Source organism: Bubalus kerabau, chromosome 1, assembly GCF_029407905.1.
Source record: "Bubalus kerabau isolate K-KA32 ecotype Philippines breed swamp buffalo chromosome 1, PCC_UOA_SB_1v2, whole genome shotgun sequence".
Lineage (NCBI taxonomy): Eukaryota > Metazoa > Chordata > Mammalia > Artiodactyla > Bovidae > Bubalus > Bubalus kerabau.
Window position 1 is genome coordinate 46,691,657 of NC_073624.1, and position 224,646 is coordinate 46,916,302.

General features: G+C 47.4%; 2 protein-coding genes and 3 long non-coding RNA genes across 7 annotated transcripts; 2 read left to right on the plus strand and 3 right to left on the minus strand.

Annotated features, from left to right (window-relative positions):
• Window positions 1–14,718: 14,718 nt before the first annotated feature.
• IFT27 (intraflagellar transport 27) lies at window positions 14,719–37,902 on the plus strand. Of its 2 annotated transcripts, none has more exons than XM_055566188.1 (7): window positions 14,719–15,145; window positions 22,562–22,641; window positions 22,996–23,055; window positions 25,989–26,048; window positions 29,766–29,883; window positions 30,795–30,904; window positions 37,671–37,902. In XM_055566188.1, the coding sequence occupies exons 1-7, from the start codon at window positions 15,112–15,114 to the stop codon at window positions 37,767–37,769; spliced, it is 561 nt and encodes a 186-aa protein (XP_055422163.1). In that variant the 5' UTR covers window positions 14,719–15,111; the 3' UTR covers window positions 37,770–37,902. The 2 variants fall into 2 exon arrangements, with proteins under 2 accessions (XP_055422163.1, XP_055422162.1); XM_055566187.1 differs by having other exon boundaries at window positions 14,973–15,145; window positions 29,690–29,883.
• A 2,694-nt stretch (window positions 37,903–40,596) lies between these two features.
• Window positions 40,597–193,438, minus strand: LOC129647052 (uncharacterized). Its single transcript, XR_008712254.1, has 5 exons — window positions 192,179–193,438; window positions 175,038–175,316; window positions 106,105–106,262; window positions 70,142–70,244; window positions 40,597–41,303 (listed from the first exon to the last, which is right to left on the minus strand). It is a non-coding gene; the product is annotated as an uncharacterized LOC129647052 (long non-coding RNA).
• On the plus strand, window positions 80,633–201,997 carry CACNG2 (calcium voltage-gated channel auxiliary subunit gamma 2). The gene is made up of 4 exons (XM_055574126.1): window positions 80,633–80,843; window positions 180,237–180,320; window positions 199,958–200,098; window positions 201,462–201,997. Exons 1-4 carry the CDS (start codon window positions 80,633–80,635, stop codon window positions 201,995–201,997), a joined length of 972 nt encoding a protein of 323 aa, XP_055430101.1.
• LOC129647056 (uncharacterized) lies at window positions 181,272–187,721 on the minus strand. 2 transcript variants are annotated; one of them, XR_008712255.1, is made up of 5 exons: window positions 187,624–187,721; window positions 184,779–185,281; window positions 184,142–184,282; window positions 183,850–183,933; window positions 181,272–181,388 (listed from the first exon to the last, which is right to left on the minus strand). It is a non-coding gene; the product is annotated as an uncharacterized LOC129647056 (long non-coding RNA). The 2 variants fall into 2 exon arrangements; XR_008712256.1 differs by lacking the exon at window positions 187,624–187,721 and adding an exon at window positions 185,963–186,116.
• On the minus strand, window positions 196,657–206,279 carry LOC129647051 (uncharacterized). The gene is made up of 4 exons (XR_008712253.1): window positions 205,797–206,279; window positions 200,590–200,695; window positions 198,632–198,706; window positions 196,657–196,940 (listed from the first exon to the last, which is right to left on the minus strand). It is a non-coding gene; the product is annotated as an uncharacterized LOC129647051 (long non-coding RNA).
• Window positions 206,280–224,646: the final 18,367 nt, after the last annotated feature.

The following is a 224,646-nucleotide window of genomic DNA, read 5'->3' on the forward strand; positions in this document are numbered from 1 at the left end:
CCAAATTTAGTCCTATTAATCCCAGCAGCTCGTATTTACTGAGCACTGATTCTGTGCTGAGCCGTTTACATGATTCTATCTGTACAACAATTAAGTGGGGACCATTATTCTCTCCATTGTACAGGTGAGGAAACTGAGGCACCCGGAAGTTATTGGGTTGGCCAAAAAGTTCATTTGGGTTTCTTCTATGACATCTTATGGAAAAACCTGAGCAAAATTTTTGGCCAACCCAATACATGTTTGCCTAAGATCTCAGTGTGAGTAAGTGGTGGGGTCAGGACCCTAAACCAGCAGCCCCCTCCAGAGCCTGCATCCCTCCTTGGACCAATCATCACAACCCAAAGGATGGCAGCCCTGACTGGCCCATCCTGGATGGGGCCCACCTGTGGACACAGAAAGCTCATGGCTGGAGAAGAATCAGGAGAGAGGTCCCAGTGGAAGTCAGAAGAAGGGAGGGAAGCTGGGTGAGCAGACATGGCGGTGGTCCTGCAGAATGGCTCTGCTCTTCCCTGCCACAGCCTTGGGGTGGGAACTGCAGCCATGTTCTTGCCCATGTCAGGTCTCCAGACCTGGTACCAGTGGCATCTGCTGACCCTTCCCCTGGGTCCTGCATTGTTGCCCTGGGCAGGGCTTTCAGGGAGGGCTCTCACTGAAGATGGGGCACAGGCAGGCCACCCATCAGGGTCCAGGCTGAGAGTCAGGGACGGGTGATGGGTGAGCTCCTTCCATAGTACCAGCGGACAGAGGCAGCACACCCAGGCCTAGAAGGGGCCAGAACCAGGAACTGCGCCAAAGCACTGGCAACCTCCAAAGGGCCACCTTACCAGGGGCTCAGCCTGGGGCTGAGAAGGTAGACGCTGAGGTCAAATGGCTGAACGTGGGCCTGGGTGAGCCAGCGTGTGTGAGAGTGCATGAGTGGGCAGGCACAAGGGCACGTGTGTGCACATGCTCATGACAATAGTTAGGACCTGGGGGACCCAGGTTTCTATGTGAAGTCTGGCGGGGCCCAATTTTGGAGCCTGAGGACAAGGCTGATGAAGAGGGGCCCCCCTATACATCACCCATGTGGAATGCAGGAGCAGGGGTTAGGGAGTGGAGCATCTCCACAGAAACCAGTGCAGGGCTCCGTGAGAAAGACATTTGAGTCAGGAACAGTGACAGCTGCCGCTGCCTGCTGGCCTGGGTGGCCTTGAGCGCCTCTCACCCTGCACCCAGACGACCGCGCACACATCACGATGCCCCCCGGGGTGTCACGTGGTGCAGCCGCCAAGCCTGTCTTTTTGACCCTCTTAGGAGACACAGGATTTTGGCTCCAGGGGTCTGTCTTGGAAACTATTTGCTTGGAGCCTGAGCAGGACAAGGTCAGGACAAGGTAAGGGTACCCTGCGGGGGCAGGAGGGAATGGTGTGGTCAGAGGTGTCATGACAAGTGACACTGACCCCCACCACTCCTCTTGCTCCTGCTTCTGCATCCATCTTGGTTTGGCCCATATCCATTGCCCTGGCAGCCACTGCCTCAGTCCAGGCCTGATCACGGGCATGGCAGGACAAGACTCCATGGAGCCACGTGGCCCAATTCTCACACTCATAAAGAGCCTCTGGTCAGCACGTTAGGCATCTCTTCCAATGAGGCCATTCTTCCAGTTGCTGTTGGTAACTCAGGTTTGGCATTTTTATAGCAGGGACCTTTACGAGCTGCTTTCAACAAGACTCTGAGAAATGCTGGTGGGAGCTGCTCTGGCCACTGGACCCCTGCATGGCCTCCTACCCACTCTCCTGACCTCCTCTCCCCCTCCCCAATCCATTCTCCACCCAGAGCACCCAAGTGCCCTTACCAAGCCAGACCAGGTTACATAGTTCTGCTTAAAACTGTCCAGTGACTACTCCATCTATTTTATTTAGATTTTTGTAATATATTTATAATAAAATATTTCACAAGTCATTTTATAAAATAAGAAGCCCAGCCCAGCCATCTGTGCCCCCAGGGATGGCCCAGCCTCCCAATCCCCACCCCTGTCCGCCAACTTTGCCTCTCCCTCCAAACTGGTCCCTCAGCCTGGACCATTCTGCCCTCCTTGCCCCTCTTTCCCTGGCTTTCCCCTCTTCATCCTCAGGAACACCACCCGGACGATGTCCCCAGCTGGGATCAGAGCCCATAAACTGCCCGCATTACAGGTGTAGAGGGGGTGGGGGGAGTGTAACCACCTAATTCACAGCCCAGTGCCCTAGAGATTGTAAGGTGTTGAGAGTATGTCTGTGGGGTTTCCTGCTGGATCCCAGGGCCTGGCACACAAAAGGTAGCATGATGTGGATATGGCCACGTGGCCAGTGACTCACTCAAGGCCTCACAGAAGTGCAGAGCAGAAAGAGGACTTGACTTCATCTCCCACCTTCCCACCCTTCCATGGTACCTCATCCACAAGGACCTTTCAAACTCAGCAGAGAGGGAGGAGCCAAGCGGAAGTCCTCCCTGCTCAGCATCCTCCCGGTCTAGGCTGAGTGTCACCAGCCTCCAAACACCCATCATCCATAGCCCCAACATCTCGTCACCCTCCGAGCTCCCTTTCTAGTTTGTTCTTCCGCTGAACACAACTCCTTTCCTTCATTGTTATGCTCAGAGGAGCCTCACTCATTATCTCTGTCTCCCTTCTGTCTGGGAGAAGCTGGGAACAGGTAGGGAGAGAGCTCGGGCTGGGAGGAGGAGCTGGCCAGTGGGTTCCTGAGTGCCTTTTGATAACAGCGGGAGCAGCCTGCACCTGGGCAGAAAGCTGAATGATGGATGGAATGTCCAAGTGCAGGGAAAGGATGCAGATGAGGGGTGAGGGAGTGATGAAGGACCAGAGATGGGGAAGGATGAATAGGGAAAATTGGAAGTCAGGGCTCAGAACTCTTCTTTCAGTCACAAACCTGGAGAATATGACTGTGTTGGGCTCCAGTTCTAGGGCTGGACAAGGCCACATCTGCCTCGTCCTCTGTTGAGTACTTACTATGTATGCACCAGATGCTTGTGTATAATATATGCTGCTGCTGCTAAGTCACTTCAGTCGTGTCTGACTCTTTGTGACCCCATGGACTGTAGCCCACCAGGCTCCTCTGTCCATGGGATTATCCAGACAAGAATACTGGAGTGAGATACCATTTCCTTCTCCAATATAATATATGAAAGTGAAAGTTGCTCAATCGTGTCAGACTCTTTGCGATCCCATGGACTACACAGTCCATGGGATTCTCCAAGCCAGAATACTGGTGTGAGATACCATTGCCTTCTCCAATATAATATATGAAAGTGAAAGTTGCTCAGTCATGTCAGACTCTTTGCCATCCCATGAACTACACAGTCCATGGGATTCTCCAGGCCAGAATACTGGAGTGGGTAGCCATTCCCTTCTCCAGGGGATCTTCCCAACCCAGGGATCAAACCCAGGTCTCCTGCATTGCAGGCGGATTCTTTACCAGCTGAGCTACAAGGGAAGCCCAAGAATACTGAAGTGGGTAGCCTATCCCTTCTCCAGCGGATGTTCCAGACCCAGGAATTGAACTGGGTCTCCTGCATTGCAGGCGGATTCTTTACCAACTGAGCTATCAGAGAAGCCCATATATAATACATGCCATCTCTTAATCCACACCATGACCCCCCAAGGGTGACATGGGTGAAAAACACTGAGGTTCAGAGAGGTTAGGTAATTTGTCCAAACCACACAGCCAATAAAAATGAACATAGAAAATGAAAATTAAAAGCATATTCATCTTCTCCACAAATGATTTTTGGATGATTACTTGCGCCTTATGCAGCTAAGCACTTTAGAAGCATCACCTTGTTGAGTCATCATAGTAACTCTGAGAGCTCTTCCCAAAGCCCTCAGTCTCCTTCCGACCTCTGCCCCTAGAGTAAAGATGCCCCAGCCCCAGTGCCCCTGCTGCCACTCTGCAGGACATTAGCCTGGGAAGATCTGAATCGGGTGAACCTGACATTCAGGCTTGTATAGGCATGAGGAGGTCGCTTGTGAGGGGCATCCTCCTCCATCAGTGTAGCCAAAGAAGGGCCTGAGCAGCCCGCCTGGACCCCAAACCGCATCTCAACCAGCTCTTTCCTGAATTACCTCTGTTCCCACTCTGCCTTCTCAGGGAAGTGGTAGAAGGTGTGTCTGCATTTGGGGCTTTATGAGGATCAGATTTGAGACTCCCAAGGGCCTAGGGCAGGCAGCCCCATGTTGGGGGAGGGGAGCGGTCACCGCGGCTCCTGCAGGGCTTCCACCCCTCACCCTGATGACCCAAGACTCTCTGTCCAGTGGGTTTTTGTTCCTGGCTGTGGACGTCCAGCTCCCCGCACAGGGCAAGGTGGACGTACGGAGGGTCGCAGCTGTGCAGCTCCAACCAGGGCCGGATGTTGAGGTGGATAAGTACCTGCCAGCTCCCTCGCGGAGCTGGGGTGACTCCAGCTCCATGCAGTGTCCCCGAGTCTCCATGGGGCTAAGCTGCCCTCCGCAGCAGTTCGCTTAGTGCTGGGCCCTCCCAGAGTTCCCCTCCTCACCCTGTCTCATGTCTCCAGCCCACTCCCCAAGTGGTACTTTCAGGAATTGGTTCACCCTAAAACACTGTGCTGGCATCCTTGGGCAGGGTCTCCTGGGCGAACTCCAAACCAAAACCGTGTAGGAGTCAGGCCCACCCCTGGTTTATCTGACCCCAGAGCCCATGCTGAGACCCACTACAGCTGTCTGTCCTACGGGGTAGGTAAATGATGTGCATCATTTAGGAACACGAATTAAAAAGTGGCTAGTTGGGACTTCCCCGGTGTGGACCACCAGTGGTTAAGAATTTGCCTGCCAATGCAGGGGACATGGCATTCCATTCCTGACCAGGGATTTCACATGTCACGGGAACAGCTAAGCCCAAGAGCCACAACTACTGCGCCTGCGCTCTAGAGCCTGGGAATCACAACTACTGAAGCCACTCTCCGTAGAGCCCACACTCGGCAACAGGGGAGGCAACAGCAATGAGCAGCCTGCTCTCTGTAACTAGACAAAGCCTACTTGCAGCAATGAAGACCCGGCAGCTATGAATAAATAAATTTTTTTTTTACTACCTTTGAAGTCCCATTTATTATTCTTTTTTTAATTAATTTATTTTTTATTGAAGGACAATTGCTTTACAGAACTTTGCTGTTTTCTGTCAAATCTCAACATGAATCAGCCATAGGTATACATATATACCCTCCCCTTTTGAACCTCCCTCCCATCTCCCTCCCCATCCCCTGCTTCTACGTTGATACAGAGCCCCTGTTTGAGTTTCCTGAACCATACAGCAAATTCCCATTGGCTACCTATTTTATATATGGCAATGTAAATAAATTTTTTAAAAATAAGTTTCACAAAAAAAAATTTTAAGTAGGTAACCATCTGCCACTGGGAGGAGGATGCAGCAGGGAAGCAGCAGCCAAGGGACCAGCGTGGAAGCTGCTTGGATAATGGAGGCCCCTGAGAGTGTGAAAGTAAAACTGTTAGTCGCTCAGTCACATCTGACTGTTTGCAACCCTATGGACTGTAGCCTGCCAGACTCCTCTGTCCCTGCGGTTCTCCAGGCAAGAATATGGAGAGGGCTGCCATGCCCTTCCTCAGGGTATCTTTCCAACCCAGGGATTAGACCCAGGTCTCCTGCATTGCAGGCAAATTCATCACCATCTGAGTCACCAGGGAAGCCATGGAGGCCCTTAAACTTTCTAGCTTTTTCTATATTCACCGCGGTGCCAATTTGGATGTGCTCCAGCGAGAAGTGGCCCCTCTCACCACAACAGCTTCTCCAGGTCCCGGGCCACTTGTCACCCTCTCCTCTAAATCTCACATCTGTTAACTCTCGAGAAATGAGCAGAGGGCAATCGGTTAGGCAGAGCACTTCAGAGACAATTCTGAGATGGCTGTGAGACTTATGGGAGCCAGTGCCAGATGAGAAATTACTTTGCTCCAGCAATTCTGCAAAATTCAAAGCTTCTTGCTGGAGCAGAGGGTCAGTTATTGAAAGGCTTCTTGCATAATCATCACAAAATGCCCGCTTGTCAGCATCACCAGAGAGATGGTCATGGATGGTCTACACTGAGGGGGGGCAGCCCTCAGAGAGATGGTCAGGGATGGTCTACACTGAGGGGGGGCAGCCCTCAGAGATATGGTCAGGGATGGTCTACACTGAGGGAGGGGATCAGCCCTCAGAGAGATGGTCATGCATGGTCTACACTGGGGGGGGCAGCCCTCAGAGAGATGGTCAGGGATGGTCTACACTGGGAGGGGGGGCAGCCCTCAGAGAGATGGTCAGGGATGGTCTACACTGGGGGGGGGCAGCCCTCAGAGAGATGGTCAGGGATGGTCTACACTGGGGATGGGGGGCGGGCGGCCCTTTCTCTGCTTTGGGAAGGATCCTTCAAGAAGGTGAATGATCCAGAGGAAGTAAGGGGCAATTCTGCTGCCAGACATGGCTTCAGTGGGCCTTTATTTCCACGCAAAGGAAACTGCCTTCGTTTCTTTGGTTTCTAGAAAGGAAAGCTTCCTAGGCCCCAGCAGATGGCCTAAGTCCATTTAAGTTAATCATTCATTCATTAATAACAGCATATCCTAGAGTAGTAAAAACCATTGGTATTTGTTGGGTGTTTATTCTGTGGCTGCATCAAGTGGTTTACAGGAATTATCCTGTTTAATGCTCACAGCTCTCTCTCATAGGTCACTAGTCCCATTTTACAGATGATGAAACGGAGGCTCAGCTGGGGTCTTGAGCTCTCCCAAGGCCACCTGACCAGTAAGCAGTGGAGCCGGATGTGGAAACAGACGATATGAATTCTAATCCCACTCTCCCTTCTCATTACTATGTGATGTCAGACACGTCTTTCAAAGTATTTAACTGAGCCTCTGTTTTCTCCTCTGGAAAATGGATGCACTGACTGTTAAAGTTTGAGAAAACAGGAAAGAGCTTTGAGCTTTGAAATGCCAGCCCTTTGAGAGACATCTCCACACGACTTGGTATCTATTCTTCATTTCAAATATCCCACAACTGTTTGCTTTTTTTTTTCCCTCTTGAGATCTTAAAAATCTTTCCCAGCAAGCGAGACGTCAGAACTCTTTTTGGGGAAACAGAAGGGTGTCTCACTTACAGGGGGGACCAGAGCCATCTTTAAGTTAGATCAGACTCTGAATCCAGATCTGTTGACTTAAAAGTTTGTCCCCTTGTCCCTCTGGTGCCATCAGGCACACAGCCCCCCAGTGGGAGAAGTCGAGATGCTCTGGGCAGCTCGTGTCCTGTCAGCTCCCTCAAGTAAATGTAAAGAGGGTTGCCAGGGTCTCCAGGCGATCACGCCTGTTTACAGGGACCAGAGGCTTGGCAAGCGGGCCTGGAGGCCTCCCTGTTGGGCAACATGCCCACCAGCCCCCCTGCTTCCATCCGGAAAAGGCCCTTGACTCTGCATTCTGAATGGCTGACAGGTATTCCCAGTCTGTTCAAAGGCTGCCAGATGCCAGCCCACAGATGCCACATTCATGTGCTTATGATATGCCCCAAGAATCTTTGGAGTAAGAGATGGAGAACCAGTCTCAGAAAGAAGTCGATCCTGGTAAAACTGACAGCCTTTAACTTTGTCCAGCACTTTACAGCTTGCAAAGCAGGCCTGAGGCAACAGGTGGTATCGGTTTTGAGCCTCACAGGAACTCTGAGAGGCTGGGGTGAAGAACTGTTCCTCCAAGTGCAACCACGTCAAGTGGCCTACAGTGGGAGTTAAGTCATGGCCAGAGCATACTCACCAGGGAGCGCCTGGAGGCAGGCTGACAGCCCTGGGGGCTGCCATCTCACTGCAGGGAGGACTCACTCCACCCATGCATTGGAGAAAGGCAGCCTGGGGGCAGGCGGGGAGCCAGGAGAAGAGGTGTCACTGAGCGAGTCGGAGTGAGGGCCAAGAGGCAGCTGAGGCCAGCCCTGCCTACTTGGCAGAGATGCGCCGTTGGAGACAGCGTGGCAATGGCTCCTGACGCCAGCTGGCCTGGGTTCGAATCCTACCTCACCCTGTTTCAAGTGTATAATCTAAGCACGTTACTCAACTTTTGTGTGCCTCTTTTTTCTCATCTCAATTTTAAAGATATCCCTCGCTGATAGATAGAAAACGCAATGAAGCAGGTCAAGAATGGACTGAGGGAAATCATGAGAGAGTAAGACTCTAGACTGCAGAGTTTATATGGGGGTGGGGGTGGGGATGGAGAACAAGGTAAAATGGGGCCTGAGTGACAGGTACAGCTGCTTGGGGTGCTTTCTGGGACAGGCATTGTGTCACTCAGGTAAGCGGCAGGATGGGGTGCGGTGAGTAGAGGGAAAAAGGAATTTAGAAAAACAGGAACCAGTTTAACTTTGCCACAGCACAATTTGCCCTAGGTTCAGACTGAGCCATCAGGAAATGGGCAGACATGGTAAACGTAGAATGTTCTAGAAGAGCATCTCTAGGCTTCTGCAGATAAGCTACCTCGGGTGGCTCTGGAAGGATGATTTGCTCAACTCGGAATACTTGCAGGCTTGAAAATTAAAACAGCAAGGTTTGGCTCCCTCCTGCAGCAGCCAGCATTTTCCCAGCTGCTACTGCCCCCTGCTGGTGGCATCAGGATATGTCAGTCTCTGTGCAACTCGGGCCCTAGCTCAGGGCTCCACTTTGCATTCCCTATGCACAGAAGGTGAGTCAGTCACATTTCCTCTGCCCTTTACTGGGGTGGCCACGGCCAAGTACTGCATCAGCGAAGGCATAAACAACCAGGCCCACGTGAACAGTGAAGAACTCAACAGCAAAGGTCATTACCGTGAGAAGGCAGTGTACCAGCGGCAGCTATGACACAGTGCATTATGCAAATAATTGTAAAACAGACGCCACTGCTGCATTATAGATCATCCTTGGGGGCTTCACCGCCATCCCAATGGCTGTTAATGAGAGTGGTGTTCACTGAATCTTAGGACTTGTCAGGTCCCCAGTCTAGATCCTTTACTTGTTATGTGTAACAGCTGATCCTTGTGGCACCAGAGATGCAGGAATGAGGAAACAGAGCTTAAAAGGCAAAGCAGGGTTCAAACTTACACAGTCTGAGTCCCGATCCTTGCAGATTTCCATTTTAATATCAATATGCCCTACACATTGAGTTCATACATCAGTGGTCCTCATCCATGGATTATTTTGGCCCCCAGGGAACATCTGGCAATATCTGGAGGCATTTGGGCTTTCATAATGAGGGAGATGATTCTGGCATCTAGTGGGTAGAGGCCAGAGATGCTGCAAACAGTCTACAATGCACAGGATGGCCCCCACAACCCAGAAATAGCCGATGCAAAATGTCAACAGTGCAGAGATGAAGAAATCCTAATCTAAATATGTAAGATTCCTACCAATCCACTGGCCCTCTCTTTTGCATTGTCCTCTGCCATGAAGGCATTAGGGAGCATCTGCTTTAATGTACAAAAGGTATTCTTCCTGAGGATTCATGCTAGATAACTCTCAAGAGGCCTTTCCCCACTAATTTCTCTTAAAGCCTCTTTTGTCCCCAGCAGGATTGTTTTGCATCCAACAACCCTGCTAATACACACCACAAGTGCTGGGCTCTAAGGAGTGGCCCAGGCAGAGCAGAAACCCCCTGGAACCACTGCAGTGGGCACAGTCATCCGGGGCACCGTGCGTGGAATACTGCGGCTGATGCTGGCACTCAGCTGCAGCTCAGATGAACGCTGCTTGTCAGGGCTGTCGGAAAGCATTCAACCCCAGGATGATTGAATGTTCCCTGGGAACAACTTGTCAGTAGCTGCCTCTCCACCTCCTTCCCACCCGAAGTCCTAGCTTCCTAATCAGCCCAGTCCTTGGTTTTGGGAAGCAGTGCTATTAACTCCTCCTTCTCCATAGAGCCCACAGAACTGGAGGTTCTGGTGCATCTGGAGGTTCTTTGTGTCTGGAGCTAGCTGAGTGTAGGGGGAAGGAGGGGTGTGGAAGACCAGGCATCAGGCTGCCCCTGTCCAAATGGCCATGGAACCCCTTCCAACAATAAGCCCATTACCTCCACAGGAATTGGTGCTTGTTGAATGAATGAATGACCAGAAGGGTAAACCCTAGGAGATTCATTCATTCATTCAAAAGTACTTCCTAAGTATCTCACCATGCTGGGCACGACCCGAGATGCTGGGAGGACAAAAAAGATCACATCCCTGTTCTCATGAAGCTTATCTTCTAGTGGATGGAGACAGAGACAAGGCAAATAAATAAATAAACATGGAAAACAATACCAGGTAGTGTTGAATGCTAAGAAGAAAGCACAGTAAGACAAGGAGTTGAGTCTGATAGATTGGGAGTAATTCTTTAAACCAGGCACTTGGGAAGGCCTCTCCAAGGAGATAGGGAGGCCTTTATTTGCACAAAGAGCTAAAGGTACTGAGAAAGTCAGGCAGCCATGGTGAGAACAGTCAGTGCAAAGGCCCTGAGGTAGGAAGGGTCTTGGGGAGTTTGAGAAGCCGTAAAGCAATTGGAGAAGATGGATAAAAGTGGATCCTGGCATGACCTAGGAGCAGTGGTTCCCAAACATGAGCAGGCACCAGAATCACCAGAAAGGCTTATGAGAACACAGATTGTGATTCCCACCCCCAGAGTTCAGTTGGTCTGAGTGAGGCCTGGGGATGTACATTTCTGACAAGTCACTGTGTGATGCTGATCCTGCTGGTCCAGGGACCACAGAATACTTATTCTTAAAGCAACTAGTCTTTTCCTACTCAACACTGACCATAAGCAGTCACAGATAACCACTGTTGATTATCTGCTTCCCCACTGGGCTGGATGCTCCCTGAGAATAGTCACTATGGTGGTTTGGTCCCTGGTGCTTAGTAAGTATGGTTGTTTAGTCTCTCAGTGGTGTCCGACTCTTTTGTGACTTCATGGACTGTAGCCCACCAAGCGCCTCTGTCCATCAGATTTCCCAGGCGAGAATACTGGAGCAGTTGCCATTTCCTTCTCTGGGCAATTTTCCCAACTCAGGGATTGTACCTGCATCTCCTGTGTCTCCTGCACGGGCAGACAGATTCTTCACCACTGGGCCACCAGGGAAGCCCATTTAGTAAGTAGTACCCAATAAAAATATTTGTTGAATGAATCCCTCAGAGAAGGTTCTATGCCAGGCCTTGCCTCACTTTCTTTTGCCATTCTACTGTACATCTGGCTTCAAGCAAAGGCCTGGGTCAGACCTATCTCTTACCAGTCTCCCCATTCAGCCCTAAGCACAGCATGTCACCTGCCATCCTCCAAATGTTCAGCTCCTTCCCACGACTCCATGCCTTTGCATGTGCTGTTTCATCTGCCCAGGAAGTCCTTACCCCTATGTCCACCTTGTAAATTCCTACCCATTCTTCAAGGCTCTTGTTCCAGAATATCCTTCCCAACTCCACCTAACCAGGGTTAAGAGTGCTCCTTGGGGTCCTGTATCTACTCTTGTCATAAAATTTGTTCACACATCTGTCTTTCTCAACTAAATGTCACAAATGGGCACCCCCCAGAGAGAACCAGACAACAGACGTATTCAACTGCAGCTGCTGCAGTGTTTTAAACTGAAGTTCATTGCCAAGATTTGAGAGTCAGGGGGAATACACACACAAAAGAAATCCAGATTCCTGGCTCCTCTAGAAAATGCAGGGTTCCATATGACTGGGCCAGTATTCCCCCATAGCCAACATTTGCCAGAGTTGCCTGGGTCTCTGGCACCTTCATTTCGTGACCCAGCAATCAGCACAGGGCCTGGCCCAGAGCAGGCACTCAAGAAAAGCTTATTAATGAAAACAGAAAGAGTACACCAAGCAATGGAAAAAAACATTGGTCCCAAGAGCAGGAGACCTGAGGTTGGTTCTGATTCTTCTTGCATGAGCCTGGGCTCTCTGTGGGCCTCAGTTTCTTTACCTGAGAAATGGAAGGAATGATCCCTTCCACTTCCCAGAGTCATTGCATCCTATAAGAGAGAAGATGTGATGTGTTTAGCACATGTCTGGAATATCTAATGCTCAATCAGCAGGAGCTATTAGTGCAAGGAACTCAATCAATATTTACTCTCTAGGATGGAAAGAACTGAGAGAGGATTAGAGGCAGGAGAGGTCCCAGTAAGGGCCAAGAGGTTGATGGTCTACCTGCCTTCAGTTCTGCCCTTCACTAGCCTTGTGACCTTGGGCATCTGATTTCACCTCATTTGGGCCTCAGTCTTCCTGTTTATCAAACAGAGATGATACACGCCTCACAGGGGTTATTGTCAATATCAAACAGGAACATGAATAGTAAGTTAATGAATCCTTTAGAGCACTCAAACTGAGGCCAGCACTCAGTGTGGGCTTGGCAAATGCCAGCTCTGTTATAGTGGCTCAAGGAGGGGTTAGACTAGAATATCTGAAGCGTCCTTATGGCTCCCAAACTCTCTGATCCCCTAAAACCCAGTGACAGTCATGTGGCTGTTGTTTCATCATCAATAGTGTATAGAAGGCCCTTGGGATGGGGGAGTGAGGTGGGAGAATTCACCGTATGGGGTTTACCATCTCTGTGTGTGTGTGTTAGTTGCTCAGTCATGTCCGACTCTTTGCAACCCCGTGGAGGCTCCTCTGTCCATGGAATTCTCCACACAAGAATAATGGAGTGGGTTGCCATTTCCTTCTCCAGGGAACCTTCCCGATCCAGGGATTGAACCCAGATCTCCTGCATTGCAGGCAGATTCTTTACAGTCCTGAGCCACCAGGGAAGCCCCTCTGGGAAGATACAAAGCTCTTTCAACAGTATTGACCAAAATCACACCCAGGAGCAGGAAGGAAAGGGCCAGGGCAGATGTGGTGCTGAGGAAGACAACCCCATAAAGGAGGTGCAATTACTACCCCCCCCCACCCCTTCACAGATGAGGAAACTGAGGTTCCCAGAGGTATCACCTCCAGATGGATCTCAGCATCTGAGCCCCACGGAGCTGCCTCAGGAGGTTGACTCACTCAAGAGGTCCTTTAAGGGATTAACAGGACAGTCTGGAGGAGGAGGCAGGAAGACCAGGAGAGGCTTTGTGACTCACCGAGACCTGGGGTGTCTGAGACAGACTGCATGATGTCTCCCAAGAAAACAAGTAAGGCGGAATGCAGGAGACAGGTCTTAACCATAATACCGGGAATGACTGGCAAGGAAAGATAATTCCAGACAACTTGCATTGTTTCAGTCCTGATTCAAGACTGAAACATTTGCAGCAGTTTGTAGAACATGTGTGTGTTCATTGCCCTGCGAAAGATTGGCAGCCACAGTAAGACACCCGGCAGGTGAGAGAGGTTCCATGTAAATGAAAGGCGTGTGTGTGTGCATGCTCAGTCATATCCAACTCTTTGCAACTTCATGGACTGTAGCCCACCAGGCTCCTCTGCCCATGGAATCTTCCAGGCAAGAACACTGGAGTAGGTTGCCATTTCCTATTCCAGGGGCTCTTCTTTACCCAGGGATTGAAACCACGGCTCCTGTGTCTCCTTTATTGGCAGCCAAATTTTTTATCCCAGTGCCACCTGGGAAGCCCTAAATGAAGGGCATATGATAGCAAATTCTGGAGGCTGCATCTTCCCTGAGGGGCTGTTCTTCCCTTTCAGCATCAGCCATCCCAGAGGAACCGGCAGGAGTGAGAAAAGGGGTGCAGGCATCTGGCCAACATGACGGTGATGATAAACCCAATCTGTTCAGTAAATCTCTTCTCGTTCATCCATTCATCACTGCTGAGCACCTACTGTGTCTCAGGCACTTACAGTCTCAGGATAACCGAAGAAGGTGGATTCCACGAGCCCCTTTTAAAAGTGAGGAAACAGACTCAGGGATGAGGCCACTTGCCCAGGTCAGGAAGACGACAGTGATTTCAGTCTGGGGTCCCTGACCGCAGAGCAAGAGGGGCCTTCCGGGAAAGTCAGCCTCCTTGGGAGGTGGGTGGGGAGCGGGGAGGGGAAATATCCAGGGTGCTGGCTTTCATTCCAGGTGTGGTATATAATATGTTCTCCACTTCACAAGAGGGGCTGGGCTCAGAGGAAAGTACAACTTCAAATTTCTGAGTCCAACCGCTCCTCTACATTCTCCACTTCTCCTTTGTCCATAGACATCACTTTTAACACTTTCGTGTTTAAAGCGCATAACATCCCTGGGCTTTAAGGAGCCAAAGATTGGATTTCTTGATGCACTTTACGTCCACGCTCCCTGGAATCTGGGACTTGGAGGGGCGAAAAGCGCTGCTTCGGCGAGGTCAAGCTGGCTCGAAGCTCGGCCTGAGCAAGCGCACCTCGTCCAATGCGCCAGCGCCGCTCCAGTCTCCCGCGCTCGCGATCGGCCCCCTTCATGGGTGAACCCACTTCCAGAAGGGCAGGAGGGTACGGCGATTCACCATTCCTCCCGAAGATGGGCCTAGCCATCCTCTGACCAATCAGAAAGCTTGTTTTATCGCCGCTTCTGGATATACAAGGTTGGAGCTGCTTTTCCCTGAACTTTCAAGCCGTGAGGGGGCGGGAGGCGGAAATGATTGACATCTTCTGCAATTATTAGTCAAGCGAGATAAACTTGAAGAGCAGTTGCTGCTACGAATTATCTGGCGAGGAAGGGCTGTTAGCCCTGCCCCCTTCTCTCACTGGTCTCCGTGAGCCCTGGGCGGGGGTGGGAGTTTTTGATGGCAGCCAATCGATGGCCAGCAAGGAGGAGAGGGGGAATGAGGAGGCGGGGCAGGCGGGCGGTGGTTGCCCGGAGATCACAGCCACAGTGGGGCTGGGGGCCGGAGGCCGGAGGATTTCTGGGTCACTGTTCCCGAACCACAGTGCAGGGGGCTGGACTGGGTTCGGGAGCCGCATCGCCTCCCTGGCACCTTCCCGGTTGCCTTCTGAAGAACTTGACCCCTTCTGGCGCTCCTCCGCGCCACACCGGGACCCTAGCGCCAGATACCGCCCCACCGGCTGCCCGAAGGGTCCAGGCCCCATTGTCCCGGTCCCCACCGTGACCACTGGCCCCTTGAGCGCCAGTTCTCCATACTCCCCTTCCCAGGCAGGGCCACCAACGCCTCCAGCAGCCGCTCTTCTCTTGTCTGGTCCGTGGAGGTGGTTGGTTACCATGGTGAAGCTCGCAGCCAAATGCATCCTGGCAGGTGAGTCTGAAAACTTACGGGCGAATACAGTGTCCGAAATCCAGAGACTTCATAAATTGTTGAGAGCTTTTGTTCACGTAAATTGTCTACCGTCTTTCCCTTTCTCTCTCTCAAAGACGAGTTAATGCAATTACTGATATAGTAAATTCCATTAGGCATGGGATAATTATCTTCCAGAGCACACTTGTAGCTGCGGCTGGTTTCCTTCGCTCCCTGTCATACTCTGAGACCACCGTTACCAATTGGAGCTGTACTCAAGAGGAGCAGACTGGTTTTTAAAAAAATCAGGCTAAGCACACCATAAGTGCTTCAACTAAACCATGTGCTGTACTCCAAAGTTAGGCATCAGTGACTTAGGTGGTCCTTACTTACGGGGATTTTTTTCCTTGACCCTATTCTTCTGAAAACAAGGATAGGAGACAGTAATGTCCAGTTGACCGGTGTTTGCAAAAATACCATGTATGTTGTCTTTAAGACCCAAAGTTATGGTTGCTGCCCCATAAGTTTGAGGACATAAATGTTGAATCCCCCAAAAGTGGGAATCTGTTTTGCTGACTGATACATCCCAAGCACCCAGAACATACATCTGGAACATAGGAAGTACTCAATAAACATTTGTAGAATGAATGCATATGTGGCATGCATATTTATGGTGTTACTGCTCAATGTTACTCCAGGTAACATTTGCCTGGATTATGGACCTGGGACCTCAGAGCACAGATGTACTTTCCTGAGTCCTTGCTGCATTGCCAGGCACATATATTTCATTTAACCCTTTCACAGTAGGTAGCACCCTGGAGCGGAGAAGGTGATGGCACCCCACTCCAGTACTCTTGCCTGGAAAATCCCATGGATGGAGGAGCCTGGTGGGCTGCAGTCCATGGGGTCGCTAAGAGTCGGACACGACTCAGCGGCTTCACTTTCACTTTTCACTTTCATGCATTGGAGAAGGAAATGGCAACCCACTCCAGTGTTCTTGCCTGGAGAATCCCAGGGGCAGGGGAGCCTGGTGGGCTGCTGTCTATGGGGTCACACAGAGTCAGACACGACTGAAGTGACTTAGCAGCAGTAGCAGCAGCACCCTGGAGTAGGGCTTCCCTGGTAGCTCAGCTGGTTAAGAATCTGCCTGCAATGCAGGAAACCCCGGTTCAATCCCTAGGTCGGGAAGATCCCCTGGAGAAGGGAATAGCAACCCACTCCAGTATTCTTCCCTGGAGAATCCCCATGGGCAGAGGAGCCTAGCGGGCTACAGTGCATGAGGTTGCAGAATCTGACACAGCTGAGCAACTAAGCACAGCATGGCACCCTGGGTTAGAAGCTGAATTGTTCTGACCTCATTGAGGACTGAGATGAAGTCTGTTGCCCAAGGTCCTAGCTGGATTCCCACCCCCCAGATCTGCTCACCTCCATAATTCTTAACTTGTGTTACTGTTGAAACCTGTGACCTTTCCAGGTTTTTCTGACCAATTCAGGAAAAAAGCAGTGAGATATTATATAGAGGAAAAGGAGATTATTTTTTTTAATTCTTCTCTTTCAGACTGAAAGGGGTGGTGTTTGTAATGACTTTTCCAGTTTGGAAGTAAAAGGGTCACACAGAAAGATGACTGATCGAAGTCACTCAGATCATGCTGGAGCAAAAGCAATGAATGGTCTTCAAGAGCAGTGTCTAGTTTCCAGAGCACCAGCGGGGGCAGTATTGTGCAACAAAAATAATTCCACAGATTGGCTGTGTCCTCTTGGACAAAGCACTTCTCTGAGCCTCAGTCTCCTCATGGATAAGATGGAGACGTTTTTCTCTGAAGTTAGATTATTTTTTAATGGGCTTCTCTCTCTGACTGTTCTTTCTCCTATTTCTTTTTTAAATCAACTTCTATCACGAGGCAACTTACTGAGCATCATCTTTGTGCCTGCGCTGTGCTATACCCTCAGCACAGGTCATCTCAGCAGCTCTGTGGGGTCAGGATTATCATCATTCTCCTCTACAGATGGGGCAGCTGAGGCCCAGAGAGGTTGGGGCATTTGCCCTGGGTCACACAGCTGGATTTGGCTGAGCTGGTATCTAGACCCAGGTGATCTAATTTCCAGGGCTTGTTCTTAGCCCCACAGGCTACCATCTCAGACCTTGATTCTAGACTCCTTGTCCTTTATACTCACACTCTCAAACACAAGTTTTACCTGATTTCATCCATGGCCTTACAAGTTGTTCCTAAACTCCAACCTAGCCCTCACTCTGTAGCCTCCTTTTGAGGCCTTAAGGATATCTATCTCATTTTGGAAGTTTCCAGGGACAACAGACCTCAGTGCAGTGAATCACTATGCACAGCCCATCTCCACCCCACCCCCACCACATGCACCTCCTCCCACACTGACCAGCTGTTTAAATGGAGTCAATCGGCGTCTGTTCTCTCATAGAACTAGCTGCCAAAGGTCCTGATAACTCAATTCAAGTGCTTATCCAGTCCTCATATTTATTGAGCACCTACTATGTGTATGTCACCACACAAGGTGCACTGGGAATCCCAGGATGAACCCAGCCCACTCCCACACTGAAGGAAGCCCTGGATTGCACACAAACGCTTATAACTCAGCAAACACCCTTTGTGTGCCAGCTCCCAGAGGAATACCTCAAGGCATGGCTGCTAATTGTGCTGCTTCAGACAAAGAGAGAAAGCAACACTTAACATTTATCTGTATTTTATGTGCTTCCAGATCACTTAAATATTACTTAATATATGTCAGGCACTGTAGATGTTAACACCTTAAATCCTCATAATGATTCTCTGAGATGGGTATTGTTATTCCCCATTTTGGAGATGTAGCAACTGAGGCCCAGAGAGATTACAGAACCAAGGTCACACAGCTCATAAGCCTTGGAGCTGGAATCTGTGCCCTGAGTACCATGTACTTAGTGCCTCTTGACAGACATGGGGGTGATAAGTGTGCCTCCTGGAAGGTTGCTCTGACAAGTCTCATGCCACGAGCAGCGAGCACAGTAGCCAGGCAGGTAAAGACAGAGGACTGAGAGATGCCCTTCAGAGGCTGGTCAGCAGAAGGACATTCTTTGAGTTTTGCCTGGCAGAAAATTGAGCGGGATTAGGATTTGTATTAGGGAGACCTAGAAGAAGATTTTCTTCGAGGAATTTTCAGGGAGTAAGAGAATAGGAGGGTAGAGCCCAGATCTTGTGTAAGGGATAGTCGGAGACAGGGTTGGAAGGTGGAGAAGGGTACACAGTGGAAAGCATCTTTGGACAGGCTCTGTGAGCACATCACCAGGGGAAAGCTCTGCTTTATGAAGGCCTGTCTGTTGATGCCAAACTCAGGGTGAAAGAAAAGCAGCAAGAAAAAACAAAAAGGAAATAGGGCCAACTGGGAAGTTTTTGCAGTCCAGACCTAGTCAAGAAAACAGAAGATACATTAGGCATTTCAGCAGAGAGGTTTTAATGTATGGAATTGGTTCATCGGGTGTCAGAGACTGAAAAACCCAGGAGACAACATTGTCATGACACTGAAGGGGTAGGTAGAGATCAGCATTATCAGAAACTTAAAGAAGAACCTCCCCCACCCCCCGAGCCAGGATCCAGATTTCCAAGGAGGGGACACTGCCCGGCTGGGGTGGTACCCAGTGTGTGATGTCAGCACTTGTCATAGATCACTAGGACCCATTGCCCACTAGCCGGGAGCTCAGTCCTGGGTTTAGGGAAACACAAGTCCAGCCCGTCCCGAGGGGCTTTGTCTTAAGATCACTTCTATTACTGAGTGCTGCATGAGGTAGGGTCCAGACAAAAAGCTGAAACTGCACTCAGTGTCTAGATAGCGAGGATTTAGCATGGGATGTTCATTAAACACCTACTGGAGGGTGGGGAAGACAAATGGGAACAGCAAGGCAGCTCAGAGAAACTGCAGGAAGGAGCCTCACCCCAGGGCTGCAGGAACAGAGGGAAGATGGCTGGGCATCAGAACCCCGAAGCTCAGAAGGGCCCTCGGAATTGAGCTGCAGATCTCTGAGAAGGGGACCCTACCCACCGATGCTAGTGTCTCTGAGGGGGTGTACTCAGGCTGGCCCAGAAGTGCAGAACCACAAACAACACAACTGAGGCAGCAGCCGACATCTGCTGCTGGGGTGAAGGCCATCACTAGGAGACTGCTAAGAGAAACTGCAAAAAAGGAGAAGGAGCAAGTCCCTCTTCCTACCCCCCGACCAGCCTTCCACATTGGAAGAGTTCTTGAACTCACATTGGCAGAGCCTGACAGGAAGCCCCTGAGTGTGACAGGAAGCCCCTGGGAGACAGAGAAATGTGAGTGCGGAGCCCCAGCCCCAGCATCACAAGGCAGACCATGGATGGGTGCGTTTGGGGCTGAGACAAGAGACCCAGTTGAAGTTCAAGGTAACTAGGGCAGTGTCAGCCCTGACAACAAAGGAAATTCGGGCTGGAGACCCAGCAAAGGATGTAAGGAATAAAGAGGAGCTTCCTGGGCGTGGGAGGAAGGAGGTGGAGACTTCAGAGGCGACTGTGGGTGAAGTCTAGGGACAGTGAGAATGAATGGTGAACAGAACAATGAGACAGGTGGGCAGGACCGCTCTGGCCCCAGTGTGGCTGTGGACACACTTGAGACTGGGTGAAGGCCCCGCGTTGCAGTGAAGACACCCGCAGGTTGTTGGAAATGCAAAGCTTGGGAGATGGATTGTGGCACGTGAAGTAACAGCAAAGGTAGCAAGAGTAAATGGGACAGAGTGGATGAAGACTAAGGATGGATGCACAAGAATGTCCGCATGGGGGGAGGGGGAGGAGCAGCGGGAAGACCAAGCCAGTGCAGGCTCACCAGGGCCAGAGGGCCGCTCTGACCCTGGTGGAGGAGGAGAGATGCTCCTTCAAACTGACATCTTTCAGAGACGTTAAGGAGCGTGAGGACTGAGGGAAAACCACTGAACTTGGCAATTACGAGGTCACAGGTGACCTTGCAGATGGCACCCTCTCCATCAAGCAGTGCACCCGTTGTCCCCTGTCCCCACCGTCACCCCTGGGTTCAGCCTCCTCCAGGGAAGTCCTCCCTGCTGACGAAAGCCCTCATCAGCTTCTCTCCTCCCTGTGCCCTCAGACACCTTGGTTCTCAGCTTGCATTATTTGAACTCGCACTTGTCATCTTGTTGCTCTGCAAACGTGTTTATCGGCTGGCTGCCCTTGCTGTTCATGCTCAGATCCTTCCTTAGCCGACACCGGAGGTTTTCCAGAAGTATGGGGAACTCTGACTGACAGTCAGAAGCAAGATATATGAAATTAACCAGAACAAATCTGTGGGGAATTTCACAAGCGGGAGGAGTCAATTTCCAACTGCGTGCAGAAGCAAAATTGAAGTCGGGAGGGTGGATACAGTCATCTCCTGAAAGGCTGCAGGGATGAGGACCCACAGGGGCAGTTTAGAAATGGGCCAGAAGGGTCCCTGAGCTCTAGGAGAGGGATGGACTGGCGGAAAGAGTATGCTACTGGAATCCTAGGCAGATTACTTAGCTCTCTGAGTTTCAGTATCTTCATCTGTCAAGTAAGGGGCCTGGGAAGGAGTGAATGAGTTTGTATCAATGGGTCCATAATGGAGGCTCAGCCCATGTTGGTTCCCTTCTAAGAAGTGGTAGCAGATATAAAAGCAAGACCTTACTAGCTCATTCAGACCCAGAGAAGTCAACGTGAAAGGAAATGTCAGAAGTAGTCAAGTAGTTGTCTCACATGAGGTGACAGAAGTCAAAACTGAAAAGTGAACAGAGCAGCAGGCTATCAAGGAGTCAAGTAAAAGGAACGTTGAGCCACCCATGATGTGGATTAAGGTGAGGAGATGACATCAAAGGATGCAACTAAGAAGGCTGTGAGCTTGATGGCGATTTTGCTGAGGATCAAAGGGGTGAGAAAGCAGGAGACAAGTGTTCCGCCAAGGTGCTGGGTGATGGAGGGAGAGTCAGTATGAAGCTCAAGGTGGAAAAGATCTTGCAAATGCAAACAGCGTGGTATCAAAGGAGGCCACGCAGAGCCACCGGTGGGGGTGTTGGGAGGGCGCAGGGGAGTGAAGGATGAGCCCTGAGAGTCTCCAGCACCCCTGGGGGCCCGGGAGGAGCTCCAGAACAAATTGCCCCTGCCACCTTGTGAAAGGTCCAGGTCTCAGACTTGAAAATGTGACATTAACTTTTAGTTTGGAGGTACCAATTTATGGGGCTGTCCACTGACAAAGTTGAGGAGATGGACCCAGTAGGTATAAGATGGACTTAGAGGAACCAGTGGCTGTTGCCAGTAGACTTGGAGGAGAGGCCCTAGGAAGATGGGTCCACAGTGGTTGCAAATGGGTACCAGGAGGTGGAAGTGGAAAATGTCCTTTGGAAATGGGTTTCAGGTGGCACATGTAGTCCCTGACTCTTTGTCATAAATATGGTCCCACCTAACTCTCACCCCCGGAAAAGGCAATGGCACCCCACTCCAGTACTCCTGCCTGGAAAATCCCATGGACAGAGGAGCCTGGTAGGCTGCAGTCCATGGAATCGCTGAGGGTCGGACACGACTGAGTGACTTCACTTTCACTTTTCACTTTGGTGCATTGGAGAAGGAAATGGCAACCCACTCCAGTGTTCTTGCCTGGAGAATCCCAGGGATGGGGGAGCCTTGTGGGCTGCCGTCTATGGGGTCACACAGAGTCGGACACGACTGAAGTGACTTAGCAGCAGCAGCAACTCTCACCCCCTCTGCCCCTCAGTAATTATGCAGGATTCTAAGGATGAATGCTCTAAGCTCAAAGTGGTTTAGTCACCTGAACCCGTAAGTCTGTGCCTGGTCATACCTCCTTGCCTTCAAGTGTGTTAAGTCACTTCAGTTGTGTCCAACTCTGTGACCCTTTGGACTGTAGCCTACCAGGCTCCTCTGTCCATGGGATTCTCTAGGCAAGAACACTGGAGAGGGTTGCCATGCCCTTCTCCAGGGAATCTTCCTGACCCAGGGATTGAACCCATGTCTCTTACATCTCCTGCATTGGCAGGTGGGTTCTTTACCAGTAGCGCCACCTGGGAAGTTTTTTACCTTCAAGACTTCAAAGTAAATTCAAGTTTGTAAGGAACAGGTTTTCCCCATCAGGTATATTTCAGTGGAAGAGTCTCGGTTCTGTTTCCAGTGCTCAGAAGCCCTCCTTCGACTCTGTTACCTTCTGGGTCAGTTTGTGCAGATGAAAGGGTTAGCCCGGAAGAAATGAGGCTGGTTTGGAAAATGGGTCTCACAGACCCATTGCCCTGCCAGCAACCCCAGGGCAACTTCCCATGAGAATCAGGCACGTTTTCTCTGAGAACTCATTGAAGTTTTTCGGTTTCCAGACTAAGTTTCTGGAGTGGGAGATCCTTGAGTCCAATTAGCGTGAAAGCAGTGTTTTTCTTCTACTCTGACCTTGCAGGAGACCCCACCGTGGGCAAGACCGCCCTGGCACAGCTCTTCCGCAGCGACGGGGCCCATTTCCAGAAGAACTACACCCTGGTAAGATGTGGGTGTTGTGGGCCTGGCAGAGGCTTAAAGAGAAATGATCAGATAACCCTAAGGGAGTGACTTTCCCAGTGTCCTTAAGAAACCCTCAGAGACCTGACGAATGGCCACAAGCCACAGGGTGCAGAGCCGTATGGAGCAGACTAGCCTGTGGTCAGCTGGTCACCACATACAGCTTGCTTGTGGGCAGGGGGTTGGACGAAACTAGGTCCTCTCTGACTTATGCACAAGAAGTGAGCCCAGAACAGACACTGGAGCCAGGGACATGCCTCCCAGGGTGGGGTGCTCTTCCTGACAACACACCCCGTGGGGCCCCCTGACGTGTGTGTTCTTCCTTTTCCTCCGCAGACAACAGGGGTGGATCTGGTGGTGAAGACAGTGCCAGTCCCTGACACGGGGGACAGTGTGGTGAGTGGTCCCCTTGCTCCCCCAAGGGAGCTCAGTGCTGCCCCAGCTCTGCCTGTGGACTCCGGGGGTCACTGTCCTCCTCCCTGGGAGAGAAGCAGCGCTATCCCTGGGGAACAGCGATTTCCTAGCTCTCGCCTTCTGGGGGAAGGACTTCAGTGGAGAGACATGGGGTAGCTTTTTTTTTTTTTTAATTGGATGTAGTTGATAAAGTTGTGTTCGTTTCAGGTGTACAGCAAAGTGAATAAGATATATATATATCTCAGTAGTTGCTCAGTTGTGTCCAAGTCTTTGCGACCCCATGGACTGTAGCCCTCCAGGCTCCTCTGTCCTTGGAATTCTTCAGGCAGGAATACTGGAGTGGGTTGCCATGCCCTTCTCCAAGGGATCTTCCTAACCCAGGGATCAAACCCAGGTCTCCTGCATTGCGGGCAGATTCTTTACCATCTGAGCCACCAGGGAAGCCCCCATGTATATATGTGCGTGTGTGTGTGTGTTATATATATACACTCTTTCAGATTATTTTCCCAATGGGCCATTACAGACTATTGAGTGGAGTTCTCTGTGCTATACAGTAGGTCCTTATTAGTTATCTATTTTATATATAGTAGTGTATATGTGTCAGTTCCAATCTTCCAATTTATCCCTCCCCCTGCTTGCCCCCTGGTAGCCATAAATTTGTTTTCTATGTCTGTAACTTGATTTCTGTTTTGAGGATAAGTTCATTTGTACCCATTTTTTATAATCCACATTTAAGCAATATCATATGATATTTGTCTTTGACATAGAACAGTTTTAAGTAGCAATAGTTTTATTAAGCAAAACAACAGTATCCTCTTAAGAACAGGTTGTTTGGAAATCAGAAGCAGCCCCTCAGTGGTGTACAGTTGGGGTCTTTAGAGCGGTGGTCCCTCCCTATGCCCTGTATCATCTGACTGACAAGTTGATTGACAGCTTTAGGTTCTAAGAATTTTTCTCCTCATGCACAGTCACCCATAAGCACCCAAGTGTTACCCACAGCAGGGGAGGGGGCAGAAAGTGCAGTGCTAATTTATTACAAATACAGCATAATGAACCCCTGGTTACTTTGAGTCACCATTTAGGTCTTGGTGTGCCTGTGCCAACCTGTGCTGGAGGTTTTATCTTGCTTGATTTTGCTAAGCCTGGAAATTTAGCAGTAGTCCTTGACTAGGAGAGGTGGTCAAGGACTAGGAGAAGAAGGATCTCTGGGCATGCTCTGGTCACCAGTGTCCAGGTGGGGGAAGGAAAGAGGACCATGTCCAGGATGGAGCAGGACCTGCTCACATCTGACTAGCTACCCAATAGTGCCAGGACTTGGTCTAGACTTGTCTGAGCATTTGGGAACAGAATGAGAGGGACATGGGAAGCACTGTAGGGAAGGGATGAAGAAGAGGAGGTGAGGCCAACAATTGCCAAAAGAAAAGAAGACTAGAAGCTCAGAGGTACATATTTCAGCTGTGACATTGCCATGGCCAGGTTCCCTCCTGAAACAGTTAATTGTTGTTGTTCAGCCACCCAGTCCTGTCCGACTCTTTGCAACCCCATGGACTGCAGCATGCCAGGCTTCCCTGTCCTTCACTATCTCCCAGAGTTTGCTCAAACTCATGTCCATTGAGTTAACAACCAGGACCTAATTATATGACTGTCTCTACCACACCATAGTTTTGTAATGATTTGAAGAAAAGAATAAAGCAATATCCTGATTTTCAGTTAGCAAAAGTGAGGGGATATTTTGTAACAGTATTTGGTGACTTGGGCTGCCATATATTATGTTATTAATAAATAGAAGTCTATATTCAGTTAATAAAATCTATGGAGAAAAGAAGAGGAAGTGAGAAAGACTGGACTCTGGACCTCACCCTTAGAACTTCCTGAGTATCAAGGTTCCTAACCCGCATCTCTCTGTGGTAAAGCTCAACCCTTGAAATTGAATTCCAAGCTGTTACGTTTGCCTGTGGGCTTCCCTGGTGGCTCAGTGCTAAAGAATCAGCCTGCCAATGTAGGAGATCCCTGGGTCAGAAATATCCCCTGGAGAAGGAAATGGCAACCCCCTCCAGTATTCTTGCCTGGGGAATCCCATGGACAGAGGAGCCTGGCGGGCTACAGTCCATGGGGTCACAGAAGAGTCAGACACGACTTAGCAACCAAACAACAATGTTTGCATGTACTTTCCTGGAGAGAAGGTTTAAGAATTGCCAGATTGTCAAAGCAGTCCATGAGCAAAAAGCAATTTTAAGTACCCGAGATGCAATGAGAAGGGATAAAATGAATGCAGCTATCGCCAATGTGCAAAGCAGAGGATGCTGCTGACCTTCAGACAGCATGTGCTGGTCACCAGAGCCAGTGGGAAATTACAGGGGCACTGGGGGAGACTTCCTGGTTGGCAGCAATGGGGAGGGGCTCTCACCTGGGCCGGCGAAGGTTGGGACACGGTCAGGAAGGGTCGTCCTGAGCCCTCCGCCAGCATCAAGCCTCAGCTGTCCAGAACCCTGACAGACTGTCCTACTTTAAATGCCTTCCCCAGGCCTCCTCCGTGACCTCCTTTAAACAGGATCGTTTTTCAAGATTTGAAAATCAATTTGGTTAACAAAGTGCAGAATGACCTTTTGGAAACCAGAGCACTTGTCAGCCTGTTTAGCATTCTGTTCTGCCAGGTGGGGAGTCAGCTTGTTCCTGGTATTTTTGCACTCTGGGTTAGAAGAGGTGAGATGCCACCCAGAAGGGGCTGCTTGGGGTGGGAAACAATTGTACCTGAGTTCCTTCCTCTTCCCATCCTCTTCTGCCTGCCGAGGGCAAGAGATAAATGTATGTGCACGTGTGCATGCATGGATCACCCTGAAGGTGAGCGGGAGTCCTATCCGCGTGTGCAGCCAGGGGTTTCCTCAACTTTCTGAGACCTGCCTTTCTGATTCCAGGAACTCTTCATTTTTGACTCGGCCGGCAAAGAGCTGTTTTCTGAAATGCTGGATAAATTGGTAAGTATCAGTCTTTTTTCTAACCTCTGCCTCCCTCCAAAGGTTTGCCCGTTAACAATGCCCACTGCACTCCAGTCGCCAGGAAAGGTGACCATGGCAACACTCTTTAAGGGTCATTCCTCCCAGCCTTGGGGCTTGTGGCCCCTTGGCAGGTAAAGCAGCTTTTGCATGTGATTTGTGATTGCCCCTCCCCCCAACTCTGGACTAGCTGGGCTCCCAATATGCCAGAGTACCCTCCGACTTTGGTGACTCTCTTCTCTTAGGCAACCCTCTCCTACAGATGTTTTTTTCAGTCCTCCTCCTACACTAGTAGTAAAGAACCTGCCTGCCAATGCAGGAGACTTGAGAGACTCGGGTTCGATCCCTGGCTGGGGAAGATCCCCTGGAGGAGGGCACGGCAACCCACTACAGTATTCTTACCTGGAGAATCCCATGGACAGAGGAGCCTGGCATACAGTCTATGGGGTCACAGATTCGGACATGACTGAAGCAGCTTAGCCTGCATGCTACCTCCTAGGCCTGGAGCAAAGATTTCCTTCCCCACTAGGGGGTGCCCTCGAGGTCCCATAGCAGTTCAGTTCAGTTCAGTCACTCAGTCGTGTCTGACTCTTTACAACCCCATGGACTGCAGCACGCCAGGCCTCCCTGTCCATCGCCAACCCCCAGAGTTTACCCAAACTCATGTCCATTGAGTCGGTGATGCCATCCAACCATCTCATCCTCTGTCATCCCCTTCTCCTCCAGTCTTCAGTCTTTCCCAGCATCAGGGTCTTTTCAAATGAGTCAGTTCTTCACATCAGGTGGCCAAAGTATTGGAGTTTCAGCTTCAGCATCAATCCTTCCAATGAATATTCAGGACTGATTTCCTTTAGAAGAGACTGATTGGATCTCCTTGCAGTCCAAGGGACTCTCAACAGTCTTCTCCAACACCACAGTTCAAAAGCATCAATTCTTCAGCACTCAGCTTTCCTTATAGTCCAACTCTCACATCCATACATGACCACTGGAAAAACCATAGCTTTGACTAGACAGAACTTTGTTGGCAAAGTAACGTCTCTGCTTTTTAATATGCTGTAGGTTGGTCATAACTTTTCTTCCAAGGAGTAAGCATCTTTTAATTTCATGGCTGTAGTCACCGTCTACAGTGATTTTGGAGTCCAAAAAAAAAATAAAGTCTGTCACGGTTTCCATTGTTTCCCTGCCTATTTGCCATGAAGTGATGGGACCAGATGCCATGATCTTCATTTTCTGAATGTTGAGTTTTAAGCCAACTTTTTCACTGTCCTCTTTCACTTTCATCAAGAGGCTCTTTTGTTCTTCTTCACTTTCTGCCATAAGGGTGGTGTCATCTGCATATCTGGGCTTATTGATATTTCTCCCAGCAATCTTGATTCTAGCTTGTGCTTCATCCAGCCCAGTGTTTCTCATGATGTACTCTGCATATAAATTAAATAAGCAGGGTGACAATATACAGCCTTGATGTATTCCTTTCCCTATTTGGAACCAGTCTGTTGTTCCATGTCCAGTTCTAACTGTTGCTTCTTGACCTGCATACAGATTTCTCAGGATGCAGGTCAGGTGGTCTGGTATTCCCATCTCTTTCAGAATTTTCCACAGTTTTTTGTGGTTCACACAGTCAAAGGCTTTGGCATAGTCAGTAAAGCAGAAGTAGATGTTTTTCTGGAACTCTCTTGCTTTTTCGATGATCCAGCAGATGTTGGCAATTTGATCTCTGGTTCCTCTGCCTTTTCTAAAACCAGCTTGAACATCTGGAAGTTCATGGTTCACCTACTGTTGAAGCCTGGCTTGGAGAATTTTGAGCATTACTTTACTAGCGTGTGAGATGAGTGCAATTGTGCAGTAGTTTGAATATTCTTTGGCATTGCCTTTCTTTGGGATTGGAATGAAAACTGACCTTTTCCAGTCCTGTGGCCACTGCTGAGTTTTCCAAATTTGCTGGCATATTGAGTGCAGCACTTTCAGAGCATCATCTTTTAGGATTTGAAATAACTCAACTGGAATTCTATCACCTCCACTAGCTTTGTTCATAGTGATGCTTCCTAAGACCCACTTGACTTTGCATTCCAGATGTCTGGCTCTAGGTTGGTGATCACATCATCATGTTTATCTGAGTTGTGAAGATCTTTTTTGTACAGTTCTTCTGTGTATTCTTGCCACCTCTTCTTAATATCTTCTGCTTCTGTTAGGTCCATACCATTTCTGTCCTTTATTGTGCCCATATTTGCAAGTCCACCCCATCTAGGTTTGCTCTGGGACCCGCCCCTGCTGCCCAGGCTCCTCCAGCTGGAGCAGCCTTCCTCTTAGGATCCAGTTTGCTGTACCTTCCAAGGTAACAGTTCCGCTAATCTGGGCCAGTGAGCTAATTAGAAGGTTTGAGATCTCCAGAGCCCCTGCCTTTCCAAGAACAGCTACATTTTAATAGAAATTTTTGCTGCCCCCCTCCTTTTTTTTTCTTTTTTTTTGTCTAAGAGAAATAGATCTAGTGATGGTAATTTCACACAGGGCTGGCCTCATGCATGAGTTCTTGGTGTTTTACCACGTGCGTACATAATAGCCAGCGCTGCCTGGCAGAGAGGATAAAGTGTCTGGGGAAGTCAGGGCCGCCTGCTGCCCATCCTGGGTCCACTCACTGAGGCCTGGAAGAAGAAGGTCTCTCCTGCATGCTCACAGAGGTGGTCAGTGTGGCTTCAGCTAGAGTTCTTGAGTTAGTCTGTGAAGTGAAGGTGTAAGGGCATCATCAATTTAGTCTAAGTTCCTCCCATCCTAGAGGCCTGCAGAGCCAATTCCAGGCTGACCTTCCAAGGACAGCTAAAAGGAAAAGGCTTCTCCCTCACACCTTGGGAGGTGATAACACCTTAGAAATAAACCGGTCTCTAATTGTGCATAATGGGGGTCCCCAGAGACCAGGACGAGTATCAGCACGGTCCCACAGCCTGTGCCAAGCAGCAGGATGGCCCAGGTATCTGAGCAGCCCCAGAAGGTGCTGGCTCCTGAGAGCTTAGCCTTGGTTCTTAATTGGGACCATGAACCCTGTCCAGTGGCCGATCTGGTTTAGATTAGGGTTGACATACTGCTGGAGAAGCAGAACATACCCTTTGCATTTTAAAAAGCCGACCCTTATTAAGAAGATGTTAGCAAACCAGCTTCCAGCGACTGGCTAATGAAAAAAAAGGATGCGCTTTCAGGCCTGCAGAGCAGAAAAGCACATCAACTTGCATAAGAGTGGGCCCTCGATGAGAACAAGTAGCAGAATGAGTTCATGGAACCAAGGCGGACAAAGCGTTTCTGGGTAGAGAAAGGCATCAGTTCCACCCTGGTGTTTGAATCCCATGTGACCTGGGCAAGCCAGTTACCCACTCTGAACTTACTACCTTCAGCTACATGGTAGGGATCTTCAGACCAGCCCTGCAGAGTTGGGAGGTTTCATAGTGACACACAGAAAATGCCCAGCAGAGAGCCTGGCATGGATTCAAGCTCTTGCCATCATGGTCACTGCGCCTAGGCCTTCCCATTCATACCTGTGGGTAAATCGTTTTCATCCATGGGTGTGGCTCAGTTTTCTGACTCATATCCCCTTTAGGATTTTTCATTTCCCTCCACTCACGTGTCCCTTCCCTTAGAAGGCCACATTGCCTCCCCGCCTAGAAGTCACTTTCGCTGTCAGTGACGTGTTCGCATCCTGTCCGCCTTGCCTAGTGGGAGAGTCCCAATGTCTTGTGTCTTGTCTACGACGTGACCAACGAGCAGTCCTTCACCAACTGCAGCAAGTGGCTGGAGAAGGCTCGGTCTCAGATTCCAGGGACCACCCTCCCAGGTAAGAGCTGCAGGTATCCAGGGTTTCCAGCAGCTCCTCTGTCCTTCAAATTCAAGGGCACAAGGTCACTGCAGAGGTACCTGTGGGTGCAAAAACAAGATGCTCTGGGCTTTGGGAGTAGCAATCTGGACTGTACCCTGGCTCTGCCCCTTCGGAGCCCTCGCAACCTCAGTGAGTTGCCACACCTCTGAGTCTGTAAAATGGACCTGGTGATGCCCATCTGGCAGGGTTGTGGAGCAACTCAAACATACTAAGGGGAAGGTGTTGAGATATGAATGCGAGTTGTTTCTGGAAGGCTCACCCCAGGGAAACAGCCCTCATTTTCTCCTGTATGTGGGGCACCAGGAAACATGCAAGGCCCGCTGTCACTTCTGAATGCTCTCAATCAGTTTATTTCTCATCCCTATGTGAGATCAACAAATTCTCCTCATTAGAGACCAAGGAAAGCAATCTCCAGAGGCAGGCTCAAAAATTAGCTGCAGCGGATACAGCTGGCAACAGAACTAAATTACCTCTGCATCCCTGACTCCGAGCCCAGCCCTCAGATTAGTATTAATGACCGTTTTGAAAGTTTGCTCCATGTGCTAGAAATGATTGCAAATGCTCACATCGGTTTGGTCCTCGCCTTCACAGCACTCAGAGCCTTAAGGAGACAAGGCAGGCAGGTACCTTCAAGATCTAGAAAAGGGGCTGAACAAAAACTGCAGGTGGAAGGGCATGCCACCCACTCTGCCTCGGCCCCTGGGGCCCAGCACAGAGTCTGCTGGTGCTCACCACCTGGGGTCAGACGGCCTCTCTCAGATGACATTTCACACCCCTCAGAAGTAGCCTGCTTGCTGTTTTTTCTCTCCAGCTGTCCTCCCAGACGGCCATGGTTATAATGCGATGCTCTGATTGTCTCTTTCGAGTAGGTGTGCTGGTGGGGAACAAGACAGACCTGGCTGGCAGGCGAGTGGTGGATGTGGCCCAGGCCCAGGCGTGGGCACTGGGCCAAGGCCTGGAATGTTTTGAAACATCCGTGGTAAGTACCACCGCCTGCGCCATAGCCCCAGTCTGCAGTGGGGCCTTGGCTGGAAGCAGTTTTTCACGTGACCTTGCATGCATCAAATTGTTACCACACCATATGCAGATTTGGAGCTGATGTTACATCCTTCGCCTGAGATCTGGTCTCAATATAGCAAGAGTCACTTGTGTGTTACAATGAAGCGGATCAGCCAGCCAGCCCTGGGAAAAGCTGGATACCAGTTAGTAAGGAATATAAGCGTGTTGTGTCCAGCCACAGTGCTGCTGGACGTCTGCAGGAGGCACATGGTTATGGCGTTGTTGGCACATTATTTTATAGGCCCTCAGAATCAGTCCCCTGATCCAGGAGCTGGCCCACACTTCCCACTTCCTGATGGGGTGACATGACTGGCCCAAGGTCACGTGACTCATAAAGGCTTGCACCAGGACTGGGACCCCCGACTTCTGGTTCCCCTCACTGCTCCCAGTCGCCACCTTGCTGCAGCCCCAGAGTGACTCCAGGCCACAGGAGCCCTCAGGAAGTGGGACAGAGTGGTTTGTTCCCCGCACTTTCAATGCGTGATATCATGATTTTGGCATGTTCACAATGTCACGTGAAGCCCCTCCTGTGTGGGGAGTTCCGAGTTCCCAGCCTCCCTGCAGCCGGGGTGCAGGCATGTGACCCAGGCTATACCAGTTGGATGAACGCTTGTGCGATGATGGCAGGGAATCAAGTGAACACTGCCCCCTGCAGGAGCCACCCAGAAACATCCACTTCAGAGCCAGTAGGGGCCAGGGGCCAACCCCTTCCTGGGGCTCCTGGGTAGACTCGCCACGCCTGGCACAGCCTGAAACATCCCTAGTGGTCACTTGGACCTCACTCCCAGCCCTGTGGCCTCTAGCCTTGATTCTTTGGTTCTCGCAGAGAGTCAGTGGGGTACTTAATAAATAGCCCTGAGGTCATGTTCTGCTCAAACTCCACTTAAGTTACAGGCACTCTTGTTGCATCTACAAAACTCGACGGGTGCAGCTGTTCAATTCCTATATGGCAGTGAACTGTTTTTTTTTAATTTAGCTACATCGGGTCTTGGTTGCGGTGCGTGGGGGTCTTTGTTGCACTGTCACGCGGATCTTCCGTGGTGGTACACAGGCTCTCCAGTCGCGGCACGCAGGCTCGGTAGTTGCAAGGTGCAAGTTTAGTTGCCCCGTGGCATATGGGATCTCAGATCTCCAACCAGGGGTCACACCTGCATCCCCTGCATTGCAAGGTGGAGTCTTAGCCACTGGGCCACCATGGAAGTCCCTGGATGTGAACTTCTTAAACACCCCCAAAGCAGCATGCTTTCCTTAGGGAAAGTGTAGCAAGTAAAATCAGGTGCTCTGTCCTCTGATGGTGAATAGAAGCCCTATCTGTGGGCCCCTTGAGTGTTATTTAACCTGTTTGTGCCTCAGGTTCCTCACCTATTAAATAGGGATGATAAAATATATTCCTCATTGAGTAATAAATATGAGAATTAAGTCAGATGGTGAATATAAAAACACTTAGCACAAAATCTGGGGCATAGTAAACGCTCTGTCAATGTTAGCTTTTTTTAAGTATAACTATTCCCCCCAGTAATCTCATTTATACTATTATTACTCACTAAATCTCTGTATTCCTAGACTGTACGGAGGTAAATGTCAGTCTTGCCTCTGGTCCAGTAATCACAAATGCTGCATTAATGAAGTTCCGGTTAGTGAGCTTTTACTGTATGGAGGGTTACCCATGTTGTACGCAGCACGCCTTTGAGCAAAGCAGTAACTCTTCCACCCACAGCAAACAATATTCCATTTTCCCTCCTCCTCCACTCACATTCATGAAATTGCCTCCTCACCCTAATATCCCACGTTCTCTGGAATTCTTGATAGAACTCAGAAATTAACCTTCACTCCCAGCTTTCATCACGAGAAACCACTGGGCTGGACGTGTAAGCTCTGGGTCAGGTGTTTGCCTCTGCGCGATTGAAATGGGCGGGTGTAAATGATGTCTGGGGAGGCTGCGGCTCGCACTTGATATTAACCGCGCAGGTTAACTAGTCCCCCCTGAGCTGATGCCAACGAAGCACCACCAGCAGCGCGGTTAAGCAAGCTGTAATTAAAAAGGAAATGCAACCAAATGCCATTTGAGACTTAGCCAAGCCCATCTCCTCCTCTCTTCTTACTAAGTGCAGCCACAGTTGTCTTACATGGCCATTTGTTTTGTTTTATTTTTTTATTGGAGTGTATTTGCTTTAAAATGTTGTGTTAGTTACTGCTGTTTGATTTTCTTTTTTCTTTATAATTCCATCTTCACAACATACTCATTTTAAAACTGGGGGTTTTGTACCCTTTGATCACCTTCACCCCTTTCTCCTGCCCCCACCTCACTGCCCCTGGCATCCACCAACCTGCTCTGTTTCTGAGTTGTCTTTTGTTAGATTCCACTTATAAGTGACAACATAGCAATATTTGTCTTTCTTGTCTGGCTTATCTCACTTAGCATAATGCCCTCAGGATTCATCCACGTTGTCACAAATGGCAGAATGTCCTTTTTTGTGGCTGAATAGTATTCCTCTGTGTGTGGCCCACATTGCCTTTATCCACTCATCAGTGTACACTTACATTGTTTCTATGTTGTGACTTGTTGTCGTGGATGAAGAAATCTCTCCAAGATAGTGATTTCATTTCCTTGGTTACAGACTCAGAAGTGGGTCGGAGTCTGAATCATATGCAACTCTATTTTTAATTTTTGAGGAACCTCCATCCTGTTTTCCACACTGGCTGCACCAGTTTTCATACCAACAGTGCACACGGCTTCCCATTTCTCCACTTCGCCACCAACACTTGTCTCTTGTCTTTTTGATGATGGTCATCTTCACAGGTGTGAGGTGACATAATGTGGTTAATTTGCATTTCCCCAATGGTTAATAATGTTGAGCGCCTTTTCATATACTTGTTGGTCCTTTGAATACTTTCTTTGGAAAAATATCTGTTGCTGATCCTTTGCCCATTTTTTTCATCATAGTATTTATGTTTTTGCTGTTGAGTTGTACAAATTCTTGTGTGTTTTCGATGTTAATCCTTTATCCGATGTGTGGCTTGCAAATATGTTCTTTCATTCCGCAGGTTGCCTTTTCATTTGCTGATGCTTTCCTTGGCGGTGCACATGCTCGTTAGTCTGCTTGGGTCCCACTTACTGATTTGTGCCTTTGTCGCTTATGCTTTTGGTGTCATATTCATAAAACCATTGCCAAAGCCAGTGTCAAGGATCTTTTCCCCAGTGTTTTCTTCTAGGAATTTTATGATTTCATGTCTGTAATTCATTTTCAGTTAATTTCTGTGAGTGGTGCCAATTAGGGTTCTAGTTTCATCCTTTTGCATGTGAATATCTGATTTTCCCAGCCCTGTTTACTGAAGGGACTGTCTTTTCCCCTTTGAGTATTCTTGACTCCCCTGTCAAATATTAGATGGCCATATCTGTATATGGTTATATCCAGGCTCTCAGTTCTGTCCCATTGCTCTTTGTATCTGTTTTTAATGTTAGTGTCATATTGTTTTGAATACTGTAGCTTTGCAGTATGGTTTGAACAGGAACTATGATGCCTCTAACTTTGTTCTTTCTCAGGATTGCTTTGGCTATTTGGGATCCTTTGTGGTTCCTCTTTGACTTCCTGACACCCCTCAATATTTGGCCTTTTCACACCAAAAAAACTTAAAGCATTTCTTTAAGCAGAAGTTAAAAATTTTTAATGCATTGTTTACTGCTCTAAGAAGTTGGGTAATACTAAATAAAAGAAAGTTCAAGAAAGATCCATAGGGATGGCTCCTCTTGCAGAAAGAAGAGAGGAAGGGAACTGGTGTTTGCTGAGCACCCACTGTGTGCCGGGTGTTTTGCACACATTATCTGTTTAGGCTTCCAGCAGCCCTGCTGCTCTCTTTATCTCACTGGTGACAGACTCAGAAAGACTGCGTAGCTTTCTCTGGTCACCCAGCTAACAAGCATAGAACCAGAACTAGAACACAACCCTGCCCAGCTCGATAACCTTCTCGAAGGGGCTATGGCCTCCCACAGAGCCCACTCTGGGAGTCTCTAGGGGGAGAAGAAATGGCAACCCACTCCAGTGTTCTTGCCTGGAGAATCCCAGGGACGAGGGAGCCTGGTGGGCTGCCGTCTATGAGGTTGCACAGAGTCGGACACGACTGAAGTGACTTAGCAGCAGCAGCAGGGGGAGAATTCTGGGTCAGATTAAGCACTAGTCTGACCCTGCTCTAAGGATTCTTCATGCAAAGCAGACCTACTCTACAGGTGTCCAAAGATGTCCATGAGACTATGATTTGTCATCTAACAAAAGGACTCCTGTCATTGGCAAGCCCTCCTAGTGCATTTGGAAAATGGTTCCGTTTACATCTGCTACTTCAGGAGCACTCCATGTGTATAAAAAGGCTTGCCTCCATTGAATTCCCTACTTTTTATGTTGCGTTTTCCCTAAGATCTAGCTTTTAAGAGCTTTCAGGTTCATTTAGAAATCCTCGAGTATGTGCTTTGCCGGCCTCATTCTCTTCCCATTCAACACTTAACTACATTTTCAACCGAGGTAATGTTTTGCTGTTTGACATTTCCTAGGATGTTACACTCTGTACAACCCAAAGCACCTTGCAGATACAACTGAGTTATTCCTCTTATGTCTTGCTGGAGACTGACAGCCTTCCGGTCCTTGGTAGTTGTGAACTTGGTATCGACACTTGTCTGGGCCGCCAGCGGTCCTCTCATTCCTCAGCCCCCCTCTCCACACTGACACCTCTGGTTCTTCTGCTGGTGACTTGTCTCCTCTGCCTTGGGACTTGCCGGCAAGTCCAGTAACTTTCTCTGCAGGATCTGGTTTCACATACCTGTTTCTGTCACCCTGTCTGGCAGAGTGGAAAGGCTGCTCTTCTCATACTTGGAGCCTCTGAATTATAGGCTGGGCTCTGCCTAAGCCAGCTGGGCCACTGCACGCCTGGCACCCCAGACCACTGTAGAACAGAGGCTCTGAGCTTGATAACCTCGTTACATACTTTGGTTTGGAAATCCTTCCATTTTAGTGGGACTATTTCATTGTCTCTTCTCAAGACTGCACTTTTGCCAGCAGGCAAGGATTGTCTGAAAACAAGTACTCGTGAATTCATAGTTTGAGCTACTGTCTTGAAAGCAGTGGGTGCTTTCTTCTGCCAACTTATTTCTTTTAAAAAAATTGTTTTTAATACCCATGGGCACACACATAGAGAGTGACTGCTGCTGCTGCTGCTGCTGCGTCGCTTCAGTCGTGTCTGACTCTCTGCGACCCCATAGACGGCAGCCCACCAGGCTCCCCTGTCCCTGGGATTCTCCAGGCAAGAACACTGGAGTGGGTCGCCATTTCCTTCTCCAATGCATGAAAGTGAAAAGTGAAAGTGAAGTCGCTCAGTCGTGTCCGACTCTTAGCAACCCCATGGACTGCAGCCTATCAGGCTCCTCCGTCCATGGGATTTTCCAAGCAAGAGTACTAGAGTGGGGTGCCATTGCCTTCTCCTGTAGAGAGTGACAAACAATAGCTAAGTGGAGAGAGTACTATTTTCTTTCCCCCAGAGCTTGTCATGCTCACCCTATAGGGCAGATTCTTTCCACAGGATGGAGGAAATCTAGGGCAAGTTCCAGAACTTTAATCTCTCAGATAATAAAAAATCCTCTGGGCACCTTTAGTCACAAAATTATTCATTGTTTCAGTTATAAAAGTAGCCAGTCCTGAGTGACTGTCAAAATTCTTGATTTAAAGTCAGCTCCACCCCCTGAGCCTGCTGTGGGAAGCAGGACTGGGCTTCTGCGTCTGTGTTTCTACACCTGTGCTTCCCCTCCAGCTCTCTTTGCTGGGACCTGTTCTGGCCCCTCTGGACTTGCCAGGTGTCTGAGATGCCCTCCCTACCCCCATAGGGGGCACTCGCTCACCTGCAGCTTCCGCCTCACAGGTGACACCTGCTCAGCTTTCCTGCAGCCTCCGTTCCGGGCCATCCACTGGTGGTGGAACCCATCGCCCTCCTGGGGGCTGTCCCTGGGAGGTCCCTTTAGGACAGCTTCACACTGGGCTCCTGCAGGGCCTTCTGCTGGTCCAGGGAAGCACGGCTACAACCCCAGTTTGACAGACGAGGTAGTGCAGGCCATCTTTCCTGTCCTGATCAGCCATCCAAACAGCCAGCCCCAGCCTCACCTCAGTGCTTCCCAAGCCTGGGCCCAGCACCTTCCTAAGTCCCTGGGCTGTAGGCTTCTCTTGGGACCCTCCCACTGACCTCAGGGTGAGGGAAAAGAGAAGCGCCCACATCCCATCCTTGGGGAAATACCACAGCACACACACACCCCCACCTCCATCCTGCTTGGTCCTCCCTCCAGAGCATGCCATCTGTTGTTTTGCTTTGACCTCTGGGACCTCAGGCAAAGCTAAGCAAGAACGAGTCTCGTTTTGATGTCCTGTCACACAGAGTGAGACTAGCTAAAAGCACAGGCTCTGTGGGAACATGTCTAGGTTCAGACCCAGCTCCGTCACAGGCAGTGTGTGGCTTTCGGCAAGCCATCTTCATCTCTCTGCATCTCAGCTGCCTTCTTGTAAAACAGGCGGAACTGTAGTAGCAGCCCCGAGTGCTGGGAAAAAGAGGTTGGGTCACAGGTCGGAGCGCCTGATGGGAGGGGGGGATGGGGAATGCCAGCTGTCTGTGACATCCCTAAAACCAGCCAACCCTTCTTCAACTTGTCTCTCCAGAAGGAGATGGAAAACTATGAAGCCCCCTTCCACTACCTGGCCAAGCAGTTTCACCACCTGTACCGGGAAAAGCTGGAGGTTTTCCAGGCGCTGGTGTGAGAGGCTGGCCAGACCGTTCCCTGCGATGGAACCCGGCCCTGGGCTCTGTCTCCTCGGAAGATGGGAGAAGATGGAGCTACCTGGCACTTCCAGTCTATTGTGACAGCTTTTAATAAAAGGAGAAAATGGAGAAGCAGCAGCTCGTTCCGTTCTTGGCCAGGGCAGCCCTGGAACCATTTTACACATTGGCTGCTGCTCCCAGAGTAGCACCAGAGCCTCCAGTGGTGGCAGCCGGCCTTTGGGACAGTGGGCATCCTGCCCGCCCCGAAGGACACTCCCCAACAAGAGCCCACCCACAATTTGCCGCAGTCGAGATGCTCAGCTTGGAAGTTGCCGCCTGGCCGTGAGGCTGATGGCCCTCTCCTTGTTCTAACAGACTCAGCTTTGCTGTCTATCTGCCCGCTTTCCGGATGCCAGAGCTCCCTGGTGATGACTACTGTCCCTGGCAAAATAGTGCCCTCTGCCGGCCGCCCTGGGTGCCTCTTCTTGATAAAGACCCAGCCCCCTCCCAGCTGCCAGGAACCCTGAGCACCCAGGGAGCCAAGAACGAGGCCACTTTCCTTTAATGACCCCGCCTCTCAGCGAGCCGGGCAGCAGTCGTACTGTTTTCCATCCTGTCTCTGCTGCCAGATTAATCTTCCTAAAACACCACTTTCATCATTTCACTCCCCTGATTAAAGACCCACGGAAATTCCTCAGTGCCTCTTACATCAGGGCTATGGGCCGAGGTCTGGCATCACAGCCCACCTCTGACTGTCACCCTCACCCCGGAGTCTTGGCTTCTTTTTGTTCCAGTGCCCCAGAGGGTCATAGGCCTCCTTCAGTCCCCCACTGGGTGGGAGTGGAGATGTCCAAGCACTGGCTTTGCGGGTAAACAGACCTGGGTCTGTCCCAGGGATAGAGATGAGAATGGAAATTACTCTCATTCCTGTTTATGACCTGCCATGTCTCTACATGAGCTGAGCATGTTACACGTACTAGCTAATTTAATATTCACAACGTGGAGTCTTTTTCCCACTTTTACGAATGAGGAACCGAAGTCAGGATCACAGACTCCAGAGCCCGGCCCACAGCGGCCGCCCTCTCCTGAGTCCACCTGAGCTTGACCGGGAGCAGGAGGCGGTGATGGCTAGGCTGCCCCTGAAGGTCATTTCAGAATAGCCCGTGAAGGGCATCGGACACAGTGCCCACCACCTCAGGCCCCTCCCTCCCCGTCCTGTTACCTCTCAGCACAAACTCACTGTAGCCACAACTGTCCTCCCACCAAGACATCCTTTCAGAGGGTAGGGGCCTGCGATGTGCCGGACATTTCTCTAGGCACTGGTCATTTCAAGCTGTTGGTCTTTTGGCCCATGTTCCAAGGATGGGAAGATCTACAATAAACAACCAAGGAGACATGGAGGGGACATTTCCAGTTGCTCCAAAATTCATTACCCAGACCCACAGCGGTGGCCAAAGATGCTAAGAAACCCACTTCCTAAAGAGATCACAGAAGGCTGGAGCCAGGCACCTTCCTCAGGGGTGTCCTGGAGGTGGCAGAACTGGCCCTGCTGCCAGGAGCCACTCCAGCCCCTCAGCTCCTCGTTCTTTCCTGTTTTCATTAGAACCTCAAGTCGTTTAGAGGAGAAGGCAGTGAGAGTGGATGGTGTTGGTGAATGGGTACCACTCCCTCTCCAGCCCCACCCCCAGAACTAGGCAAAGGAGACCCCGCCACCCAGGAGCATTCTGATGCTAAAATGTGTCTTTTTTTAGGTTTCTACTTTTTTTTTTTTAAACATTTTGGCTACACCAAGGCTTGTGGGATGTTAGTTCCCTGACCAGGGGTCAAACTCCTGCCCCATGAGATGGAAACGTGAAGTCTTAACCACTGGATCACTAGGGAAATCTCAGGACATGTATTTTAAAATGATATATTGAAAATTAAAAATTTCCAGTCCCAAACAGAGATAAAAATCAGCACAAATTTAGTGGAGCCCAGGAGGGGAGCTGAGAATCATGCCAACCCAAATCTCTTGGAGGAGTTTTGTGCATCCTGAAGCTGCAGAGAGAAGCCTTTGGTTCTGCACCTGGATCCCATCCCTGGATCCATCTCAGTGCAGGGCCCTGGGTTGTGTACTGGGGATGGCTGAGGCTGTGCTTTCAAGAAGCTCAAGTCTTATGGGCAAGAAGTGTTTCCAGGGACCTTGCAGGGAAACACTCAATGCTAGCCAGGGAAGAGCATTCTGGAAAAAGGGAAGCACACATGCAAAGGCACTGAGGCATGAAGCAGGGTCCCCCTTGTGGAATGGTGTGGGAAGCACAAGAGAGGAGAGAGAGGCACCCAGCAGGTGAGAGGCTGGAGAGAAGGACAGAGCAAGAGCATGGATCATTTGTACACAGACCCAAGAAGTTGGACTTCTTCCAGAAGGAAATGGGAAACTGGAAGGTTTTTAACACAGCTGACTCACCTGGATTTCCACTTTAGAAAGATCAGCCTGGGGGAACTGGAAGAGGGAGTGGGAGAGGAAGTACTCTTAAGGAGACTGAGTCAGAGATGTCCCAGTACTCTGGCCAAGAACTGATGGTGAAGACATGGATACAAGGCTTTATCTACCTCCAGCATTAATAAAAACTTCATATTTTCAGCCCAACTTGGAGCTGTCTTCCCCCATGCCCGCCCCTTTTCCTCAGAACACCAATTGATTTTTTTTTTAATGTGTTATCCTTTATTTACTTTAGAGACAGAGAAAACGCAGAGAGAGTGACTTCTTTGGGTTGCAAATAGTTAGTGATGGAGCCAGGATTAAGAACTCAGTCTTGCCAGCCCTCAGTGGATTTTATGATATTTATGTATACGATGCCCGCTCACTCTTCCGCTCTGCCAGTAAACAGAGCTGATAAATATGAAGAGGACAGCAGCAGAGAGCTCACTTCCATCCTAAAAAGGCAAGAGGACTGGGAAGGCTCATTAGGAGAAAATATTGAACAGCCAGTGTTTGAGTTTTACCTGTGATGTGAAGGGGAAAATAGTGCATTTTTGTACTATTTTGTACAAAAAGCCATTATGTAACTGTTCTAGGGGTGGACGGGGTGCCTCCAGAATGGAGCATGGAGGCAAGTGACCAAGAGAACAAAGACAGTGTCAGTTCCTAGGGGGCAGGAAGCACATTGGATACTGCCGTGGGTCCTCTAGAAGCATCTGCGGTTTAGTGGAAAGGGCACTGGTTTCAGAAGAGTGGAATCAGAATTGCTGCTGTGTGTCTGTAGGCACAGCACGCACCCTCTCTGTTGGCTAGTTTCCCTATTATCAAATGGGGATGATAGCATCAACCTTACCTCTTATTGTGTGCAGATTACGATCTGTAAACCTCCTTCTACAAGGCATGATAAAAAAAGTACAGGTGATTTCCAAAGTTTCTTTAATGGCTTTTTTATGAGCATGAAAGTAATGTATGGAACTTACCTGGTGATCCGGTGGTTAAGACTTCACCTTACAATGCAGAGGATGCAGGTTCGATCCCTGGTCCGGGAGCTAAGATCCCACATTCCTTGAAGCTAAAAAACCAAACCATAAAACAGAAGCAATATTGTAACAAATTCAGTAAAGACTTGTTAAAAAAAAAAAAAAAAAGGAATGTATGGTTACTGCAAAAAAAAGTCCAAAACTACTAAAAAGTATAAAGAAGAAAATGGAAATTACTCCCAACTCCTTCTATCCAGAAATAGCCACCATTAACATTCTGGTGTGTGTACTTCCGTCCTCTTCCCTTTGCTTATAAAAATACATACATTTTTTTTTAAACCAGAAATGTGATAATGCCGTATATGCTATTTGAAATGTTTCTCGTTTCGCTTAAAAATATCTTGTGGACATCATTTCAGGCCAAAAAAATACAGTTTTATGTGATCATTTTATTTCTTTTTAAATCATAAAAACGTTAGACACAAAAATAAAGAAAACAGTGTAATGGACACTCATTTACCCATCCACCAGATTCAGAACCTGTAAGATTTTGCCTCCATTGCTTCATCCTTATCCCCCCTTACAAGCCATTCTCTTATCCAGGGGATCTTCCTGACCCAGAGATCGAACCCAGGTCTCCTGCATTGTGGGCAGATTCTTTGCCGTCTGAGCCACTAGGGAAGCCCCTTATTATTGCTGTAACAGTTTAAACCAAATACCTACCCTCCTGCTGTGTGTCTCTAAACCAATCTCTAGGTCATTATCACACTTGACAGAATTAACGGTCATTCCTCACAAGCACCTAATGCCCAGTCAGGATTCAAATTTCTCCAATTAGCTCCAAAGGGTTCTTTGCCAGTTGGTTATCACATGATCCTTTTTAATGACCCCCTGTAGCTGGAGACCAGGTCTCCAAGTTGTCACTCATGAAAACCACGGAGGGCAACATCTTTTTGCACATATTCGTGGACCCCTGTCCAATTATTTCTACAGGACAAATTCCTAGAAGGGGACTTTCCAGGTCAAAGCCTATGCATTATTTTTAAGGCTTTTAATAGCATTTGACAAATTGCCCTCCAGAGAAATTGTACCAATTGACACTCCCACCAGCAGGAACTGGCACCCTGGAAGGCCTTGTGTTGTTAATGAAAGGAAATTAAGGGGGGAGAAAGCAGGTGGGGAGAAAAAGGGGGAAAGGAGGAGAGGGCTGGAGTGAGAGCATGCAGACGGTGCTCTTGGTGGTCCCTGGGGACTAGCCCGCCTGCTCCTGAGAGCAGCGGAGGCAGGCAAGGGTCCCAGCCCACCAGTGACTCAGCAGATTAAGTCCTAAAGCAACGATTCCATCGAGACTGAGAACAAAGCTGGAGCAAAGACTCTTCGATCCATTCTAATTAGGAGCTGCCTTTCCAGAGAAATCAGGAACAGGCTGCCACGGCTGAAAGCAGGAAAAAAAAAAAAAAAAAAAAGGAAAAGGAAAAAAAGCAAAACTGCAGCCCAGCTGTGCTTGTCTATTTTCCGAAAATCCCAAGAAAGAGCTCCATCCGCTGTGCGCACAATCCAGGGACCCCATTCTGAAGGTTATGGAATTCAGTTTGGGCCATGGATCTCCATCCCCAAAGGGTGGAGGGGGAATACTTTCTATTCTTGCCCTTGCTAAGGGCAGAGGAGGACCAGGAAGTGTAGGCTCTTACCCTGCTTCTCCTTTTTTGCTGTTGCTTAAAACCTACAATCTATTTCAGGTTTGAGAAGAGGAACTAAAATTAAGATTTGAGGCCTGGCTCTACATGCAAAAATGGAGACCAGGCTGCTTCTGGCTCTTGCAGGCTGGGTTACACTGGAGGTTTGCTTTGTAGGCAGAGGTCATGATGCTCTGCTTGCCTTTGGCTCGCCCCTTCCTGTTTGCACTGTGCTCTTCCCACATGGAGTACACGCCCTCAAAGAAGGACTTGTTCAAGGGTCAGTGCTAGCCAAGCTCCAGTGACAAAGCCATTTCAACTGTCAGCATGGAGCAGCCTAACATCAGGACTGTGGCAGGTTCATGGTTCAGAACTTCCTGGGGTTCTGTTTCATTTGTAAGATAGTGTTTATTTTATTTTTTCTAGTTTTTAAAATATTTACTTATTTATTGGCTGTGTGAGGTCTTAGTTTTGGCATAAGAGAACTTTGTTGCATCTGTGACCTACTGGCTTGGTTGCCCCAGGGCATTTGGGATCTTAGTTCCCTGGCCAGGGGTTGAACCGTGTCCCCTGAGGATGCTTAACCACTGAACCACCGGGGAAGTCCTAAGATGGTATTTAAATTAAGAGCACTCGGGATCCAGACTATGGTGGATTCTTGCTGGTATCAAAGGATGTTTTCAAGCAAAGATCAAGAAGCAGCTTTATGAATAACATATTGGCAGTTCACACACATCACCATCTTATTTTGTGTTCCCACTCTGTGAAGCAAATGCTTTGTACCCAACTTTACATGAATGTAACATGACTCCTGGCTGGTAGGAATCACGTCTTGAACCTGCCTTCCCTCCACTCAGGCCTCTTTCCATGGTCTTGGGCTGCCTTCTCAGAATCTGTGAGCCTTGTTTACCCCATGCCTCACCCCAGACTCCAACAGCAGCTCCCTTTCCCAAATGTGCCAGGGCTAAGGAGCCAAGAGGAGGGCCTGGCGGGGAGACAGCCCTGTGAGGCCCTCTTGGTGTCAGGATCCCCCAAGTCCCCTTCAAAACTGTTTCCTCTCACCTGACCTTCACACAAGGCAACCCAGGAGGACGAGGCAATCTTCCAGTTTCACCGCGGAGGACACAATAGGCCTGTGACCTTGGTTCTGAATGCAGCTTTCTAGGGACATCCATATCTGCTTTCAGGGACCTGTGAATCTCAGGATACACCTTGGGGAAGCTCGGGTCCCTCCCAGCCAGCTCCCTTCAGCTGTTCTAACAGCTCCCTATTCTAACAGGCAGAAGGTGGTAACAACTCCCAGAAGCAGAGCATGGGGCCAGGCACCTGCCCACGGCGTTCTAGGCTCTGGAGTCAAACATATCTGGGTTCAGGTCTCCACTCAGGCTGCTTGTCACAGAACAACTTTGAGCAAGTCACTTCACTGCTCCGGGCCCTATAACATCACCTCCCTTGAATGGTTGCTAAGGAATTTCTGAAATGCTTAGCCCATGTTGGGACAATCCCTGTTCAGGCTTTACTGTTATTGTGGCTGCATGGTCCCCATTCGGTGACACTAGCGATAAAGAATCCACCTGCCAATGCAGGAGATGTAAGAGATGCAAATTCGATCCCTGGGTTGGGAAGATCTCCTGGAGAAGGAAATGACAACCCACTCCAGTATTTTTGCCTGGGAAATCCCCTGGACAGAGGAGCCTGAAGGGATACAGTCCATGGGGTCACAAAGAGTCAGACACAACAGAAGTGACTTAGCATGCACACAAGGTCCCCATCCTGAGTCATCACAAGAAGTTGAGTCTGCTGCCCTCCACGCTTCATCCAAAGAAGCTCTGGGGCTGGGAAGCCTGGGTCCCCTGTAAATAACCCCTGGGAAGTGGTTTGCCATGACCCAGAGAATAGTGGATAGAGAATGGATGAGGCACCAGGAGACCCAGGTTCAAGTCCACCTCTTTCTCTCACTGAGAGGGCCTTTGCCCCAGAAGCTTCTGTAATGACAAGGTTGGACTAATTATCCCTAAGAGTCTTCACTGTTTTAACTTCTTAGGCTCTCCTTGTCCAGCAGGCAGGGAAGAAGGGCTCAACAACACACTCTGGACACAGAGTGGCTGCATCTCAATCAGCCCTGGTCTTTTGAGCACCAACCACATGCCAAGCCCTGTTTTAGGTGCAGGATCTTCAAGGCTGAACAGGAAGACTTCCCTGTGGTCCAGTGGCTAAGACTCCCAATGCAGAGGGCTGGGGTTCAATCCCTAGTCAAGGAACTAGATCCCACATGCCACAATTAAGAGTTCACATGCTGCCACCAAAGATCCCACATGCTGCAGCTAAGACCCTGTGTAGCCAAATAATTAAATAAAAGTGAACATTTTTTTAAAGTTTGAACAGGAAACATGAGGCTCACCTCATGAAGCGTACAATCTAGTAGGGTAGAGAGAGACTAAGCAAATTAACAAACAAGTTGTAAAAGCTGCTTGAAGGAAAAGACTGGAGCCCTCTGAACAAGACTGCAAAGGAGGCTTATTTTAGATTGGGGAGAAGGTTGTCTGGCAAAAACCCCTCTGTTGAAATATGAAGAGATATGAAGGGGTAGGAGTTTTGTGTGAAACAGGGAAATTGCATGTCAACCAGCGGGAGCAGCATGTTCAAATGTCCTGAGGCAGAGAGGAGTAGCAGTTCCAGTCCCTTAGCCCTTCTCAGCAAAGCTTCCTTCTTGGCCCTCACTCTCCCAAGGTTTCCACGTGAGGGGACTCTCACCCCTAAGAGAGTGGGAGGATACCAGATATAGGGGAACAGATGTTCAGATATGGGCCTTGAGCTAAGGCGGGGGTGCCCACTCTTTCCTTTTGGCCTGGGCAGTCGTGGGGCTCTGCACAGGATGGACCCATCACCAGGCCCATCTACAGGCTGCAAAATCAGGCCTGAGAGAGGCCTCCAGTGGGAGTGAAAAACAGAGAGAGAGAGAACCATGTGGAGCAGGAGAGATTCCAAGACCCCCAGACTATAATTGGGCAGGGTGGAGAGGCACCTTCCTTTGCCTGAAGCTCCTACTGCATGGATGGAAAGATAATACAGGAATTGGATGTCCTGCCCCACAGCCGAGCAGTGCGCAGCCACAGACAGCCTACATACCATATAGCCCCCCAACGGGCAGAGTGTGCCCATTTGAGGGCTGAGGACACCAAGGCCCAGGGAGGTGAAATGCTCATCCCAGCCCCACTGTCAACCTGGGGTGGGGGAGGCAGAGGAGCCCCTCCCTAGCACCTCCCCTGTGCCTGGCCTCTCCTATTCTTCATCTCTCTTAACCCTCACCACCACCTTTTCTGGTGGGCGTGTTTTGGCTTATTTTTGTTGTTGTTGTTGTTCACTCAGTCATTCCCAACTCTTTGTGACCCCAAGGACTGCAGCACGCCAGGCTTCTCTGTCCTTCGCTGTCTCCCGGAGCTTGCTCAAATTCATGTCCATTGAGTTGATGATGCTGTCCAACCATCTCATCCTCTGCCGTCCCCTTCTCCTCCTGCCTTCAATCTTTTCCAGCATCAGGATCTTTTCCAATGAGTCAGTTCTTAGCATCAGGTGGCCAAAGTATTGGAGCTTCAGTATCAGTCCTTCCGATGAGTATTCAGGATTGATTTCCTTTGGGATTGACTGGTTTGATTTCCTTGCTGTCCAAGGGAGTCGCTGTCAAGAGTCTTCTCACCTGGCTTATTTTACACGTGAGAAAACAGGCTCAGAGAGGTAAAGCCCATGACTCAAGTTCAGTCAGAAAGTGGAACACACCTAGAACCTGTGCTCTTTTGGTCACTAAGAAGCAGGCCAGGTGGGTAAGCAGGTACCCGGGAAGGACACCGTGGCTAGGAATGTTCGAGGACAGCCAGCAGTCTTGGAGAAATTGATCCACATAATAAACACTGCAGATTGTTAATCAGCTATACCCCAATACAGGCTTCCCTGATGACACAGATGGTAAAGAATCTGCCCTCAGGAGACCCAGGTTCGATCCCTGGATCAGGACGATCTCCTGGAGAAGGGAATGGCCACCCACTTCCCCAATACAAAATAAAACCTTAAAAAAAAAAAAAAAAACACTGTGGGCTTTGGGAGTTGGAGAAAGGCCCCCCAGGGAGGATGAGGTAGGGGTTAGGAAGTGGTAGGGGTTGGGGGACAGATAATAGCCCAAGGTCACATTGACAGGACCGGGCGCACAGAAAGGCTTCAAATGTGAGTTCCCTTGACTTCCCCGAGGGAGCTCCTGCTGCCACCACAGGCCACCCAGTGAGGGCCTCCCTGTGCGGTCAGGCACTCCCCTAGGGTGGCCTGCACCCCTCCCCCATTCTCTCCTGACACCCTCCCACCCTCCAGTCCTGTGTCAGCTGCCCCAGAGCCCCCGGGATCCACGTCCCACATACCCAGCACTGCTGGGCGCCTGGCCCATGTCGCCTCACACCTCACTCTGCTGCACGGTGCCCCTGGCCAGCCAAGCTTGTTGCCTTCTCCGGGACAGTAGCAAGGGCAGCGGGGCCCAGGGGAGGCAAAGATGAACAAAATGGGACCAGCAGACCCTCCAACCCCATTCAGACCACGCTCACCATCTGCTCAGCCAGGCTCGGGCCGCACAGGGCACTGGGGCAGAAACAGCCAGCACCAGGCTGGCCACGTGCTGGCCTCCGGGGCCTGCCCAGTCAGGAGGCCTGGCTGGCCTTTCCACCGCAGCTGCCAGCCCTGGCTGGGTTGTAGGGGTGCCGGGCTCCAGCCCAAACCCTCCCCAACGGAGGTCCCGGGGGTGGGGGCAAGGAGGGACTCTGTGACCTGAGTGGGTGGGAAAGGGAATGGGGAGTGTGGAGTTGAGACACTAAGTGTGTTGTTCCCCCTGAGATGAATGCTGCAGACTAGGGGCAGGCAACAGAGCCCTCTCTGAGGCCCCGATACTCCCTGGCCTTCAAGTGGTCCCCCAGAGCTCCAGAGACCCATGAGAGAACTCAGTGCCCCAGAATGACCACCAGAGCCCCCACCCTTGCCCTGACATCCGCTGGAGCCCCTCTAAACCTGATTGGCCTCCAGCACCATGGTGATACAGTCCCAGCATCAATCAGAACATGTCACCAATCTGCATAAAGCCCTTTGAAGTCCTCCTATGTCCCTAAGTTAATGACCCAAATCCCTATCCTAGCCTACACACCTGTCTCACTTGTCCCATCATATCCCATCTCAGACACATACACATACACACACACCACGCTGTTTGTGTTTCAGTTTCAAAGACCCTCTTTCAGTTCTGTGTTTGCAACTCTTATGTGCCTCAGTTTCTTCATCTATTAAATGGACTACTTAATAGTGTCTTAGTTTTGGTTAATCCAATAACAGCCACAGAGACTAATGTTCAGGAGCAAGTACTTATTTTCAAGGTGAACTCAGAAACACGGTGTGGGGGAGGCAGTGAGAGGAGGAGGGAGCAACGCTGAGGAAGTGCACACTGATGGGGGTACCCTGTGGCATGGGCCCTCCGAGTCGCCTGAGAGCCTCTGAGAGTCAGTCTCCAGCTGCCTCGGAAATACCCGCCAAGGGAGAGGAGCTGGGATATTTATCCTCCAATTCCCATCAGTTGTTGGTGAGGGCTGTCCTGGGAAGTGCAGACTCTGGCACGTCCAGCCAACAGAAGCTACCAGCAAGTATGTGAACTGTCCTCACGGGTCCCCTGGGGTAGGCAGAAGCTATCTGGGCAGGGCATTCATGGCTTCTGCAATTTGCGAATATTCCTTTCATGGTGTTGTGCAAACTAACTGACATAATACATGTAAAATGCTTAATACAGTGCCTGGCACAGAGTGGGTACTGAGCTATAGTAATACTAATGCCATTTTGTTTTGTCTTGACTGACATAAAGCTCTCTCTGATCTCAGGGCCTTTGCCCAGGCTGTTTCCCCTGCCTGGCACACTCCTCTGCTCATCCTTCTTCTACCTGGCTAACGTGTGTCAGGTTACAGCCCAAACGTCACCTCCTCAGGGAAGCCCTCCCTGACCACTGGATGATATCAAATCTCTCCCTGAGATGTGCTCAGAGCAGCTACTTCACCTCTTCTTTCAGGGCATTTAATAATGGTGTCACCTTAAATTTAGTTGCATGATTGTAATTCTCTGATTCTCTGCTCATTTCTGGTCTCTTTCACTCAACTGCAAGCTCCCTGAGGACATAGGCTGGGTCTGTTTTGTTCACAAAGACATGTCCAGGGCCCAGCACAGGGTTCCTGTACAGGAGATGCTGGAAAATAAACTGGAGTAGAGAGAGGAATCTGAGTGGGGAAACAGGCGCAGAATGAGTAAAACACAGTGATGTCAGTGCCAGATCAGAGGTATTTACAAAGAGCTCCAGGAGCATGCAAGAAAGACAGGTTCATTCCTTTCTTCACTAACTGTCTCTAGAACATCTATTCTGTGCTATGCACAGACGCTGTCCCAGCCCTCAGAGAACTTATCATCTCATGGGAGAATGGGGCCATGGAGAGAGATTCATGCAGGGAACAAAGCCGAGGAGGAAAAGAGACACAAAGCTGTGTGCCAAACCCACCCTGCTTCATCTTCCTCCTGAGCACCAGAAAGACTACATTTCCCAGCCTCCTTGCAACTCGGAGGGGTCACGTGACTGTAACCAGTGGAAAGTGGGAGAAGGCGAGGTGCAGCACTTCCAGGCCCAGCCTGTTGAAATCTCCCCACAAATCTTCCCCATTCTCATCATAGGCCTACAAAACCCCAGAGCAAGAATCAGCAAATGTTTTCCATGAAGACTAGAGGACAAGCATTTTAAGTTTTGTGGACCAACCAGTCTCTATGGCAGCTATGTAACTAATGGTGTGGTTGTGTCCCAATAAAACTTTATTCACAAAAGCAGGTCCTAGTCTGCCAGCCTGTTTTCCAGGATGGTAGAACCACCAGACAGAGGAACTGAACTCCCCTGTAACCACATAGAACAGAGCTCACCTACCTCACCCCTATCAGCTTGGATGCAATTGTGCTCTAACTGAAAACCTGCTTCCCCTCTTGTCAACCACTCTCCAGCCCTGAGGTTTTGTGTACTCTTGTTCTGTTTCGTGTTCTCTGTTTCCATGTTCAACAAACAGCCAATTCTGTTTCCCAGGTGGTCTATGTCATTCACTTTTTATTTCTTTGTCCCCTTCACCCCATTCTTCCTCTTTCACCAGCTTTCTTCCAGGACTTTCTCTCTTCTCTGTTCTATCCATTTACTGTTGTTTCTAAGACTTCCATTTGTTCTTTTCCACATTTTAGTCCCTCTAACCCTGTTACCTCCCCCGGATCTCTTTTGCTAATTTGTCTTCTCTGCCCTGTTTTGGCCTCTTTCCTTTTCCTTGCCCATTTCTCATCCATCTTTCTCATTTCATCCACTCTCACTCTTTTAAATGTGTGAACCTCTGTCTCCCTCTCTTCCCCTCCCAGCTCCTCCCTGCGTTTTCTCCTTTTTTTTTCTCCCTCAAACTGGGTTGTAAATGCTGTTCGCTTTGGAGCAGGACACGCTGTAAAGCTGAGGTTCCCAGAGGGCCAGGTTGTGATCATTTTATTTTTACAACGTCCTTGGATGGATCGAGGTGTTTGTGCAGGGTGGGGTCGCGTGCTGGGTGGGAGGGGACCAAGACAGCGAATAGCACTTGCAATTAATATAGGTCAGTTGCTGAGCAGTGTCCCAGGGGTCCCAGGAAGAAGAGAACCTCGTCATCTAGGACCGGCTCTGCAGAGATGGCCATGGTGCTGCCTCCGGGAAGCTGCGAGAAGGACCTGGACCCATGGCATGAGAGGGAGACAGGAGGGTTGCTCTTTGGGAATCAAAGGGGCTCCTCCTGCTTCCTCTTGGGTCCTGGGAGCACAGGAGGGCCTTCTAGGGCCCAGCTCTTCAGAAGGAGGACCAGCCCCTGATGACTGCCTGGTGGAGGAAGCAGCCAGATTTCACACGACACGCAGAGCATCCATCTCCTGCCCAGCTCCGCTGCTGTGCTCTTGGACCAACTGCTTAACTTCTTTGGTCCTCAGCATCCTCGTCTGTGCAATAGGAGAACTGTCACCCCCAGAGCCATCAAGAACTTTTGTAAAAGGGGAAGAAGCAGCATTTCATTTATATCCTCACTCTTCCAGGTCCTTCCAAACTTTGCCACATCTCACCTCCAGCCTAAGAGGCAGCCCAAGTTACCCTGCTTTTTCACAGATGATGAAATCAAGGTTTAAATGTCCTGAGGGCTGAGCTAAGTGAGATTAGAGATCTGACAGGAGCTCTAGAACTCCTCCTGGTTGACAACTGCTTCGGGGGAAGATTGCTTCTCCTGGGCTCTTTCTAGCTCAGGCCTGGAAAGGGCGGATTCGGGCAGCCTGGGGACATGGCAGGAAACATCTTCATTTGTTTAACTGGAACTGTTGCATCAAGTGCCCGTTGTGTGCTGGGCACTGGGCAGGGAACCAGGGATATGATGGTGGGCAGAGCAGACAGGGTGCCTGTCCTTACACAGCTGACATTCTCAGAGGGAGACAGACTCCCAGAAAAACCAAACCTCATACACACGTGAAATCACCACAGCAGATTGTGCAAGGTGGAAAAAACAGAGTGTTGCAAGACAGTAAAACCAAGGGACCTAATTTAGAGAGGAGGCAAAAAGGAGCATCCCCGAGAAAGTGTGCGTTGCAGTCCCGAGGAGGGGCAGGTGTTGCCCTGCTCATTGCCCTGAGTGAAGAGCATGAGAAAAATATGTTCCAGGTTGAGGAGTGAGCATATGCAAAGAGGCAGGAAAGAGCACAGGATGGGAAGGAACTGAAAAATGGCCAGGGGCCTGAAGAGAGAAAGCTAAAGCAGGGGCAGCAGCAAAAGGGGGGCCCTAGGGGCACAGGTGAGGCCATGTCACACAGCAGACTGGGGACATATGTGAACCTAGTTTTAAGTAAGGACTTGACATGAACTGACTTCCATTTCAAAAAAAATCCCTCTGGTTTCTGTGCAGAGAAGATACCACAGAGGAAGGAGTAAGAGCAAACAGAAGACCCCTAAGAAACATCTAAGCAAGAAATGATAGTAGCTGAAATAAAGAAAATACTCAGACCTTTACAGTGTGTAAATCTCTCTCACTTGTCCCTGGGAGATCAACATGATTGTGCCCATTTGACAGATGAGAAAATTGAGTCTTCAAGAGGTTAAAATGGTTCTATAACATGACTCATCTAGTGAGTGTTAGACTCTGGATTGTAGGCCCATGTATTCCCAGGCCCAACCCAAACCTCTTTCCCTTCTATCATATGGTCCTAGAAGAGTTAAAGATGTATGCCAAATGAGAGTTCAAAAAAATCAGTTGTGGGACCTCAGAAATGTGCCATCTGTGGGCATCCTCCTCATTATTTTCAAATGTTAAGCTTCCTAAGTCTTCCTAAATCTTGGTTTAATCTGTGAGATGGGGACGATGACCTGCCCTTCCTTCCAGGGCTCTTATGACAATTCAGTGATAATGGAGATAAAGTATTTAGGAGAAACTCTGGCACACAGTAGGGACTCCATCACTGTCAAGTTGTCAGATCTCCTTCCCTTTGAAGAGGACAGAGGGTCCAGCCTACCCAGCTTCAAGAGCTGGTGACATATGCCCACTGTCACGCCATTGACTGTGGGTGATGAATTTGACAATCAGGCATGCGGCATGCCCAGCACAGGCTCTGCGCACTGGCAAGAAGGCTGAGTCAGTCTTCTGGGTGAGTCCCCATGCTCTGGCCATGAATTTATAGAGGAAGAGCCAGTCACACAGCTGCCCTCTGGCCAGGATATCTCCGCACAGCTTCCAGAAGCAAGACACCCATGGCAGATTCCCGATTTCCATCTTCTTCTATCCACATGCCCAGTGCAGCCAACCGGCAGATCCTTCCTGGGCCCAAGAAATGTGAGCATATGAGAGCAGGAAGCCTGTCCCTACCCAATGTGACTTCCTTATTATCACATGATGAATCCAGGCTTCCATGGAGCCTCACTCCCCTGGAGAAGGGAATGGCAACCCACTCCAGTATTCTTGCTTGCAGAATTCCATGGACAGAGGATCCTGGCAGGCTACAGTACATGGGGTCACAGTGAGTCAGACACGACTAAGCAACTAACACACACACACACACACACACACACACACGGAGCCTTACAACAGAGTCTAAGGCTACAGGCTAGGTCAAGGGCTCAAAGCCACTTGACTCGCCCTGCTTTCTACTTCATACTCCTCATCCACGACACCCTCCCTCTCTCTCCACCCCCATCCCTGTCCAGAAGAACATCCCCCCACCCCTAACACAGAGCCAGGGTCAGTGACAGCCAGGTGAAAGGAGCCTGTGTCCCTGGATGACCAGAGCGAGCAGAGGTCTCCTCCCCCAGTTACTGAATGGACCCTGTGCAAGTAAAAATGTTCTCTTCTGGGCCTCTGTAACAACCTAGAGGGGTGGGAAAGCGGGGGGATGTGGGAGGAAGATTCAAGAGGGAGGGAACATATGAACATCTATGGCTAATTCATGTTGCTGTACAGCAGAAATCAAACCAATGTTGTAAAGCAATTATCTTTCAATTAAAATTAGATAAATTTTAATAAATGTTCTCTGTGCTAAGTCACTGAAGTTTGGGGGGCAGTTTCTAGAGTTACAACCCCCCTCACTAATCCTAGTAGCAACTGCAATCAGAGGCTGCAGAGTCAAAGTTGGTCAAGGAAAGTGGGTAGGTGAACAGAAAGGGGGTCAGGGAGGGGATCCCGGGGAGCACGGATGCTTATGGGATGTGCAGGAGATGAGCCGCCTGCAAGGGAGGCTGGGAGGGAGGAACCCAGAGGTAGGAGGAAACTTCTAAGGGAAGCAAAAGGTTTTAGGAAAGAAGAAGCATCAGAAGGTCATGCTGCCCTGAGGCCAGGGATTGAGGTCTGAAAGTGTTTGTTGGAATTAGTGACACAGAAGTAGCCACTGTCCTGGCTGAGAGCAGGTTAGTGGAGGGATGAGGAAGTGGATCTGAACTGAGACAATCATTGAAAGCCTGGCTTGAAAGCACTAGCTGCCGAGGGAGACAGACCGGCAGGGGATTTGGGGGTGGTCTTGTGCTTTTACTGGGGCACATTTACATGCCAGTGAGCAAGAGTCATCTGCAGAAAATGGTGGTGTCGTTTAAGACGCAGGCTTCATTTTTGCTGTATCTGTGCCTTTCATCTCAGGCTGCCTCAAATCCTATTTGAAAGTAGAGTATAAATAAATGATCAAATAATAAGACATTGTTCATCCCTCGCCAGCTGGTGACCTTGAAAGGGTCTTCAGAACTGTTTTTGTCCTTATCTGGCTTGTTTTGCTCCATCATTTGCAGTAAACAAACACTGACCGGGCCACCACCACATGCCAGCCCCTGGGCCAGCTTGGGAAACAGGGCCAAGAGCTCAGCCTCTGCCCTCAAGGAGCACACAGTTTGATCGTGCAATGGACATAACCCCAGGTGACAATGAAACATGAGCCTTGAGAAACGCACTGGAGGTACAGAAGTCATTCAGGAGAAGGAAGGAGTCTCTTAGGACTTAGGAGAGTAGGAGGATAATAGAGAACCTCAGGGAAGAGGCAACACCTAACGAGGACTTTGAATGACACCGAGGAGTCCATCAGGCTGAAAGAGGCACCATATGTGCAAAGGCCCTGAGGTATGACACAGCAGAAGCATTACAAGGGCTTTGATCTTGGAGGAGCCTAAAAATGAGAACCAGATTAGTTGAGATGAGCTTGGGAGTGGAGGCAGGAGCCAGATCAGCAATTTCCCCTGCAGGATCACTTATTTCCTGGAGATTTTAACAATACCTTGTCCAGTAGAATGAACTCATGCTCTTCAGTCTCCAGTTTCAGGAAGAAAGTTAAGGATCAGAGGAAAGGTATAGGGATTCATTTTTCCCTTCTATCCTCAATCTTTCCCAGCATCATGGACTTTTCCAATGAGTTGGCTGTTCAGATCAGGTTACAAAAATCCTGGAGCTTCAGCTTCAGGATCAGTCCTTCCAATGAGGGTTCAGAGTTGGTTTCCTTTAAGATTAATTGGCTTGATCTCCTTGCTGTCCAAGGGACTCTCAGGAGAAGAGGGTATCAGAGGATGAGATGGCTGGATGGTATCACTGCTGCAATGGACATGAACTTGGGCCAACTTCAGGAGATGGTGAGGGACAGGGAAGCCTGGCGTACTGCAGTCCATGGGGTCACAAAGAGTCAGACATGACTGGGCAACTGAACAACACGGATTCATTCATAGAGGGGCCAGTCTGTGCCAAGCTGTGTTTCAGAAGCAAACAGGCAAAAAGCTTCACCCTGGAGGAGTCAACTTGCTGGTCTCAGGAGTCAGACATTAAGTGGCAATCCTAATTCACCTGAAGTAAATTGTATAAGATGTCAGAGGGTAATACTTGCAATGAAACCAAGAAAAAGTAGGACAAGGTGAGGAGGATTGGGAGTTAGGGGTGCGGGATGTGAGTGATGCGATGGAGTGTGGCCAGGGAGAAAGGGGGCTGTCCAGCAGAGATACAAAGGAGGTGAGGGGTGAGCTATGTGTGTATCTGGGGCAAGAAAAAGTGGCCAGTGCAAAGACCTTAAGGCAGGAGTAGCCTACTCATAGGGCTGGGTATGGAGGACAGCCGGGGACTGTGAGATAGGAGGGAAGGTCATTGGCCCTGGAGCCCACTTCAAACCTTTGATTTTACCTGGAGTGAAATGGGTAGTCACCACCCAAGCTCGAGCAGAGAGATGACACAGTCTAACTTACGTCTTCGAAGAAATCATTCCAGCTACTGTGTTGGGGATGATGGAGATAGAGGCACACTGGGAACAGGGAGATCAATCAGGAAGCTAATGGGATGATCCAAGCAGGAGAGGATGGTGGTTCAACCAGGGTGAAAGCAGAGAGAAGCAATCGATTCTGAATATAGGATTTCCTAATGGATTCGATGTGGGGTCTAAGAGGCTGGACCAGCAGTGACTCCAGGGCTTATGGACAGAGCGCGAGAGGATGGAGACATTAGGAATCAAGGTGAAGGAAGCTGCAGGAGAGGCAGAGTCGGGGATGGAGGACACCCAGAGTTAGTGTATGGAGTTTGAGATGTTGGCCAAGTAGCCCAGTGGGAGGAGAAGCCTGTGGGAAGGAGGGTCCAAAGTGCAGGAGACGGCTCCGACTGGAGGTGGCGTCATCCACAGATAGAGGGCATTGGTGAGGAGAACACTGTCCCCAAAAGATTCAGATGTGATCCAGGGAGGAAATGAAGTCCCCATTGGTATCACAGAGTCAGGATGATTTTTAACAAGAAACAGAATCAAAACTGTATTAATAGGAAGGTGTATTTCTAATGTAGCTTAAACTGCTGTCTACAGACAGATGAAATACTTCCTTTGCCTTAAAGGAAATCAGAAGAAACCACTGCTGAAGGACAGACCCCAGGTGGGAACCAAGCACCATCACATCTCCCCAGCAACATCCCTCACCCTCAACTTACTCATCTACAATATGGGCATACGCCTCCTCATAGGAGTTTCTGGGAAGAGTAACTATGACAATGTATGTTGCCATTAATTTTATGATTAGCACTGTCCTCTCATTAAGGGTCTGGCACATAGTAGGTGCTCAGAGCAGCAATAATCGCTGCTATTAATAACCACACTGAGGATAATGTTGGTGACAGGGAGAAGGGTGAGTCCCTCCCTTCTCAGCTGGTCTGCCCCAGCTGAACTGGGGGACAAGACAGTCAGTCCACAGCCTGGGGCCCCTGGAACACAGCAGCAGAGCCAGCTTCCTACCAACATGCCCACCTGCCAACCACCTGAACTCACTGTTTTGCCGTAACACGGTCCATTAATGCCAGCTGTGGTTAGCGGTCATCTGATGTGACACAAGCATCTGCCTGGTAGGAACCGAACCAAGATCTGTCAGCTGAGCCCGCGGGAGGCTCACCAACAGCCCCAAGGCCTGGGAGGGCCAGGCATGGCCTCACACAGACCAGAACCCGAGAGAAGAACAGTAATAAAAATGCCAACGGGCATTTGCTGAGTGACAGCCTGCACCAGGCCCCGTCCTGAGCACTTTATAAGTCAGACCTCATTGAGACACAGAAAATAGAGGGGTTCTATCAGGTAAAGAGGGCTTTCCAGGTGGCTCAGTGATAAAGAATCCCCCTGCCAACACAGGAGATGCAGGTATGATCCCTGGATCAGGAAGATCCCCTGGTAAAGGAAATGGCAACCTACTCCAGTATTCTTGTCTGAGAAATCCCATGGAGAGAGGAGTCTGGTGGGGCTACAGTCCATAGGATCACAAAAAGAGTTGGACATGACTTAGCAACTAAAAGGCTTCCCTGGTAGACCAGCTGGTAAAGAATCTACCTGCAAGGCAGGAGACCCCGATTCGATTCCTGGGTCAGGAAGATCCCCTGAAGAAGGGATCAGCTACCCACTCCAATATTCTTAGGCTTCCCTGGTGGCTCAGATGGTAAAGAATCTGCCTACAGTGCAGGAGACCTAGGTTCGGTCCCTGGATTGGGAAGATCCCCTGGAGGAGGACATGGCAACCTACCCCAGTACAGTTGCCTGGAGAATTCCCATGGACAGAGGAGCCTGGCAGGCTCTATAGTCCATGGGATTGCAAAGAGTCGGACACAAATGTGACTTCCACTTTCACTTTCACTTTAGCGAATAAACCACAACTGCGATTAGGCAAAGAGTCAGACCCCTAACACCACAACACTTAGGGTATCAAATAGTATTATTTGATTGCAAGCAATGGAAACCAACTGCGGTTGAATGGAGCAAATAAAATGCAGAGTGGAGGGGATTTAGTGGAAGGCTAGATTGCTGAACGGTTAGGTTAACTAGGGTCCAGAAAGGGCTGAAACTGCAAAGGTTTCAGCACCCAGGAAGACTGAGCTACTCAACAGCTCATCAGACCAGTACTGGGATGAATAGACACCAGCTCTTCTTTATCGTTTGTCTGCTTTTTTTTTTTTTTTTAAAGGGTGGAAGCTGTTTGTCACTGCATCTCTCTGTTCTAGACTCAAGATCTGGACAGAGGATCCTATAGAGTTGAGTTTGAGTCATGTATCTAAGGGAGGGCAGCTGTTGTTCAGTCACTCAGTCATGTCTGACTCTTTGTGACCCCATGGACTGCAGCACGCCAGGCTTCCCTGTCCTTCACTATCTCCCAGAGTTTGCTCAAACTCATGTCTTTTGAGATGGTGATGCCATCCAAGCATCTCATCCTCTACTGCCCCTTCTTTTCCATTCAGTCTTTCCCAGCATCAGGGTCTTTTCCAATGAGTTGGCTCTGCATATCAGGTGGCCAAAGTATTGGAGCTTCAGCATCAATCCTTCCAATGAATAAGGGCAGAGGGCACCTGAATTGATAGGGCCCCCAAAGAGTGTACCCAGTGGGAAAGAGTATATCAGTGTGCTGTGACCAGAGAATGGGGAGTTGATTCTGAGTGACTCCAAATAACCAGCACCTACCCCTTCTGGGCTTTGAAGATGGGCAGACCTGGATTCAAATCTCGCTTCTCCCATATGCTGCCCATGGCAGTTAAGGTAAACCCTTTTGGTTTTGAGCCTTGGTCACCTCACCTGTAAAATGGGGATAATGATCCCACTGGGAGGGGTGTGAGCAGCATCAACAGATAATGCTTAATCAAATACCTGAAAGTACCTGCCTCAGTCTGGGTGCTCCGTGAATAGGACCACGTGTAACAGGATACCACGAGTCTGGGGACCCCTCAGCCCACCTCTCCTCCTACTGGTGGGCTCCAAGTGAACATATGACTAAATTCTCCAGGGCTGTCTCAAAAACAGTCTGATTCTTGGAGTCCTCAGACTTCCCACAGTCCCAGAGGCAAGAGACACCAACCTGGTAGGGTAGCATTTCCTAGTGAGAGATGCGAGGGAGAAGTCTGGGCTTGGAGTGCTGAGTGCAGGTGCCTGAAACTGATTCACCTGCCCCTCTCTGGGTAAACAAGTCTCCTCCTCTTACTGTTCTGAGCCACTGAACCTGCCACACATCTCATGTCTCCAAGTTAGACAGCCCCCAGGTGCATGAAGAAAGGGACAGAGGAGATGGCAGGGAGGAGAGTGCCCAATGCTGGGTGCAGCAAAGACTCAGGTATCTGTTGGCTTGAATGAACGTCAGAGTGGGTGAGCAAGTCAATGTGCTAACCCACTCCCATGATCCAGAGCCCTGAGATTCCGAACTCTAAGACAGAACCCCAGTTGCCAGGGAGAACAGAGACAAGGAGGGAAAGTCTTAGCCCGGGTTGCATCTGACCAGCACCTCCTCCCTAGAGAGCCTGACCTTGGATACCAGCCTCACAAAGGGAGCTGAGCTACTGTGCACTGGACAGCAATATAGGCAAAATCATGATGTGTGTGTCTGTGTGTGACAAACTCACCATCTCTTGGCACAGGGTTGTCTGCAGAGGGAGCAGCAGATCTGAGCCACCCAAGCAGACACAGCCCACTCTCCATTTGCAATCATGCAATCACAAGATGAGGTGATGTTCAGACAATGCTCACACACACATGCATACAGGCACGGGCACGCACACAAACACATGCATGGGCATGCACACACACACACACATACACATACACACATGACCCAAGGGGGAAGCACCAAATTTCATATAAGATTAACAGTCTAAAATGAACAAGATTGAGTCTTAATAACCAAAATTAAATTATTCTTTTTAATAACTCAAAGTGATTGGAAAGTTATGGAATGGGCCTGAGGTGTCTCCTGAAGGAAACCAGCAAGAAAGATGAAGCTCAATAGAGCACAGTGGGAGCAGTTATTAGAAAAAAAAAAAAAGAGTACAAGCTTTTCTGCTTACGTGGCAAGCCGAAGCTCCTCACACAAACCAGCTTTATTCATTACTATCACTCCATTTCAGGCCAGGAAGCTTTCTTGCAATCCTCCCAGTACACGGACGAAGCCTCCCTGAACTTGGGAAGCTGAAGTGTAGACCACAAAATTGGTGATTACGCTTTCTTGCTACAGTCTAGCTGTTTTCATATCGCAAAGCAAGTTTACCGAGAAGTTCACTTGTCTAAAAGGTCTAAAGAAACTTCTATAACCAAAGTACAATAGTCCTCTCTTTCTTCCAGTATGCAGTATAATATAATATTATTCCTCCACTATTCCCAGGCCTTTCCATTTCCTTCCAAATTAAGTGTAGCATGAGAAGGAACTGGGGACTTGGAGAAAGCAGATGCAGATTGGAGGCTTAGTTTTGCCACATACAAGCTGTGTGACCTGGGAAAAATCACTGCCCCTCTCTGATCCCTGAGACCTCACCTGCCATGATCATAATGCCCAACTCAATGAGTCTTTATGAAAAGCAAATGAAAGACTGTTCGAGAAAGCCCCTGGTGCATGGTAACCTGTTAGACCTGTGAATTACCACCTTTAGAAACAGTTTCAGGACTCTAGTTTCTCACTCCCAACCAGAAATCAGATTTGATACTGTAGAAATCGACTCATTCATTCATTCAAGACCAGTGGAGGCAACTGACAGATTTTACCCCCATCTCCTAAAGAAACAAAATTCTCCCCATTCAACCCTAATAAAAGAATCTTTCAGATGTTTTTATTTTGCAAGCCCCTCTTTTGTGCCTGGTTCCTACCAGCTGTTTAGACACCCTGTTCTGGAGACCCCTGTGATAACAAATACCCCACTTCCCAGTGAGTATCAGCAGGGTTGCTCCAACAGCGTCTCTGGGATCTGAGCTCAGATCTGTCTGCTCTGAGCCCAGGAGCGCTCCCTCACCTCCCTGGTCTGGTTCCAGACGTTAACAGGAGGGCTGAGTTCTCCACTAGCATGATGGTGCTCTCTCTGTAACGGACTTTGCTCAAAGGATGTACCACTCAGACATTTCCTCTGGTTACTGCAGAATGACTCCTCCCCATTCACTGATTCTCCTGTCCATGAATCAAAGGTAGACTTTTTTCCCTCTGCTACCAGCCTAGAGTTTCCGATTTCACCACTAGCTCATTGAACGGTGGCAGCGTTCCCGAGCCTCATTCAGGAAGACTCCATCTTCTGCAGGACGCAGAGGGAGAGCGAGGAGACAGAGCCCAGGGGACTAGAGCAGAGTCAGAATCAGACAGTCCCCCCAGGGCCACCCCAGATGCAGAGCCCAAGTGTGACTTGCTCAGCTTCCACGTCCTCATCTATGAGTCGAGTCAGCATCCCTAAACCCCAGCAGACACTTCACGATGCATAGGCTGTAAAGCACTAGAGGGGTGTGTGGGATAGATATGTACCGAGTAGAATAAAGGACTTCATATGCTGTGAAGTACTATACCCATGTCAGACATTAGTGCTTTGGCAAACCCCAGGATACTACTGCATTCTGCCTTTCATGATATCAAGAAAATGCCCGCAGTAACGACCCAACCTGTGAGAGTGAGACAGCCAGGTGATGTAACTATTTCAATTTTGAGGTCAAAAATACTAGGGAGTGTCTCTGGAGGCCCTTGGATCCCCTACTGTAAGTGTTGTTATTAAATTAGGTAATAATGATGATTAAGGTTACCATTTGCCCTGCTAAACATTGTATATGCTTTGTCTCATTCTGTTCCTACAGCAACACTGCTCTAGAGGAAGTGGCATCATCCTCTCCATTTGACAGATGGGCAAACTGAGACCCTGTGAGTGAGACAACCTGGCGAAGGTCACAAAACTAGGGCATGGTGACATCAGACTCAGAGCAGCTGGCTGGCTCCAGGGAAGCCCCCTTAACCTCTGCCTGCTGTTGCAGAACAGCCTAGAGAATGAGGTTTCTCTCTGCTTCCTGTATCTTGGCTTGGGGGGCCAGTGTACAGCTCAAGTGAAGTGCAAGAGTTTTGGAATCCTGACTCTGCTGTGCCTGGGGCTGGGCTGCATAACAGGGCTACAGTGACCAGCAAGGCAGGGAAATGCCCACAACAGATGATGGCAGTGAGCTGGAAAGGAAGATGTGTACTTGGGAGAGGTTAAGGAAGCCCCAGATGCTTCAACAGAAAGAGTCCTACAGTCACATGACACTAGACAGCCTAATTCCATGTCTCTCTCTTGGGCATCCTCCAGGCACATGGGCACAGGTAAAGCATAAAGTCCCACAGCCCTTGGAGCCTGTTGAGTGCCCTTTAACACAGGTTCCCAAGCTTCATCTGCCACTGAACCCTCGTGTTGTCATTTTCATTTGGCACCCTAGTTAACGTGCAGTTCCACAGAACTTACTATGAGGAAGAAAACTATGGGAATAGACTACTGAGCAGAGTGAACACATGGTTCCAGAGCACTTTCAGGCACGTGCTAAGTGTTTGCATGAATGTTTGTTGCATGGACTGATGGGCACAGGTGAAGTCACTGACCACCTGCTGCTAGGTCCAGGGCCCCGTGAGAGGCTTTCTGCCACCTCCTCCCCTCCAGATCTTTTTCACCCTGGCATTCATTCATGGTGTGCATTTAGATGTCTGACATTAAAGGTAGAAAAGTCATTTTTGCTCCTGGGATCTATGTTCTGAGAGCTGGGGAAACAAACCCAGAAGGACCGGCGATTTGGCCAGAGTCACAGGGCAGAGCCCACCAGGTTACTCTCTCCCTGAAATTCACTGTGATTTTTACTTCGAGGAATCCACCTAAGACAAAACCCAGAAACCATTTATGCATGAAGATGTTCATTGCTGTTGTTGTTCAGTGGCTAAGTCATGTCTAACTGTTTGCAACCCCATGGACTGCAGCATGCCAGGTTCCTCTGCCCTCCACTATCTCCCAGAAGTTTGCTCAAGTTCATGTCCATTGAATTGGTGATGCTATCTAACCATCTCATCCTCTGCCACCTCCTTCTCCGGTTGCCTTCAATCTTTCCCAGCATCAGGGTCTTTTCCCATGAGTCAGCTCTTCGCATCAGGTGGCCAAAGTATTGCAGCTTCAGCTTTAGCACCAGTCCTTCCAGTGACTATTCAGGGTTTATTTCCTTTAGGATTGACTCCTCAGCATTATTTATAATCATTTAAAATGCAGACATCCTTCTTGTTTTGAGTCATTGAGAATTAATTTATTTTGGTTTCCTATTACTGTGATTTTAGAGATGTTCTAAGGTTATTTTGAGCTTTTAAAGATAAGACAATGGCTAATGAACTCCCTTGAACTCATGCTGATTGTCTATAAACTTTACTGTGCGCTCTCACTTATTACACACAACATTTTTCTAAGTTGATGTAGAAAATTATTAACAACACAAAAAAAGAAAAGAAAAAAACTCAAATCTAAAAATTAAATAAATAAAATGGAGACATCCTTAATGCCAACAGTAGGGAAATTAATCACTTTTTTTTATAACTACACATGTCCTAGATTTGAGGTCCTTAACCTGCTCTCTGCATTTGGAAGACTCCTTGCCATTTTAAGGATCTATGTCTTTGCCTAACATTCCCCTCCCTTTTTCTCTGTCTGTAATCTCCTATCCACCTTTCAATGCACAGTTCAGGGACTTCCCTGGCAATCCAGAGGTTAAGACTTGGCACTTCCACTTGATCCCTCTTCAGGGAACTAAGATCCCACATGCCCCATAGCATGGCCAAAACACACACATACACACAGCTCAAAATTACCTACAAAGATGAATAAAATTACCTACAAAGATGAATACCTGCACCTAGCTCAGACTTCGGAGAAGGCGATGGCACCCCACTCCAGTACTCTTGCCTGGAAAATACCATGGAAGGAGGAGCCTGGTAGGCTGCAGTCCATAGGGTCATGAAGAGTCGGACACGACTGAGCTACTTTACTTTCACTTTTCACTTTCATGCATTGGAGAAGGAAATGGCAACCCACTCCAGTGTTCTTGCCTGGAGAATCCCAGGGACGGCAGAGCCTGGTGGGCTGCTGTCTATGGGGTCGCACAGAGTCGGACACAACTGAAGCGACTTAGCAGCAGCAGCAGCTCAGACTTGGCAGATAGATAGAACTGCTCACTCAACCATATATTGAATGAAGGAAGGGACCATCTAGTAAAGCAAAGCCTATTAAGTAGGTCTCTTGACTCTATCTAGAACTGTTTTTTTCTAACTTTTTTGCCCAACACCTAAAACCAAAAGGAAAATTCTAGTGTCTAAATTTATAGTTTGGCATAAACTTTCCACAAATTTTTGGGCAATTTGCCATCTTTTCAGAGCAGCTTTCCCCAGTACCCACTCCTCTGAGTGCTGCAGCCTTGTCGAAACCATGACAGAGGTGGTCCAGGTCACAAAGAGATGTTAGAGCCAAAGGATCAATCCAGCAACCAAAAACTCAAGATGATTCAATATGACTTAATTATGTTTCTCAAACACTATAAAGGGGACACATCATTTTGCAGTAATATTTCTTAAAATCCACTTTTCCATTCCCATCTGCCTCCCTCATGCCCCCTGAAGTTCATTCAACAAACTTTCCTCCAACATCAAGAAAAATTGCCTCAGAACCCCTAGTGGATGGCTCCTTATCCATTTCCCTCTTCCCCTTTATTGCAGTGTGTGAAGTGCTGCATGCTGAGTCCCTTAGTTATGTCTGACTCTTTGCGACCCCATAGACTGTAGCCCACCAAGCTCCTCTGTCCATGGAATTTTCCAGGCAAGAGTATTGGAGTGAGTTGCAATTTCCTTCTCCAGGGAATCTTCCTGACCCAGGGATTGAACCCACATCTCCTGTATCTCCTCCACTGGCAGATGGGTTCTTCACCACCGCACCACCAGGGAAGTCCCACAGTGTGTGAAGGCTTCACTACAAATGTGTGTATCACCAGCATTTTTCAAGGGAAACATTGTGTTTGGGACATTTTATCTACAGAATCCCTTGAACTTGTTGTCAGTTACCTGCAAATTCAAACAAGCAGAGATCATGCAAAATATTAAGCACACACAATATGAGTTTGATGCAAGCAGTTATCACCACCTGTACTCTGAGAATCTGCCTTATGGATGCTCTTCTGACATTTGGACTGTTGGGCCACAGGTAAATTCAACTTATCAGAGGTCATCAATGCCTGCTTCCCACCCTGGTCCCCAGAAAGCAAACAGTTTTCTGTCTACTCCATCTATCAGAAGTCACTAACCACTTACTTCCTACGCTCCCTGTTGATTTGGCATTTTATGAGCAGCATGGATCCATTGGAAAAGTGAATTATCCCCGGTTAGCAACTAATAATGAGATAATAACGTTATAACCATCCAAAAAAGTATGTAGGAGCTGGAGAAAATGTGGCAAGAGCAGAAAAAATTGAATCAAGTTATGCAAAAAAATATCAAAAGTGGGTGACTTTGGGAGAAGGCAAAGAGCGGTTAATTTGCCTTTGGAATTAAATTATCCTTCTGTTATAGATGAATTTAGCACTGCAAAATGTAGGAAAATGTATTTAAATGATCACTGCGCTAATAAATCCAATAAATCATTTTGATCTTACTGAGATATTTTAGCTCTTTTGTTTGAACCTATAAATAGTGTTTTACTACAGTCTGCAGTAAGATCTGGTCCTCCACTTGCTTTTCCAGTCCTTGTCCCCATGGGCTGGGCTCCAGCCCCACCAACTTTCCTATTTTGGTCTCAGATCTTTGCTTTTGCCATTCCCTCTGCTTGAATGTAAGACTTCCCTGGTTGCTCAGACAGTAAAGAATCTGCCTGCAATGCAGGAGAGCTGGGCTCGATCCCTGGGTTGGGAAGATCCCCTGGAGGAGGGCATGGCAACCCACTCCAGTATTCTTGCCTGGAGAATCCCTGTTGACAGGGGAACCTGGCGGGCTACAGTCCTTGGGGTAGCAAATAGTCAGCCATGACTGAGTGACTAAGCACAGCACAATGGCTTGAATATCTGGCCCAGATCTCCACACAGCCTCCCCATCTTCATCCTCACTGAAGAAAGTCCCCACCCTCTGCATCCTCAGTCCCACCTTCTTCCACGAGCAGTCTTTCTCTCTCCCCAGTCTTATTTTATAACTTTCACAGCCCTTCCTGATACATGAAATAACTATATATATATATATATATATATATATATATATATATATTCATTTAAAGGTTCATTGGAATGAACAGTAGATGTAGAAGATGTAAAAGTAGGACATAGAGTTTGAGAGCAGGGCCATGGGACCAGATGGCTCTACCACTTACTATGATCCTGGGAAAATTACTGAATCTTGTGGGGCTGCATTTTTTTCATCTTGGATAATAATATCTACCTCATAAGGCTTAATATAGACTGAATTGTGGCTCCCCCCAAATTCATATGTTGAAGCCCTAACCCCCAATGTGGTAGTATTTGGCCAAGTCTCATGATGGAATTACTATCCTAATAAGAAGAGATCAGGGCTCTTTCTCCCCATCTTGACCCCACAACCCCTGTATGGTGAGGACACAGCAAGAAGATGACCATCTGTGAGGAAGATGCTTCTCACCAGAAACCAAATCTGCTGGCACCTTGATCTCGAACTTCCCAGCCTCCTGAATTATGAGAAATAAGTATCTGTTATTTCAGCCACCCAGTTCATGGTATTTTGTTATAGCAGCTCAAACTGATCTAAGACAGGGCTATTTTGAAGATTTGATGAATTAATAGATGGAAGGCAATTAGAACAATGCCTGAAATGTAATAGGCTCTGAATGCATTTTTAAAGCATTTTTATTATGGAATATTTCAAATATAGATAAAAGTAGAGAGAATAGCATAATAAATCCTTATTAAACCATCACCGAGCTTCTGTAATTATCAATTCACAGCCAATCTTGTTTCATCTATATTTTCATCCATTTCTCCCACTCTGAGCTTACTTGGAAACAAATTCTAGACGTTATATCTGTAAATATTTCAGTATCATCTTTAAAAGACAAGGACTCTTTATTTTGACATAATGACATAATGACAATATCGATCACACTGAAAAATAATGAACACAATACCATTGTCACAGTGTAAAAATCAAACTTTTGTCTTGGCTTTGGTCACCAGTATATCCCCAAACCTATAATAAGATCTGGTATACAGTAGGTGTTCAAGAAATAGCAGGGAGCTCAGCTCAGTGCTCCGTGATGACCTAGAGGGTGGGGTGGGTAGGTGGGTGGGAGTCACAAGAGGAAAAGGGCATATGTATACTTATAGCTGATTCACTTTGTTGTATGGCAGAAACCTTTTCATACTGTTCATGGGGTTCTTAAGAGTCCCTTGGACTGAAAGCAGATCCAACCAGTCCTTCCTATAGGAAATCAGTCCTGAATATTCACTGAAAAGACTGATGCTGAAGCTGAAGTTCCAGTACTATAGCCACCTGATGCAAAGAACTGACTCATTGGAAAAGACTGATGCTGGGAAAGATTGAAGGCAGGAAGAGAAAGGGATGACAAAGGATGAGACAGTTGGATGGCATCACTGACTCAATGGACAGGAATTTGAGCAAGCTCTGGGAGTTGGTGATGGACAGAGAAGCCTGATGTGCTGCAGTCTTTGGGGTTGCAAAGAGTTGAAAATGACTAAGTGACTGAACTGAACTGAACTGATGGCAGAAACCAATAAAACATTGTAAAGCAATTATCCCCCACTTAAAGACATATTTTAAAAAAAGAAAAAGAAATAGGTGTTGAATATAGGAATAACATCTCTTTGCTTCATGGATCTCAAATTTGACAAGCTTCCAAGTGTCTCAGTATCTCTGAAACTTTCTCTATTTAGTTAGGCTTGTCTACTCTGTACACATTTTCATGTTAACTACTTTTGGACTAAATATTACTATCCAATGCCTCTTCTAGTCCTGGTGGTGGATGAATAGGACACATTAGGGAAGGAAAAGATCAGCAACAACATTCAACAAATATCTCCTGTTCGCCAGTGGAATAGCTTGACTCCAAGTAAGTTGCTGAGATCCTGTGTTGACGATGACACCATTGAATAAAATTATTTCAAAGTTGGTGGAGAAGAATGAAGACACAGCAATAACCAGATCTTATGAAGGAGAAGAACATTGGGGAAGAATGTGGCTTCTTAGAGATCATCATTAGAACATAGTAAGGCCTCTATAATCAAATCCAAAAGCTGTCAGCGAGGAAGCAACACACAGCCCAGTGGAATAGGACAGAGATCAGAACTGGATCAACGCAGCCATGAAGACCCATTATGTGGAAGAGAAGGCATTTCCGTGCAATTGGGAAAAGGGAGTGATGGTTTAATTAGAAACCTACACAACCAGCTAGCTTTAAAACAAAATAATAACCATTCATCTGGTTGTACCATTGCACATTTAGACCCGTGGTCTAGTATCACGTAGAGGATGTTGCTCCGTCATCTCTTTGCATCAGACTTTTATTTATTTATATATGTGGCTGTGCCAGGTCTTGGTTGTGGCATGCGGCATCTTAAGTTACGGCATGCAAACTCTTAGTTGCGGCATGTGGGCTCTAGTTCCCTGACCGGGAATCGAACCCAGGTCCCCTACATTGGAAGTGCAGAATCTTAGCCACTAGACCAACCCAGTCTGGGAATGGGCATATGGGTAGGTACGGGTGTGTGTTTACCTGTGAATATTATCTGCATGCATTTTGTTTATGATTGTATGAACATGTAGAAATCCACAAGTTGTTAATCTGGGGATCAAGGGGCTGGGAGAGTAATCTGCATAGGTAGGGAGGAGGGAGACAAGCGGAAGATAAAGGTCTGAAAGAGAGCTGGCATGTACTGCTTTATCCCAGTTATGCCCTTTTGCTGATTATTTCCAGGTGAATCCATGTAGAAAGACAAAGGAGAATGTGGGAGAATGGATAACATGAAGATCATGGCTTGTCCAGAGAGAGAGAAGGGGAGTGTGGCTGGAATAGCGTGTATGCAGAGATGGGGAGAGAGGGACAGAGGAGTTTGGTAGGTGAAAACAATGGAAGAGATTGGAGGACCAGGGATCAGGACTCACAAACTGTGTGTAGACTCCATTACAAGTTTGAAGCAGGGAGATGCTACCATCTCACACCTTTCCTGAGCATTTATGTACCACACAGTCTTGGGCGTGTGATATGAATTAGCCCATACTCTATTGAAGGCACTGGTATTAGTTTTCCCATTTACCAGATGAAGGAATCAAGGCTCCTAGAGCAAAGCATTTTCCCAGGGTCTCTGGGAGTCTAGCCCATTCTTCTCACTCCAGACTCCATATTCTTTCCATTACCCCTTCCATTTGGCTCACTCCTAAATAGAACCCTCTTAGCAGAAGGGGTGCACCTAGATGTGAGCCCAGAAGACACCAGAAAAAAAAAGCTTAGTAAACACCTACTTGTCACTGAAGCTCAAGCAAAAGGGAGGAGGCAGCTGACCTGCAGAGCCCCTCTCCATCCTAGGATCCTGATTACTTACTAGCTGAGGCTGTGTAGATAGGCAGAGCTGTGTGCCAGTCATGAATCAGCTATTTGCTGGCTGGCTTGGCATGTTTACCTCCCGAAACTTCGGTTTCCCCAAGGTTTCTGCAGTTTTAAGGGAGAAAGGGGACCTGGCCCACAATAAGCATTTAGGCACCCATGGTTTTTTGGAGAGGAGAATGTTTTGGGAGAACTTGACACTCTGCAGAACCAATCAGGGGTCAGTAGACAGAGTCATCTTCCACCCTCATTGTGTGTGCTAAGTCTATTCAGTTGTGTCTGATTCTATGTGACCCCATGGACTATAGCCCACCAGGCTCCTCTGTCCATAGGATTCTCCAGGCAAGAATACTGGCATGGGTTGCCATTTCCTCCTCCAGGGGATCTTCCCAACCCAGGGATTAAACCCAGGTCTCCTATGGCTCCTGCATTGGCAGGAGGGTTCTTTACCATGGAGTCACCTGGGAGCCCTCATCAGGCCTGGCCAAAGCAGAGCACCGTGCTGGGCCCCATCCTGTAGGCATTCAGAACCTGGCTACCCCACCCATACCCCTACTCCCACCCCCACCCCCAAGGGGCCCACAGAGCCCCTTTAGCTATTTTGATCACTTCAGTAAGGAGCCAGTTCAGCCACACCTACAGAATTGGTGGTGCTTTTGCAGAACATAACAAATCACTCATAATGAAAACGTACAAAAGGAGAGACTCCTTGCCCCCAACTCAGTCCTCACAACTTCAACAGCCACCATGACACCCATTTTATAGATGAGCAAATGGAGGCACAGAGTGGTAAGTAACCTGTCTCAAGCTCACATGGCTTTGGAAGAAGGGGTTAGGGTTAGGGCCAGGATTCCTGGAGACCTTGGTCCCACAGCCAGCTTGTCGGTCCTCCTCACATTCAGGGCTTTTGGTCTTTGGGTCTATACCTCCACATGATGCCAACTTCTTCACTTGTATCACAGACCTAGAGAAGGAATGATGCCAGGCTCAGAACGCTTTGCTATGGAGCCACCCTTAGGTGTGACTATGGGCTTCCCTGGTGGTTCAGACAATTTTGTCTGCAATGCAGGAGATCTGGGTTTGATCCCTGGGTCAGGAAGATCCCCTGGAGAAGGGAATGGCAACCCACTCCAGTATTCTTGCCTGGAGAATCCCCATGGACAGAGGAGCCTGGTGGGCTTTTGTCCATGGGGGTCACAAAGAGTCGGAGTCAGACATGACTGAACAACTAACACTTTCACTTTGATAGGTGAAAGTGACTAATGCCATTTTAAGCCTACAAGGCTGGGAAGTTTTAAAGCCAGGATGGTGAGCTTTGGGACTGCTATTCAATTGAAGGGGCAAAGATCACCTCCCCCAGGAAGACTTCCCAGCCTTCCTTTTCCATGCTGTGCTCCTGTCACCCCATGGACTTGCCTCTATCACTCCGCATTCAGTCCTTGGTTCCTGCCAATAACAGACTTGGTTTTGTTCATCTTTGTATCCATTACACAGAGCTTGGCACACAGTAGGTAATGTGCTTGGTGCAGGGTTCTCCCTGACCTGGCCCACCTCTCTTTCCAGCTTGATCTCTGGGCACTTGAGCAAAACAGAATTACCTGTAGCTCCCAGAAGTGCACTGTGATTGCAATTAAGCAATCAATTGTGTAATCAATAACTTGATGTCTGCCTCTTGGGCATGTGTGATCCTGATGGCAGAGACTGCACCAGGTTGTATTCACTGAGGTGCCTTAACACATAATAGGTGCTCAACAAACTTCTGTTGATGGAATGTTCACATCTGCTCTACTGTTCCCTCTGCCTAAAAAGCCCTTCCTGGCCATCCGTGTCTTCTGCTTCTCCTTTAAGACCCAGTTCAGCGATCACCACCTCCTGGAAGCCCTTGCTTAATTTCCCAACACCCAGGGAGGGGGCATTCCCTGCCCTCTTGGAGGTGCCCTGAGTGCCTCCCTCCACTTGCAGGCCTTTCTTCACTCCTCTGATTGCTTCTGAGCAGGGCCCACATCTTTTTCATTTTGCAGTTTATTCAAAGCACATAACACTCAGAAGGTGCTCAACATGTCACTAACATTTATTTACTAAATAAATAAACATTTATTTATTTAATACATTATGGAGGAGGCACTCTAAGTATTTTTTATTTCATTCCATGATCAGAACACTACCTTGAGGCTAGCCTGATGCCCCATTTTCCAGGCAGTACAGCTGAGACTTGGGAGTGTTTGGTCACTTGCCCAAAGTCACACTGCTATGGCATCAGAGCTGGGACCAGATCCCCTGTGGTTCAGCCCTGCCACCTCAGTAGTGCCTCCTTCTCCATCCCCTGAAATCCACATGGGCACCCTTTTCTTTTTTATTTGTTACCTCTCTAGGTTTCATGTTGTCCAGGAACCTCTGAAATGCCACCCTATTTTTCTGAGAAACCTCCAGCATCTTCTTCTGAAGATATTGTCAGCATCCTTGTGTGGAGTTCCAAGCCAGCTCTCCCCAGATGTCCCAGCCAAGCGGTCCCCATTTCCTTCTTCCTCTTGCCTGCATGAACTTCCGTGTCCCTGACCCAGGGGTTTTACTGTACAGTCCATGCTTATTTAATGAGCACCTACTATGTGCCAGACCCCCATGTGAGAGGCAGGGAATATAATAGCAACGCAACCAAACCCCTACCCGTACACTATAAATAAGAAAATATATATGTGAGGGGAAGAGGGCCGTAAAGGGTTAAGGAGAGAAATTAAACAGGTAAGAAATGAGGATGATGAAGGAGGGGCAGGTGGGCTCTTTTGTATCCAGTGGTCAGTTGAGCAGACTCCTGCAGGAATAAAGGATTGAACCAGCTGCCAGGAGATGGGCATTCCAGGCAGAGGGATTGTGATACAAAGGCCCTGGGGTAGGCGTGGGGCCGTGGAATCTGGCATAGGAGCCTGGTTGGAGGACAGGGAAGTAGGGAAGAAGAGTGTGAGGTGAGGAGAGGCCGTAAGGTGGCTGAGCCTGGTCACATAAGACATTCAAGACCCATTCTCTGGCGCATCTCAAACTTACCCAAATGCACTGCCTTCGTCTCAACTTCTCCATTCACCACTGGATCCCTCCTCCCCTGAAAGCCACTGGAAATCCTTTTCTCCCTCCCCAAGCCTTTAACATTCTGTTTCCTGCTTCTCCTCTGCATCCTCATGTGTCCTCTTTATTTTATTCTGTGACATTATCAACTTTCTATCATGATTTTCCTTGCTGTAGCTCAGCTCCTGGTGAAACCCTACACCAGCCCCAGAGGTGGGGAGTAGGGGAAGAAGCATCAGACTGATTCAGAGCTCAAACTGGGGTTGGAGTCTCTGTGAGAAAGCTACTTCTCTGTGGGAATTCTTGTCATGGGCACCTCTACACGTGGATTTTCAGCTTCTGGTTCTCACCAGGTTCAGAACTCACCATGCAGCTCTGCCCCACTCTCCCAGTCCCTCTGGCAGCAGACGCTGGAGGCTCCCTGAGGCTTCCTTGGCTGCTCTTTGCTCTGCAAAGAGTAAAACCTGCCACGTCTCCTAGCATCTCCTTTCTTCCCAGTCCCAGAGCCTGATGGCCCCATCGGAGGCTCTCTGCTGCTGATGCTCCAACCTGGGGCTAAATAGCTAGGTGGGCTGGAAGCTTCTGGTGGTCCACGGTGGGCTGGATGTGGGGTCAAGAGAGCAGACGAGGCCCAGGAGGCGCAGCATGGGAAATGAGGCCAGTGTCTGCCTGCAGGTCTGACTCTGGTACTGCCCCACCCTCTGTCCACTCCTGGTCCTCCCACAGCATCTCAGGGGCCACCTTCACCTTTCCCAGCTGCCTCCTCACCCCACCCCACCTGCCAAGTGCCAGCGGCTTTCAGAGACCTGCCCCTACTATTTGCCAAACGCTTATGTCTTATTTAATCCCCATGAAAGTGTTAGTCATTCGGTCGTGTCCAACTCTTTGCCATCCTATGGAATGCAGCCCACCAGGGTCCTCTGTTCATGGGACTTTCCAGGCAAGAGTACTGGAGCGGGTTGCCATTTCCTTCTCCAGGGGATCTTCCTGACCCAGGGATCAAATCCCAGTCTTTTGAACTGCAGGCAGATTCTTTACCATCTGAGCCACCAGGGAAACCCCATGACCCTAACCTTATTCATTCATTCAAAAACCATTCACTGAGCACCTACAATATTCCAGGCCCTTTAGGCATTGGGGATACTGCAATGAATGAGACATGTGTGCTCTGACATCCCAAGAGGGTGGGGGGGTGGGGGAGAGATTTTAGATAATAAACAAGAGAATGTCAAGTTGTAACAAGCACAGTGATGAAAACAAAGCAGGGCAATGTCATATAGAGTGACATTTTAAATTATGTGACCAGCAGTGCCTCTCTGGGGGTGATATTTCAGCTAAGACCTGAATGATGAGCTAGGGGTCTAGCCTTCAGAGAGGACAGCATCCAACAGAGGGGGCAGCAAGTGCAAAGGACTCCAGGCGGGAACAAACGAGGCATCTATCACCCCATTTACAGATGAAGAAGCTCAGAGGAAGGGGTTAAATAACAACCCGAGGTCACAAGGTCACGCAGCAAAAGTTGAGATCCAAACCCAGGTCCATCTGACTCCATGGCCTATTCTCTTCCCACTGCATTGCCCCTGCCAGGTGAGGACAGCGTTTCCCACAGATGGCTCAGCACCCCACGCACAGCATCTCTCTGGACTCACCCCAGCCTCCCTGTCCATCCCCATCAGTCATCCCAACCTCCTTGGGATTCCTGATCCTGCTTCAGATCTTTGCATTTGCTCATCCTGTTCCCCTGCTTGTAACATCCTCCTCTATTCCTTGATCAACTGTGACCTTTTCTCCTGGCCTTCAACCATGAGCTTGTCACCAAAGCCTTCTGGGACACTAAAAAGTGAAAGTGAAGTCGTTCAGTCGTGTCTGACTCTTTGTGACCCCATGGACTGTAGCCTACCAGGCTCCTCTGTCCATGGATTTTCCAGGCAATAGTACTGGAGTGGATTGCTATTTCCTTCTCCAGGGGATCTTCCTGACCCAGGGATCGAACCCGGGTCTCCTGCATTGTAGACTGACGCTTTACCATTTGAGCCACCAGGGAAGTCCAACAAGACAGAAATAAATGGTTTCTCATCCTGGGCTTTCACAGCATGTGCCTGCTAAGTCGCTTCAGTTGTGTCGACCCTGTGCAACCCTATGGACTGTAGCCCTCGAGGCTCCTCTCTCCACAGGATTCTCCGGGCAAGAATACTGGAGTGGGTGGCCATGCCCTCCTCCAGGGGTTCCTCCTGACCTAGGGATCAATCCTGGGTCTCTTGTCTCCTGCACTGGCAGGGGGGTTCTTTACCACTAGCACCACCTGGGAAGCCCATAGTACATGTCTCCTTTTTGTTCATTCATTTATCAAATACGTACTGTGAACTCACTATGTGCCAATCTTTAAACAGAAATTCCAAACCCAGAGAGAAGTGCCCAAGAGCAGAAGCGTGGGAGCTGTCAGCACACAGAGGAGAGAGTACCAGACGCCCTCGATCTTCTGGGGCCTCGGTCACACTGCCTTGGAAATTTGCTGTCTGCTCGACAGTCTCCCTGATTTGGGTGTTTGGGCAGATGAGTGAAGTCGCTCATCTCATCTGCCTCCCTAGCACTTCAGCACATTGCCTGGCCAGAGCAAGCATGTGAAAAGAAGTAATTTGTTTTTATAAGATGGCTGCTCTGTGCTAGGCACTGTTCTAAGTGTTGGAAATATCAATACAAGGAGACCCAGCAGACTGAAATTCCTGCCTTCGTGAGGCTTCGTTCTAGTGAGGGTAGAATGAATGAATGATTTCCATTCCTGATTAATTCATTCACATGCTGAGAAGAGATAGAATGGGAGCAGGAGTGAAGAGGCGGTAGTATGAAGCAAAACTGTGCATGTGACCAAAGCAGAATTCTCAATCTCCCCTGCTCCCCGCAGCCCCCACAAGCTCCAACCTACTTTTTCCTCAAAGTAACACATCTCGGTCGTGTACGCCAATATTCATCAGTTTTCTCCCCAACACCCCCAAAACCCTTTCTTTTTTCCCCATTGCCACTTCCTGGTCCAGGTCACCATCATCTCTTGCTTGGATCCCAACAATAGTGGCCCTGCTGTCTGCCTGCCTCCAGGTTTGCTTCTCACACTTCCTACCGCACCAGCCTCCTCAGAGTGGCTTCTTATGCTTCAGCCAAACTTCTATGGCCTCCAGTGAAAGTGAAACTAAAGTCGCTCAGTCCATCGGACTCTTTGCAACCCCATGGACTGTAACCTACCAGGCTCCTCCCTCCATGGGATTTTCCAGGCAAGAGTACTGGAGTGGGTTGCCAGTTCCTTCGCCAGAGGATCTTCCCCACCCAGGGATCGAACCCAGATCTCCAGCATTGTAAGCAAGACGCTTTATCGTCTGAGCCACCAGGTAAGTTCTACAGGCTCTTAGCCTAAAACATTCCCCATCATGGTCTTTAAATCACTCGGCATCTTTTCCCTAAAACTAGCCAATCCTCTTTTCCCACTTGCACACACTTCTGCACCTTGGCGTATGCTGTTTCCTCCGTCTGGAATGCCCTTCCTCTTTTCAGCTCCCCCGCACCCTCCCACTCCCATCTCAGCCTAGCTGACTTTGAGTTAATCTCAATTTAAATAGCCTGTCCTCCCAGGAGGATGTCCTGCATCCGCTAGGTTAGGTTAGTCTCCCTGCTCCAGGGCCCCACAGCATCCCTCACCTAACTTCCTCTTCCCTTCAGTGTGGCTCTTCCTCTCCTGTCTGCTCCTTCTGCTTGTCTATAGGCACTTGGAGGAAGGGATCATGTCTGTCCTACTCAACTTGTCCAGGAAATCTACTATACACACCTGACACATAGTAGGTACTTGATTTGTTGAATGAATAGATGAACAAATGAATAACTATGAGACTTGGATCTAGTAGAATTTGAAGCAGTGCAAAATGTTCAAATCTCTACTCTTCCACTTAATTTGATATGTGACCTTAGGACTTGATTTATGACCTCTCTGACTTTCTGTTTCCTCGCCTGTAAGGTAAGATAGTGAGCAATAGGCATTTGCAGGGTTGTTGGAATGGCAAGTGTGAGAAATTGTGTGAAAACACCTGGCACCTAGAAGTTACTCCCTTAAATCCTTGCCAAATCTGTAGTTGAGAAGCAAATAGCCTTGGTGTGATATCCTTATTCAGAAAGCTTATATCTTGAGTCAAGACACAGAAGTTAAGATCTAGGCCCCCTGTCTGGTACTAGGTTAGACTTTCAGCTCTGCCACTCACTCACTGTCACTCACAACCTCAGGCTAGATGCTTAAACCATTATGTGACTCAGGTTCCTCATCTGTAAAATGGTTCCTTTATCATAGGATTGTTGTGGACCTCAGCTTAGAGCAGTGCCTGGCATGTTAGCTATGGTCATGCTATTTACACACAACACTAACAACCACACTGTAAGGCCCCTGCCAGTGGTCCTTCTTGAGAGATGAAGAGAGATTTCCAGAGAGGTTAAATGCCTGCCCAAGGTCACACAATGAGGAAATAGCAGCCTTGTGCTTCAAGGCCAGGTCTGCTGTGCCCAAATCCCATGTTATTTCCACTCCATCAAAAAAGGAGCTCAAAATAGGCCTGTGGCATTTCAGCTAATTTCCTCTAAGCCCTCACCAAGTCACCAACTGCAGGCTTACAAAGCTGTTCCCCTAAGAGCATCCATTCAGCAGCTGCTAAGTGTGTGTGCCTGGTGGATCCAAAGCATCTACCGGGGTTTGCACCAAGCCAGTTCTTCCTGGGTAGCCTTGCCTTGTCTGCAGAAGGGACCTCCAAACTAGAACTAGGTTAAGGGGAGCGGGAGGGGAGTGGTACATGAGTTAGATGGAAAAAGAAGCTGGAGACCAATCTGGATGTAAATGGGAGGGGAGGATAAATGAGAGTCAAGCCACATTTATTGAATGCCTACTAATGATCAGGTACACCATTTAAAACTCACTGGTATCACTTAGGCTTTATTTATCAAGTATCTATTGAGTATCAAGCCCTGCACTAGATGTCAAAGATATGATGGGGAACAAGACACAACTATTGACCTCAAAGTGTTCACAGGTCAGTAGGAGAGCTGACACAGGCACTAAATAAAGTGTTACAAACGGGATGGTAGAATCTGAGCAGGGTGGCAGCTGTAACTGGGAACAACTTAATGTGCTCATTTCACATATGGTAAAACTGAGGCTCTAGGAAGCTGACTTGTTTGAATCATGCAGTTATCAAGTAGCAGAGGCTAGCGTTGCTCCCAGGGTGTTCTGTCTCCAGAAGTGTCTGTTCACTCCACACCATCAACCTACAGCTGTTCTGTCCCCTCTTTCACCTCCCGACTCAATGATTATCTGGCTAGAAGATTAATCAAATGTTTCTAAAGCTGCAGCCACTGTCGGTGGCTAAGATGTTAGCTCCTTCTGTGGATAAACAGAAGCTTTTGAGCCTCTGTTACTAATTCTGTTTGAGCAAAAGATTCAAGACTTGATCTGAAAAGAATGGGGGAGCGGTAAGAAGGAGGGGTCTATCTCCAGTTTGAAGGGACTTCTTAGGTCAAAAGCAACCAAGATGAGAGAAGTGAGAGCAAGCCTCTCAGGTTCCGGTGGCTACACCCACACCTCCCTCCACTCCCCTCAAAAGGCCTAGCCTGTTGAAGAGGATTTCCTACTTGCCCCTCACTTTTTCCTGAAGGAAGGGAGCCAAGGAAATCACTCACTTGAACCACTGGCTGAACTTGCTAGACTCCCAGCTGAGTGAGGTCAGCATACTAGTGCCTCTCCCATCCCAACTGCCATCCCCAACCAAAGGGCAAGAAAACAAATAGAGAATCCTCAGTTTGAAAAAGTAGTTCAGGCTATACCCTAAAGGTATCTTAGCAGAGGTAGCTGAAATCTTGGTCCTGTTCTCCGGACACCAGGACCCACTTCAAGGTGACAGGAGCCCAGTGACTACCCATCATAGGAGTTCTTTCCTTCTGAGAAGGGAAGAGAGAGTGAGAGAAGGACATTTTATGGAGGATGGAGAAACAGGTAGCTTTTCTATACTGCCCCCCGCCTCTACAGTACTGGCCATATCTGCAGAACAATTCTGGGCAAAGGGAAAAACATTAGACAATACCCAAGAAGTCTGTTTTGAGTTCAGTCATCTTTTGTATACTCTTTGATAATCACCAGATCACTGAGAAATTGTCAAGCAAATTATCTCCAGACAAAAACGGAAGAACAGAAAACAAAGTACAGAATAGGTGAGCTATGAAATGGAAACATCTCTAACCCTACTGACCCATCAGAGGCAGGCACAACTCTCTCTAGACTCCTCCCCCAACAAATTAAAACTGCATCTACATCATGCCTCATGTGCTTTCCCTCCCCTAACAGGGAAACTGATCAGAGAGAAACATAATCACTACCAGCAGGAATCTGATGAGCTTCTTTTTCCAGGGGTCACATTAAGGAAAACTTGCACATATAGAAACAAGAGATGATGCTGTAATTAACCCAAGATAACAGTTCTGCTGAGGAAAAGGGGAGAGTTATAATGTGTTTCCGTATTCACAGCAGGGAGATTTTATCTCTTTCCACCCAGCTTACGAATGACATGGGAAACTTAGAAGGACTCACATTTCACCCATTTCCCCTGCAAACATATTTATCCTTGAGATGAAAATCGTTGCCCAAGCTCTAGCCGCCAGTCACCCTTTTGCACCCTTTTCCATGAATATTCTTTCCAAAATGTCTGCTTGTAGGAGCAAGATTCAGGATTTCTACAGAAAACTACAGAGAGACGCACACAGTGCACTGCACACCCCCTGTTAGCCAGAAAGAGACAGAGAAGAAAGAGAAACGACCAAAAGGCGACACAGCGAATAAAACAAAACAGATCCCCCAAACGGCAAAGTGCAAGCGACGATTTAAAAAACACATAGAGACCGTGTTTGTAATTACCCATCCAGGTTATATTTTCAGGGCTTCCAGGCAAAGAACCGGCTGGTTGAAGTTTTGTGCCCCTCTGATTGTGATGGGAGGATTGTATTTGAAGCTCTGGGCACGTAGAGATGGAATGAGAAGGAGGCTGAGCTGGAAGAAACACCGAGGGGGGAGGGAAAGGGAGAGAGTGTGAGAGAGAGAGAGAGGGAGCAGAGCTATCTCTAGCTACGCCTTCTCTAAGCTCCGGGAGCACAGGAGAGCGCTCGTTTCAGGATTTTGGGAGAGGGGTGAAAAGAGGAAAAGGCAGCCCCCGCTCTGCCCCGGCCTTGCTGCCCCCGGAGGGCAGGGAGGATTCCGGCCCGCGCCCCCCTCCTGGCGGGCCGCCCTGGGAGCCGGGGAGCGCGCGAAGCGGGCGGCGCAAGGAGCTGTCCAGTTCAGCACCACCCGGTAATGCAGTAGGTGGGAGCGCCTCCTCCGGGGGCCGAGCCGGCCGGGAGTGGGGTGGGGGGGCAGGCGGGCGGCCCATCCTGCAGCAAGACGCCGGCACCCCAGTTTCCAGGAGCTTTGCAGATAGGGGGAGGGAAACCCGCCTCGATTCTCCGGGAGAAACCCCCTCCCTCCCCCACTTCGCCAACACTACCACCACCACCAACAACAATAACCGCCGCCGCTGCTCGTCCTGCCGCCGCCGCCGCCGCCGCCGCGCCTGCCCGCCCTGCTGCTGCCGCTGCCGCTGCCGGGGCAAAACCATGGAAGGCGAGACCCCCGCACCTGTTCAGCTGAGATCAAGGGCTTACAGAATACTGGGAAGTCTGGTCTGAAACGAAAGCTCCCGAGACCCCCCAAGGAAGAGAACTGGCGAAGCAAAGGATTTTCATGGCGCAGGCCGCAGAGCCGAGAGCGAAGACGGAAGGTTGCATCTCGGCTTTTACAGTCTCTAACTGTCTAGGTCCCGACCATGAGAGATTGTGTTGAGAATGCGGCTGTTCCCTGGTTCACTGTGGAAGCCATCTCCAAATTAGCTATCACATATGGAAACTGGAGACCAGAATTTTAGGAAAAGAGATTAAGGCATCTCACTTGGGGGGGTGGGGGGTGTCTTTTTATTTTTTCCTTTTTTTTTTTTTTTTAATCACTGCAACTGGAACAGTTTCTGATCTCAAAAGGCAAGCCTCTCTTCCCGTGTGATCTTTATAATTTACACTCTTTTCCGTGAGCTTTTCTTACCTCCCTTTTTTTATATCTCTCCACATCCTCTGTTCACACATATATCCATTATATTAGTAGTGGAATTATTTTTATTTTTTGCTTTAGTACTCGCACCTTCACACACACTCTCCCGAGAACCCGAAGTCGGTTGGGTGTTTATATAATGAAGAATTATGGGGCTGTTTGATCGAGGTGTTCAAATGCTTTTAACCACGGTTGGTGCTTTCGCTGCCTTCAGTCTGATGACCATTGCTGTGGGAACCGACTATTGGCTCTACTCCAGAGGGGTTTGCAAGACCAAAAGTGTCAGTGAGAATGAAACCAGCAAAAAGAACGAGGAAGTTATGACCCATTCTGGATTATGGAGAACCTGCTGCCTAGAAGGTATTTGATTTCCCATCTCCTCCCCCTCCCCAACCCCCTCCCCTTCTCACTCCCCCTTCCCCACCCGCCTCCAAATAAGTCCCCTTTACATTCCACCATTTTCTTACTTCACTCCTTCCACCACAGATCTAGGCTGGTTGGGTGAGTTTCAGAGGAAAGAAAATCAATAAGCAAAAACCATACTCAACTCTCCAGCCTCCACCACCCCCCTTTCCTCAACCTTCTTCATTGGAATAATCTATGATATGATGAAAACAACAACAAGAGATTGTTTTTAAAAAGTCAAATGTGCTCCACCTGCTTTGGAATCATTAGGATTTGCCTTTTGATGTAGTATGCCCATCTATGAGGGTATAAAAAAACAATTGCCTCTCTCAACATTGCTCCTCTTTTCGTAATGAAGAATTCCAAAATGTTCTTCCTTTCCCCTTCTCCTCCCCTTACTCCCCAAAAGTCTAAGACACATCATCATCTGCAAATCTCTTTTTAAAAAAAAAAAAAAAATCTGTTGTTTCTAAGAAGCCTTATTTGGTAAATCCTAATTATTCCAGGATCGCAAGCTGAGTTCAAGAGCATTTCGTAATGTCTATGAACCACACATATCATTCGAGGCGACTGGCTGCGTGTGTATGTGTGTTTTAACGTTTACAAAGTCTAAAAATACATACGTCTCTCACAGGAAACAAACCCAAGTTCTAATAAACAGCAATTCACTTGCAGGTTAGGCTGAGAACCAATTCACTTCCACGCAGAGTGACATGTCTGTTATCCAGAAGCGTGTAGAGTCAGCATTGCAGCCAGCTTGGGAATCAGACATTGTGCAGGGAGGCCGGGAGGGAGGCGAGAGCATGGGGAGGTTGTGAGGGGACAAGAGGGAGCTGTGGGGCGGGGGGAGGAGTGTCAGCTGTTTACCTTGATCTTGCAGGGTCATTGGGACATGTGTGCCCGTGTATGTGCTGTGGGCAAAGCGGCCCCACAGAGGATAGGCTGGGAGATCAGGGTATGGATGAAAGCATGTGCTTCTGAGACACATTAATAAACACGGGGAGGGGGGCAGGAAACTCCTGCAGGTCATACAACCTGCATTTAGCAACAGACTTTAATATAAGGGGCTGCATGTGAGTGGCTATCTGTGTCTGTGTGTATAAGCTACAGCCACCCGTAGAAAGACATACACAGAGAGATACGTGTTTCTGGGTGGAAAGAAAAGCTGATGTGCTTTGCTTCTGATATGAACCAATACGGAGGCCGTTTGAGCAGCGTTGGGAAGCGGGGACTGCAGGACTGTTTGTTAAGCTCACCATGGGATGGTGGTGCAGGGAGTTGAAGCCAGGAGACAGGGGAGAAGAGAGGGAAATGGACTAAGAGGGAGAGAACTGATGTGGCCCCAGAGTCTAACCCAAACTGAGCAAAAGCTGCTCTTTGGGAAATGATTATGCCTGGGGAAAGAGCACCAATTCCGTGCCCCCCTCCCAACAATCTTGGTGCAAATCGTTGAGTGATGGCTGAACATGTTTTGAATAGCTAAGTGACTTCATTGAGCGATGGTCTATTTGACGCATACTGCATTTGGTGCCCTTTCTCAATCCAAACCGCTGCCTTGAACATAGTCTGCAGAGGAGCTCTATGCTGAATACTATATGCTCTTCCCCAGCCAGAGAATCAATATCGGGAAATTAATAGGCGCTGTTTTAAACACACCCCTCCTTTAAAAAATGAAGAGCCTTTCATGCAGCTAGTCATTAACAGTGGAAAGACTTCCATTTAATTAAACATTTATGGCAGACTTTAATTCCAAAAGAGAAGAAAAGCAAAGTGAATGAGGGTTGCTTTAGGGAACACGATCATAGAAGCAATTTGCCTTGCTTGGATTTTAGTTAGACGGACGAAGATATACAGCCAAGAGATTAAAGACAGGACATGGTTTTAGAAGAAATATTCCCAGATATTAGTGACCTGGAATAGATATACTTTCTTATCAGGGTTTTGTTTGAAAATTCATAATACTATGATCTTTTAAACATTTTTCTAATTCCTGTAAGGGAAAAGGACTACATGTGGCTTGGGATAACTTGTGCATTAAAAGGCTTAAATATTTTCATTAAAATTCCATCTGTTTGGTGTCCACATCCCCAAATGTGCCGCCCACCCCCTTCAACTTTCTCTCCAAGCTGTAACCCCACCTCGCTCCCAGAAACATCCCTTAAAGGGTTAGTATTACAACATGTCCCAAGGATTGTGTGATGCTCCCAGAAGCCCTGGGTTCGGCTCTTCTCCCCAGGATTGAGGCCTCCAGACAGTGGCGGGTCGGGGGCTGGGCCAAGTTGCCTTGGGGATTGCTGTTCCTTTTCCACTTGTAGCCCAGGCAGGAAGGGTTGGTACTCAGGGCTCCTGTTCAACCTGGCCTTTAATTTCCAAAACCTCTGTCCATATGGCTTTTCGTAGGCCTGAGACACTGTACCCCCTCCCCTTAGGAAGCTGGGCCTTGGCCACTTAGGATGTGGTTTGAAGGTGTTAAAGATACATATTCTCAAAAACTGCACTGATTTCCAAAGATTATAAGTGCACTTATTTCTGCAGGTTGGCATAGATGGTTTTTGTGGGGGCATTCCTGTGCTTGCTGTTTTGAGCATTCCAAATAGGATCAGCCTTTATGGAAACCAAGTTGTCTGGTTTTCCCAACCTCTGTTTTTGGTGAGAAACTGTACTTTCAGAAAAGATTTCCCATCACTCCTTTGTTATGTTTCCTACTCGTACCCAAAAAGTTGTGAACAGATTTCTAGTCTTCTCCCCAAGATGCTGCTAATGACTTCAGGTGAAAAACCGCCTCCTGTCTTCTTCTGGTCTCTTTGACTATCTGGTTTACATTAAGGCTTTTTGTCCCCAGAGATGATTTTTTATTTTCACTTCTTGGTGAAAATAAGAATCAGAAGACATTTCCTTGCATCCATGCCCGTTTTTGAAATGAATTCGTCTGTTGAGGCATGAGAAGGGGACAGGACCACCTGTTAGGGGCCGACACAGCAGGAGGGGGAGAGGAATCGAGAAGAAATCACAGCCTTTCTTCTCTCCCTCTGCAGAGTGAGCAGCAGGAGTCTTTCTGTGTGTGAACTTGAGACCCTTGGCAGGCTAGTGTCCTTACTGGGATTTGAGGGTGTTGGAGGCGGGTCTGTCTGCTCGTGGATCCCATGTAAATGGAGAGTGATAGGAGAAGTTCTTGAACTTTTCAGGAAAGCTACTTTAAGAACCTCCAAATGGAGAGATGAATTGGCCCTTTCAGAGAAGAATTCAATAAAATCTACAACAGGACACTAAAACAGCTTGTTCCAAGCATGCTGTCTCTGGGCCACGCGGTGGATATTAACCTCTGTTGTCACCAAAAGGAATCATCGTCTCCAGGGGCAGCAAGAAATTCACTCTTTGTGTTTGTTCTCTCCTGTACATTTCTCCCCTCTCTCTGGGCTCTGTGTCTTCCCCAGAGGATTCCCAGCCCTGCAGAGGAGGAGCTAGCAACAGTACACTGTGGTCCTAACAGAAACGCCCCCTTCCTTCCCACTCCCTCTCTCACCCTTTTCCTTGCTGAGGCAGAGCAGTAATCTTTCTCTCCATCCAAACTGTTCAGTTCCCTCTGCTGAATTTCTGAGCTTCTCTTCTTCTTCTCTTCTCCTCCTCAAGCTGCTTTCTCACAGGGGCTCCACCATCCATTCTACATCCCCATTCTCTCTGCGTAAGAAGTCGCTGGGTTTTCTTGAACTATTTTTTCCAAGTTCATAATTTCATAACGTTTGCTTGGCCTGCAAGGTGGCGAGTGCCCCACACTGGGTTCAGCCACGGCTCTCTTGTTCCACAGAAGGAAAATATATCTCTTTTATTTTAGGAATGCCAGCTGCCTTTCTTGGACACTTTTGCCTTTAAGGGTGGAAGAGTCAAGTTTAGAAGTTACTAATGGGCCTACATACTGTGTACATATGACTCCATAATTCCCAAGATGTTTTGACCTTCTAGGTACTTTGCACACAGTCGGTACAGTAAAAATAGGTATCAATGGATTGATGCAGAAATTCTTAAAATTATTGAAATTAATTAAAAAATCATAAGGACATGTGTGGCAAGTTATTGAGAGAGAGGAAGAGAGGGGAAGGGGCGAGGAAACCAGAACGATTTGTTTGCTCTTCCTAGAATTTCTTTTCTGTTTAATTTTTATGTCATATTGGAGTGTAGTTGATTTACAATGCTGTATTAGTTTCAGGTATACAGCAAAGTGATTCAGTTATACATACACAGATATCCAGTCTTCTTCAGATTTTTTTCCCATATAGGTCATGGGATTTCTTTTTTTAAAAGAATAATAATGAGTCATGAATTCATTGTTGTAAAATAAGAACATTCAAAAGGAGTCAGTCATTGGGTTGCCCAGCTCCTAATTAGCTAAAGAAAAATTGTCAGTACACTCAGTCTCTACAGGGAAGAAAAAAATAACCCATTGATTTTCTTCCTTTTTCTGTTTAAGGTATGCAAAAGCCTAGTTTGATCCTAATACTCACCAGAACAGACACTTCAAGCAGAGAGCAGGCATCAGGGACTATCCCTATGCAGCTTCCCCAAAACCTTCCCCAAAATTCTTTATCAAACTTCTCCACCCAGTTCCCTAGACCTCAAGAACTTTGCCCAAGCTCTTAGCTTCTGATTGGCAGTTTTCCATAGAGGCAAGTCTCGCGTTCCTATCCCTTCTCACCTTGTAAGACAAGCCTGACTCCTTTACTGAGGAACCAGCCCTCCAAATCCCAACCCATTCACGCGGCCCTCCTGCCTTCACTTTACAGGTGCTAGGTGTAACACCGCACCACGTAGGCAGAGCAAGAACTTGATTCGAGGCCTCTTGTTTTCATCCTGGAAACTCCAGAGAGCTCTATGCACGGACCCTGGCCTCTGTGGCCTTGCGTTCACATTCATTGTCGGCAGCTGATTCTATTCTGTCTGCATCCCACTGAGTATCCTCATTGAGCGCCCGACCCAAGCATGTCAGGACACCGGAGTTCTGACCTGCTGACTCCCTGACATGCTACTCCTGCCGGCTGCCCACACCTTACAAGGTGACAGCTCCGTCCTAATCCCCTCACTCCCACGAGGCCGAGGAGACGCAACACTGAACTTCAGGCTGGACCCACCACATGCTTCTTTGGTTTCGCCCTTTTATTTTGGAAGTGTCTCAGTGTAAACTCTCCATGGGTTTTATGTTGGCCAGCATTTTTCAGAAACCAGCAAATTTATGTCCCCTGAAGTGACAGAAGTTTTCAGAGGCAGCTTTGTGGTGTGTGATGCAGTTGAAACAATTTTGCAGCCACACAGACCTGGGTTCACTTCAAGTGCTGCAGCCTTCTGAGCTGTGCAACTTGAAGCAAGTCATTTTACCTCTCCAAGCCTCAGTTTCCCTTTCCACAAACAGGAAGTCTAACAGCCTTCTCACAGGGTAGCTGGTTGGAATGAAGTCCGCAAATGTCTGTCACCTTCTTTCTTGACCACCTGGTATAAAATTTCAGTCAATAACCTCATACGTTGTACTGCTGGCTCTGTTTTATTTTACTTTTTTTTACAGACTATGTCCCACCTTTTAGCACACTATGAAATTTTACTCATACTACTTGTTATCTATCTGCACCCTAGACAGTCAGCCCCAGAGGGCAGGGATCTTTGTTCTGCCTCTTGCTGTAACCACAGCAAGTATGATAGCACTAGACATCAACCTATCTTAGCTGGCAAATGAAGACGCCACCACCGCCTGCCACAGGATGGCCATTGAGGAACGGCGGTCACTCCCCATCATCAAAGGACGGTTCTTTAAATTGCACACTAGTGGCGATGACGGCTGAAACATCTTTTTTTTTTTTTTTTTTTTGACATTCTGAAAAATAAATAATAGAGTCATCACAGAAAGAAGGGGGAGAGAGGGAAGGAGAAGGAGTGGGAGAGAGTTTCAACACACAAGGGGCAATAACAAAGAAAGATAATAAAAAGCAAAGTGCCTGAGAAGGAAGTGCTGGGGCGGGGTGGGGGTGGGGGAATCCTCTAAATAGACACTGGCCACGCTTTCTTCTCTGTTCATCATCCAGAGCGTCTGTCACACAGGTTCTCGGGGAGAGCTTCCCATGAGTGTTAGCTTTCAGGTCAGTGGGGGAGGAGGCTATATGTACTCAGATTGATCATGCAGGAGATTGTTAAATAGTTCAGAATTCAATGGTCACTTTTAGACTTGAATATAAAAAAAAATCTCCCATATTCAGATGAAATACATGTTTTAAGTTTCCAGGTTAGTTTACAGTGACAAATTAAGCAATTCCTTCATTCATTTATTTTATTGGTTAAATCTTTGATGAGTCCCTGCAACTTGCCAGGTGCTGGGTCAAGGGTTGGGGTCATGGTGGGCAGCAGCTCCCTTCAGGGATATTGCACTCAGAGCCTTCTGGAAGAGATAGATGCTATTTCAAAGACTCTCCCAAATATATATATATATATATATATACACACACACACACACACATATATATACATATGCACATGTATGCTAAGTCACTTCAGCTGTGTCTGCCTCTTTGCAACTCTATGAACAGTAGCCCACCAGACTCCTCTGTCCATGAGATTCTCCAGGCAAGAATACTGGAGTGGATTGTCATGCCTTCCTTCAGGGGATCTCCCCAACCCAGGAATAGAACCTGTGTCTCTTATATGTATGTATTTTACAACTATGATAGTGCTCTCAAGGGGAGTCACATGAGACTGTTAGTTTATGATATGAAGATAGATCTAATCAGAGAAGGCTCCCCTGAGGAAGTGAGATGTAAATGGCTGTCTGAAGGATGTGTCACTGGGTGAAGAGAGGAGGAAGGAATGTTTCAGGTTGGAGGGCAGCAAGTACAGAGACCAGTGAGGGAGAGAAGGGGCAAGTCCTGGAAGGAGGCCAGGGTGGCTGGAGGGTCCAGATGGACATGGGATGGGGGTGGTGATGGTGCTGGATGGAGTTGGGGGATGCAGAAGGAGGACCCAACAGTGCGGAGCCTCGCTAGTCTCGTTAAAGACTTTTGCTCTTTGACTTCTGGCTTCTTGTTTAAAAGCTGTGTGACCTTGAGCTAATTAATTCTGTCAGTACCTCCTTCACCCCGTATATCTAAGGGAGCTGATGATGCCTGCTCTAAAGTTGTGAGGATTAGAGTGCCATTCCCTTCTCTTTGTCATGCTCTTCCCAGTGTGGCTTCCCTTGTGGCTCAACTGGTAAAGAATCTGTCTGCAGTGTATGGGACCTGGGTTCGATTCCTGGGTTGGGAAGATCCCCTGGAGAAGGGAACGGCTACCCACTCCAGTATTCTGGCCTGGAGAATCCCATGGACTATATAGTCCATGGGGTCGCAAAGAGTTGGACACAACTGAGCGACTTTCACTTTCTTCACTTTCCCAATCCCATCCAGATCTGAGTGTGGTGGGCAATTTGGCCTGAAGACTTATGACAGCCCAGAGAAGGGAAGAAATAGATTGATTCAACTCCAATCAAAGAAATTCAAAATATGCTTAGTGGAGGTGTTGATGGTAGGTGCCAATCCTGCAGTGGACCCAGGGAGGCAGAAGTGAACAAGACCCACCTCCTCCCCTCAGGAGCCTATGGGCAAGTCCCATCAGGAAATCCCAAAGAACAGGCATCTTACAAAATGACTCCATTTCACACAAGACATGTGACATAGCCTGCTGCCACCTCAGCTTATCACCCTCCCACAAACTCAGAGAGATTCCCTGAGTTTCTCTGAGACGTCTCTAGCAATCAGTTAGGATCATCGAGGATTTGAGCTGGAATTGGAATGAGGCTCAGTTAAATCCTCCAGACTTTTTGAAAATAGGAATGAGACTAGAAAGATGTGAACTGTGCTCCCCAAGGCCAAGGAATGCATGTCAGCCCTTGTGGGATCACCAGTGAGCTCTCTGCCCTCGCCAGGACCCTGGTCCTTTTGCTGGGGGTATAAAGGGCTCTGATCTCCCAGTTCTGATGCCATTGGTTATAAAAAATGAACTAACTACTTAAACAGCTTTCAGGGCAGGGGAAAACAGATCTAATATAACACCAGTTGTAAAACACACTTTAATTTCAGAAACCTTAAAATTTTAAATATGTGCCTTGGAATCAAAGGAAGATGGTATGGCTGTCTTGCTGGCAGACAGAAATGCAGGCAAGGTGTTGGGAGAGCCCAGGGGACTTCTCCAGTGCCCTTAGTGCCTGTCCCATGACTCAAGAAGCAGCTTGGAGAAGTCTGTGGTCTTACGAGCACATTTTTTGACAAGGAAAAGGGTGATTGTTGATCTCTGCTCTACAACTGCTCCCTGAGTCCTTGCCAGGTACTGTGTGAGCAGCTAGGACAGAGGCAATAGCACCATCTACCCTCAAGGAACTTCTAATCTAGAAGAGAAGACAGACCAGTGAACAGACAATGATGACGAAGCAGCATGAAGCCTAAGCTCAGAGCGTTCTGGGAGCACAGAGACTGGGGAGAAGGGGATCCAGGGATGACGGGGTTCGGAAGGATGCATGGGAATGTGATAGCTGGGGAGAGGAAGCATACCTCAGACAGAAGAAACGGCAAGTGCAGAAGCACAGAGCAGCCAGTCCTGTGTGGCTGGAGCGTAGAAGGCTGGGACTGGGGAGTGTGTGGGGGGCGGGCAGAGGAGATGGGACCCCACAGGGACAGAAATGGCTCTTGTGGAACAGTTTATGTTTCATTATGTAAGGAAAGGGGACCCAGAGAGATGGTCACAGGTGGCTTTGCTCATTCGTGAGATCGCTGGCTGTTGTGACCCTAATGGATGGGATCCCAGTCCAGCGGAGCTGGTGAAATTTAACTGAGAAGGGCAAGCACAGCAGAAGGTCTTGGCAGAGACCAGATGACGCGCCCTAAGCTAGCTGTAGTGAACAGAGAGAAAGGGGGCACAGAGAGAAGATTGTAAATGATGTATTGAATACAATCAAGGTGCTTCAAGGCCTGCCTTCCCAGCAGCAGCACAAGCCTTTACTGGGCTGGGCCCTGGGGCTACAGGGATGCAAAAAGTCTCTGATCAACATCATCTTCTCCTTCTAGGGGAGTCTTCCTGACCATCCCATCTAAGGTAGCCTACCATCCTGTTATATGATTGTATTCCCTTCTTTGACATCTTAACATTGACTTTTCTTTTTAGCATTTACTTGCTTAGGGCTCTGTGTCCCTCTAGAAGCCTGTGAGCAATGTGAGGGCAGGGGGTGTGTCAGCCTTGGCACAAAGAGTGTTTAGGAGCTAAATGTTGAGTAAATGATTAAGGCAATAGTGCCTACCCTCAGGGACCTCCCATCAGGAAAGGCTGTGTGTATGTGTGTGTGTGTGTATGTGTGTGTATGGTGTGCGTGCACACATACTCAGTCCTTCCAATTCTTTGTGACCCCATAGATTGCAGCCCACCAGGTTCCTCTGTCAATGGGATTTCCCAGGCAAGAATACTGGAGTGGGTTGCCATGTCCTACTCCAGGGGCTCTTCCCCAACCCAGGAATCGAACCTGTGTCCCTGTATTGACAGGCAGATTCTTTACCACTGTGCCACCAGGGAAGGCCACAGGGGAGGGAGGTGGACTCTTAGAAACTCCTCTTGACTCCTCCTCTTGACAGTCATCTCTCTGAGGTCTGGCTGAAAGGCCCTTGAGAACAGGCAGGGGATTCCCACACACCCCGCAACCTGGGATGCTCTTGGAGCACTTCTGGGGCCACAGCTATGCCACAAAGCTTCGAGAAGCTGATAAGCCACCACAAGCCTGTTCCCTCCTGGGTGACTATCACCTTTTCTCTCAATCCAAATCCTCATATGTTTATCACCTGTCTCAGAGGTACCAACTTAGCAGCCCTGAGTTGGCCTCAGAAGAGCTGCCCCCCACCCTTCTCCTTATGGACACTATATTCTCTCTTCCCTGAACCTCTTTGACCTTGGGTAGTCTTCCAGCTGGTAACAAGAATGCTGCGGATTAGGTGCGAGATCACAGGTGCGCTTTTGCCGTGGCCTTAGTGAATGGTTCAGCACCTTGTTTGCCAACCATCCACTGTGCAGTTTACATACCCCAGCACCAGTCTCTCTCTCTGGCCTTTCCATTGGGCAAAACTCACTGGTGACAGGCTGTTGTTGATCCCTGGACCTTTCTTTATCTCAGTTTTGCCCCATTCTCTCTTCTTTCACTTTCCGGGCATAAAGGATCATTCCTTCTTTTCTGCCACATTTTCCCCTCAAACTGTTACCTCTGTCTGCACGAGTCTTATTCTTTATCCTTCTTGAATTTTCCCTAAAGCTGAGACCTTTCTTCCTCAATTTTGCAAAAGAAAGTAATCCTGAAAAACAACTCTCTGGCATCATTTTCTCACTAATAACAACAGTAATAATAACTAATCATTCCTGCAATGCTTCCTGTGGGCTCAGCATTATTCAGATGTTTCCCAGGCTTGCTCTTATTTAATCTTCACAGTTCTGAAGATATATGTTATAATATCCACTATCTCCATCTTAAGAGAATCAGAGAAGCTAAGTGACTTGTCCAAGGTCACACAGCAAGTGGCACAGCTGGGATTCCAACCCAAACCTGTCCAATCCAAAAACCTGTGCACAGCCTTCTATTACACTAATTATATTTACAATTTTCCTCTGGCCCCCACATCTGTAAATAAATTACTTTGAGAAGTTGAAGACAAGGCTAAGCAGAAATTGCTATTTGTAATTCATGCATGATGAAGTGTTCAAAACTTTGAAGCTTAAATTAGCATATGCTTATTACCTGGGGCAGAGTGGGGAGAAGTGGAGGGCCTGCCAGGTTTTCCCACTGTTTAGAGTACAGAAGGATGCCTCAAAATGCATAGACAACCCTGTTTCTAGTTCATGGAGGGGGAGGAGGTGAAGGCATACATATATTCTTTCTCCCCACCCTTCTGCCTAGAGGGCCATTTCCAACCACATCCCACTTGTCTTCCTTCAGGGCTTAGCTCTGCCACCTCCCACCTTGCTCCCACCTGGTTCACACTCCCTCCCTCTTTCCTTCTTAGGCATCTCTGCATGTCTCCCATGCAGCATCTTCCATCTTTTCTGTTGCCTGTTTCCATTTCTGCCTCCACCTCCAGACCATGAGTCCCCATGTCCGTTTCTTCAACAAAATGTACTCAGTCACGGCTGTGTGTCAGTTACACCCTACGCTCTGGGTTTACAAAAGTGATCAGATACCGCCCCTGCCTTCAAGGGGCTTATGCCCCAGTGGGGGATTGGAGGACCTAAGCAAGAACACCCAGGAGTGGAGAGATTGTTTCAGGAAGAGATGTGAGAGAGCATGGGGTGTTTGGGGGACCACACGAAGGTTCTAGTATTGCTGGAGGAACAAGTGTGGGAGGGGAGGTAAGGGAAGGTATTAATACTGAGGTTTGACTTTAGACAGAGACCACATCATAAAGGGATGGTTCACTTGCAAAGAGGTCTAAGAGGAGAATTTTCCCAAGGGAATGATATAATTAGATGTGCATTTTAGGAGGATGGCTCAGGAAGTTGTGTGATGTAAAAATGGGAAGAAGAGGAGGATGGAACAGGGAGTCCGAAAGGAGAAGGCTGCACAGCCCAGCAAGTGATGACACAGGTGACCTCGGATGGGGAGGGCAGGGGTGGGCAGGGGGGCTGGCGAGCAAGGGAACAGACATCAGAGGATCCATAGGACTCAGGACTGTCACTTGTGTTGAGTAAAGTGTGACAGTGAGTGACCTTCACTGAGATGCGGCAAACAGGAGACATTTGCCCCAGGAAGAAGGTGATACCTTTAATTTTGGGTAGACTGATTCCACACCTGTGCTTCCAGGGCCTGGTGCATAGTAAGTGCTCGATTTTGTTATGTGTTGAATCTGAGATTCCCCCTAGCATCATCATAATGAACATGATCAGCATTATATTATAGCCAGGCCTGGAGTTTGTGCCAGTTCTGGCATCTGACAGCCTGGGTTCAAATCCCAACCTTGTCACTTATCAGTTCCGTGTGACCTTGAACAAGGAATGTCCCTTCTCTAAGTCAGTTTCTCATGTCTAAGTGAGGAAAATTGTATCTCACACTTGGGCTGGTTGTGAAATTTTAGTAAGATGCTCCATGCAAAGTGCTTAACAGGGTGCTGGCACATAGTAAACACTCAATAAACCCCAGATGCTGTTATCACTAGGGTGTTTATTATTAATGACACCAACAGTTGCAAAGAGTGACCTGCAAGTGAGTTGTGTTTGGCCCTCAAAATGTTCTACAAATCAAGACGTTTCCTATAAAAAAAAAACAAAAACAAAAACCTGTCTTTGGCCTCCCTTGAGGAAAACAAAGACAGAGTTTTGTAACCCTGGGCCCCCTTCCTGCTTGGCAACAAACATCAGGAGCAGGGCAGCTGATGTCCCTTCAGATGCGGCAGGTTCTCTGCGGCTCCCCAAAGTCCCTGCTGCTCCCAAGTATCTTCTGAGGCTACTGGGCTGCTTCGGCCCTCCTCTGGCCTCTGTAGGTATCCGAGTTTGTAAAGGCTCCTCTCTTCCAATGGCAAATTACAGGCAGAGTCTTTGTCTTCCGAAAATGTACACAAAACACCACCAGCCTAGGCTGGGTATAGCAGCTAACAGAGTGAATAAAGCCATGCATCTGGAAATAAATGCATAAACACCCAACATTCCCAAGCAGGGCTTGCTGATAAAACTCAGATGGAAGGCGAACCTCATCTACTTCCCTTCACTAAGCATCTCTAGAAGAAGTTGTTGCTTAAAAAAAGAGATGCTCACCCAGTTCACACCACCCTTGGAGTTTCTGTTTCAGAGGCTGACATTTTCTGACCTTGACCCCAGTTCGGGAAATGCACCCCGTGTACCAACCACGTGGTGTGCTTTATTCAATAACTAAATGGCAGGCGCTGGGGAGACAGTCCCGTGGTCCACGCTGGCTGAGGAGAGAGGGGTGGTGGGGGCATTGCTGGAGGATAGGAGATTCTCTGCTTTAAATTTTTAGCTCAGAAGACTTTGTAGGGAAGGGAGGAATGTCACAAGTTTCTTGGTATGAAAAAGATGGTCTAGCAGTTGCTGGGAAGGGACATGAACTTAAAGACGTGCAGTTTGATCTGGGAGAATGCTCAGATCTGATCCTATCTGACAGTTTTTGAGTGCTGGGCATGTCAGGCTCTGTGCTAATCTGTGGGGCACAGAAACAAGTCAGCTTCTATGGAGAGTGGTCTCCCCGGATTCCCCCTGGCTGACAGCATCCATCCACTTCCCAGTCTCCCTTTCTTCATTTCATGTTTTCTGAATTTGTCTACAGTGTATGTTACTTCTTTCCCAACTAGAATGTAAGCTTTGTGAAGCCAGTATCTTTTTCTGTCCTATTTTCTGCCATAACCCCAGGAATAAGATCAGCACCCAGCACCTAGCAGGTGCTTAGTTAGGGTTGGTTGGATGATAGAAAGCATACCCCTTCTCTGAAGATCAGAAGAGACAAGCCGGTATTGAGACCATTACCAGTGAGCTCAGGCACTAGGAAGGCCTATGTGAGGGCCAGACATAAGAACAACTCTATTTGCTGAGATCTGGAAGGGATCTTAAGGAAGTGCCCTCTGCAGTGGGTTTTGGAGGATGAATAGGAGTTAGCCAAGTAGAACAGAAGAGAAAGGCACAAGGCAGATGAAGGAAATGAAATCACCTGAGGCTGCCTCCCAAAGAGTAAGGTCAAGGAGAGAATAGAGCACTACTGCAGGGGTCCCCAAACTCTAGGATCTAATGCCTGATCATCTGAGGTGGAGCTGATGTAATAATAATAAAATAAAGTCCACAATAAATGTAATGCACACAAACCATCCTCCCCAACCCCGGTCCATGGAAAAATTGCTTTCCACAAAACTGGTCGTGGTGCCAAAATGTTTGGGGACTGCTATACTACTGGGTCTAGAGCAGCACTCCTCAAACTCTGATGTGAACCTTGATCGCCACAGATCTTAATGAAACACAGATCCTGATGCAGGGGTCCAGGTGGGAGCTAAGCCTGTGTTTCTAGGTCCTAGGCAAGTCTCTGATGCCACACTTTAAGAAGCACAGCTTTGGAGCATGGCCAGTGGGGTCTGGTGAAAGTGCAAGTCGCTCAGTCATGTCTGACTCTTTGTGACCCCGTGAACTGTAGTCCATGGAATTCTCCAGGCCAGAATACTGGAGTGGGTAGCCTTTCCCTTCTCCAGGGTGCTCTGGTGAACATGGGCTAAATCCTACTTCTGCCACTGGCCAACTGGGCCTGTGTCCTCACCTCTGAAAGGAGGATGACAACCTTCCTACCAGGCACTGAGTCAATTCAGAGTGCCTGGAGTTGGTAAAGCTCTTAGCTCAGCCCTGAGCACTTCACATCAGTATGTTTCAGGTAGGATTGTCATTAATAGCTAAAGGTGATCGTATGGCAGTGTCAGAGGAAGGGATGATTTTCCTTGTGAGATAATGTTGTTTGAGAGCCTCCTGTGTGATGGGCCCTGTCCTAAGGACCACTCAGATGTCACCTTCCATAAGCTACACAGCACTCTATAATATGGGTGCCATGTGATTCTTCCTTTGCCAGTAAGAAACCAGAGTAAGTGCATTCATTTCCTATTGCTCCTATAACAAACAACCACAAACTTAGTGGCTTAACATGACACAAACTTGTGTTGTGATTCTGTAGGTCCAAAGTCTGAAATTGGTCTCCCTGGGCTAAAATCAAGGTGTCAGCAGGGCTGTGTTCCTTCTGTAAGGGAAAAATCTGTTTCCCTGCCTTTTCCAGCTTCTAAAAACTGTCCACATTCCTTGGCCAGTGGCCCCTTCCTGCATCTTCAAAGCCAGCAGCATCACATAGTCTTTCTCATGTTGCAACCCTCTGATGCTCTTTCTTCTGCCTCCTTCCTCCACTTCTAAGGATATTTGCGATTACATTGCCCAGGCCTGAATAATCCAGAATAATCTCTCTATCTTAAGGTCAGCTGATTAGCAACCTTAATTCCATCTGCAACTTTGACTGCCCTTTGTCATAATATATGAAACATATTCACAGGTTATAGGAACTGGGATGTGGACATCTTTGGCAAGCCATTATTCTGCCTAGCACAGGGAGTGGGTGCTTAAAGAAGTCCCCTAGTATCACAAGCTCAGAATGGCTTCCCTGGAAAGAATTTTATTTGCTCTTTATTTTATCTATTTTTGGTTGTGTTGGATCTTCACTACTGCTCTTGGGAGCTTCTCTTCATTGCAGTGCATGGGCTTCCATTTTGGCGGCTTCTCTCGTTGCAGTGCACAGTGTCTAGGCACCTAGGCTTCAGTATTTGCAGTATACAGGCTCAGTAGTAGCTGCTTGTGGGCTCTAGAGCACGGGCTCAGTAGTTGTCACACATGAGCATGTGGAATCTTCTCAGACCAGAGACTGAACCCATTTTCCCTGCATTGGCAGGCAAATTCCTATCCACTGCTCCACCAGCAAAGTCCCTGGAAGGAATTTTAGAGCTTGTATCAAGAAGGATTGGATTTGACTTACAGCAACAGGAAAAGAAAATTAACAGTGCCTTAAATAAGACCAAAAGTTCATTCTCTCTCAAGGAAACCGGTCTGGAGATATGAAATACAAGGCTGGTCTGGAGGCTCCACAAACAGGTTAGCAATGCAGGCTCCTATCAGCTCCCTGCCCCACCATCCAAAGTATGGCCTTTGACCCCACAGTCCAGTGTGGCTGCCAGAGATCCAGCCACTGCCTCCACATTCCAGGCATCAAGGTGGAGGATGACATCAAGATATAAGGACAGAAGTCTCCTGTTACATGACTCATTGAGAGGTTTCCTGGAACATATCACACAACATTTTGGCTTTGGTATTATTGGCCAGAAGTTTGTCATGTAACTACATGTTAACTATAAAAAAGCTTGGAAAATAAATGTTTATTTCAGGTGGCCACATGCCTGTTGAAAAATGAGAGGTTCTGTTACCACCAAAAAAAAAAAAAAGGAAAGAAGGAAGGCAATTAGCGGTATATCCAGGGAGCTCACCCAGTCCAGACCCTCACCTCATGACCCAAGCATCTGAAGCCCAGAGAGGGAAGGGACCTGGTGCAATGGAGCCAACTAGCAACAGTGCTGGGACTAAGACCCACACTGCCCAGTCCCGGTTCAGCATTTAGCCTCAAGCACCTGGTGGCACCAATGGTAAAGAGCCTGCCTGCCAATGCAGAAGACATCAGAGATGCAAGTTTGATCCCTGGGTCTGTAAGATTCTCTGGAGGAGGGCATGGCAACCCACTCCAGTGTTCTGGCCAGGAAAATCCCACGGACAAAGGAGCCTAATGGGCTACGGTCCATAGTGTCCCAAAGAATCGAACACAACTGAAGCGACCTAGCACACACGCACCTAGCACAGAGCCAGGCACATGGTAGGAGCTGAGTTATGCTTATGGAACTGAAGGGACTTTGCTATCCTCTGCACCAAACATTCCCCTCTGGACCACACAGTCTGCTGCCGATGCTTTAGGGCAGATGAAACTCTGCCTTTACAAGGCCCATCCGACCGCATTCCTGGGTCTCTTTATCCTCCTTTCTCCCAGCTTACATCCCTGCTTGTATCCTTGGATAAGCTGTGGGCTTCTCTATCTATCCACAAAGTCACGTGAAAGGGCAGTAGGATTTGGCCAAAGAGAGGCCTCAGATAGCACTGAGACGTGGAGGGCTTTTTTCCTTTCCGGGATTTTCTCTATGACAGGGAGACATCTACTTAGAGATGGAGCTTTATATCTGTGGTGGATTGTGGCAGGAAACCGCTTCTATTGTCCTGGTATTTCGGAGTTTTCTATTTTAACAGTGAAATGAGGGACGGGGGCTGGTCAAAGCCAGGAGACATGTGGCAACTCTTAACTTTTTCCATGGGCTGTAAACACCAGAAGAGCTCCACTGTCAGGCCCATGCCACCCCGGCCAGTTCAGACAGACAAGATTTGGTTCTCTCTTGTACTTTGTTTTCAAATCTTGGTCCCTCGAAACAGGCAGTAAGGGTCTTGAGACCAGTGTCGGGTTTGCCTCTGTGCACCTTGCCTGGCGTGGTGCCTGGCATGTGGTGGGCACTTGGATAAGAAGTGATTGGGGTTGGGGATTTCCCTGGCTGTCCAGTGGTGGAGACTTTGCCTTCCAGTATGGGGTATGTGGGTTCAATCCTTGGTTGGGGACTTAGGATCCCAGATACCTTGCAGTCAAGGAACCAAAACATAAAACTGAAGCAATATTGTGGTAAATTCAAAAAAGACTTAAAAAAAAAATGGTCTACATCAAAAAGAAAAAAGAAATGAGTTGGTCGATTAGTCGGAATGAAGCCGCTAAGGCAATGTCTGGCATTGGTGGGCTCTCAGCAAAATTTTTCAGGGAGAGAAGGAAGAAGAGGAAAGGAAGAAAGGACAAATGGAGGAAGGTAAAGAGGGAGGAAGAAATCGGTTTGAGTCTTGGCTGGCTGTGGAAGCAGCAGCTCAGAGAACAGGCGGCTCTCCAGGCCTCAGTCCTGGAATAGAGAATCCCTCCCGGCAGGATGGAGTTCACAGGAGAACCAGAGAACCTGGCCCGGAAGTTCTGTTTCAAAGGGCTTCCCCTCCAGCCCCAGAGCGCTGTGCCTTTCAGGCTTCCCAACGGGCCTCCGCTGCCACGGTACCTGGTGCCAGGGTTAGAGAGATGTGGCCAGAGGCAGAATGGATGGGAGGGAGGGCTGGGGCGAGGGAAAGAGGGATGCAGAGCGAAAGAAACCCACCCCCACCCATGCCTGAGCCAGTGGCTTTTTCAAGCCCCGGGAGAGAAGGAAACAGGCGTGGGAAGGATGACGGAGGCAGAAGCTCGGCATAACCAGGTTAGCGGGGGGAGGGGTGAGAACTTGGAAGGGATGCGCAGAGGCTGCCTGGGCACTGGGGCTGCCGTCCCCTCTCGGAGCAGTTGGAAACAAAGGCCACAGAGACCATGGCAGTTGGGCAGAGGGAAAAGGAGCAGCAGCAGAAAGTGGAGAAGGGCCTACCCCCTCCCAGGCAGAAACAGACACCCCTCGCAGCCCCAGAAACACTGCTGGAAGGATCACTCAATGCAGACCTGGAGACAGAAAGGAACTGCCAGGCAGGGGAGTAAATTCTTGTGGACTGAGCGATGAAGCCACAGAGCCTGTGGCTGGGACTCGGGCTAAAATTACAGGCCAGACGACAGGACCATAGGTCGGAGCAGCCTAGGACCATAGATTTTCCCTAGAACCCAACCACTCTCTGCCCTAGTTTCTTCCCCAGTTGACTGGGCAGCAGGATCCAGCAGAAAGGGCTCTGTTTGGACATAAGAAAGGTCTGGGTTTGAATTCCAACTAGCTCCGCATCCCCAGGCAGGATGCTTAATCTCACTAAATCACTGTTTCTTGTCTGCAACAGGAGTAACAATGCTCATCAAGAAATGTGTTGTAAAAATTCAAATAATCTGTATAAAGGATTTGCACACAGAACAGGGACTCGAAAGATGGTGGATGTTGTTTTAAACTGAGATTTCTCATCCTTCAGCACTGGGGGTACTACCTGTATTATTTTTGCCATACCCAGGGACTACCTACATTGTTATGAATCAAACACATATCTTTAAACTGATCCCATTTTAGCCTCATCCTAAGCAATAATATCTAAGGAATCACTGGTTAAATACACTGGTTAAAATTTTGACACACATTGATAATACTCTGCTTAAATTCATTTAAACCTTCATCCTTACACCAATGAAATATAAATCCATCTCGATAGCACAAAAGCCCATCATTCACTTCGCAGAAGCACCATTGTGACTAATAAACCATCCACCGTGTTTGAAAGAGATGGAGAGACTGGTGTCCCTCCATCCCCATTACTCATCAGTTTCCTTCTTTAGATGATAAACGGGCAGTGGGATGAAAAGTGAAGTGAAGGTCAGGGGCCAATCCACAGAAACTGCTTGGACTACAAGAGCTGTTCTGAGGCATCAGCAACCCTCAGTTCTTGGCTGCAATTTGACCGATTCTTCCATCTTGAAAGGACAATGGTGTGAACAATGGCCCAAGGAAAGAGAGATCTTGAGTGTGCCTCCCCAGTGGACATGCTGGTTTGAGCTGGAGGGTTTTCTCTTCATCTTCCTGCAGGGTTTTCAGGAGATGCCACTTCCCGAGACCACTCCAGTATTCTTGCCTGGAGAATCCCATGGACAGAGGAGCCTGGCAGGCTCCAGTCCACAGGGTCACAAACAGTCAGACGTGACTGAGCAACTAACACTGTAACACTACAACTAAGACCACCAGAATGAACACAATTAGCTATTTCCTCTGCATCTACCAAAGGGGAAGGGATTTCTTTCTCTGTGCTAGATAGTTTTTTGAACATAGAAGGATTTGCCCCTGGTATGAAGTACTGTGAGATTTCTCAGTAATGATTGTACCCCAGGGCAGAGGCGATGGGAGTGGGGAAGAAAAAAGAACCTTTTAATAATAGTACAAACTATCTCCCATGACTGTAATGGCAGAAGGACTTGGGGAAATATAGGAAAGGTTTGAAATAAGGCGACACGCAAGCCCAAGAGTCTCAAAGGTTAGGAATCCAGGTGTTGGGTCAGAGCAGAGAGACACGGCTATTTTCTTCCATACCTTTGGTCCTGACTTCATCACTGTGCTTTATGGGCTTCACGTCCCTCATCTGCAAAGCATACTCTGAACTGGAAGCCATGAATTTCACCCCAAGCCTGTTTATTGTGAAGACCCAGCACTGTCTCGTTAGAGCCTCGACTGCTGAGAAGAGACATTTCTTAAACAGTCAAACGAATCAACACATTATTAGAGATATAAACTAATTTCTGGGTATTAACGTGGGGAACTGGAAATGAATCACAGGGTCTGTGCAGCCAAGAATGGAGAGCCCAGGAAAGGAAGGAAGGATGCCTCAAAGGAGGACTAGGGAGCAGCAGGCCTTCCCTTTGGAGGGGCCTGGGCCATCATGAACTCATTGGCTCTGAGAGCCCCCTTTGGGATGGCAGGCGTGGGGGAAGTAAGCGTTCTCGCAATGAAGCTGATGGGATTTTAATAGCCAGACAGATGGTCTGAGAAAAAAAAAGGAAGATTTTTTTTAAAAAATAAGGGAAAACACTTCCATAGCCTCCCTTCAATTAAAATGAAGTGAGAGCCCTCCGTACTGGGAAGATGTATCACCATTATTAGTGTTGTCAGTTTGGAGGTCTTCTTTTTAATAATTGCATGATTGAGCATCAATAGTAAACTAGGGTAGTGTTTTCAAACAAATTAGAGAGTGAATCTGTCCACTGACTTTGAATACAATTAGTATTATTTTGGTTTCATTTGATCTCACAGTTTAATAATGATCCCCAATAATTGTGCTGTGCTTGTTTAGGTGATCAAACATTTATCACTTACTGGATTTTTTCAGTGCCCATTCTCTTAATGACTGCAGGTTCCATATAAGCGACCCATGAGTAGCCAGCATTTCTCAAAATCTGTACCACAAAACCTCAGAAGAAGAGGAAATAGATAAAAAAGGAAATCTTCAAAAAAAAGAGGGCAGAGAAGGAAGGAAAAGTAGAAAAACAGCATCTATTAAGCACCCTGTTGTGTGCCAAATGTTTTTATTTTATCCTCAGAACAACATGCAGAGTCTTTCTTAAGATCCCTATGAAGCCAGTGAGGAAACTTGGGAGCTGAGAGATTAATACCTTGTTCACAATCACAAAGCTACCAGGTACAGAGGTGAGAGTCAGGTTCAGAACTTCTCTTTTGCCCTCTTCACTCCAGCATGGGGCTTCCTTCTCTGAGTACCACCAGGCTGTGGGAACCATCCCCATCCATGGAGACAGGCTGTCTCATAGGGCTCCTGCACTGAGTAAAAGGGCAGCAAATTCACCCGGGAATTTAGCCTCGTGGTCTGCCTATGTCACTCTTCCTTCCTAAACCAATTATCAAATTCTCCTAATGGCTGAGCAGTGTGGAGATAAACTGATTGTAGAGGGAGAGCTGATTCCCAAGAACATGTAACCCAGGCATCCTTTTGCTGTACCAGAAATGGACGCCATAGGGAGAAGAGGAAGTGATATTTCTCATGAAATGTACATGTACCAAGCACACACCTCCCACGTGTTGAACACACTGGGAGCTACTGTATAGACCATATTTCATTCCATTTCCACAACATTTCCTGTATGGCGTGATTTACCATTGCACAGATGAGAAAACTAATACTAAAAGAAGTCAGACCATTTTTTTCTGGCTAATTGTTGGTGGACTTGGGATTTAAACCCTAGTCCACCCGATGGATTCCAAATATTAATGGTCAATTTTACTTCAGGTAGATCATGAATTTTGATAAGACAAAAAGAGGTGGGAGAGATTAAGGATAGGGCCTGAAAGACTGAGAATAAAGGTGACCCAGGGGACCATGGATTTAATTCCTTTCCTGTCTGAAAGCTGACACTCAAATTCAATTCAACAAGCATTCTCACGATGTCACCAATGCGCTCATAACAGGGCTAAAGCAGCAGGAGCTGATCAAAGATTTGGATTTACTGCCTTCTTTCATTTTAGAAACCTTTCTTCTGAATAGAGTTGTACTCTTTCTCCCACATAAAGATAAAGTAAATTAGTTGCTCTTCACCATGGTGTTTTCAAATAGGAACAGTCTGGTATCTCTACTAGGGTGTTGTGAGGCATTTTCTATAGTCTCAGCCGCTGCAGCAATTACTTTAGGCTCTGAGAGCTAAACCAATGCAAATGGTGGTGGAGAAATGAGGAAAAGGAAAAGGAAAGAGTCTCAGAAATACAACCAAAAGTAGAACGAAAATAAGATAGATGATAGACAGATAATAGATAATTAGATAAATAGAGGCAGGTTTTGAGCTTCTAACTAACTCATGAAGAAAGATAAAAATTCATAAAATAAAATAGTAAAGATAGGAATGAGGCTTTTTATTTTTGACTCTTATTCTTTGTAAAGGATAAATTCATAAGTAAGGAGGTTGCCAGGAGAAAAGAATTTGAGAGAGAAAGATGGGGGCGGGTTGTCGAGATACGGTGGTGGTGATGGCTGTGGTGCCAGTGAAGGTGGTGAAGATGATGGTGCTGCTGGTGGCGGTGATGACGAACGTGACTAACTGTCAGGAAACGGTGCTTATGGAGCTGGTGGTGATGATGGTGATGGTGATAGGGACTGACACCATAACAATGGCTAACATTTGGAACATTCTTCACAGTACCCAAAGCCTTTCAACTTGCACTGCTTCATTTTAGAAGAAGAAACTGTTCACAAGAAGATGCTCGATTTTTCAAAATAATAACTGTTTCTAATCTTAGTTGCACTCTGAGTGTCATCCCATCTCCACCAAGTCCAGAGAAAAAGGAGTGCAGTGGGCTTCCTCCATCAAATGTAAGTGGACAGTTAGACAAGGATAATCAGACAGTTATGGAAACTAGGGCAATGCTGCAAAAGCCCTCTCCGGTCTTCCCTCAACCAATCGCTCCTACCCCAAGGTTATTCATCCAAATTAGCGCCCAAAATTGATAGTACAAAATGCCCTTATCACCTGATAGCTGCTTAGTAGCTTTTATAAAATGCATAAATGATTGTGGTCTGGTTCCAGTGGATAAGTAAAAATCATTTGCGATAATTGACACATATTTACTTTTTAATTAGGTAGCAGCTGAGAACGAGGAGTCCACAGAGAGCCATCTCCCGTAACCTCTTAAGGAGTTCTACTGACATAGCGAAGGGAGTATTCAGTGGCTGATGCATTTATTTGCTCTTTTCCACATTTTCCTACAAAGGCCTTTAGCCCCTGACTGTCAGTCCGCCCCACTTGACCGGAACTATTCACCCATCATAGTTTTGAAAAAAAGAAAATTGAAAATGCTGACAGATATGCTGTCAACAAAATGATTTCTTTAAAAATAACCTAATGACTGAATATCAGATTAAGGCACAGGCAGCTGTGTAATTTCCTCTGGCCATGCCAGGTGCCGCAGTAATTGCCGACTCTGGGTTGTGCTACAAACTTTCACTGGGGACATCGGCTGTGTCAGAGGGCTGGAAATCCCGGCAATGGCACTCACCACATGTCCTTGGGAAGAGGAGGTGCAAGGAAATAGGTGACCTGAGTAAGGTTTGAGAAGTGGGAGATCGGGTCACATCACATCCCTGCGAGGGTACCTGGGGAGAGAAAAGGTTGCTGTGCAGAACTGAGCTTGTGTGTTCAGTATTTTTAGAGAAGGGGCTGATGACCCATGTGCAGGAGGAGAAGGTAATGGGTCTGGCTTCAGTCCATTGGGGTGGCGGGTGGGGAACAGGTGTGAATGACTAGCATGGAGGTAGAAATTAGGTCAGATCTGTAGTGTGGGGAGGTGTGGGGGGAATGTTATCGCATGTGCATGGGGAAGGATGGAGGCAAATTGGGTCACGTCTTTGTGGAAATGATGAGCAAATTGGGTCAGAACTGTGGGGGAGAAGGCTCGAGAATTGGGTCGAGTCTTTGGACAGAAGGGGGAATTGGGTCAAGTGTGAATGTGTGTGGAGAGAGAGTAGGGGAAGGTGATATGGAGAATGGGCTGATTCTCCAGGACCCGAGGGCAAGGGGGATGAAGAAGCAGGTTGGACCTACATAGGGGTTAAATCTTGAACTTCTCTGAGTTACACTCATTGCCTCTCAGTTCCATTGACTTCCTTCAAGTAACACTAGACAAAGTAAGGCTTTCCTACTCCAACCCCAAACTGAGTGTCTTGAGTCTCCTCCAAGACAAGGTGTAACAACTCATTCTTCAGCACTTTGCAAGCCAACCCAGATTGGCATTTGGGAAGGCAGCAATTCCATAACTTGATGTGGCCTCATTTTACCCAGGACGTAAGCCCAGTGAGCAGCCATTTTCCCTTTGAGTTTTCACTCAACAGACTCAACAGCAATTCTCTTTTTCCCAACCGCTGGCATCATTGCATGATCACACCATGACTCGGAGCCTCAAAATACATTTCATAAATAAGAGCTGAGTAATAAGTTCATTTGAGTGGCCTTCAAACTAGCCATTGTTCAAATCTATGCAGTCATGGGGCAGTCAAATCACAGCAATACTCAAAATTGTACTGAAAAGGAATGTACTTTTATTAATTAACTGTGCTCCCATTGGCTACTTGGTTGAATAGAACTATTCTCAAAGCCAAAACAGAATGTGCAATTCACAGCTCTGTCTGCTGTGACACTCTACAGAGAAAATTGATTAAATCCACAGAACTTTATTATGATTGAACAGAGCCACAGGGCCAGCATACACCAGTGTATATTTCTCTGATCATTTCAGCTTCATTTATGCCCATGGGGGTTAAGCAGGGTTTCTACGGAAGCGCACAGTATACCCGTGACCTGCCATGTCCCCTGGGGACCTATGCAAGGAGTTATAATGAATCTGCTCAAGGCCACATTGGTTAAATCTGCATTTCAGCTTCTTCTGAGAATTCCCTTCTATTGATACGGATCACAGTGATTAATGGGATAAGCGTGTAATAGGCTTCTGTGGCATATGGACCACTCTGACCCATTGCAGAGGAAGATGCTCGTGTAGGCAGTACAGTGGTGGGGAGACCACAGCATTCCCCATGGACCAGAGAAAGCCTCAGAGAGACTAAAACATCAATTCCTTCCTATCACCTTCCTATTCTTAAGGTGACATTGGTGGTATTTTGGAATTACCAGGATAGATACCTAACATACACACTTTTAGGTCAAATAATTTGACTCTGGTTTTTCTTGACTCTCAGAATCTTTGGATGTAGGAGGATCTAGTATATTCTGAAAGCCTTTGCCAGGAAATGAAGAAAAAGAAGAACTAAAAGGGAGTCATTACCTCTGCAATTCAAATCAAACCTTCAGTTTCTTCAGCAGAGTTATTTTAAGTCATTCATTATTATTTTTGCTCTGAAGCGGAGGCTGTTTGATACTGTAAGATTGTTGGAACCAGGGAAAGTAAAGAGGACACTGAAGTATTATTCCTGCTGCAATTTCAGATGAATATGGTGCTGACAGAAGATTTTTTAAATACACACGTGTGTGCATGCACACACACACACACACACACATACACTTTATATTATAAGAAGTAGAAAGAGAGACAAGTCTCCCAACAGGCAGTGGAGGGAAATGAGGTCCCTGCCATCTTTCCAGGGCGCTCACCCAGGCTGGCCCAGCAGATGTTCCCAGCAGTGGGATAGAGGAGGTGGCACCGGAGGTGAGGGCAGAGAGTCTGGGCTAGAGGCGGCCTGTGTCTTCTACTTCTGAGGGTGATGACCTTGATCGAGGCTATTCACCACTCCAGGTCTCCATTTCTTCTTCTGCAAAACAGAGGGAGTAGATCCACTTAACGTTTCAGATGTCAACACAAAGCTCTAAGACCTGGCCTCCACAGAGTGGATCTGAGAATCAAATGACTTAAAAGAGGGGACAGCTGATGACCTTAAGGCCAGTGTTTTAGCCTTGCTGCCCCTCACATTTCTCATTTGCAAAATGAGTGTGGTTGCCACTTGCTGAAATCCTGAACCAGGATGTATGTCTGTCACATAGTAGGGACTAATAAGTAGCAGTCATTTGTATTAGTTACAGATGGCAGGTGCTCTTCTAAAGAGAGGGCCACGGTAGCCACCAGAGAAGAATCTGCTGCAGCCAAGACAGTTATCGTAAAAGGAGGTCAAGAGCAACTCGGTGAAAATGCACAAGGGGCGGCAAATATTCTGTCTGGCCTTCCCAAGAGCTAGCGTGGGACAAAGGAGTGGAGACACATGGTGGCCTTGGTGTCCCAGACGCCGAGTGTGACTGCTGAGCCCAGCCCTGTGGACACAAAGCTCTTTCACCCCTTTGACTCCTAAAATTAGGGGCGTGGCCACGCCGACCTCTTAGGGTCGTTGCGAAGATTCAGCTTGATCTTGCCGATGGCGCACTTCCCCATAAGAGCAGGGGCTGCTCCTATCACCCTGCTATTATTGTTGATAGTCACTGTTGTTGATGGTAGTACCAGATTATTAAAACCAGCTTTTCTCAGCTTCCCTCTATCTCTTTCTCAAATATCTCCCTACAGGGAGAGAGGAACAGGATGCTATGACAACACAGGAACAGGTTGAAGGCTGGAGGGCGGCACAGCCGTGAGGGAGCCGTAAGCTGGGCACTTTAGAGCCCTGACACCGCTGTGACAGCTGTGTCTGCCCCTGGCAGGGTGACACCAGAAATTTAAGGTAGACTTGCAGGTCCTGTGGTTGTTTGATGGGATGTAATTCCTACTACCATTATCCATACAGTGAGACTCACCATCTTGGAAGTACTCCCAGCTCTTTGAAAAGAGTCAATATAAAAAAGTGGAGTGTGTGTGTCATGGGATGAAATTCCCTCCTGCCTGGCTTCAGAATCTGACCAGAAGTGACTTCAGAATCTGACCAGAGGTCTGAGAAGGAGGAGAGGGGAAAGGGCTATTAAATTTGATCACCCATCTCATAAATCTATCCCATCCTCCCACCAAGCCTATGAATAATGAGTGAGAATTTATTGAGCACTAATTCCAGGCACAGTTCTAAAGGACTTACTTATGGCACCTCATTTTAATCCTCAGAACAACTTTTTGAGATGCCTATTATAATTAAACTTGTTTTAGAGATGAGGAAACTGAGGCTCAGAGAGATGAAGTAACTTGCTCAAGGTCACACAGCCAATTAGCAGGGAGCTGGGATTCAGGTCTGGCTCCAGAGGGCCCACTTGGGGCCTCTGTGGCCCCCTCTCCCCTGTAGCACAACGCAGCAGGTCAGAGCATGGTGCAATCCAGCTCTTTCTGTGTCCTGCACTAAGGTTTCATCACAGGCATGGTTTAAGAATTAAATGGAATGAATGAGTGTATGACAGTTTTACCCTGAGGAAGCGGGAGCTGCAAGAGATGAAGCTGGTTTCCCACAATTGCCCCTCCCCCAACTCGTAAGTGATGGATCCAGGAACACAGCCGGGCCCAAGCCCACCACTTGACACCATGAGCCAAGACCAACATTTACTATCTGCAACATTTGCTATTTGCTAACTGGGGAACCAATCAGGCCATCTTTTCCATCACCAGGGCTGACTGAGCCAAACACGGGCACCACCAGCCTCTCTTCTACTTGATCCTGAAGGAGGGATGGCCAGCAGCTGCCCCAAGCCCCAAGACCCACCAGCAATCAGGTGCAGTCTGGGAACTCACATGGGACCCTGCCTGTTACCAGGTCACCCTGTCCCTCTTACTTCTGAGCATGTCCACCTTCTGAATGTGTCTCTGAATGCTGCCACCTGTCCCACTTGCCTGAGTGTTTTCATCTCCTGAAAATGAAAAGCAGAGAGGATATAGGCAAAAATTCTGTAAGCTGTAAGGTGTACCACTCATGTGCCGTCAGAGCCTGGAACCTCTGGATGAAGGCCATGCCCTTCTTCTGCTACCTACTCTCACCTTTCTCCAGTCTTTTCAGCAACAGTGCAGCAAAAAGACAGTCTCCCCCATCTGCCCTCTCCCCGGACTTGAGACCCAAACCTCTCTTCTCTCCCCTATTCCTGCCTTTCCATCTGCCTACTCTGCTCTGGGCTGTTCTTTCCAGGGGAACGACCCCTCCATGGAGACAGGTTTTTGCAACATTTAAGAATTTGTAAGAGAGATCAATATGTGTGTCCTGCAGGATGGCTTTCTCATAGACAGGCTACCATCCACATAAAAGTTTTACCAATAGTTCTGATTTTATTAGAGTTCAGAGAATCTGGCTTCTGGCCTTCTCTCTCCTCTCCTAATCCTTGCAGCGTACTCAAATTGATTGATCCCCTTCTTCTCTTCCCTAGATCCCCTTCCCCAACCCCGTCATCCTTGCTTCTGCAGATTCATGAGCTCAGGCCTTCAATGCACATCTCTTAAGGTCCCTTTGTGTATCCAGCCTTATGCTTCGGGACCAGAACCGTCAGCATGGTAGATGTCACCCTGCGCCCACACATCAAGCTTACAGTCCTCAAGTTTGCCTCTCAGACTTCGCTGTATCTGAGTTATTGTGGGGTTGGGTTCAAACACAGATTCTGGTTCAGTGGGTCTGGGGCGGGGCCCTGCTGTAGGGAATCCAGTAATGTACAATGATGGTGAGGACATTGGAAGCAGAGAATCTGGGATAGGAGGACTGATCCTAAAAGCTGAAATTGCTTCCAGGTTCAAGGTCAGCCCAACAAGCTGGGGGATCCAACATCTTAAGACCCATCTAATTTGAGTAGCCACAATCTGCACAAAGCCTGGCTGAAGCCAACCTGTGGAAGAACCCTCAGCCCCCTCCCGCCCTATGCAGAAGGTGGTCCCACATGGTGCCCCTTCCTGGTTTCCCTTCCACGCTTCCTTTTCAACAGGTGTAGCTTCAAGGCCTGTTGTCACCTTGTATTTCTTACCTTGTTGTTGTTGTTCAGTCGCCAAGTCGTGTCTGACTCTTTGCAACCCCATGGACTGCAGCACACCAGGCCTGCCTGTCCCTCACCATCTCCCAGAGTTTGCCCAAGTTCATGTCCATTGAATCAGTGATACCATCCAACCATCTCATCTTCTGTCACCCTCTTCTCCTTCCACCTTAAATCTTTCCCAGTGTCAGGGTCTTTTCCAATGAGTCAGCTCTTCGAATCAGGTGGCCAAAGTACTGGAGCTTCAGCTTCAGCATCAGTCCTTCCAATGTGTATTCAGGGTTGATTTCCTTTAGGATTGACTGGTTTGATCTCCTTGCTGTCCAAGGGGCTCTCAAGAGTCTACTTCAGCACCACAGCTGGAAAGCTTCAATTCTTCTGCACTCAGCCTCCTTTACGGTCCAACTCTTAGGTCTGAGGGAATTCTCCCTTTCTGAGAGTTGGGTGTGTTTCTTTCTTCCGGGTTTTCCAGGAAGCCCAGTAGTAAAGAATCTGCCTTCCAAGCAGGAGACGCAAGTTCAATCCCTGAATCAGGAAGATCCCCTGGAGGAGGAAATGGCAGCCCACCCCAGTATTCTTGCCTGGAGAATCCCATGGACAAAGGAACCTGATGGGCTACAGCCCACAGGGTCACAGAAGAGTTGGACACAACTGGAGTAACTAAACAGCAGCAGCAGAAGCTTTCTTCCCATCATTCCCCAGAGCCCTTCTTCATTCCTGTCTGTTGAGGTCACCACCATCTTACTCCCTCCTAGCCCCTCTTCCCGTCCTTAATGTCTTATCTCCAGAAATATACCTCTTTTCTCTTATCTTCAAAACACCTGGCCACTTTGCCCACTAGTAGAATTTTCTATCCTCAGCAAGGGGCTGGGAGGAACTAGAGTCCCTCTCCTTAGTAGCAGGAGATCTGAGTCCCAGTGGGCCTGGAAAGGCGACAGGAGCCCTGTCCTTGAGGACAGGGAGACAGGGGCTCCACGCAGACCCTTACAATCCACAGCTCCAGCCAGATCTGTAACTTAGAACACAGGTGTCTTCAGGTGTCCCAGGAAACACGGTCCACCCTCTCCCTTGGTCACAGGAAGACTGAGAATACACATATATCCCAGAATATCCAAAATTTGTTTTACAGAAGAGTGAGATCTTAAGAGAGATTTGCCTTAAGATGCTGGGGAAGGTGACAGTTTGTGTCTGTCTCTGGAACACATCAGCCAGCAATCTCCCATCAGTCAGAACCCTCATCAAGCAAATGCCAACTCCAAGAGATAGGCCTCATGAAAGGCTGTGAGTTATTTAAATGAATCAGCTGCCAATGAGTGGAACAATTACGGGGGTTGACTCTGAGGGGAACAGAGGGGTATTTTTCAAACTGCTTAGAGATTGTCAGATTAATTTTCACTTATTTATTTCTGGCCTTACAGAAAATGTATGACTACAAGGTCAAAATATCTCTCTAGCCCTATAATTTTAGAACTTCAGAAGTTGAGAGATAGAAACCAATAAAGAATATAGATTTGGGGCCTAGTCTGCAATCTGGCTTCCCTGCCGCTTGGACAAATGGTGTAAACTCACGCGAGCCTCAATTCCCCTTTCAGAGTGATGGGTAGGAGAAGATCTGCCTTGGGAGAGTGTTCTGGACATTAAACACATTGTAAGTAAAGCCTATTTTAAAAGTTCAGTTATATGGCTAGTATGATAATTATTCTTTGCCTCATAGCCCAGCAAGACTGTCCCGTTACAAAGATACAAACTTAAGAATAGATCCCTCCTAACAAGCCAACTAATCAGAAAATGCTAAGCTGTATAATCTATATTTCTATTTCATATTTAATTTTATTTGTGACTGACTGACTGACTGTATCCTTTGGTGTGTTAGGTAAAATTTGGGATTGTGGAGGTTTGGGTTGCAACAAATGCATGGCACGAATCTATTAGATTTTTCTTAATTCTCTTTTCACATTTGCTCATTCATCAATAGTCAATTAGAGTCTAGCCCAGCCCAACAATGCTGGTTGTGGTGTCTGGTATACAGTAGGTGTTTAATAAATGTTTGCTGTTGATTTTTTTTAGTATTTATTTATTTGGCTGTGTTGGGTCTTAGTTGCAGCCTGAGGGATCTTTCACTGAGGCACGCAGATTTCTCTAGCTGTGGCTTGAGGGCTCAGTAGTTGTGATTCAAGGGCTTAGCTGCCCTCTGGCAAGTGGGATCTTAGTTCCCTAAGCAAGGATCAAACCCATATACTCTGCACTGGAAATTGGAAGGTGGATTCTGAACCACTGGACCACCAGAGAAGTCCCTTGTTTTTTTATTTTTTAATGAATGAAATCTATAAGGAGTAAGATTAATGTTCTGTTAGATCTATGTTCCGTTGAGGCTAAGAGGCAGAGAGAAGTTTGATCCCTATATTCTTATACTTTATAAACTCAATATGAAAAGAAAGTGATCCTACAAACAAGCACACACATGCATGCTTATGCATACCACCCGTGGACCACCGAACATTAAAGCAGGTGATTTGGGCCCCAAGGGCAAGGGGAGTATAGAGAAAATTTTCAGGCAGAGTCTAGACAATATCTTGGAGGATGCATCGGGGGTACAGACCGGAAACAGGCAGGCATGGGGGCAGGGGTGGAGGGCGGGCAAGAGCACAGGGAGGCAGGAACCTGGATCACCATAACCCTGGAGCCGGGTCTTGTGCCTAGGAAGCCATGTGCCCTGCCTGACCAGGACAAGGAGTCAGGGTGGGGCCTGGGAAACAAGGATGGGGAAGGAGGAGGGGGTCTGAGAGCCACGCAGAGGTGCCAATGGCCCCGAATCAGTGAGCCTAGGTGCCCCGCCTGTAAACTGGAGATAATGATATCACCTGCCTCCTAGATTGTGCAGAGATCAGAAGAGCCCCAGGGCTACTTAGAACAGACCCCCGGCACCAGGCTGGAGCTGGGGCACTGGCTGTTTGGTGGTACAACCCAGTTTCCTCCTTGAAGTTCTTGAGAAGTAACAGCGTGGATGAACTGTTTTAGGAAGCCGAGTCTGGCAAAGCAAAAAACCAAGATAATTACCAGATATTTAGGCCAGAGAACTGATTAGCATAGCTCTGTAAGGCACACTTAACAACACCCAGTGACCTAATTTCTCGAAGGAGAAACACGAACCCTCGCTTTATTCCTCTGGGTTCCAGAGGCGATGTGCAGGCAAAGGCAGGCCTCCCTCCCTGCCCCAGCTCATTCGTCTCAAAGGGTTTCAACCAGGGAAATAATCTGAACAGCTTTTCAAGGTTCTGTGCGGACTCAACATTTCCCCGTCACTAAACATGTGCCTACTTTATAATAATAGCAGGTCACGGAGGCCCTTCTGGCCCTCACCCTCTCCTTTTTTAATGGCTAAATCCATTCAGCAGCCACTGACTAAAGCATGGTGCTAAGCGCTAGGCAGAACAAGGAGTTCAGAATCAGCAGAGCCTGGGTCCTAACTATTGAGTGGTGGGTGCAGTCATGTGAATGGCTCAGAACAATGCAATCATGAGGGGACAGGCCAGAACCTTGGGAGGGCTTAGTACAGGCAAAATAGAGAGAGCGGTGAATTTCAGGGTGGGCGAAAGGTTCAGAAAGTTCTCTCCAAGGTGGAGTGTTAATATTAGTTGCTCAGTCATGTCTGACTCTTTGCCATCCCATGGACTATAGCACACCAGGCTCCTCTGTCCATGGAATTCTCCAGGCAAGAATACTGAAGTGGTTTGCCATGCCCTTCTCCAGAGGATGCTGCACCTTAAAACTCATTCTGTATTGTATATGGCCAGGGTTAAGGGATCCTTGCAGAGGAAGAAGTACTAGTAAAGCCCAGAGAGTGAAAAAGCAAGGTGTTGGCAGGAGCTATTGGTCATTGAGTCCAGTAGGAAAGCAGGGATGGACAGCGTGGAAGTGATACAGAGAACTAGATGGGCCAGCAAAGGCCATATTGCAAAATCCCTCAAATGCCAGGGTTTTCTCTGAGGACAACCAAGAACCTCCACCCAAGGTCTCTGGAAAGGGTCTACTATACACAGATTTAAAGCAATGAGAGCACCTCACGTTAATTGAGCATCTCCTGCGTGCCAGGCACTGTTCTAAGTGTTTCGTGAACATTGGTTCATTCAGGCTTTATGACAACCATGAGTCTGGCACTACTTCAGCCCTCACTTAGAGATGAGGAAATGAGTGTCAGAGTGGGCAAGTAGTCTGCCCAGGGTCACACATCATCGGAAGGGATACACTGGGCTTCAGAACTAGGCAACTTAGCTCCAGGAGCCACATGCTCATTACCCCTCTCTACTGTTGGTAGAAAAACCACTCTGCCTGCCTGTGAAGGTGGACACTTGCAGAACAAGCTGGAGGTGGCTTAGACGGAGTCAAGGAGGTGTTTGAAACAAATCCAGCAGGTCACCCAGATCCTCACTATCGCTTGCCTCCACCCACTCTCCTGCCTTTTAACAATTTTCTTCCCATCAGCCCCTCTGCTCTATCCTGGTGTGCTTCCAGGGGGACTTCCCTCTGCACACCAGCCTGGCTTTTCATGGGGTGCCAGCCTCTCAAGTCACCTGCATCCTCTCATCAGAGCTGAGAGGTATAATCAGGAATCGATTTCTTCTGGGTCTATTCTCTGTACATTTCAGCCTCCAACACATGCTTTTCTCCCTGGAAATTCTGATCTTAATTTTGTTCTGTACACATGAGGAGTTGATGCTTATGAGAGAACTCTGTTTTATTACATTGCAGTCTTGCAAACATAATCGAATTAGGGGATGCCTTATTTGAGCACACTTCAGCCGCGTTCTGCCTCCCGGATGGCATCGTCCCTCTCAGCTCAGCTTTCTTAGTTGGCTTTGAGCAACGAATAGAAAGAAAAAGTGTCTGGAATCTAGAATCAGATTCCAGGTCTACAAGGTTGAACAGGCTGACCTCCCTGAGCTTAGAAACTTTGCTCAGAAAGTGGGGGTTCAGGTGGCCTCCACCTCCTTTGCATGGTAATGTGGCTTTCATGAGATTAACCCTGTGAAGTCCTGGCTCCTGGAGAGACTCTCCCTCTAGAACACTGGAATGAGTTTAAGTTCTAGGGCAAAAAGAACCTTGACGATCCTGTCCATTGCTGGATCCCCAGTGCCCAAAACAGTGTCGAGTGCTGAGTGGGTAATTAATAAGCATTTTAAATGAATGAATGTCAAAATGTGTGTAGGGGGATTGGGGGGAGAGAAGTGACCTTGCCACATTCCTGGCTCTTGAGTCCTTATTGTAAACCTTTTCAAGATCGCCTGGAAGAGGGCATGGCAACTCATTCCACTATTCTTGCCTGAAAAAATCCCATGGGCAGAGGAGTTTCGTGGGCTACAGTCCACAGGGTGACAAAGAGTTGGATACAACTGAGCATGGAAGTGACTGAGCTTGCACATGTATGCTCTCCTGAAACTGCCTTGCAATTCCAGGCTCACTAAGTCAGTAGAATGAGGTCCATGTGATATCAAGTTACAGATTTTTTCGGCCACCCTCATGCCATGCCCAGCCATAGGGAAGGAGGCATGGGAAGGAGCTTTTAGCCAGGCAGTGAGGAGCAGAGCTGTGGGTGGAGACGTGGGTGTGCTCCATACTGAACTCAGGTGTGACCCCTTCTGGGCATGTTCTGTGCTTGTCCCTGCAAGTGACAGCCTGGTTCCTTCTGAGCCTCTTCGGGGCATTGGTTAGAAGCAGGCCCATGTGACCAAGGCCCATGTCCTGAATTTCTCCTGTCTTCCAGCCCCCCACAGATGGGAGCTGGGTTAGAGCTGCCTTGTTCTTGCTCAGGACACAGCAGGTCCCCGTGACGTGGCCCTGCTAGACTCTGAACAGTATCAGACAGTCATCTAAAGCACCCAGGGATGCTGAGGACTGCGAGCGATGCAAACTCTTTGGATGTCTGCTTCCCACAGCTTGCGGGAGAGGCTCCCTTGTGACACATTAATAAAGATTAAAAGTCCCTCTAGTTCCTGTGATCTTCACCATGTCAAAGGGAAAGAGTCATTTTTCTAGCCTTCTCTCTGTCGTTTATTAATATTGCAGGATTTTGCTCTAAAAAGGAAAAACTCAGGACGCCTGGAGAAGATGGGTATTCGGAGCACTGTAACTTTCGTATCACTTTGTCATTTCATTTCTTGCTTATGCGTGCAGCAGTCATTAGAACTCCAATTTTTCTGACTTTGGGGAAAGCAGGGATCACCCAACATACCACTTGGCATAAAACAAAGAACTTTGGGCTCAGGATGCTCAGAATAGACTGGGTCCACAGAGAGCAGAATTGTCTAAGGTCTCACGCATGAGGGAGAAATCCACCTGTCAACTCCATGGGCTTCCCTGGTGGCTCAGACAGTAAAGAATCTGCCTGCAATGCGGGAGACCCAGGTTCGACCCCTGGGTCAGGAAGATCCCCTAGAAAAAGGGAATGGCTGATCTATGTTTTCTGAGCACTTCCTCTGTGCCAGGCACTGGAATAAGCCCCTTACAGGGCTTACCCTCCTCATGAGAACTTGTCTTAAACCAGCGAGGAGGTTGGGAACCAGGGATACTTAATTGAGATCTGCTTTTTAGAAAAACTATGATTATTCTAGAAATGCATCACCAGTGTTCAGGATTCATTCCATAACTACTGTGGGATTCATTCCATAACTACTCCATCTCTATGTGATGTCTCACAAAGATACCTCCTGGAGAAATATTGTTATGCCCATTTTCCAGACAAAGAAACTGAAGCTTGGAAAAGTTAAGGGTCTTGCATGAGGCTCCACAGGGAGTGAGGGCAGAAACTCTTCAAATCAAGTCACTCCAAAGCCCAAGCCCATCAAACCACTTTGAGTCCAAGCACAGAAGTTTCATCCTCTGATAAGTCTGGATTAGGTCCTCCAGACCCAGGGGCCTTCAGTTTTGGTGTCCCTTTCATCTGATGGCATGAAATGGAGTTAGTTCCAAAACAGCTCTGCCTTCCCCTGGGGATGCCATCACCCTTCATGTAGGAGAATTCTGGAATGTCAAGATGAGAGCATCACTGGTTAAGGTATCAGCATCACTGATTAAGGCGATAGCATCTCTAGTTAAGGCAGTTGCATCACTGGTTAAAGCAGCCATATCACTAGTTTAGGCAGCTACTCTTAGAACTCAATTTTAAGTTCCCCTCAGCCATTTTCTAAGCCCCCGACACACAAGACCATGCCAAATCCATCTGACTACTTGGTGCAGGTGCAGTTTTCAACCCGATTCACAGATGAGCACGTAGGCATTAGAGAAGTTGAGTCCCCTGTCCCAGGCCATTCAGCTCAGAGGTGCAGAGGGGTGATACCAACACTACCCTTTTCCTGCTTCATCTTGTAATTTCCAGCTAAGTAGGCAATATGTTTCCCTCTGAAATATGTTCTCAGGAGCCCAGCATTGAAATTATTCTTTTCCAGTTGCATGGAAGGACAGGAGAGAGCCATGCCTAGGCCAGGAATGTGTCCGGTCCACATTCTAGCCCAGCCTCTCGTGTCATTCCTTAACTCTGGAGACTTCATCCAACTTTGTTCTCCAACTGTGCACCTGGGAAAGTCCAAGCACGAGGGTGATTGATTGCACAGTAACGGGGCTTAGGACTGAGGAACATAGTTCCCTATGAGGGCCTGAGTTCAGAGAACACGTGCTGATGCTGATACAGGCATCTCAGCCAACAGTTCCTGCAAGCTCACTGCCCACCCAGCACAGTGAGTGATGTCACCAGATCTCTTTGCGAGGAGGAGAGTATGAGGACATTCCCTATAGTTTTATTTAAAAAATGAAAAAATGGAATAATAATCATTTAAAATCATGTACTTAACATTTAAGAATATGAAGAATAGGATCCACATAAATGGGGGTAAAAAGCAGCTTACAATATAGAACATACAGTATTATTGTAAAGTACATAAACCATAAATATGCATACATTTTAAAGACTATAAGATAGAAAGCAAATATCAATAGTGATTCTCCCTGGGTTAAAAGTTGACATATTTTATTTCTTTATGCTTTTCAGTATTTCCCATTTTTATCAATAAACATGCATTAATGTTATATCAAAAATAAATAAATGTTATATATTTTTTGAATTGACAGTTTATTTTATATTTACAGTGATGCGTGACCCCATTGCATTATAAATATCCATTACATTTCCATGCTTTCCTTGTGGTCAAGTAAAGTAATTTTTTGGCACCATCCTACCATCATGCTAGCCATATCTCATTCGGTCGTCATAACCATCTTGTGCTATGACATCTCCATTTTCCAGATGAGGAAATAGAGACACGAAGAGAGTAGGTTATTTGTTCCAAGCCACACGGTGAATGAGAAGCTAGAAAGAGGCCTCAGGGGGCGCCAGTGGGAATCAGGATGTGGAATCAGGACACATTGTGATTGATGGGGATATTCCCACTGGGCAACTCACGTCCATGTTTATTTCACAGCCCGCACCTCCCAACCCTGAGTGCACCCACCATGGGGCACCATGTGGGTGAAAACTGGGCCAGCTGGGCACACAGGCCGCCACCTCTCTTCGGGGCAAGGTGGCGGGGATGGGGAGGGGGCCCAGGCTGGCAAAGGGAGGGAGGCCACAGAGCTGGAAGTGGCAATGTCTTTGTTTGTGTGGGAACTCGAGGCCATGTGCTCGAGTCTGTTTGAATCGTGTTGGCAAGAATTCCAGGAGCCGCGTGGAGTTTCCTTGTGATTTTCCAAGACAGAAAGTGAGAATGGGCTGGAATAAAACCAGCAATCGAAAGCATCAGAAGGAAAACAACGCTGAAATGTGGCGGATGCTGATGCGTGCTCTGCATGGAGTGCTGCATCCCCTGGGGTGAGCACAGCTCACAGACTGGGTGGTTGGGGAATGCTGTCTCCACCGGGATCGTCCCCACGCAAGGGTGGGAGGGTTTCCTGTTCGATTCAGAAGGGAATTCAGCAAATACTTGCTGAGCAGCCCCTACGTTGAGCCAGGTCCTGTCATGGGCACTGGGGAGAAACAACTCAGGTGCATTCCAACCCTGCAAGAGCTCACAGTCTAATGAGGGAGGGTGACACGTTAATATACGATCACATATGATCAAGTGGTACAGGTGTGTGCTGGGTGATGAGAGGAGACCTGGGAGGCTGAGGCTTCTGCAGGTACCAGGGTCAGAGTCGTGATGCGATTGTCCCGGTCTGTTACGCAGAGGAGGCTGAGCGGTCAGACCAAGTTAGCCACTGGGCCACTGTCCTGCAGCTCCGGTGGCAGGGAGCCACAGTAAATGAGTCAGCCTCTTCTGGGGGACTGCAAACTCAGGCCTCTGAAGGCTAGAGGATCTGTGGGGGCCTCCTCTTGGGGTGGCCGTCTAAGGGAGGGGCAGCAGGGGAGTTGGGCTATTCCAGCTGCTCCCTTCACCTGCTAGAGTCCAGCAGCTGACACAGGGGTGATTTGAACACGGGTCCATCTGATCATGAAAGCAAAGCCCACCCCAGTACACCAGAGGTGTCCCCTCACCACTCCCTCCCTGAGAATAACCCCAGGTTCTGCTTCTTCGATTCCATCCTTCCCCGACCCAGCTGATCTGCTGCCCCCTAGCCTGATTCACAGGAAAGAACACGGGTTTGGAGTCCGAAAAACATATGTACTCTTACTAGCTGAGCGATCTCAGGCAAGTTACTTTACCCTCTGAGCCTCAGTTTCCCCACCTGTAAGGCAGAGCCAGGAGAGCCCTCTAGGAAGGAAGGCTCCTGAATCAGGTAACATGATGTTCAGGGTGGAGAGGCTTCAGCCATGTTACCTCCCCCTCCCCCACTCCTCTTCCAGTCCATGAGAAATGCCTTCAGCATCTCCACTGTAGTTGGGCTCCCAGCCACACATGGCCCCCATTCCCTACCCACTCCCTCATGGCTTCACCCAGCTTGTCTCTGATCTGGGGTCAGAGCTTGTGCCATGGAAAGACAGGGGATGGTCCAGGATCATCCACCAGAGGACCTTGGTGGGCTACAGTCCATGGGGCCACAGAATCCAACACATGGCCCGCACCCCCTACTGAGTACTGAGTACAGGACTTTTAAGTGCTCTCATGTGTGAAATGGTTAGTATGTAGTGTGTGCTTCTTTCTTCTCATCTTCCCTCTCCCATGTCCCTTAACAGTGTCCAGCAGTCTGTCCAGTGATGCCAAAGATCCCTCCCTTATCCTTTCTGGTCAGGCAGCACATTCCCTTAATGTCAAGGGACGCTTCTGCCCTGATGTTGCTTCTTGTCCTGTTTTGAAATTCATAGCCCAGGGCCTGCCTTTCTCCCAATCCAGCTGAGACTGTTTTCCCTTTACCCTGCCCACCTCAAGTTCCCCAGCCATTTTTTCTTCCCTCACGTGGCTTTATGAGGACTTTGTTCATATTCGTTGCCCCTGTATACATTCGAACAACTTCGGGATTTCCACAGACCTTGCTGACAGCCCTGCTGCAAACCAGTACCTGCTGTAATACTCCGTGGTCATACACTTACCTATGACAATCCAGAAGAATGTGCTGGACAGCCCTCTAGAAATGACAAGTCTACAGGTTCATCCTCTGAAACAAAAAGTCCCTGCCGGCCTGCTGTCTCACCAAACCTCTCTGGCCCTCTGCACGCAGAGCAGTTGGAAGTGGGCAAGGACTGGAGCATCACTTTGTGCCCTCAGGCACAAAAACCATGCCATGATTGTGCCACCTGCCTGGTTCTCTAGGGTCCTGGAGCTCTCTGTGTCTGCTTTTATATGCTGGACTCAGAAGTTTCTACTCCCTGGGTTGTGGCAGAGGAAACACACAAACCTCAGGACCTCCTTCTTCATGACAGCCCTGCCTGTTCACAGGCCATTTTTACCACATCCAGTAAAAAAAAAAAAAAAAGTTTTAAGATTTATAAAAATAAAAACTTTATACATGTAAAAAAATTATAGGCAGAGTATAAACCCAGTGTCCAGCCCCATCCAATTTAGGAAACAGAATCTTATAAAGATAAATTACTCCATCCAGGGATCTACTACACTCCTCATCCAAGTAGAGGTGATTCCAGTCTCAGGGTCCCCCAACCTGATTTCTAGAGCAGACTTCATACCCCTTCTCCTCCCTGCAGGCAGAGGCTTCCTGAGCCTACGCCAAGCTTCTCTGTCCTTGACATGTGAGCTATGTATGTCTTCCAGGGCCAGTGTCTCTTTTCTTGTATAACACTGAGTGTAACCACAAAACATCACCTTCACTGGTCTTCATCTCCTACTGAACTGCAGACATGGAAGCCAGGGTTCCCTTTTGCTCAGCTCTCCTTCCATGCTCTGAGCCGCTTGGCTTCTCCAGAAGAAAGCAAAAAGGCAAGAATGAAACATTCATCCTCAATAATTAAGCCACAGGCATTCCACTCATATACACAATCATCTCTGCAGGATCATAGCAAACATCAGAAACCAAGGCGCATGCCGCATGGAAGCGACCACCCATCGCCTGGGAGAGCGCTTGGCATTTATTTCAGACACAGTCAGGCACTGCTTTGTGTCAGGCACCATGCCAGGTGGACAGAGTGGATAGAGCAAGCACAAGTCCTCACCCTCATGAAGGGCGCTTGTTGTACTGAAGATAGATAGTCCATACACAAATCAAAAAGCCAAATGTAGGTCAGATGGAAGTAAGCGCTATGAGGAAGAATTCAACAAGGAAGGGGGCCAGGGAGGGTGGGCAGAGGGGCTGCAGTTTGACCTGGGGAGACCAAGGGAAGAAGTGAAGGGAAGAGCCACAGTGGTATCTAGAGCATAGCCTTGCATGGAAGGAGGAAAAAGGAGGTGCTCAGTGCATCTGAAAAGTGTTAGACCAGTGTTCCTGAAGCTGAAATGGACAGGGAGGCTGCAGGGACAAATTGAAAAGATTTTCTTTGACTTTTGTTCTGAGCACATTGGAAGCCATTGGAGAATTTCGGATAGAGGAAGGTCATGATCTGGTTGTTGGGTGGGGAACAGACCCCAGGGCCCAGAGTACAAGTAGGAAAACCACTCAGGAGGTCATGGCAACAGTTCAGGTGAGTGAGAATGTGGCTTGGGTTGGGGTGGTTGGGAAGGGGTGATGAGAAGTGGTTGGATTCTGGCTATGTGTGGAAGGCAAGGCTCACAGGAATTGTTAGGGACTGTTGAGGTTTAGGAAGGAAGATAGGAGTCAAGGATGAATCTGTTTGGGGGCCAACTTAGTATCACTGGCAGACTGACCAATGCATAGTCTCTTCTTTCCCTGAATCATTTAGAAGAAACATATTTACAAGGGCCCAACACTGGCCTGAGCAACTGGAGGGATGGAACTGCTGTTTTCTGAGAGGTGGGAAGCTGAGGGAGGAACAGATGGGCAGTTGGAGTGGATCGGGAGCTCAGTTGAGGACATGTCAAGTTTGTGACCCCTGATGTGAGGATGTCCAGATGGAAAGGTCCCAAGATGGTGACCATAATAAAATGAGAAAGACAAGAACCAACGCACGTAGGGCTTGGGAGGTCCTGGAGGGGAATTTGAATATTTTTCTAGGTGAAATCAGAAACCACATAAGAGTTTCAAGTACCATCTAATTTACTTTCAGAAGACACACTGACCATGGAGGGAAGAATGGAGAGGTGGGGTGGAGGCGAGAAGACCCAAGGGGAAACCTCTGCAGAGATGATGGGAGTAACAGTGAAGACTATGGAATTGGAGAAAAGGGACAGATTTGGGACAAGATTAGCTAGTGGATGATATATGACTGCTTCTGGAGAGAGAAGAAAGAGGTAAAGATGATTCCCAGAGGTCCATCTTTAGAAAATGCAGGGGAGATGGAGCCAGTTACTGAGATAGCAAAGGGGAAACTGAAACTTCAGCTGGATATGGAAATGTTTTAAGGTGTTACTTGGGTAGAAAATGATAAAAAGGATGTTCACCCAGGGGATCCTGGAGATTGAAGGGTAAAGAGGAGGAAGGAAAAGTGTAGATGATTTGAGGCAGAGGGAACAATGTGTTCCCAGTGTGGACTTGTTTGGGACCTCTGAACAGGCTACGCTATAATATAAGATATGAACAGTGGATGACAAGACAAGCTAGAGATGCCAGCAGGAGCCTAGCAAAAGAGAGTCATTTATTTCATGTTACCCAGAGCTATGGGCTTCCCAGTGGCTCAGTGGTAAAGAATCTGACTATGAATGCAGGAGGAACAGGTTCGATCCCTGAGTCAGGAAGATCCCCTAGAGGAGGAAATGTCTATCCTCTCCAGTATTCTTGCCTGGGAAAACCCATTCATGGAAGAGCCTGGAGAGCTAGAGTCCATGGGGTCAAAAAGAATCAGACATGACTTAGCAACTAACAACAACACAGAGCTATGGGTCTCAAGGACACACTATACCAATGGATTCTTTGTTATCTATTTCATTGATAAAAAAAAATTATCATTGTTTGATTGTATGGTATTATATTTTTCTGTTGCTTGATTTGGAAATCATATGGTCTTTTCAAATTTTTTATTTGCATTTCATTATGGCATCCTGGACACTTGCCATAACTTAATGAAATTATATTATAAAGGGCTAAACTTACACTGGGAAAAGAATTGCATCATTTCTCAGGTTGATACCAAGGACTCGTCAATAGTAGAGATGCTGTTACCTGGGTAATGCACACCTGCCTGGCAATTGGAAAATAGGCTTTTGAGTATATAGATTTCTCCTCTGGCTCTTGCTTTGTTAGATAAAGATCTCAAATTTATCCCAGAGTTATTTGTTTTTTCATTCAACAAAAATATTGTAAACCCCTACTTTGCTCCAGGGGAGCCTGAGCTCTGAGGATAGAGTGAGGACCAAAAGACTGAATCAGTTCCTACTGTCATGAAGCTTAGACACACACACACACACACACACACACACACACACACCCCTACAAACTGTGCTAAGTGTTGTGAAGGAAAGGTACTGGGAGTTAAAAGAGTGTGTAACCAGAGGTTTTGTTGGCCTGGGGAAAGCTGAGCTTTAAGGGCTGATATGGTAACTAGGTGAAAGGTAAGGAAGAAAAGAATGTTTCAGGCAGAAGTAACAGCATCTGCAAAGGTCCTGGGGCAGGAGAGCAAGTTGAGACAATTAAAGACCAAACCCTGATGCTGGGAAAGATTGAAGGCAAAAGGAGAAGGGGGTGGCAAAGGATTAGATGGTTAGATAGCATCACTGACTCAGTAGACATGAACTTGGGCAAACTCTGGGAGATAGTGAAGGACAGAGGAACCTGATGTAGGGAAAACTGGTTAGAATCCCAAATGGAATTTAAAAATCCTAACACTAGAATATCTAGGAGGACAGTGGTTTGACTGGGGCTCAAAGTGTGGAATAATAAGAAAATTATCATTATTCCAGATATGAGTTTTACATTTTATTCATAAAAAAGACATAATTATTTGCTCCACTTTCCAGACTAAAATTGGCCTCTGAAATTTTATGGGAGTTTTAAAAGCAAATATAACTGATTGCAAATCAATTTTTGTAAAGCTATGGATAAACTTGGCTGAGGAACTGCTAATATCAGCAATAATAGGATTCTTTTCTGATTCAGGTTTCATCGCCACTTGAACAGCTCCCAGACAAGATCTTATGTTCTTCCCCTGTGTAGGGCTAAATTTTACTTCCAGTGAATTTTCTTTTTTCAGCATGCCAGAATTGATGTAATTATCTCAAACTTGAGTAAGGAAACAGATTCCTTAAAGTAAATAAATAAGTTTCATCTAACAGTGGCCAACTGTACCTATAAAATAGATATGTCCCCATAAAATGGAGGGAAATAGATAATAAAGAAAAAAGCACATATAACCGTGGAAAGCTTTACCTGAGATGTAAACTTGCTATTAGTCATTTCACACTTTTTTTTTTCCACAAAATCAAGCCCAAGTTAACATATTTTATTCTTTTCAGGATGAAAAATCCAACATATAATATTAATTGTTGGAGATTATATTTGTTTCTGCTTTATTTTTTTCAATCTAATGTTGCTCAAACTTAACCATAAATTAATGGGAGGAGTGTTCTATTGAAAAAAAACTGATTATACAGGAAATTTTATGTAGAAATATGTATTTGGGCCTCTTAGGTTTGGATACACATGGTTGCTTCTTATAATGTTTCCTTTCACATTTGTTTTACTGTGAAAAGAGGAGTTGAATAAGGGTTGGGGGTGTGAAAGTGAAAGAAGAAATGCTTTGTGTATTTCTCCCATTATGAGATTCCTGTAGCTCTAGAGATGCAACATCTCCATAAAGTGATTTAACATTCATAAATGCCGATTGACAAAATCTTATCCACTGCCATCAAGGAAAAAATATAATCTCCCTCTTTCCCTACCCAATAAGTAAACTTTGAAAACAATTACAAGTACATGGAATAATAACACGGCATCTTGCACTTCTATAGCAACTTTCACTAGAGTATTTCTCAATATTTTGCAAACAGTAATTAATTAGACCCCCTAACATCCCTATGAGGGAGCCAAGAGATGTGGGTTCACATTGAACAACCCCCAACACTGACTCGCTGTCACCTCTGGGGTGGGTGAACAGCTGTTGTTTAAAAATTCTGTAGCAAACAGAATTCAACATTTTAGAAAATTATTGGAGTCAGAATTCCAAGAGGCGACATAAAATTGGATTTGGTGCCTGTTTTTTGTCTTGTCGTGTAAATGTGATAAGAGGGATGAGAGCAAGATACTGTTTTCTGTGTTATCTGCCAATGCTGCATCCCCGAAGGCTAGATTTACTTCTTGGCAGGAAGTAACTCTGCCAGGTTTATCATCCCAGAGATGACCCCATTACCAAGCAATTTTGCCTTAAGGAATGCAACAAACTTTCTTAACAAACACATATACAGGACTTTTTATTTGCCAGGCACTGTTCTAAGTGCTTAGTAACTTATAACTCATTTCATCCTCAGAGCAATTCTTTGGGGGATTGTTGTTGTTGTTACCATTTTACAGGTGAGGAAACTGAGGCATAGAGGTTTAAGGAATTTGCTGAGTCACTCAGCATGCAAATAATTGAGCCAACATAGTCTGGTTCTGTGGGGACTGCCTTTATTCCAGCAGTCTCCAACATTTTTAGCACCAGGTCTGGTTTCATGGGGGCTTCCCAGGTGGTGCTGTGGTAAAGAACCTGCCTGCCAGTGCATGAAACATAAGAGACTTGAGTTCAATCCCTCAGTAGGGAAGATCCCCCCGGAAACGGGCATGGCAACCCACTCCAGTATTCTTGCCTGGAGAATCCCGTGGACAGAGGAGCCTGATGGGCTACAGTTCACAGTCAGGTATGACTAAAGTGACTTAGCACACTCAAATTGGTTTCATGGAAGACAATGTTTCCTCAGACCAGGGTTGGAGGGGTGGTGCGGGATGATTTCAGGTTGATTTTCATAAAGAGTGCACAACCTCGCATGCACAGTTCACAGTAGGACTCGAGCTCCTATGAGAACCTAATGCCACCACTGATCTGAAAGGAGGCAGAGCTCAGGCAGTAATGCAAGCAATGGGGAGCAGCTGTAAATACAGATGAAACTTGACTCACTCGCCCACCACTCTCTTCCCCAGTGTCCTGGTTCCTAACAGGCCATGGATTGGTACCAGTCTGTGGCCCAGGGGTTGGGGACCTCTGCTTTACTCTATACTACCTCTCAAGTTTGGTATCACGGGAAGTAAACTTGAATTCTTGCAAACAGACACATTTTCTCAACTTGGTCATGCAAGTTTTATCTTTTTTCAAAAAAGTGTTTCTCTCCCAACCCCCCATCCCTACCCCAATCACTCATCTGGTTTCCAGGCATAGTGATTCAGAGGCAAGAAGTCAACATGAGAAAAAAGAAAAATAAGCTCAGCTTGCTTCAGAACCTTGGAGAGAACCTTCCAACTATTTCCTCTCCCATACAACAGCTCACGGAATCTGACAACGTTCCATGATAATAGGGTGAGCCTGAGTACAGGCAGGATACAAGCTAATGGGTTTTTTTTGTTTGTTTGTTTTAACTCTTTTCTCTTACTAAGATCATCATTTTAAGACCACAAGATTGCCAGGCCAGTTTAACCCAGGTCATTCTGACCCTGGGACCTGAGATCTCTGATTTTCCCATTCATGGACTATTGGGGTGTTTTGAGCTTAAAAGCTGATGAATTTCATACTTAACATCCAATTCTCCCACTGCATATGGATTTACTTCTCTCCTCTTTCTTTTTCTTTTTCATCCCCAATCCCTGGCAGGAGACTATCTCCCCGGACAGTTGGGCTTTTGCCCAAAGGACCTTTTATATACTTTTCCAGGTTATCCTGCAGGAAAGGCAGTGAAATATATGGTTAAGAGCACAGGCTCTGAATTTAGGCTGCCCAAAAATTCATTTCAGCCCTGCCACTCTCCAGTAGTGATTCCTGGCAAGATCCTTAACTTTTTTAAGCCCCAGTTTTCACAACTGTAGAATGGGGCCAATGGTGGTCACTGTCACACAAGATTGTTCTAAGGCTTAAATAAGGTAACCTGATTAGATAACAGAATTTATTTTGAGAAGAAATAGGGAAAGTAGCAATGTCCCTTTCTGCACAATGAGATTCATGTCACTGACATACTTTTCCTCTCCATCCTGGCTGTCAGAGAACTTTGAGCCAAAGTTCCCACTTAGGACTGACAACTTTTTAGGACTCTATGAGCCACCAATTGACATTTCTTTTCTTCTCCTCTGGTGCTGAAATTGCCTTCTGACTGATCTATCCTTTGATCCTGATTCTTTTTGCAATTTTATCGTCTGTGTCATTTCAGGTCACGGCATGAGATGGATAGATAGATGTGAATCATTTGACTATTAGCCCAAGTGAGCAACAAGTTTTGCCTGTTTTGTGTGTTGCTATACTAGAACAGTACAAGGCAATCACATTTGTGCATAATTAATGCTGAGAACAATCCTTTTACTTGGATTTACTACAATCACTAACCCAATAGCTTTGCAGTGGTGCTGGGTTAGCTAGCTGGTACAACTTCACTAATCATCCATGATTTCACAAGCCCTTGCCAGACAGACAAGCTGCAGGAGATGTTTTAGCGATGATGCTATTCACGGTACAGTCTGTCTTTCCCCGGTTGTATAAGGACATTAAATGAGGAAGCAGAGTTGGAGGCTGGTTATGGAAATTCCTCTTTATCAAGATAACTAATATTGAGATTTCAGCTGGAACAGGCCCCTCCCCTCAAAAGCTAACAAGATTTAACCAATGCAATAGAAACAACAGTAGTAAAATTAGTCGCAGCAAAAACATGCCCTTCTGACTCAGAGACCCAGTGTGTGGGCGGAGATGTGCCATGTCTGTGACGGGGAGATTCCCCTGGGAAGGGCTGGATCCTTCCTTGTGACATAGCCAATGGCTTCAATGCTGCTTCTATTTGGGACAGATTATTAGGCAACATGAATGTATGGCAGGGGTGGGGGCTGGGAGGGGAGACATGGCCAAATCCCCATCTACATCATAGCAGCTAACACAGCCTCCAAACCCTCACCAGCTAAATTCAACTCCAACTTGAGGGACGTTTTGTGAGTGCTTACTTTGTGCTGGGGTGGGGCTTCCCAGGTGGCTCAGTGATGAAGAATCCACCTGCCAAGCAGAAGATGCAGGTTCAATCCCTGGGCTTGGAACATCCCCTGGAGGAGGAAACGGCAACCCACTGCAGTATTCTTGCTCCGAGAATACCATGGACAGAGGAGCCTGGTGGACTACAGTCCATCAGTCCATGGGGTTGCAGAGTCAGATCCGACTGAGTGACTAAACAATAGTGTGCTGGGGCTGGGAACTGCTGGATGTAGCACATTTCCAGGCATTTGGTTTCAACAGTAAGAACTGGGGAAAATGCTCACACACTTCCCTCTCGCTTCCACTTCCTTCCCTTGGTCTGTCGGCCTTGGTCTTAAGATATTAACACCCTTCCAAGTTGAAATCAGCTTCCCTTCTGATTTCTGGAAGGAATCCAGTCTACCCTCTTCTCTCTCTCAGCAGGTATTGTACACACAGCAATTCCAACCAGGCAGGGGATGGCTCCTCTTTCTCCTCCTTCAGGAAATCTTCCAGTTCTGGTCTTGTTATAAGAATCTCGCATTTGAAGTCTTGCTGGGAATAAACACACATTTCTGATAACTCCAAAGATTAAGCCAATGAAATAAAAATTCATTTTTGAGACATCACTGTAAATGACCAGGTTTATTCACGGAAATATTGGCAGTTTGGTAGAGGCACAGTGGCCCTCAAGTTGACAGTAATTTGCTGCAATGTGCCAGGCAGTCCTGAAGTCGTTCAATACACAAGACATCATCAAATACCACATCTGAATTCTGTTCATATTATTAGAATGAAAAGGGTAATGCAATTCAATTGCCTGGAGGATCATCGTACACACAGACATAAACAGAGCAGGCCGGAGGCAAAATTGCTTAGCGAGTGAAGTTGGTCTGCAGAGCCCCTGGCTTGCCTTCCTTTGCCCTCTCAACTCAGGCCTCCCTTTTGCAGGAATCCCCTGTGAATTTAAATCAGTGTGTTGCCCCTCCCATGGGTATTTGTTTTTTTAATGTTCTTTCTAGTTTGATAAAAAAGGGAATTAAGAACTCTCATTTATCCAGCACCTACAATGGACCAGGCACCTTTCCACAAACAATGTTATTTTTGGTTGAATATTATGCAATCATTCACTCAAAAAATACTTATTGACTATCTACACCAAGCCAGGCACATGACTGATTACTGGAGATCCAGCAGAGATTGAAAAGTCACAGCCTTTCCCCATGAGCTCTACACCCTAATGGGAAGGAAGAAGCAATAAAATAATGAATGCAAAAACATTTGTCAGAGGATGATAGGTGTTAGGCAGAAAAATAAAGAGTAGAGAATGTTGACACAAGTTCAGTTCAGTTGAGTTGCTCAGTCATGTTTGACTCTTTGTGACCCCATGGACTGCAGCAAGCCAGGCTTCCCTATCCATCATCAACTCCCAGAGCTTGCTCAAGTTCATATCCATCGAGTTGGTGATGCCATCCAATCACCTCCTCCTCTGTTGTCCCCTTCTACTCCTGCCTTCAATCTTTCCCAGCATCAAGATCTTTTCCAATGAGTCAGTCCTTCGCATCAGGTGACCAAAGTACTGGAGCTTCAGCTTCAGCATGAAAATTTAGGATTGATTTCCTTTCGGGTTGGCTGGTTTGATCTCCTAGCTGTCCAAGGGACTCTCAACAGTCTTCTCCAACACCACAGTTCAAAAGCATTAATTCTTCAGTGCTCAACTTTATTTATAGTCCAATTCTCACATTCATACATGGGTACTGGAAAAAACGTAGCTTTGACTAGATGGACCTTTGTCAGTAAAGTAATGTCTCTGCTTTTTAATATGCTATCTAAGTGTGTCATAGCTTTTCTTCCAAGGAGCAAGTGTCTTTTAATTTCATGGCTGCAGTCACCATCTGCAGTGATTTTGGAGTCCAACAAAATAAGTCTGTCACTGCTTCCATTGTTTCCCCATCTATTTGCCATGAAGTGATGGGACCTGATGCCATGATCTTAATTTTTTGAATGTTGAGCTTTAAACCAACTTTTTCTCTCTCCTCTTTCACTTTTATACGGAGGTTCATTAGTTCCTCTTCACTTTCTGTCATAAGGTTGGTGTCATCTGGATATCTGGGGTTATTGATATTTCTCCCTGCAATCTTGATTCCATCTTGTGCTTCATCCAGCCTTGCATTTCACATGATGTACTCTGCATATAAATTAAATAAGCAGGGTGACAATATACAGCCTTGACATACTCCTTTCCCAATTTGGAACCAGTCTGTTGTTCCATGTCTGGTTCTAGCTGTTGCTTCTTGACCTGCATACAGATTTCTCAAGAGGCAGATCAGGTGGTCTGGTATTCCCATCTCTTTCAGAATTTTCCACAGTTTATTGTGATCCACACAGTCAAAGTCTTAAGCGTAGTCAATGAAGCAGAAGTAGATGTTTTTCTGGAACTCTTGCTTTTTCTATGATCCAACAGATGTTGGCAATTTAATCTCTGATTTCTCTGCCTTTTCTAAATCCATCTCGAACATCTGGGAGTTCTCAGTTCACATACTGTTGAAGCCTCACTTGGAGAATTTTGAGCATTACTTTGCTAGTATGTGAGATGAGTGCGATTGTGCAGTAGTTTGAACATTCTTTGGCATTGCCTTTCTTTGGGATTGGAATGAAAACTGACCTCGTCCAGTCCTGTGGTCACTGCTGAGTTTTTCAAATTTACTGACATATTGAGTGCAGCACTTTCACAGCATTATCTTTTAGAATTTGAAATAGCTCAACTGGAATTCCATCACCTCCACTAGCTTTGTTCATAGTGATCCTCCCTAAGGCGCACTTGACTTTGCATTCCAGGATGTCTGTCTCTAGGTGAGTGATCACACCATCATGGTTATCTGAGTCATGAAGATCTTTTTTGTATAGTTCTTCTGTGTATTCTTGCCACCTCTTCTTAATATCTTCTGCTTCTGTTAGGTCCCTACCATTTCTGTCCTTTATTGAGCCCATCTTTGCATGAAATGTTCCTTTGGTATCTCTAATTTTCTTGAAGAAATCTCTAGTCTTTCCTATTCTATTGTTTTCCTCTATTTCTTTGCACTGATCACTTAGGAAGGCTTTGTTATCTCTCCTTGCTAAAGGAAATGCTATATGAGATAGGGTGGCCCTGGAAGGCCTCTTTGAGGAGCTGACAATTGAGCAGAGTCCTCAAAGGAGATGAGTGAATGAGCCATGTTGGTACCTGGGCCAAACAGCTTCTGGGTTGAGGAAATGGCAAGTCCAAAGACACTGAGATTCTCCACATGTCCAAATGGAGGCAAGTGGAGAGAGCAGAGTGAATATGGGGGAAATGAAGGGAAGCATGATGGAAAAGTGGAAAGAAGTGGATGCCAGACATGGAGATGCTTGTGGACTAGGATGAGGATTTCACCTGAAAGATGTTGAAAGCCCTCGGAGGGTCCAAGGAAAGGGACAACATTAATTCTCTTGGGTTTTCAGAAGGCTGCTCTGGCTGCTGGGTGGAACACAGCCTATATGGGAACAAGCATAGAAACAGTGACCTCTTAGGATGGAGTTGCAGTAACCAGAGGCCCCATCAGAATGAAGTTGCAGTAACCAAGGAAAGAAATGAAGGCAGCCTGGACAGGAATGAACCAGGGAGCTGATGCTAATCAGTCAGAACTTGTCATCTGATGTGTGGCTTTTGGTTCCCATTCCTGCAGGTAAGGAGATGGAGGTACAGAAATATAGGTAATTACTTGTGGCCAGTTGGTTAATAGGTAACCAAACCAAGTCCTATGGGCTGCCTGGCTGCAAAGGTTTGACTCCCTTTAGTCTGTCACAAACTACTCTGTTACCAGGTGATGAAAGGCAATGATTCTTGGTGAAGACATTTTACTCAATATAGAACAGGAAGAAGAAGGATTTGGGGAAGCTGGGGATTCTTCTGGGCCCTTAAAATCTCACTCTAGCCCTTGTTTTAAAAGGGTTCTACCAAAACCCTGATGCCAGGAAAGATTGAAGGCAGGAGAAGGGGGCAACAGAGAATGAGGTGGTTGGATGTCACCACCAACTCAATGGACATGAGTCTGAGCACACTCTGAGAGATAGTGAAGGACAAGGAAGCCTGGCATGCTGCTGTTCATGGGTGTTACAAAGAGTCAGACATGACTGAGTGACTGAACAACAGCAACAAAAAAGAGACAGTAATAATAGTTAACACTTATCAGGCTGTTATGATGTACTCAGCAGTGTTCTCTGTGCATCCCTTGTTACTGCAAGTATTCCTCACAGCAGCTTGCACAGAGGAACAATTATCATTCCCATTTTACAGATGAGGAAACAGAGACTAAGCTATGTTAACTGATTCAAGGTGATAGGGTATGGATGTGAACCTTGGCAGCCTAGTTCCCAGGGCCCTTACTCTTGAATATCATACTATTTCTTCCTCGAAGAGATATTGACTTTCAAGTACTTTTGTACTGAAATTTGGGCTTGGAGACTAAAATTCACACTGCTGCTGCTGATGCTAAGTCACTTCAGTTGTGTCCGACTCTGTGCGACCCCATGGACAGCAGCCTACCAGGCTCCCCCATCCCTGGGATTCTCAAGGCAAAAACACTGGAGTGGGTTGCCATTTCCTTCTCCAAAATTCACACTAGTGATATGCATTTGAGCTGACTTTCACTGACATCGGCTTGGGGGTCATTGGAAAGTGTCCAGGCAGGGGTTGAATGCCCTTCCTCAGAAATGCTGCCAGGAGCTTCCTGTCCAGGGTGAATGCTGGATGAGATGGCCTCAAGGTCCCCATCCATCTCCAAGTTGCTGATAAATCTCTCCTCATGTATCACTGGCTTGTCTGTCCTGCGGCACATATCTTCCAGATGTTGGGAGAGAAGACTTGAGTAGTCATTAATAAAACCACAGCTGCCAACTCTCAGTTTTATTTGATGGATAACAGATATATTTCCAACTCATCTTTCTTCCCAGTTTTAAGAGGGGTAACAAGAGGTACAGGCTAATGTGGGGAGGACAAAGATGGGAACAGGGTGAGAGCCAGGGAGGAGGAATGGATGGGTGAGTGGGGGATACCCAAAAGACAAGCAGAACAAATTCTAGGAAAAAGAGAGAGTGGCATGTGCCCTTCAGGGAGAGGGAGAAATGGAGAAATGCTAATTCTCACAATACCACAATCCCAGATCCCCCAAGAAGTCCTTCTTTGCTCTCACTCCAAAAAACCTTTCCTTCTTTATCTACCTTTCCTCAAGGATATTAACTCATTTATAAAAGCTTCCTTAATCACCCCCCCTTAGGTAGTATTGACCTAACTCCTCTTTATGCCCTATTCAAGTAATAAAAAACAAACAATAATAACATTTTCTCTGTATTTAGCTTTGCTTCTACATATTTATCTCATTTAATTTAGTATCAGAACAACCCTGCAAGATGCATATGATTATCTCCATTGTACAAGATGCTCAGGGTTCAAAGATATGCAGTCACTTGCCCAAGGTCACACAATCAAGGAGCTAAAGGATCAGTGATCCAAACCTGGAGACTTGACTCAGACTTCACTCCAAACTTGACTCAGCCCTTTGACTGCCCATGTTTCCACATCTACAGCAGTCCACCCCCAACTGAGTTACTGAAGGGCTGGCACTTTTTCTCATTTACTTTTGCATCCTCAGCACCCAGTTGGTACTAAGTAAATACTGATGGAGAGGACGCACGTATGAATAAATGGATGAAAACAGAGTTACAATGAACTGGCACCTATAAATATGCTCATATGCATTTACATTGTCAGAGACAATGCCAACAGTTTTTGAGAACCATTGATTCATTTGACACATTTGAAAAGTGCTTATTGGAAATCCACTGCACACTGGGCTGATGGGATTGTGGGGACAGAACCATCCAGGTCCCTAACCTTGAGTTGTCCATAAAATAAAGGAGGAGAAAGACCAAAACCAAGCTAACAGCCAATGATATCACAAAGGAAAAAAAATATTTGCAAATTGATAAAGAGAGAGTATGGGGGTACAAATGGGAGGGCTGTAGTTAGAACATTCTCTGAGTAAGAAGTACTTAAGGCTGAGTAAGAGTCATCCAGGAAAAAGTGAGGGGAGGCAGAGAGTTAGAAAGAAAATGAGGATAAGAGGACCAGCATCCCAGGAATACTGTCATTAAATGAGACATGTGACCATGCAGAATGTAGTGACCCTCCCCCAACAAATAAGCACTCCATTTGCCACTCCAGACTTTGGAAGTCTGACTTCCCAACTGCCTTCATTGATTATTGAGCTTTACTGCCCTGGTAAACATTTTTAAGGAAGGAATGAATCCCCATATACTCCATGCCAAAGAGAAAATGCAGGATGGCCTTGCATTGGCCTGCCAGCCTCGTGCCACTAATACTTGTCATGACCACAGCCTCTCATCGCCTTAACAGTAACTCAATTACCAGTCCCTGGGCTCCTTCAGGCACAAAGCCTTTCCCATGGGTCCTCATTGTTTTCCAGAGAAGCCCAGGACACAAGTCAATTTCTTGGCCCTAATGAGAGCTTTTCAACACCTGACAGTAGCTATTGAACATGTGCTAAGTGCAGCCCTAAGGCCACCCAAGCGGCCTCCCTAGACAGAGGTCCTGGCCAGCCAGGGGGGTGCATAGGGGGTTCTGGCATCAGAGCCTCAAACAGCAGATGTTGCCACCTTCAGTGGTGGCCCAATTATGATGTTAGCACCCTGGACATTAATCCCTGGGTCCTTGCCAGCCAGAACCTGCTCAGCTCTCTGCTTTAGTAACACAAGTCCTCTGGTGGGAGCAGGGGGAGGGGGAGGGCATCAAGGAAAGGTCTTGGGAAAACCACACTTTCAACTGCTCATATTCAAAGCCCCACTTGTCCTCAGCATCACATTCAAGGCCTGAAGATGCCCAAGGATTTTAGCAGCATGAATGCCAGCCCCAGTCACCACAAGGCAGTCATCAAGCATTGTTATTGCAACAGAGACCCAAAAAATTAAATGTCTTTCTCAAGGAAATAAAACACATTCACAAGAGTTCCCTGAATACGAATTTGCTTTCCTGAAATCCAGGTTTTTGAAATGTGTTAAATAAGTGGTAAGTTACACAAGAGTAGGGGAAATAGCACAGAGTAGTGTGGGGTCTGGCACATCATAAATATTTTTGGCTTAAGTGACTCGCCCTGATTCAAATTCAATATCAGAATTCTGCTCTATGGCTTGACGCTGAGTTGTATAAAGGTAGGATATCCACTCTGTAGTATCAGTAATAAGTGTTTTTTAGCATCTGGCTCCTCACCATCCAGAACTCCCCAAGCCGCCTTTTCCTTTTCCCCATCTGTATAAGCTATGTAGTGGTGACGGTGCTCAGTCATGTCAAGCTCTTTGTGACCCCATGGACAGTAGCCTGCCAGGCTCCTCTGTCCATGGAGTTTTTTAGGCAAGAATACTGCAGTGGGTTGCCACTTCTTTCTCCAGAGGATTGTCCTCACCCAGGGATTGAACCCGTGTTTCCTGCATCCCCTGCCTTGGCAGGCAGATTCTTTACCACTGCACCACCTCGGAAGCCCCATATAAGGCGCCACCTGGGAAGCCCCATATAAGGTACATACAGGTCCCAAAGGAACCTGACCTAGATGCAGAACCATGTACAGCATTTTTGAAGTGACTGAGTCTATGAGATCTGGAAGATATGTAGACATGACCTGCAAGAGTGCATTTGAAGGCAGAGGAGTGGGTTTGAAAAGTGAATTCTCAACAGAAAGTACAGCTACACTGTATCCTATAGCAGGATTACAGAGAAGAAGGTGGAGAAGAGTAGAAAGAGATGAGGATGGAGAGACAGGCAAGGCTCAGACAGTGAGGTGTTCTGTGGGCCATGTGAAGAACTTGACAGTCATTGTGGAGTTTTGAGGGGTGAGGAACAGCAGGAGTGAAATTATGAGATGTGATCTTGAAGATTGGAAAGGAACCTGGGTTGCAGATGAAAAGCTAAGCCACAGTCTAGATAAAAGGAGATGGTGGTTTAGACCAAGGAGGCAACAGCAGAGATGAAGAGAAGAGCATGGATTTTAAAGATAGTTAGGACCTAATAGATTGGATTTGGAGATGAAAGAGAGGAAGATCCAGGATGATTCCCAGAGTCCTGACTCTCACAATGGGAGAGAGTGAGGCAAGAGATGCTGGAAGAAGGCAGCTTGGAGGGATGGAGAAGGAGTGTGAATCATAAGCTCAGGTTTGGGAACACTGAGTATGAGATGTCTTTGAGACATCCAAATAAAGACATCCTGTAGGTAGTGAGAGATAGGGAGTAGAGTTTGGAGAAGTCAGGGCCAAAGTCACAACGTAGGAGTCATTCTGTGCAGGTGGTAATTTAAACTGTGAACTTTGATGGGATCCTAGAGACAGATTACTTCTAAAGAGTATACCGTGATTTACTTAAGCATTCTCCCCGTATTGAACACTTGTGTTGTTTCTGATCATATGACATTATAAATGTCCTAGTAATGAGCATCCGTGTCCTAATTTATAGCTTTTTCCACATTCTGGGTTAATTTTCTAAATATCTTTCATTGCTAACATGGTTAGCAATGGATAACTGCTAAGAGAATAAAAATATCATGTGTCCAAAATGAAACAGAAATTCTTCTTTGCCCACTATTTGTGGCAGCCTATGTAACTGCTTTCTTCCAATATTGATGATTTATTGTCTTCCCTAACTAGCCCAACCAAAAGTACCTTCTTCCTCTGAATTCTAATGATCCATCCTAGAGACACTCTGTCCATTCTTGTCCTTCAGAGGCTTGATATTTTAGGATACAGATACACCTGAAGGGTAATTGTCTTCCACATTATAATTTTCTGTAACTAGAGACCTGGAACTATATTTTACACTTCTTGATATCTCCTTGGGGTCTAGCAAAACCATCTCAGGGTCGACATGTAATGACTACTGTAGATTAACTAACAAGAGGATAGTAAGAACCAATATCTGTTAAACCCTTGCTACATACCAATTTCATGCAGCTATGAAATTGTTCCATGAAAGGAAAACTATGACCAGTCTAAATAGCATATTAAAAAGCAGAGACATCACTTTGCCAACAAAGGTCCATATAGTCAAAGCTATGGTTTTTCTAGGAGTCATGTACAGATGTGAGAGTTGAACCATAAAGAAGGCTGAGCACTGAAGAACTGATGCTTTCAAATTGTGTTGTTGGAGAGGACTCAAGAGTCCCTAGGACAGCAAGGAGGTCAAACAAGCCAATCCTAATGAGAATCAACACTGAATATTTATCAGAAGGACTGATGCTGAAGCTCTAATACTTTGGCTGCCTGATGCAAATAGCCAACTCATTGGAAAAGACCCTGATGCTGGGAAAGATTGAAGGCAGAAGGAGAAGGGGGTGACAGAGGATGAGATGGTTGGATGGCATCATTTGACAGAGTAGTGGGGTCTGGCACATCAGACCAAACTCATATGAATTTGAGCAAACTCTGGGATAGTGAAGGACAGGGAAGCCTGGTGTGCTGCAGTCCATGGTGTCTCAAAGAGTTGGACACAACTTAGCAATTAAACAACAACATACCAAGATATTCTGAGAGTTTTCAATTAAATATATATTAACCCTCCCCCCAAAAATCTTTATCTTCATTTTTACAAAGGTATTAGGGTAATGATATCTGATATACCAACTAAATACTCAAATTCCAGTGGCTTAGTACATGGAAGCCTATTTCTCACTTGCATTTGTTTTTTTCACACTTAAAGTCCAAAAAAGGCAGCTTTCCTCCAAGCACTGATAGAGGGACACAGGCCTTTCCACCTGTGGGTCCACCATCTTCAGCACATGGGACCAGCTTCCTCTGCCTCAAACCAGAAGGGGAAGGGGCATGGAAGATGGCCCAGGAGAGGTTCTAATGGTCTAGGAATGGAAGTGACACACATCACTTTCATCACATTTTACTGGCCAGAACACAGTCATGGGGCCATGCCTAACTGAAAGGAGGGCTGAGAAAGGCTGTGAGATTGAGTACTAGACTACAGGGAAAGCAGGTTTGGGTGCTCATTGCAGTCTCTGCCAAGCTGAAAGAAGTTAAAGTCCAGAGATGTTAAGTAACCTATCTGATGATGCCCAGGAGAGCTAGGTCTCCAACTCCAGCCTGTATAACTCCTAAGTTTATGCTTTTTCCACCACATCCTACTGACTGATGCAATCATTGTGTTCTGTACTTCCAGGGTCTCTGAGATGCATGTATTGACTCACCTTAGCAATTTTTGATTTCACATATAACCCAACTTCAAATTGCAATGAGTGTGACAGATTCACGTTAAATCCAAGTTTCAGGTGTATCTTGCAGATGCAACCTCTGTTACTTCCAAACATATTACCAGTGTTCTCCTTCAACGAGTCAATCAACTCACTGACATGCCCTCACATTAGGTAGGCACATATTCCTCTTCCAAAGTCTCTGCCTTACAAACTTGACATATTCAGATGCTATGGCTTTTATCATGAGTAAATTAAAGCTCTTAAAATGTCAGAATGTTTTTGTTTCATTTGACATTCACCATAGGTCAAAACAGACGTGTCTAAATGGCTGTCTAACCATATTGCTCAGGATGGCTTTTTAGGAAGTCTAGGACATCCAGGAGTATGGTGATCTGAGGCTCTTTAGCATCAGTAATTCTGTTTGTATCTGTTCCCATGTAAGCAATTTACAGAATATCCACTGTGCTACAGATCCTGGGGTAGGGAAGCTGAAAGGAATCTTGGGAAGTTTCCCTCTTGCTTTATAGGTATAAACCATAGTATCTTAAAGCTGGAGAAAATAATGACATTAATAGTAACAGTAGCCATAACCCTCAATGAATATATTCATTCAGTAAATATCTACTGAGAGCTGACTTTGTGCCAAACACAGTTACAGAAGCTGGAGACAGATCTGTGGTAAAACAACATCTCTGTTCTCTTGGGGCTGACATTCTAATGGGGGAAATGCACAGATAAACACATAATGCATTGAGTGGTGCTAAGAGCTATGAAGATAAATTAAGGAGAGAGAATGCAAACTGATAAGGTGGGGAGTCCTTGGATTATACAGAGTGGCTAATGACAGTGTCTCAGAAATGATGACATTTTGAAGAAAGACCTGAAAGAAGTGAGATAGTGAGACTCTAGGAAGAGGGCATAGTAAGTGAAGAAGCTTGAAGGGAGAGTGTACTTGGCATTTTCCAGCAACAGTAAGGAGACCAGGCGACCTGGGAGAGTGGTAGGAGAGGTGGCAGAGAAGATTGGGGAAGGGGAGAGATTGGGTAAAGCTATATAGACCATGAAGAGGATGTTGGACTCTCTACTTGCGTTGGAGTAAGGAGACTTCAGGCATTCCACTGTTCATTTGGGGATGATAGGAAGAACCAACAAAGAGCCTGAGAAGGAGTAGCCAGTGAGTTAGGAAGACAGCCAAACAAGAGGGTGCCTGAAGGCAAGTGAAGAAGTTCAAGGAGAGAGTACAGATCAAATGCCACTGATCGGTCAAGGAAGGTAGGACAGAGACCTAGCCATCAAATGTGACAAGCAGAGGATGCTGGAGATGAAAACCTGAAGGTGGAGAGATGGAGAGAGAATGGAAGAAAGACACTCTAGTGCTTTCTCTCTCTTTCCCTCCTTTCCTCCCTCCCTTTCTCACCCTTACCATTTTCTGGGCACAGTACAGGATTTTTCTAAGCTTCCCAGTTTCACTCACAGGACCACTTTCCCCCTCTGTTTTACAACAGAGACTTGGGGAGACACTACAGCTCCAAAGTGTGGAAACTGGACTTGGCTTTCATGTATGCCAGATTCCAAAAGTGCCCATTCTTTGTCCTCTCGGCTAGCTACGTCTCTTAGAGGTCATCGGGGGCAACCAATACCAAATGAATTCCCACTTCTAAAAATCTCAGAAAATAGGTCATTCAGCTTCTCTCTGAACACTGTCTGAATCATTTCAATGATTAGCTTCTCTCCTTTAGATTTTTAATTAAAGAGCTTCCATAATCCATCCCTGTACACCACCACACCATGGAACGTGTTCTTCAAGTACATTCTTCCCTTCATTACTCCACCTCCTTGGTTTTTTTTAAAATCTTATTTGAATAGAAAAACAGTTCTATTAATAACAACTCTCAGAACAGTGGGAGCAGCAGGGTACTTTGTCCATCTCAGATCACAGTCTGATCTCCAGGCCTAGACAGAAAGTCCATGTGCCTGCTGGAAATCTCCACCAGCGGGTCCCATTGGCCCTTCTATCAGTTTAGATGCTTTGAGCTGCAAGTAAGAGAAAATCCAATTGGCTTCACAATATGGAAATGGGCTGCTCACATAACTAGGTGGTTCCAGCCTGTTTGCCTGTTTCTCTCAATATCCTCAGAGTGGTAGTGAGACAGCTACAGTGATTTAGGGCTACTGCTGCTGCTGCTGCTAAGTCGCTGTAGTCGTGTCCAACTCTGTGCGACCCCAGAGACGGCAGCCCACCAGGCCCCCTCGTCCCCAGGATTCTCCAGGCAAGAACACTGGAGTGGGTTGCCATTTCCTTCTCCAATGCATGAAAGTGAAAAGTGAAAGTGAAGTAGCTCAGTAAGTGTCTGACTCTTTGTGACCCCATGGACTGCATTTAGGGCTACACATCCTCAAAGGACAACACCCAGAGAAATCAAGAGGGTCATTTTCAGGTGCTCTTTGGTAAAAACAAGGAAATTGCTTTCCCAGAAGCACCCAAAAAACCTCTCCTCCTATCTCAATGGTCCAAGTTAGTCATATGACCGCTCTCATGTTAATCATTAGCCAGTGGTGGGTTCCCTGCCCAGACACGTGAACCATCCCTGGAGCTGGGGGTGTGATCAGCTTCCCCTGAAGGACATGACTATATGGATGAAGGGGAGGGAGGCAATTGTGAACAAAATCCGTGTTCAGTGAAGGAGGAGGGAAGGGCTGATACCTGGGGAGCAGCACATGGTATCCATTACACTGGAGTCCATAACCACTCTCCTCCTTCTCAACATTCCCCAGGCTCTACACTGCACTGCAGGGAAGGGAAACACCATCCATGAACTGAGAAACCTAGAAAATAAGTGTTCACCCTCTCCTTCATCTCACATGTAACAAATCTCTACATCCTGCATCTTCTACCCACCTAATACCACAAGAATCTGCCCACTTCTATTGAGTCCATCTTTCTTCAGGCTGTCAGCTCTGCCTGGGCTGTTACAACAGCATCTTCAGTGGTCTCTCTGCTTCTGCCACATCCTTCCAAACAAACATCTGCTTTGGAAAGCGCATCTCTCAAAAGATGGAACCAGATAGTGTTACCCTGCTTTGTAAACCCTTCATCGACACACGAGGCTTCAGGGTTACATCTGACTCTCTCATGGGGCCAATAGGATCCTCCATGACCAAGCCCTGCCCCTCCAGCTATCATTTGCCCCTTTCTATAAACTGGGGTTTATGTTACACTGAACCATCCATATAGATCCTCAAATGCTTGCCAACCACCCCCACCAAAACCCAAATAACACCAAGTTTCTCTCCCCCACCTCTATAAATGGCTACCATTTACTTGCTGCTCAGACAAAACTCTTAGGAGTTATCCTTGATTCCTCTCTTTCCTTCTTCCATCACAACTCGTGCTTCCATAGATAATGTTGATTCTACCTCCAGAATGTAATCTCAAACTATCATCTTCTGTCCATGTCCACAGCTACTGCCTTGGCCCAGGCCACCATGACTTCTCACTGGGTCTATCACAGTAGCTGAGCAAGTGGTCTACTTACCCACTCTCATTCTTTACAAACAATTCTTAAATTCTTCACCACAGCCCACAGGCATTCTGTGATCTGAATCCTGCTTACCTTGACCACATCACCTGCCTCCGCTACCCCCCTCACTCACAGCCCTTTCTTCTGATCCTTGAAGACACCAAGCTTGTTCCCATCCCAAAGCCCTAACACTTGCGGTATTCTCCACCTGGAGCGCTCTTCCTCAGGTCTTTGCTCTGCTGACTCAGGGTGTGGCTCCCTACATGCCTACCACACTCTCAGGTCACATTATACTTTCATTCTTCACAGCACATCAGTAGTTGAAAGCCTCTTCTTTGTGGATTTGTTTGCTTACTTATTCTTTATCTGTTCCCCTAGAAGGTCAACTCTCTGAAGGCAGAGATATCATCTGTCTTTTTCACTTAGTTCTTGGGACAGTGCCTGGAATGCAATAAGAGCTCAATATATGTGCTGAATGAATGAATGAACACATGGATATTCTATCTGACTTACAGTCTTATCCTTGGGCCTCCTTTACCTGCCTAATTCCTTCACATCCTTGAAACTCAAATCTGCCAATCATCAGCTTGTACACATGCACACACATACACACACACACAGAGTTGCCTTTCTTTTATCTCCCACAATAGTAACCAGCATTTGCCTCTAGCACTATATGTAACACCCTGAATTATAGCTATAGCTCCTCCCTCAGAGCTACAAGCTCCTTGGGGATGAATCTATTTCCCTCCATTCTGCATCTCCATCACCCAACTCACAGCCATTTCAGAGAAGGCACTCAGTGATGATCTAGTAAATGAAGAAAAGAAAGTATTCTTCACTAATAGTTAGGGCTTTGATTATTCCTTAAGAGATGAACTTAGACCCGTATAACTCATTTCTCTCAATCAGCCTCCAAGTTTGAGATTTGGAGGAGGAGGATGGCATTCTAAATCCCCTCCCAATGTCCCTTTAAGTCTTTACTCTTGCTGTAACAGGCCAACACTTCTCTGAGTTATTTGGGAACTGGAGTCTCCCTCGACGTTGTATTTCTGATCGGTTGCTATTTGTTTTGACAGCTGTCGGAATTTTTTATTTAGACCAAGCTCTCTCTGGGGTTTAGTTTACTGGATCTTCTCAATCTAACACCTAGAAAGAAGAGAAAATGACTTACCTGTAAATCTTTTTTTATTGAAGATGTACCATAAAACAGACCTTCTTTCACCTCTCCGCTCTCTCCTGAGATTCAAGGATTCTTGGTTTTTATTGTTGTCTTTACCACTCATTTGGAAAGGACAGAGCAGTGGGAGGCTGGAGAGGCATATCGGCTCCACCCAGGAGGGACTGGGGCTCCCAGTCTCTCTGCCAGTGGACCCAAACAGAGGGAGCTTTCAAGGGAGTTCTTGACAGTTTCATACCAGAAACACCAAGCTGAGGAAATTTACTAGATGACACATCCACAGAGCCAAAATTACAAGCCATTTTCTCCTACCTGTCCCTTTTGTTTCATCTCTGGCAGATGTTCATGGGCAAAACCAACAGTTTTCAATGGGAAAGCAGAACCCTATCAATAAATGAAGACTTCCGGGGTTCCTACAGGGAGAAACTTTTGCTTGGTCATTTTAACTGATGTTATCACTCATAAGAGATAGTGCAGTTTTTAAGGCATTTGTAGGAAAGGAAACTCAAATGAACACCCCCTTTGCCCATTACTCCTGCCACCCACTCCCAACATCCATTCAGACTAGAATGTTGATTAAGATCAGCAGGAAATTGCTTAATCCTAGCAGTGACTGCACAAGCTAGTCACCAAGTATCTCAAAAATATCTTAATCCCAAACATCTATCTTTTAAAAAAATAGCAAGTATTATTCTTTGACTGTCTAAGCAGAACATGCTCATTATAAAACTTCAGCAAATACAGAAAAATATAAAGAAAGACAGTTAAAATAATTCACCCAGAATAAACATAGATAACATTTCAGGAAAAGTACTAAATTTCTATGTCTTTTTTCTGTGAATGAGATATATAGCTTTTTTATTGCGGTATAGCTGATGTACAGTATTATATAAGTTTCGGGTATACAACTTAGTGCTTCACAGTTTTTGAAGGTTATATTCCATTATGGTTATGATAACATGTTGTCTATATTCTTTGTTTTATACAGTACATCACTATAGCTTTTTATATATATATAGTAGTTTGTACTTCTTAATTCCTTACCCCTATCTTACTGCTCCCACTCCCCTCTCCCCACTGGTAACCACTAGTTTGTTCTCTATTGTAAATATATATCTTAATCAAGACTCGGATCACATTGGATACATAATTCTATGTTCTTTTTTTTCTTAATATTGTAACAAAACTTTTCCCATCTCCTTCATCTTTGAAAATATGATGTTTAATGGGCTCATTTTCTTTTGCTAGCTTTATAATTCATCTTAGAGAAAATAAGCCCAAAGAAGTTATCAGGTGACAACAACCCAGCTACCCCAAAGTGACAAATGAATCCAAAATTTGAAAATCAGAATTACTGTTGTTAACTGTTTTCTGGAGGTCTCCATGGCAACTTGCCAATAGGCAAGACCAAAGTGAGTTTGAGGGAGCTAAACCTTATTGTAGAATTCAAAGTCCAGCTGTGGGTCACAATTATCTCTAGATTAGGGGATAATAGGCTGTTTTCACATTCTTTTTTATTCCTTTCTATACAGACTAAATCTGTTACCACAAGCATGCCTTGCTTTTAAAATCAGAAGTAAACCATAATGTTATTTTCATTTTGGAAATAAACACCACTTAATTGTATATTTACCCTGGTTCTCTCATCCTCATTCTCTCTCTCTCTCTTCACAAACACACAGCCAGGAGCCCCATTTCACCTCTCATTTTCCAGACACACAACCTCAAGCCCTCTCCCTCTCCCTCCTCCCTCTCTCCCACCCCTCTGGGATTCGGACAGGCAGGAGTGGGAGTAAGGGGCTTCACTTGATCCCTCCATCTTATCCGAGGGATAAGACCATGGCTCCAATCCACTCATCTGGAGCCTGATGCCAGGAGCCAGCATTGCTCAGCAGAAAGAAGACAAACTTTGATGGAAATAGGCTTTTGATGTCAGAGGGCTGTGTCACTTCCTGTCTGTATGGCCCTAATCAAGCCACTTAACCTCTCTGAACCTCAGTTCCCTCATCTGCAAAGTGAGGATAAGGATATCTAGTTTGGAAGATTATACCACAATTTAATAATGCAATCTCTTTATCAAACTAAGTGCAATAAGTCAGAGAAAGACAAATATCATATGTTATCACTTCTGTGTGAAATCTAAAATATGACACAAATGAGTTTATCTACAAAACAGATTCAGAGACATAGAGAACAGACTTGGAGTTGCCAAGGAGAAGGGTGTGGAGGATGGATGAAGCTGGAGTTTGGGGTTAGCAGATACAAACTGGTATATACAGGATGGATAAACAAGGTCCTACTGTATAGCACAGGAACTATATTCAATATCCTGTGATAAACCAGAATGGAAAAGAATATAAAAAAGAATGTATGAATATGTATAACTGAACCACTTTGCTGTGCAGCAGAAATTAACAAAATATTAAATCCACTATGAAAGTGAAATTGTTAGTCACTCAGTAGTGTCCAACTGTTTGTAACCCCATGGACGATAGCTCACCAGGCACCTCTGTCCATGAAATTCTCCAGGCAAGAATTCTGGAGTGAGTAGCCAGTCCCTTCTCCAGGAGATTATCCCAACCCGTGGATCAAACCCAGGTCTCCCACATTGCAGGCAGATTCTTAACTATCTGAGCCACCAGGGAAGCCCCAAGTCCACCATACTTAATTTTAAAAACCTCTGACAAAAGCTTGCAGCATATAAATGCCTTTGTCATAGGTTCACTGATCATCTCTTGGGCCTTAGTTTTACTCTAACCTTGTCCATCCTTCCTCTAGCCAAGGCTGAGCCCAAGATCACCTTAGCTAGAGCTCCTAATCAGTCAGGATTTTTCTGCTTGGGAAACCAGATACCTTTTTTTAAATTTAATATTTATTTTTATTATTTTACTTGGCTGTGCCAGGTCTTAGATGCAACATGCAGGATCTTTAGTTGGGGCATGTGGGATCTAGTTTCCTGACCAGGGATCGAACTTGGGCCCCTGTGTTGGGAGCTCAGAGTCTTAGCCACTGAATCACCAGGGAAATCCCAAAGGGATGTGTTTTAACATTGGAGCTGGAACTCTCACAAAGGGCTGGGAATCAGGTTTTAGAAGCAAAATATGACTTGACTCTTAAGAAAACTCTCTCTTGATTGGCTGAGGTTCTCAGCTTGCCTTTGCCATGAAATCCACAAAGCTCTTCCATAAATATTATCTTCATTGATAAAGAACAGAGCAGATCAACAAAGCCCTGTTGAATATCCAGTTGAATATCCAGTTGAATAGTAAGAAAGAGGAAGAGAGGTAAAGGAGGAGAAAGAGGAAGGAAGGAGGAGGGGAAGAGAGGAAGAATGATATGGATTGGATAAGTCTTGAAAAAGACAAAAATGTAGAGAGATAGAAGAGAAAGAAGCAGCGGCACGAGAAGGAAGTGGGTCGGTGCTGACATCCTTTGCCGAAAGAGCAAACTGGAACGGCGCATTCACGCGACTGGTTCAGAGGCTAAAACAAGTCAAGATGAGAAATAGCATTAAAATTTGGAGCTTTTCGTTGGTCTGCAAGTGACATGGATTTTAAAGATGTCAATGAAAATATATAACCAGATTTTAAGACAACATGCTCACTCTGCTACATTTTTCCTGTCTGTGACTTTAAATTCCCAAGCAGCATTGCCTGTAACTGAGGAGCATTTGTTTTCATTGTTTGCTTTTCTCCAAGAAAAATGACTAGAGGTAGAAAACCCCAGATTGTCAAATTACTTTCAGAAGGTTTTACTAGAAATTATTTTTTTCAACTGTAGTTAAAGATAAACACAATGTCTCTGAAGCTGAGCTATTTTATCAAGTCAGACAAAACAGAATACGGTTCCTTTTTAAGAACCCAGATTAGCTGCTATCGTGGGTGATTATCTGGATGTAATATGCTACCATGTGCAGAGTGGAACAGCCTACTAGATACACTGAAGCACCACTCTTTCGTTCTACAGTACTGACTGAACACAGAATTTGTGAGTAGCACTGTCTGGACCCTGGAAACACTGCCCAAGGCAGAGAAGGGGTACTGATGTCCTCCTGGGGGGACCCTATCCTCCAGCATGGGGGTGGGCAGGTATACAAGCAACTGGAAGGCAGGATGTGATCTCCAAATTATAGAGCCAAGAAGAATCATCTCATCCAAACCTCATTTAAAATGAGGCCCAGAGAGGGGGAGTGACTTGCCCAAGGTCATACACAGTGAGTTGCTGGGGGAGTCAGAGTGAGTTTTCAGACTCAATATCTAGTGTTTTCCTCTATATAAAGAACAAGTTTGAGTCTAATTTTTGAAATGTGCTACAGTTCCCACACCTGGGATTGTGCAAAATCTAATGGAGTTGCAGGACCTCACTTCAAATAATGTTAGATCCAGAAGGGACCCCAGTGATCATCTGGCCCTGGGGTTCATGGTCAGGAGAGAACCTCATCCCAGAGCTACCAAATCAGTCTGGGGGTTGAGTGTCTTTGATGCTTCTTAGTACCTTGAAGGTGCTTATCAGATCTTTCCTGGGACACTAAGAGCAAGTTCAGAGAGGGACCAGCACAGTGAGGGGACAACTAGAAATCTAGAGAAAGAGGAAGAAATAAACACGGAGAGACAGTTTAGGGTGGTAGTCACTAACATGAGCTTCGTACACAGACAAGCCTGAGTTCAAATCCTGGCTCTGATCCTCATTCTGAGTGGCTTTGGATGAGCAGCTTGACTTCTCTGGGCCAGTTTTCTCATCTATAGAAGGAAAGCTTTCCATGCCCCTCCCTTATAGGCTCTCTACACAGGCTGAGAGAGCCTACAGGAATGTGTGTGTTACCCAGCAAGTGGGTAAAAAGGGTCATTGCTCCCACCACTGAGTGGGCTGAGAAGGTGCCAGAAACTTTTGCCTGTTTCACAGCTTCACCTTGGCCATCATGCCACCTCCCACACAGATGCCCAGCAGTCAAAAGTACTATATGGTTTGGGAATGATTCATGAGGTGTCTTGAGTTCCAAATCAGGAATTCTAGGGAACTTTTGATGCCTGAAGCTTGACGGAGAGGAGCTCCCAGCTCTGGGGATCACAAAGCTGTAAGAACTGATGTGTCTTAATGATACAGGCAGAGGAGTCACCAGGCAGGAGCAGCACAGCCCTTAGAGACCATTGAGGCCACCCCCCGCCCCCCTGCCAGAGTCCAGAGAGGTCAGGCAACTCGCCCAAGATCACACAGCATGTTGACGAAGCCAGGTAGAGCCTCGGTCTCTTCCTCCTGAAAACAGAGGTAATAACTGGGATTACCAGGAGGACTCAGTGAAATTTTGCTGTAAACCATTTTGCTTATGTCTGGCCTACAAATATCTCAATAAGAAATACAAATATACTTTATTATTGCTATGATTATCATCAGATTATTGTTGCCATGTTTAGTTGGTTAGTTTGTTTTGTTTTCTGGGGATTTTTTTTGTTTATGCGCTGGGTTTTTGTTGCACACAGGCTTTCTCTAGTTGCAGAAAGCAGTAGCTACTCTTTGATGCAATGTGCAGGCTTCTCACTGTGGTGGTTTCTCTTGTTGTGGAGCACAGGCTCTAGGTTGGCGAGCTCAGTAGTTGTGGCTCAGAGGTTCCAGAGCGCAGGCTCGGTAGTTGTGGTACATGGGCTTAGTTGCCCAGCAGCATGTGTGATCTTCCCAGATCAGAGATCAAACCCGCATCCCCTGCATTCGCAGGTGGATTCTTAACCACAGGACCAGCAGGGAAGTTCTTCCCATGTGTTTTTAAGCAATTCCCCTAACTCTCAATCCAATACCCTTTCTGTGGCTGGAGCCTCACTCTTTCAGTCTTTCTGTACTAACTAACAATTAGCAAAGTCAGTGACAAACTGTGGGCCAGGCACCGCCATTCTAAGTCACTTGACTCTCACGGTGAACCCTGTAAGGTAGGTCCTCCTAGAACCCCATTTCTCAGACTGGAGACTGAGCACAAGGTGGTTACATCATCTGCCCAAAATGACTCGACCAGGAAGGGCACAGCTGTGATTTTTACTGAGTTAGTCCAGCCCCAGCATACAAATGCCAAATGCTATATCACTTACCACTTCAAAACCTTCTCCAAATTCATGCCTCTGTAACTTCTCCACATTGTAAAGACTGAATAAGGAAGATGCCTTGCCTTTGAAGTAGCTTAGTGTCAGAGCAGGGCTGGCACATAAGAAGGGTCTACAAATTGTTCATTCTCCCCACTTGAGTTCCAGAGATGAATTTCTGTTCTCACTGGGCATTTTTTTGGCGCCAGCCCAGTTCTATAGCTTGTATTTCTATACGTTGCTAACAGTGCTTTTCCTCGTTAGGGACAGACTACCAGCACCTGAGATTTTCTGCCTTCATCCCAAACTCCCTCAATCAGAAACTCTGGGACTGGGGAACAGCACCCTGTACGTTGCCGAGCCCTCCAGGACATTCTGGGGCACACAGACAAGGGAGAGCCACTGATGGTGTGATTAGCGCCGTGCCTAGAGCGCACCAGTGCATAGCAGGGATTCAGGACACAGGCTGAGCCACCGGCAAGCTCTGAATCCCCGCCTCCATCAATTAGTTAAGCAACCGTGGGCAGGTCACTTCACTTCTCTATGTATCAGTTTCCCAGCTTCCAAACAGGGAATGGTAGTAGAGCCTGCTTTGTAATCGTTGTTTGGAAGGTTAAATGAGATCACAGACGTAAAGTATTGAGTAGAGTGAGCAGCAGATAGTGAGTCCTCAGTAAATGTCACCCGCTGTTTAATTGCTGTTGTCGTTGGCAAATACATGAACCGACATGCATATTTAACAGAATGGAAGACAGTGTAGCTTGCCTCGCAAACCTGCAAGTTTGTCTTAAGTGGCTAGAGTACCAGTTGTCTCTTTAATTCAACTCCATTCAAGAAATAGTTACTGAGCATCTATTATTTGCCAGTATCTTTTTGTTTCTGTGATGCCTGGTTGAAGAAGACACTGTCCCAGGAGATAAATGCAGCTGCGCTGTGGGAAAAGCAGAGGGGCAGGCATGTGTCCTAATACCCACAGTGCATGGAGCAAAAAGGGGAAGCTCCTGTGGGGCAGGAGGTGTGTGCATACGTGCACATGCCTGCACAAACTCTTAATCTTCGACATTTTCAGTAAAAAGCACATAGGGGCACTAGTGATAGAATTCATTCTGTTCTTACTTCTCCTTTATTTCAAGAATGATTTCAGTACCTATGCCATATCAGTATTCTTCATTAAGTTTAGTCCAAAAAAGTCATCTTTGCCCTCAAATTGCTCCTATCTCATAAGATGTGAGATTCTTAAAGATAGGGCTTCCCTGGTGCCTTAGTGGTAAGGAACCTGCCTGCCAGTGCAGGAGACGTGGGTTCAGTCCTTGGACCAGGAAGATCCTACATGCTGTGGAGCAACAAAGGCCAAGCGATAACTATTGCACCTGTGCTCTAGAGGCTGGAGCCACACTGCCGCAGCCAAGGCACCGTGCAGCCTGTGCTCTGCAACCAGAGAACCATCGCAAAGAGAACCCCGAGGAACTAAGGGAAGCCCCCACTCACCACAACTGGAGAAAAGCCTGTGCAGCAATGAAGACCCAGTAAAAAATATTTTTTTTTTTTAGAAAAGTCTTAAAGATAAAATTTATGACCGGAACAAACAAGCACAGACTTGGTGGCAAATCCCGCAGCCAGGAGTGGACTTGATGAAGACATCTCTCCCTCTTTCTCTCTCAGCTTCTGGAAGTAGGGAAAACTTCCTAGACGAGGTGCAACCCAATTGAGCCTTCTTGAAGGATAAGGACTGGAATAGCAAATACCATATTCCTCCTTTCTGGAGCTCTTACTGGCCTTTGGCCAGGTGCAGGGTGGTGAATGATGCAATGTGATCCTGCACTGGCTCATGGACTCAACGATACAAGACCAAACACTGAGTATTTAATATAATGCCTCATAAGAGTTCCATAACAAACCCTGTAGGTGGCCACACAGTACCAACGGCACCATTTTACAGATGAGCAGAAAGAGGCACAGAGAGGTTAAGTAACTTGCCCAAGGTCACACAGCCAGGAAACGATGTTGCTGGCATTCAGATCCGAGATGCCTCCCTCCTAAGTCTATATTACTTTCAAACAGTCCACCACATCATAGAACAAAGGAACGGGCAGAAGAAACCAGAAGAGATTTTGTAGGTAGCAATTGAAGGAAAAGGGAAAAAAACTTCAGTATCTTTTTCCTCCGAGGGCATCCATGGGAACACACTTCTTCCCATACTATAAGCCTCGCTTTGCAGCGAGAGTTGTGCCGTCACTTGGCTGAGAGTCATTCAATTGCCTCCCAGAGGACCACCTGCCTTAAGTTTTCCTGCCAGTAAGAGAATGCTTCTCTGAGCCACTTGCTTTCTGCAAACAGATTCGGAAGATTTGTGCTGAAAGGTGACTGTCCCATCGCTTGTCTTTGCTCATCTAATCTGAGGACAGTCACAGAGGGCAAAGGACGATTCCCCAGAGTGAACTGTTGCCTGGGCTCACGGTCCATGCTCTGTGTGTGTGTGTGTGTGTATGTGGCCACACGCGTATGCATTTTCTAGTTGATGATAATCTTTTAAAATCCACTTATGCATAACTGGCTTATACGGATCTTTGAACACCATTCAGTGCTGGAGCTTGCCTTTGTGTTCACGCAGAGCAACCACCCCCAAGTGACAGCATTTAACTTTTAACAGGTTGATAAACATGTCCAGCTGCCACTGAGGTGGCAGGTATGTCCCACTTTCAAGCGTCAACAATCGGCCCTTGGGTTGCAATCTTTTACTCGACAAAGATTGAACTTCTCTCTTGCTGTGGTTGGTGGCAGTGGGAAGTCAGACTTGTAGAACACCGCTTTCACCTCTTAAAATATTTGATAAATTTAATTTTACATCACAACAGTAGTAGTATTCAGCAAGGAATTTACTGCCTTAATTGTCACAGGCTAAGGAGAAAACGAAGAAGCAAACGTGGATGACAGGCTCCTGTAAACTGAGGTCAAATGACATGTTGGCAGGGTCTTTTTTTTAAGTATAGTTAACTTACAATGCTGTGTTAGTTTCAGGTTTACTGAAGCTAATTCTACTCAGTACTCCGCGGTTACCTAAATGGGAAGGAAACCTAAAAAAAGAGGGGATGTATGTAAACATATAGCTGATTCACTTTGCTGTACAGCAGAAGCTAACACAGCATTACTTGGCTGTACACCCAATAATTCAGATATTTATAATCAATGTATATATTCATATGTTTGCATACATATTCATATCTATCTTCCTTTTTAGTTAGTAGTGGTATTTATCTGTGAGGGTCTTGAGATAATTCAAAGTGAAAACATTGGTAGATAAACAGAGTAATCACTCGGCATGTATTGGCCAAAGCATAATGAACTCAAAAGAGGCTCCAGGAAAACAACATCACTCTTCACATTAAATCAATGTTGTTCATTTGAATTCGATTAATACTGCCCTTCTGTACTTCCTTGGTAATTTTGTTTATGGTTTATAATTGTATAAGAGCAATAAGCTCATATGCTGTGAGCATAAGACATTCGTTTTACATTTTAAACATCAGAATTTTTAAAAATCTGTCAACCTACAGAGCCATAAGAGTTAGATTCACTTGACACAGACTTAGAGAACAAACGTATAGACACCAAGGGGAAAAGGGAGGAGGATGAATTAGGAGATTGGGATTAACACATATACAGTATTGATACTGTGTACAAAATAGATAACTAATGAGAACCTACTGTATAACACAGGGAACTCTACTCAGTACTCCGTGGTTACCTAAATGGGAAGGAAATCTACAAAAGAGGGGATGCATGTAAAAATATAGCTGATTCACTTTGCTGTGCAGCAGAAACTAACACAACATTGTAAAAGCAACTATACACCAATAAAAATCAATTTAAAATAAACAATAATTTTTTTAAAGAATTATATTCACTTAATACCCCCCTAAACACTACTCAAGTTTGAGAAATCATGATGCAGTGGGTTGAGCATAGAGCTGGGAGTTGGACAGGACTGGGTTTAAATCTTGGTTCTGGCCCATGGCTTCAGTGTAATTTTGGGCAATCCCTTATCAATCTTTCTGATTTCCGAGTGTTTGGTTGCGAGACTTTTAAAAGACCTTTTATGGAAAGTGCCAGGCGTGTAGTAGGCACTCGCTAAAAGTGAATTTCTGTCCCTTTTCTCTAAGTTCTTTCTGCATGCCATTCTGTTGTTTCCCTCCTTCTTTCAAAACTGGAGGCTAGTTCTGGGTGAGCAGCCACATCCACTCTCAGAGACACCCCTTGCTTTTTCACGTCCACTTCACTCTTTCTGGCTTGTCAGGAGCAGGGCCAGGCACGCATCAGAGGCCAGCAGAATGGCAGAGAGGTGGAGGGGAACCAAGCACATATAGCCGCCACCTGTCTGCCCAGGAAGGGGAAAGCCAGTCACTCATGTGAGGGCAAAGAGAGACCTGGCAGCAGATCGGGGCAGCCTCCAGCCTGGGATGTGGGCAGGAGAGCAGCTGCCTCGGAGGGGCCCCTGCAGGCACGCTTGGCTGCTTTCCTCCGGGTTCCACCCAGGTTCCAGGCCAGCTGAAGTCACGGCCATATGGCAGCGGGCTCCTCTTTGGGAAGAAAGGGGAGGTCAGTGCTTCCAAGACCCAAGGGAGCAAAGTCACAGAGGAGAGGCTGGCAGTGTCCCGGACCCAAGTCCTGGAGCCCATTCAAACCCACCAGGTGTCACCAGCACACAGCTCAGACTTCAGCATCCACCCTTCCCTTCTGCCCTCCCTCTCTGCCTAGGATGGAGTGTGTGTGCGGGTGTGCTCGGTCATGTCTGACTCTCTGTGACCCAGGGACTTTAGCCCGCCAGGCTCCTCTGTCCATGGAATTTTCCAGGATACTGGAGGATACCGGAGTGGGTTGTCATTTCCTACTCCAGGGGATCTTCCTGACCCAGAGATTGAATCCCTGTAGCCACATAAAATCAGAAGCAGTCGCTCAGCACGTGTTAATTTGTCAGCTACTATGGTCAGGTGGACTCTGCAAGTCATGTTTATACTCTTGGCAAATGGCTAAAATGTGTTGAGCTTCTAAGTTTTATATTGATGACTGAGTTACTAGACTCTAGAATGGGGCAGGTGTTAAACATAAATTATCTGGATGAATCTGCTCAGAAAGCCTCAAAAGCAGAAGCTATTAATCCATTTTACAGGTGAACAAACAGGCTCAGAGATGCGATGAACACAGAGTTCAATCCTTATCTGATTCCCATGCCCAGCTCCTTCCCACCACACACATTGCTTTTTGAACTGAAGAGGGATGGGAGATGGATGTTCTGTGGAACACCTACTAGGTAACAGAGATAGGGATTCTGCACAGATTTCTTCCTTTTACCTTCATAATGAGCCTATGAGGTAGATATGATTACACACCTTTTTTTGGATGAGGAAACTGGGCCTCAAATGAGTTGTGAGTGATAAAACCAAGATTCATACCAGATGTGTTCACTTCCAAAAGCCGTGAACTTCTGTGCGCTTATGGCTATGAACACATTCGTTCAATTCATTCATTCCACAGAACACCTGGTATAAGCCAAGGCCCTGCTGTGCACTGGGAATATATTGTGAATAAAGCCTCTGCAATACCTGCTCCAAGGGTGGGCATCATTTAATGAGGGATACAGGAAGTAAACCAAATCACAGTGCCTGGTGACAGAGACGCTTGCTACCAATCTGGCATTGATCCAGGAATAAGAGACGGCACAAGAGAAGTTGGGAATGGAGAAATCAGTTCTGCCCCCAGGCACCAGAGCATGCTCCCTCCCTTGCAGTAGACCCAGGCCATATGTCAGTGCTGCCAATTCCACATCACAACTGGTAATGGGCAAATGGATTGTTGCAAACCACAGAAAATCCCCAAACCTCATTTGGGTCAATAGTTGCAATCTCTTCTCCACAAGCCTTTCACTGGCTCCACTAACTCAGCAAAATTGATTGTAGCTTCACAGTCTCCACTATCTGTTATCCTCAATACCCTGCTGGCTCCCTGGGGAGAGCTGACATGGTGCGTGGGCATATCTGGGGATTCAGGAAGGTGGGCAGGCAACCTTTCACCTAAGGACATGAGGGTAAGCACAGCAGCTTTTTAAGAGGCAAGGAAATAGCCCAAAGCAGCGTGTCAAGATGGTGTGGGAAACGTTACCAAATGGGTGAGCATGGAAGGCTATAGGAAAGGAAAGAGGGGTCAGCCCATTCTCTGGGGTGGTGTGCAAGAAGGAGCAGACTTCAAGGAAGCCTTCCTAGAGGAATTGATGAGTAAATTGAGAGCTGAAGCACCGATAGGAGGCATGGGGATAAGGCAGAGAAGAGGGAATTGTAGGGAAGAGAAGGGATGCAGAAAGGATTTGGGGAAGTTCAAGATAGGATCAGGACAAGGAGTGGCTCACAGGAGGCAGGGCAGCTCAGGGTGGCTGGGCTATGGCTTCTGGAGAGAGGTGAGGCTAGAGATTTAAGAGGCAGTCAGATTGTGCTGAATCAGGGAGGCCTTGACAAAAAGACCCATCCTGTAGGAATAGGAAGCCACTGAAGGTCTTCAAGCAGAGAAGGGGCAGCCCAGATTTCGCCTTTTGCAAATCACGGTGGCTACAGAGTGGAGAGTAGATTGGAAGTGGTTGGATGTGAGCAAGGTGGAGGGTGCTGTGATAATGCACAAAAGTCAGGAGTGGTCTGGACTGAGATATGAATGATTCAAGATGTTTTAAAGAATTGGCGATTAGGCGAGAGTGAGGATGGAGAGGTAGAAATCAAGGATGACTGATATTTGCAGCCTGGGAAAACAGCTGAATGAAGGCATGGTTTATCCAGAGAGAGCCTCTGAGAAGAGGGTTCAAGTTGATGTATAGATATCTGTGGGTTGCTTGTCAGAGGGGAGAAGCCAGTGCACCATTAAGTCAGAGGTAAAAAGACAGTTTTGGGTTAGACATAGAGATTCATGGATCATCAGTATGCAGATGAAAATTGAAGCTGTGAAATGAGATTCTTATAAGAACTTACATAGAATGAAAAGAGAAGAGGGTCAAGGGGAGAGCCCCAAGGACACCAAATGAATGAGATAATCAGCGGAAAAGGAGCTTGCAAACGAGTCTGAAGATGAGCAGGAAGAAAACCAGGCAACTCTGGGGCCTGAGGCATGAAGGGAAGAGGATGTATCAGGGGGCAGGAGCACTCAGCTGGGTTAAATGATGCCAACAGGGCACAGTGGAGGCAGGTGGGTAGTGTAGGGACATGTGTAAAAATTCCTCCCACACCAGTGCTTAAGGAAAAAAAAAAGGTGTTGGAAACCTTTGTACTCTACTTTTTTCATTACCCTCTGCTCTGCATAAAAGTACAGGTGTAAAATACAAGATTAATTTAGTGCAGTGTTTCCCAAAGGACAATGCAAAGAATCTGCACCCGAGATGAAACACACACACAATTTTTGGAAAGGTTGTGCACTGTATTCCCACAGGTGAGTCTGACAGTGCAATTAGCATAGTAAAGGCTCAGAAAAGCCCTACAGTAAAGAAACCTATTTAACCTCATTTAGCCCAGAATTGCTCCAGCTTAATGGAACCATCATGGTGTATCCCTTCCTAGCATCTCTTGGGCTGGCAACAGCAAAACACACTTTGGAAATCACAATATTCATGCATGTCTAGCTGATGAAATGTCTGCAATCAGTAAACCACAGGTTAAAAACTTCCTCTCTCATGAAATAATGCCATTTGCAGCAAACATGGATGGACCTAGAGATTGTCATCCTGGGTGAAGTAAGTCAGAGAAGAAGTATCATATGACATCTGTGATATGTGGAACCTAAACAGAAATGATACAAATGAACTTACAAAACAGAAAGAGACTCACAGACTTAGAGAACAAACTAATGTTTGCCAGGGGGAAGGATGAGGGGAAAGTATAGTTAGGGGGTTTGGAATGGACAGGTACACCCTGCTGTATATTAAATGGGTAACCGACAAGAACCTATTGTATAGCACATGGGACTCTGCTCAGAGTTATGTGGCAGCCTGGATGGGAGGGGAATTTGGGAGGAAATGGATACATGTTTATGTAGGGTTGAGTCTTTTTGTTGCCCACCTGAAACTATCACAATATTGTTAATCAGCCATACCCCAGTACAAAATAAAAAGCTTTAGAAAAAAAATCCTCTCCCAAGTTTAGGATGAAAAACTTCCTTGATCTGAATTCCTTCAGTATTCATTGATCTGAAATTTACTGGATGAGCACTAAGTTGTAGCATAGCCTGAAGGATAATGGACATGGTACAATTGGGGAAACGAAGATTGGGGAGACATGGGGGAGGGCATTCTTTCAGCCTGCATGCTTGTGTTGATTGTATTACAAGCCAAATAAACAGGCAGACGCAGGCCAGTTGGAAAGGATGAGAAAAGAAGCATCACCATGAGGTGGCCTTCCCTCCTTTAAGAAGTTGTGAGGTTTGGAGGACCAAAACCAGGATAAACCATTGATAAAGATGATGGAATATACTGATAAAGACCATTTTCAAAAGTGGTTATAAGCTGCTACCATTTATTCAGCACCCATTCTGTGCCGTGTATTTACATAATAATAATATAGTAACATTTACTGAGTTCCTACTCTGCACTAGATATTCTCCTCAGTCTATTAGCTTATTTATACTTCTAACAACTCCACAGATACTCATGATATCATTTGCCAGATAAGGAAATTCACTGAGAGGTGACATTTCTTGTCCAAGGTCATCATGGTTAGTAAGTGGCAGAGCTGAGATTTGAACCTAGACAATCTGCTCCAGATATTACACTCTACACTCTACCTCCTTTAAAAACATCCCATTGATACTTGAACTTAGATTGCTGGAGTATAAATCTAAAGTGCTAACCATTACACCCACGCACATTGTTTACATTCTTTGATTTTTTACAACAATGTTTTGATGTAGGTGTTATTAACCCCCTTCACAGAAGAGGCTCAGAGTGCTAACACAGCTCATAGCTGGCAGTGCAGAAGCGACGGAATTCACTGAGGTCTGACTCTGAATCTCCTACTACTAGGTCTATAACCTCTTGCCACCAAGACTGCTGCCACTTTTAAGGCTAGAATTGGAGAGAGGGGCAGCATGTTGCATGGCTACCGACCATGGTGCTGGAACAGCATCTTGGTAGACACCCTGCATCAGGCTCCCACACTTTAGTAGCTGGTTGCGGGAGCAGTACAGGAGGCCAATGTGGCCATGGCAGTGGAGAAAGGGGGAGTTGGGGGTGCTTAGACAGCATTTGGGGAAGGCAATGGCACCCCACTCCAGTACTCTTGCCTGGAAAATCACATGGATGGAGGAGCCTGGTGGGCTGCAGTCCATGGGGTCACTAAGAGTCAGACACGACTGAGCGACATCACTTCCACTTTTCACTTTCATGCATTGGAGAAAGAAATGACAACCCACTCCAGTGTTCTTGCCTGGAGAATCCCAGGCACGGGGGAGCCTGGTGGGCTGCCGTCTCTAGGGTCGCACAGAGTTGGACACGACTGAAGCGACTTAGCAGCAGCAGCAGCAGACAGCGTTCACGTTACTAACTCACATTCAGTTCAGTTCAGTCACTCAATCATGTCCGACTCTTTGCGACCCCATGAATCGCAGCACACCAGGCCTCCCTGTCCATCACCAACTCCCGGAATCCACCCAAACCCATGTCCATTGAGTCAGTGATGCCATCCAACTATCTCATCCTCTGTCGTCCCCTTCTCCTCCTGCCCTCAGTCTTTCCCAGCATCAGGGTTTTTTCCAAATGAGTCAGCTCTTATGCATCAGGTGGCCAAAGTGTTGGAGTTTCAGCTTCAACATCAGTCCCTCCAGTGAACACCCAGGACTCATCTCCTTTAGGATGGACTGGTTGGATCTCCTTGCAGTCCAAGGGACTCTCAAGAGTCTTCTCCAACACCACAGTTCAAAAGCATCAATTATTCTGTGCTCAGTTTTCTTTATAGTCCAACTCTCACATTCATACATGACTACTGGGAAAACCATGAAGTGAAGTGAAGTCCAGTCGTGTCTGACTCTTTGCGACCCCATGGACTGTAGCCTGCCAGGCTCCTCTGTCCATGGGATTCTCCAGGCAAGAATACTGGAGTGGGCTACCATTTCCTTCTCCAGGGGATCTTCCCAACCCAGGGATCGAACCCAGGTCTCCCGCATTGGAGGCAGATGCTTTAACCTCTGAGCCACCAGGGAAGCCATAGCCTTGACTAGATGGACCTTTGCTGGCAAAGTAATGTCTCTGCTTTTTAATATGCTGTCTAGGTTGATCATAACTTTCCTTTCAAGGAGTAAGCATCTTTTAATTTCATGGCTGCAATCACCATCTGAAGTGATTTTGGAGCCCAGAAAAACAAAGTCAGCCACTGTTTCCACTGTTTTCCCATCTATTTGCCATGAAGTGAGACCACAAGTATAGCTGTATCAGTGTGTGCATGCTAAGTCGCTCAGTCATGTCTGACTCTTTGCAACCCTATGGACTATAGCCCAGCAGGCTCCTCTGTCCACGGGATTCTCCCAGCAAGAGTACAGGAGTGGGTCACCATGCCCTCCTCCAGGGGATCTTCCTGACCCAGGGATCTAACCCACATCTCTTACGTCTCCTGAATTGGCAGATGGGTTCTATACCACTAGCACCACCTGGGAAGCCCAGCTGTATCAGTACGTATCTGCAAAATGTGAGCCCTGGCTAGGATCAAAAACATGATTGTCAACCAGTGTCCAGCAGCTGGGACCTTCTCTGCCCCTAGGGTCAGGGGTCAAGTGGACTTGAAGGCAGCTCCCCTGTTTAAGGAGTCCTCACTTGACTTGGGATTACAGCCTTGAGGTTCACACAGGTTAGGGATCCTTTGCATCATTCTATGGTTATGCATTCCAACCCCAACCCTAGCAGATGTAGGTTTCCACCCACTGAGTGAGCTAAGACCCTACATTACCTCTCCTAGAGCTGCAGAAAGCAGTGCCCTTGAACTAGAATCTGCAGACAGCAGGCCTCAGGCTCAGAGGAGCCATTGCAGCCCATGCAGCCCCTCCATAGTGCCAGAGATTTATCAGACCAGACCCTGAAATGGGTCCTAATTAAAGGCCCTGCAAAGCCCTCTGTGCACTGTGACTCTAATTAAGTTTTGACATTATATCAAATTGAATCCTTTTATTAAACATTTATCTTCAGATTCCAGAGTGTCACAACACCACATTGTTTTAAGTGACAGAAAGGCAAACAGCGTTTGCCTTCCCAACAGCAACGAAAGTGCTCCTTTAGCAGCCAACTGTGGTCAGAGGCACTGGCAGGCAGGGCAGGTCTTTCCAGAGTCTGTTCTTGTTCAGCTGGGGAGAGGGGGACAGAGGTTTTGGTGGTCCCCCCAAGAACTTGCTCCATTTCTTCAGCGCACACCTGGCAACTGGTACAACCATCTCCACCTCCCTCCTGATCTCCCTCCTCGCTGAGCTGTGTGGATCAGCTGCAATTCCTTGCAGTAATTTTCCTTGTCCCTCAAGAACCCCTTCCCTCTCTGGGATTGTAGTGAAGAGGCAGAAGGCAGCCTGGCTGTCTCTCAACTCCTCTTTGAGCACAGCCTGGCTTTGTGGGGCCGGGGATCACCGGATCCACCAATACCCCAGATTACGAAGGCTTCAGAGCAAAGATTGTGATTTTTCCATCCTCATCTGCTAGCAGAGTGCCTAGCTCACAGATACCTGACAACATGTTTTTAATCAATCAATTAATGAATGAATGAAGACCAAGACTCACCCTCAGCTTTGTAGTTTTGAAAACGCTTTTTTGAAGTTTCCCCAAAGGTGAGCGAGTTCTGTGGCAGTGAATCTTGTCAGTTAGACTCATGAGAGATCCATGTCTGCATGTCTACAAATGGCTCCTGGCAGGATTCTCTCCTGGGGAGAGGGACAATTCTGAGAAAATTCACCAGCGCTGACGGTGACTGGCCTGTCTTCCTATCTGGATGACTGGTCCAGATCTATGCATGCATCTGGAAATACTAAGACTCACATTCTACTCATTCTCTTTCCTGTTATTATGAATAATGATGACAATAATAATAACAGGTAATGTGTGTGGAAAGCTCAGGAAATGCATTATTCTAAGAGTTTTATGTGTATGTTCACTTATTCAACTCCCATAAGAACCTGTGAAATCAATGATGTTATTATCCCATTTTAAGGTGAGGAGACCGAGGCACAAAGCCCTTAGGCAATTTGCCCAAAGCTCCACACCCAAACAGTCTGATACCTTCAGTCTTGCATTTCCATTTTAAACAGTAGCTAATATCCGAATCTGAATATTAATTAATGAACTAATATTACTAATAACTCAGCAAGCCTCCAGTTTCTCGTCTATAGAATAGGCTCATTAATAAGATCTACCCAAGGGGTTGATGTGATCATTGAATTAGGTGAGATATAAAGTATCGGCACAGAGAGGAATTTGAATAAACATTAGAGAGGCTCTCATATCCGCTGAGAGAGAACGGAAAGTGTGCAGTTAATCCTTGTCCTCAGTGCATGTGGAACGCTATTCAGAAAATGACACATACACTCGTGAAATTTGAAATGAAAAGACAGCAATACAAGAGCTGTCACGAGGCAGCCTGTGGTTAATTGCCAGATGAGTGATCTTGGAGGTAAACGCAGAGTTGAAAAGAAGGATAGACAGCCCTAAGCTGTGGGATCAGGGAGGGCTCCATAAATCCTAACTTCCAAAAGATGGAAGACCTCAGAAGCACCTACTCCACGTCCCAGCTAGTACAGAAGTGCCCCCTTCAACAACCCTAAGAGGCAGCTGATCACCTTCTGCTTGAACCCCTCCAATGACAAGGAGCTCACTACCTTGGGAAGCAGTTCTGAAAACATAACACCCACCCAGGTACCGATCTGACATCTCCCCTTTATTGGGCCAGGCTAAGGGCAAGCTGCAAAACGGAAGAAGATGCTCCCTGAACCTGCACGACCCTGAAGGTGAGCACATCCTGAAATTTGGACCCTAGGCACTTGATCTTAGTCCTGGTCCTGCCTGTATACTGCTACCCTCTGGAGTAAAACAGACATTGTTTCAGACAGGGAAGAGAGGAGAGTTTGATTCCATGAGGAAGGAAAGTGTAAGTAATGATGAGGAAAGAAGAAGGGGCAGATGCTTTTCTTTTTTAATTTGTTTATTTATTTGGCTGTGCCAGATCTTACTGATAGTTACACCAAATGGGATCTAGTTCCTTGACCAGGAATGGAACCCAGGCCCCCTGCATTGGGAGCACAGAGTCTTAGCCACTGGACCACCAGGGAAGTCCCCATATGCTTTTCTGAGTCCAGCATAGCTGGGAGACAAGAGTCAAAGCAGATAAGGTGGGAAGCTCTGGTTCCAACTGGGCATGGGTGGGAATCTGGTTCTAAAGATATCCGCCCTTTGTGCTATAGGCAATGGAAGACAAGATTTCTGAGTTTTGTGTTTGGCTTGGAAACAAGAATGAAGTTAGATGAGCATTCCCAGGTATACAGATTCTCGTCCCATGAAACATGTCCATCCTTGTGGGTCAGTGGCTTGGGTGGCATTTAACCACTTTGGACTGGATCTCTGCCATGAAATTGAATGTACTTAAGCAGATGAAAATGAACCAAAGGGGACTCAGGGAAATTGGTGGTCAAAAATTTAAGGCAGATTCTGCAAAGCAGGAAAGGCCATTGACGTCTTCTCATTCCTTGGAGGCATCTAGACAATATTTCGGTGACTTCCTGAGATGCTGGCAGGAATGAGGGTCCCTCAGGTGACAGTGTCTGTGGGACACCTCCTGGCAGCCAGGCCCCATGATCTTTGTACACGGAGTAGTGGAAGAGACACTAGCCCTGTAAAGATTTTTATTTCCTAGCACTTCCTTGGTGGCACAATGTCAAGTACTCTGCACATTATCTTATTCATATTTGCAACAACATAAGGAGAAGATATGAGTTTGCGGGATCTCCGGGAGTTAGTGATGGACAGGAAGGCCTGGCGTGCTGCAATTCATGGGGTCCCAAAGAGTCAGACATGACTGAGCGACTGAACTGACTGACTGACTGAAGAAGATAGAAGCTTAGAGAAGGGAAGTGACTAACCTAAGGAGGCACAACTAATGAATGTTAGAGCAGCAGTTTGTCCAGGGAGTAGGAAGCATATCTGGAGAGAGAATTGCATCTGGCCCCGTCTCATCCCCAGTGGCTGCCTGGGCTAAACAGCCTGCACCCCTGCACAGGGCTTTGCAATTTACCAAGTGAGTTTATTAGCTCTCAGTTTCATCTCATTTCATCTATTCAATCACACCCTCAGGGAAACAGGACTGGCCCATTTTCCCATATTACAGATAAATAAATCTCAACTGACTTCATACACACGCAGGTCTCTCCATCATCACTGTCCCCACCCTGCCTGAGCCACCTCCATCTCTCACCTGGACTACTCGTGTTGCAATGGTCCAGGCAAGAGATGCTGGTGGCTTGGACTGGGCTCATGGCTTCCAGGCTTGTCTCTCCAGTCCACGCCCCAAGCAGCCACCAGGACTATTACCCTAAAGCACAAGTCTGGCCACATCAACCACCTGCTTAAAAAATCCTTGGTTGCTCTCCACTGCTCCTAAGTTTATACTTCTAATGGCTTATTAGGTCCTGAATAATCTAACCACAACTACTATCTCTCAAGACTGGTTACACACACACACATGCTTATATCCAGCCCAACCATCTGTCCTTCAGACAGACCAAAACTCTTGGCGGCAGGATCCCATCTTCTTTCTTTGGTTAACCTTTGCTTTTCCCCCCAGCACCTCCCTGCCCTTCCATTCAACTGACAATTTCTACTTATCCCTCGTGGCTCATCTGAGATGGAGCTTCTTCCAGGAAGCCTTCCTGACAACTCACCACCACTCAGATGAAATGATGCACCCTCCACCCACCCTCCAGCATCTTGTCCTCTGCAGTAACAGTATCACTTAGTGGTTCACCAGAACCCCACTGTTGTTCAGTCACTCAGTCGTGTCTGACTCTTTACAACCCCATGGACTGCAGCACACCAGGCTTCCCTGTCCTTCACCATCTCCTAAAGTTTGCTCAAACTCATGTCCATTGAGTCAATGATGCCATCCAATCATCTCATCTTCTGTCACCCGCTTCTCCTCCTGCCCTCAATCTTTCTCAGCATCAGGGTCTTTTCCAATGAATCAGCTCTTCGCATAAGGTGGCCAAAGTATTGGAGTTTCAACTTCAGCATCAGTCCTTCCAGTGAATATTCAGGGTTGATTTCCTTTAGTATTGACTGGTTTGATCTCCTTGCAGTCCAAGGGACTGTCAAGAGTCTTCTCCAGCACCACAGTTTGAAAGTATCTGCTCTTTGGCCCCACTGCCTGGGGTCAAATCCCAGCTATTTGGCTCACACTGTGAATCCTTCAGTGCATGTCTTCATCTTTCGGTGCCTCTATTTCCACACCTCTAAAGTGGAGAAAATAATAGAGGGATTTTTTTTTTAGGATTGATTTTACCTTCGTTTACCTTCATTTACCTCCCCATTGATGTACAGTGTTTAACCCAGCACCTCGCTCCTGACAGTTTCTCCAAGGGGCCCACGTGACCACCCTGCCCTTGCTGTTGTTTTCACCCGGGGCCAGGTACATTGACTCTGTGTCTCAGTGCCTCCTAGACACTGATCCGGGGGTTTAGGGAGTCCTGCTGTACTGACCCCCTCTCTACCACGGTGCCAGCTCAATCACTACAGTTAATGGGCATTCAGTAGAAATGAGGACTGGCTGAAGCCCTGAATGAATCCTGAAGTCAGTGACTTGCCCAAGATCACACGGTTAAGACACGGCAGAAAGACGGTGCAAGCACCCGCTGTCTCACCGAGCAGCCCGGCCATCTTTCCACTGCGCTGCCAGGCTCTCGAGATGAATGTAGAGCTGTTGGCACACAACAGTGTTTATTCATTGCCTGCCCACTCCTGGGGTTGACAGAGCCATTTGATCAGTCCTGCTCCAGAGGGTCTATGCCTATCAGCTTCCCGTCCTCCCTAGGCCTGCCTCCACCTGGGAGCAAACCTGACACGGAAAGTAACCACTACTCTCCCCGACTAGTCCCGGAGCTTCTTGAGAGCAGGGACTGGGTGATCCATTTGCACCCCCAGCATGGGCCCCAGACAGTAGCACCTGACACTTTTTGAGAACCTACTGTGTGCCAGGCACTGTACTAAACCCTCTCAGTGTAGGGTTTTATGCAATCCTTACAGCCCCAGTGAGACAGGTCTACTGTCTCCCCACGTTACAGATGAAAAGACTGAGGTTCAGAGGGGCTTTGTGGTACAACTGGGCTATGAACCCAGGTTGCCCACCTCCAGACTCTGAGACTAACCACTGACCCTCCCTGCCTCTCTAGCAGCAGGAGCTGAACTAAGAATTGTTTTTGAGGACGGTTTCATGGCTTTTGACAACGCTCAAACCTACAGGCCTGCTTTATGGAGTACATTTTAGGTTGACTCATTACCTCTGTGGAGGGTCCTTAACCTCATTGTGCAAGGCTTTCAATCACATGAGGTTTTCCTGTCCCTGGGAGCCTGCTCCAGTGTCAACACTGTGGAGTGAGGGGGACAGAGATACAAGGTTATGATGAATGGGCCTTGAAGTTCAGAACCTAGATCCTCCCAAATTCTCATTCTTGGTCCTGTCCACATAATCCACCAGCAAGACTACCCCTGCCTGTGACACAGAGCTCCCAGTGTAGGGCCCTGGCCACCACCTTGGGGGCCTGTCCACAGTCTCTAAGCACTGAGTATCCTGGTTCACTTATCTCCACCAGGATCCATTCACTCCTCCTGTGTGAGGTCAAACCCACTCTCTTCACCTCCTTCCTGGCTCCCTTGTCTAAGGCTGACTTGCACCCCAATTCTCAGCAATGCCCCTGCCCATGTCTTCCCTTAGTCATGGCCACAGCTGGCACTGAACTGGAGAAAAGTTTATCCTGAACAAAGGGGTTGTGAAGAAGACTGAGACAATTTCTAATTCATCCTTTTGCTCAATTATTCTGTAGATACTTAGTGAGAACCTGCTCAACGCAAGCACTAAGTGTTCTTTCAGTTCAGCTGCTCAGTCATGTTCAACCCTTTGCGACCCCATGGACTGCAGCACACCAGGCTTCCCTGTCCATCACCAACTCCCAGAGCCTGTTCAAACTCATGTCCATCGAGTTGGTGATACCATCCAACCGTCTCATCCTCTGTCATCCCCATCTCATCCTGTCAACCCCTTCTCCTTCTGCCTTCAATCTTTCCCAGCATCAGGGTTCTTTAAGCTAAGCTAAGTCACTTCAGTCGTGTCCGACTCTGTGCGACCCCAGAGACGGCAGCCCACCAGGCTCCCCTGTCCCTGGGATTCTCCAGGCAAGAACACTGGAGTGGGTTGCCATTTCCTTCTCCAATGCAGGAAAGTGAAAAGTGAAAGTGAAGTCGCTCAGTCGTATCTGACTTTCAGCGCCCCCACGGACTGCAGCCTACCAGACTCCTCCATCCATGGGATTTTCCAGGCAAGAGTACTGGAGTGGGGTGCCATTGCCTTCTCCGCAGGGTTCTTTAAAAAGTATCTAATACTAAATACATATAAAAGACTATTTTAACATGTATGATTACACTGATTACAATTAGGTTTGGCAACGAGGGTTGTTTTTTAGCTAAAAAAGATAGCTTATTTCTCTCTCATCGCCCAACTTTGGAGATATGACGTCTGGGAGATAAGACTCTCCATTGATGGCATGGCCCAGATGTCTTTGATTCTTCCATCATGCAGCTCTCCATCTTCAAGGTTGCATCACGGTCCAAGATGGCAACTGGAGCTCTCTATTCCATGTGCCCAGAGGAAAGGTCTGAGAAGGGCACATGCCATTCCTTGAAGGATGTCGCTCCCTCCACTTCCACTTCCATCCCATTAGTCAGAGCTTGGTCACATGGTCACCTCTAGCTTCAAGAGCAGCTGGGAACTAAAGTCTATATTCTGGGAAGCCACCTGTCCAAGTAAAACATGGGAAGATGAAAAAGACGGGACATTAGGAAACAGCCAGTAGTCTCTGCCATAGTGAGGCACAGAGAACAGCGATAGAATGAAGACCTGTGAGCTGACCACCAGGTTAAGAAATGGAGCATCACAGCACACTGAAGCTGACTTGTCCCCCGCCCTTACCCCTTCTCCCTCATGTCTGGTCAACACCCTCTTGAATTCTGTGTTTATCACTGCTTGCTTGACTTTACAGTTTCACCACAACTACGTATTTCCTTTGTCTTTCCTTTTTCATTATTTATTTATGTATGGCCGTGCTCTTTGTTGCTGCACTCAGGCTTTCTCTACTTGCAGCGAGTGCAGGCTACTCTTCTTTGTGGTGCTCAGGCTTCTTACTCTGGTGGCTACTCTTGCTTGGAGCACAGGCTCTAGGCACACGGGCTTCAGCAGTTGCAGTTCAGGGGCTCTAGCACGCTGGCTCAATACCTGTGATGCCTGGATTTAGTTGCCATGTGGCATGTTTTTTTTGGCATGTGGCTCCAATTCCTGGAGCAGGGATTGAACCCATGTCCTTAAAAATCTTTTGTCCAGTTGTACATGTTTAACTTTGTGTAAATGGAATCATACCATATGTATTTATCCATGGCTTGATTTCTGTGTTCAGTATTTTTAAAATTTTTGTTGAAATATAGTTGACTTACAATGCTGTGCTCATTTCAGATATACAACAAAGTAATTCAGTTGTATATTTACATGTATGTGTGTGTATATATATATATACACACACACACTCTTTTTTACATTCTCTTCCACTATAGGTTATTATAAGATATTGCATGTAGTTCCTTATGCTACATAGTAGGTCCTTGTTGGTAATCCATTTTCTATACAGTAGTGTGTATATTTTAATCCCAAACTCCTGATTTACCCCTGCCCCCTTCCCCTCTGGTGACCATAAGTTTGTGTTCTATGCCTGCGAGTCTGTTTTTGTGTGTGCTGCACAGTATCATGTGTGTGGAATTCACCGGTGTTGACAAGTGTAGCTGTAATCTACTCCCATCCATTGCTGAGTCCTATCTCATTATATTAATATGCTCCAAGTTATTATCATTCTTCTGGTGAGAAAAATGCGAGTTGTTCCCAGGGTTGTGTTGTTTCAAGCACTGCTGTTAGGAACATTCTCATATACACCTCCTCATGTATACAGGCAAGGGCTTCCCAAGGCGAGTTTCTAAGGGAAATTGCTGGGGTTTGGGATATACACGTATTTTGAGACTGTCAAATAGGCTTTTAAAATATTTATTTATTTATTTGGCTGTGCCAAGTCTTAGTTGTGGCACATGGGATCGATCTTCGATCTTCATTGTTTCAGGTGGGATCTAATTACCCGACCAGGGATCAAACCCAGGCACTCTGCATTGGGAAGCATGGCGTCTTAGCCTCTGGACCACCAGGGAAGTCCCTCAAATAGGCTTTTAATAAGAGAGCTACAAAAGATCCTGGTGCTCCAGGGATTCTAATAGTTGGCATAATGTTCATCTGTTCCGGAGAATGGAAATGTATAGAATACTCTCCACCCACATAGACACACGCACACAAATTCATTTGTTTATTTGTCCATTTGTTCAATAAACACTTGTTGTGTAGCTATTATCATTAACTGTAAGACACACCATCAATGTAATAATGATTTTTTGGGGAAAGAGAGACACACAGCAGTAAATGAACCCATCAATTGTAAGACACATCCCAATTTCACTGAAATGTGCATGGAAGTTCTTAGAATCAAGGAAATTCTGCCCTTGAGGAACTTACAGATTTGAAGCCATTTTTTCCCTGAACAATGATATCAGAGCACAAAATATGATTAAAGCAGATACAAAGTATTCAAAATCAAACCAAAATATAGTCCACCAGGGACCCTGAATCACAACACTGCCTTTGAGCTTGCAAGAAATACCAAGTTTCAGGGTCCTCTCCAGACCCACCGAGTCAGCAACTGGTTTAACATGATCCCCTAGTGACTCCTATGCCCATTAAAACCTAGTCGCACTTCAGAGGGGCATAGAGGAGAAAAAGAGTCTTTCCAACTAAGGGCAATCAAGAAAGGCTTCTTGAAAGAGGTGTCATTTGAAGAAGAGAGAGAAGGAAGGATTACATTGGTTGAGTGCTGCTCTGAGTTAGGAACTGTACAAGGGGCTTTCTCATTGAGTCCTCAGAATCACCCCCACGGGGCAAGAATTTCCTTTATACAAAGAAAGAAATAGGCACAGAGAGGTCACATGACTTGCTCAGGGCGGCATAGCTGATAGCTAGCAGAGCTGGGCTTTGAGGCTGGGACTCTCTGAATCTGGGGTCCAGTCTCTTCCCCATATCACACTGAAAGAACTAAAGAAGCAGCTGACAAGAATCAAGACAGGATAGTCTCTGGTGGCTCAGATGGTAAAGAATCCGCCTGCAATGCAAGAGACCCAGGTTCCATTCCTGGGTCAGGAAAAGCCCCTGGAGAAGGGAAAGGCAACCCACTTCAGTATTTTTGCCTGGAGAATCCCATGGACAGGGGAGACTGGCAGGTTGCAGTCCCTGGGGTCACAAAGAGTCGAACACGACGGAGCAACTAATACTTTCACTTTTTATTCCTCCCAGAGATGTGTGCAAAAGTGCACAGTGCTGCACCCAGGACTTCCGCAAGGTGGGCTCTCAGGGCACACCTGGGGACAGACTCGGGAAAGCAGGCAGGCAGGGCAGTCTTCTTACTCCACTCTAACCCCAGCCAACGCCTGCACAAGACCTAGCATGCAGCAGCCGTTGGAAACAATTCAATGAATGAATGAATGAATGAATGGGGAGAGTTTTGTTTCAAACCTTCCAGCAGCCGCCAGTGCCAGCACTGCTTGGGGGCTGAGGTTCCCAGAGAGGTGGGCGAGGCCGGCCTCTTCCACCCACCCCAGGGTCTCGTTAATCCCTGCCATCAGGGAGGGCCCTGCCAGCACAGCAAAAAGCCAGGAGCAGAAAAGGTTTAAAACACAGCGCCGGCAGCTCCCACCAAACCCTTCATTTGCTTTACTTAAAAAATTACTTCACCGACTTCCTACCCGTGCGGCAGCCAGCTCCCTCAGCGCAGCCTCCAGATTCTGAGCTACTCTTTCAGCCTCTCCTGAATGTATGGAAAATTAAAACAGCGCTTGTTCAACCCTTAATGACCAGGTTTATGAAGAGGTTATTGTATCTCAAAGAAATGAGACAGCAGTTGGTGTTGTGAGATATTAATGTGCTTTTTACAAAGCTGATGAAACCTCCTTTTAAACTACTTAATACCTGCAAGCTGAAATTCTCAGACTGAAGTGGGGAATTCCTGGAGGCAGAGCTGTGGCAGCCTAAGACTCAGCCCTTGGCCTTCCCTCCAAGGCTTGGCTTGAGGTCTCTGGGCTCTGGGGTTGGCACAACATCGTTGGCCCTTCTGGAGTGGGGGTTCAGTAGAGATTTCACAGTTGTTGGTCCCCTTGGCAGAAAAATCCTTTATAGTTCATGGTGGGAGTGTGTGTGCGCTAAGTTGCTTCAGTCGTGTCCTACTCTTTGCAACCCCATGGACTGTAGCCCACCTGGTTTCTCTGTCCATGGGATTCTTCAGGCAAGAATACTGGAGTGGCTTGCCTTACCCTTCTCCAGGGGATCCTCCCAAGCCAGGGATCGAACCCAAGTCTCTTAGGTCTCCTGCATTGGCACGTGGGTTCTTTACCACTAGGGCCACCTGGGAAGCCCTCATGGTGGAACAATCTCCCCCATCTCCTCATCCTCCAGAAGCTCAAAGCCTGTGCTTGTGGGCGGAGTGGGCACTGAGATGCCCCCTCCTCACTTCAATCTGGACCACAAGCCCGGCAGGATCAGATCCCTGCCTACTCCCCAGCCATCTACTGCCCTCACCCTCACCCATCCAACCTTCTTGTTGGGATCAATCTTTCTGTAAATCTCTACTCCCATGAAGATGTCATGTCTTTGCACCAGCAAACCCCTCCCTCATATGAGACTGCCCTGCATCTGGGGGTTTGCTGGTAAATGTTTACCAGCTGGCTCTCTGTGCAGGGATACAGGACCTTGATTTGTGGTGTTTGCCAATGTCCGTGGTGCAAACACTTGCACCGTGGCTGATTTCAAGCTCCTCGTGTGAGTTATGAAGAGACACTAACAGTCAGCTCCCAAGATGTAAGCCAGCCCCAGCACAGCGCTGCCTCCGGGTTTCCCTCTTACCCCCAGCTCTGACCTGGAGGACCTGCCCTGGCGGACTGGCCTGGCGCCCTGAGACACTCTGCCCCTTCCTGTGTGCCCAGCACTTCCCTGACCTTGCTCTTTCCTGACTTGCCTCTTCCTAGAATCCCTTCTCACTTTCCACTGCTTCCTCACATTCCCCAACACACACACACACACACACATCCCTACCTACCTGCTTCACCTGGCTGACTCCGTTGCCTTCTGAGTCAGGAAGCCTGTGTCAACACTCATACACACACACACCTGAATCTGCAGCCCTCTGTGTGTTCTCAGACACACCCTGCCTTGTCAGAACACACATCCTGCTACCCCACAGCACCTCCTCCCTGTCTCCCATAGATGGCAAGCTCTGTGGAGACAGAAAGTCAATTTTTTTCCTCTGTGTCCTCAGCAGATCACACAGAACATGGCATACAGTCTGTACAACATACATGTTAGCTGAACAACTATGTTCCCATAGGCTTTGTGTTCTTATTGCTGTTGTTTAGTCACTAAGTCATGTCCAACTCCTTTGTGACTCCAGGGACTGTGGCCCACCAGGCTCCTCTGTCAGTGGAGTTTTCCAGGCAAGAATACTTGGGTTGCCATTTCCTCCTCCAGGGTATCTTCCCCACTCAGGGATCAAACTCACGTCTTCTGCATTGGCAGATGGGTTCTTTACCACTGAGCCACCAGGGAAGCCCATAAGGCCTTGTTGCTATTGTTCAGTCATTCAGTCGTGTCTGACCCTTTGTGACCCCATGGACTCCAGCACACCAGATTTCCCTGTGCTTCACTATCTCCTGGAGTTTGCTCAAACTCATGTCCATTGAACTAGTGTTGCCATCCAACCATCTCATCCTCTGTCGTCCCTGCCTTCTCCTCCTGCCTTCAATCTTTCCAATCACCAGGGTCTTTTCCAATGAGTCTGCTCTTCCCATCAGGTGGCCAAAGTATTGGAGCTTCAGCATCAGTTCTTCCAATGAATATTCAGAGTTAATTTCCTTCCGGATTGACTGATTTGCTCTCCTTGCTGTACAAGGGACTCTCAAGAGTCTTCTCCCACACCACAGTTCAAAAGCATCAATTCTTCAGAGCTCAGCTTTCTTTATGGTCCAACTCTCACATCCGTACATGACTACTGGAAAAACCATAGCTTTGACTAGAGGGATCTTTGTCAGCAAAGTGATGTCTCTGCTTTTTAATATGCTATCTAGGTTTGTCATAGCTTTTCTTCCAAGGAGCAAGCGTTTTTTAATTTCATGGTTGCAGTCACCATCTGCAGTCATTTTGGAGCCCAAGAAAATAAAGTTTCTCACTGTTTCCATTGTTTCCCCATCTATTCGTCATGAAGTAATGGGACCGGATGCCTTATATCTCTCTAATATAGGATGTGAGATATTACATTCTAGTAAATTCTGTGCTATCTATTTTTCCCCAAAAACTATGCATCCCTGAAAGGCAAGGATCAGGTCAGGTTTCCCTCCACCACCCCAGAGCCAGGCACTTAGTCATCCCTTAATCTCTACCCTGGGGAGAGAGGAAAGATGAACAGAGAAGGTAAGAGACACCAAATATTTGAGCATTTGGATCTATCTGTGCCTGAAGCTGAATCAATCCCTGGACTTGATGGCCACCAACCAGAAAGAAATACACCAGAACTAAAGGCTGGCATCCAGAAAACAAGATGATACCCCTCTTCACTGTTAGTAGTAATGTCTGCAGACATAGATGTTCTACCAAACTTAAATTCTACCAATAGCAGTGCGGTACCACCAGGGTACTGCTTCATGAGCCTAAGCACCGCCTTAGTCAGTCAGACTGAGTCCTAGGCCACAGAGCCCCCAGTGCTCCTGGAGACCCCTATGCTCCAACCAACGCTCACAGCCTCATCATCACCATCAACCTCAGAGACCACTGGGATCAATCCCACTACAGCCTGGGTCCCAGTTTACCTCCGTCATTCCTCACCACTAATCTTCTGTCTCTCAGTTCAGTTCAGTTCAGTCACTCAGTCATGTCTGACTCTTTGTAACCCCATGGACTGTAGCACGCCAGGTCTCCCTGTCCATCACCAACTCCTGGAGCTTGCTCAAACTCATGTCCATTGAGTCAGTGATGACATCCAACCATCTCATCCTCTATAATCCCCTTCTCTTCCTGCCTTCAATCTTTCCCAGAATCAGGATCTCTTCCAGTGAGTTAGTTCTTCGCATCAGATGATCAAAGTATTGGAGCTTCAGCTTCAGCATCAGTCCTTCCAATGAATATTCAGGACTGATTTCCTTTAGGATGGACTGGCTTGATCTCCTTGCTGTCTAAGGGACTCTCAAGAGTCTTCTCCAACACCACAATTCAAAAGCATCAGTTCTTCAGAGCTCAGCTTTCTTTACAGTCTAATTCTCACATCCATACATGACTACTGGAAAAACCATAGCTTTGACTAGATGGAACTTTGTTGGCAAAGTAATGTCTCTGCTTTTTAATATGCTGTCTAGATTGTTCATAGCTTTTCTTCCAAGGAGCAAGCGTCTTTTAATTTCATGGCTACAGTCACCACCTGCAGTCATTTTGGAGCCCAAGGAAATAAAGTCTGTCACTGTTTTCATTGTTTCTCCATCTGTTTGCCATGAAATGATGGGACCAGATGCCATGATCTTAGTTTTCTGTCCCTCAGAGGTTAGTAGAAAACTCTCTATCACTGAGACAGAATGACTCTTACTCTAACAGAGAAGGGTGAGAAGCATCTGGTGTGGTTCCGTGTGTCAAATCTCCATCCAGACAGGGCCATCATTTAGCTTGTAAAAGACTCATCATCAAAAGATCACACCAATAATTTCTAAAAACCAACCATTGATTTGGGGCCTATTAGAATAATTGGATGAATCATTTGCACATCAATGTTTAACTTGGTAAGCAGTTTTATAATATGTATTTGATGTATATAGGAAATAAAAGTGAACATTTAGTTTTGTCTTTATATAGAAGTTATTTGGTTTTATCTTGTATATTATAGGCTAGTATTATCTTGTATATTATAGTTTGGTGAAAAAGTAATTGCAGTTTTAGACTGTGAATTTTAAATCATTTTAACTAGGCTCAAGTACATGTTTATTAATCAAAATGGGAGCCATTAAAATCAGCACACTTTTGCCAATGAGAAATAAGTTTGTTTATTCCTCTAGCATAAAAATCCATGCTTCGGGATTCGACCAACTTCTCGAAAGCAGTTTCTGCCTCCTGCTGGTTGTGGAAGCATTTTCACTCAAAAAGCTGAGATGCTTGAAGAAGTGGCAGTCAGTTTGTGAGAGGTCAGGTGAATATAGAGAAAGAAGCAAAACTTGTAGCCCAGTTCATTCAACTTTTGAAGGCTTGGTTGTGTGATATGTGATCGGGCATTGTGTGAAGAACTGGGCTCTTTCTGTTGATCAATGCCAGCTGTAGATGTTGAAGTTTTCAGTGCGTCTTATGGATTTGCTGAGCATACTTCTCAGATGTAATCATGTCATCAGGATTCAGAAAACTATAGCAGATGACACAGGCAGCAAACCACCAAACAATGACCATGACCTTTTTTTGGTACAAGTTTAACTTTAGGAAGTACTTGGAGCTTCTTCTCCATCCAACCATGAGCTGGTTGTCACTGGTCATCGTATGAAATCCACTTTTCATTGCACATCACAATCCAATAGAGAAACAGTGCATTGTTGCATAGAATAAGAGATGATTTTTTTGATTTACAATCAGCTCATGAGGCACCCACCTTCCCAATTGGTTTCAAATGCTGAACAACCATAGAATGGTCAGTGCTGAGCTCTCCAGCAACTTCTCTTATAGTTGTAAGAGGATCAGCTTTGATGATGCTCTCATCTGGTCATTGTCAACTTCCAATGGCTGGCCACTGCACTCATCTTCCAGGCTCTAATCTCCCCTGCAGAACTTCTTTATTACCACTGCACTGTACATTTGTTATCAGTTCCTGGGCCTAATGTGTTGTTGATCTTGCAAGTTGTCTCCACTGCTTTACAACCCAATTTGAGGTCTAAAATAAATATAAAATAAACAGCAAGTAATAAGTCATTAGCAAAAAAAAAAAAGGCAAGAAATGTGCATTAAAATGATGTAGGCATGTGTGCATGCTAAGTCACACACAGTCATGTCCAACTCTTTGTGACACTATGGACTATAGTCCGCCAGGTTCCCCTATCCATGGGATTATCTAGGCAAGAATACTGGAGTGGGTTGCCATTTCCTTCTCCAGGGGATCTTCCCAACCCAGGGATCGAACCCACATCTCTTAAGTCTTCTGCACCGGCAGGCAGGTTTTTTACCACTAGCATCACAAATGAAACAACAAAGTTCAACAAACTGCAGTTACTTTTGCACCAATCTAAATAATTTGTCTGAGCTTTGCTAAATATTTTGAATGGCTTCCCAACCTCCACTTGACCTGAGCCACCCAGTTCATGGTCTTATCCTTCACCCTGAAGTTACCAACAACCATGCCCTTCCACAATCTCAGCGTCTCTGACTCCCTCGCCCCACCCTTCCAGCTTACTCCCCAGAGCATCTCCCCACCCCCTCACCACCACCAGCAATTCCTTGACCCTCACCTTATGTTTTCAATGCACTGATCCCACCTTCTTTTCACTGGTCCCTTTACCAGCTTACAGTCTGATCCGTCTTCATAATCTGGAACAATTGGGGTCATCAGCCCTATTGTTCCCCCTGTGTTGATGTCAAGCCTCCTTCCTCATGACCTTTGCTACGGGCAGAGCTCCTCACGCTGGCTCCTGGCAATAATCTACTCCCTTTCCGCCTCCCCTTCTTGCATTCATCTCACAGACCCTCGTCCTGGTTAAAGGCAACCCTCCAGCTGGACTGCCCCATATCCTAAATGTGTTCAGAAAAAAGCACAGAACCTCAGGAGGAACTGTCAGGCCACCAACACATATACTTCATGTCTTAAGCCTAGCCCATTCCTTCTTCACGCTCATGGAGAAAATTTTCACTTCCTTCCTCCCTTTCCTCTCAGTTGACAATTCTGTTTCCCATTTCATTCAGAAAATAGAAGCAACCAGAAGAGAAGTGTCACAAGCTTCCACCATGCCCACCCATCGCCTGCATCCGCCTCCACACTGCCCCCTCCCCACAGTGCCGTGGATGGACCAGCATCCACGTGAGGCCGGCCTTGGACTTGTGTCCCAGGCCTCCTCCCCCTCACAGTGCTCCTGTATCGTCCCACCCCTCCCCGGGTTATCAAGCGTTCCCTCTCTGCTAGAACATTCCCACCAGCATCATTCATGCCTTGAGCCCTCCCCTGACCACAGAGCAGCCAGAGGAGTGGTAGATCCCACACTAGCACAGTGCGGGAGGACACAGAGACATTGAGGGAGGGACAACAAAGGAGACGGTGGGGGCACAGGAGGCTAGACCAGCATATGCAAAGGCCCCATAGAAGGAGGGAGCATGGCGGGAATGGCAGCTGGGACTGCACGTGCGCTGAGACGGAGGTTAGACCAGATGGCGGTCGGGCCCTGTTAAAGATGTTGAAATTTTCCCTAAGAACATCAAGAAGCTGTCGAGCACTTCAAACTGAAGATGGCTTGAACAGATATGCATTGTCAAAGCTTCACTATGATCATTCTGTAAAGATGGATAAGAGTGGGTACAAAATGGCCAGTGGGGAGGCTACCACAGTCATTTAGGGAAGCAAGGAGGGTGGCCTGGCAGTGGGCATTGCTCTTGTTGGGGAAAAAAAATCGATGGGTTTGAAAGATTCTGAGAGCCGATACAGACATGTCGTGATGGATGGAGCCTGCAGGGAAGAGGCAGCAATGTTGGCAATGATGGCTGGGCTCAGGCTTGCATGAGGCAGCAACAGAGAGGCCTTGGCTGACCTAGTTGTTGCCTCCAGAAGACCAGGCTTGAGGGATAGATCATGAGTTCCAGTTTGGACCTGCTGAGTGTACAATGCTTTTAAAACATCCACCAAGAGACATCAAATAGGCAGTTGGATCCCCAGGTCTGGACCTCACAGGAGAGGTCTGGGCTGCTGATACTTTGACACAGCCTCTCTACAAGCATCTCTGGAGCCCTTCTCCTGTGCAAGGCACTGTGCTGGGATCCAGTGGTCCAAAGATGATGGAGGTAGGGGCTGGGGCCAGGGTGCGTGGGGAGCAGCTGCACTAGAGGTCCACAGCCTGAAGGGTGGGGCCCTTAAAAGAGAGACATGGAGGCACCACCTGTGGTTAGGAGTTGAGCATAGTCCCCAATTTGTCAGGAGCCATGGGGCACTTCAGTACCATTCTCAGCGCCTCACCTCCTGCACAGATTCCCTATAAAGATGCCTGGCACCAAGTTGGTGCTGACGAAATACTTGTCAGACTGAATTGAGAGAAAAGGAAAGTGCTTTGCAAAGTGGTTTTCAAATACACTGATTTGTAATTTTACCAATGGGGAGGTAAATGTTATCCTCTTAGAAGCAGGAATGAAGACTCTTCTCAGGAAAAAATAATCTGTGGTTGGATGGGGGATAAGTCAGGAGAGGTAGGGGAAGACTCTGGTTAATGCATCAAGATGCTGAGAGCAGGGTGGGCACATGTTCATGACCACAGAGGAGGGGGAGACAGCAAGGTATGGGGTGGGGATGGTGCCGAGCAAGACAAGACATGGTCCAGCACACACAGAGAAGATACCTGCCCCACTGGGAGCATTCTGAGCCAAACTCTGTCTACCTGGAGTCCCCGTATGCTCTGGGGGATCTCTCTTCTTGCAGAAGTTGGGAAAGGAAGTGAATTTGGCAGAGATACAGTTAAGGGGAGGTGAGGGTTGTAAGGTAAGGATCAACCATCTTCTCTGTTATATGTAGTACAGAACTACCTATGTGTGCATGCTAAGTCACGTCAGTCGTGTCCAACTTTGCAATCCTATGGACTGTAGCTCACCACGATCCTCTGTCCATGGGATGCTCCAGGCAAGAATGTTGGAGTGGATTGTCATGCCCTCTTCTAAGGGATCTTCCTGACCCAGGGATCAAACCCATGTCTCCTTTGTCTCCTGCCTTGGCAGGCGGGTTCTTTACCACTAGCGTCACCTAGGATCCCCAGTGTTACGTATACATATTATATTAGCTAGAAACACAATTATGTAAGCATACCTGTACTGCCCGCAACGCGGGAGACCTGGGTTGGGTTCAATCCCTGGGTTGGGAAAACCCCCTGGAGAAGGCATGGCAACCCACTCCAGTGTTCTTGCCTGGAGAATCCCTGTGGACAGAGGAGCCCGGTGGGCTGCAGTCCATGGGGTTGCAAAGAGTCAGACACAACTGAGTGACTGAGCACATCCTGTATATCCAGCTGTATGATATATCCGGCTGTGTATATGTGTAATAATGACTTAATATTCCTAAATAATACCTATCGTACATAATAAAACCTACTTTATGGGCTACAAGACTCAGGATCTTACAAGAAAATAAATTGTTCACACATATTAAGGACTGTATTAATTAGGTGGCATTATCTTCTATCACAGGAAAATCCTGAATGTCAGGGACTAAATGTAGCAAGGTTCATTTCTCTCTCACTCAATACCCCCAGCACATTTACTAATGTGCCAGGCACTGCTCTGAGCACTTTAGACGTGTTAGCTCATGTCATCCCCACAACAATCGACAAAGGAAGAATCGCTACGATCTCTGCTTTCTGATGAGGAAGCTGAGGCATCTCCATGAGGCTGAACGAAACCCAGGCAGGCCAGCTGCAGAACCTGCCTCTCACCCACTGTCGCCGTATCTCCCTGCACAGTTTCGAGTGTCCAGTCATTCAGAGAAAGTCAGGCAACATCCATCGTGCCTGTGCTGGTGCTCAGGACACAATGGTGAATGAAACAGACAAAAGTCTCTGTTGTCATGAAGCAGCCATGCTTGTAAATTCTATTCTCCACATAAGTGTTCATGAAGATTGCATTCAGTAGTTCACTCATTCATTTAGGGATCACTACTGGGGATCTGCTGGACACTGGGCTAGGGGTTCTCATCTGAGCTGGCTCTCACCTTCTCAGCAATCACCAAGGAAAGTTTTAAAACCAAAAGGTCTTTGTTTGAGCCCAGATTCCATCATTTCCTGGCCATGAGGACTTATTCAGTTATTTGAATTGGCACAGAGACAGTTAAGGGAGGTTTGTAGGGTAAGGATCAACCATCTTCTCTGTAATATGTAGTATAGAATTATCTATATACTGCATTAGCTTGAAATACCTAAAATAGTTATACAAGCACACTTGCATCCAGTCTCCCTGAGCCTCAGTTTCTTCATTTATAAAATGAAGATGCTATTACTCCTCTCACAGGTTGAGTCATACTCCACAAATCTGGCCAGTGACCCAGGCCTGGGTGGGGTGTTCAACCCTAGGAGTATTGCAGAACTTTCATGGGCTCCATATAGTGAATTCCATGCAATTGCAGATGGGAAAATGCTTTGCAAACTCATCTAAAGGGCTGTGGGAATGTTTGTCAGCCTCGGTCTGGGGTCTGCCCTCTTTGGAAAGCGATCAACTTTCTCGCATGTAAAACACGAGGTGACTCCCAGCCGAGCTGGGGCACAGATGCAGGCATGCTGGTATTCACCAGTCTCCTCTGTGGCAGTCCCCAGCCCAGATTCAAACCTCCACTGCCCGCCAAGCCTCAGCTAATCCTCAGAAGCCTCGATGCAGAGATGGAAGGCTGGGTTTTGAAGTCTTAAGCCTTAGATCCTCTCTGCAGCACCGCGGGTGTGTGTGTTTTGATTCACTGGGCAGATGTCCAAACAGACAAAGCGATACCTTCTTTGGGGGGGAGGGGGGAAGTGAGGGAGAGGACTGAGCCAGCTTCAGAAGAACAAGAAGTCAGGAAGAGGCCAGTGGGCACTGAGTCCCTGGAGATTTGGATGTCTCACGAGCACTTTCTTCCCTTGTTTTCCAGGGAACTTCAAAGGTCTCTGCAAGCAAATCGATCACTTCCCAGAGGATGCAGATTACGAAGCTGACACAGCAGAATATTTCCTCCGTGAGTGGATGCAATTTTTTTTTATCTCTCTCCTGGTGATGGGTCCTGCCCTTCCATCCTTAAGCGCCAAAGGCCAGAACTATCTAGAGGTCTCTGTCACTGCAGAGGGCAGGAAAAAGCTGAGCCTTCTGTCTTCCCCCCTTTCCATGGCCAAACCTTCAGGTGTGCTATTTTCCTCTACCCGCAACGCCCTTCCTCCCCTCTTTGTTGGCAAGTTCCTACACATTTTCCAGGTTTCCGGTGAAACAACACCTCCTCCAAGAAGTCCTCTATGCCCCTGAAGGGGTTCCCAGAGCCTAGCATCTTTATCATGCTGTTGGGTCCATGTCTGTTTGAGCAACCAGCTCCCTGACAGTGTTGCCAATTCCACTAGAACTCTGATAGAACTCTACCTATCTCATTCATCATTATATTCCCAGCCCAGTGCCCGGCACATAGAAAGTACTCCGTAGATATTTCTTGAACAATCCAATGAGGAGACTCACAAGGCAGTGCCAGACTGGAACTTCTACTGAAACAATGAGATTTTTTTTTTCTTTCCCCACAAATCAAGTCAAAGTTAAATCCTGATGTAATAGCTGTGATCTTAAATCCACCTGAGACATAGTATCAAGAGAAAGCATTTTGAGACCCAAAGAAAATCTCTCAAGAAGCAGCGAAAACTAACAAGGTAAAATGTTCCAGGAGAAAAGGATTTCCAGAAGAGAGGCTGAGGGTCCTTAATGCATGGGACCGCAAAGCCACCCAAGCAGAAGTAGCTGAAAGCTCTGTACGAAGCTCTCAGACAGCACTTCTGAAAGCAGTTTGCTCTCCTCCCAGGAGCACCCCTCCCTGCCCCCACCCCCACCCACTCTGCTCCCAAGTGCCCTTCCCCAGCCAAAGCCTCCCTCCCATCCCCCACAGCAGTGGTTAGTATTGGATCATTTCTATGAAAAATGTAGGAAGCATTTTATTATATGGATCACCCCTGTCACTTTCAATAATTACTCCTCGCGTCAAACCCAACTCTCAGGTCAGCCTGAAATCTGGGTTTCATTTCAAAGCCCGTGGAACATGAAGCCAGCCAGGCTGCAAGAAAAAGGAAGGGGACATCAGGTCACTCATAGGTCTCTTTTTAAAGGAGAAGGGGCAATATCTTACTAGGCTCGTCCTTTCCCTTTATGAATTCCTGCACGACACTGCTCTCAGATGGAATTCCTGAAGAATCGTTTGTTCGTCCTCTGCATTATGAGATTTGAAAGTGAAAGTGTCAGTTGCTCAGTCTTGGCCGATTCTTTTCGACCCCATCAACCACTCCATCAACCATAGCCCACCAGGCTCCTGTGTCCACGGGATTCTCCAGGCAAGAATACTGGAGTGGGTTGCCATGCCCTCCTCCAGGGGTCTTCCCAACCCAGGGTTGAATTCGGGTCTCTCTCATTGCGGGCAGATTCTTTACCATCTGAGCCACCAGGGAAGCCCCTATTACCTGGTCTAGGGCTTGCAAAGGAGCCTGGCAAGGGCATAGAAACAAATTGAGCACCTTCTGTATGTCAGAGTCTGCACTGAGTGTTGGAGAGTTCCAGAGGAATGAATGAGGCAGCATCCGTGGCTGCAGGCAGACCACAGCCTAGTAGGTGAACCCTCAGAGAAACAGCAGGACTTGGGAGGCGGGGGCCTGCAGAGACGCCCCCGAGAGAGAAGATGGAAAGGGGAGCCACGTGGGGGTCTGCGCACAAAGCCACACTGGCTGAGCCCAGTGAGGGGGTGATACTTTATCAGTCAGATGCCCAGTGTTGGGGCAGGACCCTTGTCTCATTCATTGCTCTACCAAGAACAGTTCCTGGAAGATAGAAGGTGCCCAATAAACCTTTCCTATTTTGAAAGGAAAGACAGGATTCTTCAGCAGCTATTCCTACCTACTCTATATCTTCATTTCCCAAATTTTAAAGGAAGAATTGTTTAGTGTTTGGTTCATTTTGGTGTCTCTAGACAGAAGACTTGAATGCAAATTAGCCACGCAGGTTTCTGGGAGTCTGACTTGAGTTGACTTAATCCAAAAATATTTTTTAAACATCTATAACAAATTGGCAAACCCTTTCTGAAAAGAGACATTCCAAGCTTTGTGGGCCATAAAGTTTCTGTCTCAACTACTCAACCTTGACCTTGTAGCACAAAAGCAAACCCGGAAACAACTGAGCATGGCTGTGTTTGCTCCCGTGAAACTTAACTTCACTTGCAAAAATAGGCAATAGGCCTCATCTGGCAGTTTGTTGACCTCTGATCTGTAATATGCTAGTCTGGAGTTAGACAACAAAAGTAATTATTTAAAGCTGGAAGATGTGAATTCCCATCATTCTCTGTCAACCTCTAACCTGACTGGCTAGAGAAACTAGAAGACAGAAGTCATTCTTCTAGAAAGATTGCCTGCCCTAGTGTGGTGGGCAGAGCTGGTGCCCAGGAAGGTGGGCGGAGCTTCTCCTGAAGATGGGCTTTTGGTCCAGGGAGATGGGCGGGGCTGCACTCGGGTGGGTGGGGCCTGAGTCAACTTACCCTGCCCCGCCCCGTTCTGGTCTGTTAAACCTTCAGCTCACCTACTACATGGGTTGACAGGCCCAAGAACCTAACCTAGATGCCTCAAGCAGGGAAAGAAGGTGATCCGAGGTGCTGAGGAAGCCTGGTGCCTAACCCAGACTGGAGGTCATCATTCCAAAGTGTTCCCTAGAGAAGGTGGCACCAATGCAGAGACTTGGACTCTAGAAGCATTCATCCATTCATTCATTCGCTCAGGAGATATTCACTATCACTATGTATAGGGCACTGTTGATGGTATGGGGACTCAGTGTGGACAAAATAAAGAAAGTTAGCGCCTTCATGAAAGTTACACCCTGATGGAGGAAACAAGCAAAAAACAAGGAGCCTGTTATGATCAATCATCTAGACAAGAGATGACAGCAGCTTGAATGCAGGTGGTGGCAGTGAAGGAGGTGGGAAGGGGTCAGAGCCTGAAAATATTCCCAAGGGTCTGCATATAGGATCTTCTGAAAGGTTGCATGTGGATTTCCAGGGACAGGAAAGGATAAAGGATGACTCCAAGGTTTGTGCCCATGGAGGGAGCAGGTTGGTATGGGGAAGGATGGATGCTCAGTATCGGCCACAATAAGTAAAAGAGGCCCACGGACTCCCTGGGGAGGTGACATGGAGTCTGAGACTCACAGGGTGGGACCTGGCGGGAGTCAGGAGTCTGAGAGAGGTCAGAATGGGGACGATATTTAGCAGCATGAGACTTGATGACAGCATCAAGAAAGTGGTGCAGAGAAAGAAGAGGTCAGGATCTGAGCCCCAGGGCTCAGAGGCCAGGCAGAGGAGCCCCAGGGAAGGAGCTGAGGATGGGTGGCCAGTGAGGTGGCCTGGGTAACCCCTGCCATCCTTGATCCACCAGTTGGATGGAGGATCTGGAGCAGAGAGGGAGGCGGAGGATGCCAGGAGGGCATGACTGGCCAGGGGCACAGAGCTCATCTCCTGGACTGGCAGAAAAAGTGGGACTCACTTGTTTTCAAGCCAGCAGACCAAGCTTCAGGCAAGTTCAACACCACTTGAAGGACGGGGCTGAAGGAAAGCACCGAATTAATATCTGATGGGACAAATGAATGAGTGAATGAATGAATGCTCTTACTGCCCAGTCTCCGTGGGTATTCAACGGGGTCCCCAGCTTCTCCACAGCCACAGAGTCCAAGGAGGGACAGCCTTAACTGGTCCCAGTCATCACCCCAAGTCATTGGACTTCTGGGCCCCACGAAGGTGTGGCTAATACAGGCCTTGCCCACCTATCACCAACTTACCCACAAAGTCATGGTAACCAGTCTGTTTTTTCCAAGCAGCTCCATGGGGCTGTCAGCTGGGTCTGCTATGTGGCACCTCCTTAGCCCTCTCTCTTCTTCTTTTTTAAATATATATATATATTCTTTTTTTTTTATTGAAGTCTAGTTCAGGTGCACAACAAAGTGATTCAGTTATACATATACACATATATTATTTTTGAAATTATTTTCCATTATAGGTTATTATAAGATATCAACTATAGTTCCCTGTACTATACAGTAAACCTTTTTTGTTTGTTACATATCTATTTTTTAATTAGAAATCTAGCATTCTATTCATACATAAGTCAAACAAGTGGAATCAAAATGTCATAAATTTTTTAGTTAGGCAAAAATTCATATGTTTTCTAACATATATATATAATATTTATATATATATATACAAAAGTTTTTCTACTATGCTTGATAAAGGCTTGAGAAAGAACATCAAAAAAAAACCAGAAGAGATGGAGAAATTGGAAAACACAAACTAAATGAAATGGGAGCACTGAATATGAAATAGAAAAAGTGAAACCAACTAGATAAAAGTAGAAGATCATCATATAGTCCAGTTGTCCTTAAAATATTAGCCCTCTCTCTTCTTGCCAAAGCTGCTTACCTCAAGCTGGTGAAGAAGAGGTGGTGGTGTCCAGGTGTGACTTCCTATGACTCTCAGTGTGTGTTGGTGTGTCCGCGTGTCTGTCTTGTGCTCAGGGGCATGAGTGTGTGCTGTGTGCTGTGTCTTTTGATGCCTGCGTGTCTGTGCATCTGAGCATCTGTCAGTTTGAATATAAATGCCTGTGTGTATGCGTGGGTCTGCTTGTGCACACATGGGTCTCTTCATGGTGTGTGTGTGTGTGTGAGTGTGTGTGTGTGTGTGTGTGTTGTGTCCAGGAGATGGGAGGTGGTCACACAATGAGGCTGAGGGTGTGAGCTGTGGATGGGAAGCCAGACTAGGGCTTGGGGGCCTCAGCTTCACTCTGAGATGAGACTGCGAAAAGGTTCTGAGCAGAAAGGACTGAGGTCCAGGCTAATGGCACTGCTCCGCTTCTCCTGGAGAACTGACTCCGGGGTCTCAGCAGGAATAGGGAGACCAGTAAGAGATGACAGCCATGACCTAGGCTTGAAATACATGGGGCTCGGATCAGGGAGGGGGTGAGGGAGGTGGATGAGAAGGGGGACTAGTTCTGGAGCCAGCAGGAATTACTGGCATCCTGCATCGGGGTGGAGTGGGGAGGTGAGAGAGAGAAGACTCAGGCGACGTCTAGGTGTCCCGTCTGGGAGATGGTGGACAGTGCAGCCCTTCTCTGAGGCCGGGGATGTGGAGGAGGCTGGGTCGCAGGGAGGTGACCACTCTGTTACAGAGTCTTCTTTCCCACTGGATGCTGAAACAGCTTGAGGACACTGAAGGGAGTGGCTGCAAATAGAGTTTGCTCCCACCCACGCCCCACCCACCCCACCCAGTGCAGGGCCTGCCCTCAGTCAGGAGAGATTTGCTGAATGAATGTACAAGGAACCACCCTCCCTCAAGCCGCCTAGCACATTCTTCCTCTTCCCAGAATGAGGCTGGAGGAGCTCCAGCTGAGCCAAAGCCACCCATCCTAGCCTCAGAAAAGCCCGCGCTCTCCCCTGTTCCCCCTTCTCCATCTCCCTCTGCCAGTCCCACCAGGCCCTGAGGACCAGGGGGTGGGGGGCACGTCGTTGTGGGGGATACCAGGTGTCAAGGCCTGAGCTTGGGACTTGGAATGAAAGGGCCTGAATTTAAGATGAGCTCTGCTCTGTGACCTTGGACCAGATACTCACCTTCTCTGAACCTCAATGTATACCAGTCCAGGTGGGGGTGAGGGGCAATTCTGAGGATACCATGAGACAAGGGTTAGGGCGGTGCTTTGTTTGGGCTCCCCAGCTACCGCAGGGGAGTGCTGAGGGAAGTCCACTGCCTCTCCTTGCCCCTAGAGCTTCGAAGTTCAGGGAGACAGCCTTCCATCTCCAGAAATGCTGAAAGTAGACATGCCATGAGGGTCACACAACCCCACTCTCCATTTTACAGATGAGGAAGACACTGAGGCCCAGAGAGGGACAATGACTGGCCCCAGCCCAGTACAATTCCTGGGATACCACCTGTGCGTGTTCAGTCACTCAGTCATATCTGACTGTTTGTGACCCCATCGACTATAGGCCGCCAGTCTCCTTTGTCCATGGGATTCTCCACTTTCTTGTCTGTAAAATGGGACTGAAAATCAGAACTCCATCTACCATAAAGGGTGCCTGCTAAGTCACTTCAGCTGTGAAGTGACTCTTTTGCCACCCCATGGACTGTAGTAGCCTGCCAGACTCCTCTGTCCATGGGATTCTCCAGGCAAGAATACTGGAGTGGGTTGCCATTTCCTCCTCCAGGGGATCTTCCCGACCCAGGGATCAAACCTGGGTCTCCTGCATTGCAGGCAGATTCTTTACCATCTGAACCACCTGGGAAGCCCTGGGATACCACCTGCCTCCCTGGTTATCCAGGCCACATATTCCTGTCCACTTCCCGGGAACTGTAGCCCTTTTCAGCAAAATTGTCATGAGGGACGTCCCTTTCAGAGGTCACTGCGGTGGGGTGACCACATCCTGCAGTCGGGAATATCTAATTTAGATCCCCTACTAACTCACATCCAGGCAGCCAGAGCGAATGCTTCATGATCAGCGCCTCCGCCTCGCGCCCTCCGCCCATGGGGATAGTTTCTGTTCTGATCTGGTTTGTTTATTAAAGTGCCCAATGCCACCCTCACCACACTGAGTCCACGACCTGTACTTTAATAAACATCAGTCTAGGTAACCCCAGGCCCATTAGAAACAACAGTAATACTCTCTGCCATGTAAGAACTAACATTTCCTGGGGCTTGTGGGTACCAGTCACGGTTCTCGTGGCTTCAGACGCGTTGACTCATTGCCCCTTATTGTGGCCCTGGGAGCTGGGTATGTCCTGCAGCAGAGGAGGCCACTGAGCCTCGTGGGGTGGGGGCAACATGGGATGCGTGCAGGCCATCTCTCCTGAGCCAATCACCAACCCCAGAGACCACAGAAAGTCAGAAAGCCTCCACCACCTGCACAGGTGGCCCTCCCAGAGGAAGCTCGCTGGGGTCTGAAATTCCTTTCCTACGTCAGTAGATAGAGCAAACTTTCATGGAACTCTTGGCCTAACACACCATACGTTACCCTCATTCATCTCACAACAGCCCTAAGAAGTAGGTACCGTTGGTGTCTCCATTACACAGATGAGAAAAGTGAGACAGAGAGGCCACACTGCCAGTGGGAGACCAGGGAAGTGCAGGATGGGACCCCAAGCAGCCCACATCAGGAGCCCATGCTCCTAACCACCGCTCTGAGTGGCTTCCATCCCTCCCTCCCTCTGCCTCTTCCCTCCTCTCCTCCTCTCTCCTGTCACTCTTTCTCACACACTCTCTCACGCTCACTCTCACCTGCATTTACAGCAGCTCATCCCCTTTCACAGTCACTGGCTCCTCATCCAGCACAGCATACAGGAGGAGAGGGCGAGAGATGCCCCAGAGCCCAGAAGCTCCACCCAACCCAGCACATCTGTGTCCTGTTAGAACACATCAAATTCCAAAGGGAATAACAGGCATAAAGAGTTTAACACCATGCCAAGAAAATAAGGAGCTCCAGCTTCCCCTATACCTGATCATGATGACTATTTTGATGAAAGGCACGACCAGCACCTGGCCAGCCTGGCTGAGTGGTCCCTAATGGAGGTTTGCAGGGCACAGGACCACCAGGGATGGATGAAACCTTATGAGTCATCTGGTCCCACCTATTCAGAGCCAGACCTGAGACCCAGAGAAGGGAAAACCCACAATCAGGCCTCAGGACAAGCCAGGCAGAGTGGGCACTAGGCAGAGGTCTGCCCACCTCCCTCCACCCTACACACCACTCCCCTCCTCCTCTGCCAAATTGAGTGTGGAAGCAGGATCCCCGAGTGCAGCCATCTACTTGTCCTCCAGCTGTGCCCACCACAGGACACCATGGGTGCCGGGCTCACAGGGCACTAGATTGGAGATGATCTGTCTACAGAACGTGGCCAAAGAAAGGGTGAGTGAGGGATTTATGGCTGAGCCTACCCGCTCCCAAAGGCTAGATGATATTCCCTTCTGGGTGCTTATGACACTCTTCATTTCCATCACTAGCATAGAAAACAATAATACACTGTTCCTGGTTTACCCAACGCTCTGTATTTTCAAAAGCTTCCACAGTCTTCTTCCGATTTAATTACTGTCACCCTGTAAGGTGGGGCTTCCCAGGTGGTGCTAGTGGTAAAGAACCCACCTGCCACTGCAGGAGATGTAAGAGAGGAGGGTTCGATCCCTGGGTTGGGAAGATCCCCTGAAGGAGGAAATGGCAACCCACCCAGTATTCTTGCCTGGAAAATTCCATAGATGGAGCCTGGTGGGCTACAGTCCATAGGGTCACACAGAGTCGGACATTACTGAAGTGACTTAGCAGGCACCCTATAAGGTAGACAGATTTCCAGTTTTCAGTCCCATTTTACAGACAAGGAAGTGGAGACCTCAGCAACACCAAGAGATTGGCCCAAGGTCTTCCCAAGCCAGTCACTAAATACTGGGGCTCCCCAAGCCTCAAGGTAAACCCCCTACTCTTCCATGTTCAAGCTCTGCTGTGCTCACCTCTGAGTCTGACTCCCCATTTACAGCTTCAGCCTACACTGCTCCTCTGTGCCCCAGTCTTACACATCCGCCTCCCGCTCCATGCTCCCCGTGTATGTCCCCAGAGCACCTCAGCTTTCATGTGTCCCAAACAAACCTTGACTTTCCTCCTTACCCCTTGATCCTCTCCAAGCCCCATAAGTGGTTTTATCCAACCAGCCAGCAAACCTGAGACCCAGAAGTTATCCTTCAAGCTTTACTTCACCTCCTAAACACCCCTCAATGGCACCCCACTCCATTACTCTTGCCTGGAAAATCCCATGGACAGAGAAGCCTGGTAGGCTGCAGTCCATGGGGTCGCTAAGAGTCGGGCATGACTGAGCGACTTCACTTTCACTTTTCACTTTCATGCATTGGAGAAGGAAATGGCAACCCACTCCAGTGTTCTTGCCTGGAGAATCCCAGGGACAGAGGAGCCTAGTGGGCTGCTGTCTATGGGGTCGCACAGAGTCGGACACGACTAAAGCGACTTAGCAGCAGCAGCAGCAGCAAACACCCCTGAAATGCACCCTCCTCTGCTAGATTCTTTGTCTCTGCCCAGGTCCAAGCACCACCGTCACTTATGTGGTGAGCAACAGTCCTCCTGGTTCCCTATAGCAACCCCGGACCCCTTCTTAATTCATTTGCTTCTGAAAATGCAAGTCAGGACTTCCCTAGTGGTCCAATGATTAAGACTCTGTGCTCCCAATGCTGGGGGCACGGGTTCGATCTCTGGTTGGGGAAGTAGGATCCCACATGCCCTGGGTGTAGCCAAAAAATATATTTTTAATTAAAATCCAAATCAGATTGTGACGGCCCTGCTAGCTTTAAGACCTTTAAAGGCTACCTGTGAGTCCCCGGGTGGCCTGGGCCGGGTTGCTTCAGCTCCCTTAGAGCTCTCCAAGGCCCTGCCCTATCTCTCTGTGACCAGCCCTTCCAAGTTCCCAGATGAGCCATGCAGGTTCCAGCCCTTGCTCATGTTGCATCCTCTCCCTAGAACGCCCTGCCTCTATTCTGCCCACTTAGCTTCCCCTTGTCCATCAAGCTCAGGAAAGCCCTCTCCAATGCCCGGGTGAGCTATGAGGGTGCTCTGAGAGCCAGGGGTGCAGTGGTTTGGTACACAGCCTAGAGTCAGACTCCCTAGGTTCACAAACCCAGCTCCTCCATTTGCTCCCTGAGTGGGCTTGAACAAAAGGCTTAATCTCTCTGTGCCTTAGTTTTAGTCTGTGTGTGATGGGAGTAATTATGGAGTTGTAAATGAGAACTAAGGGTTCACACAGGTCCATGGTGTGTGTGTCCCCAGCACACACTGATCCTTCAGTCAGCATCAGCCATCTACAGGTGACACTCAGTTCAGCTCAGTCGTGTCCGACTCTCTGCGACCCCATGGACTGCAGCACGCCAGGCTTCCCTGTCCATTACCAACTCCCAGAGCTTGCTCAAACTCGTGTCCACTGAGTCAGTGATGCCATCTAACCATCTCATCCTCTGTTGTCCCCTTCTCCTCCTACCTTCAATCTTTCCCAGCATCAGGGTCTTTTCCAAGGAGTCAGTTCTTCGTATCAGGTGGCCAAAGTATTGGAGTTTGGGCTTCAGCATCCGCCCTTCCAATGAAGGGCTGATTTCCTTGAGGATTGACTGGTTTGATCTCCTTGCAGTACATTAGCCTACCACTTGCCTTCATGGTGCCATATGGGTAATTTTCTTGCATAGCACTTCATCTTAATTGTTAATTACATGTTCATCTGTGCCATATGTCCTTCATGAGAACTTAAACTCAATTAAGGCATGGACCAGGCCTGATTTTGCACCCATAAACCTTCTATGCCCAGCCTGGAACCAAGCATGGTGATGGCCACATAGTCAAAAGAAAAACATCCCTCCACTCTGGACCACACAGCTTTTCCCTAGTACAGGGCACTATGTTCTCGGGCCAAATTGTAATAGACAGACCAAATTTGGCCCACCATTTTTCTAAATAAAGTTTTATTGGAACACATCCACACTCATTGCTGATGGCTATTCTCATGCTACAAGGGCAGAGTTGAGTAGTTGCAGCAGGGACCTTATGGCTGCAAAGCCAGAAACCTTGACTATGTATCCCTTTACCAAAATACGTTGCCAATTCCTGGAGATTATTTGTAATATGCAACCAAGACTCATACCTTCTTGGGGTTGGTAGAAGATTTAAGTGGGTTCACCCATGGGAAGTATTTAGTGGGGCCTGGCATGTAGGAAGAACCCCAGAAATGGTGTTGTGCAGTTTCATATGCTTACTCGTAGATCAATAAATACCTGTGCATTGAATAAATAAGATATTCTCTTATCCACATGATAAGTTTTAGCATTAATAGTAATGCTATTCTTTGGCATTGCCTTTCTTTGGGACTGGAATGAAAACTGACCTTTTCCAGTCCTGTGGCCACTGCTGAGTTTTCCAAATTTGCTGGCAAATTGAGTGCAGCACTTACACAGCATCATCTTTCAGGATTTGAAATAGCTCAACTGGAATCCATCACCTCCACTAGCTTTGTTCGTAGTGATGCTTTCTAAGGCCCACTTGACTTCACATTCCAGGATGTCTGTCTCTAGGTGAGTGATCACACCATTGTGATCATCTGGGTCATGAAGACCTTTTTTGTACAGTTCTTCTGTGTATTCTTGCCACCTCTTCTTAATATCTTCTGCTTCTGTTAGGTCCCTACCATTTCTGTCCATTATTGAGCCCATCCTTGCATAAATTGTTCCCTTGGTATCTCTAATTTTCTTGAAGAGATCTCTAGTCTTTCCCATTCTATAATTTTCCTCTATTTCTTTGCATTGATCACTGAGGAAGGCTTTATCTCTCCTGGCTATTCTTTGGAACTCTGCATTCAGATGCTTATATCTTTCTTTTTTTTTTTTCTTTTTTAATCTCAGAGAACATTTATGTTTCATATTAGAAAAAATTAAAGTAATAAAAATTTTATTCTTCTTTGGTTTCTTTTCTGGATTACATTTTTTAATATAAATTTATTTATTTTAATTGGAGGTTAATTACTTTACAATATTGTATTTAGATGCTTATATCTTTCCTTTTCTCCTTTGCTTTTTGCTTATCTTCTTTTCACAGCTATTTGTAAGGCCTCCTCAGACAGCCATTTTCCTTTTTTGCATTTCTTTTTCTTGGGGATGGTCTTGATTACTGTCTCCTGTACAGTGTCACATACCTCCATCCATAGTTCATCACGCACTCTGTCTATCAGATCTAGTCCCTTAAATCTATTTCTCACTTCCACTATATAGTCATAAGGAATTTGATTTAGGTAGGTCATACCTGAATGGTCTAGTGGTTTTCTCCACTTTCTTCAATTTCGGTCTGAATTTTGCAATAAGGAGTTCATGATCTGAGCCACAGTCAGCTCCCGGTCTTGTTTTTGCTGACTGTATAGAGCTTCTCCATCTTTGGCTGCAAAGAATATAATCAATGTGAATTCGATGTCAAACATCTGGTGATGTCCATGTGTAGAGTCTTCTCTTGTGTTGTTGGAAGAGGGTGTTTGCTATGACCAGTGCGTTCTCTTGGCAGAACTCAATTAGCCTTTGCCCTGCTTCATTCTGTACTCCAAGGCCAAATTTGCCTGTTACTCCAGGTGTTTCTTGACTTCCTACTTTTGCATTCCAGTCCTGTATAATGAAAAGGACATCTTTTTTAGGTGTTAGTTCTAGAAGGTCTTGTAGGTCTTCATAGAACTGTACAACTTCAGCTTCTTCAGCATTACTGGTCAGAGCATAGACTTGGATTACCACGATATTGAATGGTTTGCCTTGGAAACAAACAGAGATCATTGTAGTTTTTGAGGTTGCATCCAAGTACTGCATTTCAGACTCTTTTGTTGACTATGATGGCTACTCCATTTCTTCTAAGGGATTCCTGCCCACAGTACTAGATATAATGGTCATCTGAGTTAAATTCACCCATTACAGTCCATCTTAGTTCACTGACTCCTAGAATGTTGATGTTCACTCTTGTCATCTCCTGTTTGAGCACTTCCAGTTTGCCTTGATTCATGGACTTAACATTCCAGGTTCCTATGCAATATTGCTCTTTACAGCATCAAACTCTGCTTCCATCACCAGTCCCATTCACAACTGGGTGTTGTTTTTGCTTTGGCTCCATCCCTTCATTCTTTCTGGAGTTATTTCTCCACTGATCTCCAGTAGCATATTGGGCACCTACCAACCCGGGGAGTTCATCTTTCAGTGTCCTATCTTTTTGCCTTTTCATACTGTTCATGGAGTTCTCAAGGCAAGAATACTGAAGTGGTTTGCCATTCCCTTCTCCAGTGGACCACATTCTGTCAGACCTCTCCACCATGACCCGGCCATCTTGGGTGGCCCCACATGGCATGGCTTAGTTTCATTGAGTTAGAAAACACTGTGGTCCTAGTGTGATTAGATTGGCTAGTTGTCTGTGATTGTAGTTTCAGTCTGTCTTCCCTCTGATCCCCTCTCTCAGCACCTACCATCTTACTTGGGTTTCTCTTACCTTGGACATGGGGTCTCTCTTTACGGCTGCTCCAGCAAAGCACAGCCTCTGCTCCTTACCTCTGATGTGGTCAGCTCCTCTCAGCCACCGCCCCTGACCTCGGGCCCAGGGTAGCACCTCTCAGTCACGCTTGTGCGCCTTCACAGCCCCCACGCTCATGCACCGTCGCAGCCGCCGTGCACAATTGCACTCATCTCACACGCTAGTAAAGTAATGCTTAAGATTCTCCAAGCCAGGCTTCAACAGTACGTGAACCATGAACTTCCAGATGTTCAAGCTGGTTTTAGAAAAGGCAGAGGAACCAGAGATCGAATTGCCAACATCCACTGGATCATCGAAAAAGCAAGAGAGTTCCAGAAAAACATCTATTTCTGCTTTCTTGACTATGCCAAAGCCTTTGACTGTGTGGATCACAATAAACTGTGGAAAATTCTTCAAGAGATGGGAATACCGGACCACCTGACCTACATCTTGAGAAACCTGTATGCAGGTCAGGAAGCAACAGTTAGAACTGGACATGGAACAACAGACTGGTTCCAAATAGGAAAAGGAGTACATCAAGGCTATATATTGTTACCCTGCTTATTTAACTTATATGCAGAGTACATCATGAGAAATGCTGGGCTGGAAGAAACATAAGCTAGAATCAAGATTGCCGGGAGAAATATCAAAAATATCAGATATGCAGATGACACCACCCCTATGGCAGAAAGTGAAGAACTAAAGAGCCTCTTGATGAAAGTGAAAGAGGAGAGTGAAAAAGTTGGCTTAAAGCTCAACATTCAGAAAACTAAGATCATGGCATCCAGTCCCATCATTTCATGGTAAATAGATGGAGAAAGAGTGGAAACAGTGGCTGACTTTATTTTTCTGGGCTCCAAGATGGCTGCAGATGGTGATTGCAGCCATGAAATTAAAAGATGTTTACTCCTTGGAAGGAAAGTTATGACCAACCTAGACAGCATATTAAAAAGCAGAGTCATTACTTTGCCAACAAAGGTCTGTCTGGTCAAGGCTATGGTTTTTCCAGTAGTCATGTATGGATGTAAGAGTTTGACTATAAAGAAAGCTGAGCACCGAAGAATTGATGCTTTTGAACTGTGGTGTTAGAGAAGACTCATGAGAGTCCCTTGGACTGCAAGGAAATCCAACCAGTCCATCCTAAAGGAGATCAGCCCTGGGTGTTCATTGGAAGGACTGACGTTGAAGCTGAAACTCCAATATTTTGGCCACCTGGTGCAAAGAGCTGACTCATTTGAAAAGACCCTGATGCTGGGAAAGATTGAGGGCAGGAGGAGAAGGGGACGACAGAGGATGAGATGGTTGGATGGCATCACTGACTCGATGGACATGGGTTTGGATGGACTCTGGGAGTTGGTGATGGACAGGGAGGCCTGGCATGCTGCAGTCCATGGGGTCGCAAAGAGTCAGACACGACTGAGTGACTGAACTGAACTGAGTAATGCTATTACTATTAATACAGTAATACAGGTTACTAGGAAGTCAGGATAATTCATAAGGAAACTGTGTCTGGCATGAAAGAAAAAGGACATTAAAAATAACAAAAATCGCTATCCTTTACTGCCCTCCTAGTATCAGAAAGAAAACAGTTATTATCCAAGTTAGTCCTTGCAATAGCACATCTCAAACATTCAGACACATACTAGTCTTGTTACAAAGATATTGTTAAAATATGAATTCTTTTCTTATGTATTTTTATTGAAGTATAGTTTATTTACAACACTGTTAATTTCTGTACAGCAAAGTGACTCAGTTATATATATATGCTTTTTCATGTCCTTTTCTCTTTTTTGGCCATGCTGTACATCTTATGGGATCTTAGTCTGACAACCAGGGATCAAACCTGGGCCCTGGCAGTGAGAGCACTTGAGTCTTAACCTCTGGAGAACCAGAGAATTCCCCATATTCTTTTCCATTATGGTTTGTCCCAGGGTATCAGATATAGATCCCTGTGCTCTACAGTAAGACCCTGTTGTTTATCCAAAATGCAGACTCTAATTCAGTACAGTTGAACTAGATGGGGCAGGGCCTGAGAATCTGCATTTCTGCTAAGCTCCTCTCATGATGCCCTCACTGCTGGTACTCAACTGCCATTTGAACAGCAAGGCCTTACAACGCTCCTATGAACAGGAGATTATTATGACTCTTCCCGTTTACAGGACAAGGAAACTGAGGTTCTAGAGAGGTAAAGACCCTTGCCCAAGATCACAGTTATTAAGTGGCAAAGCCAGGCTCTGAACTTAGGTGTGGCTAACTCCAAAATCCCTCTGTGACATTGCCCAGCCAGAATGACCTCCTTCAGAAGACTGTTTCAGTGTGGGGGTCCCTGCCAGCTCGAAACCAGCTTTCTACCAGCCTGGATCTATGTCTTGAGGACTTCAGCCTTCCTAGGCTGGTACTGTTTCCCAGCTGCCCCTATCACCTTTTTTCTGCGTAAAGAGGCCTCTTCCAAGGGAGGCTGGTGTCTGAGCTGGCTCTGCTGGAGTAAAGAGGCTTCTGTTTGTTGCCTGCTTGCTTTTTTGTTACCTTGTGAAGTAGTCCTGTTTTCTCCACATTGGCTGCCACATAGCAAACATCTCCCTCCAGCCGGCCCACTCCCCTAACCCAGTTCACACACACATACACACACGTGAGCACACACGTGCATGCACACACACATAGCATCTCATCTCCCTGCACAGCTGGTGCTCTCTCTGCTGGCAGAAAAACGGAGTTGGGGCATCCAGGCTCCCACAGCAGACTGGCTGAACCAGAAATGTCAGGCCCAGGGCTGCCGTGAGGCGTGAGCTCTGAGGGTGCAGACCTGGCCTGCCAAATGCAGCACACTGCGGGCAGGAAGAGCCTGCTTCCTTGCAGGGAGAAGGCCAGAGATCTTCCTCCACCCTGCTCATCTGAGCAGCCACTGCTGCCCCTTGGAAGTCACCCCAACCTCTCTATCTTTCTTTATACTGTCATCCCCGTTTCCAGCTGGTCAGAAATCATATCCACACAGATAAGGAAAAGCATTAGAAACCATCTAATGGTCCACACCCATGTTAAACATGGGGAAACCGGAGGGGGCAAGGCACCTGCCTCAGCCTCACAGCAAGGAGGGGCAGAGCTGGGACCAGAACCCAGATCTCTGAACCCTGCAGGGTGCTTTCTGGGAAGCAGGAAGAGTCCAGGGTATCCAAAAGTTGGACTGATCTGGGCTTGAATCCTGGCTTACTAACTGGGTGGTTTTGAGCAAGCTACATCACTTCTCTGAAATTCAGTTTTCTCATCTATAAATTGGGGCAAAAAATACACCCTGCAGAGGTATTATGAGGATTAAATTGTACCACATATGTCAGACTCAACGCAGTGTGGTTGTTTAATCCATTCTACCTCTTGTAAGCTGGGTCTTCGATATACTCTCGCCATCCTCATGTACTTATGGAGATGGGCCTCCAGGTAGCTGTGAATGGGTGCATCTGGCCATGCATTCCTGTATGGTGGGGGTGGGGTGTGTCAATCCAACTGGGGATAGAGATATCATCTCAGAAAAGACCTGCAGGAAGAAAGCATCCACTCAGGTTTGGAGAGGAGGCAGCCCAGTCCTTGCCTACCGGGGGAGAGGGCTACTAGATTGCAGAGTAACCCAGCTGCCCCTCACCCTCTTGCCCCTGCTTCAAAATGAGCAGCTCAGGTGCCCCCAGCTTGCAATACAGAACTCCACCCTTCTTCAAGTCCCCCCAAAATAATCCACTCATTCAATAGCATCATGAGCAGTATAGACTGAAGATCCACCGGGGAAAGAAGGGTTTTATATCACAGATCAGATCAGATCAGATCAGTCGCTCAGTCGTGTCCGACTCTTTGCGACCCCATGAATCACAGCACTCCAGGCCTCCCTGTCCATCACCAACTCCCGGAGTTCACTGAGACTCACGTCCACCGAGTCAGCAATGCCATCCAGCCATCTCATTTTCTGTTGTCCCCTTCTCCTCTTGCCCTCAATCCCTCCCAGCATCAGAGTCTTTTCCAATGAGTCAACACTTCGCATGAGGTGGCCAAAGTACTGGAGTTTCAGCTTTATCATCAGTCCTTCCAAAGAAATCCCAGGGCTGATCTCCTTCAGAATGGACTGGTTGGATCTCCTTGAAGTCCAAGGGACTCTCATAAGTCTTCTCCAACACCACAGTTCAAAAGCATCAATTCTTCGGCGCTCAGCCTTCTTCACAGTCCAACTTTCACATCCATACATGACCACAGGAAAAACCATAGCCTTGACTAGACGAACCTTTGTTGGCAAAGTAATGTCTCTGCTTTTGAATATGCTATCTAGGTTTGTCATAACTGTACTTCCAAGGAGTAGGCGTCTTTTAATTTCATGGCTGCAGTCACCATCTGTAGTGATTTTGGAGCCCAGAAAAATAAAGTCTGACGGTTTCCACTGTTTCCCCATCTATTTGCCATGAAGTGGTGGGACCGGATGCCATGGTCTTAGTTTTCTGAATGTTGAGCTTTAAGCCAACTTTTTCACTCTCCACTTTCACTTTCATCAAGAGGCTTTTGAGTTCCTCTTCACTTTCTGCCATAAGGGTGCTGTCATCTGCATATCTGAGGTTATTGATATTTCTCCCGGCAATCTTGATTCCAGCTTGTGTTTCTTCCAGTCCAGCATTTCTCATGATGTACTCTGCATAGAAGTTAAATAAACAGGGTGACAATATACAGCCTTGACAAACTCCTTTTCCTATTTGGAACCAGTCTGTTGTTCCATGTCCAGTTCTAACTGTTGCTTCCTGACCTGCATACAAATTTCTCAAGAGGCAGATCAGGTGGTCTGGTATTCCCATCTCTTGAAGAATTTTCCACAGTTTATTGTGATCCACACAGTCAAAGGCTATGGCATAGTCAATAAAGCAGAAATAGATGTTTTTCTGGAACTCTCTTGCTTTTTTTATGATCCAGTGGATGTCACAGTAAATGGCCTAAAACTCTTTCTTAGAAAAATTCCTAAAGTTCTATATAGAAAAATTCTCTTCTTCACAGATCCTTTGTGGTCATGCTGCCACCAGAAGGAACAGGGATGGGCCAGTAGGGCAGGCACTTCCCCTCCAAAGCATACACCCCAACCACCCTCTGGACCGAGCTAAAGGGTTCTCAGTCTAAAAGGACTTAACTTCCTAGGTTGCCATTCAAGCCACCCCAACGTGTCAGGAAGACATCGTTTTCCTTATAATAGCCACCAGATACCTCTGCCTCCTGCCTGGTCCACACAGGCCAGGACATGGAGTTGGAGATCCTGAGGTCACTCTCTGCCATTTGAATCTGGATAGAAAAAAAATATTTTAGTTTCCAGACACACTGCCAAAGACTCCACACCTCTGGGGCATCTTTCAGACACAGTCCCCCTCATATACCTCCAACCACCTTCCCTCCCCTGCCCCAGCCATCTGTGCCTCTCTCTCATCCTCCTCCATGCTGGGGTAAAATATTCATAAAAATATTCTTTTCTTCTCCTGCCTGTTTGTTCATCCTTCCTTCTTGTCTTGAGAGGTTTTTTTAATTTGCTTTTTGCTTTTATTCTCTTCTGTTTTCTTTGCAATGTGTGAGTTTCTTCCTCTTTCCGGACCACCTCTCCACATTGATTCACAAGGCGAGCTTGTATCGGGGGCTTTCTGTATCTCTGGCTTTGAATTAGGTATTGAGGACAGAATGAATGAAGAGAGAGAACTAAAAAAAAAAAAAACAACTACAATCCTCTCTCTCATGGGATCCCATGACCTATGGTGGATGCATATATATAAACAACTCTTTACTATAATAACTATCTGAGCAAGTGTTTACTATATGGCTTCAGAGACCTATCTTAAGTACATTATCAGAATTAACTCATTTAGGCCTCACAATAATGTTAAGAGGCAAGAACTATCAATACGCCCATTTTACAGGTAAGGAAATTGAGGCATGAAGAGATGAGATGACTTACCCAAACTTATACAGCTAATAAATGCTAAAGCCAGAGTCCAACCACCCAGCTCTAACCACTATAACACACTTCCTTTCTCTGTGCCCCAAGTGCCCCAAACTGCCGAGTAGAAAACTAATAAGTTTGCCTAAAGAAATCAGGAAAGGCATCATGGAGGAGGGGACTTTGAGCTGAGCTTTGATGGATGAATAGAAGTTGGCTGAGTGAAAAAGAGCAAGAAAGACATTCTAGGAAGAAAGCTCAGTAAGGCAAAAGTCAGAAACGTGCAATAATATGTCATGGGAAGTTTGTTGTGGCTGGACAGGAGGGAAGGTGGGGCTGGGGAGAGACTAAGTCTCACAGAGCCATGTGAGTCTCATGAAGTGCTGGGGTTTGATCCTTGAAGAAGCGGGGAGCCCCTGTGAATTGAGCGGTGGCGTGCTCCCTCTCTCTCCCTCCCTAGTATTGCTAAGCAACCTCCACTCTGGTCCTGTGTCCATAAAACTCACCCGGCCCCCGTTCCTGTGAGCTCCTCCCTCTCCTCCTTCTGACACACCACCTCTCATCTCACAGCCATGGCATTCTCTCTCCCCACCCACTGTGTTCTCCAGGGGCTGTGAGGGCCTCGAGCATCTTCCCGATCCTGAGTGTGATTCTGCTCTTCATGGGTGGACTCTGCATCGCAGCCAGCGAGTTCTATAAGACTCGACACAACATCATTCTGAGTGCCGGCATCTTCTTCGTGTCAGCAGGTAAGAGCTGCCGCACCAGGCAGCCCGAGGCCAGGCCCACCAGCAGGGAGGAGGCTGAGGTTGGGGGGCCTGGTGACTGGAGGGGCCTGGCAGAGAAAGGAGGGGAGAGAGGAGAGGGATTTCTGGACCTTCCAACAGGCCAAGTCTCACAGAAGGCAGGCTGTGCTGGGCTCCCACGCCATAGCCAGGCTTGAGCCCTCCACTGAGTCCACCGGGATTGCCCCCACACCCTGACCTTTAGCCCAGTGACTCACCTTTCCCCCACCTCCTGAGAGAAGGCCCCACTCCCAAGACCCTCTCAGGATGCTGGGTCTATCCTCATCACCCTCTTCCCTCCCTGTCCTATCCAGGTGGGAGCAGGCAGGCATTCAAAACCACATTTCTCAGCACAGCTACGTGACAAGTCACACTGGCTTCAGATGCCAGAAGAAGAACATGGGTTGTAGCATGAGCCATTTAATAACGACAACTAACGTTTAAGCGGCACTTACCACATGCAGACTCTTAACAGCTTTCATGTATATTAACTCACATGTAGTAGTAACTCACATTTAGTAGTAACTCATATGTATTCATATGTATTAATCTTCCCCCGACCTAAAAGAAGTAAGCACTATTATTATATCCACTTCACAGATATGGAAACTCAGATGATGGTTACCTTGCCAAAGGCTTTGCATATAGTCAGTCTGGCTCCAGGAACCAGACTTAACCCCTTGCCTGTGGTTCTTATTTAGACTCTATGTTGTGTCCGACTCTTTCATACTCTATGGACTGTAGCCCATCAGGTCCAGGCAAGAGTACTGGATTGGGTTGCCATTTCCTTCTCCAGGGGATCTTCCTGACCCAGGGATTGAACTGCAGTGGCAGGCATTGGCAGGCAGATTCTTTAAAACTGAGCCATCAGGGAAGCCCTAACCCCCTGCTACAGCAGCTTCAAATCCCAATGCAGCCTTAAGCAACTTACTTAACCCCTTCTGCAATCTGTTTTCTCACCTGCAAACCCTTTGCAAAGCACTCAGCTGTGAAAGCAGGTAGTAAATGCTCAATAAGTAATATTATTATTACTCAGTATATCGTAGAATGCCCTGCTGTTCTCTCCCTTCCCATATCTGTGATTCTGTTAGCTCTTCCCTTTCTGGCTCTCTCCAAACAGAATGATAGGATAGTAAGGTGATGCTTGCAACTTCCCCCTGTATCAGCCCATCCATTCTCCACAAAAACGCTGGACCAGGGAAAGCACATCCAGGTGTCCCCCTCCCGCCATCCTGCCCAGGGCCTGGCATCCTCCTTGGATACTAACCATCATTATTCCTGCTTTCCCCTCCACCCTGCCTCCTTTCCACGCCCATCCTGCCCGCAGGTCTGAGTAACATCATTGGCATTATAGTGTACATATCTGCCAATGCCGGAGACCCCTCCAAGAGCGACTCCAAAAAGAATAGTTACTCCTACGGCTGGTCCTTCTACTTCGGGGCCCTGTCCTTCATCATCGCCGAGATGGTCGGGGTGCTGGCCGTGCACATGTTTATCGACCGGCACAAACAGCTGCGGGCCACAGCCCGCGCCACGGACTACCTCCAGGCCTCCGCCATCACCCGCATCCCCAGTTACCGCTACCGCTACCAGCGCCGCAGCCGCTCCAGCTCGCGCTCCACCGAGCCCTCACACTCCAGGGACGCCTCCCCCGTGGGCATCAAGGGCTTCAACACCTTGCCGTCCACGGAGATCTCCATGTACACCCTCAGCAGGGACCCCCTGAAGGCCGCTACCACGCCCACCGCCACCTACAACTCCGACAGGGATAACAGCTTCCTCCAAGTTCACAACTGTATCCAGAAGGAGAACAAAGACTCTCTCCACTCCAACACAGCCAACCGCAGGACGACCCCCGTATGAAGCCCACGGGGGCCTCGCCGGCGCCGCCCAGAGCCGGGAGGAGGGGCGCGGCCCGCGGGATGGGCCGGGGGTGAAGGGAGGGGGGGGCGGGGGGACACCAAACCATACCAGGGGGGACAAACCTTCCAAAAGGCAAGCAAAAAAAAAAACAAAAAACAAAAAAAACAAAAAAACACACAAAAAAAGAGAAAAACATAACAAGTAAATTTAAAAAAAAAAGAACAACATATAAGAGGAACAAAGGCAAAACAATAAATGTGCAAAAATATAAACGAGGGAAGGAAAAACAAACTTTAAAAAAAAAGCAAGAGAGGATAAAAATTAAAAATAGAAAATAAATCTAAATGAAAATGCATGATTTCCCATGTACCATTATTTTAACATTTAATAAAAACCAATTTAAATGAAAACATACAAGGGAACCAAGATAATATTAAAGCAAAAAAAAAAAAAAAATGAGAAGGAGCAGAAAGGAAGGGAAACGTTCTTTGCATTTATCAGGGGTTTATGTTACTTTTTTTTTTTTTAACGCAGGGAGAGTTACTTTTCTGTTCCCTTTAACCCCAAGCGGGCTCCGCCTCCCTGGGAGAGTTGGGGAGGTGGAGACTCAGGGGCCCCGGGGCCAGGTTAGCCTCTTGGTCACTGCCAGGTCCCTGGAGCCTCAGGATGGGTGCCCCAGGAACGCTGGGCAAGCTCGGTGGCTTGCGAGCTGGCTCCACCCAGCATTGATGGGGCAATTGTAGGCCTCCAGGTGACCCAAGAGTCCTTGGTCCCTCCTGTCCGAAAGGTGCCTGGAGGGGGGTGCATCTGGGGCTTGCCCAGCCCTGGGGTTCCCAGTCCTTATGGTCCTTAACCCACTGTGATGACTTCCTAGGCCTTGAGGGAAGGGAAGGAGAGGGGATGGCTGCTAGTGGCTTGCTGAGATGCCCGGAAAACCCCGGAATCCTCAGGGTGAGCCTCTTGGGGTCACCACCCCAAGCTCCTGTCCTTGGGGGCAGGAGATGCCCACCCCCCGGGGGGATATAAAGCATCTCTCCCTCCTCACCCCTCACCTCAGGGCCATGCGATGACCCTGGGGCGATGGTGGACCCCCAGACTCATCAGCCCCCAACCCCTTGGGAAGGGGGCTCACTGGCCCTTTGGGGGTCCTTGGACTCGCTGAAGCCCCCTCAGGGCCCAGCGGGTCCAACAATGACACTGCAAAAAGGTTTCTTTTTACAAAAGAAAAAGGAAAAACAAGTGGTGATTTTTTTTTAATAAAAAAACCACAGACTATAAATAAATGTAAATATATAATAAGTGGATTTACTTGCAAGAAAATCAGATAGTATTTTTCTTTTAATTCTTTTCCAGCTTTAAACTGTGAAAACAAACAAAAAAAATGGGGTGGGGTGGGGGACTTAAAATTTAGCAGGGAACTTGTAAAGAGAAAACAGAAAACAAACATACAAATCCATTTTTAAAAAACCAACAAGCTGTTGTGAGAGATGAGAGCTGGGCTTCAAGCAGGAGGGGAAAGGGAGAGGCCCCAGGGAGCCACAGGGGCTGTGACAAAAGATGTCTTTCCTTCCTCCGGGAAAGTGCTGCTCATATGAAAAAGAGAGAACCATCATTGAGAATCTGCTCCACACAAGGGAGATAGCACACCCCTTCCCACACTCACACACACACTCTCACAGTCCTCAAAGCCCAGCAGTGGAATCACTCATAGGGACACACACTCAGTCCAAACCATTCCATCCCGTTCCCCAACCAGTAGCAGGATTCAGAGAAGACTGGCTCATGCCCTCCAAAGCCATTGACGACACAGCTCCATATTGGCCTTTTTGTTCATGCACACCCTCTCACCACACCACATGCACACGCACACACACAACACACACTCACACAGTTTGCATGCATGGAAAGTGCACTAGTCTGGAATCCCGCTCTGGATTCTGGAATCCCTGGCTTTGAGGCCTCCCTGGGCCTCAGTTTCTCCCTGTATAAACATGTGGATTGGCCCAGATGAGCTCTGAAGGCACATTCTCATGCTTGGTGTCCATAACTCTTAGGATCTGCCACCTGCCCAGAGGAGGATGCCAAGGGATGACCAGAATGGCTGCCATCCAGCCCCCAGACATTCCCAAATCATCAGTCAGCCACTCAGATGCTCAGCCACACACACACACACACACACACACACGCACCATATGCCTCCTCACTGTGCTCCCAACCCCCTGCCCCTACATCCAATGTCAAAGCAAAAATACACACGTGAGCAAATGTATTCTGCCGTTCAGACAGAGAGGGAAAGGTCCCAGAGGGCCCCAAAGCCACTCTTTGTTTTGTGTCCCCTTTCTTGACTTCCATAACCCGGTCACAGAGAGCAGAGGGGACTTCCTTGGAGGAAGATCAGCCACCAGGCTTCCCCCATAGTGTTTGGGGGTCAGGGGAAAGGAGTTTCCCCTGAGGTTTGCTGGGACAGGTGAAGGCTGAGAGATGGAGAGCAGAGCTTTACACAGTTGGTCCCAGCGTGAGGAACAACCCCAAAGCTAACCTTAGACTACAGACTAAAGTTTGAGGGTGTCCCATGTTGCTCCCCTTTCTCCCCAGAGCAGCAAGGCCCGTTCAGAAGGCAAGAAAACCAATCGCTTTCCCAAGCTTGAATTTCAGCCCAGCCTGCCAGTTACTGTGCTAAAGGCAGGGGCCCCTGCTGCCCCCATCAGCATGGCTTGGTTCGTCTCTTTCTGGACATTGGCCTGGCCTTCTCTTAAGTTGAGCTCTGGGGGGTTGGGGAAATGGCTGGAAAAGCTTCAGGGGCTTGTCCAATCCCAGCTGCCCTTCCCATCCTTTGTCTGCGGAAGGAAAGCTCTTTTCTCAGATCAGTAGCAGCTGGAACCCTAAACCCAGCCTGAGCCACAAGACAGAATATCTGCCCGCCAACCTGGAAGTTCCCTGGAGGCCACAGGGGCTCCAGGACAGAGTCATGGCAGCCAAAGCCAGGGGTGGGGGCCACCCAGTATTTCTCAGTCTGAGCAGAAGTCATAATCGCTCCCTTCCCACCTCAACCTTGCCCACTGCCCCCCAGATTCCAAACCTGAAAGGATCAAATAGGAGAGATAAGGGAGAAGCCCCAAGAAAACAACAAGTGGGCACTGTCCAAAGAGGAAACTTGACCCCAGTTCTCTGAGTCCTGGCAGAGTGTCTGGGATGGCAATCAGCACTTTTTCCTGGGCCATGAGGCCTGGGGCCTGGGTCCCCTTGAAGAAGGCCATGCAGGTATAGGGTGAAAGGGCTAGGGGGCCTGGAGGGAAGGAGCTGGGTTCAGGACCGTGAAGGCGCCACTTGCCAGGGTGGACAATTGCTCATGTCCAGCTCAAACCAGTTCAAGAAACCAACCTCCATTTTATTTTCTTGGTGGGTCCTTTTTTTTTTTTCAGACTGTTAACAGAAAAAAATTTTAAAAAGCTGAAAACTGAAAAAAGAAAAAAAAAATCCTGGTACATGAAATAAAGATTTTTTTTTATAGCTTGGTCCTCATGTCAGTGGATTTCTTTCATTGCTTTCCCAGCTCCTAGCATCCCATTTAAAATCATTCTAAAGCTGAAATTTGAGAACTCAGATTCTCAGACCTGAGTTGAGGAAGAGGAGGCTTAGAAGCCACACAGTAGAATAGCCCTACTCCCCAGGTCATGCGATTCCTCCTCCTTTACTGATATTTACACACCTCCAGCAACAGGAGGCCCACCTACTTCATAGGCAGCCCCAGCCCATGCTCATTGGTAAAAGTCTCCTCCCCACATGCATTTCAACCTACCTCTTCCAGTGACCAGCAGCAATGAATGAATCCCTTCCCTTTGCAGCACAATAGTCCCTCAGATATTTGAAGGCCGTGAACATAACATCCTTGAGTTTTCAGCTTTAGAATAAATCAGCCTCCATCAACATCCCAACATCACTCCAGGGTTTCAATTTTCCCAGTGAAAGTGTGCAGCCTGGAATGGGCATGACCCTGCCAGTGTACTTAGAGGGTCCGCTGTACAGGGGTGCTCTTCAGAGGGGACTGTGGATTGGGAGACAAGTAGGGAAGGTCTAGCGGGGGGACCTGGGACTCTCCAAATGTGAAAGGCAAGACGAGATGTGTCTTAGTCTTCTCAGGCTGGTATAACAAAGTACCATAAACTGGATGGCTATTTCTCACCGTTCTGGAGTCCAGAATGTCTAAAATCAAAGTGTCCTCAGATTCGATTCCTGATGAAAACAATCTTCCTGCTTGCAGATGGCCACATTCTCACTGTTCTCACACAGCACAGCCAGCCTCTGGTCTTCTTTTATTGTAAGGACACTAATCACAACATGTGGGCCCCACCCTTATGACCTAATCTAAGCCTCATTATCTTTCCCAAGCCCTGCCCCCAATACCATCATGTCGTGGGTTAGGGTTTAAATACATGCATTTTGCGAGGGACACAAACATTCAGCCTGGGGCTTCCCAGGTGGCTTAGCAATAAAAATCTACCTGCCAGAACAGGAGATGTGGCTTCGATCCCTCTGTCAGGAAGATCCCCTGGAGAAGGAAATGGCAACCTACTCTAGTATTCTTGCCTGGAATAGGCAAGAAGGGACAGAAGAGTCTGGCAGGCTACAGTCCATGGGGTCACAAAGAGTTGGTCACAACTCAATAACTAAACAACAACAGCAACAAAATGTTTGGCCTATCAAGGCTAACCTAACGGGAAAATCTGACCCTTGACATTAGAGAAAGGCCCCATTTGAAGCCAGCTCAAAAACTAGTCCAACAATGTCTGGCTCTATTCTAGTTAAACTGCCAGGGTCAATTATTTGAAGGAAGGATGTAAGCACTTCTCCAAATGCATTAAATACATTTCATTTTAGTTCATTTGGACTTTAAAAAGACTGTCATGTGGAATAGGATGGAAAGAAGTTATTTCGAAATCAAACCAAGATTTTAAACACAGACCAAAAAAGTCCTCTTCTGTTGGCAAATTGTAAAATGCTTCTTCCCCTCCCCCTCCTTACAGGGGTTTCCTGTGCCCACCTTCCTCCCACCACCCTTACTGAATTATTATCCTTGACTCAGAAAAATAATAAATGCCATGAAAAACAGGAAAAAGAAAAGCTGACCAAAGCTTGTTTAAAATGAAACATTATGACACATTGCTCCAAAAGGAGAAAAAAGCTTCATTCTGTCCTACTAACATCTACAGCGGCAGACCAGAAAAAAAAAAAAAATGGTGGTCTCTTTCATTATAATGGCTGGGATTCACTAGCCTGGTCATCTTAATATTTTCATGTGGAGAGCCAGAAGGGTGATCTATGAGGGGTCACCAGGTCAACCTAGAGACAGCTGTAACAGGATATTCCCTGGCAGTCCAGTGGCTAAGACTCTGCACTCCCAGTGCAGGAGACTTGGATTCAATCTCTGGCTGGAGAACTAAGATCCTGCATGACATGCAGCGTGACCAAAAAAATAAAAGAAAAAGAAACCATTATAACAACGAACAGTGATGGGGACCAGGGAGAGTTCCAGACATCAAATCCCCAGTTTGGACACAGACCAGGACTTCTTCATGAGCTTCAGGAGGTAGGGTCTCTGAGAGGCAAGACACTGTCTGAGATGCAAGGGAAGAAGCTTAGTCATTGTACAGCTCTTCTTAGGGCTCAAGAGAAAAGAGATGGCATGCAGAGGTCCTCTGAGTCACACAGACTTAAGAGAAAGGCAGCCCCATAACCTGGGGCCCCGGAAAACTCCCCTTAAGAATTGGTCAACACTCATGACTCCATTTGGGCCTGGCTTCCAGGCTTCCCACCCATCTCAAGCATCTCCTCCTCCAAGCTCACCCCTGACATTCACTGGTCCCAGGGCAGGAGTACAAATGGCCTCCATACTGTCAGTCAAAATGTTTAACAGCTACAAATCAGACTAACTTTAAAATATGTTCTATCCTTCTATCCTGACAAGTCAATCTTCACAATGACCTAAAATACAAAGTTTGAATTTAGAATTCTAAACCTCCTCTGAATTCTGCTCCCCAAAGTGGTACAGGGCAAGCCCACCCTGGGTCTGAGCCCACTGCCCACCCCACTCCCTTCCCTTCCAATCTCCAGCTCCACTTAGCATGCCCGAGGCCTCTAAGGGGGTGCCCACCCAAGCCTGCCCATCCAAGTTCCAGCTACAGTCGCCTGAAACATCGACTCCTTGGGCACTGCTCAGGCCAGTTTTACCTCAAGACAGATGGTGGCCAACCATGGGAGCTGACTCGGGAGACTTTGGATCAAAATTCTAAAAAGCAGGCACCAGAGAGAGAGGGCTACAAGAGAGGTGTGGGCTCAGGGTGAGCACATGGCCTTGGTCTGTGGACTCTTCCCCACCATGGGAGGGGCGGGGTGGGGGAGGGCCAGAGCAAGGTCCCCTAACGCCCCGCACCCCTCACGCCCAGGTCTAGGGGCAGTTCAGCCTCTCTCCGGCTTGTGAATAAGATCTCATGGTCCAATACAAGGGCTCTGAATCTGAGCAGGGCAGGGAGGTGGGGGGCAGGTAAGAGGCCATATATATCAGAAGACCTATCCCCTGGTGGGGAGAAAAGGCATTTTAGAGTCCAGAGAAAGCAAGCAATTTCCAAACCAGACCTGCAGAGTGAATTGGCTTCAAGCAGGCTGCCTGCCCTAGAACCTGACTTCTGACATACCCAGCCAACAGTTCCTATTTTATTTTTTTTTAAAGGGTATTTATTTGTTTTTTAGGTCACATCCTGCAGCACGCAGGATCTCAGTTCCCCAAGCAGGGATCAAACTTGTGTCCCCCACATTGGGAGCTCAGAGTCTTAAGCACTGGACCAGTAGGGAAGTCGTCCCAGTCACATCTTCTGATAGATGCTTGAAGCTTTTCTTCTCCCTTCTCCACTCATACTCCAAGCTTAGAGAATCCTCCCTGGAGAAGTGCTGAACTCACCAAACTCCAAAAGCCCTGAGAGTGTCTGCAGGGGTGAGAGAAAGCTGCTGTCTCCGCGAGTGTCCAGCCCTGCCTCATAAGGAGCAGCAGTTTGGACCGGCTTCCAAGCCGATGCTGAGAAAGCTGCCTGGTAGCCAAAGACTGCCCCACTCCCCGGCACACAGGCTCTGGAAAGAAGTTTTCTGTGAGCCAGCTTGAAGGGACTCCTCCCAGTCCAGGCTGGAGGAACTGGGCCCTTCCTTTCCCTCCCCCCTCACGCTGTCACAGATGGAAATTCCCAGTGTATGCCAGGGCTACCTCCTACAGGCTCAGGTAAACCCACCATGTGCATCTCCTCTCTGCTCTGCATTCACTGACACCACACTAGCACCCTGAGATTGGCTGTGCTGGGAGTATTTACAGCACAGAAATGGGCAGATGCTATCAATACAGACCAGGCAACTTTTTAAAATAGAGAGCTGATTGTCAAACATCACCTTACCACTGCATAAAGCTGTAGCCATGATGTGTGTTTATAAGTTCACTCAAGCACGCCTCTGAGGCACACTCATAGCCCTGACAGTGCACGTGCCTATGAGCATGTGTGCATGTACTTATTCTTATGTGCAGGCCTGTATGAGCACACACGAGCGCACACACAAACACTCACACTTATGGAATTAGATCCACTCACACAAACATATCCATTCAGTCTGTCGCCTTTTCTTAACCACACCTGCTCCAGCAGGTCTTGGCCTTGGTCTCAAGTGTGCAAACACGACCAAGACACAGACTTCCCCATGGGAAGCACTCAGGAGAGACAGGATCATGGACAGGAAAAGAGAGGCTTGCACCAAGGCGTGGCAAGGGGTGTGAGCTAACACAGGGCGGGCACACAGAGCAGCTGGTGCTCCAGTGAGACATGCTGCCCACCGCACGCACTTCTCTACGGACCTAACCTTCACACACTCATAGCCCCACCTGTGCATCTACGGACACAGGGAAGCACGGAGGTATATGACGTCACAGGAGACCACCCCTGTAGGGACTCACGGAGCATATGTGTATGGGAGTGTGTGTACAGGCTTAGAGCATCAGTTGGAACCAGGGGACACCCTACTAGGCGAGGGCCCCTTTCTGTCACCAGGAGGACCCATCCCTGAAGCAATAAGCCCAGCTTTCCTCTTCTCTCTTTCTCTGTCAATCTCTCTCTCTTTTGACCTCCCTCTCACCTTCTCTCTTGCTCTGGCTCTCCTTCCCCATCTTTCCCTCGCTTTCTCTCCTTCCTTCATCTCCAGCTGAGTTACCAGTCTGGCTCACCTCACCCACACGGCTATGAAAAGGACCCCAAAGGAAATGAGAAGCAAATGGGAAGATCGCCCCCGGCACCTCTCTCCACCTCGACTGCTCAAACCAGAGAAGGAAAGAGGCCCTCAGATGGGCTCTCTGAGGCAGCCCTCTTCAATGAGCCCAACAAGAACAAGAATGTCTGGCATGAGGGGGAAAAGGAGAATGGCTCTTCCCATTCCATTCAAGTCAGAAGTCTGGGATGGCCTATCCTGATGCTTATACAGTTCAGGATCTCACAGGCTAAACCTGTTTCTTTATGTTCCTCTCTCACTTAAAACCTTCAATGCCTCTCCAGTGCCATCACAGAAAAGCCTTTGATGCCCTCTTTGGCCAGCCTCCTGATTGTCTGTCTTGCCACAGCAAACTGGAACTTGGTGGAGCCTACAAGGTGCCAGGTGGGTTTTCCTGATGGCTCAGTGGTAAAGAACCCACCTGCGATACAGGAGATGTGGGTTCAATCCCTGGATCAGGAGGATCCCCTGGAGAATGAAATGACAATCCACTCCAGTATTCTTGCCTGGGAAATTCCATGGACAGAGAAACCTGGTGAGCTACAGTCCATGGGGGTCACAAAAAAAGTTAGACACGACTTAGCAACTAAACAACAACACCACCGGGCCAGGCACTAGCAAATCACATTTTATTACAGCTTAACAATACTTTGGCCTCCTGATGTGAGGAGCCGACACATTAGAAACGACCCTGATGCTGGGAAAGGTTGAAGGCAGGAGGAGAAGGGGATGACAGAGGATGAGATGGTTGGATGGCATCACTGACTCAATGGTCATAAGTTTAGGCAAACTCCAGGAGATGGTGAAGGACAGGGAAGCGTGGCGTGCTACAGTCCATGGGGTCACAGAGAGTTGGACATGACTGAGTGACTGAACAACAACAAGAAGCAAGTGTTATCACCCCCTTTACAGACATGGAAACTGAGGCTCAGAGAGGCAGAAAGTTCTGGCGTTTAAGAGGATGAGCTCTGGAGTCACACTGCCAGGGTCCTTTCCAGGCTCAGGCCACTTATTGCCAGCACAGCTTTGGGCAAGGTCTCTATGCCTGTTTCCTAATCTGCAAAAGGGAAACAATAATAATGGAACCCAACACATAACGTTGTTACGTGGAGTTAATAAAAAAACAGTATTAGAGGGGCCGTGTGCCAGAGCCTCCGACCAGCCCACCCTGAATTCCGGCTTAACTTCAATGGCCACACTGAGGCTGCTTTACTCATGGGCCTGAGGCCTCCTGCAGCCAAGTGCTGCATTCACAAAACCAAATCTGAGTGGTTTAGAGGCCAGAACTGTGCCCCCTCAGTTTTGGGGGGTGAGAGATCAGGAACCCAGGATAAAAGCAGAGGCCACCCCTTTGTGGTGTCAGGCCAGGACCCTGGGGTGAGCAGGAACCACCCCCTTTGTGGGGCATGAGGTCAAAAGCCTTTTTCCCAGTTTTCCCCGAGATCCCATCTCCCTCCAAGCCCTCTTGAGGCAAGCAGGGGTCCCTGGTGTCCCAGCAGTGTCCCAGGAGGCAGGTGCCTGGCCACCAAGGGCCCGAGCAGGGGCGAAGAGGAACACTATGCAATTCCTGGAGCGCCAGTCAGGATGGAAGCCATTCCCCGGGCCGAGGTTGGGGCAGCAGGTCAGGTGGGCCCGGGCCCAGCCCTGTGTTTGGTGAAGTGATTTGACCTCAGTACCACCTGACCTCTGCTGGAAGGAGCAGAGTCCAGGAGGAATCCTTGGGCCCCCTCTATGTTCCTCCTTTTACTCTGAGCTGTATTTTTAAACCTGTACACACAGCAGTTCTTCTGACACAGAGCCAATTTCATCAATTGTCAATACCAACCCTGTAGAGTGATTCTCCACTGGTGTCCAGACTCAGGCTCTGGTGGACCAAATAAAAACATTTTGTCTTGTAAAAAAAAAATTTTAAAAGGAGGAAGGGAGGCATTAGAACAATGTCTGATGCATGAAAACAACTATAGAGCACTTCCTATTTAAGTGAACTCAAGAAACAAAGCCATGACTCCAGGGTGTACTTAGGATGTGGCAGAGCCAGGGTTCTGAGTCCAGAGTCCTCATTGGCACCCAGTGCTCTGCCGCACCTCCATCACCTACACATGCAAATGCACACAAACGCACGCAGAGTCACAGGAAACTTCCCAGAGGGCTGCACAGGGCACAGAAGAGCAAGAAGGGAGGGGGCAATTCTCCCTGGCAAGGGCCTGGGGTCTAGGGTGCAAGGATGATGCCTAGAGAGGCTTCACAGTTCCGAGTTAGGACATCCCTTGGGTGCTGAGGCTGAGCCATAACCACTTCCTTTCTGGCTCTGGCCAGCCCAGTTCTCAGGAACACTGCAGGACTCTCTGATGTTTTTCATTCACTCATTCATTCAGCCCCTCTCACAGGCTGTTCTATGCACTATGCTGGGGGTAGAAGTGATCAAAAAAGACAGTTTCAGCCTCCTGCAACTCATGTTCCAATAGGGAAGAGGAAAATTTAGCAAGTTAAGACTCAAATAATAATCACAAATCTCTCTGAGACACTGAATTGCAGCTGAAATTTCAAGGGTAAAGAGGGAGGGCCAGGAAAACAGAGGATGGGAGAGAGGGGGAAGTTCTGGGCAGAGGAAAAAAGCATGTGCAAAGCCTCGTGTCTTGAGGCAGGAAAGAACTTTGCCTGTAAGCAGATCTAAAAGATGATCCAATTGTTATCCCAAGGGATGCATGGCACCCCAAGGGACAAGGAGGAGGTGGAAGACGGGGGGCAGGGGGCAGTCCTCATGGAGCAGAGTTTTAAGTTTCATTCCAGGGCCAGTCTGTGAACTGAGCTTCCCATGCAAGGTTCACTGAGCCCGAGCCATTTGTAGACACAGTGGGAGGGACAAATATAAGTAAAACAAGTCCCGTTCCTGAAGTTCACAGTTTCATTTTAATTATTTACTTGTGATTTGCAATTTGCCCTTTTCCATTCAATTAACATCTATTTATAAAGCTCCTCCCAAGAGCGGAAGACCTTACACCAAAAGATACATTAAAAAAAAAAAAAGGATGTTAGGAACTTCCCTGGCTGTCCAGTGGTTAAGACTTCGTACTTCCACTACAGGAAGCACGGGTTCGATCCCTTTGGAAACTAAGATCTCGGATACCATACAGTGCAGCCAAAAGAACAAAAAGAAAAAAGAATGTTAAAGGTAGAGATCCAACCCATACAAAGGAGAAGGAAGCGATATGACAAAAGTTCAAGCTTCCTGGCAAGCAAGGCGAAAAGGGAAACATCATAAATTCTGTTGTTTTCATAGTCAAAGTCAACACTTCAGTTGCTGTAGAGGAGAAAAATTGCTCTCATACTGTCTGGAAAAGAGAGAAAACACACATGAGACAATAAGCAACAACTCTAGGCTAAAAGTACAGAAGGTCAAAAGATGCTCCACACAGAAACTGAGATGAAAGTCTTCCAATCCTTGCATCTCAGAGCATGCACCCCTTGGAAGGCAGCAGAAAGGGCAGGAAGGAGAGCGTGGTGAGTAGAGTTCAGTTTAGTCACTCAGTCATGTCTGACTCTGCGACCCCATGGACTGCAGCACACCAGGCCTCCTGTCCATCAGCAACTCCCTGAGCTTGCTCAGACCCATGTCCATCGAGTTGGTGATGCCATCAAACCATCTCATCCTCTGTCTCCCCCTTTTCCTTCTGCGTTCAATCTTTCCCAGCACCAGGGTCTCTTCCAATGAGTCAGTTCTTCGCATCAGGTGACCATAGTATTGGAGCTTCAGCTTCAGCATCAGTCCTTCCAGTGAATATTCAGGGCTGATTTCCTTTAGGATGGACTGGTTTGATCTCCTTTAGAAATGCCTATACTTGAAGCAGAGCTCCATCCTTCACCAGCTGTGTGATGTGAACAAGAGACAGCCTCCCAGGACTTTCCTAGTGGTCCAGTGGCTAAGAAGCCACCTTGCACAGCCTGGATGGGAGGGCAGTTTGGGGGAGAATGGATACATGTATTTGTATGGTTGAGTCCCTTCACTGTTCACCTGAAACCATCACAACATTATTAATCCACTATGTTGTTGGTGTTCAGTGGCTAAGTTGTGTCCAACTCTTTGCAACCCCATGATTGCAGCACACCAAGCTTCCCTGTCCTTCACCGTCTCCCAAAGGTTGCTCAAACTCATGTCCATTGAATCGGTGATGTCATCCAACCATCTCAACCTCTGTCACTCCCTCTTCCTCCTGCCTTCAATCTTTCCCAGCATCAGGGTCTTTTCCAATGAGTTGGCTCTTTGCATCAGGTGGCCAAGGTATTGGAGCTTCAGCTTCAGCATCAGTTCTTCCAATGAATATTCAGGGTTGATTTCCTTTAGGATTGACTGATTTGATCTTGCAATCCAAGGGACTCTCAAGAGTCTTCTCCAGCACCACAATTCGAAAGCATCAGTTCTTCAGTGCTCAGCCCAATACAAAGTAAAAAGTTTAAAAACAAACAAACAAAAAGAATCCACCTTACAATGTAGGGAACTCACGTTTGATCCCTGGTTGGGGAACTAAGATCTCACATTCACAGAGCCCACGTGTCACAACTAGAGAGGCCATGTGCTGCAAGAAAGATCCCACATGCCACTACAACACAGCCAATTATTTTTAAATAAATAATAACAAGCCTTCATTTCCTCATCTGCAAAATGGGTTCAAGAATCTCTACATAATAGTGACTAGAATGCTCTGAGGAGACACTGAATGTGAAAGCTCCTAGCACAGGGTCGAGACAGCTGGTACTCAGTGAAGAAGAAAAATAATCATAGCCAGAGTCTGTGGAGCTTTCCCTTGGTGCCAGGCATTCACTGAAGCATTTTCCGTGCTAATGATAAGAGCTCCATGATGAGATGGATCCTATTATTATCTCCATTTTACAAACAAGGACGATGAAGCTCAGAGAGACTAAGGTGTGTGCCCAAGGTCACACAGCGGGAATAGGTAGAGCCCAGACCATAAGCCTAGCAGTCTGTTGGCTCCAGAGCTCCCATGTTCACCATTTACTTTTCCAGCTGCGATCACCTTGCCCTCTTCTCCTTACCTCCATCCCCCAACACACACTCACTCACTACTGGAGTGCTCAGGGCCAAATGGAAGCCCCTCCCTCCATGATAATCCTGCCCCACTGGCTCACCTCCCTCTCACTTCCTGCCCACACTCTGCCTCTCCCCTTGCCTTAGTGCTGGTCTGTGGAGCTTGTGAAAACCAGACTAAACTTTCTACCACAGACCAGCCCTTTAGCATCAACTGCTTCTGCTCAGGGGACTGGCAAAGGGTTAACGGAAGTGAGACTCAAAGCTGGCCATGAAGGGTGAGGACTCTTGCCTGGGCTCCTTGACAACAGAGACATGACTCACATTTCACTTGCTTGGCACATGGCGAAACCTAGGAATCTTATGAATCAAATAAAGGCAGAATGAATTGAACTGAGTCGAGCTGAACTGGACTGAAGTGAATTGCAAAGGTGCGTGGATGGACGGTGGGTGGTAGATGGAAGGATGGACAGATAGATAGATTAATGGATAGGTGGATAGATGGATGATTGAATGGGTTGATGGATGGAGAGTTGTTTCAAGAAATGGAAAAATTGTCAGATTTTTAGATACTAAAATGATAGATAGATGGATGAATGGATGGGTGGATGAAAGAAAATTCAGTGACCATAGCTGGTAGGGACAGCTGGTAACTGAGGTAGGAATGTCCCAGGAATGTCTTGGGAACACTGAATGAATCTTTGTGACTGGGGCAGAGGGATCATGCCAGGGAGAAACAGAAGAAGAACACACACCCACATCGCCCTCCTCCAGGACGAGACGGAGGCACCCGGGAGGTCGCTGTGCGAGCTGTGTGTTCGGCGGTGGCAGGACAGCGAGGAGTTAACAGCAGGACGGCTCCCCGGCCAGCTGCGGCCAGGGTGACACTGACAGATTACAGCGTGTCCTCCGCAGCGCCCTCCCCCCGCCCCGACAGCCTAGCTCCAGTGGATCAATACCAAAAGGCACACGCTGGAAATCCACAGCCGGCTCCCTCCAAGGCCTAGACACTCTAAAGGACTGAACCGCGGAGTCGAAGGGACCTTCGAGACTGGCTCATTCCCTGGACTGGGCCAGGGGTGCTGTCCCGTTCACCTGGAGACCCCCCATCCCATCTTAGGGCCGGACAAGCTCAGCCCTCTCCAAAAGTTTGCTGAGTGGATGAGCCAGCCTCCTGGCCAGTGCAGAAGCCCTCAGAGGATCCTCTCTGTGACCCATGGCCTCTCAGCTTCTATTTGCTTACCTCCAGCGACAGGAGGTTCCCCATCTCCCCCAAGCAATGAGAGCCTTCTGTGTGGGTCAAATTTGACAATGAATCATCTTCCCCATTTTGAGTTAACTTTCCCTCCTCTTTATTTGTCCCTGAACTGCTATTTCCCACCTCTTCTTCCTCCCTAGTTTCCTCTCTTCCCCTCTCCCAAACCATCCACTTCCTGGGGTGCTGAAGCCACATGATTAAAGAGGGAGAAAAAAGGAATCTACACGCACCAAGCACCTGCTGTAGGTGAGAGATGTCAGAATCTACACGTGTCATCTCTCATAATCCCTGTGGATGCCGTGCCAGGTAAGTGCTCTTATCCCCATGTCACAGACGAGGACCCTGAGGCTCAAAGAGGTTAAGTAACGCACCCAGAGTCACCCAGACACCTGGCAGCAGAGCTGCGGCCTGAGTCCAGGTCCGTGGGCTTCCGCTGTGTCGCTGCAGCAGCCCAGGGGCACACAGTCTGAACGTTTCCAACACCTTGTTCTCGGCCTCAGTTGAGTCTGGACAGGATTGAACTGGTCCTCTAAACCACTCTCCCTGCACGAGGGAAGGAGAGGGACTCGTCCAGAGCCATAAGAGCTAAGGGGCTCTGCCCAGATCAGGGGCTCTCTCCGAGATCACCGCTTCCCTCTATCTCCCCCTGCCCCCACCCAGGACCAAAACCTCCAAACATCCCTTCTCAAAGAGGGAACCAGGCTCCTTGGAGAAAAGGCTGATGCCAGGACTGGGGAAGGGACAGCACAAGATGAGTCTGGAACATCTTGTTCTAACAGAAGTTACCAGAGATTCCAAGCGCTGGGTCACAAGGCTCCATGCCCAACTAGATGGGGTCCCAAACAGGAGAGGTGACGATCAAACAGAATTAGTGTCCACATGTGCTACATGTTATTAACACATTACATGCATATTAGTATAAAATGTAACATTCTCTCTATATGCTGGCTTCCTACCCTACCCTATCCCCTGCTCTGGGCACTGGGGACACTCATTCAGGTGCAGCCTGGAAACCTCCAGAAAAGGGTCCTGAGCCTCCAGCCCATCCCAGCCTGAAAGTAAAAGTGAAGATCGCTCAGTCGTGTCCAACTCTTTGGGACCCCATGGACTATACAGTCCATGGAATTCTCCAGGCCAGAATACTGGAGTGGGTAGCCTTTCCCTTCTCCAGGGGATCTTCCCAACCCAGGGATCGAACCCAGGTCTCCCACATTGCAGGTGGATTCTTTACCAGCTGAGCCACAAGGGAAGCCCAAGAATACTGGAGAGGGTAGCCTATCCCTTCTCCAGTGGATCTTCCTGACCCAGGAATTGAGCCAGGGTCTCCCACATTGCAGGCAGATTCTTTACCAACTGAGCTATGAGGGAAGCCCCATCCCAAGCTGAGCTTCTCCCAAACCTTTCCATTCCCCATCCCTAACCCTGCCTTTCCCTCCATGATGGAGAACAGCAGGGGCAACAAACTTCTGTGAAGTGCTGACTGGCACTGACTCCTGGGGAGAGAAAGGATTTGCCCAGAGTCCCCTGTGGGCCACTCAGGCCAGGCCTCCCAGGCTCCAGAGCCCAGGGCCTCCCAGGCAGCCCATTGCCAGCGTCTCAACTCTGGTGTGTGACTTGATGGGCTGGAACTGTTCCAGGAGTCCGCCTGAGGCCTCACATGGGGACCGTCCTGGCCCCAGGGCCACCTCTGTCCCTCTCAGTGCACATCCAGTCCTTGTGACCACCCCTCCACAGCCTCTCTTCCCCTCCTTGGCCCCTATTCAGTCTCTCTTCAGCCCCAGCGGGTCCTCCCTCCCTCATCTCCGTGCCATCACCACATCCTCCCCTCAATTCCAGCCCTGCACCATCACACACACACACACTGCCTCCCTGCCCGCCCTCCTGCCCCCTGCTCAAACTATAATTATTGGGAATGCTCTTCAAGCTCAGACGAAAAAGGATTCAATCCCCTGCAGGCTATTCCCAAGCCCACGCTGGTGATTCACCTGCACTTGTCTTTTCTTACCTTTCATGCTTGAGTCTGGATAGAACATCTCTAGAAGAAAACATCAGAAACTAGTAAGAGTGGTCATCTCTGGGGAGAGAGAACCAGAAGCAGGGACATAAGTGAGACCAACTTCACTGGGCATCTTTTGAGTTTTGAACCATATGCATAAACCATATAACATGAATGAATGAACTTTAGTAAAGGTAACCATTCAAAGGCCAAAAAGACAAGCCATGACTCCACCATGACTAGTCCCCTGACCTTGGACAACTGTACTTAAGCACTCCAAGCCTCGGTTTACTCACCTATTAAATGGGAGAGATGATAATATCTGTCTTGCAAGGTAGGTGATAAACCAGTGCTCAGGAAGCAGGCAGGGCTCAGGAAACATGAGTAAAGGTCTTCTTTTTGTCCACCTTCTCCATGAAACTCTGAACTTTATTTTTTTTTGACTGTGCCACAGGACCCTCAGGATCCTCGTTTACCAACCAGGAATCAAACCGAGGCCCCCAGCTGGATCGCCAGGGAATTCCCTGAAATTCTGAGCTCCTTGAAGTTGAGAACCACAATGCTGCATTTTGGATCCCAGAGTTCAGCACAGCTCTTGGCATGATGGTTAAAAGCCTTGAAATGTTCCCTGACATCGACGAGACACAGTTCACTGTCCTCAGGATGGGTTTCATGGTCTCTCTCTGGGCGCACCTCTTACCCATCCTCAAATGCAGTGGTCAACATAAAATAGATACCTAGAAGGAGCCTGCTGTACAGCACAGGGAGCTCAGCTCAGCTCTGTGATGACCTAGAGGGGTGAGATGAGGGGGGTGAAAGGGAGCTTCAAGAGGGAGGGGATCTATGTACACAAATAGCTGATTCACATTATTCAGCAGAAGCCAGCACAACAATGTAAAGCAACTATACTCCAATTTTTAGAAATAGATCAAAAATAATAATTAAAATGATAAGTTAAAAAAATGCTTACTGGCCTTTGACAGTTCTTGCTCCCATGCGCTATCACCCCTGATTCTTTCCTTCCCTCCACCTCGGCACTCCCTCTGCCTGATAATCTACAGACTCATCTCATCTTTCCAGAACCTGCAAAAGAATCCCCGCTCTATGTAGCTTGTCCCCCTGCCCCTGGTGGACTCAGTCCCCACCCACCCCCATGGCACTTGGACCTCTGAGCAGCACCTATCAATCTCTATTGTTCATTTTCTACCCTCTGTCTAGGCTGCTGCCCTTAAAGTTCCAAGAGGACAGGGGCCGTGTTTTTCTTTTCAAATGTATGATAGATTTTCTGTATCCCTAATGTTTAGCAGGATCTTAGGAAATGTTTGTTGAATGGATAAATGAATGAATGAATGAATGAGCCATTCCTTCCCCCTCGGCCACCTGGCAGCTTCAGGGACCCAATTATGGTGAGTCACTCACATCCTGCCCATGGCTCGTGGTGGATGCAGTGACCTCTCTTTACAGTCTCTTCTACCAGCTCCAACCTAGAGGCTGCATCTCTCAGCCTGAGAGCATCCAGAGAGCCTTCCAGGCCTGGCCTGGGAGCTGCAGTTGGCCAGCTGTTTGGCACTGCAGCTTCAGGGAGGCTGAGCGGCCTGCAGGAGCCCCCTGCCTCTCCTCTCCCTGCCCCAGAGGTGTGCTGAAGCCCTCGACCAGGCAAAGTCCTAGGAGAGGGGAAAGAAAGACAGATAAGATAGTCCCTGCCCTCCCAGACAAATGACGGCAAGGAAGAGAAGAATGCCTGGTCCACCCCATTCAACCTGCCACCTATGATTCATCAAGTGCCTGCCATGTGCTACCCTGTGCCTTTATGCCAGCCCTGCCACCTCTCTGTGCCTCAGTTTCCTCCCCAAACTGAGGGGTGGAGAGGCCACCTCATCCAATACAACAGGATTATTCGGCAAATGCAATGTGTGTCAACTGCTCGGTGAACTCTGAAAATCTGTGCTCATGTTCAGTCGTTCATCTGTGTCTGATTCTTTGCAACTCCGTGGATTATGGTTACTCTGTTCCTGGCATTTCCCAGAGAAGAATACTGGAGTAGGTTGCCATTTCTTCCTTCAGAGGATCTTCCCAGCCCAGGGAGCGAACCCGCGTCTCCAATACCAAACTGAAGCTCTCTCCTTAGCAGCCACAGTGACTTGCACATAGTAGGTGTTTAATTAATATCTGATGCATTGAAATGCAATCCAAGTGCTGGGCAGGACTTTTCATGCCTTGGGGAGGAGCGCCATCCTGTGGCCAGAACTCAGAACACATGGACCTCCTGGTGGTCCGCGGGGATCAGGCTGAGAAGGGACCGCTGGAGGTTGAGTTAGGACAAATACAAGGAAAAGTCAGTCTGACACCACAGAACAAAGAGAAATTTCTTCATTCCTGGAAGTGGTGTAGGCTCAGAGTACAATAAACAGGGGCGACGAGAGTCTGAAGCAACACTGGACTATTTCTCTATGAAGAGGTGGTTGGGAGAACCCTAGTCACATTTGCAGGCGGGCTGGCCTGGCCCAGTGAACACTAACCATCTTCCATCTGAGAAGACTTGAACTTGGCTCTGCCACTCACAAGCTGTGTGACCTTCAGCAGACTGCTGCCATCTCTGGGTTCCAGTTTTCTCATCTGTACAGTGAGGTCATAATCCTTGCGCAGGCCAGCTCAAAGAGTTCTTGTGAAGGTCAGATGGGATAAGAAAGAAAAGCACAACTAGTTCATAAGTGGTAAAATCCTGTACAAGTATGATAGATGGTTATGACTATTTCTTTTTTTTATTATTTCAGTATATTTATTGAAAAAAATCAGTGCATAAGTGGACTCACACAGCTCAAATCTATGCTGTTCAAGGGTCAATTGCAGTTTTAGGAAAGTGTTAAATGATAACATTTAAAAGATGTTTCAAAATTAATCCCCCCCAAAATTATCTTTTGATCCTGCATGTTCATTTTGCTTTCTTTTTTTTTTTAATTTTATTTTATTTTTAAACTTTACATAATTGTATTAGTTTTGCCAAATATCAAAATGAATCCGCCACAGGTATACATGTGTTCCCCATCCTGAACCCTTCTCCCTCCTCGGTTATGACTATTTCTAATGATACTACCAACTGGCAGTTTATTGAACTTCTCACTGTGCTTAACACTTTACCATACAATCTCATTTAACTTACACATAACTCTATAAAATAGCTACTTCTAAGAATCCCATTTGGGGATGCAACTAGAGATGATCATACTAAGTGAAGTAACTCAGAAAGAGAAAGACAAATACCATATGATATCACTTACATGTGGAATCTAAGACATTAAAATGACACAAATGAACCTATCTATGAAGCAGAAGCAGACTCCCCAACGTAGAGAACAGACGAGTGGTTGCCAAGGGAGGAGGGAGCTGGAGGAGGGACGGAGTTGGAGGCTGGGATTAGTAGATGCCAGCTTTTATATATGGAATGGATAGACAATAAGGCCCTACTTGTCTTTCTTGTATAGAGAACTATATTCAATGTCTTATGATATTTTTAAAAGAATGTATATGTATATATTTGTGTGTCTATAACTGAATCACTTTGCTGTACAGCAGTAATTAACACACTGTATCAACTATACTTCAATGAAAATAAATAAAAAGAATCCCATTTTGCAGGTGAGAACACTGAGGTTTGGGAAAGCTTGCAATTTTGCCAAAAGACACACTCAACTAGTACGGAGAAAAGCCAAGATTTGAACTCAGCACAAGGTGACCCCCAAATAGAGGTTGTTAGTGCTGTTCCCTCCTAATAGTTTCAGCCACTGACCAGCAATTTCAAGGTTCCCCCAGCTGGCAGTCTTAAAGAAAATTAAGGAATTATTGACATTTCTCTTTTCCCCAGGAAATTCTGCTTCATTCCCATCTCTAGCTCAGTATCTCCTTAGACTTTGGCAGCTCCTGGAAGAGGGGAGCCCTGGAGCTCTGCACCCAGAGTCCTGCTCACATTCAAGGTCCGAGAATTCCAAAAGACTCCCATCCTAGGTCCACAGCTGGAAGAAGGCCATGCATGCTGCCACAAGGAACTGGACAAGGCAGATGGGGGATGGGTCCCCTTCAAGGTCTCTGCCGAACAGATGGTGGCAGACCTGTAGGGGGATGGTGGCTAATTTGCAATAATCGTGATGACCCTCACATGTCAAGAGTCCTCTTGACTTTACAACCGTCTCCCTATTCAGTTTCTCATTATTTGGCCCTCAGGATACTCCTTTGAGGTCAGAATCCTTAGCCCTTTTTACAGATGAAGAAACCGAGGTTTAAGGAGATGAAACAACTTAGCCAAGGTCATATTGCAAGTAAGTGGCAGAGACAGGCCTCCAGTTCAAGACGCCAGAGTACAAATTCACCTGACTGCCAAGGCCCACAACTATTTTTGGTTGGCAGTCCTGATTCTAGCCCTAGTTGTGCCATCTGCTGGCTGAATGACCTCAAACAGGCCACTTAGCTTTGGTGGCTTTCTGTCAGAGATCCCTGCCGGCTCTGCCTGTGTCTGCTATGCCTGTCCTTGAACCATAAAGATGAGGGTGTTCGGCAGCTTCCGCAGCTTTTAGAGAAAAGCAGCTGTGACTTTGCGTCCCCTGGGGAACTCTTCCTGACTGCCCAAGGCTGAGTTATCGCTCATCCTATTCCCACAACACTCACAGCCTTGCACTGTAATTTATCTGCAAATTCCCATGGGGGGGCAGGCAACAAACACACATGAACAGGAAGTAGGTCAGATATGATGCAATGGAGAATAGTAAGGAGTGTGGCAAAGCAGAGAATCCCTGGTCTGGGGGCAGCCCCTACTCAGCACCAGCTTCTTAGCTGAAATCTGCTTTATAAATATTGGTTCAAAACCCATTTTGTTAAGCATTTCATAGGCATTGTAGCCCCTGAAGCAGTCCCACCGACTTCCTCACTAGACTTTGGGCCACTTGAGAGGAAGGCTAGGTCACTGAACTCTGAGTGACCAGCTCAGGACCTGGATCACTACCAGTGACAAGCTATTGCTTTTGAAATATTGAAAGTACTTGCCCAGTCAAACCCCTACTGGTTTCTGGTGACTATGCCAGTCCAGCCAACATAGATTAAGTGTTTACTGCATGCTGGGCACTGTTTAAGCACTTTCCATGTTATCTGACTTAATTCTCATGACCTACTCACTATGATTCTGTCCTTTCTACAGATGAGGATGCTGAGGCTAAGATAATCCCATGACTTGCCCAAGGTCATGTGGCTAGCAATAACCTAGGATTCAAATTCAGGCAGTCTGTCTCCACCAATGTCTGTGTTGCTGTGATACCATCTTGCCCCATGAGACCCCCCACCTTCCTTAAATATCTCTTGCAGTTACATAGCCCTGATAATGCTCTCTGGGAAGCTGCCAGGCATGGTTTCCAGTTTTAAGGACAGTGACAACCACAACAAGTGACACAGAAAACAGCGCAAGCACTGCAGAAATCGAACCTTAGCTTCACAGAGGGTTGCTATCCAACACTACACAGGTAGATCAAGCCAGAATTGGTGTTTATCTCTTTTCCCAGAATACCAAATCCCAGTTTCCAACAAGGGAAAATGTATAGGGCAGAGAGGAGCCAGGAGAAGCCTGGTTCTTGATCATCTCATTGAAACAGTCAAGCACTCTCTCAAGTAGCTAAATGGTTCCAAAGGAAATGGGAGTCTATTTTGTCTCCCGTCACCAGGGCTGCAAATCCTGATATATCTCAGGCCACAGCAGAGAAGTGGATGGCTCAGCACTTGGAGATATGCCCGCACTGGCAGGAAGTGGGGTGGGCGAGTCAACAGGCACCTCTCTATTCTGAGAACTGATCCTGTGATGGGTGAGTGTACATCCAGCTGAGATTTTTAAAAAATAAATAAATTTGAATGCCAGCCAATGGAACCTATAGTGAACCTCCCTTTCTTCCGGTGGACCTGAAACATCCTTTGGGATGCTTTAATCCTTCCAGGTTTTCTATTTTTAAAATTTTGCTGGGGTGACAAGGCTCTTAGGAGGCTGAGGTGGGCTGGTGATTCAAAGGCTTCCCTTCCCCCCA

What these genes read in the sequence shown, in the direction of transcription:
- IFT27 (XM_055566188.1), top strand. Translation starts at nt 15,112, where the DNA reads ATGGTGAAGCTCGCAGCCAAATGCATCCTGGCAG. An exon ending in CTGAAATGCTGGATAAATTG is followed by an intron (nt 26,049 to 29,765) that starts GTAAGTATCAGT and finishes CGCCTTGCCTAG; the next exon opens with TGGGAGAGTCCCAATGTCTT. An exon ending in AATGTTTTGAAACATCCGTG is followed by an intron (nt 30,905 to 37,670) that starts GTAAGTACCACC and finishes TTGTCTCTCCAG; the next exon opens with AAGGAGATGGAAAACTATGA.
- CACNG2 (XM_055574126.1), top strand. Translation starts at nt 80,633, where the DNA reads ATGGGGCTGTTTGATCGAGGTGTTCAAATGCTTTTAACCACGGTTGGT. An exon ending in GAGAACCTGCTGCCTAGAAG is followed by an intron (nt 80,844 to 180,236) that starts GTATTTGATTTC and finishes CTTGTTTTCCAG; the next exon opens with GGAACTTCAAAGGTCTCTGC. An exon ending in CACAGCAGAATATTTCCTCC is followed by an intron (nt 180,321 to 199,957) that starts GTGAGTGGATGC and finishes TGTGTTCTCCAG; the next exon opens with GGGCTGTGAGGGCCTCGAGC.